The following is a 288,358-nucleotide window of genomic DNA, read 5'->3' as shown; positions in this document are numbered from 1 at the left end:
GGAGACCCCTCTGAAGGAGGTATCGACATCGCGGCAATGCGAGGTAATGATGCTAATAAACCCCTCAATCGACGCGTACAGGCACTGCGATGTGAGGATTCAAACGACGGACGACTCGTTCTGGAAGCATCTACCCTCCCAGGGTGGATGGCTCTATTCACTGCATGCACCGGAACATCTCCATATACTCTGTCCGGCATGGATGGAAATCTCACCACGTTGGAAGGTGCCGGGATATCCCACCTCAGCGCTGACTGTGTTGGACGCACCCGAAGTACCTCCCTCACTGGAATGCGCGCTTACGAGAGTCGCGAACAATACTTTTACGCGCCGGAGATTTCACTGAACATCTCTCTCATTGCCCCAAGCTTCGGAGAACCGTTGAAGGGAAAATTAGAAAACTCGGGAGAAGGCAACATATTGTCGCAATATACCAGGAAGGGCTCAGCATGGAGAATGTCACGTGCTGACGAATCCCTAGACGACGTGCAACAACGACTCTCAGAAATCGGCAGCCACCGCCGTGACAAGGAGGAACAGCACGTCTTGTTTACGACCGGGTTTGCCCTGGACCTCCTTCTCGGAATAATATTGGTTACCTACATATGGCGAGCCAACCTCTACAAGATGGCGAAGTGGATTGGGTTGCCCTGTGGACGCCCGAAGCGTACGGCTCATGCAACTCATTAAAAAGATATTGAGCTAGCCCAGACAAAACAGGCAACGCGTCGGGACCACGGCGGCGTCGGAAACCCGAGCGCTGCTCCAGGAATTGCTCCGCGTACAAAGTACGAAGTGGAAAGGGAAGGAACAACGGGTCAACCCAAAGGAAAAAGAGGAGAGTCTTCCTGCCCCCTTCCCCGCCAAGAGGCTGGGGTGGCATATTAGGAGAATAACACCCTAGATGACATCGAGACTTCTCCCACCACAACACCAAGGAGAAGGAGAGCCAGAGGGCCTCAGAGGGATTAACCAACGCCATTCGACTCCTGAAGTCAGACCCGAGCAGTCGCGAGAACTTTGGAAAGGAATTCAGTGCATTTCGAAATCAACAAAATGTCCGACGCAAACTACCTCCGCACGTTCACCAGGGCGACAGCTAATAAGGCGTGCGCGGTCTGCCGCGAGAGCCAGACGAGTTGCGCCAACTGGATAAATTGCTACCTGAAATGGGCAGACCGGGCAGGTGGTTCCGACCTCAGCCCCTGCCCTCCATGTGCAACCGAACGGCCAGGAAGTGAGCAGCTAAGCCACGCAATCTCGTGCCTATCGAAGTACGAGATGGCGATACGAGCACCGGCACCAGAACCAGCACCAGCACCGGCTTAGGCGGCGGCCTCGACCGCCTCGCCGAAGTTGGCGAAGGTACCTCCGCCGGCGAAAACGACGTCAGCGACGATGACCCGCGCGGTGGACAAAGTGAGGCGCGGCATCTGCCCGACCTGCGGGAGGAAAGAAAACGACCAGCACTGGAAGGAGTGCTACTTGGAGCGCTACCTCTCACGCCGGAGGTCGGCAAACACCAGTTGCACCCTCTGCGGCGAGAGTGTCGGCAACAGACCGGGTCTACACGCGGGCCACTGCGTGGAAGCCTTCGGTCGCCTCCTCGGCGAGAAGGAAGCCCCCGCCGCACGAGCAGCTCCCAGAGCCACCCAAGAGGTCAACTCAACACGGCAAAACGACGCACCTGTGCAGGCGACGACGTCACGACGCCGTCTAGCTGCCAACACCAAAGAGAGGGGAGTCCAAACCGACCACCTGGTCATCTTAGAGGGAGAAGAGGCTCCCTTCTTAATAGATTACAGAAGGTTGAGCAGAGTCATGATCCCCGCAGTCCGTTCGCGAATCATGGGGCGCTGGTTTACGCTCCAGAGGGAAATGGACCAGCTCCTTGGACCCGCAAAGGAGGATGCACCAGTGGAAGGCAATTTGATCGGCTGGGAAGAACCGGCCGGCGAGACGCCGCCCGCAACGCCAGAATCCCTGGCGAACCTCGCGGACGTCCTGCAACATGAATCAGAGGTCGTGGAGGACCTGATCCGGTGGGAGGAACCGCCGGGCGGACCTCCACCCGCGACCCTCCAAGCCGAGCAAGCCGAGACCGAAGAAGACGAGGACACCGAGGCCGTCTGAGGACACCCGAGGACGCCAAGGACCAGAAGAACCAGAAGAAGACTAGACTCACGAGGGCGACGCAGCTGGCGAGGCGCAAGGACAGCCGAGCGACGAGCCAGCAGTGAAGTGACAAATGAGTGATATAACCAAAGCCAGAAAGTGTCGTGTGTGTGCGTGGGTCATGAAAAAGCGCATGTGCGATGCACAAACAATGTAACTACCGATTGTACAAAATATGCGGTTAGCGGTGAGCCAACCCTCCAGTGTCTGCGTCACCGTCGGCTCAGCGCACCGAGTCGATGGGGGCATCGACACCTAAGGGGGGAGGGATGCCACGTGCGCCGCATATTTACACTGTATATATCATAAATAATGTCAGTTATTAATATCTTTAGAGGCAAGGAACCATAGCGTAAATATATTAGTTAATCTACATAAAATATTTCATTATAAAACAGTTCGTGGAACAACCGAGCGCAACGGCGTAGTTGGACGGCCAGCAACGTCAGCGTCTTCGCGCCCGCCAGATCCCGGGTGTAATCAACACCGGGATGAGGCGAGCGCGAGATCACGCGCTTCGAGGATGACCGTCGCGAGGCGAGCCTTTATTCCAAAATTGCAAACTCAGCAAAAACCTCGCTCGCCGCCCGACGTTCCAAGGGGTGTCGGACGAGCAAGCGAGGTTAGTCCCGTTTGAGACCGCTTAAGAAACGACATCAACGGAACCCGGCTCCTTCTAAGCTACCGCGTGTAGAGCTATAAGTCGTTTTTCCGACACCGACGATTAGATTGTGAAGCTAGTAATAAGTGCAGAACTTCAAGCCACGAACTCCTTAGAGCAGTGTAGTTGTAAGCGAATGTGAGTGTGAAGGTGTGAGCTGTTCAGCGAGTTCGAAGCCGAACCACCGAAGAGTAAGTGAGAGAGAGAGAGAGAGAGAGTAACATTAAGATAAAGAATATTGTAAGCTTCCTTGTCTCAAAATTCTCTGCTTTTACGTCATTTGATTTTATTAAACATTTTCATTTGGCTTTCCATCATAAACATTTTGGTTCGATAAATTGAAATCCTCTAATCCTATTCCCGGGAACGCCCTGTAGAGGACGTTCACCTCCTAACCCACATAAAAAATAAATATAAACCTCTACCTAGATACCTAGAGGGTTAAGTCGTCGCGTGCGAGACCGCTCCGCACGTGACACGGTCAAACAGTTCAAGCTTTTCCAGGAGTTGATCACACGATCGACAAGTAATCATTCTCCACCTTCCTTCCGGGTCCAGAGACCTAATCCTGCAGCTCTATCCCAGAGACAGGAGACTCTTAAAATTAATATTACATTCGAGTTTGCGCTAAATAGCACACATCACGTATGAAGTTCTGACGAAATAAAGCCCGCGAACAAACTCGAAACGTTTCAATTGGCGACCGTGACAGGACCCGCGAGAGTTTAGGCTGGAGAATTTTCCCGTGGAAACGAGAATATTCTTCTCGAGAAAAAAAATAAACAAAGTACCTCTCAAGGTAAAACCCGAGATAAGAAACGATAACAGTACCAAAAGTAAAAAAAAAAGGGTCGTCGATCATCACACGACAACCTTGCGAAGTATCAAAATATCAATAACGCGTGTTTCGAAAATTTTGAAAACATGTCAACAATAGAGCCGTCAGTTCTTACATCGCTCGAACCAGTGATCGAGATAGATAGCCATAATCAAAACAACGATGCGGTATGCGACGAGAGCAATATCGAGCCACTCCGCAACAGAGAAAGGAACGATGCCACACTCGCGAACGATTGACACCCGCGGAGAACAAACGTCGGTCCTCGTTCTCAGGCATCAGGTTCCCCTTCTCCAATAGATACAGAAAACATCACGTTACAATCAATAATGGACATAGTACAACAAATGCAAAAGCAACAAAAAATAGATCAGTCTCACACCTGCCAGATCTTCACCGTCTCAATGAGAGCCTAAACACGGGTCTTGAAACGATGCAAGAGTTCGTGCTCTCATCAATGAATACATATCATGAAACACATGATCCACTGTTAGGTAGTAGCTATAGCCAAGTACCCTTTAACTCTACGAGAAGAACGCGGGAATTCGAGAATCCCTCTAACCCGGCGATACGCGTAGAAACAGATCGACGAGAGCGCGAGTCCCGTAGGGATACTCAGAGGGGGGACAGTATCGAATACACACAACACTTGTCGCGCAACGAGCGTGAAGCGCGTGTACGGTTCGACTTATTACGACAACATAGCCATGATATGGTAGGACCCGCGAACACAAACACGATGAGTAACTCTTTAAAGATCGAACCTCCCACTTTTTCAGGAAGAAATTCCGAGCCACCCATGCAATTTCTCGTCGATTTGAGGGATTACCGAGACGTATTTTTACCACGGTATCATTTCAAAACACTCATAAATCAATGCTTGCAGGGACTAGCTCTGCAATGGTGGAAGATAGTAAGAGAGGGAATCATACACTGGGGATAATTCGAGAGACAATTCGCTCGTCGATTCTGGAGCGAAGAGCGACAAAATTCGGTGAGGAGAAAATTAGAATTTGACTGGTATGACCCAACAAACAAAATGACGAGATTAGCTTACGCACTGTCAATTATCGAATTAGCGCGAGAGTTATGTCCTCTGCTCAGCGAGAGCGAAATCATAAAAAAAATAAAAAGACACTTTCCCGAGGACATTAGAGTATCAACGCGGACGCTCGGGATCAGTAATATCGCGGATTTCTTAGACTTATTATCCTCATGCGATGAGGAAGGGCCGGGAAATCGCGAGAGAACAAAACCCGAAACCTTCAATCGCTTCCAAACTCAGTATAAAAAACCGGATGAGAGAAATAGCAACCATCAAACTACGAATCACCCAAGCAATGAAAATAGGACTTATCAACCTCCTCGTGACAACTCAAGGAGAACATTTCCCCCAAGAGAAGTCACCAAAAACATACGCGAACTCGGGGAAACAGTAGATTTAAATGACAATCTCGCATCCGAAGAAACCATAGACGAGGAGGGAAACGAGCAGGCGTCGCCTCAATAGATCCCGCGATCCATGAGGTGACGCTAGGCTTCGGAGAAAACACACGAGAAGCGTTGTTAGAAGAGAACGACACCACAGTCTCGACACGCGTAACTTGCCCCTTCCTTAACATTACTGTGGAAAACATTCCCACAAAAGCACTCATTGATACCGGGAGTGAGATTAGCGTTATATCGTCAGAATTCTTCCTAGAGCATCAGAAGGAATTTAAAATCTGTCCCACTCTTCCACTAACCGGAGTTTCAGTTCGCAGTGCAACGTCTGGAAGGGCAGTAAAAGTAACACACCAAATTTTTGTCACAGTAAAAATAAAAAATTTTATAGTAAAAGTCGCCTTAATAATTGTACCGAAACTCTTACAGTCATGTATACTCGGGGCAGACTTTCTAAACAAGAACAAATCCATAATTGATCTCAATAAGCAATGTATATCGCTCGAGTCACTAGATACCTTGCAAAACAAACAAATCATAGCGTTCAATGACGACCAAACGAGTACGTCTGCTCAGCTTCGTCAAATCCAAGTCCTTCCGTGGACCAGGTCAAAAATAACCCTCGACGAAATAAAAACAAAAACAAATGAATTAAAAGAATCATCATGCGAACAAAAAGTAAGAGTCCAGGAACTTCTTGAGAAACACAAAGGTGTATCTTCCGAAATTCCGGGACTCCTCAAGGCATATCGGCACGAACTAAAGTTATACCACACGATCCATTCAAAGCCATGCCTTATCCAGCGCCTCTAGCATACAGGGAAGCGGTCGATCGAGAAATCGAGATACTGCTTGAACGAACAAACAGAGGATTAGCACGATTGTCTCGAACCTTAGTAACCGAAAAGCATAATACTTGGTATCGGTGGTTGAGTGCAGTTGAGGACTGTATTAATCAGACACATCACGAAGCCACTGGTATTTCGCCTATCGAACTGCATACGGGAAAAAAGCCTCCGAGACCATGGCAAGAATGTATTCATAATGTAAAAAAAAAAATCTCTCCCACATGAAAACCTCATCTTCCGTGCGCGCGAGAATATCTCGCGAATAAGAGGGCAAAGTGCCGAAAAACTCAACAAAAAACACAAATTCAGACATTTCAAAGTCGGTGATCCCGTATTGGCTAGGGCCTTAGCTATCTCGAATCCCGTAACAAAAACCGTAGCAAAATTTCTACCATTGTATAAGGATCCGTATTATGTTAAGGCAAAAGTGCAAGAGACATCATACATACTCTCCTAGCCGAATTCCGACAAGGAAAGGGGATTGTGCCACGCGAGCGACTTGCGTCCATATAACACGCCTAGTGTAGAACAGTTCGCGACCAGCACCTAGGGGTGACTTCCCCCCAATTTTCTTTATACCTTTGTCGTATACCAACAAGACAAGTTAAAAAGGCACGTCTTTCAGTAAACCGGGAAACACTGACGCGACATGTCACGAGACGTCGATACTCAGACAGGGAACTCTTTCACCGGGCGCGTGCTAACACCTCGGCCATACCAACCGGCCAAACCACGTATGAATTACGTTAAAATCAAACGCAATTCACGGTAAACCGAAACCGAGGGGTGTTATTTCGATTATCTGGAAAGAGACGAGAAAAAACAGAAGGAGGAACGCGGCATTGGGGCGCGAGAACCGGTGGGCTATCACGGAAAAACTACAAATATCCTTCTCAAATTCATCCCATCTCGGATAACACCGGGGGAGAAAAAAGGGTCCGGATATCTCAGGAGTATCGCGGATTTAGGGCAGGTCAGGTCCGACCCGGGATATGGGAAGATCGCTCGTGATCACACGCAGGTGATCCAGATCCCCGAAACGAAAAAACGTGAACCCATACAGCCGGAAGAAATCAACGAGGCCACCATCCGAAAGCGTATGCGCGGTAAAATCCCTACGGGACGGTGTACTATACCCCGAAATAGATAAGTTAAAAACAAACAAGTTTTATTTTTCATTTTTTTTTCCTAAATGCATGAGCCTTCCAAGGTTATGCAAAAAAAACAAAAAACTGGAAGGGCGATGTGACGGAACGCCTGGCTGGCGTACCGACACCTGGGGTTCGGCGCGTGCCCTCTAATATTTTGCTTGGTAAACCCGAGCCCAAATCTCACTGTCCACTCGATAACCCCACTACATACCGGGAATCCAATCAAATCGCACGATTTACCGTACCCCTTCTTCAGGGGACGCGACTAATCTCTATCCCCGAAAACGGCGTAACTAGACAGTAAGAGTATAAAAGACGAGGGCAAATGTGGTTCTAGCTATCTATCACCTATTGTGCAACCGCCCGGATAGATCTACGAAGTCTTCTACGCGAAGACCCATCCGTGATCATACTCACGGAGCTTCCCATTTCTACGAGGAGCCGGATACCAAGGACCCACGATCAGGAGACGTGGAGTACCCGTTCAAGGAATCCTCAACACTACTTCCCATCAAAGGAGGGCATTCAGCGTACTAATATTTTTTATTTGTTTTCAATAAAAAACTCCTTAGGTACTAGGGAGCCGTGTCTGAGTGAAGAACAGCATTTCGTCTGACCTTATAGCTCAGATACGGTGATCGTCTCACAATCCCCTGACCCATAGGTAGGACACCGGAACCCGTAGAGAGTCACGGTCATTGCGACTGAATGTCTTAATACAGGTGAAGGTACGTTTGCGTAGAATTCCCTTTTCTTTAACTACCACGCTAGTAATATTCAGTCTTGCCATACGCAAACTGAATTACTATCAAACTCCTTCTGACTACTATGCTATCACACAAGTAATATTCTGTTTCAGTACTATCTTGACGAATAATTATAATATCAAAATCAACTGTCAGCGACGATTCCTCATTATCGAATACCGTCCCTCTGACTACCATGCTATCACACAAATGATATTCTGTCTTAGTTCCCACTAAACGAATCATTATCAATCACAAAACCGATTAGTCAACGACGATCCAGCATTATCAAATACCGTCCTTCTGACCAACGTGCTATCACGCAATTAATAGTCAGTCTTGCCGTAGGCAAACCTAATTGATATCAGAGTAAATAAGGAAGAACTATCCCTTCCTAGATTATGGAAAATCTCTTAAAGATCACCTGAAAAATAAATTCAAAACTTTTCGTCCTGTCTCTTATCCCGCCTCACGGGAATAAAACATTCACGTATCATTGCAATATTTCCTTTCCGGAAATAAATATTTCGCATCCCGAGTCAACCTCTCAGAGCGATTGATCTGTGCGTGCTTCACACACGCAGACTAAGTTTGACCCTCAACCGTTTACACGGCCTATGATGATGGGTTTATTCCACTCGTGCCTTTGCACATGAGAGTGAGGAAACAATTTCTGAGGCTATCTCGGAAACCAAGTTGAAGCGGTCAAACAGTTCAAGCTTTTCCAGGAGTTGATCACACGATCGACAAGTAATCATTTTCCACCTTCCTTCTGGGTCCGGAGACCGAATTCTGCAGCTCTATCCCAGAGACAGGAGACTCTTAAAATTAATATTACATTCGAGTTTGCACTAAATAGCATTTATATATATACATATATATATATATATATTGAAACGTTTCGAGTTTGTTCGCGGGCTTTATTTCGTCAGAACTTTATACGTGATGTGTGCTATTTAGCGCAAACTCGAATGTATATATATATATATATTGTGACGTGGATTTTTCCCGCTCCTCGGTCACTCGGACAAAATGACCGAGAACTTACCACGTGCACAATAAATCGGCGTCCACGATGTACGCTGGACCTGAAACAATATCGCGAAATTTGTTGGGCGCCTGGCGTGATCAACACGCCTCGAAATCGATAATACGATATACTGCGACCATATACTCGATAGCTCAGTACCGCGGAGAGAGGAGGGGTAATTTTTGGGTAGAGAGAAACACGTCACACGTACGCCAACACGTTATTTCACAAAGCAATAATGAAATTAGACAATATATTTCCAGCTAGCGATAATACAAAAAAAAATAAAAGAAAAGAGAGAACAAGAACAAAAAAAAATTTAATAAATCTGGAAGACCTCTACGGCCTACGTGCGCTAGTCGCTGTCTTAATCATAACCGCTAATTTACAAAAACCAAAAACAAAATAGGACCCGACACGCTGCCCGCGATCGTCCTCTACAGAATAGCGCTAATCGCCAACTTAATAATAAACTCCTCGACAGAAACGGAACCGACTTCTCGGCCGACGCTGTCCGCGATCGGTATTAAATCAAACAAAAAAAAAACAAAAAGAAATAAAATTGCTTATGCCTACGGGCGCTGATCGCCACCTTATTACTAACTGATTGTTCACAACAACCTTGTGAAGCAACTAGTCGGTCGCGCGCCTCACAACCCACCCACCGCAACAAGCGTTTCACGCTTTCTAGTCGCGCGACACAGAAGAAAGTATTACGTCACGCGCGCCGCTCACGCCACCCACGCAGCCGAGCACGTCGCGTAATCAACCAACGTGGTCTCCCGCTGCCAAAGACCAACCGAGGCTGCAATAAGAGACGGCCGATCAGACCGATCGGCAGGACACTTCGGGTTCACCTCGTCCTGACAACCTTACCTACGCTGACGCTTCAACGCCACGCCGTACTTGTTCATCAACGCTACGCCGACTTTGACTGACGCTACAACGTGTGACTGACGCTACGACAGTTGACTGACGCTACGACAGACCGGACTGCAAGACATTTGTATGACGGATCCTTTTTATCTGGCTTCGGCCAGCCAACAGACAAAGACATCTGCATCAAACCCGCCTATTCCTTGGATACTGCATCCGATTGACATCCCATCACGGCCTCTGACCAGACCTCCAGCCGTGTTGCTTTCTTTGTGGGATGTACGCAGAGCCCGACTGACTTCTCCAAGCTACCACCGACGCATCCCAGCTCCAGTATCCCCATTTCCCGAGCCGCAGCGCTCGTTTGTGTCGACTGCCACCCAGACGACCGATAGTGAGTGGGAGTCTCCGGTGAAGACAGCTGAGAACCGCCGTCCCCCAACGCCACCCAGCTCTCCAGAGAGCCGGTACACTCCGCCACCCAGGACTGTGACTGAACCCCCTCGACGGCCGACATCCTCACTACAGCCTCCACCGCATTGTTTCAAGACAAAAACCATTCCATGTATCACTTGGCAACCCTTACGTTAACTGTATATATGTAAATAGAATAAATAAATAATATGCAAAAATAAACTCAACACCACAAAACTCATCTTTGACTTCAGCGACTAACACCTTCCACGCGGTTCGGTCGAACTACGAGCTATCAAATAGCGAACAATTACCTTTACCTTTACCTATATCTTTTTCTCTAATTATCTATTTTCCGACGCATGTGCGTCTGGCGCCCAACAATCATATCTTTCTCTTTTCTTATCTCTCTCTATGTCTAATTATTCGGGTTAGTGACTGCGCCGTAGGGTAACCGATCATATTATTTTATAACTCCCTCGAAAATTATCGTGTTACAAAATGGCGCCCAACGTGGGGCCACGATAAAAATAATAAAAAGATCGGGTTACAATATGTATAAAAAAAAAATGGGTGCGTGTACTTATGTACGCGCGTGAGAAGTTATACTTCTTTGGCATTATTAAAAAACAATAAAACGAATAACGGATGTCTTACATTATATTTAAATAATCTATTAAATTTTTGTCACGAACTTTTTATTAAATGTTCTAATAAATTTATTTCTTTATTTTGTAAATATTAAAAAACCAATAATAAATATTCAACATTGATAATTTAATAATATTTAGTATTAATTATATTAAATAATGATATTTTAATTTATATCAATAAATAATACATACGGATAACTAACCTCAATTATATTGGAGCACTTGAAAAAGTATTTTAGCACAATTTTTTCACTAATATTCACAAATTTTTCGAGACTTAATGAATTCGGTTGATTGGGCAACTTCATCCTGTTAATTTTGTGTTACAGGGATGCGCGCGCACCTTGTTTCGAGACTTAATGAATTCGGTTGAGTGGGCAACTTCATCCTGTTAATTTTGTGTTACAATTTTGTGTTACAGTGATGCGCGCGCATCTTGAAATTTCACTCTCATCAGTTTTTCATAACGCGCCTAAAGAAGTATAACTTCAAAAACTGTAACTAAATAAGATGTATATACAACAATAAATCAAATAACTCATCTTTGAAACTACAGCGATCTACTCTTTCCACGCGGCTCGGTCAAATAGCTAACAACAAATAGCGAACACTGATAATACCAAAGTCCAAACGGAGAAGAGGCTCGTCGCGTCACCCGCGACTATCCTCTACAAAAGAAGACTCTTGTAGAATTTATGATGCTAAGCCGCGCTATGCCCGAGGTCGTCACACGCCGCTGACACGCGCTACGCTTTCCGAGAGTAGGGTAATGAAATGACTTAGTACACCGAATTGTAGTTAATTGAGTTATGTATTTTACAATATTTACAAGTGTGTGCACGCCATAGCTGTGGCGATGCACACGGATGAGTTTTGGATTATTATAGATTTTGTTATTAATAAAGGGCATCAGCCAAGCGATGCTGGTAGGTACGAGGCTAGCCCGGAAGTGATGTGTCCGTGAAGTCTGCGCGGGGCACCAGTTGCTGCTTGCGCCGTCGAGTTGGTGCCTGGATGGTGTCGCCTCCTGGCGCTGGTGTGGTAAGGCCGGGCCGAGGCGCCACACTCTTATTAAGGTGCCGCTGACCTGGATCTAAAAGTTGTAATCGATCGAAGCGCCCTCTGCGTAAGTTTCCTCGGTTCCAAACTATTCGAAGGTGGTACTCTCCACCGGGGAGTAGCGCAACACAATATTAGACAAAACGCGGTCGGTAAGAGGCCTGAATCTAAGTCAGTAACCATACCAACAGGATTGACCCGAATTTTGCATGCAAATAATGACGTCATGTGTGTAGCGATTGCATCACGACCGAACTGATTATTTTGATGGTTTTACGGTGAATATAGCAAATTCAATTTATTGTTCCGTGAAACACCATTGAATATGGGACATTCTTTGACGAATCGGAGAGATTTAGATAAAAATCGACCGACACAATTTTGATGTAGCTTAAAATTTTTTCACGGGTTCTATATCGAAAAAATAGGGATACGAATTCGAGGATTTTTTTATTTTACATATTTCGTAACATAGAGGGGATCGAAAATTTGATAATTTGGTGTTTTCTGGCACGGAGAACTCATTTTCAAAAATTCATAACGCCGGTTCTGTTTGAACTGAAAAGTTCGTTTTTTCAACCCAAAGCTAATAAAATGAATTTTAATGCAACAATTGTTTCATTTACGATTAACCGAAATTTATATTGTTATAAATAATTAATATGTTTAATCGATTTTTAGCAATTGCCTTCACCTCGTAGCAAGTTCTCAGCACGACCATCGTATTCTCCATCAATTCAAAATACGTTATGGATAAAAAATTTGACGTAGAATACGATGGTTGTGCTAAGAACTCGCTACGAGGTTGAGGCAATTTTTAAAAATCGATCGAAACATATGAATTGTTTATAACAGTATAAACTTCGGAGTAATCGTTAATGAAAGAATTGTTGTAATAAAATTCATTTCATTAGCTTTGAGATGAAAAAAACGAACTTTCCAGCTCAAATAGAACCGGCGTTATGAATTTTTGAAAGTGAGTCTTCCAAGCCAACAAACACCAAATTATCAAATTTTCGATCCCCTCTATTTTACGAAATATGTGAAATAAAAAATCCTCGAATACGTATACCTATTTTCTCGGTATAGAACTCGTCAAAAAAAATTTCAGCTGAATCAAAAATGTGTCGGTCACAAAGGTGTTTGGTTGTAAAAGAATGTCCCATATACATTAAAACATATCGCGCAATATTAATTTTATATAGCACGAAGTATTGTCAAAATGATTTCATAAATATCACCATTCACCATTTGTAAATATTTGGAAACATGTTCGAAAAATACGATTGAGACAAAACGGGTACGAATCGTTGTGGTCTCGTTTTATGAAGTTACGCCATCGGTCGCCCCCCCCCCCCCCCCCCCCTCCGCCACCCAACTCCGCTTCTCCTTATCGCAAACTTGAATGGTCATGTTTATTTTCCGTCCGTGCATTACATTGTATTCGATTATTCGCTCAGTCTACGGATAGTGACTGTGCGCGAGAAAAAAAAATCTTTGTGTCGGCAGACGACTGTGCTCGAACATTTTGTATTTCCAAAATACAGAGTATTTCTCATTCTTCTTCAGAGGTTTTCTATGAGGTACATACATGATTATCTCTGGTTAATATTTATACATATATATATATATATGTACATTATACAGTTGTATAAAACGTGCACCCCGACTTAAAATTTTTTCGACTTACGCCGTCAATGCCGGAACGACCCATAGCGTAACTTCGGGGTATTACTGTATCGGAATCATTCTGAAATTGTACATCGCTTGTTACACACAACTCTACTGACAATAATGAAATAATTTTATGTTCGAAGCTATTTTACTAGTGAAAAGGGTTTCAAAAAATGATTATATATAATATTGGAACACTTTATTCATGTTACTATGGATATATGAAACAATTGTTGACATCGACGTTGAGGATTATTTTTATACCCTCTGAAATATTAAATGCAAGGAATTAGTATCTGAGATTCGAGGTAACTATGAAGCTGCGGGTTGTGCGAAACAGTTTCCTTCTCCCGGTTGATGGGAGTTTCTAACATCCATTGCGAAGTAATGTCATTTGAACATAGTTCACCATTCCATGAAGATATCCTCGCGGCATGTGACATTGCGTCCGTCCAACGGTTACGACGGATTATCCTGTAAAATATAAGCGTGTTCATTTGGTTGTTTCACTTTTTCAATGCAGAATCCATAACATGATTAGTACTTGTCGATAAAAATATACTTTGGCAGAGAATTCGTGCCCTCCCCTCCTTATCTTATAAGGACACATACAAATACATGGGTCCTCTTCTGTTCTCTTACAGCCATGTGTCGGCGCCATCTCACTATACCCAAAAATGTTGAAAGTGAATGGTCGAATCTGACGAAATGGAATAGTGTGATTAAAAATTTTGATCATCTTGAATAATCCGAAAAGTTGAGATAATTCTTTTGAAATTAAGATATTTATTTTTTACGAATCACTCTAAATTTCACCGTATTCAATATTTTACTACCGATAGCAGATATCTAATGTATGGTCATTTGGAATGAATATGAATGGGAAATTCCTCGTCAAACCCGACGGATTATTTGTAATCGGAAAGATTTTTTACAGAATGTATAAAATGGTAGAAGCCTCGCCAAAAAATGGTACCATTAAACAATTCGTTCGTTAATAACAATTACAATGTTCAATGTTTCCGGATAAACCAAAGTTTTCTACGAAAGCTTATCCTCTCTGCTCGCGAATGTGCTGTGAATAATTTTTCTACGTCAAGTAGAACCGGAGATAAGATATTTATTCTTCAAGTTTGCTGCGCGCTCATTTTGCAACAAAATTGAATGACTCGGTGCTTTCGGAAAAAAAAATCGTAGAAATAGGTTTTGACTTTTTATGCTCACATATCACTTCGAAAAAGCTTTCATTGTTTTGGAAAATACGCGGTCACATTTTGTCAGAATGATATTTCTGACTCAAGAACCTAAATTTCGTCCCAACTGACTTTTTATGGTTTACATGATGAAATAATAACAGTCGTAATATTTATTTTCCTTAAGATTTGAAATTTCTCGCATATTTGCATCGTACTTAGGGTATATGTCAACACGTGTAAATTTCTCCAATTATCGGAAAAGAAAATTACCGTACGATTATAATAATTGAACTCTCCGAGCATTCGAATCTAGGCTCCGATAAAATTGTGGTATTCACAACGAAGCATTCAGCAATTCTTATGTTCTGCACACTCCTAACGAAAAATCAAAATGATTATATATGAAGAGAACAGAGAAAAGAAAATTTGAAACACGTTTACAATTTGGTTACTCAATATTTTGAAAAATGTATAACAGAACGATGATCGAAACAAATGTCAACAAAACGACGATCTTTCGAACGCCACGCTTTCGAAGACAAGACGATTTGTTTTCTACATTTTTTTTCTATACTATGAAAATGCTGAAAGTCCCTCACCACTCCTCAACGGTATACATTTTCGTAGAAATACAATGAGCATCATGGGTACAGTGAGAACACTCTGGGGCGAGTTTTTCCATACTTATGAACGGTAGTGTATATTCATTTGAAAAAAAACCGGCAATTTCTCAAATAATGAATTGAAAAATCTGAAAAAATTCACGCAGAGTACCTTCTAGTAGTACTTTGATGTAACCAATTATGGGGCAGATCTGAGATGGTCGAAAAAAAAGTGGCCGAGTTGACGGAGAATCCTTCCTTTTCGGGTTGAATTCCTAAAATATCGATTTTTGGAAAAAAAGGTGGGAACCGAAGTTGTTCAGAATTTGATTCTCAACAAGTTTGTTGCTATTAATTTATGCCATTAAGTTGAAAATAAACGAGATAATGGAAATATTTCGAATTTGTCGCTATTTTCAGGTTTAATTCCGAAAATCTTGATCCTAGCAGAAAAACTGTAGGAACTAAACTTGTAGGAAATCAAAATTTATACAACTTTTGTTTTCACGGTTTTTCTGTAAAATCAAAACCGGCCGAGTTATTCAAGAAAAGCCATTTTAACCTAAAAAACCATTTTTCGAATATACGCATAAGCATGATTTACATGCATGACGTACAAAATTATTTACAAATTAACCGGGGAATTTCGATATCAATTCTGACGATGACCCAAGAAATTAAAAGGTTGATCGAAACAGAAATCCGAAAAAATTAAATTTCCATTTCTTTGAATGAAAAAAGGCGTTTTCCCGAAAAATTTCTTAGGAACTGTCGACTCCAATTTTGACAAGGATTCGCCCTGTCAAGTATTTGCTGTGAATTACGAATCACCCTGCATAGCAAGTGCAGATTTGGCAGGATTCTTGTAAATGATATGTATAATTGCATAACAGAAATTTGCAGTATAAAACACTTACCATTGCAACGAACGATTCGTTCGTCGGCGCGTCAAATTTAACCTTTTTTCGGTTCAGCCGTGCGACGTAACTCATCCATTGTTGCACTCACAAGATTACTGTTGTTTGTAACAAATATATGTATACACACTGGCCGCGTGAAAATTTGCACGTGATTAGAACTTGTGACACGGCAAATTACCAAAACACTTGCGTTTGCTTCGTTCGCCGCGAAAAGTGAATGTGGACGGTACGCGAGGAAACGCAGAAGTGACGGCCGCTCGGATAGTGGGGACAGTGGGGTGTGAGGGATAGTACTCGGAATCCGAAGAAGTTGATTCCTTCGAGAGTTCCAAATTTCTGTGAAATCTTATAGGATTGTGCCGGATTTGATGTACAACAGTAACACATACCCCGACTTTTCGTAGGTCGTATACGATGCAGAAACCAACCCAAAACTCGCTAGCGTATCCGTAGCGTATACCATCTACGAGAAGTCACGGTATGTAGTTTTATAACGATTTCCACCAAATGAGTAACATTCAGGTAGTTCGTCTAATGTAAAAAAAAATTTTGGTAGCATCATTCAGAACTAGGCGTAATTGACAAATGAAACGAAGCAAATAAAGTATGAAATCCTTATTTGTTGAGAATTAAAAACAGAAAAAATTGGCAAGCAAATTCTTCATCAGAATTTTAACAAGGATAGGCCCTGTAAAATATTTGCCACGAATCTTGAACCGTTGTATGCAGTAATTGTATGTATGTACAATGACATAGATTTTTTGCGGGATGTATTTCTAGTATTGTTAAACACATCCGGTTCAGAAACAATTTCGCGTATGTATTAGGGTAATCTTTAAAACAGGCTCGGACGATTATCAACCGGCCCCCCCCCCCCCCCAATTTGCTATAAATAAATAAATAATGGTCTGTTCAAGAGTATAATTTTTTATCTCAACCCTAAACCCTCACGCCTATACTTGCGTGTTTCCTGCAATTTCGGTATTTATTTTACTGCCGCATCTAATCTTTCGGTCAATAATCTGTAAGTATGACAATTTTGCGGACATTGATGCTACTATTAGATGAGGATATCCGGAGCGTATATGGGGCATTCTATGTCAATTATTCGCCATTTACATCTGCCTTTTCGACGAACAGGAATTAAAGGATAGGTATTTTCGTTTTTGTTAATGATTTTCTATCAAATCGATGAAAAAAGGTAGATTTAAGTGGTGCGTACTCGATGTAGAATGCCCCAAAACCCTTCAATAAAATAAAAAAGAATAATTTTCTTTGCGGAACTACGACTCAAAACGAGAAAAGAAACAGTATGTTATTTTAATATCGGGTTTTGGAAAAACCATGAGCATTTAAAAAAAAATTGTGCGATATTTTGATAAATTTATGGTGTTTGGATGGGTTGAGACAAACATCTAAAATATTTCAGAAAGACTGCTTTTGGCAGGTACAAGAAAGTGTAAAATTTTCAATAGAATAAAAATTGGTCGAGGTCACGGGTTGGTCGGTTTCGCATGGAATGCCCCGTTCACGTATAGTCGGGCTACGTGTGATTACGAATAGTTACCGCGATTGTGAACTGATATTACCATTTCCCAACGATGCCTTATAATATGCACGAATTTCGAAATCTAACGGTTATTCTGAGTGAGTTGTACATTTTTTCGTATCCACCTAAAAGCCTATGCTCTCGTCGGCACTGCAGATTGTTGCTTTAGCAGAAACATAGGACGTGTGCGTATTACCATGTCGTTTTATCATCTGGTACCGCTTCGGTCGACTACAGCGCTTCTGGAGGTTCAACGTTGAACTAAATTACAGACTTCTCGTGCATCAGAACGGGCTCCTGTCACCTGAAAATCGCTTGCACAAATCGTGCCATTTTTACAGCAAACTGACTGGTGCTATAGGTTTTCCCGGATTACGTGTGTGTTTTTGTACGTCGGTATCTCCCTGGCAAAAGTGAAAGAAATTCTGATATCGTACAAACGGTGAATATTCAACAAGTCGCTAGCCCGATCGGCCATGTTTGACGCGACGTGATTTTATTGAGTTCATCATTATTTTTATTAGACGTTATCAATGATCTTCGATAGTAGTGACTGAGATACAGACGTACAATTTTATTCAAGCTATCTTTTAAAAATTTTCCCAGTCAGATTCATACCCCCGTTTTATCAGGATTTGTGCGGGCGATTTCCCCGCTTCTGACGTCACGAAATATATAGGACATGCCAGGTCAGCGGCACCTTAACACGCACCCGAGCTCAACTTTCTCCGCGACGTCAGGACGCGTTCGAACGCTCCCCTTTCGACGGCTCGCGACCTACACGAGAAATGAGATTGTATCGTACTGATTTGACGTGACCCCGTGCAACGGAATTTGGTTGCACTCAAATTACAGTAGTCTTGCCGCGACTCAAACCCGGGACTCTACTCGACCTTCTCGGTCGCTCAACCGTCGCTCTACGTTAGTACGCGCAACTCAGGCTACGGTCACCAAGCAGATTTATCGGCTAAAGAATTTCGAGTACTTTCGTTAAGGCAAATCCTCAATGGCTATCCGTTCGTCGGCAAGCCTTTACTTATCATCTCTCGAAATTCTCTCGCAAGAATATTAGCAGCGCTTACCGCTCCACATCCAAGAATCGAAGGACCCGACTCCCTCGTGCTTCACGCTCGCCATTATTCCTTGCAACGATTACTTTTCTTTTTTAAAAACTCGAACACGAATCTATCTCGCAACACACGTTCACCTTAGTTGGTCGCCAGAACTCGAGTGATCTCAGATGGCTGATCGGCTGCAACGCCGATCTCGTCACGCTAATCCTTCGTGACGTCATCACCCTAAGAATGCGCAACAATCGATCTGTCATTGATTTCGGGGATTGCGCAACTTGACGCGCACCTGTCGTCGCTACGCGGCGCAGAACTTCAGGCTAGATCGCGATGTCGTCTTCCGCGCAGCTCTACGGGGTCCTGGGGTTGGGCGGGGTGGTGCTCCCTCGTCGCTAGCTGGTCTCTCGCGGTTGCCTCGGTTGGGCGTAGGCGGGGTGAGCAGGGCGGCTGCGGCGCGCCGGCCGCTAGCGGGAATCGCGTCCGCCTTGGATTCCCGCGCTGCAGGGATTCAGCGTTGTCTCCCCCTCCGCAGCCTCGGTATCCTTCCCGCGAGATCTCCGCGGTGTCGCCTTGCCTCGAAATATCTTCGGCGTCGAAGTTGGTCGCTGGCTGGTAGCCGGTGTACTCGAAAAAAAAAAAATAAAAACAAAAGCCTGCAATATCTTGTTCGTAATTCGCTATTTCGTCCCTGTCGAAGCTCGGGTGCGTGACTCCAGTTCTGGCGCTCTCTATGATTATTTCGCGACTCGATTTCCGAAACCCTTATTCCTGGATTCCGCCCAGAGTTCAGGGAGTACCTTGTAACGGGCAGGCCTAACCGAAATGCCACGTTACAATATATATATTTATTTATACTGCTTAACTATAAATGAAGTAGAGAATGTGTGAATATATATTGACGACTAACCAGTACGACTAGTTTGTCACGACTAACGATAAACACGGAATATGTGTACAGCCGGCATATAGGTCACTCACAACAACACGCAGCTTACATGTATTGCTTACATTACAGACACAATCTATATTGTCTCGCAACAGATTTAATCTTTGAAGAGAAAAGATTCAGACTTTATAGAGAACAGAACCTTACAGAAATCATAGAATCGAATCATAAAATAATTATAAACTCAGACCATCCGAGATTTAATAACATTCTTGTGACTGTAATAAATGATAACCATCAGTTATACAACTATTGTAAACTTTACTATTGAGAAAATGAAGAAGATTGTGTAAACGAACGTGTATTTAACACAACTGGTGTTATCAATAATTATTTCAATCGCGAGTAATGATAGTTGGCAGTAAACATTGGGTATACGGTAATATCCAATCCGTTGACTGCATTGTATGCCATGTGCTTTGCGACTCTCCTCCGCTAGCCATGCCATGGGTGGGAGTCGGAGCGAGGAGCACGGGATTGTTGCCGTGTGACAAGTACGAGGGAGAAATTGTGCGAGCCACAGGTAATTCGGCCGTTCCGGAAACTGTAGCAAATTTCACACTGGCGAACGTCACATGCGTAAGGTACGCTCAATCTGGCGGGAATAGCCTGTCAGTGTACAACGATGTTTGTCGTCCCATGCGCTGTAGTCAGGTCAAACTATAGGAAATGGTGCAAACAAAGTTTTTTTCAATAGGTCCAGGTAGGCATCGCCAGTGATATGATTTAATGTCTTTGGATCATGAGTTGAAATTTCTCAAAAATGTCCAAACACTAGCCAAAATTAATTTTTTTGTTTTTGTCGATTATCTCGCTTCCTGTTGCTCGTACAAGAAAAAGTTGCACAAGGATGAAGCTAGCAGCCAGAATTAGCAGCCTAACGTTGTAATGTTCATTTCAATAAGGTACTGAGACCGAAAATCAAAATTTTGTATAATACTTTGAACCCCTAATATTTTTACAGAATTATGAGGATAAATCTGGATTGCATTTTTATACTTCCAAAATATTTAACAAGTTTGACTGGTAACTTTGGCTGCTAGCTCCAGCTTCATAAAAATTCCCAACAAAATATGTCCGGCGGAAAATTTGACACAAGATTACGTACTTTAAAATATTATTTTTTATTTAATGAAAAAATCTAAACTTATTCATTTCTCTGTGTTCTTTTTTCATTTCGCTATGAGTTTTGAAATAATTGTTGCATATTTTTGCAAATTTGTGTAAAATTGTGTATATGTGTTCAAAAAAAGTTGCCGGAAACCGGAATCCGGTATTTCAAATGATTACGTCATAACGATGTGAAACCGTCAAAATTGCGATCGGCTCTCAAAGTATCGCAGGGAAAGATAAATCGAATCAGTTATTGTCATTTAAAAGCTTTTTTCTTCTACTATCATTATGTAAAAAAAAAAATATACGCTTTAACCGTTTTTGTTTGCAAAAAGCGGAGAAAAATTTGAGCAAGTTCTATTTCCAGCATCATTGAGAGAGTTACGTAAATTTAAATAACTGCAATCGATTTAGCGTGAGAAAATACAAGTTTACGTCCCACTTATTTTCAAAAAAGTTGATTATTTAAGAGATTTTTAACAATTAACGTTCACGGGTATACCTCGAATACTACACTGACAAAAAAAGTTGTTGGACTTAATAAATATCCATTAATCCAAATAATCCGGGCGTTTGCATTGTCCTGAGAGCACATTTATTCGAAGCCACAATTTATGTAATTTTTAATTTTTTAAATTCATACTTAATACCAGTAAAAACTAATTCAAATGAATTGAATAGAGATTGAGTCATAACTCACTGAGTTACTCTTTTTGTTTAATATTTTCATCCAAACGCTGCATGCTTCATGTCTTACAAATTGTCCCTTCACTCAAATAATGTTTACAAGGACCAATGGGATATTCTTCCGATCAAAGGAAGATATGGCATTGTGCAGAAAAAACTGTAATCACAACAACTAATCCCGTATGTGAATTAAAAATGTATTTAAATACTTCAATGCTTCCTTTAGTTATGAGTATTATGCCAGTCTGCGAACATGTAATATACTGCTCGAGAATATATATAAATGTAGTGTGAATATCGCTCGGTTAGACATTTTTTTAATATTTGTTTGTTTTTTTTTTGCAATACGATACGCTATTGACTTCGCTATTGATACGCGTCACTTCAAATTAGTTATCGGGATACATGGTTGGTTCACAACCGTAACCCACCATATCCCGTATCATATACCTAGTTGGCAGATTCGTATGATTCTGGATTGAGGTAATGCGAAGCATTCGAGTATATAAATATCTTTGAAGCTACTTTTCAAGCGGGAAAGCTTGCCGTCTAGTGACCGAAATTGAAACTACTTTGAATGAATTATCATTTCGGTTGAAAAACGTGAAACATGAACATCAAAAAATCAGAAGATTATCGAATAAACAAAAATCTTATTTCAGTGAAATAATGTTCATTTCGTAGAAACATTGATTCATTTATAGCAGCACGCATGCAATGTTATCGAGCGTTCGTGAAATCAATTTCAAGTGTATGTTTGCAATTTTCAAGTACACATTATTGTTTAAAACTGAGAAAAGTTATATTTAATTCTATTAGTCAATAACTTGAATTAAATGTGGTACATATAATCGAGACATTTCTGAAGGAACTGCTTGGTGAGCAAATCAAAATGACACTCTACATAAACAACCAAAGTGCAATCCAACTGATAAAAGCAGGACAGGTATCCAGACGTAGCAAGTATATTAATGTTAAATTCCATTTTGTGAGTGACGAGCTCAGTCGAGGATGATATAAAATTGAATATTGTTCCTCCCAAGATCAACTTTCTGATATACTAACCAAGCCATTGCATCGTCCAACCTTTGATAAATTCAAATCGAAGCTCACGTGTGTTTGATGTTGCATGTTCTGTAACCTATACCCAAAGATGTATCCAAAGACCTTTTATATATTCTGTTATGTTCACACTAAATAAAGTAATTTAAGAATTAACGCACTAATGTTAAATATTTCAGGGAGTGTATCAGTTACTCTATATGTGACAGTATTCTATTGTATTGTATTCCTACATATTACATTGTATTAGGATAGTATGAAAAATGTATGTAAAATATTTTATTAAGTTACAATTATATCTCTGTTAAGGACGTTGTATGCAAAACACCCTTTTCGACAGATTTTGTTAAAATTTTGCTCGAGTTTTAATTGTAATATTTCCAAATTTCTTGCCAAATTTCAATACGATTGACCACGTCGTTTGAGAATAAATCGAATTTGAAAATCCGAAAATTAACACAGGGCTTATGGGAAAATCCGCAAAATACCTGACAAAATTCACGTTTGCATATGTAATTGGAAAACGGGTCGATAGAAATGCTTGAAAAACTAGTATCATCTTATTCAATAAATTTTGGATCCATTAGAATTTTTTAATATTTTTCCACCACGTCGTTATCTCGTAATTAATTCCGAAAGTAGGGAAAGTTCGTGAAGATTGCATGAGGAGAATATTTTTTCTTTTTGCCTTCACGCAATGTGACCACTGCTTTCAAATTCCGATCCAGCTTTTTTTTCGCACAAATCGGCCTTTATAGCGGGTTCTTTCCATTTTTCATTTTTTTTTATTCGTCCGACAACAACTTTAGAAAATTCAACACTATTGGTAAATCACTTGTCACTCGTTTCAAGCTCGGGTGGCCTATAGGTTAGGTTCATGCGACGCTGCCACGACCGAATTTTCATGTCGTGCGTTAGTATTGTCCCCCGCGTTCCCTATCCGTGACAGGGCTCTACAGCTGTAGTGGGTACAGACGCGGCGATAAATATCGTTCTTGATGCCAAAAACATGAACGATTTCGACTATTTTTTTCGCTTTTCGGATCAAAAATTTATTTTTTACTATTCTTATCGTGAATATTTCGCAATTCTAACGGCGTCTCAATTCAATTTTCAACAAAAAAATATTGCATTCACTATTTCTTATAAAAGACGACGTCACAAACTTTTTGCTCGGATTTCGCATACAACGTCCTTAAGGGAGTGTGTTGATATGTTGGTAGCAATGTAGCAAATCAACTCAATTGTACTATGGTGTTTTTCTTCTCTCATGAGTTGGCACTACTGCAGTGTACCTTTTAATTAAAAAGAAATTAAAAAAAAAAACCTCTCTCATATAGTCGTCATCGCGAAGAAAGCTGAAAAAGTGAAACTTATTGTTTATTTTTTTAACCAGAATATAAACATTATCCTCTGCCAAAGGCAATGTGCGTACCAGAAAATCAAAATCATGAAAGACGCGAGGATAGTTAGACCTTGCACTGTTGCACATTTATTTAATTTCAAGAAGTGAGAATTGACTATATTATTACGATTCCGAAAGGTGGAGTTGAAAATGTTGAAGAGGTTGTTCAAAAACAGATGCGTGGTTTGTAGCCATCTACAATAAAAAAGGTAGTAAGATAACCCGAGAATTTCTTTACGTGTATTTATAATTAAACATGCAGATTGTTAGGTGTATGTATAATTAAACATGCACTTTGTCACGAATCACAATCATCCTTATCACATGAAAATATATTTATTTTAATATTGTTTAGAGAGAAGGCAAAAGGACATGGATCATCGACGTAGGATCCGCGATCTAGTGATTGAGGACGAGTGTAAATGAAACGAAATGATGTTGAGATGGAGAGAGATGATGATTAATAGTAACCGAGAATTTTATTGATTCTGATGCGGCGATACAGACCGTATCGCAAGAGAACGTTACAGAGAGTGATGAGTTTACAGAGCGAGAGAACACATAGATTACACACATACATGATTTCGAGACAGCAGACAATACATGAGATACAGCTGATAGGTTTTGAGTCGCGACACGGGCAAGCGGCGAGATTTGACGCAGAGACGGCAAGTAAACATTGCACGCGAGTGTGCGTACATGTGCGAGGACGATTTTGAGTGTCGCGAGACACACATTTAACTATTCGATACTTTGCCGAAACAAATATTTAGTCTCGTAAGTGCGCGTCATAGATTTTTATTATTGTTAAATGAAAAGCGTGTCAGCCCAAAAAGTACAGACACCTGGCCTCAGAATTTGATATACATGTTAAAAAAAAGTAGGATGATTAGTTGCAAAATCTTCCGAAAGCTTGGAATCTTTTGTGTCCAATGAACTATTGTTCGTCTTTGAAAAAAATTATCAACGACAGCTATTTCCACCGATATGTCAGAGACGTGTGTTTGTTTGCAGAAATATGCAAGAAATCTGAGAAACATCAGAAACCTGTAATTTAAATATTACTCAGACCTCGACTCAAATTAATGTAATCTAAAACTCTAAAGAATCGCGAAAGAATCAAGTTGCAGGACTTGCAGGAGTTTAGATGTGCAAATACATGATTTTGGAAACGAGCGTAGCAAGACAAAAACTATAGCTTCAAATTTGGAAAAAATTTAAACTATTTAATTCAGTCAAAAACAAATCGACCACATTGCTCAACTCGCTGTCATCACTTTTACAGTTTTAGAATTTCAGCGAGGCTCTTGTGAGATTGTCGTCAGCCGCTGCAGCAGGCTCAATTCACCCCACCCACGGAAGTCGGGCCCGCAGGCGCATCAGCTCACGCCACGCTGTCATGACATACTATGTATGCATTTCCACAATATTGGATATTAATTGCTGACTGATTTTCATCAACGTTCTCTACAAGTATATATATCTATTCCACCTCACACATATATGCTTTTATTCCATATTCCAACTGGCTAATTTATAACTCATTCCTTATCAAGTTCAACTCTTTTTATTTTCTAAGTTCTAATTACTCTGGAAGTAGCGATTCCAACATTCATCAAATCTCAGAATCAACTTTCTACGAATAACAATTTTACACTCAACACTGATTGTCATTAATTTAAATTGGTTTTCCTGTTTGATACTAACTCTTTTTCCGACCACCCATTCCCTGCGTAGAGGATCAGAGAGTAGTGACGTGTAAGTACGCATAGACGACGACTCTAGTTCATGATTCAGTTCAACCCGTGAGTTCGACAGCCGCTCGTCGGAATTAGTTCACTACCCCTAAAACACACATTGAATTACGACTTTATATATTGTGACGTGGATTTTTCCGCACTTTGATTACTCGGAGAAAATGACCGAGGACTTACTACGTGCACAATAATTCGGCGTCCCGCGATGTAAGCTGGATGTAAAACAATATCGCGAAATTCTGTTGGGCACCTGGCGTGATTAACACGCCGCGAAATCGTTAATTCGCTAGACCTCGGCAATTAACTCGGTAGCTCAATACCGCGAAAAGGGGAGGGGTAATTTTTGGAGAGAGAGAGAACCACTCGAATAACCCGATAACGCGGCTCGACCCGGTACAGCGGAATTCGGCTGTACTTAGTTTCAAAACGAGAGAGACTCAACTAAAACCCGTGACTCTACTCAATTTTCTCAAGGACTCGAACTTTACTCTATTACGCGCACTCAAGCTACGATCATCAAGCAAAAGAATCGGCAAAAGAATTTCAAGTACTTTTGTACAACGCAAATCCAAAACGGCTATCCGTTACTCGGCAAGCCTTTTCGCAATTATGCTCAAAATTCAATCGCGAGGATAGACGCAGCGCTTACCTTCTACATCCTCGCAACACCCTCTCCATTCCCCTCGCGTTTTTTGGGCGGTTCCATTCCTTCGCGAAACTACCCAAAACGTGACTACCTATCACGACCGCCAGAACTAGAGTGGTTTCAAAAACCTACGACCTGCTGCAACACGGATCTCGATACGCCATCCCATACGTGACGTCATACCCACAAGAATACGCAATAATCGACCCGTCATCGATTTCGTCGATTGCGCAACTCGACGCGCACCTTTAACAGTGTTACGTCCGTGAGTAGAGTTTACTCCTGAGCGGGAGGAGTAACCTGGTTGGCTTCGCTTTTACGTTTCAGGTCAACCGGAAATCAGGATGAGGATTGAATAAACTTGAGTATGTTGGATATATCGATTATATGTTTATTGCGTAGAACTTGAGATACCGGTAGGAATGAATTGTGTGGTACGAAAGATATATAAGAAGTCTAGATGTGGAGTTATCGAGAGTTAGAATAGAAGTGTCCCTCGAGACTTGAAACGTACGAGTGCAGAAAAGGTGTGACAAAGCTAGAAGTAGGGAATGGAATTTGATGAGTAAGCGCGATAGTGAATAGCGTGAGACTACGTAGAGATAAGAGGACAGGACAGAGACCATGAGATATGTAAGAACTGTGGCAGAGTTAGCAAGTAGGAAAAATAGAGAGAAGTGGTATGCTGGACGTAACAACAGCATCGCGGCGCAGAACTTGACGCTAAATCGCAATCTCGTCCTCTGCACAGCTCCATAGCGTCTTGGTGGTGAGCGTGGTGCTCCCTCGTCGCTAGTCGGTCCGTCGCAAGTTCGCTGGTCAATTGTTGGCGGGATGCAGGGGGAGAGGCTGCGGCGCGCTGGCCGCCAGTGGGAATCGCGTCCACCTTGGATTCCCGCGATGCGGGGATCTGCGTTGGCTCCCCCTCCGCAGCCTCGACATTCTTCCTTCGCAATCGTCGCTAGTCCGCCAATCCGCAATTTCCTCGAATTCGGTGCCGACTTCCTGCCTGATGCCGTTGTAGCTCGAAAAATAAAAAAAAACAAAAAAAAACCTGAAATACCTTACGCTATTCGCTAAGGTGTCCCCTCTCGTAGTTTCGGATGCGTGATTGTAGTTCTGGCGCTCTTTTGCAAAGACTTTGCGACTCAATCTCGGGAATCCCTAAATTTTGGTTGAGCCCAGGGTTCAAGGAGCCCTTTATAACAGGAATCAAAAATGCCTCGTTACAATATTTATTTATAAATTTATAAATTTCACAGGTTAAAAGTCGTTTTTACATCGAAAGTACAGATTAACATTGGTAAGCAAGCCAGTACCTACTTGAATGTAAAAGTAAAGTATTAATTCTGAATTGATTTTCATTTCTTGATTCATAAGATTTGGTTTTTGATTCTTTTTTTGTACTCCAAGAAATTGAAGTGGGAATTATTTTTAGTTTTCTGGGTTATTTTTGATCTTTCAATTTGAAAAATTCCATGGGGAATATGGTATCATTCATTTGATTAGAAACATTGAATGAAGAATCATTTCTTTATTTTGATAATAAATAAAACTTAATTGAGAATTCATTCTTCATTTTTAATGAGTAAATTCGTATTATTGCAATTACTTTCAATTTTTTAATTCAAAAACTCGAATTAACAATATTAATTAAAATTTTAACTTTAGTAGCGTAATTAAAAATGAACGCTGTCAATCGTAATTTTTAGTTTGAACCTAATGAATATCCCGATACTGTTACGTCGTAATACGTAATTGTATAAAAAATGTGCAGGCAGCAGGTTGCAAGCCGCAGTGGGCAGATTTACAGAAAAAACGGCAAAACTAGGCAGATGTGAGTACTAAAAAATGCAATGGTGATTCTTAAGTTTTTGATCCCGCTGATTTCAAATATCGAATCAAAATTTCGAAAAAACAAAATGGCGGACCGGAAATGTATTTTTATCTTACTCACAGGCCACTTTTTCCTTCAGAAATCATTATATGTGTATTTCAAAGGTGGTTTTGTTGGACATTTGGAATGAGAGTTGAGAAAAATACAATATGTGTGTGGAAGTGAGCGATAGTTTTCAAAAAAATTCGAAAAATTAGTTTAAAGCATTTTAAATGAATTTTATTTCTAAATACATTAGAAACTGCTATCTACACTTAATGGATTCAATATTAACGAAAATAATACTAATATAATACTAATACTAATAATAATTATTATTTCTAACTTAAATATTAATCGTCATGGATTCGTCACTGGAGTATTCCATCGAGTCACCTGAGCCATACTTTTCGCGAGAAGTGGCAGTGCAGAGCAAAAGTTGCAAGGCTTCTGATGATAAAGTTTTTGCTTTTTTCAGATGCTGCCTGCCCTTGCTCGATATGTAAGGATCTGAAGTTAAAAGGAGTCGTTTGAATACACAGTAATTTTTTTAATAACTCCTTCACGTTGATGTCGATAGAGAAAGATTCGTATGTCTCGGCAGCAATTTTCTCCTACAAACTTTGGAGTTGCGCATCCAGGCCCAATTTGAATTTATCCCTGATTATTCCAAAAATGTCCTGATACGTACACGTGTAATTCATAGCACGTGAATCTAGAATAAAACAGATATGATGAACATTTACTGTAAAACGAATGTTTTCATCGGAAACATTCAAATCTCCTTGTCAATGATGAAATAAAATATTAAAACTTTGTGAACACCCATTACATGACTCATGACTTCTAATGCATAGATCACTGGGTACGAAATTATTATATATTCCACAAGGAACGGCTATTGTCCACAGCAGGTAAAGGTATACCTGCTGGGGCCTAGGCGCTCAGCCCTAGCCTGAACAAACACGCCGAGCCTCGCGCGACACAAGACTTTCGGTTCACAAAGCCGTATTGGTGTCAGTTGGTGTCAAGTTTTTATCAATTTATAATCCTAATAACATAATCAATAGCCTCCGATGTTCAAAACTCTGGGATCTTTTGGGATAAAAACTATTTTCATACTTCTTTTCGGATGATAAATTTACACGCTTACTAAAAATGCACACATTGAACACTCTTTTAAACGTACAAGGTTTAAAATTTCCAGAAACTATTTGGTATGATAATATTCTACATACCTTCAGGATCATTCTCCATTTTTCCGATTTGAAATCGATGTACTCAAACGGAATATATTTCACTTTGCGGGAATCAAAATTTCAGCGTTAAAACTCGCTGCGTTCTTGACGCGCAAACGGTCAGGTTCAGACTGTCGTCAGTCGAGTACCACAAAGGGTAGGGACCGGTCCTTCTACAATAGGGCGTAGGAACACCTGATCTTTGAAATGGCATGCATAGAAATCAAACATAAAAACACTCCATTTTTGGGTTTTGCCGATTTTTCTGGGATTCTGCCCACTGTGGCCGGTGTGTTTGCCGGTCCTAGTATAATCAACGTTCAATTTATATTTTAACACTTGCCCCTAAATTGAACTCTACTTACAAGGACAAATATATAAATATATATTACAAAAAAAATGTATGTTGCGTATCAAGCAGCAGCTAGGCTAATAGACTGTAGTTAGCGTAATATCGTTGTAATGTCTTTCAATGATTTCTGTTTATATCTAAATGTTCACCCGATGGACGGTCAGATGCGAAACATGCTTTCGTACCTGACCGCCATAAACGAAGGCCATAAACCCTTCATCTGACAAGCTGGCACACTCTATCTAACAACTTCTGCTTTTTTAGTCTGCGTGCCAGCTGTCAGTAATATAATTTTATTATAGAGTGCATCCTCGTTTTGAGCCTACGCACATTTTTTATGTTCTTGGTATGTTCGCCAGATTTTCCATCTGGCAATTTAAATTACCACTCTTCCGTGATTGGCGATCTCTGGACCTCCTTCTTGGGTTTTCCGGTCTGCTTGACCAATCATCGGTCTCATAACATTCGAATAACGAAGTAAGCGTCAACGCCTTCTTCTCTAAGGATCTCGAAATTGTCAATGACGGAAGTCAGTCTAGCAACAACCACAGAACGAGTAACGTCACATCCACTATTTGACTTATTAACTTCTTAATTCTTCTAAATCTTCGTTGTAACAACCATACACGTGAATAAAGCGTTAAGTTTCTTAAAATAAAGCACCGCGCAAGATAAAGTTGGCGCGCGGGTTCCCGTGTTGGCGTGACGTCCCCTTTTCTCCACCAAAGGGGTGACGAGACTTACACCCTCGTCAAGTATCGTACCAACGTCGCGAGGAGACGGGACATTTTTTGGTCCTTCGAGCCGGATATTATATTTGGTACATTCCACACTTGTAAGAATATCTTTTATTTATTAACTATTTAAGGAAGAAAAACACAAAATGAAGAGATGGGTGACCGAAACCTTGAAGGGTTATCACCCACTTATTAATTGTTACCAATTCTTGTTTTATAATACGACCTCAACAATAAATCGACAAACTGTTCTTAATTTGTAACTCGGTGTTCGTCTAATTCCCGTGGGCTTAGCGTCTTCCTCGTTCCTGGAGATATTCCCCGGGATGATGTGTCGTACATAAGGTCGAGTTCCGTGTGAGATCGATGGTACGAAAGAGAAATGGTCGGATCGAATCCCGGCTCCAGCGTCGTGGGTATTGGACGCTCTGTCCAATGTTCTTATCCAGGCGTCCCCCTCTGATCCCTTTTTCCACTGTTGGCTATAGCCCGATTGATTGTTATAATAATATCCGTAATAATTATTGAGGTGTTTCTGATGGGTAATTGTTGACGATTGTGAGATACGATCCTCTCTGGCCAGGTGTTCTAGGCCGACTGACTATCCGTCGCTTATTCCCTCCTCTTCGCTCTTTCTCATTCTTCGTCGTCCTTTCTCTCTCTTCTCCGTGTTCTCGAATATGCCCACATTGCCTCCCTTTTATTTTGGATAATTTAGTTATACGAAATGAACACATCCTTTAAAAGCCCTTGTGGTGATCATTGTCAAACTACCCGAACACATTTGGTTGGTTGTCATCTTTTCTGCGACATTTCACTGAGTATTCTTACAAACTAATTCCTATTTCTAACTCAACATTTATACCGGCAGGGATATTCATTTTGGTATGGTTGGATCTATCTATGACCGCATCCGCATAACACGTAATTGTCACCAACCAAATTATAATTTTTACACTCAATTGAGCATGAGCGGTTTGTCAATTGACTATACAGCTTACTTTCTTATACCTCCTAGAGGTTTCCTAAACAACTACATACCTCTATAATACATCTAATAACACTAACTTCTCATCTTATCCAACAAACGATTTCATAAGATGTCCTTAACTAAACTTATAACTAGAGTTTTTTTTTTTTTTTTTTTTAAATCTGAATTACCGCCGGCGAGGATACGACGGCAGGTCGAACTGAGTGGTCCTGGTCGGTCGTCTAATTTTATGTCTTTTACGTGGAATTTGCTGAGTGGTAGAGCTTCGGGTTACTTCGATTAAAAACTCCCTTTATTCTCTCTTCGTCGTCCACATATCCTAATTTAAATGCGTTTACACCAGCTGCTTGCTTGACAATATAGGGATCCTCATAAAGATGGAAAAACTTAGCAGTAACCCTATCCATTGCACTCGAGGGATGTGGTACTCGAATTAATACTTTGTCGCCAATGTTAATACGGACCTTACTAATGGCTTTTTGCTGCTTCGAACTACTTTGAAAACTTCGTAACAGATTTTTTTCGGGCTAATAAAATTTTAGCGTCATGTGGGACTTCTTCCCCGGGTGGAAATCTGATCAAACTTCGGATGCTATCATGCGGGCCGCGGCCATAATGCAATTCATATGGACAGAACCCGGTGCTTCTATGCGTTACTAAATTAAATAATGATTCTATCCGTGATACGTGTTTCGCCCATCTTGTGTGCTGATCAGAACAAAACGTCCTAAACATGCGTCCCAACTCTCTCATGATCCGTTCTGTCGGATTGGACTGCGGGTGACGTACAGAAGAAAATAATACCTTAATACCCTCCTTCTTTAAGGTATTTGCCCAGATCGGTGAGGTGAACTGTGTTCCATTATCCGCGAGGATCTTATCCGGTTTTCCGTGTTTCGGTATATAATCTTTTACTATTTTATTCAAAACAGTTCTTGTCGTAGCTCTTTTGATAGCGTATAAGGTTACTAATTTCGAGAAGGCGTCGACTAAAACAAAGAGGTATTGGACCCCCCCCCCCCCCCCAATAGATTTAGGGAGTGGGCCATAAAAATCGACCGTGACGAGTTCACATGGCTTTTCTGTCTTTATCATTTGAAATTCGCCTTCCATACTATACGTGATATGTTTCACCCGCTGGCATAAATCACATTTCAACACACTTTGCTTTACATCACGGGTCAAGCCGCGCCAATAAAAAAGGTTTTGCAAATACTTGGCCGTTTTATGCACCCCGACATGCCCTAATCTTTCATGAATTTCTTTTAGTAACACCCTCTGGAGATCCTTCGGAACCACCAATTTCCACTTAACATCTTCCTGGGCCTTGTGAAACCATATACCTTCATGCTGCTGTAGCCGTTTCCCTGCCTTAGGATTATCCTTCGCTTTTACCATGGTTCGCAACTCCATATCTACCTGTTGTGACGCTTTAATGTTTTTCAACTGAGAACGCAATTGTGCATCAATTTCCAAACTACACACGCTGGTTAACACGTCTACTTCATGTTCAGTACACCCCCTCATACAGATTCGTACTATCCTGGCGATAATGAACTCGTTGCCCTTACATTCGTCATGAAATCGTCCTCCTGGGTTCCTACTCAGAAAATCTGCTACTTTATTCTCAACTCCGCTGCAGTGAGAGACTTTAAATGAGTACTCTTGTAACATGATACTCCAGCGAGCTAATCGTGCTGTGAGAAAAGGGGTTGTGTTAAGAAAAGTTAAGCATTTGTGATCCGTGATGATTTCGAAAGGCGCCCCAATCAAATAGTATCTAAACTTGTGAACAACGTAAATTATCGCCAACAGTTCCTTTTCAGTAGTCGTTTAAGGGAGCTTTCCAGTGTGAAATTTTCAAGAAATCGATTTTTTTTTTTTTGCTTTATCGAATAGTATACACTCTTCCGAATATTCCCTGAAATTTTCATGCCGAAATTCAGATTATTTCGGTTACTGTACAGCATTTCTTGGTAGAAGGCAACGGAGCGCTACAGCTGCCGCGTCGGCCGTCTGCCCGTGCGACTGTTATTTCTATTGTCTCGTTCCTACCTGCACGTACATGAACTTGGCTCGCCAATTGTCGAAAATGTGAATTCGGACTATTGCATAATTTGCCGTTAATTAGTCGTAAATTAGTCGCGCAATTTATTTTTTTGTCGCACTCAATTTTGAAAAAAAAAAAACGGATGGCGTGCTAACTTTTCAAAAACTTAGCGCGCCATCCACCAAAATAACGCACAGCGAGCATCATTCGTAATTCTGACTTGGTTGATAATTTGCCAGAAATAAGCCGCAAATTAGTCGTCGAACTTTTGTTTTTGTCGCACTCAATTTTCAAAAACAAAAGCGGATGGCGTTCTGATTTTTCAAGAATTTAGCCCGCCAACTACCAAAATAACGCACAGCGAGCACCATGAGTGATTCTGGTTAGGTTGATAATTTGCCGCAAATAAGCCGCAAATTAGTCGTCGAATTTTTGTTTTTGTCGCACTCAATTTTCAAATACAAAACCGGATGTCTTTAGAATTTAGCACGCCATCCGCTTTTTTTTTTTTAATTGGGTGCGACAAAATAATAAGGCGTGACTAATTTCCGGCTAATTGACGGCAAATTATGCAATAGTCCGATTTCATATTTTCGATAATTAGCGAGCCAAGTTCATGTACGTCCTACCTGCTCGTCGTTCAGTTCGATTTCGACATTCAAAATGGATAGATGTACGAAAGAGGAATGTGCGTGGCAGGATAGAAAAGGCTCGAGAAGCGGACATCCGCGAAATAGACGAAAAAGATCCGGTGGTTTCAAGGGAACAAATCGACACGATATCGAAACGAATCTAACGTTTGCGAGCACTTCGGCAGCAAAAATCTTGAAAAAGAGTCCAGAGTTTGAAGTCCGAATCGATCAAACGTTTAGCTACGTGATTTTGGAGTTCTTTTTGGTTTTCGGCGCTCTTCAGGAACTGTTGAAGTGCAAAAAGTGTAATAGCGACGTGAAGTTTTTTAAAAAATCGATTCGCGGATTGGGCTTTAAAATTTGTGTTCAGTGTTCGTGTCCAGATCCGGCCGAGATAGATTCTTGTCCTTTGATAAAAAATGCTTATGAAATCAATCGTCGTTTCTGCTTTGTCATGCGATTGGTCGGCATCGGCATAAATGGCATTAGAAATTTTATCGCCTTGATGGATTTAACTGCAAACTTCAATAATAACACCTATTATGGAATCGTAAAAATCCTGCAGATTGCAGCGAAATCAATATACGAGGCCGTCGTGAAAAAAGCAGGTACCGAAGAGAAGGAAAAAACTTTGGAAGCAGAAAATCGGGGCGATATTCTGACGGTGTCCGGTGATGGATCGTGGTCGAAACGCGGTTTCACGTCGCGCATGGGTATCGTGTCCGTGATTGGAAAATATACCAACAAAGTTTTGGATGTTGCTGTCAAATCAAGCTTCTGCAAGGCTTGTGTATTCTGGAAAGGACAAGAGGGAACAACCGAGTACGAGGCGTGGTCTGAGACGCATGAATCCGAATGCAACGTCAATCACGAAGGCAGCGCGGGAAAAATGGAAGTCGACGGTATAATCGAAGTATTCAAGAGATCAGAAGAATTGCACAACGCGAAATACGGTTTCTATATAGGAGACGGCGATACAAAAACATTCAAGATGTTATTAGAAGCCAAGCCGTACGGTGACGATTTGACGGTAAAAAAAAAGGAATGCGTTTTGCACGTGAAAAAGCGAGTATATAAAAGGGGAAACGAAGCAAGAAAAAGGTTAGTTCAACTAAAAAAGGCCAAAAATCAAATCGAAGACAAGGCAATGGAGAGTGAACCGAAAAAAAAAGGATCTCGTTCGAGTTCTCCGAAAACTAAAAAAAATCAAACAAAAAACACTGCTGTTGAACCGAAAAGAGCGCAATTGACGTTAAAATTATTGACAAATCTCTCGGAATATTATGGCTTGGCAGTTCGTCGAAATTCCAATTCCGTGGAAAATATGAGGAAAGCCATATGGGCTACATTTCATCACAAAAGCTCAACTGATGAAAATCCTCAGCATGAGTATTGCCCTCCGGGAGAAGATTCGTGGTGCGAATGGCGCAAGGCCGAGGCCACAGGAGAGGAGTACACCCATCCACCAGCACTCGACGAAGACGTACAACAAGTTTTAAAACCGATTTACGATGATCTAACAACGGAGGATCTCTTAGAACGATGTACGGGCGCGAACACTCAAAATAATAACGAGAGCTTCAATCACTGTGTGTGGCAACTAGCCCCAAAGCACGTATTCTGCGGCAAGCAGATAGTAGAAATCGCTACGCAGTGTGCTGTGTGCACCTTCAATGAAGGTTACGACCCAATTTTAAAAATTTTGGAGACGATGGGATGCACGATAGGGCCGAGCGCCGCAGATTTCGCCGCTAAATACAAGAATGCGCGCATCACCCAAGCAAACCGCCGGGCATCCCTGGATAGCAAAGAGGCGAGGACAGCTCGTCGGATTGAACAATCCATTGAGCACGATCTTTTCGAAGAAGCAGAAGGGATATTGTATGGACCTGGCATCGCTGATTGACCGTAAGTAAACGATTTACCTAAAATTTCCTCACTTGAAACTTTGAACGCGTTTTTCTCGAAACAGCATTTTTCAAAACGGTGGCCAACTTGGAGGGCAGAGTTTTAAAGCTATCGAGTTGAATTTTTTACACAATATTCTTAACGTCATTGTTTATCGTGCTATGGAAGCTTTTTTTTTTTTTTTGACATCTTCCTATTTTTTTGTAAAAAAAACTGCCAAAAAAAAATGCTAAAATCGATACTTTTTGTTCAAACCGGCGCCATTTTTGCAAAAAAAAAAAAAAAGAAAAAAGCTTCCATAGCACGAAAGCCAATTATATACCGATCAATAATCTTTTTGTGTTTTTTGTCTCAGATCAAAATTGTGACCCCCAATGTGGCCACCACATCCAAGTGCATTTTCTGCAACAATTGTTTCATCATTTTTATAGATACTAATTAATAAATAAATCGATCTTTAAAAAATTGTTTTGTATTCTTCAATACCCAATTAATATACAAAAAAAAAACCAGACCGATTAGATTATTTTTTCTTTAAAAAAAAAAATCGCGAAAAACAGCGATTTTTCGGGCTGTCACACTGGAAAGCCCCCTTAATTCAGTTCAGGGCTCTTCAAACCCCTGCTTGCAACGGCTATCATTGATTGTTCACCCTCATCATTAATTTGAAATAATATTCCACCCAGCCCTTTATCCGACGCATCGGTTTGCACTTTAAACTGTCTATCCGGTATTATATGGCGAAGAGCGACTACCTCTACGAATCGATTTTTTAGGCATTGGAAAGCAACGCTATGATTCGGCGTCCACGACCACGGTTCATCCTTCTTTAACAACTTCCTAAACGGCTCGACACGCGCAGCGTGGGATACGTTAAATTGCCTATAAAAGTTACACACGCCTAGAAATTTTTGCAGTTCCTGTTTGCTTCGCGGTTCTTGAAATTCCAAAATGGTTTTTAAGTTATCAGGATCGGGCATGACTCCTTGCGCGGATATTATAAATCCTAAAAAAGGTATTTCTGCCTGAAACAATTTAGTTTTTGATAAGCGGATGGTGAAGTTGTTCTTAAGAAGCGCCTCAAACAATCTCCCCAAGTGAATCAGATGGTCTTCAAAAGTACACGAAGCTATTAATAAATCATCTATGTACATGGTTGAAATTCCTGAAATTCTTCCCCAAACCTTAAGCTCAATGCTCTGATGAAGCCACTCCCCGCCGTCTTCAGGCCAAACGGCACCCGACAGAACTGGTAGAGGGTGGATCCATGCAGAAACGCGGTGTACGGACGCGCCTGTCTAGTGAGCGGAACCTGCCAATATCCATGCGTCAGATCTATCGCGCTGAAATACCTAACACCATGGTATTTTTGCAAAAGTTCTGCGATGAGCGGAGGAGATTCATTATCACCTTCGATGACGTTGTTTAAATATCTAGCATCTAAACACACTTGAACTCGACCATCTTTTTTACTAACGACTCTTAACGGATTGCAGAACGGACTAGTTGACCGTTCGATGACGCCTGCTTCTACCATAAACTTAATCTCCCGATCTACTGCCTCTCGAAGCCTCATTGGGATCGGATACGACTTCCGTATGAATGGATTTTCCTTCGTCAGTTTAATATTGTGCTCATATAATCCCGTGCAACCTGGTTTATTCGAAAACAATGGCTCGTATTTTTGTAATAATTCGGTTATGGATTGCGACTGCTGTGGAGGAAATATCGTTAGCTGTTGCGCGACCCTGCGCAAGTCTTCCGAGAAAGTTGGATCTGGTTTTTGAATGCTATTGACTCGCACCTCTGAGACATCTTCGTCTTCAACTGGCTCATTTTCCTCCCCTAATTCGACAGGGTTCGCCATCTCGTTTTCCATTTCATTCTGGACTATGAGCAAATACGTATTGGTCCCCTCATTTCGCGACTCAACCCTCTCGAAACCCTGTCGCCGGAACAATACGTCCTCTGACTTCAGTCGCGCTCCATTCACGGTCAAGGTACACTTATCCAAATTTATTATCGATCCATTTTTTCTCAGCCAATCGTATCCCAAGATACATTCCGCCGACAAATAGGGTATGATTAAAAATGTATACGAAAACCGCTCCTCTCCTATCATGAAGTCTATGAATACTTGTCTCTTCACATGAGTAGACTTCTTCCCGATAGCTGGCACTATGAACGTATTACTAACTGGTAATTCTCGAAATGTTATCCCTCGTTTGAGCTCGTTATAAATTGTTTCAGACAAGCAGGTTATCTGGCTTCCGGTATCCATTAACGCGAGTATTGCACGGTCGCCTATTCGAATTTTTATCTGCGGTGTTGACTCTACTTTACCTCGCTCCTGTCTCCCTGGTGTATCATTTCCGTCTATGTCTTGGTATAGGTCCTCTACAAAATCAAAAATCTCACGGCACGGAACGGGACCTCGTTGAAGCGTGCCCACTTCTAGTTTAAATGACCGGTGTTCACATACTGCGACTGAGCTCGCGGAGCATAATTATTATAATTTGGAGGTGGGCGGCGTGTGTCAGGCATTTGATCAGTATACCAATGTTCGTTTCGACTATTCGCGTCCCTTCCATTATTTCCGAAGTTCTGACCTCGGTCATTCGCATATTCTTCATATCCTGGCTCATTGTTTCGACCTCTCCAATTTTCACTTGTTATTCGATTGTGATTTGACCTGTAACCCTCATCGCGACGATATCCGCCGTTTTGTCTTCTCGCATAATCCGTCGCCCTATCCATTTTTATAACTTTACAACCGCGGTGATGTGCCCCATCACTATTTCCCGATCTCCAGCTGTCTCGATTTTTGTCCCTGCCTGCCTCGTCCCTCATGTTGTCTAGTTGTGCGAGTGCTTGAGCCATTACGTTCATATCAGCAAAATTCATCGTCACCAATGCTTTTCTTGTTTCAATTGGAAACTGTTGCGCAATGGAATAATTGATTTCGTACTCGCTCAGCTTTGGTTCAAAATGTCTCGCGTCTTTAATTTGTTCATAGAAATATGCCTGCATGCTACCGTCCGATGACCCTCTGTACCGTCTATCTAACCATTGATTTTTAAAACGGACTTCAACCGGAATTGAATAAAATTCTTTCCTAAAGGCTGTCTTAAAGGTTTCAAAATCGTATATCTTTGATTTTTCCACTTCATACCATAACTTGACTCGATTTTCCACTATATTTTCAAGAATTAGCATCTGGTGTTGTTGCTGAACATTTTTTAACTTAAAATATGACTCTAGATCTTCGATAAATTCAAGTGGATTCCTATCGTCTCTGAATTTGGGAGTCTTTACCTCAATATTTAAATGCTGCAAGCTGCTTAGTACATTATTTGGTATCTCCTGGCTACCTCCACTAGTCCTGGGCAGACTATTTGAACCTCTACGAAGCTCCCCTCGCTCGACCACCAGCTGTTCCCTCTGCACTGCTAATTCTACTCGTTCTTGCTCTAGCCTTGCTAGCTGCGCGTCAATTCTCTGTTGAGCTTCCTTCAACCGTTGCCACTCAATTTCGATTTGCTGTCGCATCTCCGTCGGTTGTTTCTCAGGTGTTGGACCCACCCGCGATGCGTCTACCGATCCATTTGGTGACCTGCTTAACATTGTCAAATTAACTCCTGTTGCTACGCTACTATAAATCTCGTTATTCTGAAAATAGTCCTTATTTTTCAAATTTCTCTTCTTCTTATAGTTTTCGTTTTCTTTTTCTATTATTTCAAAATACGTACACTTGTTTTGGTCAGGGACACCTTTAAGTTGTGATCGTGTCACTCGACTATTTGGTTTGTTTTTGCTATCCGACATAAGGTCGTCGTATGGACTGTTTACTTACTATTAGATCTGCTAGCCTACACACATATACGACTACATACAAGACATAAGCTCTCGATAATCTCCAACGGTTTCGGGCCCTGCACGGTTGGGCGCCAATTTGTAAGAATATCTTTCATTTGTTAACTATTTAGGGAAGAAAAACACAAAATGAAGAGATGGGTGACCGAAACCTTGAAGGGTTATCACCCACTTATTAATTGTTACCAATTCTTGTTTTATAATACGACCTCAACAATAAATCGACAAACTGTTCTTAATTTGTAACTCGGTGTTCGTCTAATTCCCGTGGGCTTAGCGTCTTCCTCGTTCCTGGAGATATTCCCCGGGATGATGTGTCGTACATAAGGTCGAGTTCCGTGTGAGATCGATGGTACGAAAGAGAAATGGTCGGATCGAATCCCGGCTCCAGCGTCGTGGGTATTGGACGCTCTGTCCAATGTTCTTATCCAGGCGTCCCCCTCTGATCCCTTTTTCCACTGTTGGCTATAGCCCGATTGATTGTTATAACAATATCCGTAATAATTATTGAGTGTTTCTGATGGGTAATTGTTGACGATTGTGAGATACGATCCTCTCTGGCCAGGTGTTCTAGACCGACTGACTATCCGTCGCTTATTCCCTCCTCTTCTCTCTTTCTCATTCTTCGTCGTCCTTTCTCTCTCTTCTGCGTGTTCTCGAATATGCCCACACACTTCAGTGTGAATCATTCGTGACGTTATAATCCTCTCATCAAGTATCGAATTCATAGTTCGGGAAAACTTCGTTTAAGAAGAGCTAGACCCCGGTATTGCACCGTCATTTTACAGAAAGAACATTCACCACTTCACAGTGCGGTCCATAGCGCGCGTGTCAGTGAACAAGCAGACGCAGTCGTCTTTATTCCTGCAGACTTTACATACTGCAGAAACAATCATTGTCAACGGGCTATCCGACATCATTCAGTGAAGACAACACCGGGATCTCTGATCATCAACGGTAAGCTTGTACTTGGGTAGCCAATTCCACACATCCCTTAATAGTTCCATCGGTCGTTTTCCTATTTTCCTACGTCCATAAAATATTCGCGATGCTGGGAAATAATGAACTGGTTTCCGCAATGACACCGACGTCTCCACTTCTCACCATCGAAGCGTGTAAAGTACGAAGAAAAAACGATTAAGGCCCAAATTACCATATTCAAGAATTTCGTGGAATCGGCGGAAAATTCGCAGTCCTTTGACCGCTTAGAAGTCCGCATGGAGGGGATGGAGAAATATTTTAAAGAATTCCACGAAGTACAAACCATGTTAGAATTACAACAACCGGAAGAAGATCACGAATCGGTCCGAATGGAAATCGAAAACAATTATTATGACGCGACGGCTCGCGCGAGAGCACTCATACGTGCATGCAACCCGCCAACTACACAGCGGTCTACAGAAAGTCGCGAGAGTCCAAACCCTTTTAGTTTTCGGGGTCAGGAACATAGACATAAAAGGCTTCCTCAACTCAACCCACCGACATTTGACGGGCAGTTAGAATCGTGGGCGACATTCAAAACGCGATTCATGTCCATGATTAATCGAAACGATGATTTATCAAACTCGGAAAAGTTAGAGTACCTACAGTCGGCTTCAACGGGTAAGGCAACCAAGGTAATAAACTCCTTAGAGGCTACGGAAGCCAACTACCGTGATGCATGGAATTTATTAATTTCAAAATATGACAATACTCGGAAAACAATTTTGCGACATTGGAGTATATTAGAAAATCTCGAGCCTCTGAAAAATGAAAATGCGGATGCAATAGAAGACCTCGTAGACACCATTCAACAGCTTCTTCGATCACTCAAGGGACTCAACCAAGAAGTCGACAAATGGGATTGTGTGATACTCTCTCTCAATATTATAATAAATATTAAAGACTTGGAGTTACTTTCCGATTCGTGTGAAGTACGTATTACGGGCGTTCCTAAATCCCCGACAAATGAATATGATAACGCGGTTGAAAAAGTATTTGAAGCGACTAAAAATGACCATAATTTACAGTATGTATATAATGTGATTTATTTTGGAGGTTAGGTTTTTTGCAAATTAACAAGACGTGGCGTTGCTCTGAAAACAGAGATTTTTATTTTATCCTTTTTTTCCTCAAAGATCTGTGCATCTTATTATATAAACTCTCACCTGAAAACAAAGAAACGACATTTATGTTCTGTGACGGGTTTGAGTCCGCACGAATAATGTGGGGGGGGGGGGGGGGGAAGAGACAATTAGAGACGGGGCGGATGTAATAGGTAAAACTTGGTGTGTGTATTCTTGCAAAAAGGGGGTCGACTTAAACTAGGAGGTACAGAAGGGTTGTAGACTTGAGCGGGGGCTGATCACGCCTCAGCCCTTAGCGTTACTTAATACTAACTTACAGGTACGCGCGCGGGGGGGGGGGGGGGGGGGGGGGGGGGGGGGGGGAGTGTGGGAGGTGACGGGGAATACCAGGTCGGAAGGGTTGGTGTTGCGAGGGGAGGGTGGTGTAGTGTGACGGGGAGCGTGAGGTAGAAAGGGTTGGTATTGCGAGGGGAGGGTGGTGTAGTGTGATGGGGAGCGTGAGGTAGAAAGGGTTGGTATTGCGAGGGGAGGAGCAGATCGGCGGTAGAATGCAGGCTAACCTGGCGTCGTCGGCGTGGGTGTAGACTGGTGTGCGTGTGACGGTGTGTGTGTGTGTCGGGGTCTCTTTCTCTCTCTCTCTCTCTCTCTCTCTCTCTTTCTCTCCCTCTTCGTTTCTCCTGGACTGTGCTTCGGCGACGTGATACTGCCTCGCAGGTCGGGGTCGTAATGCTGCTGGCGCTCGGCTCTGCCGAGCGTCGGGGGGCTTCGGTTGTGTTCGGGCCTTTCCCGACGGGACAGGACTCACCCGTTCGGCTCTTCCCCGCGGGTTTGGGGTTTGTTATGACTTGCACTCTAGGTGCAACGTCACAACTCCCCCCTCCCCACGCGGGGCGAGGCCTATAGGGTGAGCCGGTTTCGGTGACGGATTTTGTGGTCCTTTCGTCTGTGTATTCTCCTTTTGTTATTTTTGTTGTTTCTGTGTTGTCTGCTCCGATCTGTCGGGGTTAAGGGATGGAGGTTGGGTTGTATTTGCGGGATGTGTGTTTGGTGTGGGTTGTGGGTCGTCTTATATCTACTTATTCTACTTGGTCTCGTGAGTCTTAATCAAAATCATTTTTTTTTTTTTTTTTTTTTTTTTTTTTTTTCTCTTATATAAACTTATTCTATTCTTATATTATTTTGTACTTGAACTTTTGGTTTTGGTTTGGTGGCTCTCGTCGGTGTGGGTCTTGGTGAGTTTTTGCGTTGTTCTTTGTACCTCGTGGCTCGTGGTTTCTTCTCCCTTCTCTTCTCTCTTTTTGGGTTGTGTTCTGTTTCTTTGGCCTCCGTCTGTCGTTGTTCGTCCGTCGGTTTGGTGTTGTTAGTTTGTCTAGTGTTTCCTGTTTTGTTCTTTTTTCTGTTTCCGTATTGATTTTCGTTTTTTGTATCGTTTTGAGTCCCGTGTGGTGTGTGTGGCTGGTTGGGGTGTTTGTGTATGTTCGACTGTGTCAGTGAGTGAGGTGGTGTCGGTGTTACTGTCTGTGTCGTTGTCCGTCGTTTGTGTTTGTAGCGTGCTTGTGTGTGTGGTTTCGATGTGTATAACTGTCTCTGCGGTGGAGGTGGTGGAATCTGTGTCGCTGTCGGTGTCTGGTGTGTTGGGGGGTTGTGTTTTGTGTGGTGCTGTTTGATGTGTGGTGTGTGGTTGGTGTGTTGAGGTGCTGGCTTCTGTTTCGTCAGTGTTTGTGCGTTCGTGTGCCCGTCTGGTCATGTATCTTTCTCTTTGTGCTCGTAATTCTTCGTCTAGGGTGCTTGCTGGTTGTAAACTTGCAATTATGGCTATTATTTCGGGGTGTGGTCCTGTGTGTTGTTTGCATGTTTGTTTTGTCTGTGTCGGTTCTGTGTGTCTGTCCATGTTGGCGAATGTCTGTAAGATCCTGTTCTCTGTCGTCTGTGGTCTCGCGAATCTGGTGCGTGCCCATTGAGGGGTTGATGCGGGGGGTGGTGTGTGCCGTGGTGTTGGTGTGGGTGTGGGGCGTGTGGTTGTATGGGGTGTTTGTTTCTTGTTGGGTGGGTGTGTAGTCGTGTGTGTGGCCGTGGTTCGTGTGGTGTGGGTAACTGTTGGTGGGTGTGTGATAATTTGTGGTGGGTGTGGTGTGTCTGTGTTAGCTTGTGTGCAGGTTTGTATGTGTTCTGTGTATTTTGTGCCCCGGACCAGCCCGTTGCATTTCGGGCATTGCCTTGGTCCGGAGGGTGTAATTGTGTGTGTGGTCATCGGTGTGTGTGTTTGTGGGTGTCTTTGTGTGGCTGTGGGTGCAGTGATTGTTATGTGTGTTGTTGTTGTGGTGGTTTGTGTTACCTGTATGTATGTGGTGGGTGTCGGTAGTAGGGTTCGTCGGGTCTCAGGGTGGTGTGTGCCGTCGCGTCCGTATCGGTGTGGGTGTGGGGCCTGTCCTGGTGTTTGCAATAGTGGTGTTCTTTCTGTCTGTGTTGTCGTTGTTGTCGGTCTCGTCAGTCGCAGTGTCATCAGGGCCGGTATTTTAGGTTGCTGCTTTTCCATGTTGTGTTTCTGTGGGGTGAATACACATGTTAGTTTATTTTCGGGGTGTGTTGTTGGGCGTGGTTCTTTTATTGCCTATTTGATTATGTGTATAATTTTAGGTCTTCTATGTGACATTTTCCTATGTTTTTACCGCTCTCTGTTGTTAATTCGTATATTGTGGGTGAGACTTTTCTAGTGATAATGTATGGGCCTATGAATTTTTTACTTAACTTAGCTGTCGTTCGTTCTGGTCCGGATGAGAGTGTATGGTTCTTTTTCAGTACTCTGTCTCCTTCCTTGAATTGAATGTCTCGTCTTCGTAGGTTGTAGTAGTGTGCTTGTTTTTCGTTTGCTTCTATTAAGTGCCTCTGTACTTCGTCTCTAAGTATTTGTAGTCGTCTCAAGTGGTCTGTCCATCTGTCTGTGTCTTGTAATTCTACTTCGTCGTCGTTCTCTAACTGATTTCTTAGACATTGTGTGGGATTTAATTCCCTTCCTAGGTTTAAAAAGGCTGGTGTGTGTTTAGTTGATGTGTGTGTACATGTATTGATTGCGAATTGTAAGTCTTGTAAGTGTATGTCCCATTCTGTGTGGTTGTTGTTTACGTAGGCTTGGATCATTGTTTTAGCGGTTCTGTTGACTCGCTCTACGGGGTTGGCTTGTGCGTGGTATGGGGGGATTGTTGCGTGTCTTATGTTGAATTTTTGTGTCAGTTCGCGTATGAGTTTGTTTATGTATGGTGTGCCGTTATCTGTTAGTAGTATGCGCGGTGTACCCCATCGTGATATTACGTGTGAGTGGAATGTCTGTTCTACTGTTTTGGCGTTTGCTTTGCGTATCGGTATGATTTCCACCCATTTGGTGTATAGGTCTTCGAACACTATGATATATTGGTTTCCTTTTTTTGATAGTGGGAGTGGGCCCATGATGTCGGAGGCTACTACTGCCCACGGTTCTTCGATAATTCCAATGCCCATTAGTCCTGCCGGTCGCGCTTGTGTTGTTTTTGTTCTTTGGCATGTGTCACATTTTTTTATGTAGTTTACTGTGTCTCTGTACATCCCCGGCCAATAATATTTTTTTGCTACTCTTTGGTATGTCTTTTCGATCCCTAAGTGGCCTGCTTGTGTTACGTCGTGGTTTTCGTGTAGTATATGTGTTATTTTGTCTTTGGGTATGACTAGTTTCCATGGGTTTGTGTCTGGTAGGAGGTTTGAGTGTAGGGGGTTAGGGCGGTGGAAGTATAGTTGATTGTTTCTGGTTCGCCACGCTTCGTTTTTCTCTGGGCGTGTTTGTACTTGTGTTTTCTTGTATGTGTACCATTTGTCTGTCGTGTCTTCTATTGTTTCTATGTGTTCTTCGTCTTCGTGTCGTCTTGAAAGTGCGTCTGGTACATCGTGCATTGTACCTTTTCGGTGTGTAATGTCAAAGTCGTATTCTAATAGTTCTAGTGCCCATCGTGCAAGTCGACCTGTGGGGTTTTTTAATTGTCTAAGCCACTTCAGTGCGTGGTGATCTGTAATGACTTTGAAGTGGTATCCTTCAACGTAGGGTCTGAATTTTTTAATGGACCAGAGTACCGCCAAACATTCTCTCTCAGTTGTCGAGTATTTACGTTCTGCCTCGCTTAGCGCACGGCTAGCGTAGGCTATGACATGCTCTTCGTCATCGAGAGATTGTGTTAGTACGGCACCTATCCCTGTTCCGCTAGCGTCTGTTTGTAGTGTGAATGTTTGTGTGTAGTCTGGGCATGCGAGCGTGGGTGGTGATGTGAGTGCGTGTTTGATTGTGTTCATTGCGTTTTCTTGTTCTTCCCCCCAGTGCCATTTCTGGTCTTTTTTCAGTAGTCGTGTTAGTGGTTCTGTAATGTGTGCGAAGTTAGGTATGAAGCGTCTGTACCATGATGCCATGTCAATTAGTCTCCGTAATTGTTTTATTGTTTTTGGGCTAGGGTAGTTTTCTATGGGTTGTGTTTTGTCGGGGTCTATGTGTAGTCCGTGTCTGTCTACTATGTATCCGAGATATTTTACTTGTGCGCATCCGAATTCGCACTTCTCTGGGTTTATTGTTAGTCCTGCGTCTGTAATTCTTTTGAGTATTTGCTCTAGTCTTTGTAAGTGTTCGTCGAATGTTTGTGTTACTATTATTATGTCGTCTAAGTATGCGAATGCATATGGTTCGCATTCTGGGCCTATGAGTCTGTCTAGTAGTCTTTGGAATGTCGCTGGTGCGCCTGTCAGTCCGTATGGCATTCTTTTAAATTGAAATAAGCCCATTCCCGGGACTGTAAAGGCTGTTATGTGTTTGCTGTCTTTGTCGAGTGGTATTTGGAAGTATGCTTGGCTTAAAGGCGTTGCCTAGCTAGAAAGCGCGGGCTACTCCGCTTCCCGCGTTAACCGTGGCGAGAGAGAGGGTAAAGAAACAAGTGAGACGGAGCAGCCGAGCTGTCGCCGGAGTGGGGCGGGTGACGCGGCTACCCTCTTCCACCCCTCACGGGCATTCGGTTTCAAATACTTTTAAACAGCCCAGTGTATCGCGCTCGGCACGACGCAGCGCCTGATGAATAATAGAAAAAAAAAGTAGACTCCTTTCAGATTCCACTTGAAAAATTTACTAGTAATACAGAATTTAATAAGGAACCCGAAACTATTTTTTTTATAATTCGAAAACTTGTCATTAATGAGGTAAAAATCGTCAAATATTTGAATTGTTTATAAAAATTGGGATTTTCAATAATGTTCAACATTGCATTTTTTTTATGAAAGCTTATTCGTTCACCTTCCGAATGCACTGTAAATGATGTCTTTACGTCGAATAGAACCGGATATATCCGAGCTCCTTTTGGATCAAAATTGAATGATTGTCTTGTAACTTTCGAAAACAAACATAATTCGGACGAACACCAAAATGCGTGTCGATTCTTTTTACCTTTATTTCATGTAAAAAAAAGTATGAATAGATTGAAAAAATACGAGGTCATTTTTTGATTGACGTGACGTAGAATTCCTTATACGTATGTTGATATAGATATACATTCTTCATATTTCAACGAAAATTATATTCACCGGCGTCCGTATTTCTACGCAATGCGATCACGTGACTGGTAATAGTCTAATAGCCGGTATTCATAGTCAGGTTCGATTTGCAGGACTGTCTTGAGGCAGCTCAAAGCATAGCTTGATCGGCTGAGAGCTGTTCCTAATACAGTCTCGAAAATAATACGTAACTATTTACGAATACCGGCCAGACGTCGTCACAGGTCATTTTGAATTGAAAATGCAACGAATAGCTGTGAGCAAATTCATGATATAGCAACGAAAATATCATCAATCTCCCAGGTCTCACCACGTGGAGGTCGCTATCAAACAGAGACCCGCCTAACCCGTCCCTACCTCCCAACCATGATCGGGTTTGCACCAAACAAATACAAAATGATGAAAAATAATACAAAATGGTAAAAGTAAAATTGAACTCGTTTAAACTTAATAAACATAATCACGAAATCTGTATGAGAAGGATCTCATAGAAATTAAATTGAAACAGTATAAGTGAAACATGACAGTAATCTTGATAAAGAAAATTGATATAACAAAGCATCGAGCATTGTATACATTATATGGCTAAATAAATTCTATAGAAAGCGCAAACTATGGAAAGTAGTACGAAAAGTAAAAAGTATTCCTGGAATGAATAATCAGATATATAATTATAACGATATGACTAGCAAATTTTCAGCACAGTAATACATATAACTAACTAAACATAAATCACAGAAATATTGCACGTAAGCTATATACAAAGCTATTATATTTATGTACATATGTACATATATTTAGATTACAGTGTTTTGTCGTTTGTCGGTCGTGAATTTACTGTTTCTTACGCGCGGCCTTATCTGGGCTTCGATGATTTGAGGGGGTTCGCGGATTGAGCGTTGTCGGGCGCGTCTAGAATCTACGATTTCGGGTTACAAACAAAAGTAAAAGAAATCTGCTCATTTATTCTCCATTATTTCGGTCCAGAATTCATCGTCACGTTTTATTTTATCAAAAATCAATCCCTTTGACGTCCAAACTATAAAATAGCACCACTTCCTATTCGTAATGTGTAGAAGACCTTGGACCTGATACATGTAATTATGAGAAAGCTCTAACTTGGCTTTTCCACCGATTATTTTCGTCTCAAATATTAATTCTGTATCCCAAAAATCTATCGAGCGAGCGCAGCGAGCGATCAAAATTTTTAAATGTTCAAGCGAAATCCCACAAAAAGTACTGATATCCCCAAAAAGCACCTCTGTTGCAAAAACCTTTCGCCAAGTATATTAATTTGACAGCCACCCACAAAACAGCCACCTACAAAACTGTCATCAAATCAGATACTGCTGCCAAGTATAATTTATTTAGAAGCTAATGATGATTTTGATATACTATAACGACAAAAAAAAAATTGAAATCAAAATTGAAATTGAAAAAAAAAATAATTTTTATTGAAAAAAAAAAAATTAGAGATGGTGGTAAAGGCGGGCTTTTTCAAAACAAGCACAAGAAAATACAAGTCGAGCTATATCAATGTTGTAATGGCAATATAAGCATGGGCCCGCCAGGACCACGTACTCCAATTGTTTTTTTTTTTTTTTATCAAAATTTATGTTTTTTTTTTTTAGAATTTCAATTTTGATTTCAATTTTTTTTTTTTTGTCATCATTAGTTATAGTATATCAAAATCATCATTAGTTTCTAAATAAATTATACTTGGCAGTAGTATCTGATTTGATGACAGTTTTGTAGGTGGCTGATTTGTAAGTAATGTGTGCATGTATGATTACCCCAGAATTACGTCAAGTTTATTTCTAAAAACAAAACGCGCGTATTTTAGTGGCCTAATACGTACGCGCCGTATTTACTTTGTATGGAAAATTCTGCCAGGTACATTGTAATTTTACCTTGGATACTTAGGTAGTCACAATAAGTGATAAGAATATTCCTTATGATCGACAAAGTGTAAACACTCATGCTAATTGCCGAATATCGATTTCGATCATTTAACCTGAACACGTAACAAATTGATGACATATTTTAGCGACTAATGCAAACCGGGCTAGTACCACACGTCACAATGCATTCTAGTTTATATTTTCGTATGTATAAAAAAACTAGAGAATGAATGTATACTGCTATTATGAACAGCACTATCGGCTCTTGAAAGTACCTTCTTAAATTAAAGCCCTGCGATTGTTCGTACTCAAGTGATTGAATCTCGAAGTCAGAGAGGGTGCACCATCAATCATATAAATAATTCGATTTACCTCATTTTTTCCTGAAATTTAGCCAAAATCTTTATGCCGGGTCGTTTCTTCTTCTTCAAAGACACATTTCCTCCCTTCTTAGCCATTGCGGGAATAAATACTGATTCGAAATAATAAAAAACACTGTAGAAAAACACAAGCAAAAATAAAAGCGCGGAACACTATCCACGTGCCGAGCGACGAGGATTCGAAGGAGGGGAATTGTAGTGGGGGGTGTTGAGTCTACTCTCCTCGCCTGTAATTCGCATGGTCGCCCGCCAACGCAGTCGTGGCGCTAGCAGCCGCCCGCCTTTTGCGCGAAAAATTTGCTGTTTTATGCTTCGTGATTTTCCTTCTCATTTCCTCATTTTTGAAGATACTTAGGTTCTTAGGGAGTCATTTTGAAGATAAAGAATAGATCTGTGTCGCCTTTTTCGCCGAATTGCGAAAAAAAATTCACTGTCCTGTCACTGAGTCTCTGTTTGCGCGCGCTGTTCGAGGCATAGGCAACGCCCTTAACTCGATTTTTGATATGTACTGTGCTGTCCGTAGTTTGTCTAATATTGCTGTCATGTATGGTAGTGGGTATGCGTCTTTTTTTGATACTGAGTTAACCTTCCTAAAGTCTAGACAGAAGCGATATGTGTTATTTGGTTTTTTTATCATGACAATTGGGCTCGACCATTCGCTTTCTGATGGTTCTATCACGTCTTCTCTCAGCATTTTGTGTATTTCTGTGCGGATGGCTTCTCTAATTTTTGGTGATACCATATAGTATCTTTGTTTTATGGGTGCGTGTCCTTGTGTGTCTATTTTGTGTTTAATTAGGTGTGTTAGGCCGAGTTGGCCTGTTAGTGTTGAGATTTTCTGTTGTATTGTCGTCTGTAGTTGTGTGTGTTGTGATTGTGTGAGTTCTTGTATTCCTGCGCATATCTGTGGTTCGGTTTCTTTGCTGGTTTGTGTGCCGTCTGTTGTTTGTGCGTTTGTGGGTGTGATTTTTTTATTTGTGACTTGTGTGTTCTGTGGGTTGTCTTTTGGGGGGGTGTTTTCCGGTGGTGTCTTTGTGCTGGGTAGTGTTGGTGTTAGTGGTTTTTGTTTCATGGTTGTTTTTTTTTTTGTGTTTTCATGTCTTTCTGTTGTTTTCGGGTTTGTTTGTTGTTTTGTTGCTTCTAATTTCTCTGCTGCTTTTGCTTGTTTTGTGTGTGTTTGTGTTGATTGGTGTCGTGTTTCTCGTGTTTGATGTATTTGTATGTATTCTTTGAGTGGTGTTGGTAGTTCTTGTGGTCTAGCTTGCATGTGGTAGTGTGTCTGTGGGTCGTCTATCAGTGACCATGTGTTTTTTCCATAATTTATTAGTATTCCGAATCTTATTAAGTCGATGTTACCAATGATACATTGCGAGCCTAAGTTTGATATTAATCCGAACTTAATTTCTTTTGTTATGTTGCCGAGGCGTATTGGGAGTGTTACTGCTCCTTCTATCGTCACCTGTGTTCCGTTTCCCATTGTAGCTGTTCTGTCGGGCGTGTCGTTTATTTGTGTATCTGTGTTGTGTAGTATTTGTATTACTTCTGCGCCTAGGTATGAGTGTGTTGCGCCTGTGTCTATTAATGCGTTAAATTCGTGACCGTGTATTTCTATTCTGATGTGGAATCTACTTTCCGTTCTGTTGTTATCTGTCGTAGGTGCTACTGTTTCGGGTGTGTTTGTGTTGTTTGTGGGGTTGCCCTCCACCCTTGCTGGGTCAACCCTTACTCGTTTCCCTGGTTCTGTGCCTGTGTGCATTGCCATCTGAAGTGCCCGGGTTGGTTGCGGTTAAAGCATCTGCGTGGTGTTGTGCCTGTGTTTGGGTTCGTTTGTGTTTGTTGCTGAGTGTAGTGCGGTGAGTTGTACGTGATTGCGGGGTATCGAGTCTGTTGCGTGTTTTGGTTTGTTTGGTTTCGTCGTATGTTGTCTGTGAGTGCCGGTGGTATATTTGGTGTTGGGAGTATTGCTGGGCGGGGTTGTGTTTGTGTGTACTTGTACGGGATGTATTGTGTGTGGTGTGTTTGGTGTGTGTAGGCTTCTCGCGGGTGTGTGTAGTTGATTAATATTGTTTGTCTCGTGTTTTCCCATTCGATATTCGCTTCCCATTCTTTTGCGGCCATTTCCAGTTGGTCGAAGTTCGCGAAGTCGTATGGTTTTATGTATGCCTTGTATTCTATTTTCATGTTTCTGTATGCCAAGTCTAATTGTGTTCGTGGGTGGTATGGTGGTTTTAGTTGTGATAGTAGTGTTCTAAATTGTATTAGGAATTGTGTGATTTTTTGTGTTGGTCCTTGTACGTAATTTCTGATTTTTTGTTCCAGCCTGTCCCTATGTTGTATGTCTTGAAATGCGTGTGTAATGTCTCTTTCGAATTCTTCCAGTGTTCGCCATTTGCCTCTATTTAATCTGTACCAGTTTTTTGCGTCACCTTCGAGTATTGGGCTGAGGTTGTTGATTAATTGTGTGTCGTGTATTTCATAACCCGTTTGGTAGTCGCGGAGATTTTGTAAAAATTCGTCTATGTCTTCGTTTGTGTTTCCTGAGTATTTTATGTTCCATGTTTGTATTGTTTTCATTGCCATTGCTGGCTGATTCCAGTATGTACTGTTTGGGTTTAATGTGTGGTTTGTGTTTGTGGGGTGTATTGACTGTGTGCTGTATATGTGTGGATCTTCGTATACGTTTCTGTCGCTTAGTGATGCTTCGAGGTCTATTAGGTTTTGTATAAGTCGTGTGTTACGTGTGTTGGTGGCTAAAAATGTGTCTGTTCCTGTGAAGTGTCGGTTCGTTTGGTTGGTCGTTACCGTGTTAGTTTGCGTGTGTGTAGGTGTTGGGATTGTATTGTATGTTTGTGTGGGATTTGTTGGTTCTGGGCTTTCTTGGTGTTGAATTTGTGTACTGTGTAAATTGTGTGTATTCTCTATGATAGCTGCATCGATTATATTTATTGTGTTTGGTGAATTTATCGTGCATCGTCTATTTATTTCCTGCCGTTGGGTCGGTGTTTGTTGATCTCGTGTCGCGCGCGGCTCGCTCTGTGTCGAGTTGTTTTGGTTGCGTTCGGGTGTGTGTATGTCCATGTGTTCGCGCGCTAGGCCTTGCGGTTCCCTGTGTCCTTGGTCTGCCATTGTGTGTATCGTGTTTGGTAGTGTGTGTGTTCAACTGTCTTTATTTGAATTTTCGTGACTGTGTAGTTTTGTTTCGTGAGTCTATGTGTACTTTGTTAGCGTTTATTCCTGTGTTTTGTCTCTTAATTGTTTGGATTTGGGGTAAAAATGTGGGTAATTTACGTTGGGCGCCAATTTGTGACGGGTTTGAGTCCGCACGAATAATGTGGGGGGGGGGGGGGGGAAGAGACAATTAGAGACGGGGCGGATGTAATAGGTAAAACTTGGTGTGTGTATTCTTGCAAAAAGGGGGTCGACTTAAACTAGGAGGTACAGAAGGGTTGTAGACTTGAGCGGGGGCTGATCACGCCTCAGCCCTTAGCGTTACTTAATACTAACTTACAGGTACGCGCGCGGGGGGGGGGGGGGGGGGGGGGGGGGGGGGGGAGTGTGGGAGGTGACGGGGAATACCAGGTCGGAAGGGTTGGTGTTGCGAGGGGAGGGTGGTGTAGTGTGACGGGGAGCGTGAGGTAGAAAGGGTTGGTATTGCGAGGGGAGGGTGGTGTAGTGTGATGGGGAGCGTGAGGTAGAAAGGGTTGGTATTGCGAGGGGAGGAGCAGATCGGCGGTAGAATGCAGGCTAACCTGGCGTCGTCGGCGTGGGTGTAGACTGGTGTGCGTGTGACGGTGTGTGTGTGTGTCGGGGTCTCTTTCTCTCTCTCTCTCTCTCTCTCTCTCTCTTTCTCTTCCTCTTCGTTTCTCCTGGACTGTGCTTCGGCGACGTGATACTGCCTCGCAGGTCGGGGTCGTAATGCTGCTGGCGCTCGGCTCTGCCGAGCGTCGGGGGGCTTCGGTTGTGTTCGGGCCTTTCCCGACGGGACAGGACTCACCCGTTCGGCTCTTCCCCGCGGGTTTGGGGTTTGTTATGACTTGCACTCTAGGTGCAACGTCACAGTTCTTTGTTTAATTTGCCGATTTCTCCTTGACGTTTCACTATGGAGGTCTTTTATTTTGAGCCTCTTTGACACCTGGCTCTTCTCTCTTATCTCTACCGTCTATAGCGACCCCGGGTTTACCGACATGGCGCATGCGCCTTTCAAAGAAATATATTTTCTTTACATGTATCTGTTATTCGGCAATTGCCCTTTGCACAGTCAGCTGATGTCTCAGCTAATGCTGCAAATGAAACTACAGCTGATAATTCAGCTCTTTCTCCCGAATTCTTAACTCTCATGGTCAAACTTGTGTCCCCTACAGTACGCAATAATGTTATATCCCAGTCGCATTTGCTTAAGGAAAAGACTGCGCAAATCATTTTTGGCTCTGGTGGTGAAAAACCAGTCTTTATGAATGCTGTTTGGCCTAAACAAACCTATGATCTACTTCGTGCTGCTATTCCAAAAGCCAAAGCACTGAATTATATTAGACCTGTTGTACGAAACTTAATAGTTTGCATGCGTACTAACAGTACAGCTCCTCTCATTCCCGTCTATTCAGTTGAAGATCTCAACAAACTTCAACCGCTTGATCGTCGTGTTAGCAACACGCGACAACAACAACAAAAATAGCAACTTACCGCTCAGCCGCAAAATGAACCTTTTACTTCAAGAAGATATTTTAGATTTTGTCATGGTAATATAAATCACATATCAGCCAATTTCAATAGTTTAGAAACCTATCTTTCAATAAATCCTACTTATGATGCTATTGCTCTTACTGAAACTTTTCTTGTTCCTGGAGATTCTGAAAAAACTTACCATCTTCCAGGCTATCATCGTTATCGTCAGGATCGTATTGGAAAGGAAGGTGGAGGAATAGTCTTATATATTCGTGAATGTTATAAAACTAAAGTATTAGCTAGCTCTAATCACCAATTTGATAATAAGGCAGAGTATTTAATTATAGAGGTTAGACATAGTTCAACTAGTATTTTACTAGCGGCTGTTTATCGTCGACCCCATGGAATCTACCCATATGACGTGTTTGATATAATTACACGATTATCTGCGAATTATACTGATCTTATTATCGCGGGTGACTTTAATTTACCCATGCACAGGAGTCATCCGGACTCAAACTTTCTTCGTAATTATCTTCTTCAACATAATTTAGTGCCTGTCCCGTCTGAACCTACTCATCATCAATTCCATAGTAATGGTACTCAAACTCATACCTGGTTAGATTTATTTATTGTTCCGAACCTAGATTTGGTTCGTTCCTACTCGAAAACTGATGCTCCTTTTGCAGGTGGTCATGACCTCATCTCAATTGAGTATGATTTTCCAGCACTGGAAATAGAACCGAAAGTAGTCACTCATCGTAACTTAAAAAATTTGAATCTCAACTCTCTTTATGATGAACTTCATTCGCGGCTGGTACTGGATTTATCGGCTGAGCCTAGTCATAATCAAAATTTAAGTCATGATTATCGTAATAATAATATTAATGGATTGCTTCACTCTCCGACACAATCCTCTAGTTTGTCCTGTATAACTACAATTCTCATCAATAACGTACTCTCTACTTTTGATGTTCACGCGCCGAAGAGAACTGTTACAATTCGTGCGCAAAACAAGCCATGGATTTCGGCTGACATTCGCACACTGATGCGGAAAAGGAGTGCTGCCTATCGTAGAGCACACCTATACGGTCGTCCCGCTGATCGAAAATTGTTTACTGAATTGCGAGCTAGAGTTAGAAACAATATAGATGTTGCTAAAAATGGCTATTACACGACTTTACTCAACTCATCTCCGGACTCGAAATCTACTTGGAACATACTTAGAAGCATGAATTTGACAGCACCAAAAACTCCTTCTCCACTTAAGTACTTCTCCCCACATGTTTTAAATCAACACTTTGCTGCTGTCTCTCGTGCATCACAACCTCTTCTGCCGAATGAAATTCTTGATATCAACTCTTGTCCACTTAGGAGTAGTCTTCCGAGTCTTTTTGAATTTAAACCTATAACAGGTGAAGATATTGATCGAGCATTAGCAAAGGCTCAGAAGAATTGTACTGGCTCCGATTTAGTATCAACAGAAATGCTTAAAATCGTATACCCAGTCCTTCGTCCGTATTTGATTGAGATTTTTAATAGATCTGTTGAACAAGGAACTTTTCCTAGCTGTTGGAAATTGGCCTCAATCACACCTCTGTCAAAAGTAAATCCGCCCGCTACACCTTCAGATACGCGTCCTATAGCTATTCTTTCTGAATTTTCCAAATTATTTGAACGTGTGATACATGAGCAACTACTTGAATATCTTAATACTCATAATCTCTTAGATCCTCATCAATCTGGTTTTAGACCGGGATATTCAACTCAAACTGCTCTACTAGGATTCATAGAAGCAGTCAGAATGGGTATTGAACAGGGTGAGCTCACACCATTGATACTATTTGATTTCTCAAAAGCCTTTGATACTGTTTCACACAAACTACTCTTACGAAAATTACGTGCATTAAACTGCTCTGATCGCGTCATCAGATGGCTTGCTGATTATTTATCGGGCAGAACTCAAGTAGTTAAAAATGAGAATGGTACCTATTCTGACCCTGTTGAAACTTTTGCAGGCGTTCCTCAGGGAAGTGTACTTGGGCCTTTGTTATTTGCTATCTTTATCAACGATCTTCCACAAGTTCTGACTTATTCCAGACATGGAATATACGCAGATGATACTCGTATCTATCTACACTGCCCGCCCAGTAAATTACATGAACATATACTCAGGCTTTCTGAGGATGCGTTTCGTGTTTTTGAGTGGGCACAACGGAACTTGATTAGACTGAATCCTGATAAAAGTAAGCTAATTATTTTAGGTAGTCAAGCTTACATCTCCGGTATTGATTTTTCCGCACTTCCAAGAGTTGTAATTAATGGTGTCGCTTTAGACTACTCTAGTCATGTAACTGATCTCGGAGTTCAACTCTCCTCAACCTTAAACTGTGACAAGCATATTAGTCAGATTTCTAGTCGTGTTCATGGGGCGCTTTATTCCCTGCGATTTCATAGGCATGCACTTACACGATCTCTTAGAAAACGTCTTGTAGAATCTCTTATGTTTCCTCACTTTGACTATGCAGCAGCGGTATACAATGATTTAACACAAGCACAAAACTTAAAGCTTCATCGTTTTATGAATACCTGTATTCGATTTGTTCAAGGTTATATCCCTTGGCAAACTCCAATAACGCCATATCGTTTGTCCCTTGGTTGGCTTACTGTTGAGAATAGACGATTATGCATTATTACTACTCTAGCCTACACTGTGATTTCTTCAAGAAAACCTACGTATCTATTTGATCTTCTCAAACTAAGGGCTGACGCTGAGCAGAGACGTGTTACGCCACGTTATCCTCCCGCGCCATTATTGATAAATGTGGCACGATCTAAGAAGCTTGATAACTCGTTTCACTATGTTGCATCGCGTTTTATAAACTCCTTGGTAGATCGCAACATCATGTTTGACCTTCAACGTCTTAGTGGCTTTAAATCAGAAGTGCTTACAAAACTCGTTAAGACTGAAGTTGATCGGTGGCGTTTTAGGGTGGAGCAAGACCCTAACTTGATACTGAACCCGCTACCACACGACAGTGTCTTAACTCATCTTTTAGATATGTAGCAGTACCTTTTTGGCATAAGTTGTGTCACTTAGTTTTAGTTATTAAACGAAATTGTAACCAAATATAAAATACTTTGTGATATGTATACTCTAGAGACTGTTTCTATTACTATGTTACTATGCTTACCGAAATTAAGAAATCTGCTAATATCTAAAAATAAACAAAGATGTTATAGTTAGGATTATACTTAAAATTATAAAATTATAAAATTGTTAAACTTAGCATGTAAGATCTCTTGTTAAATTTGAAGATATTTTTTTCACTACTTGTATAAATCTTATATTATGTAAATTACAAATAATATTGCTAATGTACTATCTTACTAGGCTGTATGGGGTTGTACCCCATAGCCTTAATAAATTTATTCAATCAATCAATCAATCTCATCATGAGAAAAATTAGTAAACCCTTAACGCGTCAATGGGAGTTAACGTTGGAGGACAATAAACTTCCGTCGTATCAATCATTGATACAATTTCTAATTAAGCACGCGAATTGTTCCGAACCAAAACCAACCCAAACAACGCCGGGCAGGCAAGGGCAAAAAACATTACTCGCGGGTGGCAAGTTGTCAACCGCAGGCAGCAAGAGTACTCATCAGACCTTTTCCACCACCACCAACGAGGCATGGAAATGTTCGATGTGTCAAGAGAAGCATGCAATTTATCAGTGCACGAAATTCCTCGATCTTTCGATTGAAGATCGCATCAAGGCAGCGTCGCGCAAATCATTGTGCCTCAATTGTTTGCGAGGAAAACATAAAACAAGGTCATGTACCTCCAAGGGGCGGTGTCGTGAATGCCATAAGCAACATCATACGACGGTTCATCCCGTAATCGCCGACACACCGACCACGGAAGAAGCATGACTACCTGAGGCTCCGACAAGGGAGACCGAAGCAGGTATGAGTTTCGTCGTCAATACCTCGGTCCGTAAACTTATGGTGACTGCAATGGTCAACGCGATCGATCGTCATAAAACACACGTACCTTGCCGAGCTCTCATCGACACATGCTCTACCGCTAATTTCGTCACCGAAGACTTCGCTGCTACGTTACGATTACCACGAAAACGATGCAACCTATCGGTCGGGACCCTTAACGGCCTTGCCACACAGAGCTAAGGACGTGTCACGATCACGATAAGTTCACGTTACAACAATTACAGCAGGACATTGGATTTCCTTACTGTATCCCGCATTGCGTCACTCGTGCCTGATACGCAAATCGATCGGGAATTAATACCAATCCCTCCAAATATCAATCTGGCCGATCCCGGCTTTCATAAACCGGCACCCGTTCAAATGCTCATTAGCGCAGGACCGGCATTATCTCTCCTGTCAATCGGGCAGATCAATTTATCCTCACCTGGCGGGCCAGATCTTTACTTACAAAAAACGCAACTTGGATGGGTCATTGGAGGTAATGTGGCTCCTGCCATTAAACCACAACCGGATTTTAGATGTTATCTATCCAAAATTCCACCAGACATCTCTGCATTTTGGGAAATCGATGAAGGTCCTTCCAACAAACATTTATCTAGCGAGGAACAAGCCTGCGAGGATCATTTCTCGGCCACTGTGAGCCGAAACGAGGAAGGCCGATTGTTTAGAGAGATGGCAAAAAGATATGGATCATCGACGTGGGATCCGCGAATTAGTGATGAGAACGAGTGTGAATGAAACGAAAGTGATGTTGAGATGGAGAGAGATAATGAATGCCGATAAACTAGATTTTTGTTGGTTTTGATGAGGCGATACAAACCGTATCGCAAGAGAACGTTACAGAGAGTGAAGATTTTACAGAGCGAGAGAACACATAGATTATACACATACATGATTTCGAGATAGTGGACAATACATGAGATACAGCTGATGGGTTTTGAGTCGCGACACGGGCAAGCAGCGAGATTTGACGCAGAGACGGCAAGTAAACATTACACGCGAGTGTGCGTACATGTGCGAGGACGATTTTGAGTGTCGCGAGACACACATTTAACTATTCGATACCTTGCCGAAACATACCGCCCGCTTCGCTATCGGTAACGATCGCGAAATTAGATTATGCCGCCCGCCGTGCGTTATTTATTCTTAGAGTCAATAATTGTCTTAAGAGGACACTGGAAGCACACACAATTTCACGATAGGACGTTTTAACACAGAGGATTTCGTTTTAACGGTCACAACGCGAACGAGACCGTCGGTTCCCGGATGCACTTCGATCACTCTCGCGAGGGGCCACACAGATGGAGGTAGATTTTCGTTTTTTACGAGAACGATGGATCCGATTTTGATGTTCCCGTGATGAGTCTGCCATTTCGAGAGGTTTTGGAAGGACTGAAGATACTCCGTACTCCACCGTTTCCAAAAATGCTCCAGCATTTGACGCGAGTGTTGCCAATGCGATAGCCGTTGAACTGGCACCTCGATGAGTGACGGCTCAGGAATTGTGTTCAATGCTGAGCCGACGAGAAAGTGTCCTGGAGTCAAGGCACTTGGATCCCGTGGATCGTCCGAGATAGCGCAAAGAGGTCGAGAGTTAAGCGTGGCTTCTACTTGCGTGAGGAACGTCGCGAATTGCTCGAACGTTTGAGTAGCTTCTCCGATGACTCGTTTGAGGTGAAATTTGACTGATTTCACTCCGGCTTCCCATTTTCCACCGAAATGAGGCGCGGAGGGAGGATTGAACCGCCACTGGGTTCCGTGTGATGCGAGGATGTTTGCGATTTCTGAGAACTCCTTTGACGATGCAGCGAGAAGACGGCGAAGTTCTGAGTCTGCGCCGACGAGATTCGTTCCACAATCGCTTGCGATTGAGGCACAAATTCCTCGTCGAGATGTGAAGCGTTTGTACGCCGCGATGAATGCCTCCGTCGTGTAGTCCGAAACTAGCTCGAGATGCACAGCCGAGGTCGTGAAGCAGATGAAGATAACGATATATCCCTTGCATGATTTCGCTCCTCTTCCGCGGGAGGCTCGAATCGAGAATGGACCAGCGTAGTCAACGCCAGAGTGAAGAAACGGCCTTGATTGCGTGACTCGAGACTGAGGGAGTTGGCCCATCTGTTGGCTGCTGAGGGTGGCGCGATGACGCGCACAAGGAACGCAACGATGTATGAACATGCGGATCGGTATTCTTCCTCCCAGGATCCAGTACCGCTGTCGGATTGTAGCGAGAGTGAGTTGCGGACCTCCGTGGAGCGTCAACCGATAATGATGATCGATGATCAATGTGGAGAACGATGATTCGCGAGGCAAGATGAACGGGTGCTTTTCGTCATACGAAAGCAATGAGTGATTCAGTCGACCACCGACTCTGAGGAATCCGTTCGAATCGATGAACGGCGTGAGTCGCGATAGTGGATGACTTCGAGTGAGACTTGAGCTTGTCTCGATTTGGCGAATTTCTTCTGCAAAGTACGCCTGCTGGGTCACCTTGGTCCAAAACAGTTGGGCGTCGCTCAATTCGAGAGTAGAGATCGGTCCGACAGTGATAGACGTGTTTACGCGACTCGATGTCGTCTTTGCGAGGAACCGATTTGCTGCGCGTTTACACAATGATGTGACTTTGAGGAGAGTCGATAGTTTTGAGTAGCGATTGACGAGATCCCAGATTTGTAGCGGCTTAGCTGTTGCGATGTGCGTCGACAGCCCTTTTCTTTCCTCGAAATGAACGTTTTCTTCCGGTCGCGGAGATGAGGATGGCCAATTGACAGAAGGCTTCGAGAGCCAGGATGGTCCAAAGGTCCAAAGTTCTGATTTTTGGAGTTGCTCCGGAGATGCACCACGAGACGCAAGATCAGCGGGGTTTTCAAGACCCGAGATATGATACCAACGAGCGCGCGCGAACTCTTGGATTTCCGTTACGCGATTACGAACGAATTCCTTTCACCGCGATGGGTGGCTTTTGATCCACGCGAGCGCGACTGTGGAATCCGTCCACAGATAAACCGGGGTGTTTTCGAAATTAAGAGTCTTTTCCACATGACACATCAACCAGACGAGAAGATTCGCAGCACAGAGTTCGAGACGAGGAATTGTCACCTTCTTTAGCGGCGCTACTTTAGTTTTCGCGCACACTAGTGAAACGCGCACTTCGTGAGTGTTGATATACGTTCGCGCGTAGATCACTGCGCCTAATGCACTTTGAGAGGCGTCCGCGAAACCGTGGATCTCTATCCCGAGAGATGCTGAACTTAATCCGATCCATCGTGGGATGGTGATAGCTGAGATGCCTTGAAGATCTTGTAGAAACTCGATCCATCGCGAGGACAATGAAGCTGAGAGCGGCTCGTCCCAGTCGAAACCGAGTGCCCACAATTCCTGCATAAAGATTTTGGCTCTGATCGTGATCGGCGAGAGCCATCCGAGAGGATCAAAGAGCTGCGCGGTTTGTGAAAGAACTTTTCGTTTCGTGAAATTGTCCCGAGTTTGATGAATTTGCGGAGAGAACGCGAACGCGTCGATGTCTGGTCTCCACGCGAGACCGAGAGCCCGAAAGAATGGACTTTGATCGAGATTCAGATGCATCGCGATCTCTTGATGGTTTCGAGAAATGTCAACGAGAGTTTCTGAGTGGCTTGAAGTCCACTTTTGAAGTTCAAAGCCGCCCGCCTTGAGCAATTGATTGAGTTCGTTGATTTTCTCGCGACCTTGATCAACGTTCTCTGCTCCTGAGAGGATGTCGTCGACGTACGTGTTCTCGAGAATGACGTGGCTCGCAAAGGGATACTGCTTACCTTCGTCCTGAACGAGTTGATGAAGAACACGGATCGCGAGATACGGAGCGCTTGCAAGACCATACGTTACCGTAGTCAGTTGATATTCTTCAATCGGTAGCTCTGGTTCTTCCCTCCAGAGGATTCGCTGAAAATCTTGGTCATCATTGTGGACCAAAATTTGTCGGTACATCTTGACGATGTCTGATGAGAACGCGACTGGATATTGTCGCCATCGTAAGAGAACGTCCGCGAGGTCGGTTTGCACTTTTGGACCGACGAGAAGATTGTCATTGAGAGAGAGTCCGAGGTTGGTTCTTTGAGACCCGTTGAACACGACACGCAACTTTGTTGTTGAACTGCTGTCGCGAACTACACCGTGATGGGGAAGATAAAACACGCGGGAATTGTCTTCAGGTGTATTGATAGCGCGACGCATGTGCCCGAGTTCACGATATTCACGAAGGAAGCTCGAGTAAGCCTCCTTGAGTTTCGCGTCGCTACCGAACCGTTTCTCCAAACGAAGGAGCATTTGATGCGCGGGATTCCGCGAGTTGCCGAGCTCTACCGAATTGTCCTTGAGCGGCAGCCGAACTACGTAACGACCGGACGCAGTTCGAGAAACCGTTTCGCGAAAGTGTTGCTCACAACGCTCTTCTTCGAAAGTTAGTGCCAAAGGTTTCGACACTTCTTCCTGCTTCCAAAACTGCTGCACGAGATCGAGCAGTTCGTGATCGAGGGAGCATTGGAAGCCTTGGACTGCGCCATACGAGGGGCTTGCTGCTTCCGCTGAAACGCAGCCGGAGAGGACCCAACCGAACTGAGTTTCTTGCGCGATTGGTGTTCCTGGTGTTCCTCTTCGAACTCCTTGACCAATGATGTTGCTGTAGATGTCAGCTCCGAGAATTACGTCGATTTGACTGGGATGTGCAAAGCTTGGATCCGCGAGGTTGAGTCCTCGTAGATGAGGCCAGTCTTCGACGAGAAGTCGAAATGAGGGTAGATACGATGTGAGTCGTGGAAGCACGAGTGCCTCCACCTGACACGAGAACGAGGTGTGAGCACGAGATTGGAGTTGCAATGTCGCGATGCCGCGAGTCACTGCCGATTGATGAGCTCCGACGCCAATGATCGGTATCGTTGCTTGATGCCGACGTAGTCGCAATTGTTGCGCTAGCGACTCCGTGACGAATGAACTTTCGGATCCTTGATCGAGTAGAGCGCGAGCGATGATTCTTTCTCCAGTCTCCGGATTCGAGGCGATCAATTGCACTGTGGCGAGAAGAACTGGAGAGCGCTTGATCATTGTAGGCTGAGCTGAGTGGTTGCTCACCTGAAAGGCGCTGTTCGAGATCGGTGCGTTCTGCACTGCAGGTTGCGCTACTGCAGCCTGTCCTTGAGATGTGCCGCTGTTGGCAGCTGTCGAGATTGAAGAAGAGTTTCGATGCAGCAAGGAATGATGTCGACCGTTGCACACGCGACACGTTTTGTTGGATCGACAGTCCTTCTGCTGATGTGGACCGAGACAATTAAAGCAAAGCTTTTTCGCAGAAACCACTTCCCTTCTTTGATCCAGAGATTTGCCGCGAAAGGTCGAACAGAACGCGATGTAGTGGTTGCTTTTGCAACAAGCACACGACTGTTCCTTTGATTGCGCCGTATGTGACCTTGTTGTCTGAAGATTTGACCTTCCTTGCGATGAGTGCGGTTTCGACGTCGCGATTTGATTATGAGCATGAGCTTGCTCCACGGCTTCGAGGGTATGGATGCGACCGATGAGAAACGCCTTGAGCTCCACAAACGTGGGGGGCTCGAGTTTCTCGCTAACACTTTTCTCCCACTCTTCGAGAGATGCTGGGTCGAGCTTGCGAATCGTCATGTGCACGATGATGTGATCCCCTAATTTCTCGGGACTATCGAGAAGTTCGAGCGCGCCAAGAGCTTCGCAAGTGTTGCTGTGCAAGCTCTTCAGTTCTGATGACGACTTTTTCGTGACACGAGGAATCGCGAAAAGTGTCGCGAGATGAGAATCCGTCAAAAGTCTCTTGTTTTCGTACCGTGAGACGAGAGTTTCCCAGGCTCGAGGGAAGTTTTCTGCGGTGAGAGAAATGTTTTTGATAAGTTGTAACGGTTCATCGGTCACACTGGTTTTGAGGTAGTGCAGCTTTTCCACTTCCGAAAGTTGCGAATTTTCGCGAACCATTGACGAGAAGAGGTCGTGAAACGGCTTCCATTCTGAGTAGCTGCCCGCGAAAGTGGGCAGTTCGATACGCGGTAACCGTTTTGATGATCCTCCTGCTGGTGCGTCTTGAGGAGCTGCAGCGGCTTGCACGGTTGCTGCAGGCGCAGGCTTTAGCGATTCGAGAAGATCAAGCATCACTCCTTCGCCACTCAAGAAGTGCTCTTCACACAGCCCGTAATAATCTTTCGCGAAGTACGAAAGCTTTTTTATCGCGTCGAGTTGATCACCTTTTGCTGCGAACTTGATCTCGCTGATCTTTTCGTGATTCTCTTGGAACTTATTCCAACTTGAATTTAAAGCATTAAGCCGCGACTTCACCTGCCCGTAAGTGATTTTTGCCTCGCCGAGCTTGCGCAGGTTGTCGACGGCACGAGAGATGCGCCAAATGTAGTCGTTTTGACGTTCGATATGTTCTTCGATCGACATGTTGATGTACGAGAGGATTTAAACTCACGCGACAAACTGAGTTTTCACGAACGAGACACAAACACACTGATAGTAGCGCGACGCGATTCACACTTCGAGAGATCGGTGTTGTTGACGCTCAGATCTTAGTCACGGTCACTACAGAGGACACCGCACGTTTGAATTTAACGGACGCGACTGATTTTTGTTGATGGTTTTCACCGATAACGAGATTGTTCACTTTGATAACGTGAACTTTCGCAACTTGATGCACACGCGATAGTTCCGTTTCACTCACTAACTAATTCGTTTTCCCGTGAGTCGCAACGATTCTAAAGATTCGACTCGATTTGCGAATGATCCGATTCGATTCGCGACTGATCCGGCTCGAAGGACCGAAAAATGTTTAGAGAGATGGCAAAAAGATATGGATCATCGACGTGGGATCCGCGAATTAATGATGAGAACGAGTGTGAATGAAACGAAAGTGATGTTGAGATGGAGAGAGATAATGAATGCCGATAAACTAGATTTTTGTTGGTTTTGATGAGGCGATACAAACCGTATCGCAAGAGAACGTTACAGAGAGTGAAGATTTTACAGAGCGAGAGAACACATAGATTATACACATACATGATTTCGAGATAGTGGACAATACATGAGATACAGCTGATGGGTTTTGAGTCGCGACACGGGCAAGCGGCGAGATTTGACGCAGAGACGGCAAGTAAACATTGCACGCGAGTGTGCGTACATGTGCGAGGACGATTTTGAGTGTCGCGAGACACACATTTAACTATTCGATACCTTGCCGAAACACCGATACATCGTCGCATTGCCGTTTAAGGCCAATAACAAGCTTCTCGGGAAGTCACGCGAAATCGCTCTAAAACGTTTCCATAGTTTAGAACGAACATTCAAGAACAACCCAGAATTGCGCAAAAATTACGCCGCGATCATTCGCGAATATTTAAACTTGGGGTTCCTGTCAAGGGTTTATGATGCCCGGGAAGAAGGGTTTTACCTGCCCCACCGCGCAGTCGTCAAGGCAACAAGCCTTACGACAAAAACTCGAATCGTCTTCGATGGATCAGCTGCGTCCACTACGGGTGTCTCTCTTAACCAGACATTAATGGTTAGCCCGACAATCCAAGCTGATCTTTTTACAATTTTATTGCGCTTTCGGACCCACAACTATGTATTGACAGGTGATATTGAAAAAATGTACCTTCAAGTACAAGTGCGGCCCGAAGACTGTAAATATCAAAGAATTCTGTGGCGTGACGAGCAAGGTCAAATGATTATGAGCTGAACACAGTCACCTTTGGCCTATCAGCCTCTCCGTTTCTGGCCATACGAAGCTTGCATCAACTCGCAATGGCCGAAGCGGAACAATTTCCCTTGGCAGCAGACATCCTCCGACGGGACTTATACGTCGACGACCTGCTCACGGGAGCTCCGACCCTCGAAGAAGCGACCAGACTTAGAGACGAAAGTATTGCTCTATTGCATCGGGGCAAATTCAACTTGCGACAGTGCGCGTCAAATTCGACTGAACTCCTGTGCGGTCTGACGGATCAATCGATCAATTTACAACTACAATCCAGCGATGACAAAACATTGAAGACTTTAGGCATTTGTTGGAACTCACAGCAAGACGCCATCATTTATACTGTGAAGAAAATTGCGATTCCCAATAAGATTACAAAAAGAATTATTCTTTCCGAAGTCGCGAAAATCTTCGATCCTCTGGGACTGCTCCAACCTGTCATTGTGTTGAAATCTCCCTCTCTTGCTTCCTACCGTCAGTCGATCGACGGCGCCGGAGATCGACTGACGGTAGGGAGCAAGAGAGGGAGATTTCAACATTCTCCCCCCTTCTCCGCTCGTTGGAGAAGTAGTTGAGATGAAGCTGGAGCGACATCTTGAAGATCTTCCTTGTGCCTCGGGATCGGAAGGAGTACCAACTTGTGTATAGGTCTCGTGTACGTCGATGTAGCAGTCTCGATGGTGACGACGCGCGTCAGGTCATCTTTGCCTGGGTGAATGTGCGTGACGCGTCCCAACGGCCATTTTGACGGTGGATAGCGTTCGTCTGAGAGTAAGATGAGCGATCCGACGTTGATGTCGTGGAATATGGTGTTCCACTTGGAGATGGTCTGGTGAGATTTCAGGCAGGCGTCTGACCAGTGAGACCAGAACAGTTGGAACCTTTGTTGAATTTCTTCCAGCCTTGATAGTCGGTTGTGAGGCGTGTCGAGAAGTGATGGCTCAGGTATCGTGGTGAGAGCTGCTCCTCGGATGAAGTGTCCAGGCGTAAGGGCGATGAGATCGTCTGGATCTTCGGACAGAGCACTGAGGGGTCGAGAGTTCAACACTGCTTCAACCTGAGTCAGTAGCGTAGAGTAGTCCTCGTACGTGAGGATCTTGTCTCAGTTGGTGCGAGAGAGGTGGTGTTTTATGGATTTCACGGCAGCTTCCCATTTGCCACCCATGTGAGGAGCTCCTGGTGGATTAAACTTCCATTTGGTGCCGTCATTAGCGATGAGTTGCTGTAAATGCTTTGATTCTTTGGTGGAACCAGCAAGCAGTCGTTTGAGGATGACGTAGACGCCTTGGAAGTTGGTTCCGCAGTCACTGGTGAGCGTCTTGCAGATGCCGCGTCTTGCAGTGAAGCGTCTGAAGGCTTTCAGAAAACCGTGGGCGGTGTAATCGGTGACAAGCTCCAAGTGAACAGCAGAGGTTGAGAAACACACGAACACTGCGATCCACGCTATGTATGAGCGCGTGCCACGCCCCTGGAAGAACCTGAGAGACACTGGGCCTGCGTAGTCGACTCCGGTGTGTTCGAAGACAAGTGAAGGTGTGACACGCGTAGCTGGAAGTTGTCCCATGCGTTGTTGAGCGCGTATTCCGCGTATCCTGGCGCAGGTGACGCAGTGATGAATGTGATGCTTGATAGGAGCGCGACCACCAAGTATCCAGCAGTATCGGCGTACGTAGTTGAGTGTGAGCTGCGTACCACCGTGCACGGTGCGAGTGTGTGCGTTGGAGATGCAGAGCGTAGTGATTCTCGATTCTCGGGGTAGAATTGGAGAATTTTTGGCATCTTCTTCCAGCTGAGCATTTTGCAGGCGTCCACCAACTCTTAACAGACCGGTTTGATCGATCCAGGCGGTGAGTCTGGTGAGCGGGTGCGATTTTGCGAGTGCTTTGCCTTGGGAAATTGCACGAATTTCGCTGGCAAAGTGAACTTGCTGCGTAGCTCTGATCCAGAACGTGAGCGCGAATTGCAGATCAGCTGGGTTCAGCGGTGTTGCTGTGAGATTTGATGCTGGTGTTCGCTTGAAACATGCTGCTGCGCGTTGAATTGTAGCTGTGATGCGTAGAAGCTTCGTGAGACTGATGTCTTTGTCGAATAAAGTTCCAAACGGTAGTTTCGGAGCAGTCGTGACGAGTACAACACTTGGTCGAACTTCGTCATCAGCTGGTTGATCAGTCGGAGCGGCGAACGAAGGCCAGAGGCGTGGTGATTCAGTGAGCCAGTCGGGTCCTGACCACCAGAGATCGTGTGTGATGAGTTGCGAGGGTGTCAGGCCTCGAGAGGCGCAGTCTGCGGGGTTGTGCTTCCCTGAGACAAACTTCCACGTGGCATCAGGTGTAGTTGTTTGGATAGCTTGAACCCGGTTCTTCACGAACTCCTTCCAACGCATTGCGTCACTGTTGATCCAAGCGAGGGATACTGAGGAGTCTGTCCACAAGGTAACATGAGCATGATTGAGTTGGAGAGTCGATTGAACTCGCTTGATGAGTTTTGATAAGAGCAGTGCAGCTGAAAGCTCCAATCGTGGTATTGTTAGGCGATTCAGGGGCGCAACTCGTGTCTTGGAGCAGACCAGAGTCACCTTTGATGATTCCCCAGGAGTTGAGACTTTGACGTAGACAACAGCTGCCATTGCAGCTAGTGATGCGTCCGAGAAGCCGTGGATTTCGACTTCCGTGTCGTCAGAGCGAAGTTGCAGCCAGCGAGGGATTGCTAGTTGCGAGAGCTGAGAGAGTTCCTGGCGGAATGTCGTCCAGCGATAAATAATCTGCGGAGTGAGTTGATCGTCCCATCCGACCCTTTCTTGCCAGAGATCTTGCATCAGCACCTTAGCACGAACTACGACTGGTGATATTAACCCTAGAGGGTCAAACAGTTGAGCTGTCTCAGACAGGATTGTGCGTTTGGTGATGGCTGGTCTTTGTACCGACTGATCGGTTGTAACGGTCTTTTCGTTTTGCGGTTTGTTTAGACTAGGATTAACTCCAATTGCGGAGCCCCTCGCAATTAACGAAAATCTTCCGTTATCAATTTACTTTTATTGTTTTTTATTGTTGTTATTTAAAACGAAATTTCGGACGTTTGGTATGACCTAATGACATGTACCAATAAATTAGAACCGAATAAAAGAAGCGTATAAATATCAACGAAAATAATAAATAAATTGTATAAATAAAATGGGGACGGCGGACATCTAGGACGACAACAATTCCATAAAAGGCATACTCATAAAATTACAAATAAAATAGTACAGGTCAGAATATATAAAAACTTATCATAAGCGTCATTGAGGATATTCTTCAGATCCCAGTTCCCATTTCTTCGGTTGCGCTCGCTAATTCCGTGCCCGGCCAATTCGAATTCCCTCGTCCGTCATATCTTGGTGGGTTTTCCTTGATCGGGAATCCGTATGCGTTTACTTCATTTTCGTCGGTTGTCTTTCTTCGTTCGTTATGATTCTTTATTTAGAGCGCACCCTGATGACGATCAACCCCCATCCGTCGTCTCCCGCTTATACTTTTCAATCGATTCTAACCCGTCGTCTCTCGCTTACACTTCTCGATCGATTGCTAACCCGTCGTCTCTCGCTTACACTTCTCAATCGATTTGAACCCGTCGTATCACCGCTTAGGTGAAAGCCCCCCTCCCTACGGACCTACCCATCACTGAGTCCCGTAGTCACTGCTTTGGCGGCTAAATTCAACTGTTACACGGTGAACTTGAGCAGATCTGGAGCGCATTGCCAGCTGAGACCCAGTATCTTGGAGGATGACTCGCTGAATTCATGAGTCTCGGAGCAGGATGATGGAGATGAGTGAAGTTTAAAGAAGTCCGGGTGATAACTTTTCCACTTTGACAGTGGGAAGCATCCCCGTAGGCACATCTCTTCAACTTGAGTAGCGATGGCGTTTAGCGAGTCGAGATCATCAGCACCGCCAGTGACATCATCAACGTAGCTGCCTTGTTCGAAGGGTTCCTTTGCGAGAGGGAACAGATGGCCTTCGTCGAGCAGCAATTGCTGCAGCGCGCGGCCTGAGAGGTACGGAGCAGGCTTGGTACCGTAGGTAACTGTCGTGAGCTCATACTCCTGGATTCGAGAATTCTCGTCAACCCAGAGGATGCGTTGATACTTGCGATCGTCTGGATGCACTGAGATTTGGCGAAACATTTTCACGACGTCTGTTGTGAAGATGTAGTGATGACGTCTGACGTAGAGCAGCACGTCAAAGATGTCATTCTGGGTTTTAGGACCAGTGTGCAGCAGGTCGTTGACCGTGTAACCTGAAGTGGTCTTGGAGGAGCCGTTGAACACTACTCGGATCTTATTATTGCGCATTACGCCGTGATGAGGCAAGTAATATCCGTCCGTGGAAGTGTTTTGAGGCTGGACTTTCTCCATGTGACCCATAGACTCGTACTCGTTGAGAAAGTCTTGGTACAGTCGATGAAGTTCAGGTTGATGCGATAGGCGATTTAGTAGTCGAGCTAGCGAGCGTTGTGCGATGCCTTTCGAGTGTCCAAGAGGCGGAGCATTGGATTTGAATGGCAAACGCACGATGTAGCGACCTGAGCTGTCGCGAGAGTGCGTTGCGATGAAGTGAGCCTCGCACTCGGCTTCTTCAGCGCTGAGAGATTCCTGGTGAGTCGATGGAACTTCCTCGACCTCCCAAAATCTTGTTACGAGCTCGTGTAGATAAGAATTGGAGATAAGATGATGTTGATGCGCAGGCGATGAGTGAGGCGATTGAGTAACAGGTCCAAGAACAGCACATCCGAAGATTGTCTGAATCGCAATAGGCTGACCTGGTTGTCCAGCTCTTACTCCAGGCTTGATTATCAGGCCATATGAGTCTGCTCCGACGAGTATGTCAATTCGACCTGGTGATAGGTGTTCTGGATCAGCAAGATCCAAATCGGTGATGTGAGGCCAGGATTGACTGGAGATGGTGACTGGAGGCAGCTCGACAGTGAGAGATGGCAGTACGTGCGCGTGGAGATTGACCTGGTCGTCAGAGTGCGTAGAGCGTAGAGATATTTCAACAGTACCCTTTGTTGATCCTGACGGCACGCTTCCGACTCCAATGATTGGAATGCGAGAATCAGAGAGCGTGAGACCGAGCAGGAGAGTAAGCTGTTGGGCGATAAGCGTGAGTTCTGAGCCTGGGTCAATCAGCATTCGTACTGGATGTGCAAGTTGAGTAGGCGAGATGAGAAGAGCTTGTGCAGTAGATAGCAGAACCATTGGTCTAGGTGAAGTAGCTGCGTTGCACGCAGAGCGAGATTGTTGCGTTGATAGTAGCGTTGCGGCGATAGGCGATGACGATGGCGAGAGAGTGAGTTGAGAGTTGGCGTTGCGGGTGTCAGATAGTCATGCTGACATGGTCTGACTTGTTTGAGGCGTAGTTGACGTTTGTGAGAGCGCAGTTGCATCTGCTCGAGCTCTCGTTGGGTTGAGATGCTGAGAGTCATGCAGCATTGAATGATGCGCAGCTTGACAGTGGCGACAACGTTTCTTGCTGCGGCAGTTTTGCAGTGCGTGTAATCCAAGACAGTTCAGGCACAGATTCTTGGAGAGAGCTTGCTGATGACGCTCATTTGGAGTCAAATTGTGGAACGACGGGCACGAGACGACAAAGTGCGGTGCACCACAGCAGGAGCAGGGACTCTGAGGTCTCGCTTGTGTAGCGGGAGTCTGTACTGTAGGCGTGTGCGGCGTAGAGGACTGCGCAGGCGTAGTGCAGGTATTTTGTGGCGACGCACTGACCATGTGGACATGCGCAGTAGATGCTTTTGTGCCTGGCGTGCCTTTATTACCACTCGGGGACTTCTTGTTGGCCTTGGAGTTCGACTTGGGGTTCTGCTTGGCTGGAGGTTTGTCTTCCAGAGTTTCAAGGGCTCGAACGCGACCAATGAGGAAGGCTTTGAGTCTCTCCAGCGTTGGATAATCAGCGGCAGATCCAAGCGTCAGCTCCCAGTCTTCACGCGTCTGAGGATCGAGTTTGTGTGTAAGAAAGTGGACGAGCAGGTGATCCCATTGATCGACGGGCGATCCGAGTGACTTCAAGGAGTTCAGCACTTCGTTGGTAGTGTTAATTAGAGTATTGACTTCCTGGGCAGATCGCGAAGCCATCTTGGGGATGTTGAACAGTTTGTTCAGTTGTGCAGTGATAAGGACGCGTTTGTTCTCGTAGCGCGTGGTCAACGCTTGCCGGGCGTCTGCAAATGCGGTGGCTGTGATATCCACATTGGCGATGAGAGAATACGCTGTTCCATGTACGCTCTGTAGCAAGTAGTGCATCTTGTCGATTTCGCTGATACCGTCCTTGCTGACGACTGACGTGAACTTGTTCTTGAAGGACTGCCACTCCAAGAGTTCTCCATTGAATCTTGGAGGCTGAATCGTGGGCAGTTGTGGACGATGATGATGAGCGTTGTCTTGCATGGTGACATTGTGAGGCGAGAGTGGTGCTAAGCGAGGTTCAAGCTCGTTGCTGCGCTTTTTGAGAGCGGATTTGATCGAGGTGTAGCGCTGAAGCGCCATAGTGTATCTGCCTTCTTTAAAGTAGGCGTGAGAAGCATCAATGTCTTTGCAACCGATGAGCTTGTCGTGCGCATCGGCGATCTTGTTCCAGGTGGCCTCTAGCGCTTCGAGCTTAATCTCCGCGTCGAAGATCGTGCAGGTAGAGATGTCTCCGGAGTCGACCTCGCTGTGGAGGATGGAGAGGTAGGTCATGTGGCACTCCTGAGCCATAAAGTACTTGGCGGACATCGTGGAAAAACTCTGAAAGCTATCGAGGAATAATAAATGGGCGAAAAAGCAAAGCTTAGCGACAATTGCCAAAAGTAATTGAAAAGAACTGACAGAGTGTTGGCAGTCCTCTTGAGCAGCTAGCAGTAGGCGAGGTTGATTGGCGATGACCTTGAATGGTGATCTTGGAAAGGTTAAACCCCACTGGGAATCACACACGCGCTTTTCGCAGGGTAATTTTCGCACTAGGGTCCCAAGTTACCCTTTCCGTCAACGCAGTATCACTTCCGGATACTCAGCAATGCGTCAACGTTGAATCGCGCATCAAGAGTCACTGATTTCGAGTTAGTTTTTAAGTTTAATTAAGTTAAGCTACCACCATCCGGCTCGAAGGACCAAAAAATGTAAAGATCCTCACGTACGAGGACTACTCTACGCTACTGACTCAGGTTGAAGCAGTGTTGAACTCTCGACCCCTCAGTGCTCTGTCCGAAGATCCAGACGATCTCATCGCCCTTACGCCTGGACACTTCATCCGAGGAGCAGCTCTCACCACGATACCTGAGCCATCACTTCTCGACACGCCTCACAACCGACTATCAAGGCTGGAAGAAATTCAACAAAGGTTCCAACTGTTCTGGTCTCACTGGTCAGACGCCTGCCTGAAATCTCACCAGACCATCTCCAAGTGGAACACCATATTCCACGACATCAACGTCGGATCGCTCATCTTACTCTCAGACGAACGCTATCCACCGTCAAAATGGCCGTTGGGACGCGTCACGCACATTCACCCAGGCAAAGATGACCTGACGCGCGTCGTCACCATCGAGACTGCTACATCGACGTACACGAGACCTATACACAAGTTGGTACTCCTTCCGATCCCGAGGCACAAGGAAGATCTTCAAGATGTCGCTCCAGCTTCATCTCAACTACTTCTCCAACGAGCGGAGAAGGGGGGAGAATGTTGAAATCTCCCTCTCTTGCTCCCTACCGTCAGTCGATCTCCGGCGCCGTCGATCGCGCTCACGCATGGCTGGCCAGTACTGCGTTCCCAAAACTATCTTCACGGCGCTCGACGCGCGCCGGGCCTAGAGCTGGGACCACGGAGCCAGCTCTCCCGCTCGCCTCGTTTTTCTCTTCCGCTCTCTTGCATACTGTAACCTTTTGCTATCGCATCACGCTTTTGCTAAATCTGCTAATATCTCACTAATCTCTCGCTATATCGTGCTGATATCTTGCTAATAAATTATATTATGTAATTAATTGCTTGATTTAGTTTATAGTTTCGAAATATTTGAGTTTTCTGTGCTTCAGTGGTCGGATCATCGCACCGCATGTGCTTAACCTGCAATCCGGCATGCTTTTGCATAACCTCGCTTGCTTATCAAAATCAAATTAAATGTAAACCGTGATAAAAAACAATTTAATGTGATTAATTAATTTAAGTAGTTATAAATAAACGAAAGTTGTTCTATTCAGCTAAAATTAAGCTACCCGAATCTCCAGCATTTGAATTTACTTTTTCTAGACTCATACAGCCTGATCTTTACACATTGTTACGGCTAAACTTATCATGCAGCAATTATGGAAACTGGAGCTGGCTTGGGATGAAACGCTACCCGCCGATATTCACACTGCATGGGTCGATTTTTCGTCACATCTTTCCGAATTACACAACCTGACATTCAGGCGGAAAATATTATCCAGCAAATCCGAAAAAATACAACTCCATGGCTTTTGCGATGCTAGCGAAAAGGCATATGGAGCTTGTATATATTTGCGATCAACGAACTCTTCAGGAGAAGTGTACTCTCAACTTGTCTGCGCGAAATCAAGAGTCGCTCCAATGAAAAAGGTACAGACGATACCCCGTCTCGAACTTTGCGCGGCTAAGCTGCTAACAACCCTCTATAGAACCGTTATGGAGGCGCTCAATTTACGAATAGATCGCTCGATATTCTGAACCGATTCTACGATTGTACAACACTGGATCAACACATCCCCCCATAAATTGAAAACATTTGTCGCGAGTCGAATTGCCGAAATACGACAAGCTACAAATCCGGACGATTGGAGACACGTACGATCGCACGAGAACCCTGCCGATCAATTATCTAGGGGTCAATCGCCGGAAGAATTTGTACGAAACGATCTCTGGAGAACGGGTCCATCCTGGTTAAAGGAAGAAGAAAGCACATGGCCGACCTTCAAGATTCAAATTCCAACACTGGACGAGGAAATGAGAAAGGACTCGTGCTTCACCGTTGCCGTCAACAACCACGAAATTCTCGAGCGATATTCTTCGATTGACAAATTACGACGGATCCTATCGTATTGTTTACGAATGAAAAAGGATAATCAATTTAAGGGCATTCCTACCGTTCAAGAGATCCGACAGACGGATCAACGGATAATCAAATTGGTTCAATCTGGCAGCTTCATGCAAGAACTCCACGATCTACAGAACGGAAAACCCCTCAACTCGAAAAGTCGGTTGTTATCACTCAGTCCATTCCTCGACGAAGCCGGAATTTTACGTGTCGGAGGAAGACTGCGACACGCAGACATATCACACAATCAACGTCATCCTATTTTACTTCCAAAGTCGAATCATATAACCAATCTCATTATTGAAAACGGCCATCAATCTCATGGCCATGCAGGCGTCCAGTCTACTTTATACAGCCTGAGACAACGTTACTGGATAATTGACGGACGAAATCAGGTTCGCAAAATTATACTTCGATGTGTAAAATGTATGCGAGCAAAGCCACCAACCATAAACTATATTGTGGGGCAACTACCGAAAGACCGGGTTACAGAAGCACGACCATTCAGCAACGTTGGGGTGGACTATTGCGGTCCATTCTACATGAAGGAAAAACGATTCCGAAATCGAGCCCGAGTCAAAATATACGTCGCGGTTTTCGTGTGTCTCGTAGTCAAGGCTGTACATCTCGAAGTCGTCAGCGACATGACTTCTGAAGGCTTCATCGCTGCTCTTCGCCGTTTTGTAGCTCGACGTGGAAAACCTTCGATCATCAGCTCGGACAACGGGTCGAACTTTGTGGGAGCAAAAACCGAAATCGAAGACATTCAGAGGTTACTTGGTTCAAACGAACATAACACCAAGGTGCATAACTTCTTATTGGAAAAGGAGATCAAATGGAAATTTATCCCTCCGTCATCACCACACTTCGGTGGCATCTGGGAAGCAGCGGTCAAATCTTTTAAGCACCATCTGAGACGGATCCTCGGAAATGTTCTTCTCTGCTTTGAAGATTTCAACACTCTCGTAGTTGAGATCGAGAGTATTTTAAATTCGAGACCGTTAGCCCCTTTATCCTCGGATCCTAACGACCCCTTAGCTCTTACTCCTGGTCACTTCCTTATTGGCGAACCCATGACTAGCCTGCCTGAGATTGATTTGTGACTATCCACCTGGAAACACGTACAGAAACTCAAGCGAGATTTCTGGTCAAGATGGCATAAGGAATATGTCAATGAGCTCAATGTTCGACATAAATGGAACAGGGGAGACTACACCGTCGACGTTGGATCTGTTTTCGTCATTAAAAACGATAATCTTCCACCATTACAATGGCACTTGGGTCGCGTCATCGCAGCACATCCGGGAGCAGACGGCATCATCCGGACCGTCCAGGTTAAAACGGCGACTGGGACCTTTGATCGAAGCATTAAAAAATTGGCACCACTGCCCATAGAGAATATTGAAAGGACAATCGCATCTACGAGCAGTGAAAAACTCTAAACCGATTATGTAACCTAACTGCTAACAATGTTGTTTTTCTTGTTTGATCGGTAACCCTCTCAACGGGGGGAGTATGTTGCGTATCAAGCAGCAGCTAGGCTAATAGACTGTAGTTAGCGTAATATCGTTGTAATGTCTTTCAATGATTTCTGTTTATATCTAAATGTTCACCCGATGGACGGTCAGATGCGAAACATGCTTTCGTACCTGACCGCCATAAACGAAGGCCATAAACCCTTCATCTGACAAGCTGGCACACTCTATCTAACAACTTCTGCTTTTTTAGTCTGCGTGCCAGCTGTCAGTAATATAATTTTATTATAGAGTGCATCCTCGTTTTGAGCCTACGCACATTTTTTATGTTCTTGGTATGTTCGCCAGATTTTCCATCTAGCAATTTAAATTACCACTCTTCCGTGATTGGCGATCTCTGGACCTCCTTCTTGGGTTTTCCGGTCTGCTTGACCAATCATCGGTCTCATAACATTCGAATAACGAAGTAAGCGTCAACGCCTTCTTCTCTAAGGATCTCGAAATTGTCAATGACGGAAGTCAGTCTAGCAACAACCACAGAACGAGTAACGTCACATCCACTATTTGACTTATTAACTTCTTAATTCTTCTGAATCTTCGTTGTAACAACCATACACGTGAATAAAGCGTTAAGTTTCTTAAAATAAAGCACCGCGCAAGATAATGTTGGCGCGCGGGTTCCCGTGTTGGCGTGACGTCCCCTTTTCTCCACCAAAGGGGTGACGAGACTCACACCCTCGTCAAGTATCGTACCAACGTCGCGAGGAGACGGGACAATATATTTGCATGAAAAGTTAAAAAAAAAATTTTCTTTTTTTTTTTTAACATAAACCTGTATGGGTGGTGAAAAAATTTAATTTGTTAATTCTTACAGCTTTTGTTATCGCATCAGCTACCATTTCGTTCGTTGGGACAAAATCTAATGTGATAGTTTTTTGAAGTACATGATCTCTGACAAAAGACATTCTTACATTTATGTGTTTAGTTTTACAACTATAATTCGCGTTTTTGATATGATCAATCGCTGGTCGACAATCAGATTTTAAATGGATAGGACTATTTGATATGATGTTTAATTCAATGGTCAATTCTCTCAACCAAATGATTTCTTGGGTTGCATCTGACATTGCTACAAATTCTGCTTCTTCCGACGAAATACTGGTTAAAGTTTTTCTTGTGGAACGCCAGCTGACTGCGCCTCCTTGCGTAATAAAAACATAAGCCACGACTGGTCTTGGATCTTGCAGACTTTGATTATAGCTAGCATCGCTATAGCCAAACAAATCCTGATTCCCTGATTTGACATAATACAGTCTGTATGATGCTGTGCCCTTTAGGTATCTAAAAATTCGTTTGACTAATTCCCAATGCTCTTCGGTATAATTGGAATTAAAATTACTAACAGCACCAATAGCGTATGCAAGATCAGGCCTTGTCCGTGTAACAGTTGAATTTAGCCGCCAAAGCAGTGACTACGGGACTCAGTAATAGGTAGGTCCGTAGGGAGCGGGGCTTTCACCTAAGCAGTTATATGACAGATGTATCGGAATCGATCGAGAAGTGTAAGCGATAGACGACGGATGAGCGGTCGATCGTCATCAGAGTGCGCTCTAAAATAAAGAAATCATAACGAACGAATAAATACAACCGACGAAAAATGAAGTAAAACGCATACGGATTCTATTGCGAGGACGAAGGACTCGTAGCAGCGACCCATCTTTTACGGATTCCCGATCAAGGAAAAACCACCTAGATATGACGGACGAGGGGAGTCAAATTGGCCGGGCACGGAATTAGCGAGCGCAACTGAGGAAATGGAAACTGGGATTTGAAGAATATCCCCAAAGACACGCTTATGATAAGTTTTATATTCTGACCTGTACTATTTTATCTGTAATTTTACGAGTATGCCGTTTATGGAATTGTTATTGTCCTAGATGTCCGCCGTGCCCATTTTATTTATACAATTTATTTATTATTTTCTCTCATATTTATACTTTTCTTTTATTCGGTTTCCATTTATAGATGCATGTCATTCGGTCATACCGACATCCGAAATTCCGTTTTAAATAAAAAAAATAAAAAACAATAAAAAGTAAATTGATAGCGGATGATTTTTGTTAATTGCGAGAGGCTCCGCAGTTGGAGTTAATCCTGGTCGAAGCAAACCGCGAAAACGAAAAGACCGTTACATCCATTGTAACAAATACATGAGACTACCAACCGCTGATTGATAAGGTATGTTTGCTGGCTTTCGCGTATCCTTTTGTCTTGGTGCAGGAAAATCTGTTGTTTCCATTGGACTCGACACTGAATTACAATCACTCATGCCGAACTTGTGCAAAAGGGATTCTACATAATGCATTTGATCTAAGCTTATCCAACCGTTTTCTTTATCGCGACTTACATTTACTCCTAAGAATCTCTTCGCTTCACCTAAATTCTTTATGGGATATTTCTTAGATAAATTATCAAAAAGAATTTTTACACAATGTATACTATTTGTGAACGTAAGAATGTCGTCGACATAAATAACTGTAATTAAAATGATATTTTCATCGATATAAAAATATACGCATGGATCTTGCCTGGACTGCGTCATATTCATCAATTTTGAATCACCATCTATCTTTTTATTCCATGCTCGGCCACTTTGTTTTAAACCGTAGAGTGCCTTGTTTAATAGATAGAATTTTCCTTCAATACCCTGTTGCTCATAGCCTTCCGGCTGAGTTAAATAAATCTCTTCATCCAACTCACCGTGAAGATATGCAGATTCCACATCGAAATGAAAAATATCCAAACCTTTTCTAGCTGCATAGGCGAACAACATGCGTAGAGTCGTATAGCGCACTACTGGCGAATACGTTTCGCTGTAGTCTATTCCTGGAACTTGGTCGAAACCGCGAGCGACGAGTCTCGCTTTACAGAAAGCATTACCCCTTTCATCAACCTTTTTCTTATAGACCCACTTGCAAGTTATTGGTTCTCGATCGATAGGCAAGTCTACAAGTGTCCAACTATTATTTTTATTTATCGAGCTCACCTCCTTATCCATCGCTTGGATCCAGGAAGATTTTTCAGGACTCTCGATCGCTTCTCGGTATCTTGCAGGAGTGGAATCGATTTGGACCATTTGATAATCATCAAAAGAATTAGTACTATCAATTGATTGATTTGTTTCTAAAGTACTATTCGCTGAAAATGGATTTGAACTAGACGTCGACGAAAAATTTGTAACGTAATCTTGTAAATATGCTGGACGTTTTTTATCTCTAGTAGATGTTCTTCTACTTACAGGTTCAGTCGGTTGTTTAGCCTGTTCATCGGCACCTATCTCGTCCACGTTATCGCGATTTTGATTTCGTTCGAGATTCGGTTGATCAATCGTTTCTGACTTTTCTTGAATAGGTAGTAAAGCGATATTTTTAGAATTATTTTGAACATTATCAACAGAACATTTAGAATTTACAGATTTTTCAACAAATATTACATCCCTACTTACTAAAATTTTTTTATTTACAATATCCCAAAGTCTAAAACCTCTTTGACTCGGGCAATAACCTATAAATTTACATTCTACAGATTGAGAATATAATTTTTTTCTTTTCTCCGACGGCACTCGAGCGAACGCTTTACAACCAAAAATTTTAACGCTCGTTAAGTCCAGAAGTTTACAATTCCAAAGTTCTTCGGGAGTTTTCCATTCAAGTGCCGCGTGAGGGGACCTATTATATAAATAAGCGGCCGTCGCTACGACATCTTTCCAAAATTTACTTGACAAATTCGCATCTATCAACATGCAACGAGCTTTATCTAGTAACGTACGATTTAGCCTTTCCGCTCGGCCGTTTTGCTGAGGATTACCTGGAATCGTTGTTTGAATATTTATTCCTGCTTTAACACAAATATCCTTAAATTGTTTATTTAAATACTCAGTACCGTTATCTATTCTTAGATTAATAATTTTACTACTCGTTTCATTTTCAACTAAAGATTTAAATTGCAAAAACATATTAGTAACTTGATCTTTGGATTAGAGGAAATAAATTACTGATTTTCGACTGTAATCATCTATAAAAGTTAAAAAATATTTGTATCCATCATAAGACAAAGTTGGAACTTGGCAGACGTCTGAATGGATTAACTCTAATTTTTTACTGGCTCTATTAAAACTGGATTTAAAACAATGTCTTGGATGCTTGGCCATTGGACAAATTTCACAGAAAATTTTTTTATCATTTACTACTTGAATATCTACATAATTACTTAACAATTTTTTCAAAGCATCAACATTTAAATGAGCCATTCTCCGATGCCATAATTCCAAACTTTCTCCTTTAGTTTGAACCTTCTTCACTACTGCAGGGCAACTGAAAATAGATTTAGAACTATTTATTTTATCATTCTTAATATCTAAGACATACACACCGTTTTTACTTTTATTTCCGACAATAACAATATCTGAACGCTTATTAAAGATCTTACAATCTTTCTTCTTTAAATCAATATTCCAACCCGATTTTGTCATTACACCTACGGATAATAAATTCGAAGCCAACTCTGGTGAATACAAAACATTCTTCAATTTAATTAATACTCTCTTATTATTATGGTGCGTATACAGATTTACATCGCCCTCTCCGCATACCTTGAGCTTCTGTTTATTCGCTACTATTATTATTTTGATTTTCGAATCACGCATATCCCCGAACATACCTCTATTATTACACATATGCCTCGAAGCAGCTGAGTCTATCATCCATGAGTCGTTACTACATGTGCCCATCGCTATCAGCGACACACTCGCATACTCAATCTCGGCGCTCTCGTACTCGTCTTCTTCATCACCGCCTTGAGCTGCCATGGCACCAAACCCATCTCTCCTGTTGTTACCGCTGTTGTTATTGTTTTGACTCCCGTTGCTGCTATTACCACTAACTCGACGACAATTCCTTGCGTAATGTCCAGGACGGTTACATCTATAGCAAATTAATGATGATCTGCCCCTCTGAACGCCTCTTCTACCTCTGTTTTGTTTGTATCCAGCGTTTGCGCGCGAAAAGAATGCCAAGTCATTGTTTTGTTCCGTTGAAAACCACTTAACATCTTGTAAAATCTTTGTCTTCACCAAGTCTGTCGTTAGATCAACCTTGGAACTTTCCAGAGCCATGACCATGGGTTTGTATACTTCAGGAAGACCATCCAACAGAATTGCTCCTATTACTTTGTCCGGGAACTCCAAACCGATGCTCTTCAACTGGTGAGCGGCCGATACAATTGTATCAATATAATTTTCTTCGGACGAACAATTTTCGAGCTTCGTGTCTGTAACCAACTTTATCAGTTGCAGACCCCTGGTCACTCCTGTATCTGAATCGGTTTTCTTTAGAGCCAACCACACATCACGGGCCGTATTCAAATCTCTTACGTGTCCATATACCTGCCGCTCGACCGCAAGAATGATTTTGGCGCGAGTTTTCTGATCTTTCTGGGGGTCGGTAGGAACTGCCGCTGCATCGTCGGGATTAATAAAATCTCACAAATCTTCGTGAGTCAAGTAAGCTTCCATTGCCACTGCCCAATCATCATAATTTTCGCGGCCTTTCAACTTTTCAATTGTCTGAAGCCCGCTCAACGACGTACTGGCTGCCATATTGGTTTTTCACTTTTGAATAAAGCGTCGATGAGCTAATCACTGACTTTTCGCGTTAAGCCTTCGTAACTGGGCCCATAACTTGATATAGGTTGTGGAAGTAAAATGAAGAATGTACACAGGATATTTTATTTATTTATACTGCAGTTTATTTTAATTAAGACTCGGATCTTTACTAATATTATTTTAAATACAAATGTTGGCTATCCAGCAAAAGCTGTGTTCAGAGCTAACTCGCAATACGCACTGAGCCGATCTACCTGCCGGTACGCTACTGCTCAGCCTACACACACACACACATACGTACTATACCTACTCTTACCTATGAACATAAACAGAATATATATGTAATATCGAAAAAATAGAAACATGCGAGTATGCACAGGCCATCAGGTAGTTTTAGGTATAGTAATAAGGTATTTTGTACAGAGTGTAGGAGTAAGTATGACGTTGAGGGATGCAAGAGTCGAGTGGGAGGTGAACGGGGACAGAGGGTCAATTGACCTGAGAAGGGAGTTCAGTTCTTACTGCGTTACCGACAAAGACGTGTCACTCTTATGTACAACACTATAATGAACACTTAAACTAAAGCCTGAACCTATTCACTACTAGAGTTAAGAACCTGTATCCCATCCACATCCCAGGGATAAGTATATTACATATATATATATACAACTAATATCAACGTTCAATTTATATTTCAACAGTTTAAGAATAAGTAATTTTTAAAGCAATGCTCTGATTTTTTCGGAGAGTTTTCCATGTTGTTTTCCAACAAGTGATGACGAAACAAATTTTACTTACGGCGAAGGTCTGTAAAATAAATAGAAAATTACAAAATCCGATTTTCAACCTATTGCTGGTGATATGCTAACGTCAAAATCTTGCCTCGGAGAAGACCTATGGATTGTTGGAAACAGAACACTTTTCAAGCTTCCGAAAGATCTTACAATCTTTCCTGTATGTTATTTTGACGGAGATGTCGTACTTCGAAGCCTTGACGTGTCCAAACTTCTTGCCTCGACCTTTGACGCATTTATTCGAGCGCTAAACTGTTCAGCATAAAACCATCCGGATATAATTAATAAGGATTTGATTACAAATAATCCAGAAAATCCATCTTTAGATGATATGAGTCGTTAGTTTCTTATATCGAATTTAAATTTGTAGTTAATTAACATCACTTTTCAAAAAAGTTTTATGAGTGAAACGAGGGATTGACGTGCAATACATTACGTTTAATTGTTATCAAATTACTTTACATCGTCGAAACCTTATTTAGATACTATTTATCAATGTAACTTTTTGTCTATGTATATTTGCATTGTATGTTCCAACTATTAGATTGATACTGTAACTTCTGTCTTTTCGACTTTCAACATACAACTAGTAATTAATTGTCTACCGAATCGGTCAATGAATGATTTTTATTGATATTTATTCATAATAATTTATAAATTTCACCTCCTCAATACTACAACACACAGTAAACTTTCAACTTACATCCTCAACCACGGAATTGCAAATCATATCATCATTACTATACGCAGGAACTTCTCGCAACAAAACTTCCCGTACTGACTGGTAATTTGTGGACCCTTCGTATATATTTTGACAATATTTCTCCGTGAAAATAGCAAAAAATAATTGTTTTGTCATGAATAACATCGTAAAAATATGAGCGTTTCCTATAATTCCAACTAAAAAATATTGTCAAAGCTTACGAGGTGTCCGCAAATTACCAGTCAGTATGGAGATTCTTGTTACAAAAAATTTCCCGATGATAATATAGTTCACTTCCTTTAAGAAACAAAACTTAAAAATACCCACTATCCCATAGCTAAAATTCAGGAATTGAAATTATTACACAATTGTATCCGGTGGATAATTATTATTAGGGACTACCGGCAAAATGCTGAAATTCCGGGTAAAATAGTGTCGACTCTATCGGGAATACATATTCTCAAACTCGAAATTTCTAATACTTAACACGGACACTGCCACAAATGTTTAATAAAGCGGACAGATACGGGCAATTATAATCTGGGCATGGTAATAAATTTCCGAACAATCTTGTGTTTGGGGGTCAGTGTATAAAATCACAATCTAACCAGGTAATATAAGTAGAAGTTGAAAAAAGGAGCCATGAACATCTTTAATTTTTTTTTATTATTACTTTTGTGATAATGAAAGCCTGAGGTTCATCGGAGTTTGTTACAGCATGGACTTGAACAGTAGTAACAATCGAGTGATACCTTATTTCCAAAAAATGTTTACAAGTGATATTTTTGTGCAAAACGGTCTGGGCTTTCCGATGCAAATAAACTACATTTTTAAAAAACCACGAAAATCTAACGTAAATGAATAAATTATTTTTATACGTCAGCTGCATTTTCATTCGCAATGAAGTTATGAGCACGACTGGAGACATATATCTTCAGTCAACGGTATGAGTAATGTATCAAAAATATGTACACAAAGTACATAAGGTACAACATATAGGAACAACTACAAATCTTGATTCTTTGGTTAACTTCTTCGATTGTTTCTCCTGTCTTTTGCAGGAAGAAAAGGTTTCTAATCCTGTTAAGAGTAAAGCAGGTGTATGTTTATTGTGCATCTATTTAGATAACATTATTTTTGTCGATTTAATGGAGTTAGATTAATATTGCTGAATTTGACTCAAAATTAATTTGCATAATTAGAGTATACGGCGTCCCGACGGGGTTGTTCATCTTCTTCTTCTTGCTAGTGGGTATTCCCCAATTGACGATGTGCCAAAGTACTCTTTAATTACTCCTGGTATCTCCAGGAGTTTCAAACGTGAGTTGACTTCATTCAAATATTTCCGATTATGATTGTTCCAAAGTGCCACTCTTTAGACTCGAAGTCTCTCCACTCATGGGTGTGTCTTGATTAGGTTAGACTGTGTGGCTGGGTTCGGAGTAAGTTCAACGAAACAAAAAAAAAAAAAACACGCGGGATTGGACACTGAAACAGACACATGGTTGCATTAATTATTTGACAGACGTTGGTTGATTACAGGTTTAAATTGCTTTTGACAATAAAGTCGGCCAAAACAATGATAACGTGTGTTGAGTGTTTTAAGAATAAGATTTGAAAATCATAGCCATAAACGATATTGTTTTTCCGAAAGAATTCTTTGAGTTTAACTCTAGGAAGATTAAAATAGGGACATTCCCAAAATAGGTGATCCGGCGATACGACAGGGTGACCGCACCGGCACGACTGCTTAGCCACCAAGCCCATCCTGGCTAGGTGCTCATTAGCATTAGTATGGCTGGATTTAATCCCATTTATTAGTGCAATCTTCCTTCTTGCAAGAAATAAGCCCTTGAACCATGCTTGATTAATCAATAGACCCGCCATTGCACATTCATTAACACCTTTATGGCGACCTACGTCGAGGATGCTAGTTGTGTTGTTGACATCATGGCGCTTCTTGAGAGATGTTTAAGGTCCGCCCAAAAAATTTTATTACTGAATTCGATTGACTGATCCCCTACCGACCGAGCGGCACGATCGGCTAATTTATTCCCTGGTAGACTTATATGAGAAGGGATCGATACCAAAATGCACTAGCCCCTGAATTCCTGTATTTCGAATAGTTTTTGTTTTATATTAATCAAGATTGGGTTAGTTCCATTTTTCATCAGGGGGTGTTCCAGAGCTAAGATGACACTTGGTGAGTCTGTGAGAATTAGTGTTTTGAGGTAACCGTTGAGTCTATAAGGGAGAGGCCGTCCGTCGTCCGGGGGGACCAGCGCTGCGGAGAATTTAGGTTGTGAAGAGAGTTTGGAGCCGTCACAATAAATTTGAAAGAAGTTTGGATAGTCGGACTTACAAATCAACTTTAAACTTATGGAAGGAGATGGAGCTCCTTTAAGAGGCACACCTAGTGTGACAGCCTAAAAAAAAGACGATTTTTGGGAAATAAAAAAAAAAAAAACTACCGTATCAATTATTTTCAAATTTTAAGGGTATATTTATACATATTTTAAGAATACACAGTAAAATTTTTGAAGAAAAAAATTAAATGTTTTTCGAGTTACATGTGATCTCCGATGGCGCTGAAAAAAAAGGTCCTCCACTGCTGCAGTGATTCCGGCATTCTCCGTGGATGAAACCTAAAAAAAAAAATTCTCGTTCAACTAGAAGATATTGTCCGTACATTGACTTACGGTCCAAAAAAAAATCAAAAATTGACAAAATGGCGGCTTTTTTTAAAGAAAAGTTGGACAATATCTTCTAGTTTAACAAGAATTTTGTTTCTTTAGGATTCATCCACGGAGAAGGCCGGAATCACTGCAGCAGTGAAGGACCTTTTTTTTCAGCGCCGTCAGAGATCGCGTGTAACTCGAAAAATGTTTAATTTTTTTCTTCAAAAATTTTACTGTGTATTCTTAAAATATGTATAAATATACCCTTAAAATTTTCAAATAATTGATACTGTAGTTTTTTTTCTTAAAATTCCCAATATCGTCTTTTTTTTAGGCTGTCACACTAGGTGTGCTCCTTAATGTTAAATACAATGGAGGTGTTCGTCTCGATTCGATTAAAAATAGCCGGATATTCCAATTCATAACATGTGGGAATGTTCGAGGATCTGATCCAAGACGCAGCGCGCCTTATCGAAGACCACATCTTATAGACATAGGAACCCTGTTAGATGGGGTTCTGCCCTTGCCTATCAAGCAAGATCTCCATCAGCTGGAGCTTGTGGATGACCAAATTGTCCTGACAAGAATAGGTTCTGAAAATATAATTTTTAGTCAGCTCTTGTCTCCTTACGTAAAGAGAAGGAATATCGCTGAGGTGTAGTGCCACATTATTTGGAGTAGTTTTAATACATCCCAGACAAATTTTTACAGCTGAGGCCTGTACCGAAAAATTGAGCCCCCCAATCCAGGAGAGCTGTCACAAATCCCATGATTATTATCAAAATAGTTGCGGGATGCCCTCCCCATGTAAGGCTCTAAATAGCCTTCAAGACTGCTTTGGCCCTATTATATTCGATATGAATTGCCCAAAGAAGCTTCCTGTCCAGGTGAACGCCTAAAAATTTCACTGAAGGCCCATTGTGAATCGTGGAGTTATTGAGTTGTATGCTGATAGGTAAGTTACCAAGAAGTCTCCGAGTAAACACGCAAAGCTGGGTCTGTTTGTGCTGATCGTTAGGCCCTTGTGTAGGAGCCAGGAGCTTACGGAATCTAAGGACGCTGAAATCTCATCCAGGGCAACCTGAAGTTCTCGGTGGGAGGAGTGTATTGCCACATCGTCAGCATATGTGAGGACTTTAGTATTGGAGCCTATATTATTAAGGATGGACTTGATATAAATATTGAACAGGATAGGGCTAAGAACAGAGTCCTGAGGAAGGCCCAGACTAGTCAGCCTAACACCTAGATCCACCCCCTGGGTCCTGCCATGGAGCACCCTTCGCCAGATAACATGCCTAATGAATCTCAAGATACGGTCAGAGATGCCGAGTTCAGCTAGGTCTCGGATAAGGATTTTGGGAATTACTTTATCAAAAGCTCCCTCGATATCCAAAACAACACCAGCAAGCTATTCCTTTTTTGTGAAGCTGTTGTGAATATCAGTTATAAAAATGGTTATGTTGTCATTAAACGATTTCCCTTTCCTAAAGCCAAAGAAGCACTTCGGCAATACATGACGGTTTTCAGTCCACTACAGTAATCTGAAATTGACTATTCTCTCTAGAGTTTTAAAAATGATTGAGGAGAGAGAGATAGGTCTATATCCCTTGGATCCAGGTTTAAGCAAGAAACATACTATATAGTGGGACCAATCCTCAGGGAGTTCGCCCGACTTAAGGATTAAATTAAAGAGGTAGAGCAGATAGCTCAGCCCTTCAGGGGGAAGTCGGCTGAGAACCTCGCCTGTAAGTAAATCTATTCCCGGAGGCGATCCAATTTTGGCAGCCTGCACCGACCAAGACAGCTCCTCTTCAGTAATGTCTGCATCTAGTGTGTGATCTTGGTTACCAAATTCTATAAGAAGGTTGTCTTCGGACGCAAAGTGGACAGAAACCTTGCTGAATGCCGATGCTATATCTTTATCGTGTGAATCGTAAGTGAGAACCGTCTTAGGTAGGAGGACCCTCCTTTTAAAGGCCTTTATTGACCCCCAGACCCTATCAAGGCCAGTCTGCGAGCCAATCGAGGAACAAAATTCTCTAAAACTATTTCTTTTAATTTCCCTAAAAAAATCCTCTTTATCTACCTCTTTATCTATTTTGTTGTATACTTCTAAATTCTCCTCAGACGAATTGTTCCTGAGGCGCTTGGCCGCTCGTCTTCTAGACGCCACCTTATTGGAACACTCCTGAGTCCACCAGGGAGCAGCAGGAGGTGAACCTTTCCTCAAATGAAGATCATCCGAGTGCCTACATCCAGGTTCCCGGAGGGAGTCGTATATAGATTCAAGAAATTGCCTATACAGTGAGTCTAAGTCGTCGGTCTCCCTGGATATACTTACCCTTAAGCTTAAGGATGAGGGAGTTGCTGAAGGTAGTCCATTCGACTTTGTTGAGGTCAAGTTGTTTCCTTCCCTGAAATCTATGAATACTGATTCCACCCAAGCAGATGCGGATAGGGAAATGGTCACTGCCTAATGAGTCTTCGCTTACTCGCCAGGAGATGCCCGTAAAAAGCGATACTGATTATGAGACGAAACTCAGGTCCGGGATACTCCGTTTATTGGGTTCTGCGTGGATTCTCGTAGGTGATCCATCATTCAAGATAATGAAATCTCTGTTCTGTAATGCGTCCAGTAAGAATTTCTCATCTTAGTTCAGAAGTTGACTCCCCCATGCAGAATGATTTTCGAATTGAGCGAGGGTTTGGAGAAGTACCTTCCATTCTGCGCGCGTAAGGAATTTATTAGGAGGTCTATATATGTTTAGGATATGCAAGTGTGTGCCTGAGAGTTTAATTTTAACCAATGTCCCACTCCAGTTTTTGGTGCAGAGTAAATTACGTCCAATCGATAGCAGATTTAGAGAGGTGTTTTGAAGTAACTATGAGTAGCACCAGGAGGGTAGGAGACAGCGAAAGTTATGAGCTAGGATTTTTCCCGACTAGACCGCTTCGGTCATCTTAGAGCACTCCTCTGACGGGGTTATATAAACATATCAGTTTGTTCCTGTTCGTCATTCCCAAGGAACATTAAAGAGGAGCACAATCTCTGACTACGAATATGGTACCTTTTTTCATATAGCATTCAGGTAGCGTTTCGATCGCTCCAGACCCTCCACGTCCGGCATAGCGGCCATGTTGAAGACAATTTGAAAATGGCGGTTTCCGCATTGGCGTTAGAGGCACGGAACCACGGAGCATTAAAGGTATATATTTTCCGTCAAGCGCCTACGTCACAGTCCGATTTTAGTAGATGATTTTCAGCAAATTTCTCATTGCGTGGACCATTATGTTCAATTTGTATAACAGACTGTCAAAGAGTAGGTATATGAGGTTGTAAGTCAGCATGCCACGATCAAGTCAGTCATCGATCGATTCTCGAGCCGTTAACACCTTGGAACGTGGAGTTCCTGATATCTCTGGGTCTGAAACTGACACCTTTTGGAAGAGGAATTTCCGACAACTGAAAATCCCATTTTGTTGTTTTATCATCTGTTACGTACCATGGACGAAGAAATCTTAAACATTCAAACACCAGTCGTCTTTGATGAATTTGTTGCGCATTACGAGATTCACGCTCACAAACCTTACGCCTCGTCAACTTTCAACAACAGCGATGAAATTCGAATCACCGTTCAGCATCAGGATTTATGCATATTACCCAGCAAAAGTTCGGTACATATCCATAGACGACTCCTCAAACCTGATGGTACAGCTACTGTGAACACACAGCTTGTAAACAACGCGATCTGTCATTTATTTGAAGAAATTCGCTATGAAATTAATGCAGTTGAGATTGATAGAAGCAAGAACGTTGGCTTGACAAGTCTCATGAAGGGTTACGCTTCCCTGCACCCTGGTCAGACTTGGCTGATGGAGAACGCTGGATGGCTTGATATAGAAGAGAAGAAAAAATTAACCGAAGCCGAGGGTAATTGTGACGTATTGATACCGCTCAGCATGATATTGGGTTTCGCTGAAGACTACCGCAAGATCGTTGTTAACACTAAACATGAGTTAATTTTGCCGAGATCAAAAACTGACGTCAACGCAATCATGCAGACTCAAAAGGATGAACTCAAAATCATGTTCAATGCAGTGGAACGGCTAATAATAAGGGAATTATACGAATATCCCTTACTTGCCACAACATCGAAAAACGTTTGGACTGTGAAAGCTTCCACTCAGCTTGAAAAACCTCGGTACGTCATTTTGGGTTTCCAAACAAGTCGAAAGAACAAGACCGGCAAGAACGCAAGTCATTTCGATCATTGCAATATCACGGACGTCAAGCTATTTTTAAACTCTCAATCTTATCCGTACGGTATCCTGAACCTCAACATGAGTCATAATCTGTACGCACCCCTGTACGAGATGTACGCAAACTTCTAAGCTACCTACTACGACAAGAACCCCGGGCCGTTGTTGACAAAGAGTGTATTTCTTCGAGACGTCCCCTTATTCGTTAACGACTGTTCAAAACAAAACGGATCTCTAAAGTACGGACCTGTCGACATCCGTCTTGGATTTAAAGCTAAAGCTAACTTTCCCGCTGAAACATCGGCGTATTGCTTGATTGTTCACGATCGTATTTCAGAATACAACCCACTCAGTGGTGGGGTGAAAAAGTTGGTATAAAAGCTGACCCGTTCCCACCATCTCGCACAATTCAAAGATGGAGCTTATCGTTGATATACCAGGCTTTCGTAGACTATACAAGGCAGTTAGTTCATTGGTTGCCACGCAGGGGAAGGGGTAGTCGTAATCCTGTTGCACCGCGGTGGAGGCTGCAGCGATGAAGTGTCAAAAGTCTGCGTGCTGGTCTGTGATCGTAGCGTAGCAGTGTAGGTCGTACGTCTGGTCAGTTTCGGCGAGACCGAAGTGGCCTGCCGATCGGTGAGATCGGTGGTCTCTTATCGCAGCCTCGGTTGGTCTTCAGCAGCGGGAAACCACGTTGGCTGATTGCGCGACGCGCTCGGCTGCGTGGGTGGCGTGAGCGGCGCGTGTGACGCAACGCTTTCTTCTATGGCGCGAGACCAGAAAACGTGAAACGCTTGTTGCAGTGCGTGAGTTGTAAGGCGCGCGACTGACAAGTTGACTTCACAAGGTTCTTGTGAACATTGACCTTTCAACAATACCTTCAGATTGAAAGAATTGGCTATAATTTCAATCTACTCGAAAGCATCTCCATCAATTTTTTTCGTCAAGCCACTTTACGAATGGGATTGTCTGGACGTCAAATACAAAAGCCAAAATTCTTGGATGGAACGCGATTTTCACGGTTTACCTTGGAGCTGTGAAAATATACCGTTTGAAGAAGTTGAATGGACCATTGAAAACAGGCTGTTCAAAGCTGAAACCGTGTACGTAAAAGGAGAAGAAAAACAGGATTGGTTGCTTAAAATTATCCCCAAAGTTCAAATCATCAATTTGCTGGACTTCGGTTGTCCGTCACTTCAAACCTTGCAAAAAACTTCAACTGTGTCTCTAAGATATGACGTGCATACATTACCCAACGCAATCTGTGCAACACAAAACCTTTTGTTACTTCAAAACTGGCTACAAAATCACGATACTGTTCGGATGGCGAGGGTATACGACTTCTGTTACTGCGCAGAAACATCTACAAGAACGGTCGCGCATTCCTGGTGAATATATCATCCTGGTTACGATACTGTTGAATAAAATTGCTGTACTATCGTTGTGAAGTGATTTTCAACTGTACCCTGCAAATTGTACTCAATAAAACTATTTTTTAAAGGATATTCATGAATTAATTTCACACCTTCACCTTAGCTCTTAAGAGGAATTTTTTTTTCAATATGAAGCTTATGTAAGATTCAAACTTGCTCTCCATCCTTGACCGAGCTGTACTCAAACGGAGTCATGTTTTGCATTCCTAGAGCGGTAGTAACCCAATACCGCAGATCCATAGCTCTAAATGTATACTACCGCAGCTATCGGTCGACCTTGCACTCTGGCCTTGACTGAACCCGTCCAAAATTCATCGTAGAGTTCACATTACAGTTACCAGCCAAAAAGAATGTCACGTTGATGATAACGTACTGACATCCAAGTTGGTAAAAAACAATGCTCAGAACCAATAATTTTGGAATGTCGCGTGGTTGGTAACGTGGGAAACGAATGAGGGGTGATTGATGTTACACATCAGCAGTCCTATCGTGGGATAAGAATTTGAGGTGGTTGATGTTACACATCAGCGCCATCCGCGTGAGTAGAAAACAATCCTCAGAATCAATAATTTTGGAATGTCGCATGGTTGATAACGTGGGAAAGGAATGTGAGGTGGTTGATGTTACAAATCAGCAGTCCTATCATGGGAAAAGAATGCGGAACGGTTACCGACATCTAAGCTGGTAAAAACATTCACGCCCCCCACTGCAACCTCGACCGTTGGCAGGCGGGCTAGAGATGTGCAATTACCGGTATTTTCAATTTATGTGACGTGACCGTCACAAATACCGTTTTGTGACGGTTAGTGACGTCACAAATTTTTTTTCAGTAGGTCTGTTGTGTAAATGACGGTCACAAGGTCGGTCACAATTGTTACCGTCAAATACAACTAGATAGACGTTCCGTGACGGTTTTTTTTTTTTTTTTTAAATTAATTACTTACCTAATTGACAACAATTTCATTGTCGATGCTGTGTAGAGTTCAGAAATAGGAATGTTTGCTGATTTAATTAGAAAAAACAAATTAGTGTACAAATTAAATGAAATGTTTCATTAAAAAATATAATTTTTTGCATAAATAAATAGAATTTCAAGACTGGAATTGGCTCAATTTACTTACGATCGCATAAAAAAATTTAAATTATGTCAACTATTATTTTATTATTTAAAGATTCATTTTACATTACGACTTACATCTCATTAAAACATATAATTATTTTTTTTTTCTTTGGATATTTTTAATATCATTTGAATATTTTAATAATCTGTTTTCAATAAAAAAATAATTTTTATTATATTATTTACTTATAATATATCAATCTTTTTTTTAAATATATCAATTTTTACCATAAAATACTTAAATCCTGTGAGATCAGTAATATTAGTGACTAATTCATGACTAGTCATGTTTTTTTATTATTAAATATTATTTAAGACACTTCTACCTCATTAATTGTTTCTATCTTGTCTCATTATCATCTGACGTTTCATCATAAGATTCATCATCATCATCATCTGCATCGCCTTGAATTTTTTTTGTTTTTTTATTATCCAAAAGTCTGACATTGTGTGCAATGTAAGTGACTTTGCCAGCTCGTTCAACTGTCAAGCGATTCCTTTTTGAAGAATGTATCCACCCATGTGTACTAAAAGAACGTTCTGTAGCAGATGAAGTTGGTCGTAATCCTAGAATAGCAACACTTATCTTGCTGAGTTGAGTTTTACCACACCAAACTTGCCACCATTTTACAGGAGAAATCACTGTAATGGCTTGTTTAATATGATCTTTACTCCAAATGCCATCATTGCCTACGTAGTCTGAATATTCAGCCATAACACGATTGTAATCGAGATCTAATTTTTTAGATGCTTTTGAGATTAAATCATAACCTTCAGCTTCTTGGTCAATAGTTAAGTTAGCCCCTTTATAGTTGGGATCCAATAAGTTAGCTGCGTAATGAATCGGTTTTAAAGCCATTACTCGTCTATTACGAAAATTCGTAAGAAAATTATTAATATCAGTTGAATTCAAAACTCTTAGATTTGAATTTTCCAATTCGTTAATAAAGTGTTGACTTAGCTCACCAAACGCTTCAGTTACTTGACTTATTTTAGGATCATCTCCTTCTAAATAAAAAATCCATTGCCCGATAGGTTTAATTAACTCATTGATTTTTGTCACTCGAATCCAGTACTCATTATTAAGAATATTGTTCCTCGTCGCTATGCTTAAATATTTTTGAGCATCTGGCATAACAGCCAATAATTCTAAATTATTTTTATTTTTCAAAAGACTCTCCAAGCAGTGAAGCAAATAGCCGAACCTAGTTTTAATTGGTAGTTTTAAAGTACATTTCTCGTTGTTCGAGTTTTGATTTTGAGCTTGGACGAAGAGAGCGCTGAGAACATGACTTTTTTTAATTTCTTTAATAATAGAAGTTGAATTCTGCACGCATTCGCTGACCGAAGGTATATTAGCTATGTCTTTGACTAATAAGTTAAGAATGTGAGCAGTACAACCGTAAAATGAAATACTCTGTTCCTCATATTGCTCATCTAAAATTTCCCAAGTGCATCTCATGACTGGCTCATTGTCCGTGCAAATACCCATAATTTTTTGTGGACCAATTGCTTCAATTACTTCCATCATCTTCCTCGAACAATTGATTGCTGACTTAGATGCGCTGGATGTAGTCAAAGTTTTAAAGAATACGGGTGTTGGTGTTGTAACAATAAAATTCATAATGCACTCATTTCGTATGTTTGACCATGAATCACATTGCATACCGACAGTTCGAGCAGATATTATTTTTTCATCAACTTGACCTTTAACTTTTTCATAAGTAGAATCAAGTAAAATATTGGAAATTTTACGTCTTGGTGGCAATTTAAAAGATGGACGAATAGCATTAAAAAATTTTTGCCAATAAGTGTTTTCAGTTATACTGAATGGCGTACCTGATGAGTAAATAGCTAGTGCCAATAAATTATTGAGATTCTTTTCTTCTTTTTCAGTCATAGAATCATAAAATTTACTCATAGAATTGGACGAAAACTTGGGTGATTTAGGCGTACTTGAGATCTGATCAGAACGATTTGGATTCTCCGTCGAATCATCAGGAGTTGAAGGAATACTGCTACTATTAACATCAACTTCTTCGACCACGAAAGAGTTGTCTGTTGATCCATGGTCAGATGATTGATTTAGTTCCTCTCTTGTGTTAGTAGCATACATGGAGTTTAATTGGTCAATCACCTTTTTTGGACAGGTCCTACATTCTTTGCGTAGATGTTTAGCCATTCTTGTGACGTTGATTGCGTACTTTTTATTACAATGATTACACTTGTATTGTTTCATCTTTTGGTTTGGATGAAAATTAATTCCAGCAAAGTTTCGAATAATGATTTTTTTTAAATGAGCCCTCGTCATAATTCTGAAATTTTAAATAAATAAATTTATATAAATTATTTAAAGTAACCTAACTTTTAGGAAAAAAAAACGTCATCATTTGATTTATTGACAGAAACAGATTAGTAACTATGCTTGAAATTTAGAATAAATAGTATATTTTAAATCATAAACACACTTACACATTCAAGTGAATACAAAAAAAAATGATTAAATAATTAATAATCGAAACAGATTGACGATATGACCACGTGCATATTACTGAAATAGAAAAGGACAAATACACTCCAGGTCCGATGATTTCCCGCTAAAATACGTTATTGCTTGTAATTGAAATATATTCCGCTAGATGGCAGTCATTTGTGACTGTCTCGTCACAACTCTATCGGTCACAAAACCGTTTTGTGACGGTCGAAAGTGCGTAAAATTACTCGTCACGTGACCGGTGTACATCTCTAAGGCGGGCACAACGTTGAGACCTTGACCTTCGGTCGGTAAGATTGTCGGTAAGGGCAGCACAATTTTGACCCTTGACCGATAAGAATTATCGGTAAAGCAGTGCGATTCTGACCGTCGACTGATGCAATTGTCGGTAAGGTTGCGCGATTTTGACCTCAAGTCGGTACGGCAGACTGTGATGTCATCGCGGAGAAGGTTTTGAGTCTGGGGAGGATGTCAGTAAGTGTCGGTAACAGGAATCTGTAAGTAGAACTCTCCTTGGATTGATACTCTCATGCTCCTCTCAGTACCCTAAGGCTTCCAGCTAAAACACTTTTGTGTGAACTTCCCTCTCCCTTATACTAGTTTAAGGATGAAATGGAAGTACCCTACCCAACCTATCGTACATAAATAATAATAAGGAATCATCAGAATGCTAGAAATACGATTCTGTAGTTCCAGAATTGATATTTCAATTTTTGGAAACGTAGTAATCAGCAGCTCAAAAGAAAATGTAAAAAACTAACGAAAAAAAATTCTTTTTGTTTTGTAACGACAAGTATTTACGTATTTCAAGTAATGGACTTTTGGCATAGAGTTTCGCGAACTATAAGACTTCCGCCTACAAGTGTTAATCATCCCGTATTAACATATCAACAGATGCAATGAGTGAAACAAAAAGCCCTAATTGTAAACTTTTCATTATGTACCGATAAAAAATTTTAATATCAAATCAAATTGGAAAAGAAAAAATATGGGATAGTGGTTATATAAATGTGAAAATATACCTTTTTGGATGATATTTTATGTCTATGTTTGTGATAGCGAAGCGTACTTCAAAAACTGAATTGTAGCTTCTGCCATGCGATACGATTAAAATTCGAAAATAAATCTGTTCCAATGAGTTGAAAAATTAATCAATGTATTGCTCTGATTTTTTCATACTATTGTCAGATAGTAGTACGTACTACATTATACCAAAATAGCAGAAAAATTGTAGCCCCCGATGGTTTACCGATACACGGTGGACATGCCCATAAATTTTCGATACGAACAAAAAACATAAATGGAAAAATTAGAAGTCTTAGGGTATAACCAATTAACCTTCAAAGTAACCTTTCTACATCAAAAAGTTGGGATTCATTAAAGGCAACATTGCTTTGACAAGAGCCCTGAGTAGTTCAGAGGGCTATATTAATGACATATCCACGAAACTTTTATCTGATCTACATTAAAAAATTTTAAAGAATGCAACACGACTTTTAATTCAAACACAAAATTGTAGTGAACATCGACTCGCTGATATGATCTAGAACATGGTTACACGTTTCTCAAAGTTGTCATTCCGTCCTCAATAGTGCTGGACAAAAGAAGATCGAACTTGGTCTCGTCTTGGTCTTCCCCTGATTTTCAAGACGAAACCAAAACAAATTAGAAACTATACTAAGATTACCCTGAAGTTTCGACAAGATTCTCGTCAAGATTAAAGTTACAAATACTTTATATTGAAATAGTTTTTACTTCAAATAGATGTACCAGGTTTTTCCTCGTCCACTTTAATAAACCTGATACATTATTTTGAAAATTCAACAATTATATCGAGTGTTACGAATGAGCCTTCAGCTCCGTTACTACGCGGTCGTGGATGGCCCAAGTCATCCCACTGCCACGTCAGCAAATTCCGCTAGCAATCAGAAACAACTTAAAAGGGGCACGATACCTAAAGCTGCTAAAAAAAAAAGGCCGAATGTAGGTCCTACAAATGATGCAAAAGATGTAATAGATGAAATTCAACAAGCGGTGACAGAAAATTAAACCGACTAAGGTTGAGAAAAACATTTTGATGATAATATTTTTCTTATGTAATTAATCCTCCGCCGGCCAACATAAACGATATCCTCTATCCTGACTTTCTTACTTATCGGTGTCTCGGGAATTTTGCATTGTTTAACAATTTCTACTGATTGACTAATTGAAAATTTCGTAATGCAAACTATTGGAATATTTAGTATGCGCCTGAATTTTTGAAAAGCCCTAAGTAGGGGAAATACAGCCCAAGTGGAAATTGTACACGTTGGCCGGCAACGTCAGTAAAAAACCACACGGCCGGCGGAGGGTTAGGTTTGAGTACACATATAAAATAGTATTGCACAAGGAAACACATTATTATTGCGATGCTGAGTACTTATATTTCATATTTTTTCATTCTCTCAAATTGGCAAAATCATGTGTCACATTATTCAAATCTAAATTACGAATGATTTCACTCTCTATACCTAACAGAGATCGAGATTGAGATTATTCTGTAATATCTTAAAACACAAGACATTTTTTACCCTCTTTACTAATGAGAACAACTTCTCTCCACTGCAATTTGTGACCGTCAACCTCAGATAACATTTTACTACGGTACCGATGTTTGAATTAGGCGCATCTACTTTTGTTGCCTTCCTATTTTAAAAATTTGAGAATTCAATGTTGAAAAATTTGGATTCGAAAATTATAAAGTCTAAAATTTCGAAGGCCCATATAGGCTATAGCCTTTTCAGCCCTACGGTTAATTTGGGTCTGCTAATAGCTCACAATGATAGCGAATGAATTACCGTAAGCATGCCGACATGCCGGCGCGCGAGCTGAGGGGAGGGCATAAGCATTCTGGGTCAATACAATTCCGGCGAAGGTACGCGAATTTTCCCGACGTAACCCGGAATAACCTTGCTCCAAGGTATTCGGTCGTCATATCGTATCATTGAATAGATACGATATTTCATGGTATATCTTACACTCGACATACCTGAAGTAATGGAACTATTATGTCAATTTCTGAAAGTTGTGAAAGAAAGCTGCATTCAAATTGAATTTATGATTATTCTGTCACTCATAGACTGACTGTACTTCTCCTGTCGAGTCTGGTACAGTCGTTCAAATAGCTATTGACGGTGTGTTGAAGCTGCAAAGTCGAGCAGAATTTAGCAGTGCGAAGATGATTGGGTGTGATTGAAATACCCTTGGAAGGAACGGACTATGATTTAAATCTGTATACTCAGTAAACATAGATTTATCGCTTATAGTGTTTACAATAACTAGTGCTTGAGCGAGCAAGCAATGAGTTGAAATAGAGAGAGAAAAGAGAGAGAGGGAGAGAGTGAGAGGGAAATATTGGGAGAACACGAGGTGGTAAAACCGGTAGATAGCGGACAAAAGTATTTCAACGGACTCTGTGGGACTCTGCAGTTGAAATCATATTAACAGGAAGAATTTTCACCGTCTACCTGCTGCATTGCGCTAGAAATGGTGCTTCTTCATAAATTTGTTGTAATAATATTGACCAGTGTAATAAAGAGAGGTATTAATGGGTGAAACGTCCACATGACAAGGCTATACAGAACGTAAAATGGAGGAAATGTTCAATGGTCAGTTAACCAACGAGATTATCTTTGGCTGGCTGGAATTGTCGATGCACCGAACGAAGTAAACGCGAACATAGCGTTGATTTGCTGAATGAAAAGGTTACAGACGGCAAGATGAATCAGTACGTAGAATGCTTAGAGCTGTATATGAACCATGAATGGGACTCTAAACGAGCCAAATAATTATAAAAACGTCCATTCGACGAACGTAATTACCATATTAATAACCAAATTACAAACATACTGGCATTTGTCACGTGGTTTTATTTTCCTTGTGACGTCACGGTGGACTCTAGTTTGAATTTCTTACGGCAAACGTAAAATACAAAATCCATCATTAAAATGGGGAAAACAAGAGGTGTACACGAAACTACTCCAGAATTAAGAAATAGAATGGTTGGGATGTACGAAGCTGGCTTGGGCCTTCGAGAAATAGCTGCGGCAGTCAACTGTTCTGTAAGTATATCAGATACGAACTTTTGTAGAAGAGACTTTAAGACAGTTGATCTAAAAGTGAAAATTTTGTTTCTCTTCTGTACAAAAAAAAATTTTACCAATATTTTGCCATCATTTTTCAATTTGATAATCCTTCATGGGTCACTTTTTTCTCCAGCAACGAACTGTCAAGAGATGGCTCAATCGTTTTGATAAAGAAGGCACTGTTGAGACGAGAGAACGATGTGGCCGCAAAAGAGCTACGACCTCTGAGCAGGATGAAGCGATCATTCGTTTGGCTACGCAGACACCCATAACTGCAGCAAAAGCTGTTCTACCAGCACTGGGATTGTCCTGTTCTGTCGATACTGTCAGAGAAAGACTTCATAAAGCTGGAATACACAATTGGAGCCCTTCACGAAAACACATGCAAAGAATTCCTTTAGGGTTGGTAGACAATGATTATTGTTATCGTTATTAAACCTAATTGTATTTCTATTTGGACGAAGAAGTGAAATTGTGAAATCGATGTTGAAAGGATATCCTTATAAGATGAACAAAATCTTGGCACTCTTAATATAGTCTTGTGGAAACCGTTTATCTGAATACTATGAAAGAGCCTAAAGTCCTAAACACCTAAGTGTATTTACAAATTCACCTTAACTCAAAAACTGGTGAATTAAAAATTCCTCAGATACACATTTAAATGCTGAAACTAATATCAGAATTAAATTCAATCATAATGAGCGTAAATTGAGAAATCTCTGTTACTTACAAGAAGTTAGTTTTGTTGACTACTTTAAAAAAAATATGTATATATTTTTTGTGCAAGTCCATGCTCATGCTTTATAAGTTTGGGTAAATTTTTAATAGTATTTACGTATTTTATCTAAAGCAAAAGCTTATTTTAAAAAGGATATAGTAATTTTATGTATAATGATTGTTGTTCTAATCACTATTAGCCGAAACAATATACTTTTCCATTTTAGACTATATATACATATTTGACTGTACATTGAGTGCAATCTTCCCAATTATAAACCAATAAAACGGCTGATAAGCCAAGGCACCGTCTCTTAACACTGAGTGCAACCAGACAAAAACGCTATCACTTGAGAAATGTAATATTTCTTAAATTCTTAATACTCATCTTTTTTTTTGCATTGCCATTTATATTTTCGTCCCATGTTGAAGAGGAATTGATTTCATTTTATTTAATTTTATTGACACTGTTTAAACTTCTAAAGTTTCTATTGAATGAGTGACTTTTAATGCACACTTTTTTTGAAAGCTCTTATGTTGCAACTATTACTAAAAATACCATTTCATATTCAATTGATATAGCAGTCCTTACTTTGTATATTCCGAAAAAAATGTTGGATTTTCTTTAATTAAAGTTAATTTGGCCGTTGCGGCCTTTGTATGAAAAGCTCAAATGGTGATAAAATATTAATTATACATTTATCACTGACATTCTGTTCCAAGTATATTGCTAAACTCAAGTTGAAACAACTCTCAACATTATTAATGTATTTTGGAAAATTTATCTTTTTATACACATCTGTAAACAATTAGTAAGAATGGAATATTATAATTTAAATGGTTTTGATACTGAGTTAACGAAATCATTGCACAGAAGAATCTATAATAATTTGGAAAATGCGGCAAATAACTACCATGGTACTCTATTTCTGGGTTTTAACATAGCTTTCCATCGCTTGGTACACTTGCGATGTTTCCAGCAGTGAAGCGGATAGCGTGGTGATTCAACAATCGGTATGGCGGCCTACTGGTACACAGTTAGGAAGGAAAAAGTCTTCCAAAGAAAGAAGGAAAGAGAAAAAAGGTACAACTGCAAACAAAAGAAAAACCCTTTCAAGGAAAACCAAGTCTAAAGATCTGTACATCGGTGATGGTGCTCCAACCGAGGCTTCGAGACAACCCAATATACAACCTGGATTTGTACTTCCGTCACAGCAAAATGTTCAGCAACCACAAAATAACAATTTACAAATATCTAGTCAGGCTATACAGGCGAGTCCAATACCATTTAGTAGCTGTCTCACCCTCGCTCAACAACCGATTTACCAGCATCCTGGCCTCAATGTTGCACAGAACTGGCCCCTGGATCTGGTTCAAGGCAGCCATCATTATCCACAAGTTAGTTACTAATGTTTTATCATAGTATCTTTCGTGACTGAAATTTTATCGACAACTGCAGGTTAAGTGAGGCGATTGAATTGACTTGGACAATCTTTTGTAAAACTACTAGCTGCTATTTCAATACAACTAAACATACATAAGTAATCATGCTCAAGAACTACAGATATTATGACAGTAATGAAATTTCTGAGGTGTCGTTTTATTAGTACTTTGACAAATACTATAATTTCCCTATATATTTCATTCTAAACATAGCAATTAGTAATCTGTAATTAGCGCACTTTTCGAGGAAATCATTTACATGTGACTTTTTTACGTAAAGAAAGTATTGTTGACAAAGTTACGAAGCGATGTGAGACAATAGAAAACTAAAGGTTTATCTATTTTGTAGGACGCTAAATGAGTACTAGAGGCTTAATACTCAGACCATTTGACAACAAAGTCACATACAAGAAGCAAGTTCTGGCAAATTGTGTGTTACTCTAATATAAAAAAAGTGTGGTCTTTGATTGGAAATTAATGGTTAAATGCAACTTTGCTGTCCAATGATTTGGTCACTTGGCCTTTGGTTGTTCTTATCTTACAAGTAAACGTCTGTTACGGAATGTTCCAGAATTTTATTTAATTCTAGTTTGAAAGCTATAACTGAATAATCAGATGAAAATATTTAGAACACTCGCCGAGTGAATAGGAATTCTTCCGGCACTTTGTAACTTTTTTAATTCAAAATTCACCAAAACTTAATTATTAAGATTTCATTTTTGGCCAACAGGGACAACCCAACGCTGTAACTCATGAGCATCCTCAACAACAACAACAACTACAGGAACTTCATACTCAACAAGAACAACAACGCCAACTGCAAGAACAGCAGATTCAGGAACATTCCAGACAACAGAATTCCCACCATCAGAACATTGAATCACAACAGCAGCATCAACAACAATCCCAGCAGCCATCAGAAGGACTTAACCAACAACAGCAGCAAGCGTCTCAAACCAATTTATTGCCTACCCATCAAGAAGCAAAAATTTCGAGAATCGATAGTTGTTCAAACTCAAGTAATTCAATCAGCAATAGTCATGCTTCTGACGAAGATGGAGAGTTGAATGAAAATACTCTGAAGAAAGATAATAAAAGATCTCTTAAGCACAGAAAGAAAAAAGGTGGCAAAGCAAAGGGTACTTTGGAAACTAGTGTTGAAATCAGGAATCGAATGATCGGAATGTCAGAAGCAGGACTGTCAACCTTGTCCATAGCATTGGCTATCAACAGATCGGTAAATTATTATTAATGACAGATTGAATGAGGATTTTCCAAATATAATTCAAAAACTTTTAAACATTCATTATTAGTATAATTCGTGGGTATGTATATTTTGCTAAAGTTTGAAAATGCGTACATTTTTTTATGAAGATGCATCCATACCCGAAAACAAGCACCCTAGAAAGATTGTGTATGTCAATATAATACTTATTAAGATTATTATTTTTATTCGTGAATTATATAATTATACAGTACTTATCAAATAGAATATTACCCAATAGGAACGGACAGTAAAACGATGGCTAGAAAGATGGCACAAAGAAGGCAATGTACAAACAAAAGAACGCAAAGGTCGACGACGTATAACAACGAAAGAACAGGATGAAGCAATAATTGCAATGGCTACTCAACACCCCTTGACTGCAGCAAAGTATGTTGCACCAGCATTAGGCTTGAGGTGTAGTGTCGATACAATTAGAGAACGGCTACACAAAGCTGGGATTCACAGTTGGAAACTTGGAAAGAAACAAGGGTAAACAATGCCATTTCAAATGGTTCCTTATTTCATTAATTGGAAAAGTATTCAAATAATCGAAAATCTGTATTTAAGTTAAGCTGAATACAGTTCATAATCTGACCTTTCAAGTCTTAAAAATTTGAAATCCTAATAGAGGATTTACCTTAAGAAATTGATAGAAATTAATTGTAACTATTTATATTAGGGTGTTTGGCATTTAAAAAATTTTCCGTTTTTCTACAGGCGCATGCAAAAATGCTTACTTCTGATCCCAAAAGGAAGCCTCAAAAACGCTGTAATATCAGTTTTATGGTGTGCGAAAACAATTTTTTTTAAATATGTAAAATCTAGATTAGCACCCCTTCAACATTCTTCTATATCAGCATTTCACCCTGAACTGGTTTTACAGTGCCCAGTCTTTTTGAGACTTATTTTTAGACGAGAAGCAAGCATTTTTTGCATGTGCCTGGAGAAAAATAGAAAAAATTTTTAATCTGAAATACCCTCATCTATGTAATTGAAACATATTGTTTTTTTGCAGAGAGGGAAATGCAGTGCATACTGTTCATTTATGGCAGCCAAGCGGTAATCGCCCTAATAAACCAAAACTGCCTGGTGAAAAAAAGAAAAAATCCTCTAGTGATAAGAAATATAAACAATCGACTACTGAGACGATAAAAAGAGGTTCTCGAAAGAAAAAAGTAGAACCAGCACCATTGAAAATCATTCCCCCGCCAGCAAATATGATTACTGAACAGAACACCATGCAATTCCATGAGCCTCCACGTAAGTTTTTCTCATCATTTTTCAAATTAAGCATTCTATAGAAAATCAAAGTCAGAAATCTTTGTACAGGTATAAATATTAAAAATAAATGCAATAACTTTTTTATTAGTGAAGATACCAAAAAAAGTATCGTACTTTAAACAAAACTTTATTCTGGTCACATTAAATACTCGAAGCTGTGTTTAAAAAGACGACAGAATACTTGAAAACAAGGTTAATTTAGGTATAAGCACGGTAATTTTAAAAATACATTTTTATTAGGTATGCTTGTTTTGACCATATGTATTTGGACTACTATCTATTTCTATTGAAAATATATAATATATGATATGAAAATATACATGATATCATAGCGAAAATTTTTAAGGAAGAAAGTTTTCAGCAGTGAAGAAAGAAAAAGGTCTTCAGTTTCAAATCCAGCACCTGGTACCTGACGTAGGTTATGCGAATTTTTTGGGCTAAGCAGATTTTAAATAATTGATGTAGGGATTCAGGAAGGCTTAGAGCATTCTTATTGTTATTTGAACGATCAGTAATAGCTGGTATGAGTCATCATAACAACATAATTTCAATATGCCTGTGAACATGGGAGAGTTTAATATCTCATACCCTGTTTCAAATAACTTGGCTCCTCTGACGTTACAACCAAAATATGCCACAGCAAGATCTTGTTGACCAATGGAGTTGAATTATGAGTAATATTATTCTTCGATATGAAGGTCATAAACAAAAAAAACTTTTTTTGTGTTAACGTTTTAGCCCGGATGAGGGCCCTCTTCAGAACAATTTTATTTCAGAACATCTGTCACGAACAGAAAATTGAATTGAATTATCTTGCGCATACGGAGTCGGTTATTCATCATACTAAATTTCACCGTTTACTCTCAGCATAAAAAGCTTGCCTTAATTTTTACCGTTCTTTCAGGAAAACTACGGACCATATAGACAAAAAATGTTGGGTACAAATTAATTACTGTCTTGAGTATCACTGCTCAAAAACACATCGCATATTACCAGTTACCAATATTTGCTAAAGTCTCCTTACCAATCAAAATGGAGTAATGCAATATCGTAAATTGCCACTTAGTGGCAAATTATGTTTCAGGCCCTAACATTATGCATCCAGTGGAAGACATGTCTGCACCTCATCCATCATCACATCCACAGCAACTGCCTATGGCAGAATCGCAAGTTCCTCCAGGTTCACAACCCTTGCAACCTATGGAACTCCTAATGCAGCAGAGATCGGATTGCAGACTAGCTCAATCTATTGTTGGACCCCCAGTTTCCAGTCAGGGAAACACTGCTGTTGCGTATCCTCCTTGTATGGTTGGGACCAACAGCCACACAAATCATATTGAGCAGCCAGATCCATTAAACTACGAACCCTATATGTGGAACTTTTAGGGCCAAAATTCTAATCTAAGCGTATATTACGTGCACAAATATCACCAAGATTACTAGCATTCATATTTATCTTTTTTTATATTTTGATCCTACATACATTACGTTACTTGTCATTTACAACTTCATTTATTACTGCCATCGAATTTAAAAAATAATTGGTTCATCCACGATGTGAATATTAGCTTTAACACGATATTTATTATCGTCAACCCTTATTCCATATCCCAGTGAACAATTTTCAATCGGGAAAACCATAATCGACAGGTGTAGTGAAAAAATCAGTATAAATTAGTTATAAGAACCTCACTTAAGCATAAGTAAATATTCGGAGCATATATATGTATATATTGTGATTGATTTTAGGCGCTTAGTACGCATAGACTGGGGTCCTTCAGATATTACGTTGAGCCATTTTGTTATATACCTCCCCCTCTCCCACTCTTAAATTCACCATCGACCAAAATTTCACATTGAATGTCGTAGATAAGGGCACAAGTTATGTATGAAATCCATACTTCGGTCCGGATGCTGGATTTACTCAGGTAGATTGCAAACCGCGTTTACATTAACTGGACAAAGGCCCAAAATTTGAGGTTACATAAATTCGCTATTGTGAAAAAAATATCAGACGAAGTCCATTCACAATTTTTTATCATCCTGTCTAACATTACTGTGCTTTTATCCGAACATTTGCTAATCCAAATTAAACTCAATCCCGATAATTTCGGATAATCTTGGTTCTACTGTATAACGAATTATCATAGTAGTAGAGATACTCCTCAGTAGCAGATGTAATATTTTAGTAACTTCATTGTACCATTGGGCAATGAATTGTAATATAAAAAAAAACCATTTGTTTTGATACGAATATATAATTAATATCTTGGACGTTAGTACGAAGCAAATTGGAATAAATGACATTTTGAGAAAACTGAATTCTCTCCGAAAATATATAGTTTTTGGTGTAAAATTATAGTTTAGCCACTAAATGTTTGTATATAAAATTGACTATCGAACCGAGGTTCACAACTTTCGAACAGTTTGAGCTATGGATTTTGCTCAATGGATACTTTATTAGAGCATTTAATTTAGCAACTGATCTATCTTGACGATGATATAAAAGTATGTACTTTGGAGTTTTTAAAATAACAGAAAACACTATTCGAGATGCTATCAAAGTCCTAAAATTTCATTGGCCGAAGTTTTCCTATGAAGTAAACACTTTTCTCGGTCAATTATGATAATTCCGGGTAAGATGGCCTACAATATAATCCAATACAATAAAGTACACAAGAAACTATACTGTGGGCCACCTCTTACCTATGTCCATCTTACTCTGAATAACCCTACTTCCGTAAATTGCTATTGTCCATTTCATACATATTGTTGCAAACCTAAGGTTGCAACGCAACTAAAATGAGTTCCTGAACGAAATAAAGTGACCAGACAGCAAAATATAACGGCAAAGAAAAATGTAATATATTCTTAATACGTATTTTGGTTTAAGTCTGACAGAGGACTGTGTGTATCCAATAATACGGGTTGAGCAGCCAGACGCAGCAACCTAGTTCATTTGACTAATGCCATTTGAATTTTGAAGACTATATACCGTTGACTGAGAATATATAAAGACTTATGACCCTGGATTATTTTTCGTAACAGTTTGCCGGGTTTGGCAGTTATTAGCAGTTTGACGTATTATCAAGCAAGCACCTGACACGTCGGTAAGAGAAATTCTTCATAACCGACACCGATCGCGTGCAAAACGTTGGTAACATATCGTTGTCATCGTGAAACTGAAGAGTTGAGAAATTTCCGTACAATAAATATTATGTATGCCGAAATAGGCCGGTCAATTTAGACATAAGAATAGTGATCGAAACACAATAATTCCGACAGAGCTGAATTTTGGTAGAGACCTTGGGTTTACCATTATAAAGAAAAAGAAAAAAGTCCCCGTCAATACCATGTGTGCTAAAAAAGTTATTCAAGGTCAAAGGTCAAAATTTTCGGTTTTTTCGATTTTTCTCATTAACGGTTGATTTTATCAAAAAAATAGCTCAGACCAAAATTGTAAAACATAAAATTATCTTACTTTTTTTCCTAAGAATTATCATTTCTGAGATATCACGATTCTAAAAGTCGAACGAGTTACATTCTATATAATATGCACGCATATTATATATGTCACGGATATACATAGTATATGTATAGTATATACATATAGTATATATACATAGTGTATATATAGTATATATTATAGTATATATACTGATATACATAGTATATATATTAGGGTGGCGCAAAAAAACCGACTATTTTTTATTTCTGAGTCTCGCGTGAAAAAATGATATTTTTTTATGTTTTAAGAGCCTCCTCCAAAGGACAGCTCAAAAAAAAATTTTGAAGAGGTCGCTCCAAATTTTTTTAAATTTCAAAATCCATCGAAAATCGATTTTTTTTTTTTTTTTTTTCTCGTTACGGTATAATTTTGTAGACAAACAGAAAATAAGATTCTGAAAGTTTCAATTCAAAATTTGAATTTTAAAAGGTCACTCAGAATTTTTCTTTATTTATTAGTGCATGACTTTGGATTTGTTTGAGCGACATTTTAATATTCAATTTAAAATTTCATACATTTTTTTTCTTTTATTTAATAATATAATTGACAAAAATTTTCCACGAGATGAACTGAAAATCAAACAAAATAAAAAGAAACATAATTTTTTTTAACTCAATAATTTTACGTAAAGAGTAATATTACAATCATTGTAGATCGAAGAAAAAATATTTTTTTTTTCGATCTCCAGCTTCATGAAATCATAGTTTATAACATAATATTAAACCTCGTGAAAGGAAATCGCCGTACGATTTTTTTAAGAGGTGCCGCATCGAGATTTTGTAATTCCCATTTGATTAACACATAAGAAATCCAATTCTGACGGTTGGAGGGAGATAATAATTTTTCTATGCAACGAACGGAACTCTAAATAGTAGCGCTTGACAGTTTATATGTCTTCTTCGAATGTATTTGACGGATATTATTCAACATTTTAATGTGACCCAGTCGAGGAAGCTGGGAGTTTATCCTAGGTACCCATTTTTCGAAAAGGCGAAAAACCACGTTTTACGCAATGTTGAATCACTCGAAGATCGTGTGATCAAAAAATTTCTCCGTCACGGCGCGGCGATTCGAAGAAAACATATAAACTGTCAAGCGCTACTATATAGAGTTCCGTTCGTTGCATAGAAAAATTATTATCGCCCTCCAACCGTCAGAATTGGATTTCTTATAGTCTTTTTTTTTGAGGCAGTCTAATATATACTATATGTATACTATGTATATCCGTATATATACTGTGTATGTCAGTATATATACTATATATATATACTATATATACACTATGTATATACATATTTTATATATATACTATAATATATACTATATATACACTATGTATATACATATACTATCTACACTATACGTATACTATGTATATCCGTGACATATATAATATGCGTGCATATTATATAGAATGTAACTCGTTCGCATTTTAGAATCGTGATATCTTTGATCGAAGCTATTTTTTTGATAAAATTAATCGTTGACGAGAAAAATCGAAAAAACCGAAAATTTTGACCTGTGACCTTGAATAACTTTTTTAGCACACATGGTATCGATGGGGACTTTTTTGTTTTTCTTTATAATGCTAAACCCAAGGTCTCTACCAAAATTCAGCTCTGTCGAAATTATTGTGTTTCGAAATGTCTAAATTGACTGGACTAAAAGTATGCGACGAAAAAATAAATGTCAAGCAAATACATGAATCTGTATCGTTTATATTTACCTGAAAATATCAAATTTTTTATAGGCGACAGTCGCATCTCTAATTGTAAGATGCTCCATTTAGTTTTTCAAAGTTTTTTACGTAACCAACTTTGAGCTGCATATATTTTTAAAAAATTTTGAACTACTTCATTTTCACTTCTAATCGTTTCAGAAATGTTCCTATGAAGAAATTTTTTGAAGTTATACTTCTTTAGGCGCGTTATGAAAAACTGATGAAAGTGAAATTTCAAGATGCGCGCGCATCACTGTAATACAAAATTAACAGGATGAAGTTGCCCACTCAACCGAATTCGAGAGTGAAATTTCAAGATGCGCGCGCATCACTGTAACACAAAATTAACAGGATGAAATTGCCCACTCAACCGAATTCATTGTCTCGAAAAAAAGCTAATGTTGGTACGCTTGTCGCCTCTGATCACTGTTTTCATATTTATTTATAACATTTATCCACATGGTTTTAGTTTTTACAGTCACAACACGTGTTTTATTTTCATACAAGTGCGAATTATATATGTGGCAATAAAATATATTCAGTAGTGATTTAAATTGAATATTTGGATTAATATTATTTACTATTTGTGAATATTAGTGAAAAAATTGTGCTAAAATACTTTTTCAAGTGCTCCAATATAATTGAGGTTAGTTATCCGTATGTATTATTTAATGATGCCAAAGAAGTATAACTTCTCACGCGCGTACATAAGTACACGCACCCATTTTTTTTTTGCTTTGTTGAACATTTTTGAAATCATGAATTGAAAAAAATCAATTTCTCAAGTTTTGAAAATAATCGAAAACTTCTGAAACATCTTTCTCTTTGCTAGAAGCACGTTAAAGATATATCACAGGCCTATTTGAAGAGTTTTCCAATTGGAAGAGGTAATTGGGTTTTGATTAAGTCAAATTACGCAAGTTCTTGAATACATATGAAAATTTATAATGAAAATAAATCTATCATGAGGTTCGTTACAAATTAACTGGCATGAAGAATAAAAGTCTTGTGGATTTATTTATTTCATATTTTGATAAGGTGTTAACATTGTCTTTCAGTAATACAACTTTTTGGAAATGCGACGAAAGATAGCTAAAAAAATATTTTACCTTCAGTATAATATTGACGTACTTAAGAAACCATATTTTTCTTGCCAATTGTTGGAACGCTAAATATTAATTATTGTCAATTGATTATAGTTTCTCAAAGTGCTACAAAGGACGGGAAAAACCTGACTTTCACAGGGCAAATTTTGTAATGTTCCAAATATTTAGTGTTACGTGTTCGCGTGATAGATTTTTATTATTGTTAAGTGAAAAGCGTGTCAGCCCAAAAAGTACAGGCACGTGACTTTCGAATTTGATATATGTATCTGAAAAAATAGAAGCCGGTTGCAAAATCTTTCGAAAGTTTGCAGTCTTCTGCGTTGAACGATTTTTTCCTCAACTTTGCGAAAAATTATCAACGCTAGCTGTTACCACCGATATGTTGGAAACATATTTTTGTTTGCAGAACAATGCAAAAAATCTGAGTAACATCAGAAACATGCACTCCATGTATTACTCAAACCTCGACTTAAAGTAATGTAATTAAAATTTTTTTTTACTTTCGAAAGACTTAACTTCCAGGAGTTTAGATGTGCAAATACATGATTTTGGAAACGGGCGTAGCAAGACAAAAAATTATAGTCTCAGATTTGGAAAAAATTTAAATTATTTAATTCAGTCAACAACAAATCGACCGCATTGCTCAACTCGCTGTCATCATTTTTGGAGGCTCAGAATTTTAGCGAGGCTCTTGTGAGCTCAACGTCAGCCGCTGCAGCAGGTTCAATTCACCCCACCCATGGAAGGCGGGCCCGCGAGCGCATCAGCTCGCGCCACCTTGTCAAGAAATAATACAATGTATGCATTTCCACAATGGATATTCATCGCTGACTGAAGATATCCCACCACCGTTCGTCAAACCACGAAATCAACTTCCTACAAATAAGAATTCCACAATTCCATAAGTTCGACAGGTACTCGTCGAAACACTACTCCTGAAACACAAATCGAATCATGAATTTATTCCTTTCTTTATTTATAAATTTATAAATTTTACGAGATGAAAGTCGTTGTTATATAACAAATACAGATTAGCGTTGATACGCAATCCAGTGCCTACCTGAACGTAGAAGCAAAGTATCATCCTGAATTGTTTGTTGTTTCCTGATTCAAAAAATTTGATGAGAGATTCTTTTATTGTACTCCAAGAAATTGAAGTAGGAATTATTTCTATTTTTCGGAATTATTTTATATTTTTTAATTCGAAAAATTCTACTGGGAATTTGTTTTCATTCTGTTGATTCGAAACATTGAATAAAAAATTAGTTCTTTATTTTGATAATTAGAAAAATTTAATAGAGAATTAATTATTTTTTCTGAATGAACAGATTCCGGTAATTATTTTCAATTCTTTAATTCAAAAACTGAAAGTAAGAATTTTTTTTAATTTTCACTATATTAGCGCAATTAAAAATTTATTCTTTCAATCGTAACTATTAGTTTGAAACTTAAGAATAGCCCGATACAGTTACGTTGTATTACGTAATTGTGTAAAAAATGTGCAGGCAGCGGGTAGCCAGCCAGCCCAGTCGAATTAGGATTTGATACGGACAAAATTGTAAGTAGCGATTTTCCTTCGGAAATCGTTGGGGGGGTTACTGGCAGTCTACATTTCGATTTTCGGGATTCGCACCCCATTGCTTCGGCCGCCATCTTGATTTTGAGGGTGAATTTTTGTTTACCGAATAACTCGTTTATTTTCAATTTTACACGAAAAATGGTAAAAGCCAAAGATGTTTGGAATTAAATTTCCTACAATTTTATTTCTTATCAATTTTTCCCTAGGATCGATATTTTTCGATTAAGACCCGAAAAGAGGGGGTGAACTTTTGTTTATTGAATAACTCGTTTATTTTCAATTTTACACCAAAAATGGTAATTACCGAAGTTTTTTGGAATTAAATTTCCTACAATTTTGATCTTTAATCGATAGTGACGAAAACCTACCGTCAAAAAGAGGCACCACCGACCCTCCTTAGCTTCTGGACGAAGTCATTGATATTCACCAGGAAGAATCAGAAGACCCAAACTTGGCCGGACCACCGGCTAAACGTTCCAAATGGACATAATTGGAATTTCGATGGATTTACAAAAGTGTACTGAAGAAAAAATAAATGTTAATTTTTTTCGAGAATATGTAAATTTGAACAACTGGTGAATTTGAAAAATTAACGACGGAGCCAGGAATCGAACCTGGAATCTAGCGATGCTTTACCGGAGACTTACTCCACTAGACCACCTAGCCGCCCTGACTCTGTTGTCTTTAATTTCTCTCATAACCAGCGAGTTCAAATTTGTTTTTCATGTGCCCGATTTGTATGAGTAAGAATTTCTTCTCTGCATGCACGATGTAAGGAGACTGTAGTGTGTAGATGTTTATGTTTACCCTTTTCAATCCTTTGCTTCCGATGAGAAGCCCGTAAGACGGCAATGCCGTCTAATAAATGAGATGCGGGTGTGCAAATCATTAATCTACGAGAGAATTTTGTTGAGAATATGTAAATTTGAACAACTGGTGAATTTGAAAAATTAACGATCTTTATTAAATTATCTAAATTAATCTCATTTATTAGACGGCATTGCCGTCTTACGGGCTTCTCATCGGAAGCAAAGGATTGAAAAGGGTAAACATAAACATCTACACACTACAGTCTCCTTACATCGTGCATGCAGAGAAGAAATTCTTACTCGTTAATTTTTTTCATTCTAGAAGTTATACAGTTCGAAAAACGGTTTATTTACACCCCTCTTCCCCTTTACCGTAAGCGTGCGACCCAAAAATATGAAACTTACAAAAAAAAAGGTTGGCATCAAAGTTGTAGTAAATTCAATTATCAACACGTTAGTTTATCATCGTTTATACGAAAAAATCAATAAAAAACGAGATTATACCATATTTAGGTTCACCCCCCACCTCTTTTTGGGCCTTAATCGAAAAATATCGATCATATGGAAAAATTGATAAAATCCAAGATTGTTGGAAATTTAATTCCAAACCACTTCGGTTTGCAATTTTTCGTCTAAAATTGAAAATAAACGAGTTATTCAGTAAACAAAAATTCACCCTCAAATTCAAAATGGCGGCTGAAGCAATGGGGTGCAAATCCCGAAAACCGAAATATTTTATAATTACGAAGGAGAATTGCTACTTACAATTTTTTCCGTGTCAGCCCCTTTTTTGATCTAATCCGACTAATTACCGGCTAAGTCGGTGCGTTTGTCGGGCCGCGTATAGTGAGTGGGATGAGGTAGCGACTGACGTCTAGCCTGCTGTCTGCTGGGCGCCCCAAGAAGCTCGCGAAAATAATAAAATACTACACGATAGCGGCCAGACTGCAAGCAACGTGTGACGTCGATACGGTACCCGGTGGAAATTTCCAGATGCTAGACACTGGAATCGTTCACACAGCTACAGTTAGACTCATATCAGTAGTTTGGGTCACCAATTACCGATAAAGTATTCAAATACACCGGACAACGGTCATTCTATCGCTCTAATCGAACGAACCGAGGAAGGAGTAATTGTTGAATGAAAGATTTAATTAATTGGCTTACCTTTTGAGAATAATCTGGATATGATGAATTGCAGTGTAGATTGGTGAGAGGATTTAACGGAATGACTGATTTTAACACTTTGCCGTCCGCACGATTCGTAAATATTTATTCGCTTGGCGCCGGCAGCGCTTATTCGGATCACTTGACTTGTCGCCGGCCGTTCTTGACATTATCGGGAGATTATAAATTGTTAAATTTTACTAATCTCTTTGATCACTTGTAACTTATTGTTACTTATTATATATAACTATAATATATTATATATATATATTATATATATATATATTATTATAATATATATATATATAACATATTATATAACTTATTGTTACCACAAACAAAACACCAGCAGAAAGCTAAAGACACTATAGTGTTGTCACCGACCCCGAACGATGCTGTGCTCACAACACCACTGTGTTGTTGCCGGCCGTTGGCCAACAGTTGGCGCACGTCACCACTGTGTTGTCGCCGGCCGTTGGCCAACAGTTTGCGCACGTCACCACTGTGGTGTCGCCGGACGGCAAAGTGTCAATATATTTGGATACTTTGATTAACTTGGATTTATTTTGTAAGTTCAGTATTTCAAGTCACAAGCAACGGGGTTACTTAGTTGTTAGATCTTAAATTAATATGACAAAATGGAGTTGAAAGCTCGCTGGAGTTTTAGACAGAGTAACTTCGTAAGAAAAGTTTAAATGCAAAAGGCAAAAGAATTTTACCGCGAGGCTGTACCGGGACAAGATAACGAATCTAGTGGTAGAAACCAAGAGGACGATATGATGATCGGTCACCGTTTTTATGGGTATCAATCGTTGCGCAGAACGATCCCCTTCTTTAACTCTTTGTCAACTTCTGCGCACCTTCCCCCTTTTTCTAGGATTTAAACTAGGGCACGATATATTCGTCGTACGTTAGCCAGTGATCTTAGCTCTTTAGCTATTACTATATTGCAAGATTTTTTATATATGATATAACGCTGTGTTGGTGCGGTGGTGTGGGCGTAGGGTCGTTGCGCCGTAAGCTTCCTATCTGCGTGGGCTTTGGTGTTGGGGCAGCAAGCCCCCTTGGATACCGTGCTTCTTCCCCCCTGTTCGTGGGCGTTAGGACCTGGACCGATTTTAGCTGCTATTTCCTAATATGGTGATCACAGTGCATATGCGCTAGAGGTGACCCATGATTCGTGGTGTCATATGTCGTGGGCGTTAGTGCCGTGTGCATTTTCGGGGTCACAATGCGCTGAGTTCTAGTCGTAGTTTACTTCTTAAATATTCTTACTATCCTGTTCGTTACAAAGTCTATATATTAAGATTACCATATCGGTTACTTGTCCTTTTGTTAGTTTTATAGCGTGTAAATATGTAGAATTGCATATGTGTTATAATTGATTACTATCGTTATTCACCTGAAGTACAATGGTGATTGTTTATGAGACATAGTTGCTATTTACTTAATATTATTAGGATTGCGTTGTTGCGAATATTCTTAGGTGCTTGTGTTATAATAATCTTAACGGATTTAGGGTATTATTTAACAATTTGATAATTCCTAGTTTTGTAGCAGGTTTACATATGTACTTCCGTATAATTCTCTTCTGTAATTGTTAATTCTTATATTGATATAGATCGGCTTGGAAGGTATTGGAGCGTTGTTCTTATGTTTGTTGATTGTCTGTTACTGGGCGTTGCCATGCAGACATCTTGAAGTTTATTCCTTGGTGTCGTACAATACCCAATATTCGCGGTTTTGAAGGTTTTGCAGTCTCTGGTTTTATGGATTATTGCAGCAGTGCATCTATCTTTACATTATATCGGTTATACATGTATCTATGGTTTAAAGTCTTCTGTTCTCCAGGCTATGTATGGCGTAAGTTGCTTATAGTGTAGCTCTCAGCTCCGAATGCGCAAATGATATTGTTGAGTGTTATATAATAATTGGATATAATGGTGTTAATTAATTATGGTGTTAATATGATAATGATATATAATAATGTATAACAACATTATAGCTCTTTGTAGTGCGAAGATCTCGTAACATAGTTTTCAGGCTTTGGTTAGTGAATTTCATAGTTATTTCCATCTAGGGATATTCCAAATAGACAGTTGTTTTAATACCTTATGGTTACAAGATTCTCGTACTTCTAGTTTGTTTGGTTGATAAAAGTGACACACAATAATGATAATCGATAAAAAATACGGACGTTCCGGTCGGATGTTACAAACGGATAAGCGGCACGGCGGGGGCCGTGATATATATCCTCAGTCAACGCTCCCGCGGTCTATTCTTATACCTATGTCTATGATTAAGATACATACCTTGAAACTCGAAGATTAACTGCGCATGCGCGAGTTGTATCGGCGGTCGTGTAGGCTGGCCATCCCGAGTTTTAGCTGTCAAACCACGGACTTATGTCAAACTGATTCTGGCGGCGATGTAGCTGTTACGAATTTTTTAGGTTAGAATCTTAAATAATTGAGGTAGTGACTCGGAAAGGTTTTGGAAGTATTTGTTATTGGGTCGGGAAGTTAATTCTTCAAAGAACGGTCGGAATTCAATGCTTATGCTCTTTGAAAATTCAAACGTACATACACATTTTGTGTACGTTGGCCTTCTGCATCGTAGCCAAAAATATTGCTGCGGGAAGATTTCGCCGACCGATGAGATTGAATTATTTGGCGCATGCGCAGTTGATTTTCAAGTTTCAAGAGATTGTCCCGGCTTAGAGCATGATGCTCTAAGGGCTCTAAGATCCCGGTATGAATGTCAAAACACGACACAATAATCTTTAGTGCAAGCTTGCGCTTATCCAAGTGTTAATGGGGAGTGCTCGAATGAGTTCGATGCTTTGGATAACGCGGAGCCTTGGTCAATCAAAGGTCGGATAAACTAATTTCTACTGTTTTGCACAAAGAAGCGGATATGGTTGGCTTTGAAATACTATCCAAAAGTACTCCATGTATTTTGTCCAAGATTTATGTACCGGAACAAGTGTTAAACAGGCAATTTAAACGTATGCCAGCCAATGCCATTTACTAACACCCTTTACAATATTACTCGTAGGTATGAGCAACACTTGATTTTGTTTCTATTGTCTATCATCGTTCAGTCTATAACGTAAGAAAACATTAATATAGTATTATAAAAACGATATTGAAAACAATTACTAAACGATTAAAAAACTGAAGGAAAATATATAATATAAGAAATACAAGAAACAACATTCTCAAATGAACGAGCCACTCTCACTATGTTACAGGACCCCAAGTAAATTTGTAGAATACCAGTTAATATTAAATATCACTGAGCTGAAGAAAAGGTTTTATAATTATAATGTTCAAAATAATTATACCCTGATGTTTTTTATTTGATTCTATTTTGTTCGCTAGAGATCAACATGAATGGTCCGAAAATTTTGCAAATAGTCATGCCCTGATTGATTAAAAATAGGTTGGTGTAATTATAATGCAATAAATATTCGTCAATAATTAAATTTAGGTGCTAGAACTATACTGCAATGTTATACTCTTTTAATGTTCTTCACATAACTTGTGAAGATCTGGTCAGCGTAAAAAATGAGCCCAATACTATTAGAATCGGATTGCAGTTATCACAATTTATTCATTTTGAATGTTCTAACTATAAATATTTTGTCAATTTTTGTTGATATTATTGTATCCCTTGAATTTCTTGAGATCTACTTGTTTTACTATCCGACCGAAAGGAGTTGTTGCCAAAATTCAAATGCCTAGCGAGTTGAGAACAACCCAACCAGTAGCCTGAAAAAATTGCATGGCTGGTCACATCGTTCAGACACCGAATCAACAAGCTGGAATTGCATCTCATCAGTAGAGTATCAAACCTACAGATCACAGATTTTGCTGAAACTCCTAAGGGGGTTTCTTTGGCCTAAAATATGACGCTCCTGATCTGTAGTTTCGTTCATTTGGCTTCCCTTTGCTAGGTTTACAATATACCAAGTTGTCGAAAATACATAGTTTATACTTTACTATGGCTCTGGAAAAATAACATAACCGTTCACATTTAAATCTGCGAGACCCTATCACAAAAACATCTAGAGAGGACAATGAAAATTAATATTTCAGGCAAAATATGCATCAGCGTTTGGTTATTAGGGCGTTCCACTCACTAAACTGCTAATATAAACAATTTGAACCGGATTGAATAACGGCCCAATAGATGGAAATTACACATCAGAAGCTCAATATTTTAGGGCAATATATCGCCGTTAGAAGTTTAAGTAGAGTCTGATCCGGAAGTCTGATACTCTCTTTGTCAGTCAAATGACATCTGGGCAGTTTTCTGCAGTTTTCATGCAACCTGTGCAAAGTGGACTGCAAACGCTTATACCCATCCCTCTTTCTCTCTGCACAAACTAATCGTTTACGGGAACATACCTGTAAGGGTATGGTGGTAAGATTGATTGTAATGACTATTATTTTTATTTTTGTTACATAGTATGCATGTTGTTTTGTGGTGTTCATCATCATTGGCGTAAGTAACAGTGATGGAGATTTTTTTAAATAGTTTTTTCTTTTGATTCAGACTATGGGGACCGACTCATCCTTAAGAGCAGAACAGGAAATCGAAATTTCAATATAAAGTTTACTTAGATTTGAAGACTTTTTTCATATGAGTCAAAATTTGGAATGTCAACATGCCACTCGATTTCATTGCCCTTTGTATAGTCTAATGTGTTTTTCAGAGGAATTATTGCGAACACATTAGTATATGCAAAGGCAAAAGGATACTTATGATCAATTCGTCCAAAAAAAGTAAAATTTTCAGAGCATAGATATTTTTGATGGTAAATATTTGAAATGATGAATTATGGAACCATTATGAATATTTCATATTTCAGTCAAATCCTTACGTTATTAAACTAAAAATGAAATAGTTGAGGTTAACAAATGTAACAAATTCGATACAATTACTACATTTACATGCTCGAGCGTTACAGACTATCACTAGCTCATAACACATAACTCGGTGCACGTAAAGATAATGAATATAAATTAATAAAGCAGCCTGCATCAATTATTATATTCGACACTATTTGGATCGGTATGTATTTGGCGAAATTTATTTTTAAAAGCTAAGACCTGTTTAGCAAAAAAATGCATAGACAAAATCTCTTGATGACTGGAAAGGGTTCAAAGAAACTGATCAAAAATACGATTCGCAATTTGCAAAAAATGACGTCACTATTAGAGGAAAATGGGTAGATTTGAAGATAAAAACAAATACCAGATTATACTGCCATCATGTATTACCTATCTCTGAAGTTGCAAATCAATCGTCAACCATGAAGCTCAATTGCATGTCAACATTTCAAATGACTCATATGCAGTATTATATGAAAGTTTGTTTTTTTCGTTTTAGTTATCCATAACTTAAATATACCGTTTTATTATTCGTTGGTGTGTGTTTAATAATAATTAATAGGTAATTACGAAAATCATTTAATTCAAAGCATATGAGCCTGGTTTGATATAGCACACGTGTAGTAATATAGACATACGGTTGACTCAATTCGTAGTCTTGCTACTCTGTTCTCTTCTTTTTTTTTCAGTTTATTCCGTTTTTCATTGTATAGTAGGTAAAACTTATAACTAGCTCCATAAGCCACGTTGTACAAGAAACATTTTGCACAAGGCATACCGATATCCTAAAATTATTTTCAATTGATCTGCAAGCTTCAGTGTAAATCACTTCAATAAAAAACAAATAATGAGAGTATTTTACCCGCCATAAATTATGAAAAGTAAGTTTGAGAATATTCTGGCTTGCTTGCCTCTCCTCTTATCTAGGTCAGAACAAAAAGTGGAAGCCATGCGTTACCAAGCTATAATTGCTTATTTGAATCTTTCCACATTCGAGTGACTGAGAAGATTAAAGTACCCATTCCCACGAACTTTGTTGAATCACTAAAAACGGAAACCAATTCGAAATAATTAAAATCAAAATTTAACAAAAAATCACACAGAATCCACAATAGGATGACAGAACTAATTTTCATGTTCTTTCAACGAACTGATTGTACCTTACCAAATGAAAGCAATTGTCCCAGGCAACAAACAAATTTATGAATGCTTAGTGGAAAGCCAACTGAATCATTTTCATCATAAGGGCTACAAAATATTCAGCGGCAGTCAGCCACGACTCTTAGCATAGGTAGTACAATATCTGCATATATGACCCGACTTAGGAACTCACCTCCATTCCAAGAGTCATATCCTACTTACTAAGCAGTCGACCCATGTCACAAGTGATCTACTTTAGCACACAATTTTGGGGTCCGTTTGTATTAGTAGGCTTTAGTCTCGGCCGTGTCACTTCTCTCTTTCTTTCCATCCATTAACTCTACGTTTGGTTTTCACCGTACATTTTATACTTAATGTTTCATAATTGTATCACGCAAACAATTTCTCTCTAACATCCCATCGAAATAAATATGTTAAATGTATAAAAATTAGAAAATGGTAGCCATAAGCACTTGGTACATGATTTTACCATGTCATCAATTCAGAATTTTTTTTCTCTACGATTACTATCACTTTTTATTTTTACAATTTTTCTTTTTGTTCAACTCAAGACAAAGTAAGAATAGATAAGAAAAAGAAATTAAGAGAAAAATTTGAGCCTTCTCTGTTTGGTTGAAAAAATATGATGGCATGTAAGAGCATAAGTGTTTTTCTTAGCTTTTCCCAGGTTTTTAAAATACATAAAACATTAAGATGCTTTTGTTTATTGCACTTAAGATCTATTCAGATAAGTTTAGGTTTTTACAAGCTTCTATTCTAGAACATTTCATTTTTATACTTCCTACCGTAAATAACGTGACGCAAATACCAATTGTACGCACATTTCCTTGATTTCGATTCTTTGTCAGTATCGTGTTAGTCCTGAAAATTATATATGGGGTAGGAATACTCAAATTCCTTGTTATTGTACATTTCCTGAAGTAAAGTTTACCGTGAATATCACGAGAGATGATACCTTTCAAGTTTTGGCCTCATTCTGCGAGACTATTTTCAAAATGTGACATTTATTGCTACTTAAAATATTAAGCATTTGAAAATTATTGTGTAGTCATAGATTTATCCAAGGCAATTTTTTATATACATATATGTATATGATAACAATAAATGTAATCTGGTTTAATTTGAATGTGAAAAACAAATAAATAAAGATTAAAATGTCACGCGAAATTTCAGTTCCACCTACTAATCTTCGTTTAAAATAATAACATACCAGTAACTGCAGTATTATATTTATCTTGTCGTGCATATCAAGTTTTATTATTATTATTACTATCATTATCGTAATCGTAATCATTATTATTAATATTATTAATATAAGTTGTTTAGCTGTTTGATAATAGATGAATTTTGATTAATGATAAAAAAAAAAAAAGATCTAAAAAATGTCTGAAAATAAAATTTCAAGAAAATCAAAAGATGTTCAAAGGCTTTTACATGTAAATTTTATTGTTTTTTTTTTGACTCTTTTCAATCAATCAACCCTTTGATGAAAAGTAGTTGTATTCGTCGTACCTCATGTATAACAAACAACGTATGTGTTTATGTATGTGTGTGTTTTCATGTTTGAAACTAGAACGCAAACTGCTCACTAGTTTTCTTTTACTTACATCACTTTTAAAAAATTTTAGCAGATGGTTGTTTAGAAATTTGGTAAGTAAGGAGATGTTACTTTGATAAAAAGTTACTCATCACCGCTGTTGAGCTGTTATATTTATTGACGATACCAAGCTTGTTCCAATACCATTGACGAGATGTCAATCGGGTTAGCGGCTTATGATGATAGTTGCAGTTGAATAAACACAATTATTTATCCAGGGCAGTGTTGGTTTTTATGGCAATTACCACTTCTTCGCCACAGGCTTTAAGAACAGTGCACTGAAAATAGAAAAATGATGTATATAAGTTAAACATTATATGCTATGAAAAAGGACACACTCGAAGTAAAAAGTATTCTGATCGTTTTTTTCCTTGTAAAACATTTCTGCCTTTCGAACGTAGTAACATTTACGGTCAAGAGTTTTGAATGTACCGTCCAAACTCGTAAAAATGTTAGAGCACTCCTCACGACACAACCATAAAAAATATTCAAAAAAAAATTGAAGAAAATGATCGCATTAGTAAAAGATTCAGTTGTTTTTTAAAATGCTTTAGTTACAGCTAGAATTATAATCAAAATTTTTACAATTCAAACAAAATAACAGAAAATCCATAGAGAGCTCGTCCATCAATTATGTAAGGTTTGGTAGGAGGGAAGGGTGGGGGAGATTTCCCAGATGCGTTCCACTTTTAAAATAATTTTCAAATAATACGTATCACCTATACACTATTATGAAAATTGTTTTAAAAAAATATTCTGATTATTAACGATTACTTTTGTTATTACTAATTAAAAAAAAATTCATATGGGGCATTGCACGAAGTATCGATCAAGAAAGAAAATTGGTATTTGTGATTTACTTCAAATTTTTTTCTGTGAAAGTACTGGTAGAAAAACGAAGCCCTGGATTTTCTAAAATTTTTTTCAGTCATGCGTATCTGAGATATTACCATCTCAAAAGCGACCATTTTCTGAAATCTGAAAAAATTCAGGAAAAATTTTGAAAATTATTTTTGTAATGCGTTTTTCATATGAAAATGAACAAAAAAAAGTTCCCTATAACATGGGTCGAAAAAAATATTTTTACAGAGTTACGGAATGAAACATTTATATTAAAACATACATATTACAATGTTTTATACATATATGATAGTTATTTGATTATCTTATGAGAAAGATAAATCTTTGACGCAGAATAGCGATGAGCAATAATTTCAGTTTTGGCTAGTACCGGAATGACGCAATGCATTTGTTGCATGTGTGGAATTCTATGCGTGTTATTATACCTTGATGTTAGGAACTTGACTGTATTTTCATAGTCGTCTTGTGTTCTATAGAAAAATACTATATCGTATCAAAGATGGGAGGAGTAATTGTAATGTTACAATATGTAATTCTCTACTTTGGTGTTTTCTATGTCCTTTCAAGTTGTATGGATTATAGCACTGATCATAAAATCTTGAAGTAGATTGCATTGTTGCTGATCAACGATTGCATATACCAGAAAGTAAAAGATGTATCGTTGTATTGTAGGTTATGAGATTTTTTGCTCGTGGTACCTTCGTTGACGGTGCACTAGAGACGAGTAATACGAACTCTTGCCTGAATACATGAACGTTTGCACCTAGCGGTGCTGCCGCTGCGATTTTCGACATTTTATACTGACGTTCAGTGCGCTACCTAGCAAAGACGTAGGTAGTTAGTATTTTTCAAGTTGAAATCTGTGAATATATTTTTTCGACCCATGTTATAGGGATCATTTTTTATCATTTTCATATGAAAAACGCACTACTAAAATAATTTCTGTTTGCATTATATTCCTACCTACCTAATTGCAAGTGGAGTCATACAAATGACCATCTCTCACACAAATGTAACCATCCTAGTGTCTCTTATATTTTTTATTTTTTTTTTTATTTTTCATATATAGACCCAACAGCCTATTGGCCAATAACAGGGTCACTGATTGTTACATTTTTAGTATATAGTAAATAAAGAGATTTTACAAAATATTTGCGATTAATACTAAGTAATACTGAGTTAAGATTATTTGAAAACTTATTTGGTGCATCATACATGCAATTAAACACACTACTGAAACATTTAGCAAAAGAATTCGCAATCTTTTGTGGGTCAGAGCAGTCACTGTTATTAATTTTAAAATTTGATGGGTACTGTTCTTGTTTTTTCTTACTACTGATATAATTCCAGAAACCCTTAGGATTTTTTATCAAGTTACTTTCCGCTTCTTGCTGATATTTATCAAAGGCTGATTTTATTCTATTTTTAAGCGAGGCGCGTAGTACTTTGAACTGATGTTGTGTTTCCTGATGAGGATGTTTGCGTATTTTTTTTCCTAATTTTTTCTTTTAATTTACAATCACTTATAATATCAGCTGTGAACCAGGTTGGATAGGTTGACACGCGATAAGTATTTGATTTAACTTTTGGTATGGCCTTTCCAAACGCTTGATTCAATAGTTCATAAAATTTGTCACATCTAACGTTAGACTGTTCGTAATCAAGAAGTATATAGAAGTATTATAGAAACTCCTGTAATATTGTATGCAATGTATCTATTATAGAATCTTGGTGATCGGTCAATTAAGTAAACGTATTTTTAGTTAACGTTTCGACCCGGATATGGGCCTTCCTCAGAACGATTTATTTATTTAACTGTCAAGAACAACAAAATTTTTTTTTTTTTTTTGTTGTGTATAAAATACCTTGCAATGATTGCAACCAAGTTTATATCGGACAAACTGGCCGCCACCTTAACACCAGAATCAAAGAACATCAACGCAATGTACATGAGATTGAAGAACGTCACACCGCACTAACAAAACATAGTATCAATAAAGAACATACTTTTAACTACGACAATACAAACATCCTTTGTGAAGAACCCAATTATTATAAAAGACTATTACTAGAAATGTGCAACATTGTAGGTCACACCAATTCCGTTAATCTTAGACAAGATGTTGAACATTTAAGTAATATTTACAAACCTCTAATCTCCGCCCACACAACAAAAATTGTTTAACCTTAACTAGATACACAAAATTTTTGTCCCCATAACACAGTTTTTCTACATAATTTTTTTCACAAAATATTTTTTGTTTTTCTGTATAATTGTTTATATTAGTTTCACCTTCACTCTGGATCATATTTGTTTCTCCCATCAGTCCCCAGAAGCCCGTAAGACGGCAATGCCGTCTAATAAATCGTCTCATCGGAAGCAAAGGATTCAAAAAGGGTAAACATAACATCTACACACTACAGTCTCCTTACATCGTGCATGCAGAGAAGAAATTCTTACTCAATAATAATTTTTGTTAGACATGAGGAACATAGTCATAAAGAGCCTAGCTCCACTTCTTGGACACTTTGCAAACTAATTTTACTGCTAAAAAGACCTTCTTTAAAACCTTTTAACACAATGACATATTGACTGTGAAGAAACATAGTTCTTTAATCTTTTTAATTAATGACTTCCAACTATTAACTCCTACTTGTAAAATAACTAGAAGATTGACATTGACTACCGTCACTCAAAGAACATTGTCTCCACAAATTGTAAATTGTGAATTCGACTACATCTTAGTCCACTTACTTTTAAAAAAAGGTAAATAACACTTTAAGCCTTTCTTTTTTCAATTAATCAAATTGTTCTCACTAACCAATAATATATAATAGCCCTAAGAGTATTACATCTACAATATTTAATGTCTGATTGTACTTCTAGTATTATTATTTGAAAAAAAAAAAAATTTTGTTGTTCTTGACAGTTAAATAAATAAATCGTTCTGAGGAGGGCCCATATCCGGGTCGAAACGTTAACTAAAAATACGGTTACTTAATCGACCGATCACCAAGATTCTATAATAGATTATATACGAGGTCGAGAATTCTTATTCATCAATTGTATGCAATGATTTTGTAAATTCGTCAGGAAATACACTTGATCTAATTTTTACCTCGTTTTCAAAGCCCACAATTTCTACTAGCATCGATCCGCTGAGTAAAATCGACAAACTACACGAAGCTTTTGACATATTACTATATGGTCCAATGTTTGTACCATTGATAAATGAACTTCAGAAAAGGTAACTACGATAACATCAATAAAGGTCTTAGTGAAATTAACTGGGAATCTCTTTTCGAGAACCGCCCTATAGATGATATGTGCAATATTCTCAACCAAAAACTGCAAGAATTAGCCATTAAACATATGCCACAAGAGAAAAACATGATAACAGGTTTCCTAATTGGTATACCAAAAAGCTGATAAGTCTAATCATTCAAAAGAAAACCTCATATCGCAGATTTAGGCAACATAACTTTTAATGTGACTGGTTAGAATTCAAGCACCTCAGAGCACAAGTGAAACTGCAATTCAAACGCGATAATGCACAATTCCTGTCAAACTTAGAAAAAAACATAAAAAGGGACCCGAAGAATTTCTTCAAATATGTCAACGATTTAGAAAAATTTGGTTATCCCGCAACCATTCATCTAAACGATGTTACATCTGACCAGAGTGAGAAAATTGCAAACCTTTTTTTTTTAGATTTTTTCGGCAGTGTCTATAGAAAAGACTCTCTTGCTGGCTGTAAATTGCCGATTATTTCGCCAAAAAACATGCATACGATTCAAACTACTGAACAAGAAATCCTGAAAGCCTTGAGTGGACTAAACATAGATGCCTCGGGTGGCCCTGATGGACTACACCCGTACTTCATCTTTTCATGCAAGGAAAACTTAGCAAAACCTTTGCTTTCATTATTCAAGTGCTCTATGAATCAAGGTACTTTCCCTAGCCCATGGAGAGAAAGTCACATAATACCAATATTCAAGAATGGCGTCAAGTCCAACATAAAAAACTACAGACCAATTAGCATTATTAACGTCTTTGCCAAAGTATTTGATTCCATAGTTTTGAACAAAATAAAATTCCATCTGTCAGCAAACCTTCTCGATGAGCAACATGGATTTAGAGAAAAACGATCCACTGTCAGCAACCTGGCAGTGATGCTTGAGGAAATAATTACCTCCTTTACTAACCGAAATAAAACTCATGCTGTTTATATGGACTTAGCTAAGGCATTTGACTCGGTGAATCACAAGCTTCTCACAGAAAAACTAAAGTGTCATGGAATAGGAGGAAATCTCTTACAACGGTTCGAATTGTACCTGAGAAACCGGAAACAAACGGTCAAAATCAACAACTATCAATCAAAACCTATCATTGCGGACTCTGGAGTCCCTCAGGGCTCACACCTGGGACCACTCTTATTCTTGATTTTTATCAACGATAATGAAAACTGCATCAAATTCACCAAGTTTCTACTATTTGCAGATGACCTGAAAATCTACTGCGAAATCAAGAGTCCTTCAGACTTATTCCTACTTCAATACGACCTTAATAGTGTCTGCCAATGGTGCAAAGAGAATGGACTTGCGCTTAATACAAAAAAAATGCTACTCGATGTTTTTCTTTAGAAATAATACCGATTCTAGATACGCAAATGTGGAATACATGCTAGAAAACCAAATCTTAGAAAGAAAAACCGTAGCCAGCGATCTTGGAGTTATTTTCGACTGTCATCTGACGTTCGATCTCCACATAGACCACGTCAAAGCAAACTCAATGAGGATGTTGTTTTACATACTGAGAAAATCGAAACCTTTATCTGATGTTCGATCAATGATCACACTCTATGACACTTTTGTTAGACCAATATTGAACTACGCGTCCATTATTTGGTCTCCCAAAACGGACGTTAGTAGCAGAAAATTAGAATACGTACAACACCTCTTTCTAAGATGTGCATCCTACAAAACAGACTCACCCATGTCATTTCTTAATCACAATTATGAAAGAATTAGCCAGCAATTAGGATTCAAGTCTCTCGAAAAAACACGTAAATTCACAGATGCAATGTTTCTATTCAAAATGTTCAACAATTTAATAGACTGCCCTTCAATTTTGAAAATGTTTAACTTAAGAGTGCCAAACAGAAGATCGAGACACAATGTACACACATTTGCAATACCGAACCAATATCTAGCCAGTTACACCCACAAATCCATCATTATGCAACTGAGTATGTTAGTGAATAGTAACAGTGGTTGGATGGATATCTTTAACCAACCGATCAGTCACTTCAAAGCGTTAGCCAGAGAGGCACTCTAGTTATCTAAATCTTAGTTGAAAACACTCTAGTTTTATACTTTGTTAAATTTTTATACAATATATTGTTTTTTTTATATATATATATATTCTATATTAATGTTATGTATTTTAAGAATATTAAGTTATTTCCGTTGATAGTTATAAATAAATAAATAAATATTCGAAATCCAACTTTTGCTGTGATGAAATCTCCATCTTTGAATAGAGTTAGAAAATTTTGAAATATTTTCTAGAATTTTCTGAATTTTTTCCAATTTTAGAAAATGGCCGCCTTGGAGATGGTAATATCTTACATAGGCAGGATTGAAAAGCTTTGAAAAAAATCAGGGCTTAGTTTTTCGACCAGTACTTTTACAGAAAAAAGTTTGAAGTAAATCGGAAATACCAATTTCCGTTCTTAATCGATACTTTTTGGAATGCCCCATACACAAATAACTTTTGCAAAGGGTAATTGAAAGAAAATTGATTACAAATTACTTATGAAATGGGTCATGAGAAAAATTGACACATTATCATTGTAATTCAAATTTATGCACACGCGAACAAAATTCATTTCGCGTTCTATTTTTGTAATGTTTATTTATTAAAACAACATAACAAGCGTTTAATTGAATGATTTTCAAATAAATACCTACTTATTGGTGTGAATCAAAACAGTAATTACCCATTGATTTTGAGCGAATGAACCATTACAATGTCACTGGTAATTGATTTCTGATATTACAGATTACAAAAGTTACATACAGTTGAATTTGCAGTCGAATTAAAAATGTAGGTAAAAACTCACAATGCTAGTTTTCTGCCAGTATTAGAGCATCTTCCTAATATCAATTAAATTCCGAGAATGGATGCAGTGAATCTAAGGTAATAACCCCAGTTTCTGACCCTGTCTCACTTCCTGATCACTCCCCTTTCACCATACAATACAATGGTTCTTTCCCTCACCACTCGATAAACAGCCAATGGCGGGCTCTGATGAGAAATTACAACACTAGTCATCAGTTATTCTTATCAATTCCCATGTGCAAAGTGAGACACTGGTCTTAAAATGTCAGTAACTGGGGTCATTTATCTTATTGTTAACTATAAAGGCACCCGACAGGGATATAACCAAAAAGAATAGAATAATAAAAAGTAGAAGACACGCTAATTTTTTTCATAACAGAGTGCTGTTGAGAATAATAGGAGTATTATTTAACATAGAGAACCAAAATAATATGTGATTTCATAGGGACGCGATCTTTCTACTAATATTTAATAAATAATATGCTTTATCATTGATTGTGAGTCAAAAAATATTGGATGATCAGTAAAACAGGCCTCATGCTCAAAACTCCTTGACCTAGTTTTTTATGAATCACAACATGACGTACACATTTCGTGAGTACGAAATATTATATTTGAAAGGTAACAATGTAACAGTATGCTTGTACGGTTCAAAAAAAGGACAGTCGACTTTAGTTTCAAAAAATCACGTTGAACTCTTTAACACATCAACATTCTTTTTCCAAACAGACAAGGCATCATCATACCAGAGTTGGCATACATCTTACGAAGCTGAAGTTTGTAACGTTAATATAACAAAACATCAAGGTAAAAATCATGACTGTGCAATATCTGAATGCATTTCAAGGACTTTGCTCTTAAAAATATGAGTACGTTTTGTTTATCATGGTTAATAAAATTTCAGGCGATCCTAAAGGTGCGAAATAACGATTTTTCCTAAACATGCATTGTTACAGTAACGTTACTAATTTCATACTCATTACATTTTTGAACCTTCAATTCTGAAATTTTTCAAGATATTCTAACCCAGAAATACAAATTTTCTGAACATTTCTCAAGTTTATATTCTGTTCAATGATCATAATTTTCTTCCATAAAAGTATTGTGAGTACTGGTGAATAGTTTGAAATGTAGATCACTGGCTACATATTAACAGCAATCTGTGATTTCTAATCGGAAGAAGAAAGGAGGTAAAGGAACATAACTTTTTAAGTTTGTTGGAAATAACATGACGAAACATCTCAACATTCATCAGTTCTGTTCGATTTTGATCGTCATCTATTCTCACAGGTTACAAGTTTTCGGACAGTAAAATAGCAAACATAATCTGACAAGTGACTGGAAAATTTAATTTTTTTTTACAGACATGAAAAAGCCACTTTTTGATGCCTGTTTTTGAACCATAAAGGGGCACTTTATACCACTAACGTCAGAACTGCCATATTAAGATTTTGTAACTTCAGTTGCGCAATCAAAGATGCGAGTCAAAACTGGCGTCGAACTGACTTTTCATGCTTTGCTAGGAAAAATATTGTATAGGGTGTGCCTCTAAACTGTTTTTGGTTCGAATAATGATTCACTGCTTACAGTACTATTTAGTTTCAATTTATGTAAGTCCTGTCTAATAGTAGATTGTGCACCAAGAAGGTAATGTAGGTCTTTTTATGACAAGCATAAGTTTGCAGTATGAGTTGCAGGCAATTGCGTAAGTGAGACGAAGACAAACATTACAAATACACGAGGAGAAAGAATTTGTCTCCATGGTGTACATAATACTTTACGTTAAAAAAGTATGGTTTACAAGTTTTTTTTGTTACAACGGAATACAAAAAAGAGCACTTTTAAGCACTAGGATGTAAGAGTGCACTTTTATGTACTCTATGGCTTTTTTTTGTACTGTCGCAGGAATAATTCCTTTACATAAGGAACGCAGGAAAAGAAAGATGTGTAAACCATACTAGTGTTGCATAAAATATTGAATATTCATTTCCTATTATTATATATTATATATATTTCCTATGTCAATGGATAATATCGACACAAATAAGAATAAATAACAAAAATACTTACCAGCAGTTCTTTGCCGGCGTCAAAATCGGCACGTAATTGAATACCCAGTTCCCCATCTGGAATCTTTAGATCCTCGCGGATATCTCCATTGTCAGCCATTAAACTCAGATAATTGTCATCAGATATGTCTGTCAACTAATCAGAAGAGAAATGTACAGAAGATTTTAATGACAAATACGTTACATTAACGTGTATGGTGCTTGTTTTTAATAAATTGATATAAATTTTTGGAAATCCTCATATTTCTTTTTTGTTAAAGACGAATTTTCTGACAATAACTAATACGAATGGAAAATTGTTCATAAAAACTCAAATGGTTTTTACCCACTGCAAAAGCTCTCATATAATGCTTTGTAACTGAACCTTTTTTTATTTGCAGTTTAGAATTTATCATTTGTCGACGATAGTTTCTACCAAAATCAAAAACTTCATGGATTCGTCAAAATAACTCCGTCCCTATATCTTTTTTCCGTTTTGTTATGTTGTAAAAATTGAATCCTTGCCTGGTAGTCCTCTCGTTTGACGAATGGAACATCCATGTTGTGCGTGGACGGACAAATATCTTCGTACTTTTTCGACGTGAATATGTCGATACCGACTAGATGAACCTTGGCGTGGCCATGCTTGCCAGTCTTCGATGTCGACATTTCAACAATCTTGCATGGACGAGATTTCAGCATGACAAACCCGTTCTTGCGAAGTGCCGAACATTGTTGCGGATACGTCACAGATGCCCCAGAGTCACCGGTCTCAAAATGAGTATCCTCAATGTCTGCCATGTCGAATTAGGGTTGTCTCTATGGACAGGATAATATTTTGTTTAACCAGAAACATGACAATCACTTAGTGTGGGGTCTTAAATTCTCTTGAAACAATATCATAACTTACAGTACTCTAAGAGAACTTTAAAACATGTTCATGATTATCAAGACGAAGCCAGCATCCAAAGTTTGCAACTGAACGAATTAACGTCGATCGAAAGAAGGCAGTGCAGTTCGGAAGTAAAAATTTCCACAAATATCACAAGGTATAAATACTTTTATAAAATTATATGTCCAAAACTGTACTGCATCAACCTGTTCAAAAGCACTCTGCTGCACTTGGTGGCTAACGTCAGCTTTATTTCACTATTAGTGCATATAGTTTCAGTTGCCAAAGTTCTCTATTTTTCAAAATTGTATGTTTTGCAGACAACTGCAAAATAACTCCAAGTGAGACAAATCTAAAATTTGAGATTGATCTCTTTGATGGATTTATCTTTTTTTGCAATTGCAAATCAATTGCAAAAGTAAATTCATAGAATTAATGCTATTTCTTTATTTCTATATCAAATGAAAATGTATTGGAATATTTTTGTTCAGAATTAGGTGTACAATGAGGTATTAAATCCTTTTTGTGTTTTAGATACGTGGACTTCGATATTTGGAGGTATATACGTCAACGCCGAAATTGATCAGGGCACCCCCTTCACTCATAGTCGAATATTGCTTTACCGTGTTTTTTTTCTTTCTTTTTTTTTTCAATTTATAAGAAGTTGAACATATTCACAGACATGGGACACCTAAAGATACCTGATCCGAAAATCCCTTGATTCAAGATGACGTCCACCAAGTTGGTTACCAGTCACTCAGAAGTAATGAAGTAGCATTCACTGAAAAGGCACAGTATACCTATATTATCAGCTTCTGTTTTGGAATTATTATATTTTGTGGAATGAATAATTTTTTGCAAGTCTTAAGTCTTTACATTTCCTGCAAACTAGAAACGAAATTTCCTGCTTTATAAAAATCTTGCAGAATAGAATCAAAACATTGTTAAAAATGCCTTTCGAATGGTTTGTACTTCTTTGCCTCTAGATTATTAGCTATTCATTAAACTTGAGTACCACATCTGGTATCAAGAAACTTTCGATCGCTAAACCTTTGGATTTGAACAGGTATGTCCATGTTTTTGTCAGAAGTAGTGACAACTTGTTTTTTGATCAAGTTTAATCAATCAAAGCTTGAGATACATAAGGAATCACACACTTTCTACTTTGTGTAATTCTGCTGAGAACAATGAAGTAAATTCCATAAAAATAACAATCTTAGAAATCAGAATGTCTTTAAATTTCTCCAAGTTGCTGAGAAAACTCCCAACAAGCTTAAACAGTATAACAATAAATAAATAAATATATTGCAAACTAGATGTATAAACATTTAATCTTTGAATGAATCCAATCACATTGCGGGCGGGGGGGGGGGGGGCATCTTTTCGACTTGTGAAAAAAATAAAATCACAAGAGAAATCTTCAATGAACAATTTTTAAAAACCCTTCTACAATCGTGGTATATTAATTGTGTGATCTGAATATTTTTATACACAACCAGAAAAATATTTTGAACAATCTCACATTTAGGGTGCCCAATGAGACTTATTTTTGCCCATTACGAAAAATTAAAGACGTTTCTTCCACCCTCTAAGCTTGGAGTGTCTCATTGAAAAACTAATAGAATATTAACTTTTTTATAACTATATTTTCATCTTGATTCCTGCATTATGCTGGCTCTAAGAAACAACAGGCAGCAGGTAATACGTATCAAAGTTCTAGATATCCTCGAAACTTCATATATATGTTTGAATGTGTTATAATGGCTCGAGATTAACCAGATATTAATTATTGGACTGTTCGGTACTTTTTTCCTGAGCATTGCATTGCCTGATGATTTATTTTCAATGTATATCAATACAGTAGAACCTCATCTGTCTGTTTTAATGTAGGAGGAGAAGGAACTTCGGAGAAGTCAAGTCTCGGATAACATGGAAAACATGCACTAGCATCCATTATCTATAACATATTAATTAAAATTCTGTATTTTTACATCTGATGCCATAATGCTGTATGAAAATACATATATTAATTATTAGTGCTAGCATGCATTATCGGATCAATAGTCAGGTAAGAAAATTTTTTTTTCTAATTATGCGACTATGTATCTCAGACCATGCAGAGTGCTTCGATCAGTCGGATGTCTTTGATAATGTGGAATCTCAGTAAATCAAAGGCCGGATAAACAAGGTTCTACTGTAACATAGGCTGCATATTGCCGGTTAGTTTCAATATCATGATTCGATTTTGCCTTCTAATGAAATATACAATTTGGTGGGAAAAAATTATTAATCCGAAAATGGCAGTTTAAAGTATTTAATGAAGGAGATAATCAGCTTCTTGATACGAAACATTAGAAGATTTGCGAACAATTTTCATATTTCCATGACTTAATTTCGTAATACTAGTAATCTTATTCAGCCAAAAATGGCATATCAGCAAAACGCTTTTAAGCTCTTTGAGAATACACTTATATTTCCAATCGTCAAGCACAGACTGGGTGGTTACCACCCATGTTCAGTTTTGAACAGCTGTATTTTTGAAATGATCGATTACATAATATCCAAAAAATTCATGGATATATTGGAATGTCTCAAAAATAAATTTACATTGTCTTTGAGCAAATATATAATGTTGCTGACACACAGAAAAATTGATGAATCATTTTTTTCAGTTAAAAAACATATAGAGCATTGAATTTGAGCTGTGGGTGGTTATATACCAATGTTTACTTGAAGGGTTATAATGTCACTTATTGACCCATGAAGAAGTATTTTGCAAATATAGAGTCATACCAAATTACAGCGAGGAAACGAGAAATTCTTAAAAATAATGCTGCACAGATGAAGGCAGTGTAGAGTTCATTGAATAATCGTAACAAACATAAATAGCCATTACTGAAAACTTTTTTTCTCACCAAAAATATGTTATAAAAGAAAAAAGGTAGAATAATTTTGCAACTCTTTTATAAGAGTTCAAAATCTAAGGGACTTAAAGTATGCAAATTTTGAGGTACAAAGGTAATAATTCCACCACCTACTTCTCAAACGAGCCTCATGCTGAATATAGAGAATAATACCAAATAATCATTAAAGAACAACAAAAATGGAAATGAAACATGATCGTTACTCAAGAGCAAAAATTCAATTTTTAGTGTTGTTCTTTGGAGGTAAATAATACAATCCACATAAAACTTGAGGTAGAAGAGTAAAAATTGGCAATTCCAAAACTCGCTTAATGCCAGTTTGCTCTCAAGGCGTTCCTTCTATACGCATATTGTTTAACACTGCAGGTAAATGCAAAGAAATATTTTTAATAACTGGGTTTGGAATTAACTACTTTTGGACTGCATTTCTCAAATTTAATTTCAGCAAAACCACATTTTTAATTGATTTTTGTCTACAAATAAACTTTTATTGATTTCTGGTTGGACAGACTTTCGTAGCTAGTCGAGCAATGGGTCTGAATAAAAAGATATGTCCATAAAAAAAAAATTGTTTTCTTTAAAACATACACGGGACTCGACTGATTTAAGAACTTTAGTTTCACATCAGCATTCAAAGCTAGTTGCAAATAGTAAGAAGTACAATATAGTGAATGGCAAAAAGTTCTTTCACATTTACAGCTTGTTTTCAAATTTTAAAAAGGAACAAATAAATACCTAACCGACGGAGGCATTAAGGATTTTCTGGAATTTAGAGCGAAACAATTTTTGAACAATCATTGATTTGAAGTAAATATTGTAGCTGCAGACGCAAGAGAAAACGAAACAACTGTAGGAAAGTACTGTTGAAAATTTTGTCAGTAAATATGTGAAAGACTGAGATGCACAAAAGCTTCAACATTTCTGAGATCAAGAAACGAGACAATCACGAATCACAGAAATAATACATGTATCAATTGCAAAATTCACTGCATCTGCAGTCACTGGTAGATCGATATTTTATTGCACGATTTAAACAAAAACCAATTAAGACGGTCAAAATGTTACTAAAAGAAAGAGAGACCCTATTAGCAAGAAATTGGATGAAGTTGAAGGTAGCAGCCAGAAACAGCAACCAAATGCATAAAACTTCTTTGAAATAGGTTAATGCTGTTTAATTTTGCACCCACACTTCTACAAAAGTAGATGAGATTCAACGTATTTGACAATATTTCGAATGTCAGGCTGCAGTACTTTATTAATATCAACCTAAGCAGGTTAGATATCATCTCTGGCTGCAGGCTTCAAGTTCGTAGAAATTGGGCTAAGATAACGGTTGGAAAAGATTAGGACCATATGGCCGGCTATAAACCCGCCTGTCGGAAATTAAAAAAAGAAAAGAGTAAAAATTTCAGAATGACATGTTCAGAATGTTCGTTTTTGACGACAATGAAAAAACCGCTACCGGTGATAATACGAAAGTATGGTCAGAGTACAGGTATTACTTGACCTCCAGTAATGAGTTATAGAGTGACTAGCAAGATATCCAGGTACAGCTATGCAGTGGCCATGTGGCATATTGACGAAATTATTCTGGGAATTAGAATATTATAATGGGGAGGAAATCTCGATGATGTTAGGGCGCAAATTAATACAATAGTTACTTATCGTTCGAAGGATATCAGAGTGGTCAGAAGCAAGATATTAGGTATGATTTAGTGATAATCGGTTGGGATTCCGCGATACGGGGCGATACGACGGCTTAACCAAAGAATACATCAGCACGCCCGGGTTATACTCGTCGTAGAGGGAGTCGAGGATAAAAAGTACTGGGACTGGCAGGGCCTGGCAATTGGATTTCGGGATGTAAAAGTAGCCTTTTCCTTGACGTATTTGATGCGAATAACTATTAACATGGCGGGAAAGAAAGTGAGAAGCCTGGAGAGCCACATTGCCAGCGGCCCGTTGTCATCGGCAGGTCACTACGATATTCATTCGTTTTTATCTCAAAATGTACGAACACTTTCACGTGCATACAAACCGGGCAAAAATTCACGTATCAAATTCGAACCTCTCCTTGCGTTATTTAGGAATTAGCACCATTAGTTACCACAAAAACCGAGAGCAGCTCGAAATACTCACATGTGACCAAAATGGATACTTTAACCAGAAGATCATGTCGCGCATGCGCCGTGCGGTGATCGAAATCGGGGTCCACTACCATTGAAACACGGACTTCCGACGTTTCCTTTCACATCAAAAAAGCTCCTTTCCCGCTCGACGCCGCAGACGAGCTCGCTTCTATATTTCTCCCAAATTTCTTGCATTGAAATATGTCTTCAAAATACATGCTATTGATGTTTAATATATTTCTCTCGCTGCGTTTTCTTAGTTTTCAACAGGTAAATAATCCTATTTTACATGAACTGTATGATGAAAAGGTGAACAAATAAAAGCCAATTTCCTTTCCTGCACCAGCTTCATCACCGTTTGACTGCTGTCAAGCACGGCGGCAAATTAAGGTTAAGCCACGAAGCTGTAACATCCGACTAACTCGCTACCAATGTTTCCCATTTATTATTACTGTATATAGTTGTTATTAACCATACCTAACTTTGGTATGAGAATCTTGTAATGAAACCAAAAGTTACTAGATTATATCTAACTATTAATATCTAACTATACATTATTAATTGAAAATCAATTTGCGTAAAGGTTGCGAAATTCTTTTACAAAATTTAAATATCACTATATATAACCTGGATGCCTCCCAGAGAGCTCTTTTCCGAAGGTAAAATACACTTCCGTATTATAGACAATTTCGCCCACACGAAATAGCCGTAATGGTAAGACAATCGCACATACTTAGATATATAGGTATAATCAAGCGTATTATTTAGCCCAAGTAAGATTTATATTCACATAAAACCAAATGTAATCACATTTCAGTATCTGGAATACTTACGTCCCTCAAGAAGTAGCTATTGAATATACGTCAAAGTAGTCGTTTCATAACGCCGTGTTGCATGCAAAAATATATACCAGAACTACTCTCGAGAGCGTAGTGTGAGTATACATGGGGAGCTTTCCAGCAAGGAGACACAGTGTGACACTGTGTTACACGGTCGAACACTGTGCCTTAGTGCTTGTTGGAACGCTTTGAGGTTCTTAATTCATTCACAAGAGTCCGCTCGTGCATTATACGAAAAATCTAGGAACATTGAGCGCTCCAGGAAAAAAAAACATTTGTGAAACGCGTGTAGATTATCATTGCATTTAATAAATAAATATAAACAATACCATGCGCCGAAAATAAAATCTTTAACTAAAAAATTGGCAGCAATGAATCCGACACAGTGTCCAACCATGCTCCGCAGCTGTGTCCGACTGTGTCGTTCTGTGTCGTTGTTGGAAAGCACCATGTTCGACACAGTGTCGCTCTGTGTCGCTCTGTGACGTTGCTGGAAAGCTCCCATGGTGTGCCCATATATGTAATACTCCCCAGAACTCCTACGGCATAAGACTCCACTCCTTTCATCGAGATCAAAGCCTTTAAGTAATTTTGTAGCAACTGTTCAAAGAAATTCCTATATTGTTAGGGAATTATTTTTCTTACGAACGCTACCCTGCTAAAATCACGATTAGAGACAAACTTCAATAGAAATGTTTTTTGAAGACAGATTTTGACTACGGTGTGCTCTTTTATGTTATTATAACAGAATAAGTATATTAATGGACTTACGTATATTATGAACTCATGCATTTATTAATATGTAATCGATAACTTTATTCTTAATAATGATTACTTAAGTATTGCATAAGTTCAAATTGAACGTACATTAGGCCGATTTTTTTTTTTTTATTGTAAGCTCTAAATTGTACATGAATCACAATTGACTTACGACAGCATGAGTACATTATTATCACTACGCTTCAACTGGGTTGTACATTATTCACCTATATCCATAAATAGCCACACCAATCAATTTTCGACGTGTTTGAGTGCAGGAGTTGCACATGACACGTCAAAAACGTCCAGGTAATTTCATGACCATGTAATTTACTTACTAGTTTCATAAATATATCCTTCCACAGACTCTCTTTGAAGAGATCTTTCCATACGGCTTCTACTTATACCACAGATTTAACAAAGAATGTAAAAGTTGTTAAAAAAATCTTTGATATTAAATAACTCTAAACAGGTACATAAATACAAATTTTCAGAAATTCTTAAGCAAAACTGTTAATATTCCAAAATCGAATATACAACAAAAGGGTAAAAAATTATACAATAATATGTATCTACTCAGATCAGCGATTACAAATATAGATACAACAGAAAAATACATCTATCAAAATATTTGGTAATGACCAATTTTATCATTGTTTTTTGTAATAACTTTTTGACATTATTATTGTTAAAACTTATTGTTCTTCCAATTGTCAATAAGGTAAAAGAGCTTTTTTCAGATTTTTATCCGGCAATAATACATAAATCTCATTACTATGGAGTTTTGAATATGATTGTACTTCCTATACATTCTTAAATGGGGTTCAGTTTTTTTTTTATATACTTTGGAAATAGACTGAACTGAGCTTAAACTCGGATTAGCCTTGCGACAATCGAGTATTATTCATTTATTAATAAATAACAGTAATGTCATCGTGCACATTGCGTAACACCTAATTTCCGTAATTCATTTTTTGTACCTCGTATTGATATTAGAATTATTCAAAAGTTCAAAAGACCCATTTTCCTCTTTAGCGGCAATTCGTAGATTGCCCCATTTTAACAGTAAAACAATTGCAATCCGTTACAATACATTAATGTGTAGAGTTTTCTCGTTATCGGTGACCCAAAAAGTCTCTGCTACTAATATCTTCCAAAATACGAATATTTTTAGATTTTTTTGACAATATTGGATTCACCATTTTATATTATGCAACTTTGACCTTAGATTCGGGATCAGCGACCTCAAAAACACTAGGGTACCAATTTTCAATGGAATCCGTTTGGCCATTCACAAGATAGTATTTTTATTTTATCTTATGGAAATTTGTTATTTACATAAATTAAAAAGTACGAAACCAATCGACACCACAATATAATCATTTCTTAGTTTGGAAAAGCAGCGTCCATTGAGATCAAAATCATTGCAATCCGGTACCTCGTTCTAAACCAATCGTCGGACAAAAAAATTGATCACATAGATACATACATGCATACGTACACATGGAGACAATGAACCTGAGACGGCTAATTTTTTACACTAGACAGTTATGTTGCCATCACAGAGAAACCTACAGCGCCATAGTGCGCCGAGAGCGAAACAAACTCAATTTCAATAAACATAATATAACTTATGGCCGTCGAATCTAACCTTAGGATACGTGTCAATCACTGAACTAAGAAGGCTAGACAGGAGAACGAACTCGGGTGGTGGGGTAGTCCCATATACGACCGCCACCTGGCGTCGCTGCTAACCGTAGTGCACTGCGCAGTCAAGTAATTCGAGTCCCCCCGTGGTCACCCGTCTCCCCCTTCGCTTCGTTCTTGCTTGCTCGTACGGTTTAAGGTTATGTGTATGCACGATGCGCGTGACGCGAGCGACGCGGGCTAGAAACAGAATTAATGTAAAAATGCGCAGTATCGGATTTCGCATGTACCCTACGGTTAGCAGCGACGCCAGGCGGCGGTCATATATGAGCCCACCTCAAACTCGCATTACTATAGGAGTTCGGTGTCCTGTTTTCTAACCTTCTTGCACTGAACCACGGAGTATTAGGAAGGAGACAACACTCTGCGATAAAACTTGTCCCCAGTTTTGAGGTAACGTAAGAGGAATTGTCTAAATGCGATTTGAGCGCCTCTAATGGAAAAAAGTGAAATTTTCGCTATAAAATGTAAAAAAAAGGGCGGCAATCGTAATCTATAAGCTACGTTTTATAAACATGCTCCGTCAATTCGTAAAATACGCATCTGAAGTGACTAAAAAACATTAAAAACCGAGTGATTACTTTTCTAATCTCAACCGACATTAAATCCGAGGAAAAGATTTGCAAACGGCGAATCGTAAGATCATATGGGGAAGGGGGTGAGAGCGCTATACGGGCTTACACCGCAAGAGGCGCTTAAATCGCATCTTGACAATTCTTCGTACGTTGCCCCAAAAACTGGGCCAGCTTTTGAGCCAAGTGTTGCTTGAGTGTTGTCTCCTTCCTACTACTCCGTGCACTGAACTTAAAGTTCAGTGGTCTCAACATGGAGACTAGAGGTAAGGAGGCCGAACGCATCTAGCGGAATCGTCGAAAAGTGGATCGTGAAAGTGATGAAAGATCTTGTAGTTCGAGATGTATCCGCAAGCGATACCAGCGCCTGGTTACGAATAGGAGTCTTCAGTCAACGGAATAGGATCACTGATAGGATACATACGTGAGGATCGACGATTCAAAACCACCGCGCTGACGGAGCCCGCAGTGGTAGCGCTGAAAAGCGGGTACAATCCGCGGATCGTTCATCACTTTCACAGTCCATTTTGCCAGCATTGCGTTCGGCCTCCTTACCTATAGTCAGTGTTCCCAACCGTCACATAATTATAGTAGATGTCACATAAATATGAACTTCGTACTATGTAACATAGAACTTTCATTATGTGACGGAAATCTACTATAATTTGGAAATTTGTATAAAAAGAAGTTTTTTTTTGTAATACAAAAACTGGCGGGACAAAATTCTTTAATACTTTTCGAAAAAAAAAAGATTTTTAATACTTTTCAAAAGAAACGTTTTCAAATCTTTTCGCGCTAGGCAAAAAATTGTCAGCGCCATTCACCATAATGTGGTTTTTAATTTTAACCACATTATTGCGGAGGGCGCTGACATGCACGGTTCGGGCTCAGGCGCGTTGGTGTTGATTTGAGCGCCCCGTTTCCCGCTTCCCGCCAGTTCCTGCCGTCATTCCTAGTGTGTACAAAAATAATTCAAATAAGTACCTTCTGGTCATTCGTACAATTAAATGTAAGTACGCACGCGTATTGTAATGGATAGGGATAATATACTTATAAAAATAATATTCCGTGATTTTATTGCATTATTAACATTTTCAAAAAAGTACTATAATTTTTTGTTCGGTACTATAATGCTACGGCCCTGGTCACATAGCCCCCCACGGACGGGTTGGGAACACTGCCTATAGTTTCCATCGGTGTCAATCTAACAAGCCATCATCCCCGCAGTATTTCAAGGTTAGATTCGACGGTCATGGGCATGGAGACTAGAGTACAGGAGTCCAATTTCTGTATTGAAGATGTGTCCGCGAAATTATGAGAAATAAGGGTTCCGCTACAGCGGTGCTGTCGTCACTCTGGACCGATAGCTATATGTATATTAAATATAATAGTCTCCATGATGCCGCACATATTTACGTTTATTATAATTATTATAATTTTGGTCATTATATCACTGTATTACTATATTTATAGGATCAGAACGTCCGGAGCGACGCTGGTGATTAAACCGTGCACTATTAGATCTCGGAGTTTCGCGGACGCCTTTTCTGCCTCTCCGCCTTAGAGATTGGACTCCTGTACTCTAGTCTCCATAGTCATGGGGTTTATGAGATTGAGTTTGTCTCGCGCTCGGCCGACTATGGCGCTGTAGGTTTCTATGTGATGCCAACATAACTGTCTAGTGTAAAAAATTAGCTGTCTCAGATTCATTGTCCACAAATGTACACACATTGACGCAATCAATATTACAATTAATGTATGAATACAATAACAATTAACCCTTTAAGGTGAATAAAGTTTATACCAGTTTTGAGGTGAAACGTAAAAGAACATATCCCTAGCTCTTTATGAGTATTGCACGATACCAAGGAATAGACTCAAAACCGTACAAGTTGCAACGCCCAGTAACAGGCAACCGAAAAGTATAAGAGCAACGCTTATATAGATACTTGTCAAACCGATCTTATAGGTATATCAAAATAGGAATTAATTACACGCATAGGAAGCTATGCGCACAGCTCGGATGCTTACATTACCACACCAATATGGTGTTATACCAAATATCTATAAAAAGCTCACAATGTAGTAATAGCTAAGAACACAGATCATGGGCGAACATGTGACGACGGTATCGTACTCTGGTTTCAATTCTTAAAATATGGGGAAAATTGCCCCATAGTTTGACAGAATATTAAAGAGAGGGATCGTTTTGCGCAGATACCGATCCCCGTAAAAACGGGATACAAATTCGAAGTCCACCTATCTGAAATGTGAAAAAAGGAAAAATTGCATGAATTTTTCCAATTTTCTACTGCGATTTCGTAGAAGCCGTGCCATTCTATTATTTCTGCGTCAAATGACTATGTGTTGAAGTATTTTTGTGCAAAATTGCGTAGAGACTGGGGCTGTTTAGCCCATTTTCGCGTTTAAGATATGTAGACTTCGATATTTCGCGATATACACGTGAATATCAAAACCGACCAGTACTCCGTTAATTCCAATAAAATATTTCCAAAAATATAATCGGCGCAATTAATGAAAAACATTTGCTTGTACAGATTTCGTAAGTCTATGGTTGTGTCGGTGAACGTATTCTCGTGCTATGGACATACCGAGTCCCATGAGCCGGAACTGTCAAGAGCGAAACGAGCGTAGCCAATCAGAATAGTTCTTCTCAAATTTTCTCATAGAGACACTCTGATTATAACCAGATTAACAAGTGATAATTTTGTTGACGTGAATTTCGAACTACAGAATAGTAGAACGATAGGCACTGATGACAGGTATCTGTGACAAAGTGTATACACAAATTCCAGATCCGTAAATTCGGATCGAATTCCGGACCATGAGAAGCCTACCTAAATCTCTCTTGAAATCTGGTGTATAACCTCCGTGAAATCTTATGAAATCACGAAAATCTTTTAATCTGATTACACCAAATTTCAAGAATGATTAACCCCTAAAGTTCCAATTTTTTATGAAACTGGGAATAAGAGTTTGATATCTTCCCTAATTTTACTTCCTGCATTTCCTATTGTCTTCCACGTCTGATGGAAACGTACTCATTATTGGTATTTCAGAGATGAAGAATTTATACAATCTTTCCTGTAAAACTAATGACTCTTTATTTCCTTCTTTCGGAAGCACATAATAGCGCTATTTTTTCTTTCCTCGTATGTATAGGTAGATAATGTACTGAGATTGAAGCTTGACAACTTCTTTCATTTGTGGTAAAAATATGAGATTTACAACAAATTAAATAATAGTTGCAACTACATAATTGTGCAGTCTACGTATCAATTTTACCAACTAGTTCAAACCACTGTCGAAGGGCATCGCTGAGGACAGCTGGCAATGCATTTATGTCACGCAGTATCATGTAGAATGGGAATGGAAAATTGTCCATGTATGAACGAATAGTAACTAACTTGCCACCTTGGAAAACAGGCATTCGAATATCCAGAATTGAATCCTGGAACAAAAAAAAAATACAGTCGTTAAAATCAAAATATAAATGTAGAGAAGTCAAAAGCACTGGGTAATTTTAGTTTCGTGAGACAATTTAATTAAGTTTTTTTCCAACTTACTTTGTTTATGGGATTATCAACGATAATAAAAACCAAAAATATATCGGCCATCCTTGCTCTTCTAACAGCAAAGTTCACTTTGTCTACACCCTCGGAAAAGATACCCCGCCCATCAGACAGCACAACTAACAATTTGGCGTTGTCCGTTGAACTAGCTTGACTTGAGAACATATCCACAGTGAAATCCACCAGTTGTCCTACCATTGTCTTCTTTTGCTCAAATCTCATTTGCTGTATCAATCTATTTGTATATGAAAAAAATAATATATTATCGTCGGATCTGTCTAAACATTGGTATAAAAATTACGAAATATTTCAATGATACCATAAAAAGTGTCTTTCATCGCTTTATTTTGATGTTAAATAATTGTAAAATTTGAAAAAAAAAGTCATGCGATTTTTTTAGAAAAACCATTTACGAGAGCTTATAGTGTTTCCACTTATCTCACTTACTTAGAGCCAGTGTGTTCATTAAAGGCTTCTCCTAGTGGGTGAAGAACGTGTGTAGTTTCGCCAAAATTCATGACGCATAGTTGCCCAACTTCCAAATATGTCATAGCTTTGCTAATCAGCGCAAGAGACTCAAACGCTAACTCCTTTGAGTGGTTATCAGCCATACTGCTCGAATCATCTACGGCTAAAACTATTTGATAGTCACGTTTTGATAATTTAGTACGTCTCATCCAAATTTTGTCCTTCCTGAACTGACTAGCAATGTACGGAATGACTTTTCTCATGTTTATTCTCCGCCCTGTTCTGTAGTCTCCTTTTAATCGCGATGCCTGAGTAGGCTCTAAAACCAATCGTAATTTCTCACTCAAATCTCTCGCGGGTCCGTCTGTCAAAGTGCTAAGACAATTCCATGCAGTTGTCGCTTCTTCCGTTGGTGGCATTTGGGACCATTGACCTAGCATCGCTTCAACTTCGAGCCGTTTCTGCTCAAGTACTTTAGATGGAAGAATACTATCTTCAGAGTCTCTGATGTTAGTATGGAACATTGTTTCATAGCCTCTACCAACCCTTGCTGTTTCTGCTGTCTCACCATCTACTTCAATATTCATATCTCTTTGGCCATCTTCAGCACGTTTTTTTTCTTTAGCTCTTGAGACCATTTCTTTATCTTTATTTGCATCGGAAAGCTTTTCTGGATTTTGTACATCGTTTTCATTGTGATGTTCGTGCTCTTCATCTGCATGCATCTCTACGTCCATTGTATCATTCTTCTCATCGGGAATCTCTTGGTTTTCTATATTTGAAGCTTGTTCTCTTACCTGTTCTTCAGTTGCCGCATCTAGAGTGTGTTTGTCATATTTATCTGCACTCTTAATATGTTGATACATTTCAGCCTCATCACTTTCTTCAATTGGAGGATTTTGTGTCATATTGTCAGGAACATCTTCTTTTTTGTGTATAGTTTTCAACTTCTTACACTCTGGTTCCATTTTATCAACTAAACTACGATTTTCATCACTCGTTCCGGGATTCTTTCGTTTTTCTGCCTTGATATTTTCCAAATTCTTGTCAGCGACAGGTGTGCTATGTTGCATAGAAGAGCCCGATTGCCCCTGCTCTTGTTCTTTGGAATGAGCTTGGCCAATGCCTTTGTCATTATTCTCCATTTGACTATTCTCTTCCATAGGATTTGCATTTTCCTCCACTTCACACATATCTGCAACTTTGTCTCGCGATCCTCCTTTATGTGCATCGACTTGTTCTGCCGCATCAGTTTCCTTGCTTCCTGCATCCATGCTTGGCTCTGCTATATTATCTTCCTTTGTATCTTCATCATTTTCTTTATCTTCGTTTTTCTTTTCATCTGTTTCTTCCTCTTCATCCACCAGTGGTCTTCCAGCTTGTTGATCACTATCTGGTAAGTCAGTTTCTGTTTTTTCATTTTCATCTGGCTCTTGAGCATCCAGTGCCAGATCGCTCTCCTCAGGATTATCTCCCTCCTCGTCGCTGGAGTCGTGATCTTCACTTTTATTATCTGTTTCAGGATTTTCATTCAATTCTGCCTCTGTTGTTTCTGGTGGCGGCATAACATCCTTCATTGCATCTATATCAAAAGGGTTTTCTTCCATATCTTGTTTATCCTCTTTAACATCTTCATCATCTAGATTCATATCCTCTGGTAGATCAAAAGGTTCTGGTTCAGGATCTGGCTGGTGCTTACCATGGTAAGGATTGACCTGGTCATCATTTTCATTTAGGTCATTGATTTCGTTGATTTCATTCTTTTCTTCTTCACTTGTTTCTTTTTGCGGCTCCTGATTGTCTGTGTCCTGGTCATTTTCGGCTTGATCTTCCTTAGCACCAATTTCCTTCTCACTGCTTTCCTCTCCACCGCCTTGATCTTTATTTTCATCCTTGTCATCTTTATTTTCTCCATCTTGTTCATTCTCATCATCTCCCCATATTTTCTCATCAAGACAATCAGCATCTTTTTCCGTCTCGCCCATCTGTTTATCTAGATCTTTGTCATCTTTTTCATTATCTTCGATCTCGTCACTGTCTTTTTTTTCAAAATCTTGTAGCTTACTGTCAAAGTCTTCAGACATATCGATTCCAGCATCTTCTTCCTTGCAATCTTTGTCTTCCTTTTCTTCTCTCTCTTCATTTTCTGGCCTTGCATCATCTAGCTGGTCTTCCGTCTCAATTCTGTCAGACACATCTTTATCACCCTCCCCATCGCCCAGGCCCATTCCCCCCTTCTCCACACTCTCTTGGGATTCATCCGTCATTCCTTCATCCATATCAAGATCCTTTGGTACACAAAATCCATTCGTTGCTAAATCCAGAAATACGTTAAGCTGCAAATACGACATCTTGCAAATTGTTCTGAAAGCAGCGAGCTGCTCATTCAGGTAAAATTCCACAAACAAAAGATATTGTTCCAACAGCGGCCGCCATCTCAGCAGTAGTCTAAAAATGAAATAAATTTAGTGAGCACAATTTTTCTTGATAAGAAAATTAAAAAGCGAAGTTAAAAAAGGTTGAAAGTGCCATTTAAAAAAATTTTCTTTTAGAAACTATGCATGTACCAAGGTTGATGTTTTCTGAAGAAATTTTTTTCCCTCCAAAAAGTGGCACTTACAGCTTTCCTTATTTTTTTCCTCAATAGTATGTATTCTATATTTCTTACAATTAGTTCAACTGATGAGAATTGGTAAAATGATAATAATGTATTACCTGTTACAAGTTATAGCTGTGTGCACAGTACTTCCGGATATCAATGTTAAGAGTTGGTTCATGCTCCGAAAAACAGTCTCTAGAGATAGCTCATGGATGTCAGTGTTTAAAGATCCTATTAATTTGTTAGTTAATTGCTTCTCTTCCAAGTTACTTTCTTGGTATTCGTCTTTGGTGCATGTGCCTTTTGCCATTGGGAATTCTTTGTTGAACGCCAAATTCTTTTTATATAGTTTTTGTATCGCAATTAAAACAATGTTTATTAAAAGATCTAAATCTTGTTGACATTTCTTGACAGTGATATGATCCTCGACATCATGACATTCCAGTTTGAATTTAGTTACTTTCTTTAACTCTTTTAACTGATTGATGTTATTTATCATTTTCTGTTCCAACCATGAAATATTTTCCAATATTGGATGGCAATCTTTTTTGTGTTCTACGGAAAAGAGCTGCTTTAAATTTTTGATGGCAATTCCAATTTCCTCAATAGTTTCGCAACTTTCATTCAAAAATGAAAACTGTGCTGATGTTGCAATGTAAGTTAGTTTACATTGGTCTTTATCTAACTTGTATTGAATTTTCGCACACGGAAAAACAAAATCAAATTTTTTTTTTATAACAGTCGCTCTCTGGGAACATTTTTCTATTATGGAATTTGCATCTTCCCAGATAATGTCTCCTTTCTTAGCATTGATCATTGGAACATTGATTGAATCTATCGTGATGACTTGTTTTACTGGTTCCGAGCCAAACTCTGGTTCACTTGGGCAAGTTTTCAAGTATAATTTAATCTGTTCTAAGCAAGTCATCATTGATATTAACAGTTGTTTGAGACTGTCCGCAGCTTTAACAAGTTCACACTGCTCAGGAATATCCAAATCATTCTTTTGAATATTTGACAAGTTTTCAAGCTGCAATCTGAGTGAGAGAAAGTAATTAAATGACTCGGTGAACTTCCGCTTTTGCTCGTGGGCTAACAGCATGACATGAGTAGAGAATCCTCTGCATCGTTCTACATTCTGCGGGCCTAGATCTATTTTATTAGTTGTCAATGCTCTATCAACGGCGTCTATCATTACAAAGGATTTATAATAGTACTTATCACAGCATTCCCACAATTGAAGCATCTCTGTGTCCGCCTTTGTTTTACGTAACGATAAAAATGCTGCCCGTATATTCAATGGCGGAACCGATAGGTCCATGACTTTGTCTAAATTGTTATTCCATGTTAAAGTGCCGATCCGATAGGATACTCCTACAAGAGTTAGGGCTTTGAAATATGTAGCCAAGGCCATTCTCTTCTGCTGAAGTATACTCTTAGCTTGAGATTTCTGTTTTGGCTTGGGTTGCGTTCGGTCGATATCCATATTTTTCAAATGCAAACTGTGGTCCATAACCTCTTGTATGAATTGTTCAATACCTGTACGCAATGCTGGGTATGAAGTCATTAGAATAGTTTCACGGCAAAGTTTCTTTGCTCTGCTCAAAAGAGTCTCTGTTTTGGAAAGTAGTGTGCCTTGCAAAAGTAGTTTGTCATCCTCCTCAAAAGCCATTGTACTTGTAACAGATTTGTCTTGTTGATTAATAAAATATTCGATATTCACAGGCTTCTCCCACATCTCTGATCTATTTCCTGCCTTGCAGTCTACTGGCATTGCCACTAAGCACAGTGATACATTATGTTTTAATTTGGATTCGTATTCCCGAATAAATTTGTGCAACGTTCTGTGGGTTTTCTCGATAGTTTCTTTTACTGCCCAGTAACTGATGTCATTCCATCTAGCAATTTTAACAAAATCTTTCAATTTTTTTTCTATAGGAGCTTTCAGGCTAACAATTCTGTTGTTAACAGTCTCCATGAACTGTTCGTAATATTTATAAAAATTCCACAAAATTGAGAGAAGTTCATCCCTTCTCTCGTTTGATGCCATATGACATATGTGACAATGAAACGTGAAAAGTAAGTTGAGACGAGATGAATATTCGCCCAAGGTAGATGTGTTCATAAATAAGTGCAACGATTCTATCAATTTCCCTTTCGTAACCTGTTCTGGATCCCCGGTTGCATCCTGGGTTTCAGTCAAGTATCCTTCAATTAAAGCGTAGATAAAGAACCACCATTTAGATGCCTGCATTTTGGATCTTTCGAATGTGACGTTCAGGCAGTCCATCCAGCAAGATAACTCTAATCGTCTCCAAGAAATAATCTGCTGTGTTAGTACCATCGAGTACTCAGTCAGGCTAACTGCACTGTGAGCATTTTGTTCCCATTCTTGCATTTTCACCAGCAAAAGCTCCAGTCCTGTCAAAAATCTAGACAGCGAAGATGTTATAGGAAAACTGTATATCCGTTGTATAATAGTGTCGATTGCTTTTAGCGACGGATGTTCTGGCCACTCGATTAATAAACTTCTAACTCGATCTACGATATGTTCCAGAATAGGTAAGCATTCTTTAGCTTCCTTCACGTTACTATCTTTATAAAAATCATAGGATTTAGAGTTTTTAGTCCCGCCATGAGTATTGCCAAACAAATCGCTATCGTCCCCTTGACTGATAGCTGCTGTTGCCGTAACAAGAAAATTCAAGCTAGTATATAACTTTGTAGTCAAAGCATTCGTTAAGCCAGATCGGGTGTTGTCTAGTAACAAACCAAATGTTTTGTACCTCTGCATAAGGGGACCAATGTACTCAACTCGGTACGAATTTGAATTATTTTCTAGCCAATAACAAGAGGTAAATGACTGAACCACAGTAGCATGTAATTCATAAATATGTTGAATATCTTCTTGCGTAATGAGCCCATTATAAGTTTCATCTTCTTCTCGTTCTGTTTGGCAGAAATTTTTCTCCAATGATGGATTTTCATCAGTTTCAATGTTTCCAAAATCTACTTCATGGTATCTAGGGAATAACTTGTGCAACTCTATCGTAATCTCTTCATCTTCAGTCAGGGATACGCCCTTTGTGAGGCATTTATTTTTGAACAAGCCATCTTCCCGTATTTGTTTTTCCTCTTTTTCCTTTTCCTGCTGCTGCCAGGTAAGTACAACTTGTTGAAGCAAGGAGTTGAACCTTGACCACAGGGAATTTGATAAATTTCCATTCAACACGATATAATTACGCAACTCACACAAGCTACATTTAATCATCCTAAAGATTTCTCGTTTACAGGAAAGTTTGTTCTCGGTACGGATATTTTTGCAGATAATTTCTTTCGTTATTTCACTTGGTAATAAATCTACCAAGACAAGAAGATCCTCTTGATCATTACCAATAGTTGGAAATTGTACCAAATTACTCATAAACGACTCTATTTTATATTCCTTACAACTAACCTTAAAGATGCTACTAATTTTCTTAATATTTTCAACCAAAATATTTATTCCATGCTTCATCTGAGCCACTGCAGAAAGTAGAGGTAGCACTAGGTCAGGATATCCAGGCAGAAATCTATGCTCCATATCATCGGAAAATCTGTTAACAGAATCCTGCCACATTTCTACTTCTCTTATGACATTTTGAACAAGCTTCACGTTAATCGTAGTTCGATTTTCATGAAATTGTTCTACGAGACTAGTTAATTTGTTCAAGTGCTTTTGAAGTATGGTGTAAGAACCCAGACTGTTTCTAAAGTCAGCGATTTCTCTCGTTAAATTAACAAATTCGGATGACGGTGGTCTAATCGCGTTGTAGGTTTTTAGATTGGCTTCTTCAATCAACAGGTTTCTCATATAACTTGCTATTTCTCGGATGTGGGGGTGCATATTTTGACTTCCTACGCAATCTCCTATGAGTCTTGCTTGCAACTCAGCGATATACAGTGTCTTCTGACAGTCAATTATGTCTTCTTTAATGTATTTAAGTTTAAGTCCAACTTTGTGTACTGGATCAATGTAACCCAAGTTGCTGAATACACAAACTTGAACATACCCTAACAGTGCCCACATCACTCCTACTTCTTCAATATCATTTTCTGATATTTCCTTGGTCTTCAACCTCATTGCGAAACGACGTAAATCATCTAGTGAATGGTGATATTCGTATACTGGATCACGCATCGATTCAAAATTCACATTTCGCATATCAACACAGGGTACCCCAAGTTCAGCTTCTGCTTTTGCTACAGCTGTCAAGTACGTATCTAAATATGACTCTAGTGTGCCAAAATCGTTCCATTTGTACTGATATTCTATCGCATTAAATGTTACCGCATTCTTCCATAAGATTTCATTTACTATTTTTAATTGGTTATTTCTTGCTCTATATGATCCAAGCATTGCTATTGAAAGAATAGATTCGTTTTTGCTGTTCTCCGACTTCTCCAATATTAACTCTGATATCAAGCTAACTAATGATGCCCCGTACATTGGATACTCCACCTGTAGGAACAAAGTAGAAACGAAAAATGAATTAGCAGAATTTATCATATTGGATCAACTTCTCAAGGAAAAATTCGTTTCTTTTGCGCTAATCATCTTTGATCAGGTCAGTGCATTGTGTATGAAGGGTAGAAGGAAGGCGATGTCGAGTATAACGTTTTCGCTGAGTGGAGTAAGGGCTACGATCATACGAGTGAAATTGCTTCTTGCTCATAATGCATGCGATTTTTTTTTTGACCTAGTCCTTTTGAACATCCTCCTTTTGCGTATATATAGCCAGCGCAAGAATTGACGTATGAAAAAATGTGGCGCCTTACTGGGTGAAAGTTACATGTCGGCCATTCGCAAAGTATGTATGAAACAGCTATTTCCCGTCCACTTGAAATTCGCAAAAAGGTACATTTAGAAGAAGAAACGGAAAAAAAAAGTTATTTAACTTTGTGACACTCGTATGTGCCTGCAATGCTTTAATCTTATCAATTTGGGTGCCACTATGAACTGATCACTATCACTGCAAATTTTGTAAATCATGAGTAGGTATGGGTGTGGAGTAGGGTACCTCAAAAAAACTTTATTTATTCTTTTTATCAGCCACTTCATGAAACCACAGTTAAGAACGTAATATTGAATCTCCTGAAAGGAAAACGCTGTGCTATTTTTTTAAAGGTTCTGCATTGACATTTTGTATTTCCCATTTGAATAACACATAAGAAATCCATTTCTGACGGTTGGATGGAGATTATCATTCCTCTTTACAATCGACAGAATTTTAAATGGTAGCGGTTGACAACTCATTCGGTCTTCTTCAAATTGATGTGTCGTAGAACATTTGAAGTCATACGATCTTCGAGATATCCCAGGTACCGATTTTTCAAAAAGTAAAAAACTACGTTTTAGATAATATTAAATATCTCGAAGAACGCCGGACTTCGATGTTCTACGAAACCTCGATTTGAAGGAAACCAAATGAGTTGTCAACACTACCAAATAAAGTTCCTTTGATTGTATAGAGAAATGATAATTTCGATCCACCCATCAGAACTGGATTTCTTACATGTTAATCGAATGACGAATACAAAATGCTGATGCATACCTCTAAAAGAAGTCACACAGCGTTTTCTTTTCAGGAAATTCAATGCTATGTAATCAACTATCATTTAATGAAGTTATTGGGAATAAAAAAAAAATTTTTTATGAGGCATCCTAATGTGGAGTCATGATCGGACTTCTATTGAGGTTTTGTGTTTTGATGTTTATTGTTTTAGGTTGATTGGTCTGGCGATTTTTCATTGGTTATTGTAATCTAAATAGCGATGTGTCATGACAACAAACATTAAACCGGTAAACAAGACTTCCTGGTAGTCAGTCTGTTTTCTAAAAGCGTGATTTTGCTTAATTTGTAAACGTGTGAGGTGATTCAACCTGATTAAGAGACTGTGCAAGTTATACAGTTATTAAAACAAACTGTGACTATTAGGTAAAAAAGTAGGCTGGTCGATAGCGAAAATTTCATGATCAATACCTCAATTTCTTCATCCAAATTCCTGTGTTCAACATCTTCATCTTGAATCCTCTGCCAGTGTAACATTTTTCCAGGATTTTTGACTGCGCAAGAATTTTCAGTGTGTTTGGAAAGTCGAAGAAATACTTCTGGTAATAATTTTGATGCTTCTGAGGGATGGTCAAGTTTTGATATCACAGCGTTTAAAATAGCGAGTACGTTTACTGGAATGGTAGGAATTTTTACAAACATGGTTAAGAGATTTATCGAGATCATTGTGTCAATAGAATCATTCGACAATTTGCAGCAAACTCTTCTTTGAACATTGTGTGCAATTATTGAAAATATATATTCATAGATGGGCCACAGCTGTACTTCTGCTGATCTAAGTATCATCTCTTTATCACAGATTGTTCGCACTTTACTTAGCACATCTGCGGTTTCAGTAGGCGTTCTTAAAGCAATGTGTTCATCTTCGCAAGATCTTTCTATCTCTGTGAGACTCGATGGAATTTTTTCGTTTAAATCTGATGTACAATATATCTCCTGCCACCAACTAACCAATTTGAATCTTGTTTCCAAAAATTCAGAGTTTTGTAGTATGGTTAATTGCAAATCTTGCTTTAATCTAGGTGCGCCTTTGTCTTTCGTGACACAGTGAACATCAGACACTTGCCTTAATCTTGGATACATATTAACTACTATCTGCGACGCATATGGTGTCGGAAGACTCAAGAATTTCTGTACTTGTTTTGATATTACTCTTAAGGGATCGTTCACTGTTGATAATGATTTATTCATGTCGTCAATCATAGCAAAGAGTACTTTGATGGCAATTCGGCATTCTTGATCTAGTGCAAATTCATTGCAGGTTTTAAAAAGCTTGACAAAAAATTTGATCAACCATTTATAGTGAACTCGCAGTAGCAGTAATACTTCTTCTAGCTGGTTATTATTGTGCTTAGATTTTTGCAGTTTGTTTATCAATGTGAGATTCCCCAAATTGTAGAATCGCGTTCGCCACTTCAAGTTCTTCTTTATATAGATACAATTGACAGTGTCCACAATCACTGAATCATCTCGGAGTGCAAGATTGATACATTTATCCAATTGAGTAAGAAATGTAACGAAATTCAATACCAGTGGATGTTTGGTAAAGCTTGCTGTCAATTTTCCTGAAACGAAAAAAAAAAATAAAATTAAAAAATCATTGAGTGGTTCTGAAATAGATTATTACAATAACAATGTAAAAATTGAGTACAATTATCCAAATGTTAATTTTTGAGAAAACTTTGTGAGTGGCAATAGATTGTATTCCCATAGAAATGACTGCCCCTCAATTGGTTTTAGATTATAGATTATAAATATAATTGGAGCTAGGCCAATGTGCTGAATAGTTTCTCACCATGATATACGTAGTTAGAATATTGCTGAATTGAAATCAATGTTTGATCTTTCGACAGCGTTTGCTCTTTCAGCAAATTAGCCTCCATCAAACTTAGGGCGCACATGTATAATATTATCATCAACCTGTTACTGTCATTTAGGTTTTTCTGACGTAATTCATTCCCCACGATTCCTGGTGAGTATTCTGGATGCCAAGGTAAGTTAGTAGTTGTGTAACTGAATTCGAATTTTGAAATCTCGTTGGCTAGTTCAGAGTTTTTGCGACTCAAGTCTAGCAAATCGTTATCAGATGACAGTATTTTTGAAAGCCATAAATATCTCAGTCTCCAATCCTCTAGCGAAGACATTTGGTAGAAGTGTAACAATAGATACTGCATAATTTCATTTATATCAATGTCCAAAGTAAATTCTCGGCTTGTTATTTCGAGAATATCATTCAAAAAACTGGTCGTTAATTTAGGATGACCATTACTTTGAGCAGATGGTGTAAATGACTGATGTTTCTTGATAATAGCTGACAGTATCGCTCCCTGCTGTCTGATAAGGGCTAGTTGGCAGTTTTTTTGTAATTCATTTGTCTTCCAGGTAACAGAGCCCCAATCGATGAATTCTTGGTCATCATTCGTGGAAAGTAGTTGGCTCGTATTTTCTTTAATGATTGAAATCAAACGATCTCTTGTTGGTAGGTGATTTACAAACCTTGACCTGAGATAAACATCAATACACGCAGACTCGACAGCTTGTGGGATTGAAGATCCCCTAGATATTTGTTGATGTATCAGAAAGGCTGCATGCAACAAGTGAGCAACACTTGGCTTTTGACCAGACTGAGCATTCTGTAAGACCTCGTCATGAATTCTGAGTAGCGCCATTTGTTGGCTGCTCCTGGTAAGCTTGGAATTATGTAGCAATGATCTAAGATCAATAACATCAGTCTCCAGGCCTTCTTGTTCTCCAAGGATATAAATTTCGACTCCTCGGTTACGCATAGCTCTGGAATAATGTTTAAATCAGATGAGTAATCCAGTAAGATAATGAATCAAATTAATGTCCCTCAATAACTTGATTCACACATAGAATTAACAACAACGCTAGTTGGTATTTTTTAACAATTTTTATTTTTTTTTTCCTTTGTAAGTGTCGAAAAAATTCACCTTGATATTTCACCATAGCGTGGATCCATTGCCAAAAATAGCCTGAAATTATTGTGTGGCTTGACGACAATGACATTGCCTTCTTCATCCACACCTCGCTCTCCTATGGTCAGTACTCCATTAGGTTCCAGGAGTCCATTAAGCCTGTCCAATACTGCAGGACTGCATAAGTTGATCTGATCAATCAGCAGCCAAGATCCTTCTTGTAAAGACTGAAGATTGAACATGTCAAGATTTGAAAACTTGGATAAGCCTCTATATTCATACTATCAAACTGGAAATAAACTCACTTTCACCAACATACTATCCACCCATTCAAATTTACCACCAGCGTTCAGACACTTATCCTGCTCCACAAGGGTCGATAGACGTTGCAGCTTTGTTTCAATTACTTCAAGTTGCGATGCATAGCTGTGGTTGAATGCCTTCATAGCAACTATCAAGTCCGACAGCTTGAGCACCTTTTTCAAAAAAAATGCAGTCTCCGTAGCCATTGTTAAATCTTCATTCTGATCTATAATTTGGAGATGTGAGTAAAAAAGTTATCAAATATGTAGTGTAGAAGTGTTAATAGCAGAATATCAACTTATTACTAATACTGTACAACTACTGGCACGTGCCTACTTACTAGCACGTCGATCATTTTTATGAAATGGTTACATTGAAGACATCGAGGGGTTATCCGCTTAGAAAAAAGTGATACCATGATTAAAATATCTACGAATTTTTACAAGTTTAGAATGATTACGAAAGATCACTTAAAAAATAAATTTTACTTGGATTAAGCAATTTCTCATGATTTTTAAGATTTCATATGATTTCTGAAGACTACTATTTATGAAAGTAATCACAAGTAATCTTAATATTTTGTTCACCATACTCAGATTTCAGCAAAAGGAAAATTTTGAAAAGAATTAATTTACTTATGCATAAACGTTTGAGCGAGCCAGGTGTCGACAAAAAAAAAAAAAAACGAAACAAAATACCAAGTCTATTTGGCGTTGAAAGTTGCATCATGAAAGTAAAGTATAAATTTTGTTCGAAATTTTTATCACTGCAAGATAAAATTAATAATAATTTCTTATTTTTTAAAGATGTGATACAATAATACATTTTACCTATTGATTAAATCATTTAGAGTAATATGAGTCTATTAAAAGATTTTACAATATACAATTAATTAAATTATTCAAATTCAATGATTATTATTGAAAAAATTTCACTTCAATAACACTGAATTCAGTGTGATTTCAGAGATCATAAAATCATTTCGAATGATATTGACACCATGATTACTCGAGCGGATGACCCTTTGGAAGACATTCTCAATTACAATCCATGAAACTGTAGGACACAAGAATAAGGTTTAACATATTCGTTACATCGGTAAAGTAAAACTTTTCAGATTTGCAGGACGGTTTCTTTGAGATACTATGATGAACATGTTAGATTGTCTAAATCCAATACCCACATAATTGAGATTCGGAAGCTTCGACCATGATAAAGTTATCAATATTAGTGCGATATCAAAAATTTTAAATACGGAGGTTCTTCACTTCAATGCAGTCAAAGAGCATAAATTATAATTATTCCCAGTTAATGAACATTATTCCCGTTTTCGTCAACTGATATTCATTGAAAGGTAAGAATTACAATTAAATATGCATAATAGGAGATTCCGAGTTCGGTTGAATGCACAAAAGTGAGTATAATGTACAGGACTTTACATTCTTTTACGAGTAATTACTTTCCGCTGTCACCCTAAGAATAGTGTATACCGCTGGTTTCGTACTTTTAGAATTTCGGAATTTTGAGATGAGGAGATAACCGCTTCAGAAATAGGTAAGTACTATAAAAAGAGGCTGTACATTCACTTGACGTTACGTGAAATAACTCGAAGTCACGTGTAGTCACTTGAAGGAAATTAATAAAACACCACTAAATTGACCGCATCTCTCTTCCGATTGAATATCGGTGAATCAGATAGTAATAATTATAGTCTGCGATTTATATAACAGCGAATAAGTAAAACGACAATAGCAAACAAAAAGTTACGGTACAGTTGAAAAGAAGCTACAAACCATTTTGCAGATTTCGTACGTCTTCGAGTAAGCCATGGTGCCTTGCTACGAGGTCGACATTCTCTTCACTGATCGTATTTCGCAGACTACTTAGTAATAGCATTTGAATTTGGTCTGTCATCTCTTCCAAATGCCGATTATAGTCCGTCTGTTGAGTAAAAAATGAAGTATTAAACGCAAGACTAAAAAATCAACACAAAAAAAAAATTGAATTAGGAACGAAGTGAAAAATTAGAAGTTAGTTGTACTTGACTTTTAGAAAATTAATAATAAACCACAGTGCACGTCGATCATTATGCGTAAGATAAACAGACACGCCGGCGACAAATATAAGTTTTCTGCCGTCGCATCGGACATCTGAGAAAGTCTATTCGGCAAGTTTCTCATTCTGTTGGCCGGTGAATAATTTTCTCCATCAAACGCTTTATTATTCAGGTTTGTTTTTCTTTATTTCGAAAGAGTGCTTACTGGAAATGATTGGATATAACTATTGGGGGTGAGAAAAAATTCTCGGCGTTGCACATAGATGACGATACCTGACGTTGGTTCTGTTCAAGACTATGCTTTTCTATCTCAAACATTTCTGTATTGTACACTCGATTGGGAGTTATCTTGATCCAGCTGTGCTTACTAAACACCGGATTTCAGCTCCTAGGATCTTCCAGAACGTGGTTCATTAGAAAAATCGAAATTACCGGTTGGAAATTTTGAGAACCACTCTCGACACGTAGTTTCACTCACGGCAGATTCTCCACAACCAGAACAAATTAGTCTTTCTGTTTCCGCGGCTGTTTTACCGAGATTAAATTGCAACAACGTGCAATGGCGAATGTGCACTTTATCGATTTCCATTTTTTGCACAAATTTTCACGGTAAGAACGAGCTATTTTCTCTATAAGTTACGGTCAGTTTTGTAGCACGTATACTATACAGAAAAGCTTGAGATAGAAAAGCAGTCTTGAACAGAAACAACGTTACGTATCGTCACATACGTGCAACGCCGAGAACTTTTGCACACCCCTAATACATACGTACAAAATGTGAAATTCGCCCTCGAATGTCAACGCTTTGTTCGATATGTCGTAGTTACTGTGGTACTCGATATGCTCTTTTGTGTAGCATAGTCGATCCAAGTGAATCCTTCCTGTACCACAGATTCGAAGAATACCATTTTATTTTCTAAAATCAAAAAACATTCACCCCTACATTTACCTAGGTCTTTCGTAGATACATGCGTATGCTTGCATACACCGGTTGAAGTAATAGGCAGTAAATTAATAGCTCTGTTATAGAGGTAGTCTACGTATAGTTGTACAAGGACGATCTATAGGTAGTGCTGGTCAAGGTATGATGGATGCATGAAGCAATAATCATAAAATTTGATTTATTCCTTAAGATATTTTTCTAAAAGGGCCCGCCAAGTACAGCCAACTTCGAATTTTTCTTTTCGTCCCTAATTCTTTATTTGTCGCCTTCATTTCGTATTGGATATTACAAAGAAGTTACGATACTTAGACAGTAAAAATGTAGATTTTCATATTTTTTGTAGGGAAGTGTAGTGGTGCTGGTACTGTTCGGATGTATATTGTTATTCGGTGGTTTCTAAGTAGCAAATTGAATTTTTGTTGGTAGTTTCCACTTTAATGTACTTGGCGCAAGGTTTTTGCACCGGTGGTGCTTTGGGGGGATTTCACTACTTTTTGAATCGTACGTTGATAACTTTGACATGCAGAAAATTTTTTTAGAACAAATTATGGTTGTTGAATGCTTTATCGACCTTATCTTGGTACTATGTGTAGAGTTCTCGGTGCCGAGGTCGAAATGAAAGAAAGTCAAGAATTGACGTTTCGGACTTGAGGGGTTACTCCTCAGAAAACTACAATATCTTTTATTATTACGAAAGAGATCATTTAAGATAACAATACCCTACACAATCCTACCCTACCCTAAAGAGAGAACCCTATACAAAATCATGGTTATTCTAAGCTGATTTCATCGCAGCATGCGGTTTGCTGGGAGCCGCTATAGATTGTCTAACCAAGTTTAACCGATTATATGATCATAAACTTGGACCTCACAAGACTACTAGTTATGCATCTAGTTTCATCAAGAGCGCCACACTTCGTTAATCCAATTTGAAGTAGTCTTATAATTATGACTAGTTTGTATGTTGTAGTTACTTAGTTGTGAATATGGAACACACGAACGTCATTTTCATTCATTATATTATACGAAATGAATTAGTATCTCAAAAATTTCCTTAGCACTGTGACTACACAGTTAAATTGTTTACATTATCTCAAAAGAGTTCTGTTTTTTAAATGTATAATTTTGTGATGAAACAGATATTGCTGACTTCGCTTGTTCGAAGGTTTATATGTCTTGTGCCCCAGGAGCTGAATTACAATTGGCACGATATATTTTGCTAGTTCGACTTTTTCCACCTGACGATACACTGAGCGCTCAGTGCTACCTATACGGCTTCACGTACTTTATTTTTCTATCGGTCGAGCTCATTTGCAGAATTTCAAGTTACCCAAGTTTCCTTAATTATTCACATATTGATCATGGAATTGCGACATTACCACCGAATTGCGTTTTCGATTAAAGTTCATCTATCGGAAGCGCAGGTAAATTTCGTATCTGAATCAGGTACTATGGAATAAAAAATGTAGATAGCAAAAGTCACATAGCATAAGTCTTAATCATAGAAAGCTACATGACATCAATTGTAAGAGTAATCTACCGTCTTGCGTACTTTTACTTGGACGTGAGTAATATTTAATCAAATAGAAATCAACACGCGTAAAGATTTACTGTTGCTAAGAGTTACTATAATCTTGCAGACAAAAACTTTAGTTTTTGAAAATGTAAAGATTTCAAACTCTACACAAGCAATGTTATAAAACTACTTTTGATGCACCATAAAGTTTTGCGAAGAAATCAGTGAACGGATTGTATAATCACGGTTGAAGGGGCCACTCAGAATTCACCAACGATTCCCGAATGATTTCTAATTTGAAAAGAGCCTGAATTCCACTGATCTCCAAGTGATTCCTCAACGTTCAAAGTTGTTCGACATCTCGCTGATGTGCGTGAATTTCAGTACTAAAGTACAGCCTGAATTTCGGTGGTTTTTAACTAATTCGGCAAGTGAATGGCCCTTTGATGATGGTGTTGTTCCTACAACTAGTCATTCGTTTTGAAAAAAACTAACTATTCATGCGCACGTCACATCGATTTTACTTCACTCGAAGCTCTTAGTATTTAAAATCTAGATAAAATGTTTTCATGTTGCGAATATCATGGGTTTAGATGAAAATTTCCTTCATACGCTATACTGATTTGAGACCCTAGAAACGGTCATATATTTCGGTATTGATTTATTGTATCCACGTCTCCGTACGGCATTGAGCCAGTTTTGTAATGTCAAAACAGAGCACTATACATTTTATGCGTGTTTTTAATAACAATAAGCCTTATGACGCGAAGAATATACCAAGCCATAAATATTGTTAAAGTTACCGTTCACTAATCTTATATCATGCATCGTATATCACCAAAATTTCCAACTCATATGATGATAAATGAATGAAGAGACATTGAACAGACAGACGGGTGACCTGACAGCTGATCGAAACATTAAATAAGACTATATGTACTGAAATGTGGCATTTTTTTACACGTTACAAACAGCTCCCCGAAGCCTAGGTGAAACCCAAAATAAGAGAAATCGTGATTACAACTGTCGATATAGTCGAAAAGAGCGCCAGGACGAGGGTCACGCATCCGAGACTCCGAGAGGGGACATTTTACACGTTAGCGAATAAGTGATATTTCAGGCTTTTTGTTCAGCGTTATTTCAGAGTTCACGCCGACGCCAAGCGCGGATTAAAAACGAATTCAGTGAAATTCATCTGGTGCTAAGACGCAGGAGTTTGAAAGGAAGGACGAAACGCATGAGGCCATCATCGCGAGATGCGAACGAGCCGTAGCCTTCTCTCGCAACACCAGAGCCTCACACATTGCGAAGTCGTCATCACGCCACGGACCAACTATGAAGCACCAACGAGCTCCACAGGTAATCAGCGTTCCGCGCCAACGGAAATCGACGTGGCAATAAGCTTGAGTTAAGAATTTCGTAATCTTACAGCCAATAAGAATCGGGCAATGTTGAAAATGATAAGAGTGGATGTTTCGAATTTCCACCTCCGCGTGGTGGAACTTAACGCGATAGTCCTGACGAGTACGGATGTAAGAGGTTTTGATTTTGTCGAAATAATTTGCAGTGTAGAGTTGGAGAAAGACGTTCGAAGCAACTATGGGCACTTAAATTACTTTTTCCTTTTTTAATTGAGATGTGGACGAAGGAGTTGGTAAATTGCTTATCTAGCTACATAGCGCTAAACACTGTTCAATTTAAAAAAAAATTGTTACCATAATTTTACAACACAAGATGAGATGAAAAAAAATGACGTCATTATACGGTAAAATTAAGGTATTTTTATGGTTATTGTAATGATAAACCTTAATACAGGTATTTTAATATCTCTACTCTCACATCGGCTGCATCGCCAGTCATTGTCACATAATTCGTATAGAATCGAATTCGCATTTTATCTGGAATCGATAATAACTTAGCCGGAAAGGGAAAGCATTAATCTTTTGAAACATACATTTTTCTTTGCAGTCGAATTTCTTCAAACTTGGTATATAAGGGTTCTCGATGTCGCTGATTTCAAAAATAGGGCTAGACCTGAGAAATTTTCAAAATTCAAAATGGTGTATCTAATATGGTAGACTGATAATGTGAATGTGATCGGAATGACTCAAAAATGTACGCTCAGGAGTTTTTTGGATCATCAAATACGATTGAATCCGCCATTTTGAATTTCACAATTCTGACGTCAGATTCGTTTTCAGCGATTCCGAAAACGCACGAGTAACAAATTTGAAGCGAATCGGATTGCTTTTTCGTTTTTTGGTCAACATATTGGATCCGCCGTTTTGAATTTTGAAATTTTGACGTCGGAATCGTTTTCAACAACCCTAAAAACCCATGATCACCATGTTCCACTTTTCTAGTCCCCATAACCGTACCACAATTACATTTATTCTGTAAAAACAGGCATTTTCAACACTTTGTTTACTTATAGCGCTCACTATATTGGCAGTATCATCATGATTCCTCTTAAAACATTAACATCGCAGAAGTCCGTATATGCAAAAAAAAAAAAAAAACGTGCCAGCAATATCTCAAAAATTTAACGTAAATCTTGAATAACCGATTCAATGAAAGTGTCTCATGCATATACATATGAGACGCTGTGCAGCAAAAGGTTCATAAATATTACTGTACTTATGACGTAACAAACACACCAAGAATCGGAGATTGTGTATCAAGGGAAGAAAGGAGGCGATTTTGAGGAGTGTGAAGATAGCCGCACGGGCGAAACGAGGGCGGCATTCACACGAGTCAAATCGCATTCCTCGCGTGGTACAAACAATACTTTTTGTCCGAATACTTTTGAAAACGCATCATTTCATGTATGTAAAGCCAGCCTGAAAGGCGCTACTTCGCGCCTAGTTTACATGTTTGAAATGACAAGTTTTCAAAGGGGTCGGACTGATATGTGTTTCTGCACTTGATTTACCACTTATTGCAGAAATACATTGCTTAGCGTTATTCTTGCATAAAACAAAAAAGTATTCATACGCATCCGTAGTCAAAACGCATCCGAGTTTCGTTTATTTCTGTTATGTATCGGTCAAAAATGGCCGTGGAATTGTTTTCGGATAGTTTATTTATTTTTTTTTATAAAGAATTAATCGATATCTACATATTTAAATTAAATATTTAGTTCAGAATCGCGGGTTTTACAGTTCTTAGAATTCAGAAGTCGGTTGCTTTAGAAGATTGGGAGCAGGAAACCAAGGATATTGACATTCTATTTGCTAGTGCGATAGCCTGGGTAAACAGAAACCGCGTATGAGTTTTTGTTTCGAAAGAAAGAAGTCATCGGTCAGAATTAGGAAATCGGTCGCTAGTCCATCACCAGGGAATAAGAAGGATGAAAATGATTGATTCCAGGTTTCTTTCGACACGACCATTTTTTGTACTCCTGCTCAACCCAGCCTATTCGTCAGGGGCTTTATCGTTGCAAATGCAAGGAATACGCATAACTTTTCTACCTTCACCAAACATGAAGATGAATAGTTGAGAAAAGAATTTTACGGAATTGAATTTCGGAATCCTGCAGAGTTTTTCGTATTTATTCAGGAAAGAAATCGTCACTTGAAAGATACCAACACCTACAAATATACGAAGTCGGAGACAACTGCATACAATGAGAAACAAAAGTACGTCAGCAGCGTCGACCGCTAAAAGAAAACTGTCTCTAGTTTAAAATTCGAACCTAAAAATAAAAGGAAGAAAGTTGATATAGGTGGTTCAATCTTTTGATACTTTGAGTTAATCAGCAGTTACGTGCCCAGTTTGACTTTGGTTTCACTGCTCGTTGAAACTGTTTGATTTTGCACTAGCAGATCCTAATGTTTAAATTTACGTATTAACTTCATAAGAATTCACTCAGCTTTCTAGCTCTAGTCTCGACATTGGTTCTTGATGTATCGTTTAATTGACCTAGAGTTAATATCAATATTCTAGTATAATGTTTAATTTGTGAATTTTCCATACAACACGTTAGTAGGTCCTCACAAAAGAAATTAGAAAGAAATCAAAAATGAGATTATTATTTACCTCTCTATATCTACGATCAACCGAGAGAATAAATCCTATTATTTATCCGGTTTATAGAAATCTGAAGCGAATTTATCCTAATCTTAGTTTCAATACACATCTCCAAATACCCTTGCAATTGCATTAACCCACAAATATGCAACATAATTACACTATTATCTTGTATGTCGTTCCTTTACCCTGTTTAATTTTTGTTGAATAAATTATTATTGAATTATTATAATATACAAATGTAATGTCATCTGACTTGTTTTACGAATTCATTGCCAAAGTTCCTTGATCCGACCACAGACAATTCAAATACCCACGGTTAATTTCCAACGTTCTGAGGATTCTAGCGAGCTTACAGCATAGCAGGAGAACAGCGGCCACCCTGCTGGGTACACTATAGACTAGCGCCACCATATGCATTAATATCACGAATCAGCTGATTTCCTATAACATGGAGTGCGCTCTTCGTTTCTCTAACCTCCATATCTGGTATACGACCGTGCTGGTGACTGACATTCGTCAATCGTATCGTGTAATCACCTTGATTTTTGGCGTCCAAGCACTCTATACGTCACTTTGACGTCGGATGGTTGTTATAGTTGTGGAGTTGTTTTCCTCTTTATCTTATTCGTTGGCAAACGTTTTATTTGAATCTGAAGAAATTCAGCCGATACGTTGGAATAATAAGTGAATTGAAATGTGTAAGCATTGAAATTATTAACGTATTGTATATGTTACGTTTCATGATCATGTATCATTGAATCCTAACATACGTTTCTACGTTCAAAAAATTTAAATAAATAAACAGTTCTTTCAAAATCAGAAGAAATGGTCTTATTTATCCCTATATTTGTTGCCTTCGTATATTTTTCCATTAAACATAAAATGAAATATGTACCATAACAGTTGCTATAATTCTTATTGATAATGGCTAAGTTTTTAATTGAGATTTCAAATAAAAATTCATTTTTGACACATAAATAAACGATGAAAAGTAGTCTAGTATTTCATCAATAAATTATTGAAACTAAAACTTTTTCAATTATCAGTTACATTTTTTCAATATTTTATTGCCGCCGAACAACAAAAAAACGTCCAGCTGAAAATTATATCATCGTTTTCTCACAACTTGAACTGTGTTCAGTAAAATTTTCAAGCGAATGGAGCAGACCCCAAGCAAAATTCCTTCAATCGCGAGTTGCGGGGAGTCAAGAATTATTTGCGACCCTAAACTATGGAAGTCTCTTCACAAGATGGCAAGGAATAAGTTTTTGACCGCACGTCAAATTCCCTGACGATGGGTCGAAACCCGTTCCGGTTTGCATGGTGTACCCCGCATACCCTTTCTTTCCTTTTACACATTTTCACCATCTCTCATTTTTGGTTGACGTGTCTATAAGGTTCAATAAATATTTCACGGGTAACTCAATACATAAGTAAAAAGCAAAACATGTTGTAAATAACGTTTAGAATTCAATAATAAAAATACATTACAATGTTTTCTAGCCTAACTGGGATTTCGTTCATTTGGTTTGCAGAAAACAAGATTCGACATTAAGTTCGAACATTAGTTTCTTAAACGAGTAAACTATTGAAAAAATTGACTACTTTTATCTCTCAGCTGGGAATGCGGATGCGGATGTTGTCATTTTATTCTCAATAGATCGACTATACGTAAATACAAGGAATCTGTCGTACGCATAGGGAGGTGAAGTTTGACCGATATTTGTAGACTTTTTTAATCGAATCTCAAAAGAAAAATATTATGTGTACTTTTTTCCAGTGACATAATGACATTGCAACGAATAATACTCCTTTACTAATACGATACTATTATCGATACTTGCAGAGTCAATTAATGCCAGTTTTCAATGTTTATGATGGATGTTGACATTCTATATCAGCTATCCAGACATATGAGACTCTCCGTGTCAATTGGGCGACTTCGTTTCTTTCATATGACTCGGGTTTTGCGAAAGGTTACATGTATGGTTGTGAAATTAACATAATAAGATAAGATGATTACGAAACTTCCATATAATTTATTTAGCGATCCTAAGTAGTTTTGAAGTAATTTTCAAACCTCATTTACTTTTACACTTTATACCGATGCACTTTTCATTATTATCTTTCACTGCTGTATAGTTTCACTCACATATAACTGTACGTGCCAAGGGTGGCAAGTAATTAGATATTTTGCATTTTCCCATTTCAACGAAATGTTGAACCGTAAGATATTTATATCTTCCTTCATCTTTAATCGTTAATACGAAAACTGCATATCCGTTGATTAATTCACAATCGACGTATGATATGAAGGGTGAATATACATAGATTTGTAAAAAATCCAGGTTCAACTACTATGCCGAAATTTCTCATGCGTAAAAATGTTTCTGTTGTAATGCGGTAGAAAAGAGATTAGATAAAGAAAAGGTCCCACCGGCGAGATAGAACGTTTTGTTTTCCCTCGGGTGTTATAAAACGACCGCAGAGCACGGAAGAGCTTTTCACAAAACTTGACAGTCGTTTCAACCCTCCGTTTTTTCGAGAGATATATGTTCAGTTGTAGCACTTAACCCGGCTCATTTTCCACGTCTGATGTAATCTTCGGACAGTCGCTTATGTGTTATATTCGTTTGCATGCTTGTCCTTTAAACTGTGTTTTGTCATTTGTTATCTTGTGCCACAATTTTTTTTCTCTGTGATATTGGGCGTAATTCCTCTAAATCTGACTATGATGAGAATAAAATATACGGGGCCGGCTCAAAGGATTCAATAATTACAATATTTATTAGCATCGTATACATTTTCAGGCATAAATCCTTGTAAGTAGACCATTTACGTTCCTTAATTATGACGATACACATAAATGCCTGAGAAGAAAATATTAATTCAACCCGTAGTAACCACAACTCTCTTGAGCATTCGTACCGGACACACTTGTGCGATGTAGGATTTTGGATTTTTATAGTACTACAACTCTCGTATAAATAATCCAAAAGTATTCAATAATCAATGTTTCTTGCGGTAAAACTTTCCCAGGAATCAGACGGTGATAGGCTCGAATGCGAAAAATAATACTGATACAGTGAAAATACCTTAAAGTCAGAACAAGAATGTTGGAACATCGATTTTTCGTAAAATAAAAAAAAAAAAAAATTACCTTTTTTTCTATTCGACAAGAATGATTTTATTTTGTGTTAAACTTAAAATGTACTTTGAGGAAAATAGTATTTTACAATCATTATAGACCATTAATGATTTTTTAAGCGTGTTTGAAATATGGCATATATTTGAATTAAAAAAAAATCAGAACATGGTTAGTTTATGACAGCAAAAAGTGTTCATTTATTTGTGCAAAAATTGAAACATTTTTGGTCACTCGTATGTCTTAATCTATATTGTTAGTGCACTCGATACAAAGTCCACATCTATGGTCGCCGTAAATGCGGCCTGATTTTGACCAATAAAGTAAAAATGATAGAAAATTGCGTATATTCATGCCAGAAACTAAAAAAAAAAGTTATAATACAAAGATTGAATAAGTATTTCGTAAAGATATGACATTTTTTTTTATCATCACGCACCGACTTTCCTAAGCTGCTACCACACTGGTCCTGATTTACACCACGTAGCACTTTGCGCGCGGCTACGACTCTGATTTCGGAACAAATGACGCCGAAATTCTGCGCAGGTCGTGGTTTGGGGTAATGACATATTTTTCGTGGCGGGGAGCGACCGTCGCAGAAAGCCTTTAAAAAGAGCTACGAACAAGAAATTTTAGGTGGTGAAAATTTGCACTAGTGTGATTACTATGGGTTAAATGCGTGAAGAATATAAGAGTAAAAAGCAGTAGAGAGTTTGTTTTGTTTTTTACTGAACAAGAAAGTTTTTCATGCGACTAAATCTGAATTTGTAAATTAAGGATGCATTTTGGAAAATCAAAGAGAAATCAAACCAGTCGTGGGTTTTGGTGATATTTCTAGTTTTTCTTTGGCTTTTGGTAACTAACAATTTTCATAAACGACTGAATACCACGTAGAAAGATCAACTTTGGATATATGGAATGAAAAATCTATACGTCCGATTCACTTGATATTTGTACAGGTCTTGGATTATACCATTTTCTATAGAATGATTGCATCATTTTAGAAATGTTCATCCATTTTTTAGTAACAAACGGTCAAGATCAAACTTTTTTTCATCGTGTCACCATTTCCCTAATATAATTTTTGTTTTAAAAAGTATGTGGTCATTCTATGAAAAATGTTTTAATTAAGGATCTGTCCAAATTTCAAGTCAGTCAGGCGAAAATATTTTCAGATTTTACCCACACCGTTGGACCACACTGCGGCCGAACATTTGTTTTTGCTAATAAGTCCGTTGTTAATTATTATTTTTCGTTACAAAAAAAAAAAAAAAAAAAAAAACAGAAAACTCATAAATCCTTGTACTAACTGTGTGAAAAAATTCAACCTTATCTTTCGAATACCCGCGTAATAAAAAATGTTGAAATTCGATGAATTTTTTGGACAAAATCCTTATGCTAATGCCTTGAAGTTCAGTTGTATTCAGTTCCAGTATGAAAAAATTGTATTCGTTAGCTGATTGGTTCGTCAGGTAAGGCTCGGATATTAGCACTGATTCTCGATCCGGATGACGTTCAGGCATTTTTGTCTCAACAGGCTAACAAACTGTCAATGCAATATTCACGCATCTTTTGTGTCGACTGTATATAATCTATTGTTGAAATAATTTGTAATACACGTATGTAAAAAAAAAAACGATTATTGCAGCAAAGTTTGTACGCACAAAAACTTGACCAAAACTCAGCACTGCGCCAGTGCAGCGGAAAACATCCACAGTGCTTTCAGTCAACGATGACAATGATTTCGGAAATTGTAGTGAGTAAATCCAATTATTAAAGGTCTAAAAGTCATTTAAAAGACTTGTAGGGCATTTACACGGCAAAATGTAATCCAAACGTACTTTACTATTGTTTTCTACAGGTCAGATCCAAACATTTTTAGAGAAGACAATCAAGACTCAGAATATCACGAATGAAGCAGAATACCAAGAGTAAGATAACTAGAATCTGAACCTGTACCAGAATTATTACTATTGTTAGATTACCAGAACTAGGATAACCAGCAACTGATCCTGTATCACATTCATTAACATTGTCAGAGCAGAATTCAGATAATTGTAAACTAAACCTGTACTAAAATATTAATATTGTCATAATAACAGGATTAAAAAATCCAGAAACTGAACCTATACCACAATCAATAATATTGTCAGACCACAGCTCAGATAATTAAAAACTAAACAAAATCACCAGAAACTGTGAAACTGCGAATTTGTGTGCTGTTTTCAAACCTTACAAAATGCAAGAACACTATTAAAAATCAGTAGTGACACTTTCTCATTCAACTGTTTCGTACGATCTCTAATAGACATTAAACTTTGAATTCAACCAAATTGAAGGTAAATGCTTTGAGAAGTCACATAGATTATTGGCATGTTTGAGAAAGTGAGAACATGACTGAAATTTAATTTTCACTATTCTTCATCGAATTACTCGCTCATTTTTAGGTTTGCATCAACGACACATTTTATTGTCAAAGTTAAAAAGCTTCTGCGTCGATAAATTGAAAGAAATTTGAACGAGCACGAATAATTTTGATCTCATTTTTTTACAAGGGCTCCCTCAGTGCCCGGTGGTAGTATTCCGGTTGATGGAAAAAGAAGATAGCTAGCGAATATTATCTGTAGTATATCCAATTTTAGTATACTAAGTGATTTTAGAAACAGATTCTAGTTCATTGAAAATATCGTGACATGTATGTGAATTCGTATCGCAAGAAAATTAAGAATAGGCTTGTTTTGCGATTGCGATAACCAAGCTGTCAGAAAGAAGATTTCACTATGAGGTACTGCGAGGTTTATCAAATTTAGCAACAGAAATTCGTATATGAGGGATTCCTTATCCATATAGGTATCCTTAAAGGTACTTTTAGTAGTACTTTGATATAACCAATTATGGGGCAGATCTGAGATGGTTGAAAAAAAAGTGGCCGAGTTGACGGAGAATCCCTCATATGGTGTATCTTCGTAGCGTAGAGTAACGCAGATACTGGGATAAGGATAATAACAATAACTACGAAGCAGGTGACAAGAAAGCAGCGACATGAATAAAAGAGGTTACGCTGCTTCGCAGGCGTGGATTTTTAACCCGCAGTGAATGAAGCAGGTAAGGTGCGGGGTTGAAATTCCGAGTTCCACATTTTTTGATGACAAAACTAAACTTTGACGAAACATCAAAGTTTCAAATGGTCCGAAACACGACGCTCAAAAGGTTCTGAAAGTGCAAAGTTCCAAAAGAACGAAATGGCGAAAGGGCATAACTCCGACAAGTCAAAGTTCTGAAAGTGTGATAATGAGTAAATTTAAAAATCTAGACCATCGAAATTCTGAATGATCGAAGATTTTTAGGCGTGTCAATGTCTGGTTTGGTGAAATTTCACCACTTTGGTCTTTCTTTGTTTTGGATTTTTTAATATTTTTACGTTCGGAATCTATTCATTCTGATTTTCGGTTTTTTCTGATTTTTTACACCCACTCGTTGAGTAACTACGCTGTGTGAGTACATTTTAATTTTCGGAACTTTACTCTATTGTAACTTTATTTTTCGGAATTTTGCTCTATCGGAACCTGGAGCCGTCGCGTTTCCGACTAATCAAAACTTTGTTGTTTCATAAAAGTTTCATTTCTTTACTTCAAGTTTCGCCATCAAATAACTTACAATTAGGCACTTTTGAAATTTTCAAATTTGGAACTTCAACTCCGCGCTGTAGACGAGTGGAATCGTGCGCGTCAAGTTGGAGTGAGTTTGTTTCTCAACTGGTTTCGATTTCACATCGACTCCTTAGACATCTCTTAACAATTAACCGCCCTGTTATATGTGCAACAAAGAACGTTTTCACAGGGAAAATGTAACGGTAAGTTTAGGCTAATTATGAGTTTCACTGCAGGCGAACTTCTGCAAATCGTTCAATCTTGTGGATACGAGACGGATTTACATTTTTTCAAGATTTCAGACACCTGCTACATCTTGAGATACGACTACTCGGCTTTTAGATTTGCGTGTAAAGAATGATTTATATGCGCAGCCTTTCCTGCAGACTTACAGGGCCAGAGGTTTAAAATCCCACCTTCGAATAAACGCAGCAAGTTACAAATCAACCTTACACGATCAATTTGAATTTTTAGTTGTGTAGTTATATTTTTCTACTTTATTCTTATATGATTTAATTAATTTTAATTTTATTTTATTTTTAGATCTATATATATTTTTTATTTTTTGTATGTAATCTGACCTACGTCTCTATACTCGTACCATACTTTCCTCTCCTTGACAGTTCTGTACTTTTATTTTTATCACTGTACTTGTATGAATTATTTCTCTGTATTTCTTGTTATGGATACCGTTTGTTTGTTTTAATTACTTTATGTTGCTTGAATGTATTTTATTTTCTATAGTAGTACTCTTGGCTTTCTCCTGTTTGACGTTTTTTGTTTCCATATTTGTAGAACTTGTTTGAGACAAATGATTCGAAGTTGTCCAATATTTTCATGGACATTATTATTACATATTGATTGATTGATTGATATTCATCGAAATGCAATAATTTCTAAACCTTTCTTCTGTTAGATACTGCGGTAGAATCTTTGGTTGCGACTTCAGATGAAATGATTTGTTTTTAAAGATTCTTCCATGCGCCTACTTGATTCATAAATATTAGATATATATGTAATATATGCATACAGGGTTGTACACATAAATCTACTTGAGTTCTAATATCACAGTGTATACACTTACGGCTATATAATTGTAGATGCAGCAACAATATAACTTCGGATGATCTGAGAATTATTATCGCACGCTGTGTTGTTTGGACTGTGGGAGTTTACGAAATTTTTCTTAACTCATCCTCATGTATTTTCTCCAAATTACCGATACGTGATTGAAAAGTCTGGCTGGCCAATATTGTGAGGCCAGACGATTTGCTCGCTGGAAAAGTACCGCCAGACACAAATTAGTACTGCAAATAGTCCCCGAAAAACGTGTAAGAAAAGATATGACCGACAAATGAGCATACTAGTGGTTAATTTCAGTTTTGATCGATAGTTTATTTCTTCAATGAGATAAGTTCTCTGTTTCTTTTTTGTTCTTATAATTAATGTTTTGGCGTCATATGAATAAATAGGATGAATAATCACTTTTCACTTTTTTTTTCATACAAATATCTCCATAGGGATTTGATATCGAAATTTACGTAAATACCTGTTTTGTAAATGTTGAAAAGATACAAAAACTTGCTTTCGTAACATTTTTTGATAAATCGCACAGTAATGGAGAAAAATTTCATTGTTCATTAATTTGAAATATTTGACACGGAAAATATATCGACCAACTAATTTAAAGGACTACAAGTCATCAGGGTTCTTTTTTTGTGCAACCGAATGAAATTTGAGTTAAGAAGAGAATTTCAAATTTAGTTTAGTCTTAGCGCAGAAGAGAAAAAAAATCAATCAATCATGAAAAAAACACGTTATATTTCACTAATTGTAAGACGTAATGTATGGAGTCTTGAAATAAATAAACTCCTGGCGTTGTAAAAATAATACAACTGTTGTAATAATGAATTGAATAAATCGAGGTGGCTTAATGAAACAAGGGTAACTCTCCAAGCCGGATAGTATCAGTGTATGTCACCGTACAGGGTAGAAAAAGGGTATCTCAGAAAATTCTATAAGTTGTGTATTATAGAGCTAGGTATGCACTTACTGTAGTATTCTGAGATACCGTTGTTCTAGCTTACACAGCGAGATAATTTAATTTAACATATTGAAACATTCATTCTTTATCTTGCCAAGTTTATCATATGTTTTTTGATTAAATACTTCGATCCGTGGTTCATAGAAACGATTGAAACCCGCGGGATCTAACCAAACGAAATTACTAGGTACTAGCTACTAGGTACTAGCACAGCGACGTTAAACGGCCGGCTTCAAAAGATCTGTCCCAAGAAGATTTAGATTGTCATTAATCAAATGTCGGAACATATAAAAGCTAGTGTTGAATCAGAGAATATGCTAAGTTTGGCTAAATAAATAACTACTACGACATGTTGAAATAGTTTTTGTTCGGCACGAGTACTTCTACCATCTCTGCCAGTACAGATTCTGATGAAATTCGTTGAGTATTTTTGTTTTTTTTTTCCTCGGAATGGGCCGTCATCGTTTGGCTTATTTCGTTGGAGATGATGGAAATTTTTCATGTAAGAGACCTTTCGTAGATAGCGGCAGAATTACCGACGTTCTCCCTTCTTCTGTCACTGGCTGCTGTCGATTGTCAGGACTACTAAACTTTGCCATCTCAACTAGAACGAAATCCGTATTCAAATTTTACTTTAAGCTATTTAGTTCCGATAGGGAACTACCTTTCTGGTGCATGCGGTAAAATTTTACAAGCGTCGGTAGGACAATTTACGAATGAAAATGTAATTTTTACTAGTAAGAGTAATCACCATATTGCCTGGTATTTATTTGCAGTCTGCTTCTTATTTTATTACAGCATACCGTTAGGTATAAAGATCTATATGGTAACTCTTCCAGAAAATGAGGCATAGAATACCATTTCATCGATTGTGTAACCCTTACTGCCATCAAAAATGGTACGTACCCTCATCTTTTTCCTCTGAGTGTATAATAGATTACACGCTAGCCAACAATGAGCTTGTAAGTACCTTCGCAGGCAAAGAATAGTATACTGTATACTATGTGTAGGAGGTAAACTCTGTATTTTAGGGTCGAGCGTGAGTTTCCAATATGAGTCGTATGTGAGCACACATACGAGCTGACGCAAGTATAGTTGTGCGAGCCGAAGACGAATATTGCAAATACGCGAGGCGCAAAGACCGTTGCCTCCTTGTTGCACACGATTCTTTATAAAGCAAGAGTAAGTTAAGCTTTTTTTCACGACGCACGAAATTGAGGTTAGAGTCAGGTAATGTCAGATTTGTTCGCGACGACGCATGCGCGCAGTAAAGAAATGACCACTTTTAACTACTAGGACTCAAAAGTGGACTTTTCAGTATACCGCGCACGCGCATTCGCAGACTTACTCGACCGTCACAGAAACGGGTAGGGGAAGTGCGGGTAGCCCCGGACACATAAATGAATCATACCAAAAACATATGAATAACAGATTTAAACGTTCAATATTATACCATTTATTAACTTCAGAGTCTCTTTTATGACTTTAACAAAACAATAGCTTCTTTGCTCAATTGTGCAAATAATAATAATAGAAAAACGTTACCACCTAATTTCGAGCAATAGAATAAACGACGGGTAGCCCCGGACACACATTTTAACGACGATTCGACCGTTCTTTGGTCTTACAAACGTCACAATACCAATAGATATTCGACGATTTAATGTCGACACACACTTCGTGAGCCTAATCGCTGCATTTTCGACATTGAATCCAATCTTCATCGAAGGTTTCCCCACACATGATGCATTCCGTATCTTCATGACGATCTTCATGGAAGCAAGTTTGAGAGTTTTGTTGACATTCTTAGTTCATTTCGGTTCGATTTTTCTTCATTTCTTTTATTTGTTCGAACATTTTTTCTCTTTTTTTGTTTATTTCCTTTCGTTTTTGGTTCTTCAACAGACGACTTGTGGCTTATTGAATCCAACAGCTCGCCCAATGCTCGTCGACTGAGGAGTTCTTACAACAACATCTAGATATTTCTTGTTAAAATTGTAGAAAAAGTCTTTTCCTGCCATACTCTTATCTTTGTTGAATCGATGAGGAATTTTCAGATTTTCTGCTAATTGAAATGCCAGTTTCAAAAATTCAAATCTGGTCAATGGCATTAGACGATTATCGAGGTCTTTGACACGGCTGCAAAGTTGCATTCCATAGGTATCGGAAAATGTGGGATCATAACGGCCCAACTTTGGTTGCAGAATAAACTCTTGGCCACTGTTCAGTGCTTTTACACGGTCCTGAAGAGAGCTTCTGGGCACATCCTATCTCTCAGCAGCTAGCCTTACCGATAACTTGCCTTCTTTGACACATTTGATAGCTTCTTTCATTTTATTTTCATCCCACTTGCCTCTATTATTGGTTCGTCCTTTGAATTTCGGCATATTTGTCCTATAAGTATAGAAATATATTTCGATCGATTCCTCGAACAACGCTCAACTGTCGGTTTCTTATATCTAAAACATTTAGACTGTCCCGGGGTACCCGAAAGACTTGTGTCCGGGGCTACCCGCGAAACTCTATTGCATATTTTTCTTAATAACTATTTAATTATAAACATAATCAAATAAACACTGTTATGAACTTAAAGTATATGTAATGGCCCATAATACAATTATTAAGTTTAGTACTAATACTTACGTTTTTTATATAAAAAACCTTTTTTGAAATCAAATGAGCGCGCACGAAAAATCTCACCGATAACAAACTTCGCAAACACCTTCTTACCCGGTCAGCACTGATGCCGATAGAGACTTGAATTTGTATGTACGCACTATGGACGCGTTGAGACGTGTCGCTTTGTTTATGTTTTTGGCTCAAGCGTTGCATACTTCAAGTGGCTGGGGGTACCCTCTGTCCGGGGCAACCTCGCACTTCCCCTACTTGGTATACAGAAAGGACACATGTCGATTGGGGACAAAAACCCCAATAAATGGCACTGACAGTCGTATATACACAGAGATTGCACGCGGATTTACAGTGCATATGGTTGTTTCTCAGCTAGCGTATATACCAGGAGGGCATAAATTTTAACTTTGCTTTTCTTATTGATGTAAACGACATATGTTGCGCAAACGGCAATACGATTCGACTGTTCAGAACTGAACTTAAGAACATTTTTATCAATTGTACTATACATATCTTGGCTTTCCCTCTATAAATTTTTACTATCTCTTGCTGACGGCCCCAGGTGGCCAGTTCACGCGCTGTGCGAAATTTTTGATCGATGAATCTTTCTTTACGCGGGCGGATCTAAAGGCGATCCATAACACACACCGAGATTCGTTGACGCATAGCTCCGTGGTTTCAGCGACCCGAGAGAGTACCAATCCAGATGATGTACAGCAATAATCGAGATGTTATTTTCGATCTAGGTACGCAAATCTGTACACAATTACCTCTTCACATACATCATCTACAAATCGCGTCTATGTGGCGGTACCGGTGTATCAAAACACAGTTAGACCTCGACCACTGGAGTCACGAGTCACATAACGATGTTTCACAGTGCAATAATCAGCCGTTCAAGTCATTATGATTCTCTTTCTGTGTGAAACTTCTTCGGCAACCCGACGTACTGACGTGTGAAAATTCAATCAACTACTTCTACAGAGTAGCTTGTAGCTGGATATGAGCCTCGCACTGTGATTCAAAGAGGTAGGTGCTCTATATAGTCAAGCTTTTAGAATGGTAATGGATTTTTGTCACGGTTCTTGAGATTAAGGCGTCGGTTTCAACTGTCCAGGAAATTACGTTGACAGATTCTCTAATCCATTTCTTGAGCGTCGATAAAAATAAATGTATTTGTGCCCAAAGTGCTTCTCGTTAAACAGTTGTTCAACTTCTATGGAGCCTCTCAGATAAGGATTTTTTTTACAGATAAACCAAATGCGACGTTTCAGGTATTGGATTCAAAAATCTTAAAAATAAATTAAAAACTTTTGGAAAATTTGTAATAATTTCTTGAAAAATGTTTAACTGTCATTGGATTTTCCTAAATATTTCCGGCTCTCAAAATTACACTTGCATTTAGATATCTGAGATATCGACATTGATTAGAATTCGAATATGCAATTTTCTCACTTTCAAGAGCTATCATTAGTGGTCAAAACGTTTCATTATAAAGTTCAAAGTCACACAATAATTATTTATAAAGTCGTAAATAATTAAACGATTCTGGATAATTTATAGAATACTACACTGTTTTTATTTCTTATACGAACTAATTGTGAGGTAGATTGATATAAAATCTCATTTTCTTACGTCGTCGATATATTGTCAAGAAAATTAATGAGTCCATTTTTGCAAAATCTTTGATGTATGCGTCAAGATTAAGAAACAGTCATCACAAAAATATTCTATACTCATGACATAAGATTCTTGAGTGCTCTGCAAACTGTAAAAAACATAAAATCAATACATTAATTCAAGACTTCAAGGTCGCAGGCTTTCCATGTGGAAATTGTCTCGCAATGAATAATTTTTCACAATGTATGTAATGGCTCCAAAAAAAGAAATTCAGTATTTGGGTATATCTTCTCATGTAGCTATTTGCATAACTATAGCGACACGGATAAATTGTTCACTCTACTTTCAGGCGGGAGACGAGTGGAGTCTATACGGTATGGTCAGCCAAATCCTTGTACCGTGTATATCTCTTGAAACAGGCCTTTTTAAGCCACGAGGTCACCGCCTATACGAACACATGAACAACTTTTATCTGAGAGCATTTGTCCACTATGCTCGACTCATTGTCAGAAAAACTTTGTGCATGTACACTTGGGGACAATGAATCTGAGACGGCTAATTTTTTACACTAGACAGTTATGTTGGCAACGCAGAAAAACCTACAGCGCCATAGTCGGCCGAGCGCGAAACAAACTCGATCTCAATAAACATACCATAACCCATGACTGTCGAATCTAACTTTAGAATTGACGTGTCAATCCAAAAAGTCATTATCCCCGCGGTATTCTAAGGTTAGATTCGACGGTCATGGGTTATGTTACGTTTATTGAGATTGAGTTAGTTTCGCGCTCGGCCGAGTATGGCGCTCTAGGTTTCTCTGTGTTGCTAACATAACTATCCAGTGTAAGAACTTAGCCGTCTCAGATTCATTGTCCCCAAGTGTACATACTGGTGCAGACGATGACCGCGTGGCATGGAAGGGCCCGTTTTAGAAGGGATTCACGGTACAGCCTCCGTTCTGTAAATCGGTTTGAAAGTATATTCGATACCCAGTGTGGCTCTGCAGTGTGCTTTGTTCGGTACGGAGGGTCTAAAATGGTCAATCTACATAACAGGGATTGGAAAAATGTTTGTTTTCGTAGCTTGGACACCCCACAATCATGTAAACCACTGATGCTTCGTCGTTTGGTTCCCAGTTGAGAAGCTGCAAAGCGGTTGCAACGACACGAAGTTCTAAAAAAGTCCCCACTATAAAATTCATTGCTCTAAATTACATGTTTACATATTTTAGTATGGATAACACGAAAGCGATGTACCGTATCGATTACTATTTAAAACGTAGTCATTTCATATCTTGACGTATAATAAATAATAAAACACTCAAAGATCTGAAGGCCTAAAATATACCTGACAATTATCAAGCAAACCTACTATAAAAATGTTTCTGGATAACATTCGAATGTTTTAACGAACTTTTTTTTTAGGAAACGTCTTTGCGGTGACAAGGGAAATGGTATTAAAAACAAAATGTAGATTATTTTTCCAGTCCCTTGGATAAGAAGGTTATACGTGTTTTCTACCTTTAAAACTGCATTATCTAGCCAGCGATCTCATATGACTTCGTGTTAACCCTTTCATGCATACATTTTACCTTACATGCGATTTACTTGAAATTGTGCATCCATGGGCTTTTGGGATCGCTGATTACGAATTTGAACTCGTAATTCAAAAATTCAAAATGGCGCATCCTACATGGCGGACGTAATTCCAAAATTTGTTTCATTTTGATAAAACTTTATGTTGGATGGTTTTTAGGGTCACTGATTACGAATGTAAACTCTAAATTCGCAAAGTCAAAATGACGAATCCAATATGGCGGACAAACTAAAACGACAAGCAATTTTTAAGTTTGTACGAACATCAGCATTCAGATTTTCATAGTAGATTAGCAGAAAAAACCTTTTTTTCGTGGTAAAGTACGAATTTCGATTATTTTTTTAAATGTGCTATTTTCGCGACATATAAATTAATTTTACATTTTTCTTAGACTTAGAAATATTTCAGGGAACATGTGGAACCAAAAAACTCGGCTGCCGTTACTAAAAAAGTAGTTTAATAAATAAAAAGCTGCAAAAAAAGGTGGGACGCTGATCGAGTATGACAATTCGACTTTGCTACACAGTAATATTACTTTGACTATATTTTTGAGCGATGCATACATGTAGTAAACTCACAAACATCTTAACAAAAACGTGTATGCCATTTCACAAATATAGTGAATAGAAACATATTTCGAGTTTACCGTACTCTGTAGGTGTTTAGGTAGCAGCTTTATATTAGAAGAAAAAAGTTGTCCTTTACAATCCATATCATGCGGAAAGAGACGGGGCAGGGTCTTAGTATGAGTGCAAAAAATTGAAAAGTGTAAATAACGTTGAAATGCCGGAAGATCTGAAAATTGTCTATCGTATGTTGAATTTTCCAAGAGTTTTATATATTTTGTCAAAATGCGTTAAATGTAAACAGTGCGGAGAGGTTGTGGAATTCAAAACAGAATTCATCACAGGGCTGAGATTTAAAATACTAGATTTGTATGCATCGTGCGAACTGATTTTGATACCTTCATGCCCTTACATCCATACGGCTTACAACGAAAACACCCGATTTTCTTTTTTGGCAATGCGCGTATTAGGGATTGGTTTGAATGAAGCCAAACAATTTAGTGAGATAATGGACCTGCCGTCACCAATTGAACCACGACGTACGATACAATAGTGAAGAATATCGTAAACGTTTGTCAAGTGTTTTTGTACTGTCGTTGAGAAACGCAGTCGACGAAGAACAAGAGGAAACACGTAATACCAATCCTTGCAACGACGGCACAAAACTGACTGTTTTTTGTAACGGTATATGCAGAGAAACCTGTTTTAACCTAGTTACTCGGTATAGTAACTCCAATTGGTTACTTCTTAGGAAAAGTTATTGATTTTTTTTGTGAAATCTGGTTTTTGCTCTGCATGCAATTACTCAAAAAAGCACACCAATACTAATCAATACAAGTAAAGGAAAGAACGGCTTGCAAGATGAAAGCGGACGCTATGAAGGAACTATTTAGACCTAAAATTTTCATCACCTTTGAAGCGTTACCGCCCGGTTTAATTCTATGAGTAGGTAGTTTGATAGATCCGAGATATCAAAGTCTGTTGTAACTTTCAACTAATTTTACCGTGAACGGGCCGGGTAACCGATGACAACTGTTGACTTTTTATTATGCCATATTATAAGAAACTCAAATTGTGGATCGTTTGAATGAAATAGCAGATTCTTCACTTTTTTTGATTTTTTGAGTTTTCAAAATTTTTCGAGATCTCAAGTTTGTAAAAAATAACAAATTTCTACTGCAAGTCGTTGGATTGATAGAGCTGACTATGATACGAAATGTGAAATTCTGTTCCAAAAATTACCATATTGATAAAAATTCTGTCTGAAAGTTTAGTTTTACGCTTGATTGGCATTTCGCATATGCGAAGACTAAGCAATTAAAGTGAAAAGAATAATAAAAATGTAAAATAAGAGGGAAGAGAAACTAACATCCGCTTTGGGAAATATTTTTTCAATTTTAATTGTCTATTTTGATTCAGTTTGTTTATTTTTGGTTAGTTTAGAGAAAAATAGAGTGAAATAAAAATTAGCTGACTATATTTAAATCTGAAATTTTCGGGAAAGTTTGTTTACCAATTTAGATACACGACAGAATCAAAAGGTAAATATTTCAATATTCAGAAGCTTCTGAAGATACATACGGTCAGAATGATGAATAAAAGTCGTTATGAGGCAGAAAAAGAAATCCATCGCAGAGGATCACCCGCTTAACAGATTGCGTATTATGTCCAACAAATGACCAATCACGGAATATACTACGTATATTGAGTGGAAGGTGAAATTATTCGTTTCTTTCGTTGATTGCTCATGTTTTTTTCTCCGTCTCCCCGTTTACCTCTGACCTTTGCCTGTAGCTGTTCTTAACCACTTGCGGCACAGAGTCTCATGTATGAGACACCTTTTTTAAATTGATCATTCAGAATTTACGATCAGTTTTTGTCACACCATGGTAATTTTTTTTTTTTTTTTTGCATAATTGGACTTCTTAAACGTCAACATTGATGTTTTGAGAGGAATTATGATGATTCCGCGAATATAGTGACCGCCATAAATAAACAAAGTGATGAAAATGCCTGATTGTACCTACAGAATAAATGTAATTTTGGGAAGGTTATGGGGAATAAAAAAGTGTACCCCTATAATCCTTTTTTTTTGGGGTTGCTAAAAACGAATCCGACTTCGGAATTTCAAAATTCAAAATGCCGAATCCAATATGGTGGACTGAAAATATAAAAATTGATCCGATTTGCTTGAAATTTGCTACTCGGGGGTTCTTGTGGTTGTATTTGGTGTCCCAAGGAACTCCCAAGTGTGGATTATTTTCGAGCCATGCCGATCACTTTCACACTTTCAGCCCACCGTATTAAATCTGCTATTTTGAATTTTGAAGATATCTCAGATCTGACTCCTATGTTCAAATCAGCAACGTCGCGAACCGTTATATGCCCAGTTTCAAGGAATTTGACTGCGAGGAAAATTGTGTGCTTCAAAGAGTCAAAGGGGTGTTAATCTTAAAATCAAGACGAAACATACCAGTTTCTTCGTTACGTTTTACCTCGGTCCTTTGGCTTCCGCGATTGAAATACAACATACAAGCCAAAACCGATAGTATTTAGAAATAAGGTAGAAAATCTTGACCGGTGAAGAATATTATCTGCAACAGTAAGGTCCCTACTGGCTGTAGGGACACCCGCTATCCGCGGCCGAGGGAGAGCTCGTGTTGTCGGAGTCTGTGCGGGGGTTGTAGAAGTGGAAGGAGGCGTGGAAGGCTGAGCTGCAACACGGGGCGAGGCCCGGGGTGCTTCCGTAAAAGCGCGAAGCGCGCAGTGCCAACTGGTCGCCCAGTCCGTGCGTACTGCGTTGCCATTCCTCAGGCGTCGAGAGTTGAAGCGGTCGAGTTTTAACCAAAAAAATAAAGCGTGTTCCGCCCAGAGTGCATCTGATTTCTCCCCTGCCCCGCCCCGATACTTGACCGTGGAAATAGTTCCCTTCAGATATATATATATATATATATATATATATGTCTAGTTCTCTTCAGAGATACATTTATATATATATATATATATAAGAGCCATTCATAAACATATTGCCAGAAATAAATAGGCACCCTTTATCCATTCAACTGTTTCGCTTTAGATTTATCGTTGTTATTAATTTGTTATCATTATTATTATTGTTGCTGTTAATATTGTTGCTGCGCAGCACGCAGTGGTGGGTAATGATGATATATGCTACACTCTGAAGGAGAGAGTGAGAAAGCGAAAGATGTACCTTTACACCTTAGAAGACGCTGCATCGAGTTGACCTAGCGTGTACAAAAGCGATCTGCAGCGCGACAACGAACGACACGACCGCAAATGGTAAATTATATGTTGTTTGACGTGTAGTGGAGATTGTGATGGTGAAAAAGTGCCTGGATAAATTTCAGATATGCTTAGCTATTTACTCATTCACTTCACATCATCGAATCATTCAAACAAAACGTTGCGCTCTTCTACTGATATTGTATACATGAGCGATTTGGTGACTGGATTTAACGCCGGTTTGTCAGCCTCATTTAGGATTACGACACGATTTACAAGATTTATACTGGACCGCGGAATGAATTGACATCAGCAACGCGCAATACGTATGCTTGATTTTTACCACATTACAAATAATGCACGGCTAATTATTATATCTACAGGTGATTGAACCAAAGTGTGTGTAAAGACAACCTTGTCGATTAAACACAAGCGTTACTCTTGTGATATTTAGTTTAAATTAAGCTGTTTGTATAGAAATTTTATTTTTACATCTGAAATATGAATATACCCAAATTCTGCAGTATTTCCTCTTATATGAAACGAAAGATATGAGTTTCATCTCTAATGCAGGTAGCTACTAAAGAATATCGCCCATAGACCAACGTTATTGGTGTAATTATGGAGGCGGTTTTACGATGGCGTACTTGAATAGTAATCAATTACAAATTAGCAAAGCTACGTGCTCATTAGCAGCAGCCCACGTTTACGTCAACCGGTAGTTTTCAGAATAATTTTCACGGGCGGAGAATCCATGGGTATATTTCCTTTGTCAAGTTGAACCATCTCAGTTCGCATTATACTGTCGATATTTTCCAATAACATCCACAGGATCTACGCGCGAATGTTGTTCGTCTCAAAGCAAATCACCCGACGGTAAACTTATAGAACTAAAAAACTGAACGCACTTCGAGTTCAAATCTTTCTTCTTAATTCTCCAAGTGGTTAACTAAAAAAGAAGCGTATGACATTGAGTGTTGATAAATTAGATGAATTAAGACGTTGAAGAAAAATTGTAAATTTTAGTTGGAAGAAATAATTAAATATTTTGTAATTCGCTTTAGTATTTCGTAAAACAAATACATTAAATCAAGTACAGTTCTCTAAGAACTCCGGAAATGTCGATTTGGCTATCAGTAGGACAAAGATTGATGACATTAATAATCTTAGTTTATATTTCTTGCTTCAAATTACGTGCCAATTGAGAACTGAACAAACGCCTCATTGGGCATTATTTAACTGACACTGTAATACGGACGAAGTATTCGATACTAAAACAAGCACTCAATGAAATTCATAGGGATTTTTTATACCTGACTCACCGGTGGTTATTAGTAGTTCGTAACTTATTTTGTCACGAAGGCGTCAAATGCTCTGTGATATTTGGTGACTGTTCATGGTGCTGCTATAAACTTATATTTTACGTCTCTTCAATACGATAACAGAAATGCGACATTTATTAATGAGTGGAAATCAATCTCTCCGGGGTAATTACAAGGAAAGATCTGTGAACGTTTTTAACCGGTGATTTGAGGTGAATCCAAGACCATATAAATTTTCTTGGAGAGAAAAAAAATGAGTATTACTTTGTGAAATATAATTTTCATTCTTTATTTCAAGCAATAAATATGTGTTTATGGTGCATTGTTGGGTTTCGGATAGAACAATGTATTCCCTTATCAATACTCTGAGATTTTCTGAAGACAAAACACGCATCTTATACGTAATATATTTCAGTCGGAATCACGAATACCATAGTCGTTCAACGGAATATTTTGCATTTGTTTTACGCTATGCTTCTATCATCCGCATTCGCAGTTAAGGCTAGGAAACTGAAATGATCAAGCGCGATTTTCGATGAATCATAGATTCCCCCGGTATCAACCTCTGAAAAACGAGCATCGAATGAATTACCAGTTTATGTAAAGCACAAAAAATTCCTTCAAAATTTATGTAAAACTACATCGGAATATCGATATTAATACATATAAATCTTTACTCAACTGTGCTTCATTAGCAATTGTATTGTTTTCTTCTCCAATTTCGTCTCACATTCAGAGGCCGACAGAGAATTTATGATACCAGAAAGAGCTGCTATCTATTGTTCGAATGATTAGTTTTGCCGAGAACGTTGGCGCCGGCGTCGAATAGAGCAGACACAAAGCTACTCCCATACAAAAGTAGGTACACTATTCGGTAGAGCTTTGAGAAGAGATTTGTTAAGAGAAACTAAGATTTATTCAAATTTGCCCGATGTGGCGAATTATTTTGTTCTCTTTCCCAGTAAACTACATATTTCATTTAAACAAATTGGTAAGTTGACTCAATGAAAAATTCAATTGACTATATAATATCTACTCATCTGATATACTTATAACGTGTAAGATGTAACTTTGTTTGCCTATCTGTCGGCGCAGCATAGTTTACGTCGGAACCCTTCACCGGAATATTTGGGTTGGGGTCAAAACTTGAAAATGTCAATATTTCAAATGGCTGACATATCGAAATTTCAAACACGCGAAAAAAAAAATAATGAACGATGAATTGTTGGAAATCTTGATTTGCGAAAGTGTCACTTTCAGTCCAAACTAAAATACGAGTTCTATTCCATGCGAATTATTCGACAATGACTGGCGATGCAGTTGACGTGAGGAAATGGGATGTATTTTCATATAATTCGTATAGAATCAAAGTCGCATTTTGTTTCAGACTGAAAACAAGTCAACTGAAAGGCATCACTAAATGTTACTGTACTGAGCGTACGTACAAAGGCATGCAAGAGAAAATTGACAAAAAGTATATTGACTGGTTGGTAAAGAACCCCGCAAAGCATTACGTCATTTATAACGAAATATATGGGAAACGCTACTTAAAAGAGTTCGGAATGCGTTCACCACTCCCAGTTGGTCCTTGTTCCCTGTTTGTTGACTCGGTTGATAATAATAAATTGTGTTGAATCACCGACTCAAATATCGCAACTTCACTGAGGCGGCGCTATAAGCTACGAAACACGGACGCGTACTAAAAAAAAAGTAATTCAGGGACGAAGTGTGCTCTTGAATTGTAGGCTCGAGGTGTGAAGCCGTTGACGGGCGGACGGGGAATGAAGTCGACGGCCATATTAGGAGGAAACTTACCAATTATACGTCGTTTTCGTATTAACGCGACCAGTGACGCAAAGATCTGAATTTCCGTTCGTCTTTCAAAGCGGGCAAGCATAGGGATAAAAACAGTAGAGTAGAAACGTTATGTGCGCGCCCAATATTACTCATAATGCGGTCCGCAACATCGAACGCAATTGCTTTCGCCGAATTTACTAATGTACCGTTATATTAAAAGCCTTGTGAATATAACTATAATCATAATATATTCTCTCAAAAATAGTTGGCACTGTCTCAGCAGCGCTTGGTAATATCAGAAATCGTTTTATTTTGAACACATATATATTTGACACATATGCCACTTTGCATTTCCGAGTTCAAATACATCCGAACGTGTGTTTTATTTTCTATTTGAAATGGATAATTGTATGCATTTAGCCAATTTCGAAATGCCTGTTTTCGGACGGATTTAACGACTTTCATTAAATTCTGTGACCAATATAATCATGATCAAATGAATCGTATTAAAATGGCCAGGTCTCCATTTAATTCTCAGCTTTAAGAGTATATCCACCAATGCGTCAATCCTCTGGCACAGATAGTAATTTGATAAGTATCTTGACTACGGAGCAATAAAAGAGAAGCCAGGATACAGTTGATCAGAGCGCCGCACATTGATTCCGGCCTGAATCAATGCGGTTAGATCAGGTTTCATCGGTACGATGGCATCCGACAAAGTGAGTGAATAATATTTACAATTCTCTTTACTCCAGAGTATCAAAATCATTTCCAACTTTAGTGAGTAACGGTGTTTGCAATTATGCTTGTCCGTCGACTCATACAAGTTTGGAAAATTTATGTGAAAATACTGAAAACATGGAATTCGGATATTATAACCTCAATCTAACTAAGAATCTGTTGTATTTTTCGTTGTTTTTTTTTCAATTTTTCGAACGTGTTCGTAAAACCACAAACGTACAATCACTATTGCGAAACCTGTAATTTTGAAAAGTTTAAAGCGATTTCGGTACTCTGGAAAGAAGAGAACTGTAAACTATTATTTGCTTATATCGTCGGCAGTACGGCCTTCCTCGAACATGTACACTCGAGGACAATGAATCTGAGACGGCTAATTTTTGAACACTAGACAGTTACGTTGGCAATACGAAAAAACCTACAGCGCCATAGTTGGTCGAGCGCGAAACAAACTCAATCTCAATAAACGTAACATGACTGTCGAATCTAACCTTAGAATACGTGTCAAACCAACAAGTCATTATCCCCGCCGTATTCTAAGGTTAGATTCGACGGTCATGGGTTATGTCAGGTTTCTCTGCGTTGTCAACATATCTGTCTAATGTAAAAAATTAGCTTCTCAGATTCATTGTCCTCAAGTGTACATCTTTGGTCAATGAATTGGTCGTCGACTGTTAGTGGTGGAAGGTTACTAGTTGGGGACAGAGTTAGCAGTAACGTTTTTAAACTCGGTACAAAATTTAACAAGAGCACCTTAAGGCAGCTTCTCCCTTATATCCTGCTCCCGCATCTTGACTGAATTACGAGTGAAGATCAAAGTCAGCCTGTAGCCTCACTTTCCACAGAAATAGAAGAATTTTGAATAATAGTTCGTAAATAAATAGCGTATGAATGCAGGCTAGCAATTATTTTTCCAATAACGCCAACCAGCTGGATCCAGTAGGAATATTGAAAGCTATAGATTTCCGTCTTTAAAAATTTTTTGTAAAATATAATACTCATTTACCATTGCCTACGCCAATTGCGCGATGTTTTTCATACGGTCAAAGGATATTGTGACCGAGCAGGATATACATTAACGGCAAAACATGACGATTCATGAAAAACTGCAGTTGATTATAAAGTAAAATAATGTACATACAAAATAAAATTTCAAGCAAAAAGTGTATTGGATTTGATCATTCGTTACAAAAAATATTTTACATTTTCCATTTTATATAGAATTAAGGAGAGCAGTTCTGGCTCTGCAATTTGAATAAAATTTTTGAAAGCATTAAGTATTTTATATTCTGAATGCATTTAAGGAAGCATTTTACCTAGCCCCGAGCCTGCCTGTAATTAGTGTGCACTTATATCGCCTTAAAGTAACTGTCGGCAATGTAGATATTGTCGATATTGATCGTGGCCACACCAGCATAACATTATGGTGTGGGAGTCCGTCCCAATATGGCCGACGGCTATGATGCCCGTTACGTCTCTAATTTCACTATGACGGAATTAATTTTTTTGAACGCAATTAAATCCTCCGATTGTTATTTTTTCTTTCTTTTTTTTTTTTAAGCCAGAGATAAAAACCACCGGAACTTTTCTTTTAGTAAGTTATACTACCTGATATTTACAAAGGTCAGAATTGATTGCCCAATATTATTTCAATATGTTTACTATAGAATGAAAAATGGACTGGTTCGTCTGAATAACCATAGTACAAAAACTTTCGTGAAAATAAACAACTATCTCTTGCATGGTTTAATTTTGAAACAAATATATTTGCGTTATACGAAATGAATAATTTTGGAATATGAGGCGTTCTCCACCAATTCAGCCATTTTTTTTTATCCTCTCGAATTTGTTCTATAATTGGTTATGTAATAGTATTACTTAAAGGTACTCTCTGTGAATGTTTTTGAGATTTTTTAAGTTACTCGTTTCGGGAATGTTTTTTTTTTCGCCCGTATATTATGGAAGATTGAAATCGGGTAAAAGAAATCCCAACACTAAAAAGTTATTTTTTTTCTCAGAACTATTTAATGCTATATACGTTATATTTTCTATGGCATCAAAAAGGCTATTTTCAGCGAAAAAAATGCGAATTTATTTTTTTCTTTCAATGTGACACCTTTGATTTCACTGTAAATTTTACAGGGTATTTGGCAGTGTTTTGAGAACGTATAAAAAAATTGGCATTGTGGAACTCAACATATTTGCCGATTAGAAACCATATTTTACCAAGAAAAATGAATTAAGGTACGAATGATTTCCTTTTTTCCATGAACTATTTAATGCGATTTGATGGAATAACAAATATAACTTATATTGCATTAAACAGTTCATGGAAAAACATAACTTTTTTATGGTAAATTTTTAAATTACCTTTCTCGATGCAAGAAAAGTATTGATCACCGTCAAAAGTGAATCTAATTTTTCTAATTTTGATGAATCTTTACGTTTTCGGACCTCTAGTACGCGAAAAACAGGTTTCTAGAGAAATGTCGGTCAGTCGGTCTGTCTGCCTGTTCCGACAAACTTCTACGGTGATCTCGGAAACGGCTGGCTAAATATATCTGAAATTTGCCTGACTTTACATTCAAACGATGAGTATAAAAAATTGTCATGTCCTGCTTTCTTTGACTGTATGATTCGAAATAAATTCAGAAAACTCGAAAGACTCTGACACAGTTGACACGACATTTATGGAAAATTTCATCCAAAGTGTTATAAAAAGAATACAATAATGCAATAAGAAACGATTTTATCAAAAATAAAGAAACTATTTTATGAAAAAATGAGAATTTTAACAACAAATGATTTCGATTATACTTGATTTACTTTGTACTTTTAGTAATTGAATCGGTTTGTATCATAGTGAAAAGTACCGCGAAAAATACAATGTTTAGGGTTTGTTTTTAAATTATAGTCAACCCAAGAATGAAAAGTTGAGTTTCACTAAAACTCAAGGTTTAAGGCCCTGAGAATTATCACCGACTATGCGTGTGTGCTATAGCGGCGAGGCGCTTCGATGCTCAGCTAATAACTCCACCATTTGGCAACAATTCGATGATAAAAAACATATTCAAATATGTACTAAAACACACTTGATATTTTAAGAAGCTTGGTTGTTTCGTTTTTTTTTTTTTTCTTTAAAAAGAAATCGCCGAATATTACCTTTTCAGGCCTCTAAACCAAGACACTGCGTTAAAGGGAGGGTGACCTAGTCGATTTCGACGTTGTGTATATCTGGAAGGTATTTTGTATATATCTCGAATTATTTCAGTCCACGTAGCTAAGATGCACAGTTTTTTTCAGAATTGCATGTAAAATGACGCTGTTATGCCCTTTTTTGCATTCGAGATAAGTGGACTTGGATAATTCGAGATATATACGACAATGTCGAAATTGACTAAGGCATGCCCTTAAGGTTAACCGAACTAACCACTTGTTCCTAAACCAATCAAATTAAGTAGCTTTGTTACAAAAAATTTAATGATAATTGATTTTGCCGATTTTTTTTTTTAATGTCTGAGGCTAGAATTAATTATTCCATTGGTTACCAAAGTGTTTCGTTTAATATCATCTGCAGGGTATGATTTCGTAATAAATTTCAATAATTGGAAAGATTTGTAGGACCAGAAAAGAGTAAAACATTATGCAAGGGTAGTTAAAGATAGTGCAGTAGCCTCAAATGGTGCGCCCACCCTACGTTGTAAATGTTCCGAATACCGATGAAAAAGTTTCTTTATAAAAACGTTAAAGTTAAGTGCTAAGTTTCATTCGAAACGGTACTTTCAGAAAATCAGGTATTTTGTACTAAAAAAAATGAATCCAGGAAAGCTTGTTGTCAATATATACAATCCTAATTGGTCACAATTTCAGTGGAATCACGTAACGGTCATACAGGGTGAAATTCACCCCAGTTCCAAAAAAGTGATATCCTGCTTCGACAATGAGTTTAAAGGATCTAAAAAAATATCTAGGTATTGTTTAAGGATCGCAGAAAAAGCTCTCTCAGTTTTCCCAACTAAAACTTATTGTTTAAGTATTGTAAAACATCGGCAAAGTTAAGACACTATGGGACTCTACGAGGCGTTTGAAAGATGTCCGAGTTCGTAATCATCCCGAGTGACAAATTAGGGTCGAATGGCATTAATTGAACCGCACACAGTATTCACGTAGAGATCATCAAAATAGCACTGCCATGTCCCACAAAGATTTCGCATTGCAAGAATTGCGTAAACGATAATTGTACGAGCGTTTTAATTTTCCCGATTGTATTGAATCTTTTTGAAAACAAAGTAACGAATGTACAACTGAATGGTGTAGCAACTTTGTTGTTTCCTTTGAGCGTAGACGACATATAGCTCGACTATAATACATAGGGCAAGCGTGAACAGTGAAATCACTTCTGGGTAAAATGCTTCGATAGATCGTACAATTTAAAATGGAAAATGTTTTCAAAAACATAATTTAAATGGTTACCTTGAGAACATGTAAAATGTTAAATGCAAAATGACATTTACATTTTAAATGCCTATTTCAAATGAAACCATTTCAAATATTACCGGCAGTGAGTGAAATGCAGCAGGGAGAGATTGACCTTTATTGGCTGAAATGCGGGGATGCTTTGGGTGTCTCGACAAATTTCACCGTATGCAGCTATTCGGGGCGAGGAGGACGGAATGAATTCCGCGCGTTTACTGCACGCTTCGAAGGGAATGCCAATTATTTGTTTTCGATTGAATGACCGCCTTCAACAGGCTGTATTATACCTAATTTGAATGACGTGAGTTTATTTAAACTGACATCGGTTTGACTAACTTTTATTGCAACATAGCTCGACATGCGACAATGCTACTTAATAAATAATACCTGTAAGTGTTACGTTTTCAGGATGTGAAAATAACATACGTTTAACGTTACATTTTTGTTTAATAAGATATAGATTTTCATTTTCTATACACGGAAAAAAATAATTCGTTGAATCGGTAAATTTTAGTGTTAATACGATATACAGACAGCAAAAAATTTATCCCTCAAAGCAAGGATTCTCACTGCAATAGCCAAGATTTTGCAAATATAGCCAAGCGGGATTATGAATGTAGTAAACCCGTTAGTTGAACTTGCAAAATTCTAACTGTTGAAAAAAATTTTCTTACTCTCCCTATATTACCACTAGAACTTGCATGTCCGGGTAATTATTGTTTTCGTGTAAATTGATGTAGACAGAAAAATATCGCGTTAATATTTCGATTGAAACGATACAATAGGGGTCAAGAGGACTTGTTCTAATTTCTGTTTCAAGACTGATGACTGTATTTGTTGTGGCTGATTCGGCTCAATCATCGAGTGAAAAGAAAATTATATCCGACTCTTAGTACAAGAAAAAGCAAGAAAGTTTTCAATCGGTTACCAAAATTATCTCACGGAAAAATGTTCATCGTATCGATCAGTTTATCGTAGTATATAGTTTATTCGATATCAAGTTCAATACCTTCATTTTGCTTGAGATGTCATTTGAATACGGTATTCGGCATCAAATAACATGCCGAGTAATAAACCTCAATACGTAAGCATTGGGCTCCCCGTTGATCGTTACGCGACAGATACAGACGATATATTATTCAAAGTTTTTTGCTCGTACAATCGGTACATTATGTACATGTATTCGAAAACTTTTGCAATTCTATTTTTCCTGATTTTGACCAATCAAGTAGTTATATCTTGTTAAAAATACGACAAGGCGAAGAAAGCTGGTGTCACGTTTTAAAAATTATGTGAATCAATTTCACTCTCAGAGAACCTGTGTCGTGGGTAATCCTATGCAAATCTTACGGACCTATTAGTGCCAAGGAGGGGTCCACAAAATTCAAGTGTAACTTACTCGATAGCGAAAACGGGGGGGACCTTTGAATACTGAACAACCACCTGTGAAACTGACTTGCAAAGTAAGATCCCTGCTGCATCAGAAAATTGCGATTTCTAGAGGTCGCGACTCGGGAGACCCCGCGGCACGTAGGCAAAAGAATAGCATTGAAGGTTGACAAAAGGTTTCACGGTACAAATACGCGGTTTATTCAATAGGTATAAGTTAGACGCTAGTACTGCCAATATTATTTCTGACCCGCTAAAATTAGGGACGTCAGAATCGACTTTACTCGGGTGCATGTATAAGGGCTTCCTGTACCAACTGGACAAACGTCTGACCGTAACTCCTTTCTATTTCATTGCTAATTTTTTATTACATTTTTTAGGGCAAAGTACATACTACAGATATTTGTTTTTTACTTTTATCTCAGTTTTTGAGAAATAAAATTGGCTTTGAAATTGAGGTCAGATTTTTTTAAATGTATGACAATATATAGTGTTTTTGGGAAATATTTTCAAAAATTCTTAGCACAAAAACAACAGTTTATGGTGGGTCCGAAATGACTATCTTCTTTTTACGAATTTCCAAATTATTAATAATCCATTTACGGGACGTATATGTAGAGAGATAGAAAGAAAGATAGGAGAGAGGAAAGGAAGAAGAAAGAGATGCCAGAGACAGAATAAACGAAAAGGATTAGTAAGCTTCATTGACGCTAACGACAGCTCTCTTGGCCCGGATCACTTAGCCAGGAAGGACGTATTCACTAAAACGACCGTCATGAGTAATATCGAAAATCGATCGGAGTCCATTTGGTATTCAACACCTTTTGCCGCATTCCATTGCCGATCTATTTTTACGTGATCTACGACACGCAATGACATGGAGGGACTAGTGAATTAAGGCAATATCCTGATTTAGAGGTCTAAAAAAGATGATTGTCGGTGCTTTTTTTTGATAGGGAGGGAAACAACGAAGCTTCTTAAAATTTTAAGTGTATTTCAACACATAATAATTCGCCGTTCGACCAGAGCACGTTTCCTACCATCACAACGATCATGTCCCAAAAAATTTCTGATCGAATCGTTGTTGTACGAAAGAATAAGATGGATTCTCGTGAAAACTCTCAAATCAATCACGTGCGACCACGCTCAAAACACCTTAACGACAATATTTATTGAACAACAATAAATAATCGAGGAGCTTCGAACGACGGGCTGAAAATTGACGTATTTTCAAACACTAAGGTTAATCTCGGGTTTAAATCTTTACGAGTGCGATGATTTTCCAGAATGAAAAATGCGTTGCTCATCGATTGGCGGATCATAATGATTGTCTGGAATTCAATAGTGTGAGATATATGGCATATCAAGAAAATTAATCATGTTTTAAATGAAACTTTTTTCTTACACATAATCACAGCAAGCACAACGTTCGAAGTGACTTAAACATTTTATTCAATTTCATCAGCAAGTAACATTACCGTTTCAACTCTGTACGAAAAACATAAGTTAGTTCGCTCGTGTACCAAAATGTTTCTCCTCAATACGAGCGTAGTTGGTTCAACGAAGTACTTTCAACTACGTGGGAAGGTTAACTCAACTATGCCATTGGTTTCGCCGTATCCAACATCATGATGTAGTTGGGTCGACTACGATTCATTTATTTTCACAATGCCTATTTCTCGCAAGGTCTACTGCGGTTACATCCGATGAGCAAAAATCGACCCTAACTTTACACCCTCGTTAAAATTTTTATCCGTTTGGTATTTTGTTGACATTTGCCGAAAAAGAAGAATCAATTTGAACAACGTGTGCTTTTTTGATCTTTCTTTTTTTTTGAGGGGTGGAGGTACATGCAATGTTCGATGGTTAGAAAAGTACAATGATTTTTTATGAAAATAACTGTAACGATCCAGGTACCCATTTAATTAATCAACCGGAAAAAAGGTTATTGAAAAGGGCTGAATAATCACACAGCCCTGGTATCTACCGGATTATTTATTCGTTGCTGAACACGCATGCGAGTAAAGTAGCTGTTTTTATTAGCGCCATGGCGCCTCCATAAGCGACTCTCTCTCAGCCAGATATTGGGATCAGCAACGAATAAATGACCCCGTATACATGTGTCACGATGTCCTTATAATGAATTATTACAAAATGGTACAACTTTTTTCTATTCCAGTAATCACGAATACAGTGGCGCAATTTACGGAAGAGGTTAGAGGAAACGAAAGAAAAAAAAAAGAAGAGAAATGTGAATACAAATGAAGAAAAGCATACAATACGGCGAACACCTTTACACCGAGAGAGAATAATAAAATGTGTCACAAGTCCGGAGTGTGGCCGGTGTCCGATGAATACGAAATTCGAAGTGTGAGCATTAAATGCGAGTAGTGCGTTCACACGAATACCAGTGCCGCATTTCCACGAGAAATAGTGTGAACGCAGCACTCGCCTCTTTGGCTTATGCTGTAAACTTCACATTGATCGTTAATCACCCACTTTCCGCACTTGTAAAGCAGCATGATTCAGAGTGTATAGAAACCGATACGATAGAGGAAAAAGAGAGAAACTACAATTAGATGAAGCAACGGATAAGCGTGGATATAGGAGAGGAAATAGTCAAGGAAATGCCTCATTGACCATATAACGGTTGCCGATGCGATGAAAACCAATTATGCACGTACGTATTCCGCGGAGTGAACTGTTGAAACTTGGCAAAACGCCGAAAGAGAAACGCTGGAGATACGGTTAGCGGTATTAATTGTTCCAGCCTCCTGGTGATCGATAAGGTATCGGGGTGGAGGAATTTGACCTGTTCGGTACAGATAAATCTAAAGAAAGAAAGAGAGAAGGGGGGGGGGGGGGAGGAAAAGAGAAAGAGAGAGAGAGAGAGAGAGAGCCAGAGGGAGGGAGGAAGGGAGAGAGAGAGAGAGAGACGTTGACGATAAAAGGAAACGTAATATACCAGTAGAGATGTTGCAGCCCGATCGATTGAGAAACACCATTTTCTTGCTAAAACCCGCTGCAATCCGACGCCGGGGCAATTAGAACGAAAACGAAAACCTACGAGACCATTATATACAGGAAAAGTGGAGACAAAGGAGAGGAACGGAGAACTCTGCTCCATATCTTTCTCCCTCTGCCGTCATCTGTCTATCTCTCTCTTATTTTCTCCCCCACCAGGTCACCAACCTTTCTCTCATATCTCTTTTCTTCGGCTGTCTTTGATTTTTTTTCCTCTCTCTTCTGTGTGCCCTGCCGCCGAAGATCAAGGGAAGGAAGAATGGCTGCCGGTAAGTGCAAGACAAACACTTGACACGTTTTTATGTGAAATGAACCAGTGACTAACCCCTTATTACTACCTCGTATTTTATGATCAAAATTGTTATCAACTTTATTAATATCATTGTTATTTGTAGCATCATCATTATTGTTATGTCTATAGAGATTTATAAGTACAAAATAACACGAGTACACGTGCAGTGAATGTTGCACGCTGCTTTAAAGAAAGAAAATGTGAGAAAAAAAAAAGAATTGAGAATGAAAGCTAACATTGATGATTGAAAACTTTTTTCAAATAGAAAAACGGTAAATGACCAATTTAGGGTGGTTTCTAAGGACAATTTTGAGTTTCGACGGGTTCACCCCACAAATCGGTTCCAAATAATTCAAACATAATTCTTCAACTTTTTCAGATTTTTATCCCAACTCTTAGCCGAGCCCAAAAGAAAGTGGAATTCCGCATTTAATCCTTTCAGGGGGATATTAAATCTGGCTAACAGATTTCAATAAAATTTGGTACAAGGTAGTATCTTGGGTCACTAATTACGAATCTGAACTCAAAATGTGACAATTCAAAATCGTGAATCCAATATGGTGGACCGAAATATTAAAAATCGTTCGATTTTGGTGAAACTCGGTACTCGGGGATTTTTGAAGTCACTGTTTACGAATCTGAACTCGGAATTATTTTTGAATTATTTGGAACTGGTTTGTAGGACGAGCCAGTCGAAATTGAAAAATGACCTTTTTAAGGACCACCTTAATGCCTATGCATATAATCGAATGAATTGATTAGTTGGCTACATACTATGGCTAGTTCCACTCCAATAGCATTTTACCGTACTCGGAAAATGTGTGATGCAGTAAAAGTGCAATTTACTAGGTTCAAACATTTCTAGGACCAAAGGTTTTAACTTGGAAGTAAACTTGACACTTTTAACCAATTTTAAGAATAGAGCACTGAAATTCGACGGTCAATGCTGAGGGTAATGTAGGTAACCTTAGGCGTAATGTACTCACATTTATACGAAGAGTACTGTTACACGCAATTGACTTAATCCAACTCGGGTCAACCCTGCAATATTGGCCGACCCGACTTACAATTAACCCCACAAAGAGAATTTAAGGTAGGAAACTCGCGCATAAAAAAAAAAAGAACAAGGTCTGAATAATTCCCAACTTTTTTATTGTTGAGAATAAGTTAATGTTTTTGAATTTTATAAATTCTCTACTTGGGTCGAAATCAACAGGATTTTGGGATTAATTCTACGTTTCGTGTATAGGTGTGTGAATTCTCTGGAAAACTTGGCGGAAATTTATTAATTTCAAAATAATGATAGTGCCAAAAAATATTCAGAAATTGAGACATGCCTGCAGGATTTTGTTACTTCTTCGAAATCTCGAGTCATATGAGTACTATACTGGTTTTCTATCTAGTGCTTACTTGATATTGAGTGCTAAATCAGTATCAATTTTGCCTATTAATTTTAATCTACGAGGACGACACAGGCTTTGGGAGTCGCTGATCTACTCGAATTTTCACAGGGTGAAAGTAATTAAAAATAAGCGAACTCATATTTCTGAAACATGTCGCCTGCATAACTAACTACAAAATTATAATGATACGATTCTAAATGGTATGGGGTAAGCTATCAGGTCTTATAATCAAGTTCGATAATAAAAAGTGCTTCTAGAGTACAGAGAATCAGTAAATACCTCGAGGTATGATCAATGTTCAGGAAACGCGGGTCACCTTCGATTTCTTATCAAATCTCACAGCTGCCCGTTCAGATAAAACCGCGTTGAATAGTTCGCTCCAGATTGAAAAGAGTAATAGAAATATAATAAAATAAGGAAGATAAAAATGAACTAGAATGTATATATAAACAATAGTTTAAAGTAACTTTCTTTACACTGTGACACGGGTTCGTCGAGTCGAAGAAGTAAAAATGCCGCAGGGGATTGCTCGAGGAGATAATACCCATCAACCGACACATATACTAGTGAATCTTTCAGCCGAACTAAATAAAACTGATGAGTCTCATATTTTTATACGCATAAAAATATGGGTTCTAACTTCCCAAGCAATTGCATGGTTAAAAAGTAATATTCTGGAGTAAAAAGTACTAAATTCTGCAAAACGTGAGAAATAAAATTACAAACTTAAAAAAAAAAAAAATATGTCAGCCATAAGCTGAATTGAATTTCTGAAATATTTTTGAAGTCTTTTAGTGTACAAATTTCCAAGGTCTACTGTGTAGTATGATCGAATTCGTATCTGGCTAATTTTGCATTTTCAAAAATCATCTCCACACCAGCCTCTACGTTTCTTGCTGTATTGGAATAATTAGTTGTACAATTGATAAGTTGACGGAAAAAAATTGCAAGCTTACCGAAGAAGAGGCATTTCTTCCGATAGATTAGCCATTCTCTACAATTTCATTAAATTTTATTTTTTCCATGAAAGTGCTCACGTTGTATTTACAGGATTATTCATTCGTTGCTAATCACCAGCGATATGCCAATGTAAAAATGGGTAGAGATTCAGGGTAGTTTAGATCCTAAGCGCAGCCCACGATTGGCTGGCGCCGATGTCACGTGATTGAAGCTGTAGCCACACGTCGACGGTCAAGTTCCCTAGCCGGTTGCTGCAGCAGCGACCTCCCGGCTAGGGAACTCGACCGTCGACGTGTGACTTTGGTTCGAATTACGTGACAGCCGTCCCAGGCAATCCTGGGTCACGCTTACAATCCAAATTATCTACCACGAATCTCTACCCGTACCTATATTGCAGGTATAATGCTGCTATTCGGCAAAGAATAAATGTGTATACCTTCTGTTAAGCTTCTTTTCGCATAAAGGTTCGCGAGAGAAAATATCTGAAACATAAGTGAATACGTTGTACTTTGCTAGCATCTGCTGAATACGTAGCACATGACTGCAATGTATTCGGCTAAAAGTATGAGGTTGGTTACAGACGAACGGATTCGCTAAAAGCTGACGGAGTGAGAGCATAATATTGAAAGATACACTCGAGGCTTTGAAAACCTCGCGTCGGGAAATTTATTTCGAACGCGAATACTCGTGAGTCTGGAAAAGCTACGGTGAGAGGTAGAGAAAGGTTTGCTCTGGGAGATGGAAAATGTAGGTATTGGGACTCCCTCGCAATACGAGACTATTTTACAGTTTCATATCCTCCAGATTCCAGCAGGCTCAGTACACACCCTGGATATGAAACTCAAAGGCAGGCAGGCGGACAACTACGCAGTGTTTAGATGTACAAGATACAAGGTGCAGGTTTATTTTCGCCAGAGTGAGGAGAATTACAGAAACCCGACGCAATGTTGACATATTAATAATATTTGCTGTATAAATATTTATCGCCAATGGTCGGTTTTAATCGCCTCAGACGGATATCTCAATGAAATCAGACCTTCCATGATTATCAATTAAACTGTCGAGGATAAACGTAAATGACAAGGAAGGTATCCTAGGTCGATCTCTCCGACTTGATATCTTTTGTAATATGTTATAGTACACTAAAACTAAGGCGACAATATTTTTTTTTATCTGCCATTAAACATTTGAAGGGGGTGAAACAAACCTCCAAACTAAGGCATTTCAAGGGGTGATTTAGCAGTTTCACTCATAAGAACATAATGTTTTTCAACCAATCTAACTAGAAAAGTTTTCTGATAACGAGAAATGAAAAACGTAATTTTTTCAATAAAAAAAAAAAAAAAAAAAATGCCAATTCACCTCTTGAAATACCTTACTTTGGAGAGTGGTTTCGCCACCTTCAAATGTTTATGGTCGGATAAAAAAAATACATGTCGCTTAGTTTTTAGTCTACTGTAACACGTTACAAAAGAAATTAAATCGGCGAGATCAACCTGGGATACCTTCCTTGTGAGCAGTAGGAGGAACTCTCACTTCCACAACTACATCTTGTGAGTAAAACGTAAGGAATAAGATTTTATACGCTACAGAAAGGGCTGTAGAAGTAGCTGTGGGCTAGATAAAGTCAATTAGCTTCTCCCTCCCCTTCCGTATTCGTATCCATCTTCAACTCCGCGAGGTTCTAGAGCGATGAGAAGAAAATCGATGATGTAGGAATACCGGGGTTAATATTAAGGTCAATGGAGAATGTTAAAAGATGGGGCGTATATCTAAACACCAAGGTATTAAACCAATCAGCTGCAGGTATATCGAAGATTCGGTAATCCTGGGAGGTAAGATAGTCACACTAATTGTAAGAGAAATATCTAGTAAAAATGAAAATATTTCAACTACAGAATTTAGTAGATGTCGCGGTAACAATCTAACCTTGATTGATCAACTATATCTATAATGACTAACTATGTGTACGAAAAAAGCACATATTGTGAATTGTAGAAAATAGTCAATTCTTCAATGTACAATGCTTAAGTGAACGATACGAATAGTCCTTTACTATATTTGAATAGTGGGATTCCCCATGTCGCTTCTCTCAATGTGATTATGTACCAAATGCACTTACCGAAGTCATGACTTATGTTGATAATACGTAGATTAAGCGATTTTTTTTTCAAATCAAAATCTATCAATTCCTGAATTCGAAAAGGCCGTATTTTGCGAGGCAAGTTATAAATTTTCCGAAGAAATATAAAATGAAGAGGAAAATAGGCGGCGTATGATGTGACAAACGACCTATTATAGTTTAGTCAATTAGCCACGGTTTCTTCACGTTAAGCGTAAAAGATAATAATTTGTTTCACAACCCTCAGGTTTTTTTTTTTAGAAAAGCCACTATCCTTAACTTTTTCTTACGTACAAGAGGAGCACTGAAATTTATAAACGGAATGATATCAGATATGATTCGATCATTCGAAAAAATCGCAGACTATTCTGACTGAACAAGGAGCGAACAAAGTTTTTAAAACTTTGCAGTTGTTCTTTGTGATATACTATTTACGGATAAAATTAGGATCAAATTGGTCGAAGTGAGGTAGAAAACTGTTGCAGAATTTGAGAGAATGACCCGTATACGTGATTGATCCTTTTTTTATACCGCCAAAGTACCGTTTATACAATTGTCATAAATAACACGGATGATTTTTTTTGTAAACGAAATTTCTATAAATCACTAGCGATGGTTTTTCCGTAGGCCTTCAATTCATCAAGTCACATTACAAAGACGTTGTATGCAAAATTTATACAGGTTATAATTAGTAAACTTTTGATTCGTTCAAAAATAATCGATGTTGATGAAAATTCATTTCGGGCGAGCTGTAGAACATTGATTTTCGAATAAAACGATGGATTATGATCAATCATGATCTATATACATTGGACAAACAATTTTGGCACGAAAAAATGGATTAATAAGACCTTTTGGAAATTATAAATAATTAAACTTATAACTTGTTTGGTTCGTTCATATTATGGAGAAATTCTTCCAACTCAATTCGACTCGATTGAATTATTCCTTAGTTTGATTAATTTTTTCACTTCTGGATATATTCTCTAAGTTCAAAGCAAAAACTGGTACAAGATTATGATTCAGGAAATAAGATAAACAATACTGCTTTGCTATTATAGTTTACAGGAATATTAGAACTCGCGCAAGTAGCATCTGCCAAAAACAAAGAGAAAAGCTGAGAAACCAGAGCAAATCGTTTCGCTCGGTCCGCTTAATGCGAATTTGTAAATCTCGAACATCCTTACACGCCGGTTCCCAGTAGAAAAAACGCAGGGTAAGATGAAAGTAGACACTCATATACGTATATAAGGATGGCGTGTCCAACGGCTTGAGACGAAAGGCTGTCCGATCGAATAGGAATTGATTTGAATATACATTGCCCGTTTTAGATTGGTACAGATAAGTGATTTTTACGTTCATTGACACATGTGGAAAACAACGAGATGAGTTGGCTATATTTTTTAGACAAAGTTTCATGCTTTCAAGAGTGTTGACGGTGATTCATGTACTTGGTGTCTGAACATGCCCGTTTTGGTTATAAGAGATATCGAGTACCTACACTACCGTCAAGTTTTTCACTGCAATACCGCGTCATTTTTGCGGTACCAAATGAGACTAAACGTGTAAACATTCCAAGTGATTTCTGACGATTTTAAAATATGGTGTATAACATAATTTATAAAGATATCTGGAAATGATATACAAAGAAATTCAAACAGGGAGCTGTATGTAAAGCTGGTTGCATAATTTTAGATATTACCATTGCTTTCCATTGCAAACTCCTTTCTTTTTCTTGATATCTTTAAAATTTTGGGAGATTTAACGCTTTTAAGATTACTGATTATGACAATTGTGACTGCGATATGGTAACGCCACAACAGAACTATCATTATTATATATATACCTACTAATAATGACAATGGCTGGGTTTTAATAGTAACAATCATGTTACGACCGGTGTACCACCACACGTCTTCCCCATCTTCTTCATCCACGTATTGCATCTAATTGCTGACTCTTCCATATTCCATGTAGTAATGTTACGGTCTATAACCTGTCCTCCTATTTCCATGCAGCCTCACGCCACTCGTTATCGCCCTTATTCCGCTAATTCTCTTCCCCGCTATTCTAGATTCTCGCACCTTTCCTGCACTCGTACTCTTTGTTCCGAGACCACTTCTATGTCTACCCTCACCAAGTACACTTCTAATCAATCTCTCATCAAGAATACTTTTAATCCATTCCCGACAAGTCACCTTCCACTCCAACTTACAATTCCAAATTTCAACAAACCAATTCCTGAACCATTCTCCAATTATCAATTTGAACATTCATAACTAAGATCCACTTCGTCTAGACATTTATACTCCTTACCATTCCAATAAACCATGATGAATTCGAATACATCCTTCTCGCGTCAATTCTTACTTCTTCCTCCATTCCCTGACTCAAGAGCAGCGACGAGATCGGACCCAAAGTTACCCGAAACAACATCTCGAGTGGCTACGGAGATGTATTGACAGCCGCTCGTCAATACCTCTCCTCTATCCCGTACAAATGAGATAAATGAAAAAGTATTCTAGGGAGTATTAAGAAAAGAATGTTGTATCATCAAGTTACTGACAAGAAATGCGAACGAACCTGCGGATGTTGAAGAAGCAATATTTGAAAAATGAAATACATGCATGCATTAGTCAACTAATTTTGTTACTCTCGGAGCTAATTTTATGAAATATTATTAAGATAATCGTATCGAAATGATTCGTGCCGGTCACAGTATAGTGCTGTGCTACTATTTAGTTACTAGTTTTTCGGCTTCTATCATCTGAAAATTTAGTATCTGACACGCACGCGGCGCTTCTAGTATCGTTAAATCTGAGAGTAGAGAGATAAGTGAAAACGAGTCGGGGCATAATTTTCCTCAAGAAAAAAGACTCAGAAAAGGAAGAAGCGCACAAACTGCAGTAGCGTCTATGGTCGATTCTCTGGATATTTTATCGCTGAATGAAATTTATTCAACCTCTCGGTTCGATCCTCGAATATGTGTCAAGATGGCAACGGCCGCGCCTTAGGCGTTGAACTTGTCAAACAAACCATGTCAGTTCATGCTGCAGACGTTGTGGCAAAAGGTCTAAGGTAGAATTCAACTCTCGACCATTGGCGAAAGTTCTAGCTCTTTTCACTCCCTTATTATGACTCCTATTCCTCCCATCCAATCACCTGCACATACCTCGCAGAGAACTCAAACAGAATGAAAATATCAATTATTGTTTTGATCATGAGAAAGTTTATCGATCGTGTGTTTCCATATTTGCATCTGTTGGGGTAGGCTTAAGTTATTGAAGGATTTTGACTGCCGCTGGTTTGAATGGAAGTTTTGCATTGCTAAATCAACAATTCCATCTTTCACCTTTCTGCGAAGACGACATTGCCTATATATTAAACCACCGATACGGACGTCTATGACATAAAAATCTTACTATTGTTGTGCATCCTGCGGCATTCGGTAGATCTCAACCGTTGTTATTTTTTTATTATACGATCATGGAAAAAAATTTGCCGCCCAGGCTAAGAAAAACATATTTCATCCTCGATTTCATCGCACAAGTTGTAGGAATTTTATGAATGTACGCAACGTAAAGAATTATTTGAAATTGATACGAGTACATAGTTTTTGAAAACGCGGTTCGGAACCTTAGTGCGAATGATCAAATATTTTTCGTTGGTTTATTTGTGGCTGAAATTACGGAAGGCTCGAGGCTTCTACGGTTGGGTTTAAAAAGTTGCTGATAAAGATAATAATAATGATGACAAAAATAATAAAAATAATAATGAATAAGGCTTTACAGAATCCCGCTACTGCCGGGCTCGCGGCAGCCGCTGGATGAATATACGTATGTTTGTCTACCTACTCTCATCCCCTGCCGCTTTCTACCTTCAAATCCAATTAACGGGTTTTCCACAGAACATTGGCGCGATCTACACCCCTAAAAAGTTATTCAAGATTTTCTCACTTTCACATCTTTCGTTATATTCAGTTTTATGCGACTGTAATGATTTGCGACCCTCTCAACATTGGTAGTTCCCAAACAAAAATTTCGAAATGAAGTTCAGTTATTTGCAATAGCAACATAGTAATTCACTTCCATATTAGCAGAAAATATGATTTTTAAAGGGACAATATCCAAAAAATCGTTCGAAATAAAACAGAAAATACCGTATTTTGATCTGGACTGTAAACCATCTTCTAATGTGACATTTTCAACTGAAAAGCTTATTGTCAAATGAAAATCTCTTACAATACTGGTTTGACAGATTTGTGTCAAATTTTTGTCAATTTGCAAGAATTTAGGGATCCAAGCTCACCTCTAATTGTAAAATTACAATTTGGAACTTAATTGAATATTGAATTTCAAACAATTCCAAATTCCACAGTCGAAATGCATAATTGCCTGCTAGTAATTTTACCGTGCAAAAAAATCTTATTTATAAATCATGAATTTTGGTTTACTATACGGGTTTTTTATTGTTTATCATACGGACAGTTTTGTATTTTGCCTAGCCTTGTTTCCATAGTTTTTGCCGCTTAGCCGTATTCACTGCGGGACCCGGAGATGTTTATTTTGAAATATTTTAATCGCGAAGTGAATAAGTGTTTACGTCTACCTATATCGAGTGACTGTGCACAGCACAACGCTTAGCATTTCGTATTAGGATGTTAAATAAGACGGATGGTTCTGACGAGAACTTCTTTAGAGTCGAACTGACAAGAGAATGAGGGAGCTACTGATCCAAAAAACCAATAAAAAAACGGCATGCCTTCTACAATGCTAATCAAAATTAGATCTATGTTGGATTCATACTACTTGAGAGATCATCCTAATGTAACTAGTCGAAAAATAGCTGATTTTCGCTGATTTTCGTTGGTTTTTTTCGTAGTCATGTCAAATCAAAGCACTCGTGAAGAACAGAGTAATTTTTTTTTTACGTTTTATAACGGTTTGCTCGAAACGTGGTTTCTCAGAACGGTGGACACTCAGAGCAAGAGTTTCATAGCTATCTGTCTCAAAGCACATTTTTCACGGCATTCTTTATCTTGCTAGGGAAGGTTCTTTTGTCTTTAAAACCCTCATACGTTTTTAACGAAAAACTGTCGAAAAAATTGGCTGAATTCGATACTTTTTTTTTAAACGACGGTCATTTTATCTATTTTCATTTTTGAAAAAAACCTCCATAGCAAAATAGCAGCTTTAATACCAATTAATAATCTTCTTCAAATTTTGTTTCAAATAATTTTTACGGCCACCACCAGGTCCACCGCGGAGACTGCTGTTTTTCGAAGTCGTTATCAACCTTGTAAAACAAATTTAAGAAAAATAAAAATAAACGTTCAAAAATTTCTTTACCGTTCTTCGTGAGTACTTTGATTTGACATTAAAAAACGAGATTGGTTAGCATATTTAAAACATCGAGAAAAAAATTGCAAAAATTATCTATTTTTCGATCCGTTACACTAGGATGATCCCGTAAGACATTGAAATAAGTTAGGTCATACATTTTGATTTCGTAGTAAGAAGATCGCGTCTTCCTCGATCGTCATGTAACCAACACCTAAGCGCTGAGGAAACTCATAAGTTGTAAGTCTCGTGTATTTTAGATTGCATTGTACAATTCATCAACCTGTATATTTCTCTTTAACGTAAATTAATCTCCGTTCCAAAAATTGTAATTTCTGCAAAAATGTAAAGTATTGTAACAGTGCTATACACGTGCAACACTTAGAATAATCGTAATCGCACTTACCACGTGACACTATCATATTAATAACATTTAGTCTTGGTTATGAAGTACATTTCGATATGCAGACAGAGTCGTGTAATCATTTTTGCCTATATGATGGGATGTGTCACCAGTAGGACTTGTTATTAGAATTCGTACACAGCGGTCTGGCATATATGTAATTAATCGTTAAATTAATTAATATTTTGGACGACGGACGTGTCGCTAAGATGGAAATAATGATTTATACAGTTGAATACTATCAACTTATTACATTTTTCGGTAATAATTTTATACTATCGTATCAAATATTTGCCGAATATTTTTGTTTTAATAAATCGAAGCCCGGAGATGGCTGGCTGGGCAGAGCCGAGTCGTTGATTGCTTTCTCTCAAACATCATCTCCTTCATTGACTTTCCCTGACGAAAATTTAATAATAACTATTCTTATTGGGTCCCTAAATTCGAAATTCCAATTCGTATCATCTATTAGCCAATACTCTCTGTTGCGTTATTCTTAGAAAAACTTGGGTTACTTAGCGTCTGAGAACACCTTTTAATTCATCCATTCAACAAGTTACGCTATAAGTAACAATTTGCAAAATCTACAAGATTATTACTATTAGTGAAACGTATTACGATTCTAAGAGTCCGAGCCGTTTTGAATGGTCGCTTGCACGCAATTCTCGTAACATCACTGTTCAGTATACTTAATCTAACTTTACGCTAGTTTTCCAACTCACGCAATCCATATTCTGACACGTTATCATACTAGTGTACTGAATAATGACGTCTCGAGAATAGCGTGTATTGAAAACGCGTTTAAACTAGCATGACTTGATAGATACTGTCAATAATTTTGACTAATAAAGTCTACATGCAAAACGTTGTTTCGGTGCCGTATCGATTTGAAATATAATATAAGAAAAAAAAGTACAATCTTTCTGCCCAACCTTTAATTAAGTACACACTGCCTTCTCGGAGCATTTTCTGTTCCCGTATACGTTATTTCGAAAAATTGGTTGTGATTCATAATTCTTTGGAACAGATTGGTGTTTAGAACGGCAAAACTCCTTGTTGAGGCTGAATAGTAATCGATTTTGTTCGGGAGTGATATGTAAAATTGTTCCCTCTCATTTTCAAAGGTAGAACGAATTACCACGAAAACTTGTACTGGATTTCAGGGTCAGCTGCTGCTATGATTGGGGCAAACTTGAGGTTTGGCATCGGGGCTCCATATAACGTAACCTCAAATGCCACGAAAGTATTTCAGTGCCATCCTGGAGGCATAACTGAAGCTACAGTTATATTTAGTCTTGGGGCCCTCGGAATGGGCGCCAATGTCATTCTGATGGCTTTAATATTAGCCAAACGTCATCTCCGAAGGTAGTATAAGTACCAGTTATCAATCCTACAATAACAGAGAGATGCTAACACGCCAGCGTTACACGTGTCTTTCGGTTTTTCCTCGCATACGCGTTTATCGGTTCGATCAAGTCCCAACAATAAATAGGTCAGGCTGTTGAATACGTAAAAAGTCTAGTGATATTCATTTTCTTAATCCAGTATTGCATTGTTCGTCGAGAGCTTGGTAACGCTAACGTGAATACATCTTCACCCGGAATCGACTATAAACTTAATAATACTTTATTATTTCTAGGCAGGATAGATAAAAAAAAAAAAAAAAAGAATTTTAAAGTAACAGTTATTTTCCAACGGAATGCATAGAAAAAGTCTTGCGAGAGGAAAGGAGAAAATTTCAACGTAGCCTATTTAAATAGAAAATCAGAAAACAAAAAGAATTATACATATGCAAAAATATACGACAAAAATCAATATAAAAACGAATATCATAAAATACATGAATAGTTAAGTCAAGAAACCTATACTCCTATTTGTCGTAAAATTGGAACCATAAAACTGACATGCCTAAAACAGACATATGTAAACCACAAAACTATAAATAAATTTTCTTTCTACTTTTTCGTTTTTCCTTCATTTTGACAGTTACAGCATGGTCAATCCCCTGGCTTTGTAGAATTTATTGAGTTCAGCAATGACACCATACGAAACATATTATTATGGTTTTGAACTTTAACGGTAAAATACTTCGAATAAAAAAAAAAATGTTGTACGATGAATAACAAATTTTTTGATCACTTAATTGTTAGTTCATAAATTAATGTGAATTTACTAAACATAATTATCACTGAATCCAGCAACAAGGTTATAGACGTGCTGCAAATTTTTGGCGGTCCACTTTTCTTCCCCTCCGCATTTGCAAGTCATGAAAAGCCAAGTAGATAAAATATGACATTAAGAGTTAAAAGTTCAAAATCGTGATGAACAGGTATACATACAAATGACAGAATGTCGGCTTTTTTGGTAATTTCTACACGTTATTATGTCTCTAAACCCTGTTTTGTAAAGCCTTGTTGAAGTCAGTTGACGCAAGAATTAGCTCATATCCCAATAAAACTTTATACGTAGTATGTACCCATTACATACAGTAATAAATATGTTTTATAATAGATATATGCGTATATACATATGTATCATGTCTTTGTATCTCTGTAGTTTCTCATTATTGATACGTATAATTATATTACACGCCATAAATGAAGCATCAGTTGAAAGCTAGAGCCTCTTATTACATCATTACTATACATGGTATACTATTACGCAAGACAGAAGTATCGTAGAATTTCCTTTCAAGAAAAATATGTAACAATTTTATCTCCTGACTTCTTGCCTATCCCCTCGTATTAAATCATTTATAAACCTGCACTGTAGTGTATTAGGTGGTTCGATTTATTACATTTCTCGAAAATTTAAGAGTACCTCGAAACATCAATAAGATTTTCCCAATACTTCATTGTACTCCTGTTATATCACTTTTTGAAAAATGAGTTGCCGGAAGAGATATGCAATACCAGAAATAGTAATACCGGAAAAACGTACTGGGGAAGTCTTCTTTGACGGGTGCGACTGTTTCTTCAGATATTACAGTAGAGTTTGGGGAATGGGCAACTCCAGTAGCCGAGACAAGCAATATTGTAACAATATATTTGAGTTGCAGATGGTCCCAAGGGCTACTATTTCATCAGGCAATGGTGGACTGCGCAAGGGCAGCCATTTTATTGCCTCTTGGGTTGAGCATACTGAATTGCCAGCCCGTTAACAAGTGTTCGCTTGTCGAGACCGCATTTCTATTACTGGTCACTGTCTCAACGGTGAATATGCTTACCACCGTCTTAAACGATAGTCCCGTATTTCCAGAAAGTGAGGAAGAAGCCGATCTCACCGCTCCCCTCCTCATGGACTCGCCTCAGGTGAAATGCATGAATTTTAACCAGTAAGTAATGCACGTAGTGAAACCGCTAGGTATAGGGTGGATTTCTGATCTCGTGATATCCGATATCAACTGTATGTAGGACCATTGATCGCTCTGTTATTGTCCGTTAATGCAACTGTACAACAAAACGTCACAGGCCTAGAGACACGTGCCATGTTTATATAAATGTATTTTGTCATGTTGAAATACTCATTCCATTTGCGCGAAATTCATTCTAACAAAGCGAAGATGACGATATGCACCTATTTGGTATTCAAAACGTAAGCTTCAAGAATTTATATTTTTTTCTATTTCTCTGTTTTTACCGTTAACGATCATTTGTAGTGTGAAAATAGACAACTGTGCCTGTTACGGGGACTCTATCGGACACTTTTTTTCGTAGTGAACAACACGAACGCTGCACCATTTCAGCTTGAAATTTTGCTCACCATGAACATAACTAGTGTAATTCGAGTGACAAGTGGCAAATATTCTTCATATCACACGTTCTACATCATATTTCGTCCGATAAAAGTCCTTTTAAAGTTGCTATGGATATTCTCTGCATTACTTCAGCCATGTTATAAGTAAAACGGTGTACATTAACGAAATAATGCAAGGAATGCCTACCATTGACTGTCACGTCATCGTAATGAGCGCAGCTTTATTGGTTTCTATAGAAAAGCTGCGGAGTTTTTTCACCGCCGTGACAAAAGTCACAAGTGAGCGCCAACTCTCTTTTTCCCATAGCCCCAGTAATATTATACAACCAAGACCCGTAATTCGGTGAAGAACCTAAATTTCACGACTGCCAACACTATAACCGTTATTTATTTACTTTTATGTTTTCGAGGCGTTATAAAATAAACTGCCTCACGTTGGAATACTTTATTCCACATGCATCCGCTGTCGGGGTCGGAACTTACATGGAAGCATTTGACTACGTTCGACCGTTGCTATCAGACTAAAAGCGTATCCTTCTCCCTAAAAGCTACAAGTTTTAAGTGCGATTGAAATTACCGCGGTTAACGCGACGTGTAGATATTTGCTCGCTTATCTGGCCACCGCGAATTTCCTTTTTACTCAATAAAACACGCGAAAATGTCCAGAATTTAAAATTCCTTAAATTTGAAATTTGACGAGCTGCGGTAGTCAAACATTGCATATTGAATACATTGCAAATCTAACGGACTATGAAATTCTAAGATGCATAATTATAAATCAGCAAAATAAAAACGGGACTCTCAAAAATTATAATGCAAATCATCATATTTTTCACATACGATACCCATTTTTGCCTAATTTTTTTTTATCCCGATAATGATACGAAAGCAACTCACGTTTCATCCTCAATTAGGTTGAAATGATAAACTTCGATGTGACATTCAAACTTCGTGAACTTTTTAATCTTAGTACACACTTCAAGAGGTAAAAATTTTAGACATATCGATTTTTTGACGTCCCGTTCATTTGTCGATAATCGGTGGACTGGCCCATGTGCTTATATTTTCCGATGTCGAAATAAGTGAATGCTATTAAAAAAAAAAAAAAAAAAATCATCTAACATCGATTGTAAGCATCCGTTATGATAGTATGAATTTGTAACAGCTCAACTAGCAATCAGGCGGCAGACCTTGCGTGTGACCGATTTCGGTCGGATTTATTAATCCTTTATTAGACGCGTCAACTTTCGTTTGGGGTATCCGGAGACCCCAGTTGGTTAATGCAATATTTTCAACTGCAATATCAATAAAAGGTTTTGTACTGAAAATTGTGGTTGTCTATGCGTCTGGCAATAACGATTTACGGATTCAAGATTTCAAATTTATCGCTTATCATAAGTAGACAATATTTCATCTCAGAAGTCGCAAAACCTGAAAATTTGACCACTATGAAAAATAACGCAAAAAAAAAAAATATTATGTCTTTGTATAAAAATGGTTCTTTTTAAGCACAGTTGCTGAGACGAAGATATAAACAAAGAAAATAATCCATGGCGCAAAATATTTACAAAAAATGAGTACAGTTTTTATTGACTTAGAAAAAGCACCTCTTTCGACCAATGAAAAAGTACATGTAATGAGAAAAAAAACGAAACGAAATAAATATTTATAAATTCTCAGCTTTATGTCATTAATATGATCTTCAAATTTCGTAAAAATTTCAGTTGACCCAAACAAAAAAATGTCTTAACGTTTAGTTCTGTACCACAGATAATATTCGTTCCCGTTATACAGCACGAACAGTAACGCTGGTACACGCGTGGGGTCCGTAGAGGCCCCGACTACGTTTAATGATTTATGGCTGCGAAATGAATGACGAAACAGCGCGCCAACGCAAGCAATGGCTTAATTGGAAGGTTCCTGGGAGGTCCACCTATGGCAGCGCTGGAAATTTTCTTTGTAGCAACTGAGAAAAAAATGAAAGGCCTGGGGTCTCTACGCCCCCACGCGCCCAATGACGGGTTAATCTCGGATTTAATATACTGGTTTTGGACCACTCAAAAGTTTCCCGTAAAAAAGGGTTGAGGCTGCTACACCTTCGGTTTCCAAAGAATCGAAGTCAACGCACCTACCTACGAGAGTCAATGTCCGAACTCGAGTCTCTAATACCGATGCCCTTTTGTTTCAAGAATAATTACACTGGTCTGCAAAAGAAAACTTTTTTTCTCCTTCTCAAGAGCATGTGTAATTATAATAGATTTGATGCTCTTGAATCGAAATGTAATAATAAGAGATATGTACCGCGTATGTTTTCATGCAATGTTTTTTTTTTTTTTTTTATTACTAAAACGTTAATTTTGCTAGAAAATTATAATGAAACACTAATAATAGCAACAACATTTATAAAAATAAGTTATAAAGTTAAAACGTATAAAGATTGAATTCGTCTGAAAATTTATCTACTGGTATCGTTCCAGTTATTTTGCAGTTTTCTTTTTCTTCGTATTGCGGGACATGAATTCACAACGAGATCTGTACAGGGGCACGCATTGATGTGAAAACAACGTTAGGCGATAACTTTCTTTCTTTTTCATTCAGTTCGAACTGGTTTTGTATGTACAGATACTATTTAAATAGATTAAAGTAACGTAAGAGCAAGTAGTTAAACCCAAAAACAAAACACAAGAAACTCTGAATTTTGAACAATAAAAGAAAACATCATATCATGTAATATATACGTGACAGCAAAAAATGGAAAGCAGACGTAGATTCAGCACATTAAAGCCTTTATATGTACAATAATTTTTTTTTTTTTTTTTTTTGTAGAGCGATTTTGTTGTAGAACCGTGTTATTCGTCAAGGGCATGTGGGGATCAAGAATTTATCAAGAATGCATGTTAGAGAAACTTTATATAATTTTATTTCGTACCACAGAGTAATGACTCAATTCTTGTACGTGAGTCACTTTTGTGACCCTCACCCAGTATGTTGAACACTTGACTGCCTTCCCCTTGTAATTAAGCTGGAAAAAACTATTTCAGAAAAATTAAGGCCTGCTTAATCAAAGAAATAAAGCATTCCCAATTCTCTTTTTGGTTTGAGTTTTTCTATGAATTTTTCTAGCGATCCTCGCAAGATAGTTCTAGTACGTTTACTCCCAGTTCAAAAAAATCTCCAAGTTCCGAAATGAAAGAGAAATATTCCAAGCAATTGCGTCAACAGCTTTCAATTTCTCGAAGCAAACTTTCTTGTAAAGTAGAGGAACCATAGAAAAACCTAATCAAAATCGATACCATGGATAAACATTGAGAAAACTAGGTAAGGCACAAAAATGATGCGAGATAATCTTTATTCCTCTTTTTCAACAGTGTGTATTATTTGGAACGTTCATGATATGGTTTGCCAGCATAACGATTAATCTCGGACCAACGTTTCTAAGCGGAGCCCTAGCCGCAAACACTGAGACCGGACACAACGCCCCAAGCTGTCCCCTGGTTCACGGCCCATTCCGTCATTACATACTAAACGTTTTATGGATCGTGATAAATGTTATCTGTGTGCTGCTCACTCTATTTCATTTGCGGAAATTGCACCGAGATTTGACCAAAGCAAACGTGGAAGCGGTATGTTTCTCATATCGGACCTTACACGTCAAATCATACAAAGAATAAACCTGTCTTTTTGACCTATACGGAGTTATTAAGTCCCATAACTTGAAAATTACCCAGGTTATGAATTTTCAAAGACTCTCGCAATCGGAGTATTTTTATATTATTATAATTCGTGAGAAAGGGATGGATAAATTCAATGTCGAATGACTAATTTTGAATTGCCTCACGTAGGTGCACGTGCTCATTTTTTTCCTTGATATTTCATTACAAAGTACGTTGAAAGCGCTTTAAAGGATCATCCTAGTGTAACGGGTCGAAAAATCACTGTTTTTTTGCGATTTTTTTTCCAATGGCTAATATGAACTAATCAGTCCGATTTTTGAATGTCAAATCAAAGCACTCGTGAAGAACAAAAAATAAATTTTTTAACTTTTATTTTTATATTTTTTACATTTTTTTTACGTTCTTCACGAAACGTGGTTTTTCAAAACGGTGGACACCCTCAAAGGAACATTTTTCAAGCTATCTATCTCACATTTGAAAACAACATTCTTCACGTCATTCTTTATATTGCTATGGAAGCTTTTTTTCTGAAATTTTAATATTTTTTTAACTAAAAAACTGTTAAAAAAATAGGTTAAATTCGATACTTTTTTCAAACCGACGCCATTTGGTTAATTTTGATTAAAAAAAAAAAAAAAAAACCTCCATGCAAGATAGCGGCTGTCATACTGATTAATAATCTTTACAAAATTTGTTTCAGATAATATTTACAGTCACCACTGTAGCCACTGTAGAGTCTACTTTTTTTCGAAGTCATTTTCAACCTTATATTTTAAATTGATTATTGTATTTTAACCATCGAAAAAAAATCACGAAAATCAGCTTTTTTTCGACCGATTACACTAACAAGGAACACAAGGAAGTGTCCGCCTCCGATTTTGTTGAAACTTGGTAGGAATGTTAAGTACGCTAAAATAAGAGATACGCATTTTTTTTTATATCTGCTGAAATTAATTTTAAGGGGGTGAACTACCCCCCTGAAATGCTATTTTTGACAATTCTTAATATATTGCATAATAGGGCCTAATGTACAGATTGCAGTAAAACTTTATTTCTAGGGACTTTTGACGTTGCTCTTTCTAAATCTGAAGTCCAAATTTGAAAGTTCGAAATGACGGAGCCAACATGGCTGGCGTCAATAACGAAAAATCGATCGATGTACAGATTGCAGGGAAACTTGATTTCTAGGGGTTTCTGACGTTGCACTTTCCAAATCTGAAGTCCAAATTTGAAAGTTCAAAATGGCGTATCCAACATCAGAAGATACAGGAGATACTCCTGCTATCGTGTCATTCCGTCATTGAACCAGAAATGGATGGGTTCTGAAGTACTGCAGAAACAAATATGGATACCAATTTTCGTAGAGATATTATGATGATTTTCTACCGCCGTTTTGAATTCGTCGCTTCGAATTTCGAATTTTCGTGGTCAAATCCATGATCAGCGACCTCGAAAACAGGTTCCACCGACTTTCGGTGAAAATCGATCGATTTTTCGTTATTGACGTCAGCCATGTAGGATCCGCCATTTTGAACTTTCAAATTTGGACTTCAAACTTGGAAACAGCAACGTCAGAAACTCCTAAAAATCAAGTTTCCCTGCAATCTGTACATTAGGTTCTATTACGTAATATATTAGGAATTGTAAAAAATAGCATTTCAGGGGGGTAGTTCACCCGCTCAAAATTAATTTCAGCGGATGTAAAAAAATACACATCTCTTATTTTAGCGTACTTAATATTCCTATCAAGTTTCATCAAAATCAGAGGCGGACACTTCGCGGATGTTCCTTGTAAGATAATCCTTTGAAATAAACCCATAACCAAGTTTCGAAGTTGATCGATTGAAAATATACCGCAGTTGATGCCTTGCGTGGAAGCAGGTTTCGTCAAAAACTCCAAGAACTTGAAATAATTAATAGCTGAGGTCATTTTCGAGTCAACAAACTATAACTTTGACAATTTTTTCGACTAGATTTTCAAAAAACTTATAAGAAAGTAAGATAATGTGAAACAATATAAGCCAATTTCAAGTACTTTTCGTGCGATTCGGCGTGGATTGTCCCATATTTCTAAAATCTCCAAAAGGTTATCTCTAACAAACAATTGCAAGGTTCAGCCATCGATATCCCATGTTATTTTGCATTGTATAAAGCGCAAGAAATAAGAGCAAAGGAGACGTAACTCAAGCCTGCGTCCCAGCAAAAAGTGGGCACGTTTTCGGCGCAGAGTTAATAGTACCGATTTCCTCCATTCTCCGCGTACGTGTTTTACGGTCGTTCAAAATATGCAAATGTTGTAAACAAACAACTGCTAGCCGGTCGGTAATCATAATAGTTGAACGATCGAACATCGACGGCGCTCAGTGCGGCGAAACGTTGTACTAAGGAACCGTGCGTCAAAATCCGGCCCGACTTTTTGCCGGAGTTACGTCCCCTTCCCGCTTACTTCCTGATAAAACGATAGGTTTTATTTCTCTTTTGTTTTACTGGGCAAATGTATAAGAATTATAACAAATGCGAGCAAACCAATCTAGTTGGCTACCACTTTATTTGAATCACTGCACTGAAACTTGACCATATTTGGGTTAGTTTATCACTTTATTGTACCAAATACAACCTTGACATGTCGTAAAATTGCTTTCTTATATTATTATCTGCGCGGATTGCTATTTTCTTCAGTAAAATTATCGACGTGTACGTAATCTTCATAATCTGAACCTCGTGACGACTACTTTGTTCCCACTGTTTAACTGACATAAATTGCTATCCATTTTCAGGTTCGCGTGGCTGGATTAGTTACAACGTTAGTTAGCGTTACTGGAGGGCACGGTGGATCGAACGGACTGATCGATAGTAATGATAGAAGAAACTCGCGAAATGGAACAACACCCAAAGTTAGTAGACGTAGTCACTGGGAAAAAAGGGGGATAAAACGGAAACAAAGCAATAAAGGAATTACATTATCATTAATTTACCTATGTGTGGACATAACTCTTCTTTATGAATCGCGCCACACACAATATTTGAATACAGTGTTACAATTTTCATGCTGTAGATTAAAGAATAGTAGTGGGCATACGGCTAAATAGAACTTCTCAACAAAAGGCCAGTTTTTTATCGTGACAATTCTTCAAAGTGGAAAACATGAGTAATTTGAGATAGCTCGTTCGATTAACAAAAGTTTATCATAAATACACAACACACATACTTATACAATATTTATCACTTCGAAAATATTTATATCCCGAGGGAGATGACGATTATTAAGAATTAAGTTAGATAACGACGAAATCTCTTGTTCGCAAGATTTAAAATGTCATTCGATTCTCAGAGAATTATAAATATATAAAATGATGTAGGTACTGAATTGTATTGGGCGTCTCTTCCTCTGAACTAACTCGTATTGCCGCTATTTTATACCGATGTCACCTCATAATTTAGTTCTTTTAATTGAATCAAAAACATTTTTGAGTTGCTTACGGCACGGGGAATACCACTCGCGATTCTCCTTTGTGTCGACAAACGAAGGGCTGTTCGCTCTCGAATTTATCCGATAATATCGGATAATATTTAAGGATTTGTGAAGATTGGTGATAATTTTGAGTAACTCGAATATTCCGAGAAAATGATTATACTGATTCTGATATACTCGAGTAGATTCGAATGGACTAGCGTCGACTCTTTATAAGATTTGTGCGGACTCGCCAAGATTCATGCAGACTCGCGTGGATTTTCCATAATAAATTCGTATAGACTCGCGCGGACTTGCGTAGATTTGAGTAGACGGAAAGCTTCGGAACATTTAAAAATAATTTTATGGCGATTTTACCACAAGTTTATTTTTCGCATTATTGTTAGTTGTTTTTTACGATATTTGTTTTCACAATTTCCGTTGATTACTTTATTTTATTATTCCAAAAATTATTGTAATCATGCAAAAATAAACATTTATTGTGAATTCTACTTATTTGCAAGGAAGTTAATTCACTTACGCAAAATTTTTCCAATTTTTAATTATTAATTATCTAATTATCAATTATTAGAAATTGGAAAAAATTATAATTTTTAATTAGTAGCATTTATATTTAAATTTTCACAATTTTTCAAAGAGATTCGCGATCTCTATTTTAATAAACATTTTATTGAAATATTATTGAAAGCTAATATTCATGATCTATGATTTTTCTATAATTACCTTGACTTATAGTAGAAGCCGGTAGACACAAAACCAAAGATGTTACTCGTTCAACACTGATAATCGCGCTTGTGCGAATGCACACGTACACTCGGGAACAATGAATCTGAGACGGCTAATTTTTTTACACTAGACAGTTATGTTGGCAACACAGAGAAACCTACAACGCCATAGTCGGCCGAGCGCGAACCAAACTCGATCTCAACAAACATACCATAACCCATGACTGTCGAATCTAACTTTAGAATTGACGTGTCAATCCAAAAAGTCATTATCCCCGCGGTGTTCCAAGGTTAGATTCGACGGTCATGGGTGATGTTACGTTTATTGAGATTCATTGTGAGTTTGTTTCGCGATCGGCCGAGTATGGCGCTTGCCAATATAACTGTCTAATGTAAAAAAGTAGCCATCTCAGATTCATTGTCCCCAAGTGTACATGCGAAATATAGCTGCCGATTCACCAGTCCGCGTTTGTTGACCTGTGATTTTTCGGGATTCATGCGACTTATCAAGACTTGTCGAGACTCGAATACGGACTCGAGTCGACTCGAGTCCCGACTTGATCATTTCTTGACAATATTCCGCGGTATTCCGATATCACCGGGTAGTCCCCGCACCTTAGTCGAAACGAACTTGACGAGATTCGTAGACTCTCGCAGATTTTCGTAGATTATTCGAGATTGTGGAGAAAATTTCAAAATTTGCGTGACTCGCAATAGATTCGAGTAACTTAAAAATTCTTCAAATACGGGTGAACAGCCCCTCGTCGACAAGCAACATCCAAACTTAAAACGAAGCGTATAAAATACCGAAGAAACCAAGTTTTATCATTGTCACAGAGTAACGAGAAAAGCCCTCGCCACATTACGAAGCGTATGAGACGTCTGAGAAGAAATTAAGAGACAGGAATCGAAGATACAGAGAAAGCCAACGAATTAAGTTGTGGACACACATAATCTCACTTTCTTAGGTTTTGGAGCGGAACGAAAAATTTGATTCTATCGCCATTCTATACCATGGAGCTATGTCTCAGGCTAATTAGTATCAACCTTGAAATATCAAGCGTTACAGAAATCGTAGGTTGTCACAGAAGGGGTCCCACCCTTCGTGGAGTTTCATCTCTGGCATACAAGACGAAACAGAGTCCGAGAGGTCTAACCTCTTTTTACTAAAAAACAAAACAAAAATAAAGCAAGGTTGAATAAAGATCTATCTTCTTTCTACAAAAAACGTAATTAGATTTACTTTTACAGAATACTAAATCCAACATGACACTTCACCTGTACCAGTGCGCACCGAGCGGTCAGAAGAGGTTGACAAAAGGAAAGGAAAACCAAAAACCAAAAAAGTAGAGTTCAACGCAAGTTAATCTTGGAACGACAGAAGGTGCTCCATCACTTGCTCAGAGCGATGTGCCCAATGCTATTAGGCTTGTGTCAAGCGAAACCTTCGTAAAGCCGCGAGCCCCTAATGGATAAGCTGCAACAGGGCTCTAGGTACCAGCTGAGAACCCGGTTGAAGAAAATCAAATAACCTCTTCCAGCAGCAAAAACTATTGCTCCAGAGATCCAAAAAAACTTAACGATTCATGGGGTGGAACACATGAAAAGGAATTCCGAAAGAGGAAAGACACGGTTCATGAAAAGTAGTCCTGTCCGATAAACCTATCAATAGCAGAATTATCTAAACCCAGCCCAAATATGAAAGTTAATCTTATACAGGCAATTACTAAATGAGACAAGCGAATCATGGCCAAACCGGAACATATGTCATTTTGCATTGTGGCCCTGAGCAAAGCGATTGCGCTGATTCTAAGTCAATCTCCCATTACTCGAACATTTCAGCGCTGTAGAATTCGTGAGATTTCTAGAATCATGTTGGCCATTCCTAAGATACAGCTCAGTTTACACGAAGGATTTTGAAAAGAAGAAAATATCTAGTACTTAGAAATAACAACGGTGACTTTAAACTACAATGAACCTGGGCTTACACTTACAGGAGGACTTTAAATGGTGGCAGGATAATATCATATCAGCAAGTAATCCAATTCCGAACCCTCATTTTAAAACAATCAACTTTTCAGATGTCTCAAAATCAGGCCCTTGCGAAGGCTGAGAAACGCGTAGATACTGGAAAGAAAAAGAAAAAGATCCACGTATAATTTACTTGGAATTAACAGCTGCTCTCTTTAGCCTGAAACATTTTGCGGATAAATATTAAGAATAAGACATGCTACTAAGAATCGACAACACAACCGCGATGTGATGTAACAATCCAGTGACTGGTATCCAGATGAACAGCCTAAGCAATCTGTCAAAGAAAATCTAGATGTGGTGCGAGAGACAAAGGACTTGGATTTTCGCCTCTCACATGGCATCCACCAAAACCACAAGCGCGGGTTTTGATTGCAGAAAATTCGAACTACAAATCGAATTCCAATCAGCAGACATGGCATTCATATGAATAATTTACGAATTTGATTCCCCAGAAACATATTTATGTAGTACTAGGACGGACTTGAAATGTAAAAAATTTGTTTTTTGATTAAAAAAATACAGAAAGTGTCACGGCAGATACATTCACTATCAGCTAGGGAAAGTATACTTCTTTTATACAGATTTCCACCATTTCCCGTTATTCTGAGTTTGAAGAAAAATTCGGTGTGGGAAGGCAACTGGCAAAGTACAGTCAGGTCTCCCATTAGTGCCGCGTTTCCAGATTTATGTGTGAACCCTTTTCTCCACTTCTCAGAACATTATTGCAAGCTATGATTTCTTATACCGTTCTCTTGATAGTGCTGTTAACTAAAAGTTCTTGTCATCCATATACATATAGTTTGGAGTACGATATTATATTCAACACCAAGCGACAAAAAATCCGCCTGAGCGCGAAAGTCGAAGGTGGGGGGACGCCAATTTGCCAAAAAACTCTTCCCCTTTCATCCCTACCTGGCACTAATGGGAATCCCGGCTGTAGTAGCTTCACATTGGTCAACAAGACCTTGGTTTACACTGTACAAATCACTGTGTACATCAAAATCTATCATTTTTAAACCTAATATTGCCGAGTTATGCTCTGTAAACAGGGAACCGCACAATCTATGGAAACAACATTGCCTGGTGGCCGGGAAGTGAAGGGCACACGAGCGGAAAAGAATTCATAGAAAACCATAGACGTCATGATATCATCTCTGACCGAATCACAAACGAAACAATACAATAATACGTTGAAAAGCTGGCAGAACACCAAGGACGATTGACCTATTATGTATTTCGATCATGGATACGTTTAACTTCCTCACTGAACAATTTGACAGCGGATCATCAGCTTATGGATTCCTAAATTGCACGGAATCAGCAACATCCTCAATGCATGGAGATAGATCAAGATGCTAGAATTGAAAGATTCTTTAAAGGTTAGGACAACTGAAACCTTCATAACTAATAATGACTGGGCATTCGACCCAAAAATTGTGTTAAATCTCTTATGCCGTTGGTCGCTCACTGGAGAATGTGGTCTAGAATAATCGTTCCTAGGACTTATCATACTACTAACGCTAATAATCGGCCGAAAACTGCAAACTCTTTCGTGAAAAATATAAGAAATATAAGAAAGCTAGGTATACTCATATTGAAATTGAGATACCGAATAAGATTGAAATCTGGGGCCCTATAAAAACTCAACATACCTTGATTCTAACCTCTATATACAACGAACTTGAACTTATGTGTGGTATCTACCCCAAAACATTATATGAAAAGAAGCAAAGAGTTACGAAATACGCCTCACTTTCCTTTCATATCGTTAAAAAAACCAGACAAAGCTGTATCTACACAAATATTGAGTCGTTGAGTTAAACAAGCGCTCTGAAATAGTAGCGTGGATGCTAATACTTTCAGTGCATACAGCACAAGGCACGCTTTTAATTTAGCTGCAAGTAGAAAGGTGGCGGGTTGGTAAATTATCTCGGAAACCTTCACCTGATTTTACATTCTTCCAACTACCCCAAAAGGACCTACTTTTTAAATCGTTATTGAACGATTAAGTAGAAATTCAACTTTTGTAAAATACGACAAAAAGATGTCACGATTTCATGAAGCGCCTTTTTCGAATAGATTAGTCCCACCGGAAACCACCTAAGAATTCAACCTTGGTTTGATACCCAGAAATGTCGAAGCAATACTTTCAAGGAATAAAGAATGGTATTCCCGGCGCAGTAATCAAACGAAAAATGTTTTTGATTTATATACATGTAAATAATGTGGTGACATCGGTGAAAAGTAGCAGTACTACGAGTCGATCTCGGAAAAGTAGCTTAATACAATCATGATAGAATTTCACTTACAGGTAAGTTCGTTGAATCATTAAATTGTGTTCCATCCAAAACCAACAACAAATAACATACTTGACAGAATCAGATACAAATCGATCTTCAAAGCCTTTAGGGTGAAGTTAGTCACTTGTAATTTCTACCTCACTTGACTCAAGTACATAATTTTTCTTTCATTTATATTAATTTTAACTCAATATTAACTTCAATCAGGATTCTGCGAATCGCACATAATACGTGAACAATGACTATTCGACAGAGAGGCGGTGCCATAGAGGAACATCGCAGGATGAGAAATTATCTACGGAGAATGGAACGCGAAGGAGTTCAAAGAGTGAAAATGTTCCTGATCATAACGGCAGCGTACGTTATTTTTTGGGGACCATTATTCTTCGTTACACTCGTGCACCATCCTGTCATTGGAAACGCAACGGGATACGAGGTAAATGGAGTCGAACATATACTTGTCGTTTTAAATACCCAAGTCGCCCCCAAGTCACTGCAACTGATACATCCGCCACTAATCTTTTATTTTCTCATCTCTTCTTCACATCTCTTTCTTTCATCGCCAAAAATTATTACTGCTCTTTAGTAGTGATCACTTGTACAGTTTACATTCACTTACATATAATCGTACTAATGGATTGGGTCATTTGGGTTTGAAGTCCACTAAACTGACGGGTAACTATACTGGACTATTGGTCGAGGAAACATTGGAAACTTGGCTGTTTTCTGCATTGAACAAATATTTGAAAAAATGCATACTACCGGTAATCCGATTTTATAGAGCCTCGATCAATAACTAGGTGGCAAAATTGTTTTATCAATGCAATTATGCTCGTAAACAATCAAAGCAGCATGAAATTAAATGCATAATTTTTTTTGTCTAATTTTGTAGTTCTCAACATTTTTCTACTGTTCATTCTATTCGAGATCGCTCCTCGGGCTAAATGTTCGCAGCTACCATAATTTTTGACGGCTTTCATTTTTGATGTACCGACATATCCAGAAAACCTAACACTGTGCCTGAGAATTGCAACGAATTTTCTAGATCATTCAAGTCTACTACAAGAAAACTTGACGAAAAAATTACACTAAAACTGCGTTCTTCAAAGTATAGAAGCCGATAATTATGATCCAGAATCCCGCGGGAGATTTAACGAGAGCTGCTGGCACTCTCTTATGTTTCAATGTTTCTTAATTAGGCAATGCTTAGCGTTTTTACTTGCCGACTTATTGAATTTCAGACCTAGGTATCCTAATTCATTGGGACAATAGTAGAGTCTAGAAATGTATTAGCGGAGTACGTATCATATTCCATGCAATAGTACAGAAATGAGTACAAGTGGTCTGCAGAACTCAAGCAGTGGCAAAAGAACTACTCGGGTTGAGCTCAAGTGCTTCATCACTACAACAACTACTGCACTAGTAAATAGTAATTTTCCGTAAAGGTTTTACTGAAGATCGTTCAGAGTATCCGTAGAGTATCCAGAGCATTAGCAAGTTTCTCACCAGTTCTTTGTACGATACACGACTCAGGTGACGCTGCACATCGCTCACGTTCACGCGTTCATAAACCCGGCATTATTCCTGGCGTTACATCGAGGTTTACGTCAAGGCATGTCTGACGTGTGTTGCGGATGCTGCGAGAGCCTGGCTCGGTGGATATTGGGATCAACGGTAAACAGTCCTATACAATCCGTGCAACCGCCCAGCTACGAACCGCCCCTACATCTACCCTCACCCCCAGATCCTCCGCTGGCTCTTTCTGCAGCAAACACCTGCGACCTGACAGACGTCGCTCTTTTGAAACCGCCTTTGCCCCCGGTTACCAAACACTTACTCATGGTAAGTTGAGTGACATTCTTAACCCTCCGGGGTCACTGGGGATCAATATGACCCCACTCTTAACTTAAATGTTATATAATTATAAGTTGTTGTGGTTGAATAAGGTTGGTCCTTCATCTGGCACCACTTTGAAGTATTCCCTGTGGCGCGTAGGGGTAATTCTGACCCCCTGTGTGACCAACAAGGAAGTATTTCATGAAAATACGTATTTACTTCAACACCAGAGCATATGCAGGAAAAATAGGAATCAATATGATAACAGTTTTTTTCCGAAGAAGGATATCACATGTAATTTCTGTGATAGTTGTAATCAGATGTGCGAGACTGCGGTAGTAAAATACTTTTTTTTCTTAACGTGAACTGCTGTAATGTCCCTCTAATGTTCACGAATTTTCTTTTAACGAGAATATTAGTAAAATACCAACGTTTCTTCGTAATTTTCAGGTTTTACTTTATTCCAGAATAAACGCTTTTCATATCTCGGAATAAATATCTTTTTCGGATCGCTCACTATTAAGCTAATTTATCTTTGAAAGTATCACATTTTAGAAGTATCACCTACAAATCTTGTCAAAAAATATTTAAGAAATACAAAAGTTATGAATTTTTCAGTTAAAAAAAAGGTGGTTTTTACACTTTTACATGTTTCAGAATTTTTTGCGCCACTTTACTCATCAAATTTTATACATAACAACGATTCTTCCCTAACCTACAATGTCCAAAGTAAAATCCTAAATTTTTTTAGTCAATGAAAGCGATGCAACAGTCGCTAATATCACGTTATTAATGAAGACTGGGATTATTCCGACCACATGTAACATGTTATATGCAGAAGGTATGGCCACAGAGGGTTAACCAAGTGCTGCTCGTTAAGTTACTTCTCTATACAGGGACCTGAATTCAACCAACTTATAATATAGGAGATTCAAGTCTTCCACGACCGTGGCTTTACGGATGAGTAATTTTTATAAACCACATGTTGGCATGAACTTGCGGACTCTTTGATGACAAATCTGGCATCTAACATTAGGATAGTCACAATGAGTATTCTAGCACGGCGGTGACAATTTTAACTTAAAAAAAATAATTCTTCTTCCAATTTTGTGTTGATCAAAATGTCTTACACTTCATTGTAGTTTTAAACTTCTATTATGGTGAACTCAAAAAGAGCAACGCTTCTTGTAAGTATGGGTGTCTCACAAACCAAAATTGTTCCCGCATTACATTATGCGTCTTTGTCTCGACTGATTGTTTAATATGATTTTTTATGTCAATTTCTCTGCCTCAATTGATTAATGAAATTGATCTGTGCTTTCAGGATGACTTGATCGCGGCACCACCAGACCCCTGGATCTTACCACCAAGACCTAAGAGCACAACGAGTCTGTACCAAGAAGAGATATCTCGTAGGCCTAGTTTACTGTTGCCACGTCCGCCCGAATTGGGTGACTTATCGCCGATAAGCCCTGCGAGTAGCGACCTACCCAGCGAATAGATCCTTCACGCAGATCTTTTCGTGGATACACACCACAGAGCAGGGCGAATCCGTGTGTTTAGGTAACTCATGCTGTTTTCCGTAATTCTATACAGTGGCTTCATACACCTCAAGTGGTATACAGAACACAGAAACATGTGATAACCGAGCGGACGGATTCACCCTATGTTAATTTCCCGATGGTGAGCATTCACCAAAAACCCAATGAGAGTAAAATGCATATTCTTAAATGGTAAATATTTCAATTACGTATCAACGCTAATCCATTTACTGACAATTTTCAATAGTCTGTTAATTATTTGGAATGAAACTTACAAAATTATTATTGTACATTCCTCAGACATGTAGGTAATCCTAGTGACTAGCATGATTGGAAATTTGAGGATTCGAATTCATAATTCATACAATTTTAGAGAACAAAAAGGTCGTCAATTAGTTGCTAAGGAGTCAGTTATTGGAAAATAACCATTCGATTTTTCGTACATTATTATTGGCTCGGGGCTTCTGTGTGAATCTTCTTGCCCATACCGATTTGAATTAAACTATTTTAGATCACACGGATTTATAACTTAGTGAAAACAATTGTATTGTTGTATCGTTATAAACAGCATCTTCACGCACAGTATTGTCTCAGGTAGATTGTCAGAATTAGTAAATTGTGCATAAAGGCGGCAGAATAGTTCTTTCTACCTTGACAATGAGCGTAAGTTTACAATATGAGTCATAAGCGTGCGCATGCGCGAGCCGAAGACGAATATTGCAAATACGCTAGATGTAAAGAGACTTTGCCTTTGTAGTTCACTCAATACTTTATGTGACAAAAGTATGTTTCACAAGTTTCTTTTTATCGCGGAGTACGAAAATAAGCACTTTCAGTACTGAGACATAAAAATACGTATGAACCGTATTTGCGTTACACAAAACATATTGAGTACCAGTATTATTAACGAGGGATTGAATTGATTAGAAAACATATTTGACACTGTCGATATCGTTGATTCAATTATACTCGACATTGCCTTGCACATGCAAGGTTATGCGAAACACTATTTTCAAGGTACGTACAGCAACATCAAACTACACCTACGGTGTGAAATTATATGTGAATTGAGATCACAATACTTAATTAGATTTAAAGCATACATATGAAAACGCCGTGAATAATGAGACAGGTGTAGGATAATTCTTCGATAAAGCCCATGTTGAATAATTTTGTGTGTAGAGAGGTCAGATTTCACCATAAATGTCAGATCAAATGAAACTTGAAATACAATTTTAAGTACGCCAATGAAAAATCCAAAGTTTTTAGAATTGCAACAACAACAACAACAACAACAACAACAACAACAACAACAACAACAACAACAACAACAACAACAACAACGACGACGATGATGATGATGACCATGATGACAACAACAACAATAACAATAATAATTATGATGATGATAAATCTACTTTAGGTTGAATAATATAACAAGTAGAAACGTGAAAAATAATCATCGATTTTTCCATTTTGTCGTGTGGATTCGAGATGAATTTCTGACTTGAAAAAAAGAAAAAAAGGGAAGACAAATTGACATTCGCTCATGTATGCAGATAAAGCAATACGGGTATATGAATATGAAGTTATATCAGTCATAGACGTAACTACAAATTCACTTTTAGATATAAAACTATGAAAGGTAATAATCGCCCAACTGTTAGTTCTTTAGAAACTGAATTCTATATTTACAATATGTTAGCTATGAAATTTTTAGAATCGAACGAAGAGACATAAAAAATCATATTTTATTAAGCTTCAATTTATAAACTATACATAATTGTATGCTCGTGTGTTTTAATGTTCAGTACGATTTCAATACTTGCAGCTAATTGCAAGTCCGTTCTTGTGTTTTATCAAATATTACGTTTGGTGTACAATTTTGTCAACCGTTTCGCATAATTGGATAAAGTAAAGACTAGAATATATGTTCAGTTGAAAAATATCCAACAGATTTTCCGTAACAAAATGTGCTATAAAAACGTGATGGTTATTATTCTGTCCATTTTGCTATAATACGCCACCTTTAAAAGACACAAGATCCGTATACAAATGTTTTATGTTGGTTCAGGTATGTTTGAAAAATATGATTCTAAAAACTGGTTCCTCTTCCCATCCCCCTCCCGTTATCTCATCATTTCTACAACTTTTTTACCTTCAATTCAACAAAAAATAATGTTCGTTCTATCAAGATGTGCATCATTCATAAACGCAGATTTTCATGACACAAGTACAAGTTTGTATGAGCTTTATTCGAAATAGGAAAAAATTAAGTAATGAACTTAACAATAAATTACATTTATTGCATATAATATCAAATTATGCACTAGATTATGTGTTATTTGTTTCAATTAAAAGTCATCTCGTTATAATGTATACTTGAATCAGAGACTGTGAAGAGAATGATATACCTAGTCAATCCATACTTATTTAAACTATTATCATAGCATTACTGATGCGAAAATATTGCATTCAACGCAATTTTACACGTAATCTCGAATACAACTGTCGAGAAAAAAGTTTTCTGTTACGCAACGGTAATGCCAATGAATGTATTTCTGCAATTGAATTACTACTTATTGCAGGAATACATTTCCTAGCATTATTTTTGCATGGAAAGAAAAAGCTTTCGGGCAGTTCGTTCGGCATTGCACGTAGAATCGCGTCGAGTACAGTATTGATACAACAGTGCTGCGTAGGCTTCCATAATAGTAAACAAGTGAAATTTCACACGGTCTGTAAAGACTGACTATAGCATTCTGTCAAGATAAAAAATTAATAATATCTGTTGAGTAACATGATTTCCCGACGATAATAGGTATAGAATTAAGAATGTACGATTGAATTATCAACGCTTTAATATCGTATATTATAAGGGGCCAGTCATACATGACATCACGCCAAAGGGGAGAGCCTAATAAGAGTAACGTCAACTTTTCCAGAAGGGAAAGACACAATCTGACAAATTGGGAAGCAAGAGAGTTCAGAATCCTGTAGGTAAACGTGACATCGTTGTGGGCGGCTTCGAAAGTCTACGATTACTAACAATTAGAATATGCCCATGGATAGCAATGCATTTTTGTAATTTTTACCTCAAAGTGCACATTCTAAATGTACCCAGTATCTGTGATTGCTTCTTGATATTTTGACTATTCATCACAGTAGGTATACGTCTGATAAACTCAAGTTGCGAGTACTTGTTTCCGTAACAATTGGCGTCATGTAATTGAAGGGACTAATTCCCAACTTGCTTATAAAGGTAAATGAATATTTGGGGAAACGTTAGGTTCGTTCAATTTTTCCTCAATTATAGCATTCAATATTCGCGAGGGGTAACCAGTCATGAAATAGTATGAAATTTATGTGAAATACCTAGCGTGAAACTGTATGAAATGGTTATGAAATACGTAAGTTGGGTCGCGAATATATTGAGTGGTTACCCCTTCGGCTGTTAGTTTTGATCCGAAAATATCGGAACATGATATGATGATATGATATAGAAGTATTCAAGTGATAGAAAATTAATTTGAATTTTATTTCGAAATAAAATAGGGAGGGTTGCTAAAGTTCAGAAGAACAGAAAATTTTACACATTTTAATCAACTAAGAGTCTCTCAAAAATAACAATTAACAAAAAGTATCCGAAATGTGCGCGTATCTAGGTATATTTTATGTATTGTATGTAATTCTGTATGTGTGCGCGCTCTTGACACACAAATAGCTCGTCACCTGCGGCCGTGATGAAAATCAATGCACCCACAAATCAAAATGACGTATATATATATATATATTGTATAATAGCACACGTTTGAAATCTTTACTTGTGTATGTAGGTGCAATCCAAGTGGTGAAAATTTACTTCTAGTGAGAACCAATTAGTTAGGGATGACCTTGCAAAATTCTGAAATACACGATCGATCGGGATGCTTCGTAGAAAGTAGTCCACATAAGGTATACATATAATATAGCTATGCACCCAAGATAACCAAAATGTAGACATTCAAAGGAAGAGAGAAATCATTGTTGAAATTCGTCGGAGGAAAAAGTGTGAAGTTGAACAAGAGATATAGCCAAAAAGCTTGCCTTTTTGCGCGAGGCTGGACCACGCACAGTCCTGTGACGGGCGCTTGCGTACTTTGTTTTCCATCCTTATTTCACCATAATCGGTTCAGCGGTTCGTCTGGAGTCACGCCTAATAAAAACTCGTATACAACCCACACGATTAAAAACTGTGGAAAAATTGCCTCACATTTATAATTTCAGATTTAATTCCAAATTTGGCACACTCCTTCTAGTGGCTCTAACTTCGAAAATAATAAAAATAATTGAACATAGAGGCATCGGAAAATGCATGAAATACTCTTCAAACAAATGTGATATAATCTTGTTTTCAACCATTTAGCTGTATTGGTTAAATTCTTCGACCTTACTTCTTGCCGTCGACCGCTAATTCTTAAATTCTAAAAAGAATATGCTTGTATTCGTTTATATACAGTACACTAACCCACTGATTTACAAAATGGACCCGGGACTGGATCTTTTTGAAAAATTTCATCTTTCTGCCCGTAGATGGATGTACGCACCAAGGTATAATAGCGTTTTTTCTTGAATTATCGTTCTGAAAATATTGAACATTATTCTTCATACTTTACTTGATTTTATTGACGTGACGTTAGCAAAGAGAAAATTCGAAACCGGCCACCTCCAATGGCTTCTTTACGTTGGAAATTATTTGGAAACGTAGTTCATTTTTCCTACCCTCGATATTGCATTATCATAGTGCTTCGATGTCTCATTTATGACTCATTACTTCGAGAATAGTTGAAAACACCTAACCCAAGCACATTATTGCACTTAAAATTCGTGATAGAAGACAACAGTAACGTACACTCAAAAAAAAAAAAACAATTTCAATCTTTTCCATGTAACAGTGTATTCAACGAATTCTGCGGTGAAAAAGTAACGTTTTACCGGGTAGCGACTAAATCTCCATCACGAAATTCCAGATAAATTGGTTATAGCAAATTTAAAAAAATATACGTATTTTCCGTATCTTTTTTTTTTTTTTCATGAAAGTACGAACTGTCACTTGGGTCACACTGTCACATCTGGCCAATGCGCACAATCGTTTGTAAGGTAATATTTAAGAATATTCAAAGTTTGAAGAGAACCTTTCGGTGTATGAAAAAAAAAAAATATAATAAACGATTTGCTGAATTGCCGCAAAAGCTCCTGACATTTCCCTGACTATTCCAGAATTTCATAATTCCATGAGATTTCCAGATTTTGCAGGAATTCCCTGACCATTGGCCACCCTGTGACTTAATAAAATCTCAACAAATTCCATTCAATGGTTCATCTATAATAACGAAAAATAAGGATCACCTGACTTGATCGCCAAAAACTATCCCGATGATAGATTTGTGAAAACTAACGATAAGAACGTTACTGGCACGCGATTATGTGGTTTTTTTATCCATCTCTGAAACGTACATTTCTGCAAATATTTTTCCGTCGTCAAAATAAACAGTTCCATCTTTAATCCGTAAGAACACCAAATAAATTATACAGTTCAACTTTGAATATTCCTGGAACGATGATTTAAAAAACAACCGTAAATTAAGTAATTTTTTTTAAAAAGATCTTATCATAGGTTCATTTCGAACTTGACTTGCCAAATTTTTGTTTCAACATAAATTAGCCATTCAGCGACTACGACTATTTTCAAGTTTACAAGTTCGACTAATAAGGAAAAGTTCTAGACGTCTTCATCAGGATTAGTTAATGTTGTGGATGTAAGCAAATCCAAGACAGTTGACAAAATAATATCAGCTCGGCATTTCTTATTTTCGCATTGACGAATGTAATCTTGAATAATGTTAAATATGAAAGAATTTGTCGATGAGAAAAATTATAGGATGACCGCGGAAATCGAACCCAGGACCAGCGGAATATAAACGAGAAATTCTCTGTGTTTTAAGTTCAAGAGGTACACAAATAACACCTACAATATTCAACAATGGAATGGAAATATTTTCGTCTTCAAAAGAATCTTGGAGATAATTATGCAGCACTGAACTTTTTGGCATCCATAGAGCACTAATAACCAACAAAATTGTAGATACTTTTTCATTTCAAATGAGGTACGAAGCTAACAAACCTGTTTAATCGAATCATCTTATCCAAGTTTCGAGTTTACTTTGAACAGTAGAGTGAAAAATGACAAACTTTTTCGTGACTAAATTGACTAAGTAATTCACCGTATACCGTAAGTATCTCTTGGCGCGGGCCTTTTGCGCCACTCGAACTGACCTAGAGCCCTGAATACTTATAAAGAACCTGCACGAAGATATCCATATGGTATAATATTTACACTTAATAGTTCATTAACGTTACCATTGATCTATTTAGTTACTGAATTCATCACTCAAATTTGAGTTATGCCAGTTTTAGACAGAAATTTTCACTACACGAAACACTTTGACGTTTGAAAAGTTGTTTGGGTAAATCGAAGCACCTTTGTACCGCTCGCAGCCATAACCTTTAATTTAATTCAAAAATACGGCCACAACTGGTACTGAACTGATCAAAACCGATAAACCTACCCTGCTGTATATTTTTGCGCATAGATTCATTTAAATCATAGGTACATATGTATGTCATGAAGACGTGCACAGATTCGTACAACTCTATGACACTATTCTAACATATTTATACAAAAGTATTACGAGAGATAAATTCAGAAAAGTAGAAAGAAAAAAAAAACCAACTCTTTAATTACTGTTAAGCGTTAGTTTTAAAAAATAATGTATATTGTATAATATGTACGTACATCTAAAAAAAAAAAATTTGTTCACATTTCTATTTTCCAATCAAATTATTTTTTTAAACTATTCATTCAAACCTGAACAATAAATAATGAATTTATGTTAGTTGTTAAACATGCAATCAATAAAAATATCGCAGAGATATTTTTCACGTTAAAAAAAAAGAACTATATGCAATAGTATGACGTTATTATGAAAGCAAACGTACATTTTCGTACTGAATCATACTTCAATGTAGCTATTTGTAATGAACGAAGAGCAGTGAAATCACACAAAATGATTTCATTAACCCTTCAGGACATGGGTTATGAGATTTTCTCTCATGCTCAACGTAGATCTCAAATATCTTTTAAAATTCAAATGGAAAGACTACTTGAAAATTTTTGTATCTTCCTATAATTTAGTTTTCTAGATACACATTCACTAAAAACTGTTTTTTTTTAAACCAAAATTGCGAAAAAAAATAATTTTTTGGAGAACATGAGATTTTTTCTCATGGCCAGAGTATTAAAGGGTGAGAGATTTTAGCTTTCGTTTCTTTTCGGCATAGTTCGGGTCGTTCCGTAGTATGCGTCCGCCATACTTGTTTACATGATACATATACCTAAAGAATAATTGTGCAATGTTGTGCTGTGTTATCTGCTTTCAAAAATGTAAAATTTATAATTTAATTGTTGATATTCATTAAACGAATATTATTAAAAGTTGTTAAATAAACGTAAGTCAATATTTTTGTTTTATATATAACCCTGACAAATACATTTTATGAGTACTTAGATCTAAGTTATTTTGCATTGTGAATATTTAATTGACATTACTTTAATAATAAATTTGAGCAATTATTTCACCTTAAAAAACATTGAAAATTATAAATAAATGATATTTTCTTAAGAAAGCTGTATTTAAAATATACTGAGCGCATGCGCAGAAGCCATGAGATTTTTTCTCATGGCCAGAGTAAATAATGGCAGTCAAAACACCCATGTCCTGAAGGGTTAATTGCGGTTGCGGAAAAACCAGTCGTCTTAACTTCTAGAAGAGATAGCTTGACTAAAAACATTCGTAAAAACTTGGGAAGGTAAGAAATCTCGTTGATACTTCGAAGATATCATCTGTTTTCTATCGGATGTTTATGCAAGTCTCTCAACGAACGTCAATGGGTTAAACTTATATATGGGATAGGAAATAGCGAAATATTAAATTTTTCAGAAAATTATCGTTGTATATATTATTAATGCAGAATCCTTCCAGTACTTCATTACCTGCATTGTCAAGGTTCTTCGATTTACTTTTATGGATTTAGCCATAAGTAAAATCAGAAAACGGGGCTTTTCCGTGATGAATATCAGAAATTTTTACACTCGTTGTGAATAATTTTTACAAGGAAACTATCTCAGGTCGATTTCACCGGTTTTGATGTAGTTCATATATGCCGTATTGCGTAGAAAACTAAGCGACACGAATTTTCTTTTATCGGCCATTAAACACTTTAAGGGGGTGAAACTGCCCTCCAAAGATGGAGGTGTCAAGCATCAATTTCGTTGTTCCATGCACAAGAACATAATATTTTTTTACCGAACCAACTGGATAAAATTTTCTTAGAACGAGAAATAGAAAATGTGATTTTATCAATTAGAAAAAAATTGAGGGAGTCAACCACTTCTAAATACGATTAAATTTATGCCAAAAATGGTCAAATTTAATTATAAAAATGTAGAAAAAAATTCATATTGCTAAAATACAAATTTACGTGTTTTTGGATTTTTCTAAAGAAAAAAAAAAATATTAGACGGAAACTACTCCCCCGAACGCCCTTTTTTTTGCATGTATGCAAAAAATGGTCAAATTCAGGGTCTAAAAATCTGGAAAAATACATTTTGCGTATAAACACCATGGATAATTGACGTGCAGTTTTCGAATTTTCACGAAAACAAATAAATAATAAACCCGAGTTTTTGAAGATTTTAGAGTCGGATATGACTTCAACAATAACTTATCGCGACATAACACAACGTTGCATCAGATCAGCTTCTACACGTGTAGAAACATTGACTGTACATTAGACGTTTTGATAAAGCGGCTCACGTTCAGTTTTATTTATGAGTTGTACGCCATCAGAACTACTTGAAAGTAAGCGTTCCGATTTTAGAGACAATTTAATATTTCATACGAGTTCACGTGTAGGAATCATAAATTTCTCATTCGGAAAACGGTCAAAGAATCCGTAAGTTTTTCGTTTATTCAAATTTTCTACAAGATATTCTCTTATGGAAATAAGTTGGTCAAAGACGACTTGAAAGAATATTTCTTGTTCTTTATAATTCAGATAATATATCATTCGGATAGTCGAAAATTCGGATAACTGAACAGTGTGGGGAAAAAACGCTGATTCGTTGAACGTAAGAAAACATCAGATTCAATATCGGAGCTTGCATTTTCACAGCTCTGCAGATGAGCAAAACCGAATGCGGAGAGGAGGTACGCAAAACAATTCATCGCGTCATAAATGATGAACGACAATATCAAGATTCTAATGCGTGAGAATAAATAAAAATTTTATTATCTCTTGTCTGCTTTTGTCTTTTTTTCCAACTTCCTTATGTATCAACATTTATAAATAATAATAATATTATTATAGTATTTACAACAAATTTTTTCAGCAATACCGAAGACGAAAGTAAATCCTATAAGTGTCATTGATGTTTGGCTCGGCGTATTTCAAACCTCTAAATATAGAAAAGGCTCCGATCAATTGTAAGAAAATCGAATTGAAAAGGCATGTCGAAGATATTTTATTCGCCGCTATGAATGAATTTAACGGTATTGAAGTGACGATTGAGAAATCCCTAGATTTTCAAGAACCATACAAAAATACTGACGCTCAAATAATTATAGATGACACTATGCATATTTTACCTATTCAGCCTGAGCCACCTACAAATGAGTGTATGGAAAACGAAGAATCTGTGTCGTATGAACATAGATCAAGAGCTGTAGATTTTTGGAGAAGCGGAAGAAAGAAAAATTCAAGTATTAACATTTTGAGGAGGGATGATAACGAAGTAAAATGTGTAAGTCAACTGCAACGATAGGCTCATGCATTGAATAAAGATGGCACTTGCAGAGAAAAAATCGCTAGAATTTGCGACTTTACGTGTAATATTTTTAAAACGGCAACCGACGCCGGTTTTTTTTGTTCATGATAACGATTTACGCAGCCCGGAAAGAAATAGGGTATGAAGATTTCAGATTTTCAGCTTCAGAAAAATGGCTAACCCGATTCGGGCACGCACACGGAATGGTATCGAGGAAGATCAATAAATTTATCATTAGGAAAACTTCAGAAGATGCTGTAATGTAAAGGCAGATGAGTTTTTAGCTGATGTGAAAGACGATATAGCAAATTTTGGAATTTATAACGTGTACAATTCCGATCAGAGCGAATTCTAACTACAGATGCATTCAAAAAGAAGTTTGGCTGTCAAAAAAGAGAAACAAGTACAGAAATATATCTCCCACATGTAGGACAAAGCAGCGTGTTATTAATTGACTCATGGAGTGGCCATTGTCCTGCAGTAGAGGCAGAAAGTACACCCCGGAATAAGAATATTATTGTTAAATTAATGCCAATAGACACGACATGAAAAATCCAACCTTTGGATGTATAATAACATGATCAAATTTCAATCTTTGGTATACAATCAATTATCTTCTCTGCGATACATCAATCTTTCTGATTACTTTTGGTATAAATCTTGATACATTAATGAAAAACCTAGAGAAATCGAAAAAAGTTTTAGAATTGAATTTGACCATTTTTTGCGTAAATGTAAATTTATTTAGGGGTGTTTCACCCCCTTCATGTTTTTTTTCTAATTGAGAAAATCACATTTACTATTTTTCGTTATGAGAAAATTTTCCCAGTAGGTTCGGTTAAAAATATTACGTTCTTATGGGTGACACAGTGAAATTGATACCTGACACCTCCATCTTTGGAGAGCAGTTTTACCCCCTTAAAGTATTTTGTGACCGACAAAAAAAATGCGCGTCGCTTAGTTTTCGATGCACTACAACGTATATGAACTAGATTCAAAACGGAGAGATCGACTTGGGATACCTTCCATGTTAGTAACAAACCCTTACTGATTGTGGGACACAGTTGAATTGATGGTACGTGTCCGTTATTTTGATCATTTTCAAATTTTTTCTATTGGACCCGAAAAATATGCTCATATCGTAGAAAAAAAATCATCGTATCATTTATGGGCTCTATATAAAAAATTGCGGATAATATTAACACGGGCCGGGAGACGATTGAGATTCTAATTGTAAATTACATTGAAATTTTCGATGTTTTTCAATTTGTCCTTTTCATAAGCTCAAATACACTGAAGAAATCAATTCTATGCTTAGGAACAATGTTTACACTTCCAACTAAATGTTGGGTTAAAACATGTCAAAACGGTTTTGAATTTCTCAGATTTAAATCAGTAATTGTTTCCGAATTACTTTTCTGAACGTAAAACTACATCCCAAAGCGTTTCTTTTTTGGACTTATTGATTCTGACTAATCAACTACCAAATGCTGTGAAGAATTACAAGGTCACAAATTATGAAATTGTTTTCCTCAAAAATCTAAATACAAAAAAGTTTGTGAAAAAAAAAACAGCTTCAACCTCCATCATATTTATAATGAATGAATATTTTTAAAGTCGACCACAAAATTGAAGATTCCCAAAATGTGCCATTTTCTATTTTGAAGACTTTTTTTTAAACAAAGACAAAAAACAACTAAATGTTTCCAGATTCTATATGGGATGAATTAGTCTTGATTTGTTCTAAATTTTTTAATTCGAACTATAATTTTTTACCAAAACTAGAACCTTCTGAAAAAAACTAACTATTGCAGAGAGAGTTACCGAATATATTAGTCGAACTCATTTTCGACGATTTTAACTGTAATCACCCATAATGTGAGTGAAATTGTTGGAAAAGTAAAAGAAGGGAAGTTTTTTTTTCTACTTCTACCTTTTTCGAAAATTTTTTATAATTTTGTACCGAAGATTACAAAAGATTCACATTACTTAGTAGAATCGAAAATGAAATTCATTGTCACATCTATAAATTCTGTGTGCAATAATCAGTTTCATCTCAATAAGTCTTGATTGAAATCAGAGCTGAAACTTTTCATTTTCTGCTATCTGATTTTGTTGAAAAAAAAAAAACATCACAATCAAAAGTGACGCATTTTTGAAGAAATAGCCCACAGGCGCACGTTTCAGTGTGCAAAGGTGTAAAATGGCATTCACGCAAAATTATGGAACACGGACACAACAGAGTGATTGCGCAAGGAATAAAACATATATCGGTAGTACGACCTCAGTCTGGGAATCTTCATTTTTGAGTTTAAATTCGGAAATATCCCGACATTGTTTAAGGTGACAGTTCGAATTATTTCTATTTAACTTTGAGTAAAAACGAATATCTTTCTGGGTAATTTTTTCTTACAGCGAGTCATTCAGAGAAAAATAAATATCATAATTTAAAAACTGGTAATTCCTCTACATTTTTGATAGTCAATTAGTCAAAATAAGTAAGAAAGGAAAACAAGTTGGATGAATAGAACAGGTTAGCTTTTTTATACATGTGATCCCGAAATCAGCTGTTCATAGTCGAAATACCAAACATTACTTGAAGATTTTTAAAAATGACAACCCACAAGTCGGCCCATATCAACATCATCTTTCCCCATTGAAACAAGACAAATTTCGTACAAAACTCTTCTTCCATCGCTTTTCGTTCCTGAGTTATTCACCTTGAGATTTCTTGAAAAAAAAAACCAGCAGGCAATGACTGTATGAATAAATTGTGCATAATAAAAATAATATGTACTCAAACCTGCACTAAAAACCTATAACTGAAAACTAATCGCTAAAAAATGTTCATTAATGAATTTAGTACAATATTATTATTGCAAATAAGTTGTATATAAAAGAAAAACAATCTGATCGCAATGATCACAATTCAAAAATGTTTATTGAAGTGAAATGCATTATGATACCAAAGTATATGACGTGAATAGAATGTTCATTCAAGTTTTATCCTCGGCAAGATAGATCGGCACCATGTAAACCTATATAGTCTATTATAGATAAGAGTTATTCTGAAGCCATACATAAGACTATGAAACAAGATATCATGTTTACAAATGCAGTAAACTTCGTTTCCAGTTAAGAAAAAGCATTCTAATTCAGTCTTAAAATTGTTGCTTTTGTGGTTATTTAAAGTTCAGTTTACCTAGAGTAATTTCGCAGATGGTGGTGATCATTCTTTCGTAAGGTATAACTCTGTTAATCCTGGTTAGAGATTTTACAATATGTCTGTTAACTAATATTGCATAAAATTTAATTTTCAGATACTAGAATTTCGGCAAGACAAAATTTGTCTTTTCAGTTCAACACGAGTGACTACAATTTTGGACAAATGACAAAAGTTATGGAACAAAGAATGTTTTAAGAATGGTAATGAAAATTCATAATTACTAATAATCTTCGTAATTTAACCAGTCACATGGTGTCGAACGCAAACACAACAGCTTCGTGTTTAAACCGATTTATAAATCAACTTCTGGTCACTTTTGAGTGTTAATTGTCAAGCATTGGTAGAAAAATTTGATTTTGATACGGAAACGGTGGTTACCTGACTGCTGTACAAATTTTGAAACGATTTAATTGAGGACTACAGCGGAATCGTAGTTACAGTTCCCAAAATCAATTTCCACAGACTCGATTCAGGGTGTCTACTTTTTGCGGTTACCAGGAAATCATGAGGTTGTTTCAGGAAACAAATAAGGATTTTTTCATGACCTTTTTGATGATCCACAACCATATTACAAACCTTAGCAATACGCGCCATAAATATAACAATATGTTCCATACATAGGAGGAAAAGCATATTTTCTTTAAATCGATCTATCTATACAAGAGACTCAGAATTTAAAAAAAATGCTGATGAGAATGAATATTCCGTACATTGCTATAGTTCGAATCGATAAAATTCCACAGTCTTCCAATATTTTTCGGCTGCATCTATGATTATGCCAATAAATATTTTCATCTAAACTCATACACTTCTCGATGCAGCCTCAAATTTTTGTAAAAATCAAGGAACTTGATGTGGGCAGAAATCGAGTTTTATAAGTAAATAATCTTTCTTTAGACATGCGTTACGGTCGCTACAATACATTTCAGATATTGGTAAGTGTGTTGCAAATTAATACGTGTATAATGGTATGAATTGTAAAGATTCGTCAATTTTTAGAAATGTAACAGATACGATTCAAATGACGGTTAAATATTATATCTCCCAACAATGAATTTTCTCGTAACTAATGATACTGCACATATCATTTATTTGACGGCTTGACCGTCTTGCGTGTGCTTCCCATCGGAAGCGTAAGATTCCAACATGTAAACATTCATCTACATACATTCTTACATCGGGTGCTCAAGAGACGAAAACTTTCTATTGACGGTTAAATATTTTTGGGGCTGGTAGAAATCTATCTGATATCGAGGATATGTAATGAATTTGTGGATATGACGTGGTTGTCTTTTGACCATTACATTATATACAAATTAGGGCGAGAATATTCTCACTCTTAATTAAATTGAAGTGCTGGAACAAAGACGTTTGCAAAATGTTTCATTTCTTAAATCATGTCGCAATCAACCATTTAATAGGAAACGAATCTGTAGGAATGCTACATGTAAGACAATTTTCCTATAGAACCTTAAAGTTGTAGAATTGGTTTCTATATTAATGGATCATCGTATAATTGTGCGTGGTACTAGTACGGATAATTTGTAGATTGATGACGGTATCTTGTAGACGCTAAATACGAATAGAACTATGTCTTGTGCAGTGGTATTTCTTTCCCAATAAACAAATCAGCGTTATGCACTATTCCACCTGATACAAGCCGTATCAAATATTCATTTTCACTCACCTGTTCGAATCCTCCCAATAATTCAGTTGTGTCCATCGCAGAATTGACAGATATAGATCGGAGTTTCTGGCCGGCGAGTTTTGCTAGAAGTTGCACCAAACTGGTCTTTCCACAGCCACTTCCTCCCACCTTTATAATCGCAATGAATAGTGAAATTGACAAAAGAAAAAAGATTTAATTGAAAATCTCTATTTGTATTGTGAGCCACATGGTATAATTGCAACTTGTGACAACAGTGTGAGAACATACTAAACCGAATTGAGTACAGGCTGTTTAACCGGTAAATTTGTGTATTTTACTTCAATTCACGCATTCATAAAGACTTTTGAAGAAAAAACTATATATTTCTATTTCTGACTATAATGTGGTTTAACAATATTGATTATCCAAGTTTAATGCAAATTTTTCTCATTATCATATTATTTTACAGCAATCAAATTAGATCTGAGAATCGTGTGAGAACTCGTTTTCGTTATATTTTTTAAGTCTTTATAGCAAAATTATTGAAACACAGTTGTAGCTTATACAGCACACAACAATATACCACACCCAAATTTAAAACCAACTTCATTCTAAAATTAACATTTGTAATTCATCAGTATTTTAATTGCTGTTATTTCTGTCTAGGCTTATGCTGCTGGCTAAAACCTAATTGATGAGCTGATTACAGACTTCCAAGCTGATCCATCTCGATTGTCTGAGCAACAGTGACAAAAAGTAGTTTCAGTAGCAATTTTGTGAGTAGAAAAAAAAAAAATGCAATTTTTGAGAATAACTATGCAAAAATGCCATCACAAAAAAAAAAAGTAACCACTTTTAAAGAATCTGTTTCTTCTCTTCATAAAAGTATGAAGAAAATAGTACCTGCAATTTATCCAGAATTTAACTGTATAGTGCAAATGAATCCTTACATCAGAAAAAAAAAACTAGTGGAGTAAGACTCCGGTCAAGCATCTCTAGACGCCAGGTTCGATTCCTGGCTCCGTTGTTAATTTTTCGAAATCACCAATTTTTCGAATTTACATTCTTTCAGAAAAAAAAAACATGTGTCAAGACCTTAATGAGCCTCGACAGGAAACGTATGTGTTAATTATTGTCAGCCTTTGATAATGATGCAGTACCAGTTAACTTTGGGAAAATCCAAAACAAGTCAGATATTTAACTCTGCAAATTCGGAAACCCAAGTATGCCAATAATAAGATACGAGAAGACATTTCAAGACCATGTGACAAAATGACGAGTACTTACTAATATTGACATCCAATTCATATTCACACATCTTATCAAGCTCTTCAAGGTTGCTGTTTGATTTCTCAGAAGCAGCAGAGTTTTCTCGTCATGTACACAAGTACTGCTGCGTTTCAGCGATACATCTCCAAGGTAGAATCTGTCTTGCGTTATGTACGTGATCGGCTGAACAGGAGGCAATGGATACTCGTTTGGAGAAAACATTTCTATGTACATGTCTCTGACCTATATAAAAAAATAAATTTAGTTGAAATCCACCTTTGGTGTTCGCATTTAGGGAGAAGCCAATCTTAAATGAGGTTACAATTCCATTGGTAAAGTTTGAATCCAACCATCGTATCAGTTTCTTTTAGCAATACACGCTCACATGTTCTAACTATATTCACGGGCTGAATTACAGATAATTCGAATTTTGTTAAAGGTGATTCTATACTTCAACCATTCTAGTTGCCATTTGTTTATTGCAAGATAACATTGTTTTGATACTCGACAAACTCGGAAAACCAGGACAAGTTCGTGAATTTGACTCGCAACTTTTAAATTTCTTTGAAAGATTTGGGTTTTTGAAATGGATATGGATTATGTTCTGTTTTGTTACAATTTGCTGAATTTCAGACCATGCAGTAGTCCTTATGAGGTTACGAAATAATGATTTAAATCCTGAAAATGCATCAGTTACATTATAATGTGACAAACGTTAATCACATTATGATCCAGTAATCCGTAATATATATACGTAATACAGTTCGTCGCTATATATGAAAAAAAAAATAGTCGATTTTTTTGGGCCACCCTAATATATATATTATATTATTTTACAAATTTAACTTTTTTATCATTTTGAAATTTGAAACTAGATTTTTATCAATATTTTTTTTTACATTAACATCACTAACTTCAACGTTGTAATTTTGCAGCATACAATTGATCTCAGCTTCGAAATCTGACAAGCAGGCTTATTTGGCTGAAAGAAATTATCTCTTTATTTACCCTCAGCTTATCTTCTCTAGTCCGCATCCTGTCTATATAGATTAAATCTACACACGTGCCAGGATTGTAAGTAGGGTGATCTCTGTTTTTTACATTGGCCGATTGAATTGTCACCTCGCACCATCGAGTTATGTCTCTGAGATTCATTTCCCATGGAGAACCACGATAACCCCAAACAGTACCAGCTTCTAGTGCCAATTTTGAATTGAAATCAACCATTTTTGACACTAGATCAACAGGGAGGTTAGGAAACTGAGCTACAACGATGAATTTCAGGTCTACATCTGACAAAGTTTCCATGAACACCTAAACAAACACATCAGCATTAGCAATAGGTGTCGGTATTTTTTTGTAATTTGAATGGGGAATTGAACATCGTTACTTTTTGTCAATTTCATTATGAAATATGCGCAATGATTTTAGTGAAGTACATGGAAAAAGAATAGTAAGATTATAGATAAGAGCTAAGGTATCGATGTTTCTTAACAAATTGCTTTGAAATGATAAAACATTTAGTAGGCTCATTCAATTTCACTTAACGCTGGCTTATTTTGGTTACAAAACTTTTTTTCACAAATTCACTGAAACAACACTCAATTAACTGAGAAGGGACCCTGCTCAGGTGAATCGTCAACAATTTTTGTATTGTCTCAGTGACTTTGATATCCAAGAAACATTATTCATCATTACTGAAGTAAAGAATAAGTCGTTAATTTTTCAAATTCGCCAGTTGTTCAAATTTACATATTCTCAACAAAATTCTCTCGTAGATCAATGATTTGCACACCCGCATCTCATTTATTAGACGGCATTGCCGTTTTACGGGCTTCTCATCGGAAGCAAAGGATTGAAAAGGGTAAACATAAACATCTACACACTACAGTCTCCTTACATAGTGCATGCAGAGAAGAAATTCTTACTCATACAAATCGGGCACATGAAAACAAATTTGAACTCACTGGTTATGAGAGAAATTAATGACAACAGAGTCAGGGCGGCTAGGTGGTCTAGTGGAGTAAGTTTCCGGTAAAGCATCGCTAGATTCCAGGTTCGATTCCTGGCTCCGTCGTTAATTTTTCAAATTCGCCAGTTGTTCAAATTTACATATTCTAAAGAATAAATCTTTCTACAATCAATTCAGTGTTGCAATTTCTTGATTAAGGTCAATATCAGTGCAGTTTTGAAAAAAGAAATATTTATTCATACCAATGTGAGAAATAAAAAAATATACTTGATATTCTGCCATTTTGAAGCAATTTCAAATGAAAAACCGATACCCTAGCGACCATTTATTTATTCGTTTATCAACAATCAAGCTCAATGTTTTCAGCATGATATTGTGAATTTCAAATTACTTGGGATTCATAGCAGAGGATGCGAATAAACCGAATATACAAGTTGTTTTTGCTCATATTTCATGGAGGTACAACCTGGTGGAGCGGAATAATAATGTCTCAAGCCATAGCTTGAAGCTAATCAAAGTATCGTGCGAAGCACGCAGAGGCATAGTCTTTATTATATAACATTTTTGTAACTGCGTTAAGATACAAATTCCCATTTCTTTGCAGGAAACCGAAGCAAGGCAACAAATGCGTATCAGTTGCTGGCAAAATTAAATTTTAATATTTAATTACTGCGCATTATTTAAATTTCCGTCGGTTAAAAATTCTCCATTTGATTCCAAATAATTATTATCGCACAAAATAGGTGAAGATCTTTCAAATACTGATAAAACAAAGTCACTGTGTATTTAATTGAGTTGCTTCGAAGCAATTGTTCAATGTTTAATCGATAATTTTTTAGTCGTTTTGTAATATCCTCTTTGAGAAAGTCTAATGCATAAATCTTATATAATTCTTTTAAAACTGTGTTATTTAAATCACTATAAGTTGATTCGCTTTAATTAATACGTTCAATTTTAACATGCAGACAGTGTCAATTCATGAAGAAATTTTAATTGTCCTACTGAGCAGAGCGTTTAAAAATGTAAGCCATTTGTATGTGCAATAATGCTCAAATCAGTACACCGTTTAAGATTTACGTACGATTTTAAATTTAGCACTCACTTGGGTGAAACGATTTAGGAATGATTTAGGAAGACCTCTTCTTGCTCCACCCTGTCTCAAAGGATTTTGGCAAGCAAATAGCTTAGTTCCCGGTTTCACAATAAAAGTCCTTCCTAATTCCGGTACATACAATTCACCGCGGTGATCCAAGCAAGCATTCAGACCCTCCAGCACGGACTGAGAAGCCAAATTTAATTCGTCTAACAATATCCAGTGACCAGCTCTTAAGGCCTGAAGAAACGGCCCGTCTTTCCAAACAAATTCACCTCCTTTTCCACCCTCGACTGGTAGGTCAGCCCCAAATAAGTCGGACACGTCCTGCAAAATGTGAGTATACAATTAGATATCTATATATTCAATTAGATATCTATATATTCAATTATTTTATCGTCATTGAACTGTTTTTTATTTAAATTTAAATTTTAAACTGTCAAGAAAATTAAGCAATCTAATACTCTCTCAAATGTACAAGTTCTAAAGATCCAGGTCTGGTGAACTTTTTGTTCCACCTCATTATACTTAACGATTAGTAAAGTAAATAGAATTGTCGGTAACCCGCTTTACATGGCTATTCATTCAAAAATCAAGACAAGGACTTTAGTCAGACTGATGTTCATATATCTTGCTTCCAATAATGTATTGAAAGTATATTGCTTTCGATTGTAGGATATTGTCAATGATCTGGAAATATAAGGGTTCAAAGTAAAATTGAGAAATTAGCTGCAGGTTTTAGCAGAATATTACAATCCGGGAAACCACCTGCCAGTGAAACAACACACATTGCCAATCTGAAAGTACTGTATTAATGTACGGCTTGAAAAACACAGTGGAGAATGAGTAACAGTGGAAAAAGAAATTGAAGTTCCTACACATTACGTAAATCTCAGAAAATTCAATATAACGAATGAGTAGTATATTGTACATTGTATTCCCTTATATTCAAATCTTTTGTAGCAGTTTTAGATTACCACGTATATCATGCAAGTTACAAGTAAGCAAAGCATTGCCAATTAAGTAAAACGCACTACTTTGGTGCAACACTGAATAATGGAAACGTTGCTGGCACAAAAACTTTATACAGAATTATGATAAATATTCTATTACATACAATGGAATAAGAATTATGAGGTTGAGATTTTCAACGTTACTATTTTGACGTATTTTCACGAAAAATAGATATTTCGCAACTTAAGGATTACCTGAAGTCCAGTAAACTCTAATAAAGCAAAAGATACTCATATTTGGCAAACTCGAGTCCTTTAGTCACTATCAAGTTGTGAAACAGTGATGTTTGAAAAATATTTCTTAACGGTAATATTACTAACTTCAATCCCCTTAAAAACTATATCACGTAACTGATTGACGAGGTAGCACATACTCAAGACTGCATATACCGCATATACTGCATATACTGCAATTCTGATTCCAGACATCGAAAAACACTTAAATATCCATTTTTAGCTTTTAAAGTTTGCTTTTGTCTGATTTACGTCGATAAATACGTTTTAAAGATTTTAATTCATTTTATGAGCACGTTCGTTCATAGATGGTAGCACTTTGATTATCCCGATTGCAAATTGCATATTATAATTATTTATCACAATTCTTGAATAAAAAAGACTTTGATGTTCCGCAAAAACTTTTCTGATCGTAATTTAAAATACAATTATAAAAGAAATATAAAAATCAGTCGTTTTTCTTGAAAATTTAAAAAATTGCTCTCGTTTCTACAAAAGCAAACTTTGATCAGAAAATTATTTTTTCCCTTATTTGTAACGTAGAAGAAACCAAAATTTCACATGCAGAAACCAAACCTTTGAAACCTTGTTCAGACCTTTGAAGTTTTTTCCATAATAGTTGGAATTTCTAGTACAATGTTTTGATGGAAAAATTAAACGAAGTGTAAAGCCTCCCCACCTTTCGTCCGTCGTCATAATAAATGACACTTTTAAGCATATAAAATATTGTATGACGTAGTAAGAAATTTTACTCACAGTTTGTTCACTCAAATTTATACGGACCAATTTATGACCCGAAATGTTGGCAAGGGCTGAAACTAGACTGGTTTTTCCAACCCCAGGACTGCCTTCCAAAAGCAGGGGTTTACTCAGCTGTAAACTTCGCAGTAACATTACAGTGTTTAAACCAGTTGTCGGAGCAGTAAAAGTAAATAACTCGTTGCTTGGTGAAGCAGGTCCTCTTGGAATAAAAAATGGCTTAATCCCAAACCGATTCTCGCTATTATCAGCTACTATTTCATCAGTTTCCAAGGACGAGTCGATAGATAGTCTTGATTTTAGTACGTTTGCAATTTGTGCTATTAAAAATTGCCGACAGCTGTCTTTGAAGTCCTTAAGCTTCCTCGTACTGGAAAAGAAAAATTATTTGCATTTACATATTACATTTTCAAGTATCTTTTAAATATATTAGAATTAAACAACATAAATAATATATTGACAGATACTTGTGCAACTTTTTTTAGAGTTATGCGGTTTTCTCCTGTTTTTAGATTATTAATAAAATTTTCACCCTGTTGATACGAAACTCAATATTATCTGAACTATTTAGGAAATGGACTGAGCCGTTGAAATACTTTTCCGAATTTATAACTACCAAGTTTGAGCAAAAAACCTATAATTTGGATCGTTTCACAATATTTTTAGGCATGTGTTTCAAAATGTATCTGTTTAAGGATCAAATTGTTGACTATTTAATGACTATATCTAGTTAACCAATTATTGAAGAATTAGAAAAAGTACGTATTGTTTTTCAATACAATTGATTGACTAAGATTGAAACAAAAACATATGAAGCTGCAACGTGAAGGCATCTACAAATAAAAATTTACAAATACAGTTAGTGTAAAAGTGCCGAAATCGATGATATTTGAGCTCAGATATTATTAAGATCCTCTGAAATGTCCTAACTTGCGTTTGCAGGTAGTCAGTTTGTACTGTGCTTTAGATTGTTTGTAAAACCTTGTATGATGAAATGGGTCAACAGCAGTAACGACTATATCTTAAAGAATCTAACATTACTTTTATGACTACGCCAGTCTTTTATTTCCTTCTTTCAATAACTACTTGATTTCTTTTTTTTTTTTTATCAGACGTACTGCCAGTATCTGGTGAATACAATTTTACTTTGTATGCAGAAACATAGAATACAATGGATCGCGTTAGTAGATATCATTTATTCGGGCCAAATTTATATCACTGCAGAAAATTCGTTCTCAATTTAAAGAACAATTCTCAGGAACAATGTAGTACATACTCTAAATATGTCACTTTTACTTGTTTCAAGTATAACTGTAGAAAGCAAATCAGCACAAATCCTCAATGTGGCTTTCTGTTAGGTTGCTGTAAAAAATCGATTGGATAAAATATTCCTAATCTTCTAACTCACAGGAAAATTGTTTCAAAATTCACCCTCAAGTGATCATTGAAGAATTCATCCTGACTTACAGCCCTTAACATTGAGCACTTTGACAAAAGATTGGCAATCCAAATTGAAAAAAGATTTCTTCATTAATCTTCGAACTAGTATATCTCATGTTTTAAGGGGATCCCCAACCTTCATTTCCAGCTATATGAAGCCACGATGTCCCAGAGCTGAAACTTTTCTTACATGGGGCACTTTTTATGTGGAATTCAACCATCAGAAAATAAAAAATGAAACAGTTGTAGTAAGGTTTGTCTCATTTATTTTTCATCGGAAAAATGAGATACCGCAAAATCTATACGATTGATTTTTCGAAATCGAATGTACAACCCATAGAAATTTTCAGATTTTTAAATTAATTTTTGGCATTTTTGATCAAACATTCAAAACATGACATTGAAGCATCGTTTGTACCTCCGCGGTCAAACCGGAATAATTGCGTATTATATGCATTTGCGTTTACTGTACTTCATCTACCTGTATCACACCAATCAGTCGTATAAATGCCCACAAAAAGAAAGCATGTTTCGTAATTTGAAAATTTAGTGCAAAAGAGATAAGAGAAATATTAATTGTACCGCTCAAATGAAAGTCGAGTCCACGTGTGGAGCAAGCACAGACGTTTTGGAGATTGGTAAAGAACCACAACTCAATCAGCGGCGTTAGAATATTCATATATATAAATTAGATATTATAAAACATGTATCATCAATTTCAATGCGGATTTTTTTCCTGAAATTCATCCTTCTTATGCATACAATATTCAAAATGCCATCTGCATATAAGATTTATGACAATGTTTGACTGTAGCAATAGGGTTTAGATATCAATATATAACGAGTCTTACGGGCTACATGAGTAGGCAGTCATTAAACAGTATATCTTTCAAGTGAAAAAACCATATTTCAAAGGTAAAAAAAAATACATCAACTATGACAAAAATTAATTTAAAAATTTGAAAAACTTTGTACGTATTGTAAATTCGATTTTGAAAAATCAACCGTATGGATTTTGCGATACCCAATTTTTTTCGATGAAAGATAAATTAAACAGATCTTACCACAAATGTTTCATTTTTTATTTTTCGATAGTTGAATTCTGCATAAAAAATATTCTGTATTAAAAAAGTTTCAGCTCTGGGACACTGTTGCTTAATATAGGGAGAAATGAAGGTTGGGAATCCCCTTAAGGACGAATAGGCCATTTCGTTCAAATTAAAAGATAGGAAAAGAGAAAACTGATTTTTGAGATAATCTCTAATGTTATCATTTTTCCAAAGATAGTTGACATGAGTATAACAACATCCTTATTATATGATACAAAAAACTTAAACTCTGGCATTTATAATCAGATTTTAATGTTTTTGGGCTCATTTTCTGATCAAAATAATAGTGCTGTATAGTGTCACTGGCTTACTCGGTGAAAATTACTTACCCAGTTAACTAGCCGTAAGTAGAAACAGCTGATGAAATATACAAGCCGTTTTAACCAGTTAAGCCAGCTAAGTTATATAGCACTACCAAATAGATTTTTAGCGCTTACCTGAAATAAATAATTACGAATTGTTATCACCAGAGTGAATAAAAGTAGATTGTGTAAATACTGTACAACAGATCTTTGTCAATAATTACATTTACATATTAAAACTGTACGATAATTTACGGTTTCTTGGATGTTTTTTAAATAATTTTTCAGGATCTAGTTAGTGACAAATATGAGCTCAAAATCACTAAAGTCGGATGTGATTGATCTGAAAAACAAATTTAAGCCTTTTCAAAATATAATTTTGATACCTTTTCTCAAATTGTCTATATCTTGATTTGTGTTTCTCTAATTTGTTCAAAATCTATAACCACTGAGATGTCAGTTTCTAAGCCCATCAGTATGAAACTTTTTCAAATATTGCCTCTCCTTCAAATATCCCAAAATATCTTGTTTTTCGGTGCATTTGTGCAAAAAGAGGTAGGTAATTTTAATAAAATTTCCATTGAAACCTCCTCGACACACAACGAAATGTGATGAAATTTTAAGTATAATTCTGTTTTATCTGTTTTCATTAAAATTTGATTTCAACTTTTGATAAGAAAATAATCTGCATCCAATTTTGAAAGCAGTCATGAAAGTTATTTTTCAGGAACTTCATTTACAAAGTTGATGTGACGACGAACTTCCTATTCAACTCCTGTAAAGGAAACTTAACGAAACGAAGCGCAATTGAATATTGTTTTCAAAAGATTTGCTTTTCACGAGAATTGTATTACGAACACAAAAGAAAAACCATTCATTAGACATTGCAAAGTATTCTACACGTTCTACACTGGCTGACATGCCTACGCGAATGCCCACGTATCTCTCATCATTTCCTTGTCTACTGGCTTCCTCTTAGCTCCCTCAATCCTACTACTCAATTTATATGACCCAACAATTTTCTTGGTCTGTCTTACCAATCACCTATGCTTCCTTATCCATCCTTCGCTTATTTAAAAACAGCCAACAATATTCTAGTATGCAAGGAAATTGCATTAACAGATTAGATTATTAATTATCTAATAATGATACATATGAATATCAGGTACCTTTCCATCCCCGTCAAGCCTGACCCAACACTATCGACATAAGTTAAAAGTGCTCCGTGGTAATAAGCGTCGGCTATGTCCAATCTTGACAACTTATTTCGCTTGTTAGTAGAAACATTGATAAAATCAACCCAAGTAAGAATGTCGCGTATGCTAACAGTGAATCTCCTTCCGATTTCAGAAGCTGTTAACCAATCAACAAAGTCGAGCATTCCAGTAGCAATTGCATTCTTTTCAACACTCCAATTGACGACTAGATTGTGTTCGATAATAGCTTGCAAATCATTTCTCTCTGAACACCCTTCACACCAAATTTCCGTAAAACGATTTCTCAATGCCGGCGATAATTCTTTCTTTCCATAATCACCACCTGGGTTCATAGTCCCTGAAATAAATATTCACATTGTATTAGATTTGATTAGTGTGACTAAACAAGAATTTATAATCGTTGGATACAATTTTGTCCACATGAAAATCATCATCAGTCATATTACGCTAATATTCATGAAGTATGGATATGTGATGAATTATAACTGATTGTAAGACCAATTTTCTGCTTACCAATGAAGTGAAAATTTGCATGAGCAACAATAGTGTGATTATCCTGATCTCCTATTTGACCTTCTTTTTCTGTATCCACACCTCTCTCAGTCAACAGAAGACTACGTTCGGGTTCTGTAAAAAAATTTCATGTTGTCGCCTTAAATTCGAATGAACAGAAATGAAATTGGTAAGGAAATCCAAGAAGCTTTAATTATTGACTCCAGACACAACCAGGATATTGTATTTCAGCCTTGGTAACTTAATGGCTCTATGAAGCGCTTGCATATTTGTGGTAGAAGCGGTAGGGTCATCAGAAACATGACCAATTTTAGTTGAAAAAGAAATCCATTGTGTCTTAAAGTAATGTCAATGACTTAATAAATACTAATTTCGTGCTGACATTCAACCTTTCATTGGGAAACAAGATAGAATAAGGATGGTAAGAAATATTCAGTGTAAGTCTGAATATAATCAACCAAAGTTTACATATTTTAACATTTCATGTTGACAATTTTAGCATTTCACGCAATATGAATGGTTAAAACTTAGATTTTGCAAGTTTTCAGAATTTTCATCTTCACTCGTTACATGATTTCTCATCCCAATGCCCCATCTGAATCAGTCAAGATACTTTTTTCAAATTTAGAATATAAAACGAACCAGAATGTCTGTTTCCAGGTCTTTCTTATTTTTAGTCACAGCTTGATATTGTGTACATACCTAGTAGCGAGTTTAATCTTTCGAGCACACTGTCATCTGCCAATGAAATTTCATCTGCTAGAAACAGATCACCGCTCGTCATTGCTTGTATGAGTGGACCATCAACCCATTCAAAAAGTTTCAGATTATCGAGGTCACTATGATTTCTGACTGGTCTGAGGCTTCCGATAAAGTCTGATGATTCAGTGTGCATGTGACAATTAACTGTACACAATTTCTGCGAACTTGCCACAGCTATTACTTGGCATATTGTAGTTTTTCCACCACCAGTTTCTCCTACCAAAAGAACTGGCTCCTTAAATTGACAAGCCTTGCCAACCAAAACTGCCAGTCGGCGCATATGGTAAGTCCATACTATATGTGGAAACATTTGACGACCCTTATTCATTACTTTATCGAGTACAAATTTTGTCACAGAGGATGTATTTTCGTCCAAAGTGAAAAGCGTATTTGGATTAACATCTCTTTTCAAATGCTTCTTTATAACTTCTCTAATTTCATTGGCTTCTTCAGGTTTTCGTACCTTTGCTCCAAGAACTAGGTACCCCTCATCTGCCAAATGTTGACTCCAATCATATAAACGATTTTTTACATCTGGTGCCAATCTATACCGTTCACCCCAACGGAATAAATCTCGGAGTGTTATGAACCCTGTAAGTATTTAAAATTTGAAATGAAAGTCATTACAAAAACTTACATTCTTGAACGGAATGTTTAAAGTTACGAAGTGACTCGCAGAAGCATTCAATTAAAAATCAATGGATACTTTTAGTCGGATAATTTGTTATTGTCATGTAATGTTCAGACGAACCTTGTTTGCCTGCAAAAGCTGCAGTACTCTTACGTCGGATTTGTAGATCAGTCATAACGTTTATTATTTGCTTGCAATATGAGTCAGGCATACTGCATCTTTCGTGTAAAATAATTTGCAACTCATTAGGAGGTATATCATTAAAATGTAGCTCAACAAATCTGTTCCGAAATGCTCTAGATAAAACCTGGGGATACAAATTTTTAAGTAAAGTAAGATGATGGCATATTAGATTACCAATGACAATATTCTCTTTCTCAGCCTGTTTTATCTTTGAAAATTACTTTAAATCCTGATTTTACATATTCGAGGAGGAAAACAGTAACAAAAACTATATAAGATTTTTCACCTTCCGGCCACCGTAGAGACCGGGTGGATTTTGTGTTGCAAATAGCATGAAATTCGGATGCGCTTTAACAGTCTGTTGTGTTTCGGGAATGAAGATTTCACGATTGTCATCCAAAACTCTGTTCAAAGCTTCAAGAACATCACTGGGTGCTAAATTAAGCTCGTCGAGAATAATCCAAAAACCTTAAAAAAAAATTAATACAGCATAATAAAAATAGAAAGTCAATTAAATGGAATCTATTAATTCTATATATAGCTAAACAGTTGCATTTACAATAAAGAACTTTGACTATTGGTGCACATTAAACTTCAAACTAAATGAATATTGCATGAGGAATAAGTTAATTGACTCTAAAAAAATCTACCAGAAATTTGTGGCATTCTATACCAACTCACCAAACTTCCAACATTCACCACTTTTGATTTCATCACTGATTTTTCAATGGATTGTTTAGGACAAAGTGTAGGTTCGTAGTTATTTTTTCAAAGATTACTGACTCATGCTTCTTTTGGGATCTAAAATTTCGAAATTTTTTGACAATCTTCGTTCTGAATAATGTTTTCAATTGACTATACTTCTGAAAGTCAAATGGGATCATCAAACTTGAATATTAAAATTATTCGTATAGAAATGCATGTGCTTAAAAAGGATACTCCAAAAATGTGGAACGTCCTTAGAACTACGAAATCATGCATGAAAATTGACAAAACAAATTTTCAAAAGCTACGAATTTTCTTATGTTATCGATAAATTTAAACAAATTCTTAGCATAAAAACGACCAGTTTAGGCTAGCTTCGTTAATGGCAATCTTATTTCACTAAAATGTTTTTTTGAATTCTTAAGTGATTGATATTCCATTTATCAAATATCCCCTGCAGTAAGATACTCGAATCATGTTTCGATGAAGTAAGGTACTAGGAACTTCAAAAAGAAACTCATCAACAATGCAGAATATTCAAAATCGCAATTTAATTCTATTTCGAATGTCACATTACAAAGTTGTGGTTCTCAACCATACCAACGAACTTTTCTGAAACCCACGGATTGCTTTAAAGTAAGTGGCCAGGGGGCAGATTGAGCTGCAAAAATATTGATCATCTTGAAAACAGAAATTTTAAATCGAGAAACTGATAACTTAAGTTGAAAATAAACAAACTAATTGAAAAATTCAAAAATCTATGAAGTTGGATCGTCCATTAACTTAGATTGTATAAGTTGTTTTTTTTTTATTATTCGTTATTTAATACAAATGACACGAGCAATGCATATACAACCATCCGTTAACATATAACACAATATACTTGCAATCAGAAAGTTCTGGGAGAGTTGCGAAGCAATCCCTGAAGATTAGCACCCGAACGATTCCAGAATCGCTATGTTCGCTACATTCTCAAAGTCTTTCAAGTTAGAGGAATCCTTACGATAGTTTACGTCATAGTTTAAGAGGAATAACGAGATGAATTTTTTGGACAGCAGATACAGGTTTTACTTTCTGAAATAAAGTCGACAACAGATTTTTTGCCGTTTCTTTTTTGAAATACTTTTCACAAAAATTCATATTCATAAAATTAGGTTACAGTTTGTATTAGGATTACTCTAACTCGAAAGACTTTAAGAACTATAACACTGGAATGTCTCATTCGAAACAAATTGGGATTCTCAATATTTTGCATTGTCAATGAGATTTTTTTGAAGTTCTTAGTTTTTTACCTCATCCAAACCTGAACAAAAATGATTTGAGCACCCAACTCAGCAGATATTTAATAAATAAAATATCAATCATTAGAACGTTCAAAAAAAATTCTTTCAATGTAAGACAGCTTCATTCTAGCGCTAAAATGCGCAATTTTTTTAATAAAATTAAGTACGTCATACCTTTTGAGAAACCGTTTTTCAATTTTTAAGCACGATATCGTAGTTCTAAAGATGGCACCCATTTTTTGAGTACTTCTCTTTAAAACGTAGATATTAATACGAACAATTCAAGTTTTTAATTCGGATAATTCAATCTGATGTTCAGAAGTTACATTCAATTGAAAATATTATTTGGATCGAAAATTGACAGAATCAAAAATTTCATGTCTCAAAACCTAATAAGATAAAAATCTAAAAAAAAATAAAAATACCTAGTATCAACTTCGTCGATTGTAATCAAAAATTAACAAAGAAATCGAAAGTGGTGAGGGTCTGACGTTTGTCGAGTTGGTATGGAACGCCCCTTATACATGAACTGAGATCATAATCTGTACGAACCTTTGCGCAGAGCCTCTACTAATACTCCTTCTTTGAAAATCAGTTTTCCATTCTCATCAGCAGCGTAACTACCAACGTATTCTTGCAAGTCTGTATGTTCGTGATTGTTAATTCGGACACAAGTGTGCCCAGATGCTTTGGCTAAATAAGTTATTAGACTAGTTTTACCAACAGAGGTATCACCCTGTAGTAATACTGGCATTTTTCCAATCGACACAATGCGTACCAAATCTTTAAGATTTCGTCGAACAGATTCAGTCAAAATGTACTGTAAAAAACAAGGCAAAACTTTCATGCAATTAATCAAAAAACATATTTTCGAATCATGCACGAATATGTTATTGGATCCACATTAGGGTGGGCCAAAAAAATCTACTATTTTTTTTTTCACTTTATACTCCGAAAACTTGGTTGGTAGAGACCTCAAAAACATTGTCTCCAAGTATGAGCTCTTAATTTTAATATGAAGGTCCTCTGCCTCGCAGTTTTCTATTTTTTTCTTATGGTGAGGAAGAAAAATACATATCTCGGTATCTACTATTTATAAAAAAAAAAATTCGTCTCATATTTTCGTAGGAAATTGAATACTCTAAAAAAAAGGTATCTTACAATTTTTTTGTATACCTAACTGTTCAGAAGTTATTGAAGGTTAAAGTTTGATCATTTTAAGATAGATATCTTTTTTTTTTATGAATTTTATAACTCTTCAACAAAAAGTCATTATAATACGCGCAACTCATGGTTGTGTCGGAAATTTACTGCTCTACAATAATGGTCTCTTATGATTAGTCGATTAAATTAACCGGTCAGAAGATATTCAACATCAAAGTTCAATGCACACTATTTTTAACAGTTTTTTGTTAATAATTCAAACAATTCCAATTTAATTCATGAGTTTCGGGGAAATTTGTACAAATTTTCACCTTCAAAAATTTTCACCACCAAAACTTTAACCTTCAATAACTTCTGAACAGTGAGGTATACTAAAAAAATTGTAGAAGACCTTTTTTTTAGAGAATTCAATTTCCTACGAAAATATGAGACGAATTTTTTTTTTATAAATAGTAGATACCGAGATATGTATTTTTCTTCCTCACCATAAGAAAAAAATAGAAAACTGCGAGGCGGGGGACCTTCCTATTAAAATTAAGAGCTCATACTTGGAGAGAATGTTTTTGAAGTCTCTACCAACCAAGTTTTCGGAGTATAAAGTGAAAAAAAAAATAGTCGATTTTTTTGGCCCACCCTAATCCACATGTTTATGATACAGAAGACGACACATCAGAAATACTCTATAATTATTTAACTTGATCGTTTTGAATTAGTTTCACTGACGTGTCCCCTTAAAAGTCTGAAATCTCACAATATTGAAGTTAGTAACTTTAGCATAGTGAGATGAAGAAGAAATCTCACTATTGAACAACTGAGAAACGATTTTGAAGCATAGTTGCTTTTATAAACTGTAAATACGTATTGTTTTAGTACGGTTTACTGAATTTCAAACAGTTCGGACATTGGAAAATGTCTACTTTTTCAAAAAAATACAGCATGCACGTTACAGACTTCAACTTCATTCAACTTCAGATAAAAGATTTTGTATACGTATTCAGTTAAATAACATGATTACAGTTCAACTGAGATTTTTTTCGAAGAATGACAATAGTACTTAACATATGCATTTTAAAAAGCATACTGTAAAACTGTTATACACTTTTGCGCATAGTAAAAATATTTCACTAAGGATTTTTAAAGAACTCGAAACTTTGTATGGAAAATGTTGCTCAAGTCAAAAGTTATGTAGTGATTTTTTCAATTTTACTAGATTCAAAACAAAATTTGCAAAATCTGACTATGACAGAGGAGTTCACGGAAGTGCTCTTTTTTTTTTTTTAAATTTCTTAACAGATAGCAGGTTTAACTTACATTGCAAGGTATTTCTGGTTTCAAGCCCCCTCTAACAATCCAATAGCCTTCAAAATTCATATAATCTTCATTTATCGCACATTTTGGTTTTGGTATTGGCATGCTCAAGATAGCTTTCACTTCTTTTGGGTTTAGTATCGCTTTGATAATCATTTGTCGCACAATTGGATATGAGTCATAATCTAGCTGGGTTAAAAAGCTAAGACATAATGCTTCGTACAATGACCTTAAAACTGAACCACAGGGATTCGAGGCAGCAACGCTTAAAGCGCGACACAGCGTTCTCAAACTGTAGTGTGGTTTACGGGCAGTTCCATCAGCCAGGGAACGAACAGCTTCTTTCCTGACGTTCAGGTAAAACTTGACTATCGCTTCTTGTTGTGATGGAGGAATAAGTAATTCTTTGAGATAGCACTCGACCAATAGCTGCAAATCGAATTGCTCAGTGAGTTCATCGACATACAACTCAGTGAAACGGTTTCGGAGACCCACTGGCAGCTCTTTTTTGCCCACGTCTGTTGCAGGATTCATACAAGCAAAAAGGGTGAAGTCTGAATGTCTTTTAACTTGTTCATTATCTCCACGTTCGATGAGAGACAGTGATCCGCATGAGCCTTCTAACAAACCAGATAAGCACTCAAGAGTCTCAGCATTCGCCAAGTTTATTTCGTCTAGCAAAACCCAGTATCCTTTTTGGAGAGCCTTGATCAAACTTCCTTCGATAAACGCAAATGCTAGGGAGAACTGCGTCTTCACCTGAGATTCCAATTTCATCAATTTTATGGAAAGCCTTTCCCACTTCTTCAATGTTTTCAAGCTGTTTTTAGCTTCAGAACTATAGTCAATTTTCCTTGATGCAACGGCTTCACTTTTTTGCCTCTTAGAATTGCGTGTTGCGGCTGTTCTTCCCAACAGCCGTTCTGTCGTACTGGTTTGGTTTTCATCAATTGTCGTATTCAGTCTTTTTATAGCAGCTGAAGTACTGTGCGTCATCAATTTCACCAACGTTTTCCATTTGTTTTGATTAAAACAAAGTGAAATATGATCAAGAAACTGTCTATTGGGTTCAACAGCGAAGTAGGAACGAAACAGCATTTCGAATTCTTCTCTTATCGGTGTTATTAAAAACTTGATATCAACTGGTTTATATCCACCTAAGAGATCGGTACTTTCACTTTGCTGATTCATATTGATCACAATCAATTTGTGTCCTGTACTTTGTGCTAAATATTGTATTGAGCTTGTTTTCCCTGTACCAGTTTCTCCTACGAGAAGCACAGGCTCCTTTTGTGCTACGCAACAAGTAATTCTTTCCAGCAAACAACTGGAAGGTCTGGTGAAGGAAAAATTCGTCTTAGCATGATGAAAGTCTGGTATTATTGACTTTTTGCATATAACCTTTGCACGCCCAGCAATAATGTAGTCGGAATTTGGGCTGATGGATGGTTTATGAGAGTTGCAAAAATATTCTGCTTTTGTTTTCACTATTCCAAGCTTATTTCCAATTGCTATAGCCAAAGACAATCGTTCACCTGTAACAAGCAAATACTAGAAATTATTTTCTCCAAATCTATGGACTAACTAATTAATATTACAATAATATGTATCAATGAAAACGTACTCTGATCTGGTACAGAACAGCAAAATATATCAATTGCATCTTGGAAAACTTTCAGAGCAGATTCAGGTGACGAAACAATGAAATCGACAGCAGCTCGATTGCACCATTTAATTAAATCTCTGGTCGAAGTGAGTCTACCAGTTCTGATTGGCACGGATTCTTTGGCACCAAGTGCAGAACGATGATTTCCCATTGAAAATAATAAAAATACGTCTACCATTCTGCCAGCTACTGTACTTAAGACTGGGAAAAGGGTTTGAATGATAGTAACGAGTTCAGTTTTTGACAAAGGTTCGACGTTAATTTGTTGCCAATTTTTTTCAAGGAGGTTCGAAGCCCCTGATGATTGTTTGCAGACACCAGTTGATGTGGTGATCAACCTTTGGGTAAGAAATAACTGGAAATCACTCCTGATATGAATTGCATCTTGATGTCCAGGCACGCAAAGTGTCCCAGTTTCTATTAGGCTGTTCAAAACACTGGCTACGTCTAATGCTGCACTGTCAATGTCTTCCAACAGCAACCATTTACCAGCAGTTGCTGCTTGTGTGAGAACACCAGGCTGCCAAACAAATTCCCCTGGTATATCTGTACATCTGTAAGTACCGAGCAGCATTTTAGAGTCTGTTTGATCCCCAAGTTGAACTTTAATGAAGTCCGACGATGTGTGTCCTGTTACTTTGGCCAAATATTCGACCAGGACTGTTTTCCCGCAACCTACTGGGCCTTGAAGACAAATACATTTTCTCGAAGCTACAGCCAATGCTATACTTCTGAGATTATCCTCCATGGAAGGTACGGATACTAAACTGCTATGTTTCCTTTTATCATTGGGATTCAACACTGGCAATAAGATTCCTCCAATTGATGCTATGCAGGTTGCATCTTTGACAATATTAGATACTTCCGTGACGGATGTTGGAGTCAATGTAATAGGATCTAGTAATTCGTTATCACATTCCAGAAGGAATGTCTCAATATTTTTTAAGAACGTTTTGGCACACTGTTTAATTAAAGACTCAGACATTTCTAAGACAATTCCGATACACTTGAGTGCGATCCTGAAAAAAATAAAAAATTGAAGAAAAATTAAAATAAAATGATTAAACGTATAATATCTCACAAATTATTGAATACATCTTGCAATACCAGCTGTCAATTTTTTTCATCCACATTTTGTCATTACGCTCTTACCAGATTACAAGTAGTATTTTGAAATGAATATCTTTGGCGGTTTCATTAGATTATGGAAATATGGCTTGAAATGATATAGGTATACTGCCAAGGGCGAGTATTAGGATCAGGGAAGTACTGTGTACAGTAATATTTATTAATGCCTTACACACTTCCGACTAACTTTTTGAAAAATTAATTACGCAGTAATCAAATGCTAATTAGGTGCTTCAAGAATATCCCAGGCCCGAATTTGATGCTTGTAGTTGCAGATTTTTTTATTTTTCATTTTTCTCAACCGTTAGCGGGCAAATCTACGCTAAAGGTTACAAATTCGAGAAAGTAACTACATATTAATTAAATGCTTCAAGAATATATAAAGCGTGAATTTTATGCTCATTGTCGAATTTTTGTCACATTTCAAATCATGACACACTAGAAATGAAACAAGCAAATGAGGCTTAAGGGGGTGTCCTAGACAATTTTGACATTGTCGTATGTATCTCGAATTATCCAAGACCACGTAATTCAAACGCAAAAAAGGCTGTAACAGTCCCCTTCCACATGCAATTCTGAAGAAAAACCACTTCAATACATTTTCATTTAACATAAAAATAAAAAAAATGCATGATTTCTATGAATTCTAGTAAATTTATAGACATCGTGTCGTTTCATTATTTTTCAGTCGCTAAAGGTGTGGTAATTGCTGAAACAAAGGACATTTCACATAATTTCGTATTTTTATCACAATAGGGGTGGTTTTCAGCCAAATGCAGGTGAGCAAGAAAATCGCGTGGTGGATTTTTTTTTAGACCAACTAATTCTAGAAGTAGATATCGGCCATGTAGTTACTGAAATAAAGAATATTTCGTACAATATCATATTTTTACTACACCAAGGGTAGTTTCCCAAGCTAGGGTTTTTGGTAATTTGGAATGTATTTTGAGGTGAAACTCGAGTAGCTAAATAGCAATTAAATATACCGTTTACATTTTTTGCAAGATAGCGTAGCCCTTTATCCTGCCTAAACGACTGGAGCAACAAAATCGAGATTTTGTCAACAAATTAATAACAAAAAAGTACTAAATCCCTGTATAGATTTTAATCAACTGTGCTCAAGTGGTTTGGCCGCCATTAGGGGCATGATATATTTACTAGTAAAGTAGAGAGTCTATTACATAGTAATGAATATTTCATGACGTTATTTTTCAATTCTAGTTCATAAAAAAGGTTACTTTACCCTTACTCTCAAAACAATTCTCGAAATTAATAATACAGCCATAAGCCACGAAGTGAATCTGCAAATCTAAAAACGTTACCTAGCATCTATTTACTGGTTGATCATAAAAACTGTAATTTAAAATTCCCTTATTTGCGAGTGTTTTTTGGCACCAGTTAATATTTATTTGTTAATGTTGATAAGCAATGGTAAAGGTTTTTTAATAAATTCTTCAGGATCTCCACCGCTAAAATTAAATTCTGTCCATAATTTTATGATAAAAATTGAATATGAATTTCTAACACAAATCGAGGAAATTTAATGATTGCTAACAATGATATTTGTGTAACATCCCTTGTTCAATAGTATGACCCTATTGCAATGATAATACAAAGACTGGCTAAATGCTAATCCCCTAGCTTGAACACAACCAGCCAACTCGGTACTCATGGGACAAGCAATAATAAATCAGGTTTTAATTAATCATTCCTAGAGTAATCAATAATTAATATACATTGTAATAAATAGTCAGTTATTAGCTAAACCCTAATCTTGTCTTTCCCAACAGTTTGAGTATTAACATTTATTTTCGTTTTTAAGTATATTTGAAAATGTAAAAACAGTCGTGCATGTATTACTGCATTTTTTCAATGAAAAGGGTATTCACAAGAGAAATGATAAAACAAAGATGCAGAGGTGGAATAAAAGTTGACAGAGCTAAAAACAACATTGTTAACAGTGAAAAAAAGAATGTTAATCGCACATTTTAAACAATATTGCTCAATTATCAACAACTTGGGAGAAATGACTGTATTTCACAATATTCGTAATGCCAAATATGAATAGGAAAGCTGATAGCAACTTTATTAAGGTCTAAACCGCATCCCACTCAATTTTTTTAAGATCTGTAAAGCTGGCAGAGCCATGTCAGCAGACCATCACAAAGACGATTTACCTATTTGTTGCTTTTTAATTGCTAATTAATTACTCTAAAATCGATTTTATTGCTTCAGCCGATTTTCGGAAAATCGGGGTCAGCTAGCGTAACGTAGAGCTGGTCTGACCCATAGGTGAAAAAAAAATTAAATAAATATTTAAAGAATACCACAATTTATTGCTATTTAATTGCTATCAAACCACTGACACCCCAGTTGTCCATCCTTTGTGAATAACTAATTATTTGGATAAGAATGAATTTCTCCTACACCATCCGAGCTCATTCCCAGATCAGAGCCAGCTAGCCTCACATGACGCCAGCACATTCGTAAAAAGTATGTGGAACAGAATAATATTGTAATTTATTGGGAACAAATCGCTATTGATTATTAGGCATTGAAAATATTTATTTCCTATTCATCGCGTATCACTCACCTACTGCCTACCATGGACAATACAACTTCGAATTCAAAACTCGCAAAATGACGACTGAAACACTCAGCCGCGAGCAGAATCGCATGAGAACTCGATGCACTTCACAAAGCTCCTCGAATTTAATTACGAATTTATTCGACGCGCAAGAGTAGAATTTTGCTGTTAGAAAAAAGCACATCCCTCCCAGATTTTATTGCTCGAGCAAAATCGCGTGAGAACAACTAGATGCACTTCCGGTTCACTTCACGAAGCTCCTCGAATTGATTTACGAATTTATAAGATCGAATAAATTCAACCAACTTCTATTTCGCAACAACAAATTATTAAAGGTGAACTCAAGTTATTAGTACTAACATACTCTATTTGAAAAATAATATACAATAAATGTACAACATGTATAGAACTTTGAAATTATGCCTCAAATTTGGAACGATTTATTGCATGGCACAATAGTCGATTTTTTTTTTAATTTCCAGATATTCTTAATATAAAAACAAATAATTTAGACTGGGTCCGATAATCTGTCTTTCTTTTAATTCTTATTTTTTTCATTTTCTAAACAGTTGACATCCCATTAGTTGGATATCCGCCGCAAAAGAATACTCAAATCATTTTTAGTTTATGTGGAGATAAGGAACTAGGAATTTCAGAAAGATCTCATCAACAGTGAACATTCAGAATTCTAATTTAATTCTGTTTCGAACGTGATATCACAATAATATAGTTCTTGAAGTCTTTCGAGTCAACTATATCGTAGTTTTCAGCATTAATGTGATGCCTTTTTCCGATAGCCGGTACAGGTTTAGCTTTTTGAAATCGAATTGAAAGTAGATTTTTTACTATTGGTTGTATTTTCTTCTGAATAAACTTCATGAATTGTTCAGAACGGAAATTTTGAGAATTGAAAATTTGATAACTCAAAAACTATGCAAGATTAAAATAATAAGAAAATATATAGTATCAGGGAGTCTAATGTCAATGACATATCAAATTCCCTGACATTTCCCAGTTTTCTCTGATAGCCCGACACCCTGAGTATCTATTTCGTCCTACAGAATGTAATGAAAAATTAGCAAAGAAATCAAAAGAGATAACGATAAGATGTTGGTTGAGTTGGTATGGAAGGCCCCATATATTGTTTATCCAACTCTTAGGAACTAAAACTCACTTTGTTGGCAAATGAATTCGTCAACTACACAGATGATGAAAAAACAAACTCAGCATATTACAGAATGACAAGATGCGATTGTAGTTACCAAAAATTTGTTTTCAACGATTTATGAAGAACTTATATATTGGAATGAAATGGCCTATTTTTATATAATGTTTGCGTTCAAATTAATGTCACAGAGTATAGTTAACTCGCATCATTTTTTTTTCACCTGACAAAAGTTGTTCACATACTAAAGGTGAATAAGGAATTTAAATTGATAAATTATTTTCCAAACTTGTTCAAATAAAAGAAATTGCTGTATTTGTATGCTTACCATTTAGTATTTTCTTCATCACTCATTAGATATTTGTAAAATTTTGCCCAGTTCCATTTTCTCTTGAAATATTGAGGGGCACTTTGCAGAATGCTATAAGAAGCCAGAACTATGTCAAAATCTGAAACCCGGGGAATATTGATTTCGAGATTAGTTGGCTTAAACTTTTTTGCACTTCTTTCTTGGTTCACAGCGATTGTCTCAAACGGTGCTGGATTACTTTCAAAGTAATGTAAAGTAAAACTGAAAAGTATGCAAGAAATAGGTTGAAACATTATTAAATCATAGTTTTGTTATCACAGGATGAACATTCTTTGATCTTTCACACAAAAATAACGAATAACACAAACAAGTCAAAGTTTACCCAAGAATATCAGGATGCTTGTGAACTAATTTTCCCAGAACAACACAGTTTAACCTGTGGGTATCATAACAATCTTTACTTCTTGAGAGTTGGCAGCTTTCAGAAGTAATGGCCATTGATATAAGTAACAGTAATATGTCTGGAAAACATTCGGCAACATTCTGACTGTTGCCTGGATTCATCAATTCCTTGCATAATAATTTAATTATATCGTCGTATTCAGCATTGCTTAGAGTCTGCAAATAAATGGATAAGGACGTCAACTTCTTTCACGTAAATCTCACAAATGTTTAACTAAACACGTGTGCATTAAATTGAAACACATAGAATCAAATGCCGTAGAGTTGTGTAGCAGTGTAGTACTTAGTACTTACATTCAATTTGATAAATTGATGAAATACAGCTCTAGAACCATTATTTCGGTTGCAATATATTCGCAAATTTTCGATTATCATATTGCTGCATGTGGCGAATAATGTCACTGTGTATTATGTTGTAAATGTTCAAACCGCGTAGGACTGTTGAATGTATTACCACAACGGTCGGCTGACATAAAGGTTATCTCTCGTGGGCATGCCACATGCTTTCAGTCACGGTGTAGGAATAAGAGGTGGTCCGACTGGCCCTCGGTTACTGTGATTACTGTGTCTTAGTACGACGGAAATCCGACAGGGGCCTCGTGCGTCGGTGACGATGAGGTAAACAATAACGGCGGCGATCTAGCAGACAGTATTTACAAAAGTTTCACGTTTGCACGTGGAAAATCAAATCTGCTGCTGAAGTTTACATGGGTACATTAATATTTGACAGAAGAAAATAATTGTATAATGAAAGTATATGACTATAGCGACAATGTATTAGTGAAAATGAAATGCATGATGAATCGAAAGACCAAAGATTAAATGAAATTTCATCGATACGCTTTCTTGATAAAAAGAAAACTGTAATCACACCCCTGCTTAAAAAATCCGACAGAGATCCGACAGTCTGTGTCGGATTTTTTAAGCCGGGACTGAATCAATCATGCAAAAGATGCACAATAATAAATGTGTGGGGGTAATAATAACGAGAGTTAATAGGCAATCCGGGATCGACGTTTGGGTTTCTGTCGTTTACTCAAAAGACAAGGAAATGGTGAATTGTTGTTTGCCCGATTGTCGAAGCGGATGTTTAGGAGCTGACGAAACAGCCTCCTATATTTCAGAAGTGGTCCATTGCTGTGAAAGAATTTGGCGTGGATCTTAAATTCAATCATTTTATTTGCGAAAAGCACTTCAACTATGGCGTACCTAATTTATATCAGGTGACAGTTGATGATGCTCTAATAAATTGTAAGTTCTCGTTTCCATGTGATTTGCATAAGGAATAAGTCATTGCATACTGTCTACATTTCTATATATACAGTTATGGGAATGCGTCAATCAACTAAATCAAAAAGTCAGGAAATGATAAAGACTAGTAGGGTAAAAAAAAGCAAGCCAAACTATACTGTACATACAAAAGAAATGTTAAATTTTGGAAATATATTTTAATATAATAATAATCATATTATACATAATGCGTAACTATTTTATTATTTCCCCACACATTTATTATTGTGCATCCTTTGCATGATTGATTCAATGTAATTACAGTTTTCTCTGTACCAAGAAAGGGTATTGATGGAATTTTATTTAATCTTTGGTATTTCGATTCATCATGCATTTCATTTTCACTAATACATTGTCGCTATAGTCATATACATTCGTCATACAATTATTTTATTCTGTTAAATATTAATGTATTCATGTAATCTTCAGCAGTAGATTTGATTTTCCACATGCAAACATCAAACTGTCGTGAATACTGTTTGGTTAGATCACCGCCATTATTGTTTACCTCATCCGTACCGATGCATGAGGTGCCTGGCGGATTCCCACCGTACCAAGACAAAATAATCACAGCGCCGAAGGCCAGTGGGACCACCTCTTATTTTTACACCGTGACAAGGTCCCTAGATTAGACAGGTCAAGACACGCGTGATCCAGTTTTTCTCACTATAACGTGGGCGAAAATTTCTGTGCGTGTTCGCCCAAAAAATATCAAACTTACATAACCGCATCAACCAGTTTTGACCTATCTTGCTCAATTTTTTGAGGTTAAGCCATAGAGATATAAGAATAGAGTACGTGAGCCACAGGAGCGCACATAAGTGAAAACCAGCACGCGATAGAAAGAGAGCGAGCAGCTAGGGAGTCTGGTTGTCTTTGTCTAATCACGCATGCGCTGGCGTGCCGAAGGTTGTTGACACAAACATAACCTGCTTCGTACTCTATTTGAACATGATTATACCAAAAAAGGAGGTTGGTGTTCCACAGAACATATCGATGAAGTAGTCAAACATATTAGCGGTTCTATAGTATTTTCATTAAAGAATAAAATTCATTGTAAAGAGTGCGTTGCTATGATAGAAGGGAATACTGATAACAGCAGCAATTCCAAATTAACTAAACTAAAAAATCGTGGAGGCTTGCACTTAGCATCTAATGACGTAAACTTTATTTGTATTAGTGGTGAAAAAATTTTACGTCAAAATCGACATTTAACATTTTCTTCAAATATAATGGATAGAGTTATCTCGGAAACTCTGCAAATATTACCAAACACGATATAAGATGATGGTAAACATTCTTTGTAACAAGATCCCTTCTGTGACCACAGACATACATTGATTTCACTTATATTGTATATTAGTTTATTTAAATTATACTTAACTACTATTCATAGTCTTACTACTGATTACATTATTTTTTTATTTGTTTTCGTATTGAGCGCGGCCGTGACTCGCCTGCTGCGCATGCGTGATTAGAGAAAAAGACAACCAGACTCAATAGTTGCCCTCTCTCTTTCTATTGCGTGCTGATCGTATCGGCTGACTCACGTACTCTATTCTTATATATCTATGGGTTGAACATTAAGGAGTTCCGCCCTTAGTGTCTTGACGTTCACGAAATAAATAGAAGCACGTATATATTTTGAGGTTATAGCGTTTTCCACTGGTTGTACTGAGTGCGCACTGGCTCGAACAGGGGGCACTCGTTCTGTGCATGCGTCGCCCGGCATCGGGGCAAACTTTCTGAGTGGAACACGCCGTAAAACGTATAAAGGCAGACCAGATCATAATTTCTCCTAAATCACAAATAATGTGACGTTACTTGACCGATTGCGCGACAGTCAGTTTTTTCAAGCAAGTGATAAAGAAGCCAATTGAACAAACGCAACGGTAATTTTTTATTTGTAAATAAATGTCACAAATGTTAGGCACGAGCATACAAGGGCGAAAAAAATTGACAATTCCACTGAAAAGATAAAAATTAATAAGTAGCAAGTCAAGTTGTCCCAATCTCCTGAAATATACCTAGCAGTTAACCTATAAGAGCTGAAAAAATATGTATCCATACTTCGATATCGGACATGCTGTGGATTACTCCTATGAAATTTAAAATTTTGGGAATCTCTCCTCTATCTTTCGGCTCCAGCAAGTCATCATCACTGCTAGACGAAGATGAAATTAGATCTAATAAAAGAGTTGCTGTCACAGCTTCTACTTAGACTCTTTCACAATCGGCATCCATAATTGCACTGCTTTGACACCGACTCCCGATTTTAGAGCTATATTTTACGCACTCAATGCTAAATTCACGCACCCGAGCTGTCAATGGAACACGCTGGAAATACGAATCTACCGCTAGTGCGCTCTCAGTTCACACTCAGTGCAACCAGTGGAAAACGCTATTAATCATTGTGACAGATCAGGAATCAAAACGACACCGGGTGCTTTCCATTTGGAACACAGTGTGACTCAGTGTACAAATTTCTATTGTAAGCGGCCAATCCGGGCAAAGGAATTGACCAGAAATAATGGACCTCCGTGAAGTTAGCCCCCCGAAGTTGTTATTTTTAAATCTCATTAATGCAATTCGTTTGAGAATCGTTTGAGAGGGTTTGAGAGTAAAGAAAAATCGTTTGAGAGTTAGTAGTTTTTCCGGAAAATTGATTTTAATTTTGGGTGTGAAGTTGGCTCCCATACTTTCTATCTCCTCAAAAAATGGACTTAGACGTTTAATTTTTTTTTTAATTGTTTGAGAATCGTTTGAGAGGATTTGAGAGCAGAAAAAAACTGTTAGAGAGTTAATATTTTAATTGATATCAAATAATTATTCAATGTGCGATTTCCCCTAGGATTAGAGCACTTCCGGTGTGCGCATTGTGTGTGCGCACTGTATATGCGCAACATGTCTGCGCAGTGCGTCTGAAATCAGCTGTAGCGATCGAGATTGACGAAGAAATACGAGTTTCGAGGATGCGGATTATCGTAAATCGAACGGGTACAAGATGGACATGGAGACGAAGCTAAGCAATTTTCTCTCAATGACACCAATGGTAAGAGAAGAATTGAATGAAACTATTGGAAAAAGACACGAGCGTCGAAAACGGGAAACTTGGCGAAATCTTTTTAACGCAGTGCAACAGAAAGTGAAATCTTTTATAGAACGCCAAAATTGATATTTACTTGCAGATAAGGAATAATGCACTCATAATTGGGAGAAACGTGGAATGTCGATGGGCTTATAATATATGTCAGCGATGTTCCTGTTCGTCTATCCCAAGATTTTTGTGTTCTCAGATCTTGTAAATCTTGGACCGTGCTCGAAACGTCATTTTTTTTAGTTCTCACCATATCACGTATCGTTTCCCTGTGTTTATAACCCCTGAATTCCCACAAGCTTCAATATTTGTTCACAACTCAACGATGTTTGGCAAGATCATTGAAAAAACGTCGGATAAATTTATTATACGACTTTATTCCAAAAGTTCTTTCGCTCTTTGAACATTATTGCTCTCGTTGGAATGTTGCTCAATTTTTTGAAGGATTAATTGATTTTGTTACTGGAGAAGACACGATGAAACAGAAACACCAGTTTCTTCGGCGCAGAACACTCACGACCAGCCTCCAGCTGATTTTAGATACACTGCGCACGTACACCGCGCATATCCATTGCGCAGGCCGGAAGCACTCGGAAACTAGGGGAAATCATGGGGAAATCAATCACTCAATAATTATGGAATATCAATTAAAATATTAACTCTCTAACAGTTTTTTTCTACTCTCAAATCCTATCAAACGATTCTCAAAAAATTAAAAAAAAAATTAAACGTCTGAGTCCATTTTTTGAGGAGATAGAAAATATGGGGGCCAACTTCACACCCAAAATTAAAATCAATTTTCCGGAAAAACTGCTAACTCTCAAACGATTTTTCTTTACTCTCAAACCCTCTCAAACGATTCTCAAACGAATTGCATTTATTAGATTTAAAAATAATAACTTCGGGGGGCCAACTTCACGGAGGTAAATAATGGAAGCATCCATTGTCGTACGAAACTTTTGGCGCATCCTCACTAATTTTTTTGCCCACGCGTGTCTTGACTTGTCTGATCTAGGGACCTTGCACCGTGAGAGAAACCTATAGCGCCATAGTTGGCGGAGCGCGAAACAAACTCAATCTCAATAAACATAACATAACCCATGACCGTCGAATCTAACCTTATAGCTTGTGACGTGTCATGGTTGTTGACAAGTCCTTCCTTAACTTGGCATATAACGTTCCAGTACATTTTCCGAACGTTCCGAAATGCTCTACATGCGCTAGCACACGTTTCGAAATAGGTTCTTTATTTTTTAGTTTGTCTCATCGTGCCCTCTGGGTTAATTTTCTGTAAAAAAGCAGTTTCTGTACTTCGAAATATTACATTTTTTCACGGATGGATAGGACAATGGCCGAACCGAAAAACATTGACCCTGAATTAGTGACGTGTAGTTTTAAATGCCACAATATCTTGACTGTAGTTGGTGACATCAAAATAAGCTGTCAGATGATAAAAATGAAAGACAGCTACTATATTTGGGTTGGTGATATTGTCGACAGCGTAATGAACGACCTTTCCCTAGCTTTGATCTCTGATTACGAGAAGGTACCAATTTCCACAAAGCTGATGGGATCTGCTATTGATTCGACATCCATCAACATGGCTGCAAGACTGGCAACGAAACTGGGGAAACCAGTTTATATTAGCTTCAACATCAAGGCTGACAAGTTGTCGATACCAGCAATAGAAAAGAAACTTTCACAGGAAATAAGCAATAGCCTTGCCCTTCTTGAGAAATAAAGCAACTGATCAATATCTTCCAGTACTAATTCTCAAATTCTATCATGCCACTACTTGGGTAAATCAAGTGGTTATATGGTATCCGATAAAAATCCATGAAACAATAAAGACTTTCGGAAGTGAAATGTTGAACAATAATTCTCATTTAGTTATGGAAATCGACCATCTTCTAATAATATGTTTATCGTTCCTAAAATATCATTGATACTTATTCTTGCTTTGTCTGAAATAATTCTATTATAACAAGTTTGGTAGTCATCTCAATTGATTTGCAATCGTGTCTCAATTTGCAATCAGTGATGTATGTGAAAATTGATAAAAGTTGTAATGAATCCTTGAAATAAAATACATAAACCTTCGTTTGTATTTAAAATTTCGTTTGGTTATATAAGCTCAATTTCAAGCATATTTCGTCGTTTTCTGATTATCTTTTAACATGTAAACCAAAGTGTTGCTTAAACAGTGAATACCATATATATATTTTTCACTTGTGCGTTGTTTTTTAATCAGCTTACTTTAACTCACTTATTTTAAACTTTCTCAGGCCTGGCAGATTCTATGTACAAACCGTGTAAGAATATGTCACTCGTTTATACATTTCTTTGCTCTTATATGCCATTTAGTTCATAGAGCTCCGTCACTTAACTCAAGTGTTAACTAAGGCCGATCTTCCATTCGAGGCTTGTATTTTCATATCTTACGCGCCTATTTCTATATTTCCACATAAACAAGAACACACGGTGAAAAATTAATTGCAATTACTATATCCCTTTTATTCCAGTGCAGTGTAGTAAGGGAGCATTTACCCTTTGAGAACCTACCTATCTTTTTGATCATTGAGAACGCTCTGGGTCAAAATGACCCTTTCCCATTTTTGATATGTCACCGGTTTAAATGCATGAGTCCGATCTACCTGAAAATATTCAGGGGTATACATTTACTATCTCCGAATGTGATTGTATCGTTATAAAGTATAAATATAACTCATGAATATTTTTAAAAAACCCAGAAAAGAGAATTCTTTCCAAGTTTTACTATTTTAGAAGAAAATGGTATCGGTCAGAATGACTGTCTGTTTTCGAATGAGGAAGATGATGCTAGAGTCAGTCCTTATTGACCAGGTAAAATGTTACACTTGTTGTCTATTAACAAAAGCTTGCACATACAGATGTCAAAATTCTGCAGTCAGCCCAATTCTACATGCAATGCCAAACAAGAATATCCAAAAACTTTTTTGTTTCATGCGGGAGCAGGACTAAGAAATGTATTCGTGCAATACATGGTAATTCAGGTACAGGAATACATTTCTTGGCATCATTATTGCGTGAGACAAAACTTTTTGGGTACAGCCCGACCTCCCAAAAATTCGGATTATGGATGAAAGGGGAAGAATTTTTCCACGAATCCACGGTCTTCCAATATGTATGACCACGCTTGCCAGCAAAACTTTTGCTATTACTTCTGAATAGTTATCGCTTGTGCTATTATGCAAAGTATTTCAATCTTACCCAATTGTCATTTTTAAAGTACTAGACAAAAGTAGGCCAAGAATCAGTGGAATTTCAAAGTGTGAAAGTCGATTTTCATGAAAATGACTTCTGATGTTAGCTTTGAAAAAATTAAGAACTATGACGAAAGTAATCATTTTGACTTTCTATCTGAATCATTTGAAATAATATATAAGCATCTTGAGTAATGTGCGAGGAGGCCAATTTTCACGCATCTGTATTAAGAATATTTAGATGCATTCTAAAACAAATGCTTATGTTAAATCAGTTTTCATGAGCTATATACTTATGGGTGTCTATAAAGAAATGGTCGGATTTTTTGCATTTGATAGGAAATAAAATTCTGAGACAAAAAGTCATTTGTCATTTTTACATCTGACCCATACATGATTAGTTATTAATGAAAATATTAAAAATGTAGCCAATCAGATGCACGCTAAAGCGGTTAGAAGATGGGCGGGCGAGTTACAGGGGGCGTATCCCGAAAAATACTTGCAGTACTGCAAGTACTCTGGCAACTGCGTTCCGAAATCGCCCGACAGCTTACTGCCGCCGGTCAGTGACGTCACGAAATTTGTGACGTTGCTGAGGATTTGCAGTGAGGATTTGCTGAGACCAGAGATGAGTAGGGAGATCTCCAACGCTCGGCTTTTCGTGATACCAGCTAGGTTGGAGCGTCGACGTGACACCTAGGCGGCCACGCACCGAAGGTGGCCCATTTCCGACCTGACACCTAGGCGCCCATGCACCGAAGGTGGCCCACAATCGTGTATATATAGATATACTCGGTCGCTCGAGCAAGTGGTTGCCAATCGCATCCTTGTCCCCGCTCGCACAGATGTTTCCAGGAATGCAAGAATTGAGATTTTTTTGTTTCAATTATGAATGTCAGCGAATAAAAGTATCTCCAGATTTGATAAATTTTGGATTCAATTAGCGGACGCTGAACCAAAATAATTAACCATTCCCAGCCCCAATACTTTTTTTTTTTTTTTTTTTTTTTTAATAAATATTATTTTTTTATTGATATGAAAATATGTGACGCCTGGTGTTCTCGAATATTTGTACACGCAGTCTATGGAAAAATATACGAAGCCAGCTCGATAACATTTATGCAAAATGTGCAATGGGCAAGTGGTTGGGGGAAATTTTTTTTTTCTCGAACTGAATCTTCCAGAGAACCATCAGCGAATTTCAAGCAAGCTCCATAAACATACCGAGCAAACGCGCGATCACGGACGTAGCTGTGGTGTGGCTGAGTGGATACCACATGAGGATGAATTTTCAATCACAGGTTTTTGCGCAAAGTTTTTCTGTATTTAATTAAGTTAATTACTGCTGCCTTTGCTATAATACTGCATTCAAGTCTTAAACAAAACACTAAAAAATAAGTTGACCACTTGATGTAAAATAAAATGTTAGATTGAGCTTAAAATTTAAGCCGGAGTTACATAAACTAAGATAATTACAAGTGCAACATTGTAAATATTGTACATTTATTGTTCATCTAAATAAATATGGTTTCCTCCTCAAAAAAAAAAAAAAAAACATGAGGATGAAGTGATGCGGGACACGGGTTCGATTGCAGTTCACTCTTTTTTTTTTTTTTTTAAATTCAATCCCGGCTTTTTTTTGTATTTTCGGAGAGAAAAAACAAATGAAAGAAAGAAAATTTCGAGAGCCGGTCGATTTTTTCCTCCTTTCCTTTTACTTTTTTTTTACTGAACCCACCTTTTTTGTAGTGGGGGTAACCCGGAAGAGAACAAATAATTGAAACAATAAAATTCCGAGAGCGAATCGATTTGTTCCCCGTTTTTGGCGCCTCTTTTTTGACAAGGAAAAGTTTTGACAGTAATGGAAAATAGAGATTACTAAAAACAAATGTATTGTTTTTTAATAACACCGGCCCAATTAAATTTTAAAAGGCTTATGGTTAAATAAACTTCAGATTTGGGTTTAGCGGACCAAAATGCATAAAAATCATACTTGGTCTATAGTTCCATAAATTTTTTTCTTACCAAAAATGCTAATTTTTGGCGATTTTTATGGTTTATTGCAATTTACTCAAAATATTGAGGGTGTACGGGCAAAACTGACTTCAGATTCGGATTCAGCGCTTCTAAATACATGAAGATAGGTAGGTCCGGTCAAAAGTACAGACCACTTTTTTTTTTGTGGGCCGGTGTTATTAAAAAACAATACATTTGTTTTTAGTAATCTCTATTTTCCATTACTGTCAAAACTTTTCCTTGTCAAAAAAGAGGCGCCAAAAACGGGGAACAAATCGATTCGCTCTCGGAATTTTATTGTTTCAATTATTTGTTCTCTTCCGGGTTACCCCCACTACAAAAAAGGTGGGTTCAGTAAAAAAAAAGTAAAAGGAAAGGAGGAAAAAATCGACCGGCTCTCGAAATTTTCTTTCTTTCATTTGTTTTTTCTCTCCGAAAATACAAAAAAAAAGCCGGGATTAAATTTAAAAAAAAAAAAAAAAAGAGTGAACTGCAATCGAACCCGTGTCCCGCATCACTTCATCCTCATGTTTTTTTTTTTTTTTTTGAGGAGGAAACCATATTTATTTAGATGAACAATAAATGTACAATATTTACAATGTTGCACTTGTAATTATCTTAGTTTATGTAACTTCGGCTTAAATTTTAAGCTCAATCTAACATTTTATTTTACATCAAGTGGTCAACTTATTTTTTAGTGTTTTGTTTAAGACTTGAATGCAGTATTATAGCAAAGGCAGCAGTAATTAACTTAATTAAATACAGAAAAACTTTGCGCAAAAACCTGTGATTGAAAATTCATCCTCATGTGGTATCCACTCAGCCACACCACAGCTACGTCCGTGATCGCGCGTTTGCTCGGTATGTTTATGGAGCTTGCTTGAAATTCGCTGATGGTTCTCTGGAAGATTCAGTTCGAGAAAAAAAAAATTTCCCCCAACCACTTGCCCATTGCACATTTTGCATAAATGTTATCGAGCTGGCTTCGTATATTTTTCCATAGACTGCGTGTACAAATATTCGAGAACACCAGGCGTCACATATTTTCATATCAATAAAAAAATAATATTTATTAAAAAAAAAAAAAAAAAAAAAAAAGTATTGGGGCTGGGAATGGTTAATTATTTTGGTTCAGCGTCCGCTAATTGAATCCAAAATTTATCAAATCTGGAGATACTTTTATTCGCTGACATTCATAATTGAAACAAAAAAATCTCAATTCTTGCATTCCTGGAAACATCTGTGCGAGCGGGGACAAGGATGCGATTGGCAACCACTTGCTCGAGCGACCGAGTATATCTATATATACACGATTGTGGGCCACCTTCGGTGCATGGGCGCCTAGGTGTCAGGTCGGAAATGGGCCACCTTCGGTGCGTGGCCGCCTAGGTGTCACGTCGACGCTCCAACCTAGCTGGTATCACGAAAAGCCGAGCGTTGGAGATCTCCCTACTCATCTCTGATAAAAGACTACTTTCGGTGCTTGTAAATGGTGCATAAAAATGGACTTTCCATACAGGTGTTGCAAAAAGATTTTCACATTGCCGGCGGTATAAGATAAACCTTCGCACATTGCTAGCGGTGTGCGAAAAAGACGGTCGCGCTTTTATCCACAGTTGCGCATTTCACAAACAGCTGCACTAGCGCCACCGATGGAATAGTTTGGTGCATAAAAATGGAATTTCCATTACAGGTGTAACAAAAAATAGAGTTCGATACACGTGCGAAAGTTGGCAATGCCTATCTCGCGTGAATGCGCCACACTCGCCCTTCAACTCGTCTACGGGCTCGTGCTGCGCCTCCACACTTGTGCGGGCATTGCCACCTTCGCGCACTAGTATCGAAGAACACTATTCTTTACGTGAAGACAGTACAGTAAATTGTCCGATATTCGAAAAATCAGAATAATCTGTAACTCGTCATACAAGATTTAAGTTTAGGAAACGATCTTTCATATAAAAATTAATTGAAACTGAAGTTTACTCATTGCCTTATACAGGCTATACATGTAATTTGGTGTAAATATATGCGATGTAATAGTATAAAAATTATATAAATATATCTAGAAATGACATACGAGCATATTAATGTAATATATTTATATTTAACAATTTAATTTCATACACACCAAAGATTAGTGAGTGGTTTATTTACAAGCCTGTAACTAATCCACGACAAAAATGAGCACAAAAATATACTACATTTGTTAAAAGTTAAGAATGTTGAGAAACAGCCATAGTTGTTTTGGTAGAAAACTTGCTTTCGCTTGTACGACAGATAATGAAGAAATCAATCACGAGCTAACTTAAATGGATGGTACTTTTTCCAAATGCAAAAGTTTCTAACATAATTCTAACAGCTTCATCACTTACTTTTAAATTTCAATATTATCCTTTACAAATATTGTTACATTGTTTTGCAAGTGTATTAATGCATTGGACAAGCATGCAGATATGATGATATTTTAAAAAGAATTTCAAATTACTTCTCTTTTTTTAATATAACAACGAATGTTAATCTGTACATGGGTTACCCTATGCAGTAAACATGCGCTAATCCATTCCCAGTTGAACACTGTAACTAGCCCCATTGTACTAAAATTTATAAGATTTGTAGAGAATTATCAGATTACGTTTTATTGCCAATAACATTCATGAGAAATTTCCATTTTGTATTGCTATTTCCAACCAATAGAATAAAGTATATTACAAAGAGTAGTATAAAAGTAATTCATGAATTGATCAGTCATTTACTTTCTGATTTAAATTGCCCATGTTTTTACTTAAAATTCACAAAACATACTTGATTCCATCTCTCACAACCAATGATTGTAACCTCAGTATTCGATTACCTCCAAAATGTAGGCTCCTATTTTCATATGATACAGTATTGATTAATTAATTACCAGGCGTTGGTATTTCGAGTAAACTAGATAAGCCTAATCTTTCAGTCACTGTTAATTGAGTCTTTGCAGCATCCTTCAGACTAAAGATGTGCGTCAACTCCATTTCTGTGCGACCAAGTGCCAACGCTTTATCAAAAAGTTCAATTGCCTCTTTAAGATTACCTCTGAAATCGGAATGTAAATAAGAACTCAAAATTATAAAAATTGTGGAACATTTTTATCCATAATGATACAGCACAGATCATACCTTTGTACCTCAATAGTTCCCAATGTCTCGTAACCGAATTCACATTTATCATCCAATATCAATGCCTTGTTAATATACTCGATTGCCTTATTAATGTTTCCATTCCATTGTAAGTGCAATAACCCTCTGTGTACATGAATGTTGGCATTATTTGGATCTCTTTCAATCGCTTTAGCAAAATAAGAATCTGCCTTAGCGTAATCTTGCGTGTCACATAAGATCTGTTTAAATAATGAAAAAATCTATTGAATTATCATTTTCAAGAAAAGAAAAAAGAATTCATTCAATTAAAGCCGCTATTTATTATTCACAGTTAGTACTTTACAGAAGTATTTCTGTATTTGAGATCAAGTAAGACAAATACTAAGTTTCAAAACAAGAAGCAAATATTAATCTGAGTTTGTTTTTTCATATTATACAGGTAGAAAAATATTTGTGTAACCCTAGAATGGTAAAGGGGGGATAAAAAAAAAAACCCCGCGCAAATTCAAATTTCCTGTCGCAAGAGAACAACTTACGGTTTCGACTCGACCATAGTTTCAACTATGCAAAAAATTTTTTGACCCATGTGATTCTTTATTAGAAAACGAAGGAAATGCAATCCCACAGGAACCTTAACAATATGATGTTCCCGAGAATACAAGGCAGTTACCGAAATACGTAAAAAAATAACGTTACCGTTCTGGAGTTAAAATATTCTTGACCTCGAGATTTATATATAAAAAAAATATATACCTGTGCATAGAGTGTGTAGCATTCTGCACAGTCCGGAAATTTCTGAAATGCCCGTTTAAATTCCGTCATGACGTCAGCTACCTTGTTCATGTCCTTTGACACCACAGCATGCCGATAATCCGTGTAACATTTTTGAACAAACGCAATGTCAAAATCGGGATTAAGATCCACTGCTTTTTTGAAATCATCTTGAGCATCATTTATTTTTTCTAAAAGCAGATTCACCTGTAATCAATCACAATGCTAAGTTTTATTATTTTGATAGTCTTAGGAAATGAGCAGCTTCTACAAAATTAGTCACCATTCTTCAGGTATTTTGGCAAATATACGGTATATTTTTATTCTGTGATACAAGAATGGAATAATATTTTTACTCACTGAACTGTACCCCAACTAGAATGTGAACTGATATATGAGCTGACTCGTCTACTGCGACAGTGAGAGCTGTTTTTGAGGTCAATGCCCCTTTATCGTACTTACATAGCTAATACGTGCTAATAGAGAGAGAGCCAGAACATTTACAGGTGGAGCACGTCACATGCCGCTATCAAATACTAATGCCACAACAAGACAACCAGCCCAGTATACAACAATACAACATAGGATGGTTTATGGAGAGCTCGTCTCTCAACAATTCACATTCCAGTTCGACTATATTTCAGCGTTCATGATGATAAGCTTACCTGTCCCCTGTGATGATAAATATCTCCACATTTTGGGTCAATTTCGATCGCTTTTTCAAAATCAAGGAAACACTTAGCAGGGTCCTCTAGTTGCATGTACATGCTGGCCCTTTTTATCAAAGCGTTCACTTTCAATTCTTTACTGGTACTCTTACTGTTTATAATTTTTGCAAGATCTGCACTAGCATCCTCGTGATATCCTAATAATAGATAGAATGTAGCGCGGAGGAGGTATACCTCCATACAAGCTTCTGGTACAAAATCAGGGTGCTCAATTTCCTCGGTACAGTAAGATATCACATTGTCATATTTCTCTTCTCTAATTGTCTGCTTGGCCTTAGCATAGCCTCTGCAATTGCGAAAAATGAACTATGAATACAATTTTCTGTACTTTTTAGGAAAATATCTCCAATACAGATTCGAAGATATGATAATCTTTGGAAAATATTTCTGACAAACAGAAATCCATTAGCTTCAAACAATTTCACATAATCTCTGCAATAACCAATAAGACTGAAATTGTCAGCACTGTAACAACGGAGTAACACTCCACGATTTAGTGTATGACTGATTTCAGGATTTTAAGGTATCACTTAATTTTATACATCTGACTATTTCATGAATGTCACATTATTTTACCAGCAATGTACACCAGATTTCACTAGTGGTTGACTACTTAGAACAGTAATTACTGAGATTAAGTTAATACGAGCAAAATTATTTAAGAAAACCCGGACCTGTCGTCCATCCCCTCCGATTTGACTGATTTTTTGTGAGCATGTTACCCACCTAGAGATTAGTCAAAAGCCAAATATTGGGCCCCGCAAAAATTTATTGGCTTAGGCAGAGCCATTTCTAGTTTTTTTTTTCACATTTTTGACTTGTATTTGGGTATTTTTGATTACGCAGAAGTTTTTTGTACGGAGTGGCTGAAAATTGGTTTCACTACGTAAAATTGACCAAGGAACAAGAATATGACTACAGATTTGACCTACGACAAATGTCTACAGAAATATTGGCCAAAACCCTCAAAATTGACCAAAAAAGCCCCAAATCTTGGGGAAATGGTCAACATTTTTTTCTTTTTACTATTCAATATGACCATCTTGTAGAGAAAGAACCAACGAATCCAATGAGCACGCACCCAGATTTTTAAGATGAACCAGTTAGAAAATACATGGCTTCAAAGTTGAAGTTTTTTTTTTTTTTTGTCTAAAATTGCAAAATAAAAATGGTGGATGACAGGTCTGGCTTTTCTTAAATAATTTTGCTCTATATGTTAATTACGAGAGAAAGGGATCATTGACTTTTATCGACTGTGAAACAGCAAAGAAGTCCGAAGACAGAAAATTGCTTCCTTGTATGGAGAATTGCGTTCAAGTAATAATACATTGTGTATCACGGGTGGAGAGAAGGCGATCCCACGAATGAAATCCCGTTTTTCTGTACTACTCCTGCTGAAAGTTTGCTTGTGATACACGTCAAACGAGCGCAAAAATGAGCCGTTTTTGAGCGCACTTCGCAAGCGGGTGTGCATACAATTTTGCACCCGGTAAAGGGTAACTTTGGAAAAGTTCTATTCGTCTGCTCGCAAGTGCGCGTGAAAACGACAATTTGGCCCCTACTTCAAATACGAGAAAAGGCGCTTTGTCAAAAGAGATTGAACAAAAAAAATTGAATTCACTATTTTAGAAGGTAGCAATAAAAACTGACTCTTGTTAACCCTGAAACAAATTCACAATATAGATTTTGGTACATGTTGTCTGATCTCAATTTACATACGTGGTAGGCTCAGCGATTTTGAATTCGTCAAGTTTACTCAGAATTGGATCCTTACTGAAAGCACTGAAGTATGTTTTGATGAAGTGCTTACTTGGCATAACTGATTTTCTATTCGCCATATGTTCCTTTGCATGTTGCCTGCCTAAAGTATTATAAACACATATTGGTACTAAAATATGAGTGTTTGAAAATAAGCTCAAGCATTTTTCATTAATCCGAGTTACGTGTAAGAAGGACATGAACAGTTTCGATTTGTAAAATAGAGTAGAATTAAGATTAGAAATTGTTTTTGTTGTACATGAACGTTAGAATAAGAAAACTTAACAAACATCACTGGATAGATTTCTTACACATAGTTACATACCGAGCTGTTTTAGAATTCTGTCAGCCATCACAAGCGTTGATTGATTAGAAAATTGTTCAAGGATGCAAGCAGCTGTAACATCTTCCAGAACAGAAACTAAGTCGTTGCTGTGTTCGAGAGCTCGTGCTCTGCGTTGCAGCGCTTTTACATATCGAGGATTTAATTCCAACGCTTTTGTACAATCTGCTTTGACTGCGCTGTATTTTCTCTGTTTAATAAAACATGGAATTAGATAGCTGCGTTTTTTGCATATTCAAGTCTACAAGCTTTAAATAAATTCTTTTCACTACTTTACGTTAAAGGTAATACATACATTCATTCAAAACATTACCATGTTAGAAAGTATGATGTTAGGAGGTGGATTACACAACTTTCAGCTTTAGGTTTAGTATTTTCACATTTTGATAAACTTCAGCTAATCGACGGCATTTCGTAACCAATTTTTAAGTTCAACAGTTCAAAATGTTAGGGCAGCACGCTAATGAAACTTAAATGATAAGTTTAAGGACGTTGCCTAGTGAGCTCGTGCAGAAGATCTGGTTTACTGCGCGGCTCGAGCCAGATGGCCGAGGTGAAGAGTGAGCGGGACTCACGCTATGCCCCTCGTACACCAGGATCTACCATTCCGTCAGAACTAGGCCACAGTATCAAGTTCAACGTTTTGAACACATTGAGGGGATTTTCTTAACCGTTGTAGAATAGCAAAAAATAAAATCTCTTAGGTGTAATGGTCAGTTTTTACAAAAAAAAGTTTGCATTGATGACTAAAAAGAAAAAAAAATATGCAACGAAGACTACCCAAAACAACCGCTGGTTAATTATTGACACTGGGTATATTTTCAATGATTAGCTTCTCCTAATCATGCTGAATAAGATTAGGGTTATAGAATAATAGGTATTGAAAAAATTTGTACATCATGGCAAGTCAAATTAGGTATGCGGTAGTAGGTGAGAAAGTGATGAATAATACGTATCAGAAAGTTGGAGAAACCTAATTGAATGATTCAGATAATTTGTATGTAGCGAGGGTTTGCAATCGCTATCTGTGCAAGAAATGGGCAACGTCCTTAAATATGAAATGTATCAGGAAATACGAGATTCCTGTACGGCTCTGGATGTTTATATTTTTAAAGCATTCTGATTTACTGAAACAAAGAGGCAAGCGGTGCATACTACGATTCTATATATCCTACCAACTGGTCATAAGCTGCAGCTCTGTTTTGGTAAAATGTTGCCAGATCCATGGTATTTTCTTGTGGACAGGTTTCAATGGCCTTGTTATAAGATAAAATTGCTTCGTCATATTTTCCAGATTTGAAGTAATTGTTTCCTTCATTCTTGTACTGTGTCGCCTTTTCCAATGGAGTTTGTGCGGAACACACTTTTTTGAACTGCAACGTATAAATATAATTATCATAGAATTGTTTAAGGTTAAAATTCATAACTCTCAATCCTTTCAGTCACAGTGGGATCCTTAGCAACCCACCTCAAAAATTTCCAAAAATAACTAGCCATTTCAGTCACACATTTTTCCACTCAATATTTTGGCCTGAATTTTGTTACTCCGGGGTTTTTGGGGTCACTGATCATGAATCTGAAGTAAGAATGTGATCACATGCATCTAATCGATGATATACCTAAATTCTGACTTGAGTTTCGTGATTAGCGACCCCAAAAATCTCTGAGTAACAAAATTCAGGCCAAAATATTCAGTGAAAAAATATATTAGTGAAATGGCTAGTTAGTTTTGGAAATTTTTGAAGTGGGACGCTGAGCATCCCACTGTGACTGAAACGGTTAAGTGATAAAGCATTTTAAAAAATAGCTGCTTTATAACATAAGCAGGATTATAGAAATAATAAAAGCAAAGCATATTCAATTTGCAACCAAAAATCTTACAAATTCTCAACTTGCCAAATTACAATTTTCTAAATATGTTGCATTATACAGACATTAGGTATATATTAAGTCTTGTAGAATTTCCGTTTCGCTATAGCGTTTTCAAGTGGTTACAACACTGCATACTGGGTGTACAATGAAGTCGTGAACTGGCTTTTATTCATATTCTGTGTCATGGCGCACTGTTTACATGTTTTCTATGATTCTGTTTCTGTTGCTAGTTTAAAAACCGGGAAATCATACTCAGTGCACACCGACTGAGTATGATACTGAGTACGAAATAGATTTTGATTTATTTTTACGGCTTTATAGACGTAAGATGCAATAAAAAATGCTATAAAACCAATCTCGGTACTACCTACAATACACCACAAGTTCTAATGCGATTTTTACTATGGGCGATTGCCATATTTACACTGCATTACAACACAAGATACAAGCTCGCACACTTAGGGAAAAAATCTTCCACCAATCTTGTCAGTAAAACATGATGCGTGCAAAGTGTGCCCAGCACTACGACGAGGCTGAAGCTAGCAACTAGAATTTGCAGCCTAACGTTCTAATGTTCACTCGCGTAAGGTAGTGAAATCCGAAAATCAAAATTTTGTGAAATACCTTGAACCCCCAATACCTTTATAGAATTACGACGATAAAACTGAACTATATTTTACAACTTCCAAAAAGTTTGACACGTTTGGCTGCTAACTCTGGCTGCTAGCTTTAGCTTCATAGCACTACGAGTAACACAGCATATGAGTAAGAGCGTTTTCAACTGGCTGCACTGTGTGTGCGCCAATATGTTTGTCGTATAATTTCTTCTTTACTATTAGTAGAAAACTGGAGAAACCACACTTGCAACTGCACATTTAATACATCCATTTGAAAACGCTCGAAAATACAATGGAGGACTCCAGTGTGAATACGGTATGCGCTAGTGTAACCAGTTGAAAATGCTATAGAACTTTTCATAGTAAAATTGAACGTCAGGCACTAATGTTTCAGCATGCACGTCACTTGTGCTCCGGGTACTGATGATTGTCTAGACCTGGGCCAGTGCTGACGAGATAACCTTAATCTTAATGGATCATCCTAGTGTAACAGGTGGAAAAATAGTTGGTTTTTCTTTATCTTGCCATGGAGGCTTTTTTTCATTTTGAAATTTCATATCTTTTTTTAACGAAAAGCTATTGGAAAAATAGGCTAAGTTCGATACTTTTTTTTCAAACCGCTATCATTTTGTCAATTATGATAAATGAAAAAAAAGAAAGAAAAAAACCTCTATAGCAAGATAGCGGCTTTCATACTAATTATTAATCTTTTAGTTTACCAATTTTGTTTCAGATAATATTTCTGGTCACCACCATGTCTACCATGACGGCTCCTTTGTTTTGGAAGTTATTTTCAACCTTAAAAAATAAATAACAAAAAAAAAAAAAATAATTGTTTAAAAATTCATTTTCTGTTCTTCATTAGTGCTTTGATTTGATATAAAAAAAATCAGATTAATTAGCGTATTTTAACCATCAGAAAAAAATTGCGGAAATCAGCCATTTTTCGACCCGTTACACTAGGATGATCCCTTAAACAAATAGGATTTCAGCCCCGCGAAGGGCTGTTTTGTGTGCCAGGTTAAATGATATGGTCCTGGTGCTCGCCGTTTATTGACTGTCAGAAAGGTTACGTAATTTTTTCAGTGCCGTAACAATTCGGTTTCAGCTCCGTGAATGCTAGAGATCCGGTTGTACTTGTCGTACTTGTAGAAGAACTCACACTTGAATAAGTATTCTAAGCTGGAATAACCACCTTGGAATAAATAGTCTGGATCACAATTGCGATTTAATGCTCTTTTGTTGCTCTAATCGTTTTGTGGAAATCGATGGCGATGTCAAGATAAAAATATCACGTAATCTAAGGTAGAATGACCACCTTAGAAGAATGAATTCGGATTAGAATAGGCATTTAGTGCTCTTTTGATCCTAATTTGTTGCCCCAACCGATCCACCAGAACCGACGGCAATGCCAGCATAACAGCGCCATGCCTAACCCTTCGCACGCTTGGGGTAAGCTGAGGGAAACAACCTTTTGCAAAACATATATACGTATGTATGTGGAATTCCATATGAGCCCAATTAATATCTGACTCTCGCAAGTTTGATTTTGTTTAAAAAAGTGTCTACAATTGTCCCAACTCTGAAGCAGTAACCTCAATTTTTTCATACTTTTTATTCAACTGGTTGATTATTTATGATTATTCAGATTGATTTGAAAACGTCCTTTTTCAGAATCTTCAAAAATTTTTCAAAAACTGTATTTTTTATTCCAAATATTTCAAGACCGAGTCAATGGTGGGCCAATTTTTTTTCTATTTTTTTTTTTCAGCACATTAATTTTTCTGATCGACTAGAACATTGTTAAAGCAGCTGAAAATTCCCGAAAAATGCTCAAAACTTTGATTCTTCACTTAAAACATTTCTATACCAGTTCCATTATGGAGCGATTTCTATTTTTTTGATACATAAAAACTTTTTTTATCAACTTCATAATGAAATCGACTTGGAAATGTTCTAAACAAAAATTAGAATTTCGAGAATTTTTGAGAATTTTGATCAAAAACATGAAAAATGTTTAAAGTTTTTATCTTAATAACCGATCTATTAGAAGCTCGGTTTTAGCATGTTTCAAAACGAAAATGCAATTTTTGAGAATTTTACGAGAATTTTGAAAAAGATGCTTTTCAAAATCACTCACAATATTTATAAATAATTAGCCAATTAAATATATATAGTCTAACTTGTTGTGGACAGCTGGGGTGTTAACTACCCCACGCCAAGTAAATGGCTCATATTACATTGTTTCTGAGGTAAAACGGAAATTTTCACTTATCATTTCATTGAATGTCATTTCTAAGATTTCGCAATTTCATCAAACTAGATCACTTCCAACTTCAAAATGTATTATATAGTTTTGTTCGGTTAGCCTCATGGAAACAATTTTATCTTGAACTGTGCTATGTTCAGAGTTTGCAGTTAAATCTTCAGCAAAAAATTTTGGAAATTGAACGTTTCATTAATATTATCAACGCATCTCATGTTTTATATTTTATATTTTTATTTGGGGGTGTGTCCACAACGGGATAAGTGAAAATTAACGAATAATAGATAGTGGACCCAGTGGTTTGTCACGCATTCGCCGTCGTGCTCGTGGGATTCGTGCCGAATGTGCAGGGTGAGATACTGAAGTAGTATGTGGCGCAAATGTATATACGCCTATATTGGATGCCACACCTCTACATTTTCATTTCCATACTAATTTCTGTTACGCTGGTGACATCCAAACCATGTACCTAAAGAGAAACATTTTCAAATTTATTTTAGATAGCAAATTTTTTGATTTCACTAAGGAAAAAAAATTTACTTGAATACCGCTTTAACGGCACGGCGGCTGCTCTTTTGCCCACCTTATAGGCACGGCGCTGTCAATTATCAGCGGTGTTGAAGAGATTACGATAAGATGGAAAATTTTGTTTATGAAATGACGTAAGTCAAATGACCACCAGCTCTCCGTCTATCACTCCTTACCATGATCAAAGGAAATAACGAAGAAAAAATTATGACACAATACCCTACATCTTTTTTCTCGTCAATTCACATTCGTATATCACATGTTTGACTTTTCTGCTCACACCCCTACCCAGAAAATTCTCCCTGCTGTGACCGGAGGTAAGAATCAATGCAAATCGGTGATTTTAGAAAAATGAACGGTACTCGATTTTTTTGCTCAAAGGCAAGGGGTGAGTTTTCCGAGTAAGAAAATGAGTAGAAAAATCAAATTCGTAATTTGTAAACACAAATCGCGGTTGAAAAAAATCGGGCCGTAATTGTTTTTAAAAAATCACCAATTTACGTCGATTTATGTCTCTGATCGTGGCTGCGGTGAGTTTTCTAGATAGGGGTGTGTGCAGACAAATTAAACATATGGTATATTAATATGAATTGCCGAGCAAAAAATACAGTACATTATGTTTCAAAACTCACAATTTATTCATTATTTTCTCCCATGGTGGTAGAGGGTGAGTTTTCTGGGGAGGGGGCAGATGAGTAGAAAAATCGGCCTTACGTAAATTTAGAGGATTGAAATACAGCTCAGGTTTTCATAAATTAATGCTCGACTTTCGGCTGGTCATCTCTTTTCCCATCGAGGAGATGGATTTTCACGGTAAGGAAATGAGCAAAAAAGTAGGGTTGTCGGATTACTTCAGAAAATAAAAGGCAAAACCAATGGTGCAGTCTATCATTTTCTATCTATATTCGTTCTCCATGCCATCAATCTAGTGATGCTAACTTTTTTTGATAGCTAGCAGCACCACAAATCTCAGCTAAAAGGGTTGAGCAGAAAAATCGCGAATAAACCAAAAATATAGTGACTGACGGGCAATCAA

The 288,358-nt window shown here is 37.7% G+C and overlaps 11 protein-coding genes across 22 annotated transcripts in view; 4 read left to right on the top strand and 7 right to left on the bottom strand.

The window, feature by feature from the left end:
• Positions 1 to 59,915: 59,915 nt before the first annotated feature.
• On the bottom strand, positions 59,916 to 65,192 carry LOC124224784 (uncharacterized). Its single transcript, XM_046636986.1, has 2 exons — positions 61,851 to 65,192; positions 59,916 to 61,526 (listed from the first exon to the last, which is right to left on the bottom strand). The coding sequence occupies exons 1-2, from the start codon at positions 65,190 to 65,192 to the stop codon at positions 59,916 to 59,918; spliced, it is 4,953 nt and encodes a 1,650-aa protein (XP_046492942.1).
• Positions 65,193 to 67,033: 1,841 nt separating this feature from the next.
• On the bottom strand, positions 67,034 to 71,737 carry LOC124224783 (uncharacterized). The gene is made up of 3 exons (XM_046636985.1): positions 70,206 to 71,737; positions 67,643 to 69,494; positions 67,034 to 67,558 (listed from the first exon to the last, which is right to left on the bottom strand). Exons 1-3 carry the CDS (start codon positions 71,735 to 71,737, stop codon positions 67,034 to 67,036), a joined length of 3,909 nt encoding a protein of 1,302 aa, XP_046492941.1.
• Positions 71,738 to 71,863: 126 nt separating this feature from the next.
• On the bottom strand, positions 71,864 to 73,264 carry LOC138191408 (uncharacterized). The gene has a single exon (XM_069138161.1). It carries the CDS (start codon positions 73,262 to 73,264, stop codon positions 71,864 to 71,866), a length of 1,401 nt encoding a protein of 466 aa, XP_068994262.1.
• Positions 73,265 to 74,822: 1,558 nt separating this feature from the next.
• Positions 74,823 to 77,021, top strand: LOC124224782 (uncharacterized). Its single transcript, XM_046636984.1, has 3 exons — positions 74,823 to 75,018; positions 75,304 to 76,678; positions 76,784 to 77,021. Exons 1-3 carry the CDS (start codon positions 74,823 to 74,825, stop codon positions 77,019 to 77,021), a joined length of 1,809 nt encoding a protein of 602 aa, XP_046492940.1.
• Positions 77,022 to 94,044: 17,023 nt separating this feature from the next.
• LOC138191407 (zinc finger BED domain-containing protein 4-like) lies at positions 94,045 to 95,886 on the bottom strand. The gene has a single exon (XM_069138160.1). It carries the CDS (start codon positions 95,884 to 95,886, stop codon positions 94,045 to 94,047), a length of 1,842 nt encoding a protein of 613 aa, XP_068994261.1.
• A 3,238-nt stretch (positions 95,887 to 99,124) lies between these two features.
• LOC124218263 (uncharacterized) lies at positions 99,125 to 107,020 on the top strand. Of its 2 annotated transcripts, none has more exons than XM_069136444.1 (7): positions 99,125 to 100,298; positions 100,456 to 100,724; positions 102,023 to 102,437; positions 103,213 to 103,719; positions 103,988 to 104,238; positions 104,765 to 105,009; positions 106,097 to 107,020. In XM_069136444.1, exons 1-7 carry the CDS (start codon positions 100,185 to 100,187, stop codon positions 106,414 to 106,416), a joined length of 2,121 nt encoding a protein of 706 aa, XP_068992545.1. In that variant the 5' UTR covers positions 99,125 to 100,184; the 3' UTR covers positions 106,417 to 107,020. The 2 variants fall into 2 exon arrangements, with proteins under 2 accessions (XP_068992545.1, XP_046480773.1); XM_046624817.2 differs by having other exon boundaries at positions 99,126 to 100,298; positions 102,020 to 102,437.
• Positions 107,021 to 121,666: 14,646 nt separating this feature from the next.
• eEF5 (eukaryotic translation elongation factor 5) lies at positions 121,667 to 137,708 on the bottom strand. Of its 4 annotated transcripts, none has more exons than XM_046637388.2 (4): positions 137,564 to 137,708; positions 132,134 to 132,427; positions 131,631 to 131,765; positions 121,667 to 122,853 (listed from the first exon to the last, which is right to left on the bottom strand). In XM_046637388.2, exons 2-4 carry the CDS (start codon positions 132,407 to 132,409, stop codon positions 122,782 to 122,784), a joined length of 483 nt encoding a protein of 160 aa, XP_046493344.1. In that variant the 5' UTR covers positions 132,410 to 132,427; positions 137,564 to 137,708; the 3' UTR covers positions 121,667 to 122,781. The 4 variants fall into 4 exon arrangements, with proteins under 4 accessions (XP_046493344.1, XP_046493342.1, XP_046493345.1 ...); XM_046637386.2 differs by having other exon boundaries at positions 137,463 to 137,583; XM_046637389.2 differs by lacking the exon at positions 137,564 to 137,708 and adding an exon at positions 133,202 to 133,287.
• A 4,781-nt stretch (positions 137,709 to 142,489) lies between these two features.
• Positions 142,490 to 266,131, bottom strand: LOC124225017 (midasin). The gene is made up of 25 exons (XM_046637380.2): positions 265,955 to 266,131; positions 265,581 to 265,816; positions 265,217 to 265,459; positions 259,967 to 261,027; positions 258,346 to 259,877; positions 256,423 to 256,690; positions 254,169 to 254,350; positions 253,820 to 254,006; positions 253,009 to 253,659; positions 252,307 to 252,420; positions 251,746 to 252,130; positions 247,723 to 248,095; positions 245,729 to 246,046; positions 243,663 to 243,968; positions 242,673 to 242,897; positions 241,425 to 241,553; positions 158,735 to 158,882; positions 156,944 to 157,167; positions 156,654 to 156,865; positions 155,498 to 156,492; positions 154,114 to 155,267; positions 148,207 to 152,591; positions 145,471 to 147,939; positions 145,018 to 145,258; positions 142,490 to 144,902 (listed from the first exon to the last, which is right to left on the bottom strand). Exons 1-25 carry the CDS (start codon positions 266,033 to 266,035, stop codon positions 144,720 to 144,722), a joined length of 16,302 nt encoding a protein of 5,433 aa, XP_046493336.1. The 5' UTR covers positions 266,036 to 266,131; the 3' UTR covers positions 142,490 to 144,719.
• On the top strand, positions 183,520 to 242,810 carry LOC124225018 (uncharacterized). 8 transcript variants are annotated; one of them, XR_011176281.1, is made up of 14 exons: positions 183,520 to 184,040; positions 195,885 to 196,385; positions 196,476 to 196,524; positions 196,973 to 196,998; positions 208,412 to 208,613; positions 210,307 to 210,559; positions 214,373 to 214,627; positions 217,456 to 217,572; positions 223,463 to 223,645; positions 224,743 to 225,051; positions 226,370 to 226,608; positions 239,832 to 239,937; positions 242,052 to 242,161; positions 242,458 to 242,810. XR_011176281.1 is itself a non-coding variant. In XM_046637382.2 (12 exons), exons 5-12 carry the CDS (start codon positions 196,989 to 196,991, stop codon positions 226,544 to 226,546), a joined length of 1,506 nt encoding a protein of 501 aa, XP_046493338.1. In that variant the 5' UTR covers positions 183,520 to 183,654; positions 183,883 to 184,040; positions 195,885 to 196,385; positions 196,476 to 196,524; positions 196,973 to 196,988; the 3' UTR covers positions 226,547 to 231,562. The 8 variants fall into 8 exon arrangements, 7 of the variants coding, with proteins under 7 accessions (XP_046493338.1, XP_046493337.1, XP_068989216.1 ...); XM_046637382.2 differs by lacking the exons at positions 239,832 to 239,937; positions 242,052 to 242,161; positions 242,458 to 242,810 and having other exon boundaries at positions 183,520 to 183,654; positions 183,883 to 184,040; positions 226,370 to 231,562; XM_046637381.2 differs by lacking the exons at positions 239,832 to 239,937; positions 242,052 to 242,161; positions 242,458 to 242,810 and having other exon boundaries at positions 195,885 to 196,075; positions 196,225 to 196,385; positions 226,370 to 231,562.
• A 5,264-nt stretch (positions 266,132 to 271,395) lies between the features above and the next one.
• On the top strand, positions 271,396 to 271,788 carry LOC124224780 (proteasome assembly chaperone 4). The gene has a single exon (XM_046636983.1). It carries the CDS (start codon positions 271,396 to 271,398, stop codon positions 271,786 to 271,788), a length of 393 nt encoding a protein of 130 aa, XP_046492939.1.
• A 5,601-nt stretch (positions 271,789 to 277,389) lies between these two features.
• The window catches only part of Tom70 (translocase of outer membrane 70), a 13,434-nt gene continuing 2,465 nt past the window's right edge, over positions 277,390 to 288,358 (bottom strand). Inside the window, exons 2-8 of the mRNA XM_046616523.2 lie at positions 283,215 to 283,412; positions 282,022 to 282,229; positions 281,658 to 281,799; positions 279,876 to 280,224; positions 279,193 to 279,417; positions 278,458 to 278,678; positions 277,390 to 278,374 (exon numbers count right to left, since the gene is read on the bottom strand). Of these exons, the coding sequence (XP_046472479.1) occupies positions 278,203 to 278,374; positions 278,458 to 278,678; positions 279,193 to 279,417; positions 279,876 to 280,224; positions 281,658 to 281,799; positions 282,022 to 282,229; positions 283,215 to 283,412 (1,515 nt within the window). The 3' untranslated portion in view covers positions 277,390 to 278,202. The remainder of the gene's footprint in view (positions 278,375 to 278,457; positions 278,679 to 279,192; positions 279,418 to 279,875; positions 280,225 to 281,657; positions 281,800 to 282,021; positions 282,230 to 283,214; positions 283,413 to 288,358) is intronic.

Source organism: Neodiprion pinetum, chromosome 1 (assembly GCF_021155775.2).
Source record: "Neodiprion pinetum isolate iyNeoPine1 chromosome 1, iyNeoPine1.2, whole genome shotgun sequence".
In the NCBI taxonomy this organism is placed as follows: Eukaryota; Metazoa; Arthropoda; class Insecta; order Hymenoptera; family Diprionidae; genus Neodiprion; species Neodiprion pinetum.
Note: the sequence above shows the minus strand (reverse complement) of the source record. Positions and strands in the feature narration are given on the sequence as shown.

What these genes read in the sequence shown, in the direction of transcription:
- LOC124224784 (XM_046636986.1), bottom strand. Translation starts at nt 65,192, where the DNA reads ATGTCGATCGAAGAACATATCGAACGTCAAAACGACTACATTTGGCGC. An exon ending in AAGTAGCGCCGCTAAAGAAG is followed by an intron (nt 61,527 to 61,850) that starts GTGACAATTCCT and finishes TGGCTCTCGAAG; the next exon opens with CCTTCTGTCAATTGGCCATC.
- LOC124224783 (XM_046636985.1), bottom strand. Translation starts at nt 71,737, where the DNA reads ATGGTTCTGCTATCTACTGCACAAGCTCTTCTCATCTCGCCTACTCAA. An exon ending in GATCTGCTCAAGTTCACCGT is followed by an intron (nt 69,495 to 70,205) that starts GTAACAGTTGAA and finishes GTTAATTGCGAG; the next exon opens with GGGCTCCGCAATTGGAGTTA. An exon ending in GTGGCAAATGGGAAGCTGCC is followed by an intron (nt 67,559 to 67,642) that starts GTGAAATCCATA and finishes CTACTGACTCAG; the next exon opens with GTTGAAGCAGTGTTGAACTC.
- LOC138191408 (XM_069138161.1), bottom strand. Translation starts at nt 73,264, where the DNA reads ATGTCCGCCAAGTACTTTATGGCTCAGGAGTGCCACATGACCTACCTC.
- LOC124224782 (XM_046636984.1), top strand. Translation starts at nt 74,823, where the DNA reads ATGCAGCAATTATGGAAACTGGAGCTGGCTTGGGATGAAACGCTACCC. An exon ending in CGAAAAGGCATATGGAGCTT is followed by an intron (nt 75,019 to 75,303) that starts GTATATATTTGC and finishes AAATACGACAAG; the next exon opens with CTACAAATCCGGACGATTGG. An exon ending in AGCCTGCCTGAGATTGATTT is followed by an intron (nt 76,679 to 76,783) that starts GTGACTATCCAC and finishes TAAATGGAACAG; the next exon opens with GGGAGACTACACCGTCGACG.
- LOC138191407 (XM_069138160.1), bottom strand. Translation starts at nt 95,886, where the DNA reads ATGGCTAAACATCTACGCAAAGAATGTAGGACCTGTCCAAAAAAGGTG.
- LOC124218263 (XM_046624817.2), top strand. Translation starts at nt 100,185, where the DNA reads ATGGGGAAAACAAGAGGTGTACACGAAACTACTCCAGAATTAAGAAAT. An exon ending in ATGCAAAGAATTCCTTTAGG is followed by an intron (nt 100,725 to 102,019) that starts GTTGGTAGACAA and finishes CGATGTTTCCAG; the next exon opens with CAGTGAAGCGGATAGCGTGG. An exon ending in GCAGCCATCATTATCCACAA is followed by an intron (nt 102,438 to 103,212) that starts GTTAGTTACTAA and finishes TTTGGCCAACAG; the next exon opens with GGACAACCCAACGCTGTAAC.
- eEF5 (XM_046637388.2), bottom strand. Translation starts at nt 132,409, where the DNA reads ATGGCAGACATTGAGGATACTCATTTTGAGACCGGTGACTCTGGGGCA. An exon ending in TCAAACGAGAGGACTACCAG is followed by an intron (nt 131,766 to 132,133) that starts GCAAGGATTCAA and finishes TCTTCTGATTAG; the next exon opens with TTGACAGACATATCTGATGA. An exon ending in ACGCCGGCAAAGAACTGCTG is followed by an intron (nt 122,854 to 131,630) that starts GTAAGTATTTTT and finishes TTCTATTTTCAG; the next exon opens with TGCACTGTTCTTAAAGCCTG.
- LOC124225018 (XM_046637382.2), top strand. An exon ending in GAAATGGAACAACACCCAAA is followed by an intron (nt 217,573 to 223,462) that starts GTTAGTAGACGT and finishes ACTATTCGACAG; the next exon opens with AGAGGCGGTGCCATAGAGGA. An exon ending in GAAACGCAACGGGATACGAG is followed by an intron (nt 223,646 to 224,742) that starts GTAAATGGAGTC and finishes TACACGACTCAG; the next exon opens with GTGACGCTGCACATCGCTCA.
- LOC124225017 (XM_046637380.2), bottom strand. Translation starts at nt 266,035, where the DNA reads ATGATAATCGAAAATTTGCGAATATATTGCAACCGAAATAATGGTTCT. An exon ending in AGTAGAGGCTCTGCGCAAAG is followed by an intron (nt 254,351 to 256,422) that starts GTTCGTACAGAT and finishes TTTTTTTTTAAG; the next exon opens with GTTTTTGGATTATTCTCGAC. An exon ending in TGGATAGTATGTTGGTGAAA is followed by an intron (nt 156,866 to 156,943) that starts GTGAGTTTATTT and finishes TTCAATCTTCAG; the next exon opens with TCTTTACAAGAAGGATCTTG.
- LOC124224780 (XM_046636983.1), top strand. Translation starts at nt 271,396, where the DNA reads ATGGCCGAACCGAAAAACATTGACCCTGAATTAGTGACGTGTAGTTTT.